At 44.0% G+C, this 242,896-nt stretch overlaps 9 protein-coding genes, 1 long non-coding RNA gene and 1 other non-coding gene across 18 annotated transcripts; 5 read left to right on the forward strand and 6 right to left on the reverse strand.

The window, feature by feature from the left end:
• Positions 1–5,130: 5,130 nt before the first annotated feature.
• On the forward strand, positions 5,131–8,215 carry LOC144382900 (uncharacterized). 2 transcript variants are annotated; one of them, XR_013450497.1, is made up of 3 exons: positions 5,131–5,258; positions 7,479–7,615; positions 7,963–8,215. It is a non-coding gene; the product is annotated as an uncharacterized LOC144382900 (long non-coding RNA). The 2 variants fall into 2 exon arrangements; XR_013450496.1 differs by lacking the exon at positions 5,131–5,258 and adding an exon at positions 5,390–5,492.
• Positions 8,216–13,011: 4,796 nt separating this feature from the next.
• SPINT1 (serine peptidase inhibitor, Kunitz type 1) lies at positions 13,012–25,519 on the reverse strand. 3 transcript variants are annotated; one of them, XM_036084238.2, is made up of 11 exons: positions 25,027–25,516; positions 24,186–24,725; positions 17,262–17,389; positions 16,896–17,034; positions 16,633–16,803; positions 16,430–16,456; positions 15,977–16,102; positions 15,849–15,899; positions 14,543–14,713; positions 14,284–14,331; positions 13,012–13,912 (listed from the first exon to the last, which is right to left on the reverse strand). In XM_036084238.2, the coding sequence occupies exons 2-11, from the start codon at positions 24,682–24,684 to the stop codon at positions 13,683–13,685; spliced, it is 1,590 nt and encodes a 529-aa protein (XP_035940131.1). In that variant the 5' UTR covers positions 24,685–24,725; positions 25,027–25,516; the 3' UTR covers positions 13,012–13,682. The 3 variants fall into 3 exon arrangements, with proteins under 3 accessions (XP_035940131.1, XP_035940130.1, XP_035940135.1); XM_036084237.2 differs by having other exon boundaries at positions 24,940–25,516; XM_036084242.2 differs by lacking the exon at positions 15,977–16,102 and having other exon boundaries at positions 24,940–25,519.
• An 8,867-nt stretch (positions 25,520–34,386) lies between these two features.
• Positions 34,387–46,907, forward strand: PPP1R14D (protein phosphatase 1 regulatory inhibitor subunit 14D). Its single transcript, XM_036084250.2, has 4 exons — positions 34,387–35,413; positions 46,122–46,205; positions 46,378–46,410; positions 46,613–46,907. Exons 1-4 carry the CDS (start codon positions 35,159–35,161, stop codon positions 46,676–46,678), a joined length of 438 nt encoding a protein of 145 aa, XP_035940143.1. The 5' UTR covers positions 34,387–35,158; the 3' UTR covers positions 46,679–46,907.
• Positions 46,908–47,794: 887 nt separating this feature from the next.
• Positions 47,795–54,777, reverse strand: ZFYVE19 (zinc finger FYVE-type containing 19). Its single transcript, XM_036084248.2, has 11 exons — positions 54,523–54,777; positions 53,154–53,275; positions 52,936–52,989; positions 52,431–52,549; positions 52,186–52,331; positions 51,746–51,857; positions 49,471–49,680; positions 48,951–49,030; positions 48,532–48,630; positions 48,290–48,417; positions 47,795–48,205 (listed from the first exon to the last, which is right to left on the reverse strand). Exons 1-11 carry the CDS (start codon positions 54,574–54,576, stop codon positions 48,127–48,129), a joined length of 1,203 nt encoding a protein of 400 aa, XP_035940141.1. The 5' UTR covers positions 54,577–54,777; the 3' UTR covers positions 47,795–48,126.
• A 118-nt stretch (positions 54,778–54,895) lies between these two features.
• Positions 54,896–97,038, forward strand: DNAJC17 (DnaJ heat shock protein family (Hsp40) member C17). Of its 2 annotated transcripts, none has more exons than XR_004914745.2 (11): positions 54,896–55,028; positions 86,598–86,667; positions 87,204–87,262; positions 87,479–87,566; positions 88,953–89,038; positions 89,282–89,378; positions 89,939–89,982; positions 90,461–90,538; positions 90,990–91,108; positions 91,586–91,696; positions 96,823–97,038. XR_004914745.2 is itself a non-coding variant. In XM_036084246.2 (11 exons), the coding sequence occupies exons 1-11, from the start codon at positions 54,951–54,953 to the stop codon at positions 96,943–96,945; spliced, it is 915 nt and encodes a 304-aa protein (XP_035940139.1). In that variant the 5' UTR covers positions 54,896–54,950; the 3' UTR covers positions 96,946–97,038. The 2 variants fall into 2 exon arrangements, 1 of the variants encoding a protein (XP_035940139.1); XM_036084246.2 differs by having other exon boundaries at positions 91,028–91,108.
• On the reverse strand, positions 92,621–96,825 carry C8H15orf62 (chromosome 8 C15orf62 homolog). Its single transcript, XM_036084249.2, has 2 exons — positions 95,994–96,825; positions 92,621–95,850 (listed from the first exon to the last, which is right to left on the reverse strand). The coding sequence occupies exon 2, from the start codon at positions 94,500–94,502 to the stop codon at positions 93,975–93,977; it is 528 nt and encodes a 175-aa protein (XP_035940142.1). The 5' UTR covers positions 94,503–95,850; positions 95,994–96,825; the 3' UTR covers positions 92,621–93,974.
• Positions 97,039–97,210: 172 nt separating the features above from the next.
• GCHFR (GTP cyclohydrolase I feedback regulator) lies at positions 97,211–100,900 on the reverse strand. Its single transcript, XM_036084251.2, has 3 exons — positions 100,721–100,900; positions 98,902–98,996; positions 97,211–97,723 (listed from the first exon to the last, which is right to left on the reverse strand). Exons 1-3 carry the CDS (start codon positions 100,754–100,756, stop codon positions 97,600–97,602), a joined length of 255 nt encoding a protein of 84 aa, XP_035940144.1. The 5' UTR covers positions 100,757–100,900; the 3' UTR covers positions 97,211–97,599.
• A 5,097-nt stretch (positions 100,901–105,997) lies between these two features.
• RMDN3 (regulator of microtubule dynamics 3) lies at positions 105,998–122,508 on the forward strand. 4 transcript variants are annotated; one of them, XM_078079527.1, is made up of 13 exons: positions 105,998–106,098; positions 106,454–106,647; positions 108,450–108,700; positions 109,132–109,275; positions 114,902–115,187; positions 116,003–116,105; positions 119,014–119,074; positions 120,518–120,593; positions 120,752–120,829; positions 121,033–121,131; positions 121,333–121,386; positions 121,500–121,580; positions 121,855–122,508. In XM_078079527.1, exons 2-13 carry the CDS (start codon positions 106,582–106,584, stop codon positions 121,906–121,908), a joined length of 1,353 nt encoding a protein of 450 aa, XP_077935653.1. In that variant the 5' UTR covers positions 105,998–106,098; positions 106,454–106,581; the 3' UTR covers positions 121,909–122,508. The 4 variants fall into 4 exon arrangements, with proteins under 4 accessions (XP_077935653.1, XP_035940136.1, XP_077935652.1 ...); XM_036084243.2 differs by having other exon boundaries at positions 108,508–108,700; XM_078079526.1 differs by having other exon boundaries at positions 106,065–106,086; positions 108,508–108,700.
• Positions 122,509–124,023: 1,515 nt separating this feature from the next.
• RAD51 (RAD51 recombinase) lies at positions 124,024–154,232 on the reverse strand. The gene is made up of 10 exons (XM_036084245.2): positions 153,785–154,232; positions 148,404–148,506; positions 145,923–146,060; positions 138,029–138,146; positions 135,954–136,045; positions 132,211–132,305; positions 125,557–125,670; positions 125,099–125,228; positions 124,789–124,910; positions 124,024–124,341 (listed from the first exon to the last, which is right to left on the reverse strand). Exons 2-10 carry the CDS (start codon positions 148,488–148,490, stop codon positions 124,218–124,220), a joined length of 1,020 nt encoding a protein of 339 aa, XP_035940138.1. The 5' UTR covers positions 148,491–148,506; positions 153,785–154,232; the 3' UTR covers positions 124,024–124,217.
• Positions 154,233–165,840: 11,608 nt separating this feature from the next.
• KNL1 (kinetochore scaffold 1) lies at positions 165,841–230,541 on the reverse strand. Its single transcript, XM_036084253.2, has 26 exons — positions 230,427–230,541; positions 220,181–220,234; positions 218,550–218,589; positions 217,334–217,393; positions 211,830–211,891; positions 198,926–198,978; positions 198,672–198,705; positions 197,332–197,369; positions 194,398–194,450; positions 188,508–193,580; positions 186,350–186,488; positions 185,658–185,725; positions 185,177–185,275; positions 183,223–183,338; positions 181,697–181,787; positions 180,986–181,102; positions 179,075–179,162; positions 174,858–174,935; positions 174,207–174,246; positions 173,207–173,308; positions 172,660–172,760; positions 169,351–169,419; positions 168,203–168,312; positions 167,897–168,015; positions 166,845–166,967; positions 165,841–166,072 (listed from the first exon to the last, which is right to left on the reverse strand). The coding sequence occupies exons 2-26, from the start codon at positions 220,213–220,215 to the stop codon at positions 165,931–165,933; spliced, it is 7,050 nt and encodes a 2,349-aa protein (XP_035940146.2). The 5' UTR covers positions 220,216–220,234; positions 230,427–230,541; the 3' UTR covers positions 165,841–165,930.
• A 354-nt stretch (positions 230,542–230,895) lies between these two features.
• Positions 230,896–230,977, forward strand: TRNAS-GCU (transfer RNA serine (anticodon GCU)). Its single transcript has one exon. It is a non-coding gene; the product is annotated as a tRNA-Ser (tRNA).
• Positions 230,978–242,896: the final 11,919 nt, after the last annotated feature.

Consider the following 242,896-nt stretch of genomic DNA (forward strand, 5'->3'; position numbering starts at 1 on the left):
GAAGCAGCCTGGGAACGGGTTTCCCCAGGTGTCAGCGCCAGAGCTGCTTTCCCATGACCTCACCAGGTGGGTGTTGCCCCGCCCCTCTTTCTAGAGCACCTTGCTCAGCGCTGGGGCTCTGGGGCGATGCTGGGCCCTCTGAACCTTCCTGCTCTGATCCAACTGTCCACAGGGTCTTGCGGGGTGGGGGGGGCACCTGGTGCGGAGCCCAAGCATGAAGGGACCCCGTACAGCCTAAACCTCAACCACTGGCCAAACTCCTGGGTCAAGTTGGTTGGACCTCATGTTTGGTCTTGGCATTCAAAGTCCACATAAGGACCGACCAAAGGTCAAGGTGCCGGTTGTCAATAATTTAAAAAGAAGTTTGGTCCCAGAAATCCTGTGGAGTGAGGATTTGTTGGGTGACGACTTGGAGAGCAACAGGGATCCAGAGAACATTCCCTGGAATTGGAGCTGGAAGGAACTTTAAAGGGCACCTTGGGGGAAAAACACACTTTATTTTACCCATAAGGAAAGTGAGCCCCAGAGAAAAAAGGTAGTATCTCAAGTGAGGTATTATTACCAAGTAGCTGTAAGAGCACTTTGTGAACTCTAGAGTTCTGTATATACGTGGGTAAATGTAATTCTTTTGGAGAGGTATCTCTAAGGCACACCTGGGACAGCTGCTAGGCAACTGCTGGGCCAGGTGAGTGCGAACCCTGTCCAGGCCCAGCTGCCTCTCCAGGAAGTAACAGCTGCCTGGGTATGAGAAAGAGCAGGGCTGAGGGACAGAAATCCTAGCCAAGCGAAACCTGAGCTAATCCCCAAATTTAGTTTTAGCCAAGACTGTCCAGCTCATGTCCCACCAGGGCCTGTCCCCTAGAGCTCCAGCCATTTCGTCTCCCTTTGTCCCCTTGCCCCTGAGGTGGAGGGGCTGGAGCCGCACCATTGCAGCCAGGGCCCGGGGGGTCTCCCACCCCAGCTCCATGGCCTCTTTTACCTCAACCCAGCCCAACACACTACCCACCCGCCCCGGGGGAGCAGAGACCCGGGTTCAAGTTCAGACTCTGACATCAACCATGACCTTAGGCAAATCATTTCCCTTCAGTGTGCCTCGGTTTCCTCATTTGCAAAACAAAAGACTCAGGATTCTGGATTAGAGGTTGTCAAACTGCTTCAGGGGGCCTTAGAGGTCCTATGAGTAGGGGGCGGAAGTCTAAAGGTCATCTCTGAGGCTCCCCACCTCCTGCTTCTTCCCTGATTCTCTGGTGGCCCCAGCACATCCGTGTCCCTATGTCTCCTCTTCTGCTGGGTCACCAAGCCTGGTCAGCACCTCTCTCAGCCTTGCCCTCCCCATCCCTGCCCCTACTGTGCTCCAACCACTTCCCCTGGGACTGCTGCCTTCCGCCTCTGGCATCTCTCCGACTCAGGACTGTTAACAGCTCTCCGGGCCAGTGGTGAACTCCCAGGCCCTCATTTTAGCATTCAAGGCCTTTTCAAATCCCACATCAAACTGGACCAAGCCAGCTGGTTCCAGTGATCCCACTCCCTGATCCCTGATTATTTTTTGACTTCTGACTCCCAAGTCTTTGCTTTTGCCAAATCCTCTAGTTTGCAAAGTGCCCCCCTGCCCCCGCCACCCATGCCCTGTTTCTCTTCTAACCATCTTTCAGTACTCCCCTTTTCCAGAAAGTGTCTCTTACTTGTATTAGCGTCCACACTGCTCTCTTGGTACTTGGAGGGCACTCTGCATTTGGTCACTTACTCAGATTGCATCTCCCCAGCGAAGTAGAAAGTCCTCTTCATGCCCCTGTGCTCCTGCAGGGGCTTGGGCTCAGGCAATATTTGTAGCTGGCCCTTAAGTGCTTAAGATAAAAATCCAACCAGTGAGCCCTGGAGGGGACCCTGAGGGTCAAGTTCAGCTCCAGATATGTGCCACGGAAGCCTGGAGATAGGCCTAAGAGCAATGGCTTGCTGGAACGGCCCTTGGACAGGCAGGGACCAAGCCTATGCAGGACAGGTAGGATTTACTTCTGGTTCCCAACCCACCGACCTGCTCTGCTTCTGTTTCTCTTTATAATATCTATTTTATTTCTTTCCTTCCTTTGCCTTCTTCTCCCCCTCTCCATTCTCTCTCTCTTTTTTTTTTTTTTTTTTTTTGAAGATTTTACTTCTTTATTTGACAGAGACACAGCGAGAGAGGGAACACAAGCAGGGGGAGTGGGAGAGGGAGAAGCAGGCTTCCTGCTGAGCAGGGAGCCTGATGCGGGGCTCGATCCCAGGACCCCAGGATCATGACCTGAGCCGAAGGCAGACACTTAACGACTGAGCCACCCAGGCGCCCCCTTTAGCTGATTTTTTATTTTTATTTTTTATTTATTTATTTATTTATTTGACAGAGAGAGAGATAGCGAGAGCAGGAACACAAGCAGGGGGAGTGGGAGAGGGAGAAGCAGGCTTCCCGCCGAGCAGGGAGCCCGATGTGGGACTCGATCCCAGGACCCTGGGATCATGACCTGAGCCGAAGGCAGACGCTTAACGACTGAGCCACCCAGGCGCCCTTTTTTTTTTTTTTTTTTTTTTTATTTATTTATTTGACAGAGAGAGAGATAGCGAGAGCAGGAACACAAGCAGGGGGAGTGGGAGAGGGAGATAGCTGATTTTTTAAATGTTTTATTTTTCCCATAATAAATACTCATAGAAAAATTAGAAAATCTGAAGAACTAGAAGATTAAAAATTTAGTAATAGTCTTAACTCCCATAGATAATCAATAGTAACATTTTGATGTACTTCCTTCCAGCCTGTTCTATGCATATTTTTGAAAATTTTTTTGTGATCATGCTATATATACAATTTTGTATTTTTTGTTTTTTTATTTAAAATTTGATTTTATTTTATTTTTTTAAAGATTTTATTTATTTATTTGAGAGAGAGACAGCACAAGAGGGAAGAGGATCAGAGGGAGAAGCAGACCCCCTGCTGAGCAGGGAGCCCGATGTGGGACTCGGGACTCCAGGATCATGACCTGAGCTGAAGGCAGGCACTTAACCAACTGAGCCACCCAGGCACCCTCATTTAAAATTTTAAACAGGGGTGCCTGGCTGGCTCAGTTGGTAGAGCATGCAACCCTTGATCTTCGGATTGTGAGCCCCACGTAGGGTATAGTGATCACTTAAAAAAAAAAATGAAATCTCTAAGGGATGCCTGGGTGGCTCAGTCGGTTAATCTGGCTCAGGTCATGATCCCAGGGTCCTGGGATCGAGACCCTCATCCACCTCCACAGTCAGTGGGGAGTTTGCTTTTACCTCTCCTTCTGCCCCTCCCCCTGCTCATGTGCTCTCTCTCTCCCTAAAAGAAATAAATCTTTTTAAAAAAGTAAAATTAAAAAAATAAATAAATTTAAAATACTTTTAAAATATTATTAGTATTTTTTTTTTAAGATTTTATTTATTGGGGCGCCTGGGTGGCTCAGTCGGTTAAGCGGCTGCCTTCGGCTCAGGTCATGATCCCAGGGTACTGGGATCGAGCCCCACATCGGGCTCCCTGCTCGGCGGAGAGCCTGCTTCTCCCTCTCCCTCTGTCTGCCGCTCTGCCTACTTGTGCTCTCTCTCTATCTCTGTTAAATAAATAAAAATCTTAAAAAAAAAAAAAAGATTTTATTTATTTATCTGACAGAGATAGAGACAGTGAGAGAACAAGTAGGGGGAGTGGGGGAGGGAGAAGCAGGCCTCCCGCGGAGCAGGGATCCTGATGTGGGGCTCTATCCCAGGACCCTGGGATCATGACCTGAGCCGAAGGCAGATGCTTAACGACTGAGCCACCCAGGCACCCCTATTAGTAGTATTTTTTATTTTTTTAGTAGTATTTTTAAAAATATTATTTATTTAGAGAGAAAGAGAGAGAGTGGACATGAGTGGCAGAAGGAGAGAGAATCTCAGGCAGACTCCACACTGATCTTGGAGCCAGACACGGGGCTCGATCTCATGACCCCAAGATCATGACCTGAGCTGAAATCAAGAGTCGGTTGCTCAACCGATTGAGCCACCCAGACATCTCTATTACTACTTTTTAAGTAGGCTCCATGCCTAATGTGAGCCTGGAACTCATGACTCCGAGACCAAGAGTTGCATGCTCCACTGACTGAGCCAGCCAGGTGCCCCAATAAATAAAATTTAACAGTGTTTTTCATGTCATTATAAACTCTGACCAGAGGCTGTAACCATATGTATATATTTGCTTACTATTTCACCCTGACCATAATTTCTTCAACTAGATCCCAATTTGGGAGCATTGAGGTGGTTTTCCTTTAACTTTTTTTTTTATTATTATAAATGATAACTACGTCGGCATTTGGTTATTTTTTCCACCATGGGTTGGTGCCCATCTACAGAAAAACAGTTCTTCATCTTTGGTTTGGAGACGGGACCCCATATAATCCCAAGTGGCTCTTTGGAGAGGGCTTGGGTTTCTGTGTATGTATGACTTGTGTTGTGGGTGGGGGGGGGTCCTCTTTCCGGCGGAGCATGACTAGCAGATTGTGGGTGTTCAATAAATACTAAATGATGACAAGGTGTATGTACATCGTGTATTTGTGTTCACGTACATTTCTCTGTGTCCCTGTTTTTGCTCTCGCATATTGAGAGTGGCTATTGTCCTTGTGCAAAACTCGGAATAATTCCATATATGTGCGAGTCTGTGTGTCTCCGTCTGTCAGTGTGGGCGTCTCTATGCACTATGTGTACAGCTCTGTATGTGTATGTCTGTGCACCCACATGACATCTGCCCTCAGCAGTGTATTATACACAAATCTGTGCGTGCGTCTGGCTGTGCACATCCAGGTCGGGCCTGGTTTCTTGGGGGCCATGTGTCTACGTGTTTGTGCGCGCCGAGGCTCAGTTCTGTGTGGATCTGGGAGGGGGTCTCTCTCCGCGTGCTTCCTTGTGCCGGGCCAGGCTGGCATGTGAGTGTGCGCGCACCCGAAGGGGGTGTGCCTCTCTTGCTTTCCGCCTGGGAGCAGAGTGGTGCCCAGGGCGGGGGTGACGCACCCTCCCCGAGCTCCCCCAGTCTCCTGGGAACCAGCTTGGGAGAGTGAGTGAGACCGAAAGCAGACTGCGTCAGGAGCACCAGCCCCTTTTGCAACCAGCCCAGGCCCCAGGGGCTTAGTAACCGCGGCTCTCACAGGTCAGACCTGCCCACCGAGCCTGGCTGCCAGGAACCCGGGCTCCCAGCAGGGCTGCACCGTCAGCGCCCTCCTTGGGCCTGGGCCAGATCCGCCGCGGTAAGCACAACTCAGCCAGCCGAGGGGCCACATGAGTCACCCTGTGGCAACAGCAGGGAGTGACTTCCTGGGCAGCGCTGGCTGTCCCCGGGAATCACGGCTTTCTGCCCCAGATTGCGGCAACGCCGAGGCAGCCTTATCTCCTCCATTATCACCTTCCGTTCATGCAACCGAACTTCTCCTTAGCTCCAATTTTCAGATGAAAAGACCGAAGCACAGAGCCCTCTGACAAAGGTGAAACCCGAGCTGGGCCTTGGACCTGGGTTTCCTGACCCTGGGTCCAGGCCTCTTTCTAGTGAGCCACCTAGGGCTCTAGGTTTCTGCACCCCTAGCCCTAGAAATGATTCTCTTAGAGGGCAGAGCTGGGAGTGGTGGTTTCTGGGACAGATTCGGTTGTCCTGGGCTGGGGAGTGGGGCAGAGGGAGACGGGGCTGGAGGTGGAATGTGGGGAGAGATGTCAGCACCGAGCCAGGCCTGCCCTCCTTGTGGAACATTTTCAAGACTTTCTTCACTGAACAGAGGATTTGCCCCATAACTGGGATGGATGATCACGAAATTCATTGTCAGGTTCAGGATATTTTTGAGATTGAATGGGAGCTCTATCAATCACCTGTCCTTATGTTCACCCTACTTGTAACTCCTTTGGAAGCAGAGCCAGTCATTGTCATCAGCAAGGAGGGCCTCCTTGACCCTCACCTGCACCAATCTGCCTCTCTCCCCAGGTGTCCAGATGTCTCCCTGGTCCCTTGGCAGTGAGGGGCATTAGGAGAGTCCTTGGGCTCGGTCGCGGCATTGAGGTTCCTTGGGGCCCCTTGAAGCTGGCAGAAAATTAGCCAGCACAAACCCCACCCAGGGACACCTGACCCCTGATAGCTTCCTCCCTCAGACCTGTGGCCATATTCTGCTGCCTCTGCCCATTTGCTCCCCCTCTCCAGTACCCTGTAGCAGTTGGGGAACAAGCAGAGCCTGTCCCCAGAGGTCTCCCTCAGGGGACAGTGAGATCACTGTCCAGGTGAGACAGGGGACCCTTGGTTCCTGGGGCACCACCCCACCACTGCCCAACGGGCCATGTGCTCTGCTGACCACTGCATCTCCCATGGGACCTCCTGTTTCAGCCCCATCCCTGACTTGCCGGGCGACTTTGGGCAAATTACTGCCTTCCTCCTTGTCTGAGTTTCTCTCTGTTGTGAAGTGGGGCTAATACTTTCTGCTCCTCCCTGGCTCCCAGGGGACCTGCAAGGATAAGCAAGATAATAGCGGGGAACTGATTTGGAGGAAGCTATTGAGAGCCAAGTAAGAGGTATCAGTGTTGGCCCGTGTTTACATGGGTGTGGACCTTGGGTTCCCAGCATCCTGGGGCTTGGGACTAGCCCTGACAGCTTCTTGGCCTGGCTCCTGGCTCCTTTGTCCCACTTCCAGAGAAAGGACAAAAACCAAAGCCAGGAGTCTGGTCGTCGGGAGAAGATGATGTCAGCGCAAAAAGTTTGGGGCTCAGGAATACTGGCTTAGCTCTGTCCCCAACCACTGGCTGTGTGACCTTGGGCCAATCGCTGCCCCTCTCTGGGCCTCAACAACTTGACTCTGACAGCCTCCCTCAGCTCTGCTCTTAGAGACCCCGAGCCTATAATCAGGCCAACATCATGGTTTGGGGGATAGAAAGGACCTTGTCATCTAGTCCTTTACTTTCCATAGACTATGATGGACCCCTCTTTGAGGGCCACAGACTAGCCCTGGTCAGTCTGATTAACCCAAGTCCTACACTGGGTGCAAAAGGGATCATTTGGGAGAAGGGAAGGGGCTGAGAGAAAATCCGCTAGGAAGACAACCCCAAGTGAGCTAGTGAGTCAGCAGTGTAATCTGTTGTACTCCGTCAGGGTTTGATTCGCCTCTCCCCTCCATGCTTAAAACCTGGCACAGGCCTCTCGTCCTCCCACAGCTGCCTGTGGAAAGGGTGCTGGCTCGTGTCCCCTTCCTCACTACACCTGCCCCCGCCCCCGCCTTCATCAGGTTTCCATCTGGCTCCTCTCCTCAGCTGGCTCCTTCCGGACCGGCAGGAGCTTTCAAACTCCTCACCTTTGAGCCGCTCTCCTCCGGGTCTCCCACCACCCCTCCAACCACCGCTCCTCTGGGTCCTCTCCCTCCAAGCAGAGGCTCTGTCTCAGGGTTCAGAGTGTTTCTCTCTCCCAGCAATCTCCCACCCCTCCGTTTCCCCCTACCCAGCCCACTCCCAAATCCAGGCACTCGGCCTTCTCCACCAAGCCCAGACCCTCCCAGCTAGAGTGTTGCGGCCTCACCAGGATGCACCCACAGCCGGGAACACGCAGAGCTCACCGTGTGGCCCAAAGACTACAAAACGCGTATGTTTTTGCTTTGTTTCTGGCCTTTTTATTTATTTATCTATTTGACAGAGAGAGAGAGAGAGAGTGCGCACAAGTAGGCAGAGGGGTAGACAGAGGGAGGGGGAGAAGCAGGCTCCCCGCCGAGCAGGGAGCCCGATGCAGGGCTCAATCCCAGGACCCTGGGGTCATGACCTGAGCCGAAGGCAGACGCTTAATGACTGAGCCACCCAAGCGCACCATTCCTGGTCTTTTTAAATGTTCCTTGTTCTTTTTTGTCTTCTTCCTACTTTATACTCATGTTATCTCATACTTTATAGATAGACCCTTTTTTTTTTTTTTTTTTTAAGATTTTATTTATTTGACAGAGAGAGAGACAGCGAGAGAGAGAACACAAGCAGGGGCAGTGGAAGAGGAAGAAGCAGGCTTCCTGCTGAGCAGGGAGCCCGATGCGGGGCTCGATCCCAGGACCCCGGGATCATGACCTGAGCCGAAGGCAGACGCTTAACGACTGAGCCACCCAGGCGCCCCACTTTATAGACCCTTTTAAGCTGCCTTTAAATCCTTCCTCAGGAAGGCAAGGCATAAGCAAATAAAAACTAAGTACCAATGATAAAATCAATAAAACCAGTCTCCTTCTGGTACCTGGGGGCCCTCACCTTCTCTTTGGTTCTCTCGAAGCTACCCCTCCCACGTGGCCCCGTTTCTGCTGGCAGCACTGTCACCCACCCAGGCTCCCAGGACAGAAAATCTGAAGGCCCCACTGACTCAGTTTCTCCCTCTGCATACTCCAGCTACCAAGCCTTGCAGCGTCTCCCTTCCCCAGATCTCAGAAGCTCTCTCTTCTTTTCCCTCCCCACTGTCTCCATCCCATCGAAGAGCTGCATGGTCTGATGGTTTGTTTCTTACTGGAATATACCTGAATACTTTTTCAAAAGAATAACATTTTCTTATTACAAAAGCAATAGACATTTCTTATAGAAAATTTAGAAAATGCAGGCTGACAAAAAGAAGAAAACGAAAACCACCAGTAATTTTATCAATGAGAGGGAACATTTGGGTAAATAGCCTTTTTTCGTTTTGTTGTTCTAAACATATAGCCCTCCCCCCTTTTTTAAAACTCCGCCACAAGGAGCCTCTCAATTTCTCTCTCGGTTTATTTTCTTGGTCATCCTGGTTCTGGGATCCACTGATAGAACCCCCAGGCTCCCCCGCAGTTGGGGGTTAGAAAAGGCAGGCACTCTGAAGGACCCTGTGGGAGAGTCTGGGCCACCCCTCCTCCCCCTCTGCCCCCCAACCTGGCCTTCTGGGTTTAGGGCTATCAGATAGTGCTAACTGACAGCAACCCCTCCCAAGGGGACCTGAAAAGTGCCTTCCCAGGCTGTAGTCTAGCGGTTGGGTGGGGGAAGGGAGTGGTCTTGTGCAATAGAACAAACCACTCCTCATTCAGGGCTATTTGTTTAAGTGGGCAGGGATGAGTTCGGGAGAAACAACCCAGTTTTGCCAGTGTTTATTTGAACTGTTGGGACCAATAAATTTTATTTTATTATTTTATTATTTTTTTAATTTTTATTTATTTATTTATTTATTTTTTAAAGATTTTATCTATTTATCTGAGAGAGACACAGCGAGAGAGGGAACACAAGCAGGGTGTGTGGAGAGGGGAGAAGCAGGCTTCCCACAGAACAGGGAGCCCGACGCGGGGCTCAATCCCAGGACCCTGGGATCATGACCCGAGCCAAAGGCAGACGCTCAACGACTGAGCCACCCAGGCGCCCCTTTTTTTTATTTTTTAAAGATTTTATTTATTTATTTGACACAGAGAGAGAGAGAGCACAAGCAGGGAGAGCGGCAGGCAGAGGGACAGGGAGAAGCAGGCTCCTGGCTGAGCAGGCAGCCTGACACGGGGCCTCCATCCCAGGACCCTGGGATCATGACCCGAGCCGAAGGCAGATGCCCAACCAACCGAGACACCCAGGCGCCCTGGGACCAGTAAATTTTAGAGAAAACTCCCCAATAGGGGAAGACAGGTTGGGTTAGAAGGGATAAGATGATGGGGGTCCCCAAGTTGAATGAATGTCTGGAGTGGCAGGCTGGCTGGGGCTATGGATGGGTTAGTGCCTGCCCAGCTCAAGGGGACCCAAACTCAGTGCCTGGATTGCTGTAGGAATGTGGGCCCCCGATTGCCAGTCTCCTAAGTTTTCACAAAAAGCTAGAAAAGTGGATTTTTTTAAAAATGAATTTTCCTGACTCTTTAAATGTTAGTAACTAATTAAAGAAATTAAACCGCTGTTTGTGTCAAAGCATGACTGGCTGCCAGCATGCAACTTTTCGACTAGCCTTTACTGCACATCTCATGTACTTTACACACGTAACCCTAATTTGCTTGGTGTGGCCTTCTCCCTCTCTCCCTCTCCTGTGTTGCGACCTCTAGTGATAGGGCCTGCTTACCTAGCCACTCCTTCAAGCTCAGTTTGAATTGCTCCTTCCCCTGCTCAAATCTGTCTTCCCCACCGTATTCACCAACATTGCCTCTACCCGCCAAGCTCCTGGCTTTCCCTCTCAGGGCTTGAGTCCAACTGAGCAGCTCGTCAGTCCCCAATCAAAACAAGACCCATGATCTTCACTGCCTGGCTTTTACTCACTATGATTTGTTGTGCCTGGAACACCCACACCCACCTGCTCATCTCTTTTTATAACTCCTCCAATGAAGCCATTTCTCAACCTCCCTCTTAATTTCCATGGCTTGATCAGCCTCTGCTTTACTCAACAGCCATTTGTTAGACGCCTTGTATCCACAAGCAGGACCTGGCATGGGGGATACTGAGGTAGATAAGACTCCATCCCTGGGGCGCCTGGTGGCTCAGAGGAGCATGTGACTCTTGATCTCGGGTTCGTGGGTTCGAACCCCGTATTGCATATAGCGATTACTTAAATAAATGAACTTAAGGAAAAAAGAAAAAAAAAAGACCCCATCCCCAGCCCTGCCCGCGGAGCCTCCTCCAGGTGAGGGCAGACATACACTACCATGGGCCATGTGCGTTTAGCAGAGCTGTATGCAGCGTGGGGGAGTGGAGAGGGCACCGAGGGGCTTTGGCTGGAGAAACAGCAAATGCTTTTTGAGCTTCATCAAGAGGTAAGTAGAGGCTTTCCAGGGCAAAGAGGCATTTGAGGTAGAGGTAACAGCCCGTGCAAATGAATGTAGGTGTGAAAATTCTGAGAAAGGCTGTCATTGGGTGGGGATGGAAAAGAGGATGCCTGGGAGTCACAGAAACAAGCGGTTTGGGAACCAGACTGTTTTCTGACAGTATTTGCATTCCTTTTGCCTGCACTCCACAGGGTAAGTTCTAGAAGAGCAGAGGCTGCGTCTCAGCTTTCATGGCTCCACACCTGCTACCTGCCTGGGACTAGTACTTTCGCTCAAACCCTTGCCACGAAACACAGCGCCTGGTAGTCGTGAGAGTGCCCCCTAGCGGCCCCTGTGCGATCCTTCTCTCCGTTGTCCTAGCCGACCCGGCGGAGCCCTCCCTGCATCCCCTATATTTCTGGGGGTGGCACTTTGCCTGGCATCGTCTCACCTCATCTCCACCCCTCCCTAAGAGGAGGCTGTTCCTTTCTGTCCAACAAACACCTATTAAGCATTTATTTTGCGTTGATCACTGTTGTAGGCATTGGGATACACAATTTCATGAATCATTCATCACCTCAGCCTTGGAGGTGCTTCAGAGATCCAAGGGATAATGGGAGTTGTCCCCAGTGCTAGGGGCACTAGAGGAACTGAATCCATTTTGAGCCTTGAGGGATGGATGAATGGCTGGCAGAGCAGGAAGCCAAAATGCGGTGTCCTATGAAATGGGGGCAGCCAGAGTAACGAGGCTTGTCACTGCCATCTATCCACTACCATTTACTAAGGTCATGGAGGTATGTGGGGTGACAGAGACCCAGAGACGACAAAGATACCATCTGTTGTCTCCAGAGTTCACAACCCAGAGGGAAGACAGATAAGGAGACAGGAGAAGGGGGCACTCTGTGCTCAGGGTTCTGTTAGCAAGACACCAGGGCATCTCCCACCTGAGTGTACGTGGGAGAAATTGGGGAAGAACAATCAGGCCGAAAGATGAGAAAGGAGGATGTGGTCCATGCTGAGTGCAACAGTTATAAAAACACAGTAGTGTGAGAGTTAGCCATCGAAAGGAGGCCCATCCTGGGGTGCTAGAAAGGTTCTGCTTCTTGATCTGGGTGCTTGCCTCCTGGAGTGTGTGTGGTTATGGAAATTTATGGAGCTGTACACTTCCAGGAGTCAAATATGTACTTTCACCTTCAATCATTTGTAGCCCCCAAACTCTCACATCTTTTTTTTTTTTTTAAGATTTATTTATTTGAGAGAGAACATGGGCAGGAGGGGCAGAGGGAGAGTAAAAGAGAAACCCAAGTAGACTCCACGCCGAGCTTGGAGCCTGACACGGGGCTCAATCCCACGACCCTGAGATCAGGACTCAAGCTGAAATGAAGAGCCGGATGCCCAAGTCAATGTGCCACCCAGGTGACCCTCTGTTATTTTTCTGTATAGCAATTATTGCAATCTAAAAGTATCTCTTTGTTAAGACTAGGAGCCATGTTAGGATTTGAACCCGGTCCTCCAGTATCAGCTCTAGGACCCTGGGAACTCAGCTTTGCTGAGTCAGCTTCCTGGAAAATGGGGGATAATAGTACCTTCATCACAGGGCTGTGTGCCGAGGTAAGAACCTGAGATACATAAAGCCCTTACGCATGCTTCCTGCATGCTTATCTTGACAATATCAGATTGGCGGTGTAGGGCACATAGCTCCTCAATATATAATTTGTTGAGATGAATGAAAGGATGGCTTTTTTTGACACCAAACAAAAAGTGGCTGAAACAGATGGAGGGGTGTGGGCTGGAGTACCTCAACTAAAGGCCCCTGGGCAGGAGCTCAGAGCCTGGGGAGTAGCAACACTCCTGTGAAAAAGCCAAAGCTTCTGGGGGTGGGCAGGGGAGACAGCGGTGACCTGGGCCCCCACACCAAAAGGAGTGGAGATAAGAACCAGAGTTCAAAGCCATGCTCCCCCCCTGCCCTTGAGTTCTCCACTACATGCTGCAGTCAGGAGCTGCCCCAGCGACCGAGCAGACCTGTTGACAAGGCTCACACCAGGAAGAAATCATGCTACGCGGCAGCATGGCAGCCTCCTGGGCCCCCTTCTTCCGTGGCCCTCTCACCCCTCCCCTCTGGTGGTCAAACTTGGCAATTCTCTCCACCCTCAGGGGCTGGGGCAGTTTCGGGAAGGGTGGGAAAACCTGCTGAACAGGGTGGCCGAAGCCCAAACCGGTTGTACAGGGCAGTCCTATCCCCCCCAGCAGCCCTGTCCCTCTCCTGCCCCAGACAGCAGAGGCAGCAGCCTCACAGAACCAATCATTTTATTACACTGGGGGTGGACTGGGGCCCGGGGAAGGCAGGGGAACAGGGGGGGTGTGATGCCTGAGCGCCCTGGGGCGTGTGGGGACGATCCTGCACACCAGGCCAGGCCAGGCATTCTTGGGGGAAGGGAAGAGGCAGCCTCTTTCCACTCCTCTTACCCATCCCCATGGCATTAAATAAACAAAAAGCAACTCTATACAGCACAAAATATACAGGGACGTCCTTCCCCCCAGCCCTGGACTGTGCAGGGTGGGAGGGCCAGCTCTGAAGGGCACGGCCAGGGGGCCTCCAGCTTCTGACATTGCCCCAGGCCCCTTCCCAACGCCACAGGGTGGGGACAGGCAGCTTTGAACAAGAAACAAAACTTCAACTTCTTCTGAAATCCTAGGCAGACAGGTCCATCTGTGTGTGGGACTCTGGGCTCAAAGGTCTTCCGCTCCTCCCAGACCCTGGAGCTTTGTCAGGAATGAGAGGCCTAAGCTTAGCTAAGACATCTCCCAGAGGGGCCGGAGCCCTGCCTCGGAAGCAGAGTGGGCCTGGGAAACAGCCTGGAGGAGCCTGGTCCCAAAGTCTTCCCCAGCCCAGGCTTCCATCTTGGCAAGGAGGAAGCAGGGTCAGGCAAGAGCCGGAAAGAGCCTGGGCGAACCCCCAGCTCAGAGGGGCCGGGTCGTGTGGTTATAGACCAGGTGCTCCGTGTCCTCTGTGGTGGAGACCGTGGAGCTGGCAGGGGTAGGGGGTTGGAGGTGGTCGCTGTGGTGGTGGCGGCGGTGACGGTGTCTGTGGAAGCCCTTCCTCTGGTTCTTGAAGAAGCAGTAACCCAACAGGGCTATCACCACCACGATGCAGATGACCAGGAGTACTGCAATGGCCACCTCCACGGAGCCTGGGGGAAGAAGGGGCGTAATGGAGGAGAGCTCCCAGGGCCCGCTCAGCTCTGATGCCCACCCCCACTCTGCGCAGAAGGGACCAAGTCAAATGGATGCCAGGTGTGGAATGACCTCCAGCGTATGAGCAGCTGGGCTCCGTCAGGAGCTCAAGGAAAGGCCCGGGACTCTGACGGCAAACACATGACACGCACTTCACTGTGCTTCCCTCCTCTGCCTGTGGCAGGTATCACCACTGGCTGTGGGCACTCTGTCCCTTTAGCCAACCTCAGGATCCTTCTCAACAGTTTTCGGCAGTCACCACCAATCATGTGGAGCTGATCCTTGAGAGGATACCTACTCGTCTGTGAGAGGGCAGACCAGGGCTCACCTATGTTAGGAATGGGGCTTTCCCGGCGCAGACCAAAAACATCCTTCTCTACAAGATGAGGAGAGAAACAAGTCAATACTCAAGGCTCTGAGACTCAACTGCTCCTCAGTGCCCCCAGACCACCCACTGCCCCCCTCCGCCACCCCCATTCCAGGGACTCTGATGATGAACTGGAGCCAGCCCAGGCCTTGGGACAGAGCAGAGTGCTCTAGCTAAGCCCTTCCCCTCCCCGTCTTCTGGGCCCCAGTGCCCAGCTCACTGGAGATGCCACGACAGGACGCAAGACACTGCTGCTCCTCCTCGAAGTTGTTCTTGTTGCCGTAACAACCGCCGTAGGTAAAGCGGGCGCAGCGCTCGCTGAAGGGGTTGTAGTACCAGCGTGGGATGTTCTCCAGGCAGAGCCCTGTGTCTGGCAGGTCCACACAGTGCCCTGGGGGGTAGGGGCAGGCCAAGGGGTGAGTGAGTCCATGGGGGGCCTCCCTGCCACCACCTACCAGGCTCCACATTGGAGGGTGCTGCTTGCCACGTCCTGCCCCGCCTCATGCTGAGACTCAGTGAGGGCCTCAGGGGGCCCCAGGAACAGCCCCAGCTGGCCCTTCCGCACTTCTGCCAGAAGCAAGGAAGACAGATCCTGGACAACGATTTTAGGCACAGAAATACCCTACCTTGACTCACATAACTATTTTTTTTTTTTCCACTTTTCTTTCAGCTTTTCCGATTGTGTCAAGGTCTCGGTTTTCTCTCCAGCACTGGACGGTCTAGCTTTTAACAAAGAAGGCTCAGGGTCTGAGCCCTGGCAGGCAACAATGTCCAGCTAAAATCTATTAACATTGTTTTATTATAGTTATTTCAATAGTTCATCTCGATTTGTAGCATGTAACAGTGGCTTGCCATTTATGCTAGTGATATGACATTTCCTTTAATACATTAAGTTTAAAAAGTACTTGATTTTGGGGCGCCTGGGTGGCTCAGTCAGTTAAGCGTCTGCCTTGGGCTCAGGTCATGATTCCGGGGTCCTGGGATCGAGTCGTGTCAGGCTCCCTGCTCAGTGGGGAGTCTGCTCCCTCTATCCCTCCCCTGTTTGTGATCTCTCACACTCTCTCTCAAATAAATAAATAAAATATTAAAAAAAAAAAGGCACTTGACTTAGGGGCGCCTGGGCGGCTCAGTTGGTTAGGCATCTGCCTTCGGCTCAGGTCATGATCCCAGGGTCCTGGGATCGAGTCCCACATCGGGCTCCCTGCTTGCTCAGTAGGGAGTCTGGTTCTCTCTCTCTTTCACTCTCTCTCTCGGCCCCTCCCCACGGCTCATTCTCTCTCTCTCTCAAATAAATAAATAAAATCTTAAAAAGAAAAAGTACTTGATTTATAGGAAAAATGGTAAGTAAATAAAATCTCAGGGATATGCAGGCATGGTTAAATCTCCGAAGGTGTTCAGAGGAGGACCCATGCTTGGGAGACACCAGGCGCCCACCAGCTTTCTACCTGCACCTGGTGCACCCAGCAGGCCCCTCGGGCGCCCTGCCGGCCTCTGTCCCGACCCAGGGGACCCGGGGAGGAGCTCACCTTTGTCACTGCGGAAGTGGATGTTCTGGAGCTCCTCGAAGCCGCTGCTGTCTGCAAAGATGGAAGGTCAGAGGCGCGGCCCCGGAGGGCCCCCCGCGGCCCAGCGACCCTGCCTGCCCCAGCCTCACATTTCTCACAGGCGGCCTCGTCAGAGGCATCGGGGCAGTCGGCCGTGTCGTCACACTCCAGGAAGCTGTCGATGCAACAGCCGTTGCGGCAGCGGAACTCGGTGGGGTGACAGGTGCCAGAGCACACTGGGTGGGGCGGGACGGCGTTAAGGGTGAGGTCAGGCTTGCACATGGGTCACCGAGTACCAAGAGTCCATCATCTACCCGGCCTCCTCTACCCCAACACGGCATTATGACATGTCCTCTGCTCCCCTCCAGTGCCCCCGCTCCCCACAAACCCCCCTACACACAAACTGGGCAGATCCTGATAAGGTGCTGGGCCACAAGGGGTGGGGCACTTGTGGTCCTTCCACATCCTACGAGGGCAGGCATGGCTGGGCAAAGGCAGCTGGGGCAGAGACAAAGACATGACCCAGCAGGGGTGAGGGGAACAGGGAAAGGAGCAGAGCTCACCTGGACTGTGCCTGTCCAGTGAGGGGCCTGGGAGAGAGAAAGCAGATGAGTGAGAGGAGTTGGGGCCAGGTCCCAGCAGGGACGAGCTGACAGGGGTGCCTGGGAATGGAGGACTCCCCCTGCCCACTGCCCTGACCGGCAGAGGGACCATCCACCCTGGGGGAAAGACACCTGAGTCCCAAAGCTGCCTCGTAAAGGCCCACCTTGCACATCCCGGCAGGCTAGCTTGCACTCCTCTTCCCGAAGATAGTTGTTCTTATTGCCCAAGCAACCTCCGTAAACGAAACTCTTGCAAATCCGTTCTTTGGGGTCGTAGTACCAGCGAGGGAAGGAACCGCGGCAGCGGCCCACCTTGCTGGACGCAAGGCAATATTCTGGGGGGAGGAAAGCTTGTGAGGGGCCCCTATGGGGCCCCATCAACAGAGGGGGTTGGCTCCAGGTACTTCCTCCCCACCCGCTCCCTCACCTTCTGTCTGCTTGGGGGACAGCACAGTAACTGTGACGTTGGTCATGCTCTCTGGCTGGTCGGGGTCAGCCGCTGTCAGCTGGAACAGGTAGGTGCCTTCCTTGAGTCCCCACAGCTTCACCTGGTCCGGATCATTCTTCTACACACAGGAGGAGCCATCAGGCTGGGACCCCCGATGCCCTGCGGCTGCCCGAGCTCCTCCCAGCCACACAGCCACCCCATATGGAGGGCAGAGGGACTTGGTAGTAAATGGATCCCCAGCTTCTATCCACCCCACCCATCTGGAACCTCAGGTTGGCCTGTGGCCCTGGAAAGGGGGCCCTAGAGAGCTGAGGTGGGGGTCAGAGAGCCAGCCCAGTGTCTCACCTCTACTCTGACATCCGCGTCACCTTGCAGTAGGTACCAATCTGCGTTCTCCACATCCTTCAGCACCAGGGGTTCCTGGGGCTGTACCTTCAAGTCTATGCCTGCCCACGCCTTGGGAATCCGGGACCCTGAGGGGTAAGTTAAGGTCAGGTCAACTCTCACTGAATGGACCAGAGCTCTCTTGAAGTGGGGGAGCAACATGGGCCACATGGGAGAGGGAGAAGCAGGCTCCCCACTGAGCAGGGAACCCAACTCGGGACTTGATCCCAGGACCCTGGAATCATGACCTGAGCTGAAGACAGATGCTTGACCGACTGAGCCACCCAGGTGCCCCTGAAGGCATTTTTAATGTAAAACCTGCTTTTGGAAGCAAAATACGGAACAGCATGTGCCATTTGATCCCAATTAAGGAAAAAATATACATGGGAAAGGAGCTTATTCCTATTTTCTATAATAAGCAGGTACCTGTGCTAATTGCTTTAAAAAGTTAAAGTAACAGTATTTTTGAAAAGCCAAACAAGTAAATATGTAATTAACACTATTACCCCTCATTCTGCTGGTCTGGATTGCTGCTGAGAAGCCCAGCCTGGTAGAGGTCTGAAGCACAGAGTCCCTGGGCAGCAACGTGGCAAGCCTTGGTGTCCCAGAGTATATAGTCGCAGGAGGAGGGTGCCTGCCTCCCCTTACAAGGGGTCTCCAGGGAATCACACCCTCCCTCAGCCTGACAATGTCTGTGCCCGAGGCTTCCACCAGTCTCAAGTTAGGGGCTGGGGAGAAACAAGTCCCAAGCACGATTCCTGCCTGTAGTGGGATGAATGGTGGGACCCAAAACATATGCCTTTGTCTAATTCCAGAACTTGTGAATGTGACCTTATCTGGAAAAAGGGTCTTAGCAGAAGTAACTAAGTTAGGCATCTCCATATGAGATCATTCGGGATTAGCTGGGTAGGTCGATGCAATGACACATGTCTTTATAAAAGACAGAAGAGGAGAAAACAAAATGAAGGGAAGCCGGGTCAAGAGGGAGGCAGAGCCCGGAGTGATGCAGCCGCGAGCCAAGGAAGGCCTGGAGCCGCCAGGAGCTGGAAAAGGCCAGGAAGGATCCTCTCCCGCTCTTCAGAGAGACTGCAGCCCTGCCAACACCTGGATTTTGGACTTCTGGCCTCCCGAACTGTAAAACAATAAATTTCTGTTGTTTGAAGTCACCCAGTTCATAGTACTTTGTTTCACCAGCCACAGGAATTGATACACTGCCTCTGAGGGGACTCCAGTCCAGTTGGGCAGATGAGACTGAGCACCAGGAAGCAACATGGGAGAAAAGACCCACCAAGATGAAGCAATGTGTGGTGCGGGTCCAAGACAAGGAAGTGGCCATGCCACAGCAAGTTAGAGGAAGGAGGGAAGGCTTTCTGGAGAAGGGAGAAAGGATTTTTAAAATTCTTTTGTTTTGGCTTTTTTTGGGGTTTGCTTATGGGGAAGAATGTGCTGTGCTATTGGTAACAGCAGAAAAGGTGAGCAAAAGCAAGGAGGTGGGACTTTGCAAGGTGGGTCTGGCGGACATGAAAGAGGCCAGCGGGGTGAGACATGCCTCAAAAGGCCGTCAATGCAGAGCCAGAGCATGCGGACACAGCAAAGTGACATTCAAGTATTTCACAACTGGGCTACAGGAAGGGGCCATGAGTAGTGGTACAGAGTTCTGGAGGCCACAGATGCATCGGACACTGACCTCCTAGATGCATGAGCGAGGTCCAGGAGTCTGAAGGGTTAGGGAGCCCTCTGTCCTGAATTACATTTTTTTTTTTTTTTTTTTTAAGATTTTATGTATTTATTTGTCAGAGAGAGAGAGCACAAGCAGGGGGATCTGCAGGCAGAGGGAGAAGAAGACTCCCGGCTGAGCAGGGAGCCTGATGTGGGACTTGATCCCAGGACTCCGGGATCGTGACCTGAGCCGAAGGCAGATGCCCAACTGACTGAGCCCCCCAGGCGTCCCTATCCTGAATTACTTCTACGGAGCGAGGAGGCCAGTGAGTGGACCAGCGCAGCAGTCCAGGGCACACTCGAAGGGAGTAGTTGGAATTAGAGGGATAGCTAAGGGAATGGAAAGGAGGATGTGAGAATGCTAGACAGACACTTCAGGCTTCCGTGTTTGACAGGCACTGAGAAGTGGGAAGGAAGGGTCAGGGTGCAGACAGAAAGGAAACCCAATCTAGAGGGAATCTGTGGGTTCAATCAGAGAAGTTGAACTTGAGGGAGGGAAGACCATTGAGAGAAGTGACCAGCAGGCAGCGGAAGTGCAAATGGGAGCGCCTGAGAGGCCAGAGTTGGAGAAAGATATGCAGTTGGGTTTATTAACAAAGCTGCCAAGAGTTTAATGTATGCTGGCCACCATACATCATCTATCCGCATCATCTGCAGTAGGAGTTGACAAACTATGGCCTGCAGGCCACATCTGGCCCACCACCTGTTACACTTTTAAATGGTTGAAAAAAATCAAAAGAATAGTATTTTGTGACATGGGGAAAGCACCTAAGATTCAAATTCGTGTCCATGAGTTGGAATATGGCTTCACCTATTCGGTTACATATTGTCAATGGCTGCTTTCGCGTTATAAGAGAGCGGAGTGGCTGGAACAGAGATTGTATGGGCCACAAAGCGTAAAATATTTCCTATTTGAACCTTTACAGAAAATTTGCTGACCCCTGATCTATGTTACCTACCTTCCTAACCATCCTGCCACAACTGCATTCTTGCCCCTTTCCAGATCAGAAAATTGACACCAGAGAGGTTCAATGACTTGCCCAGGGTCACTCAGTTTTTGACCAGCAGAACTGGGATCTGAACCCTGGTCTATCTGACTTCATAGCTCTTTCTAAAACACCGTGCTGCTGGTCACCCATTTACTTAGAAATGTGATTTTGATTGCTTTTTATAATTTCAGGGTTGTTTTTAACTTAGGTAGTACATATATAGGATAAAAAATTCAAAAAGTACAAAAGAGGGGCACCTGGGTGGCTCAGTCAGTTAAGCATCTGTCTTTGGCTCAGGTCATGATCTCAGGGTCCTGGGATCGAGCCCTACATTGGGCTCCCTGCTCAGTGTGGAGTCTGTTTGTCCCTCTGCTCCTCCCCTCCTGCTCATGCTCTCTTTCTCTCTCTCTCAGATAAATAAATAAAATCTTAAAATTAAAAAAAAAAAGTACCAAAGAAAAAAAAAAGTACTTAAGAGTTGGGGCGCCTGGCTGGCTCAGTCGGTAGAGCATGTGACTCTTGATCTCAGGGTTGTGAGTTTGAGCCCCACGTTGGGTGTAGAGATTACTTAAAAAGTAAAATCTTACCCTCAAAAAAGTACAAAAGAGTAGTGAGAATTAAATCTTGTCTTTTCTTAACCTTCTCTCCTTAACCTCTCAGGTTCATCTTGCCCAAGGCATCCATTCTTGCGCGCGTGCGTGTGTGTGTGTGTGTGTGTGTGTGTGTCAAGAGAGACAGTATTGAATTCAGAAGCATGCAAGTTCTCCTTGTTTTTCCCACAATACGTTTTGGAAATCATTCCATAGCAACATGGAAACAATTTCCCCCCCTTTTTTTTTTTGGTTGCACAGTACTCATTATATGAATGCACCATAACTTACAATTTAATTAACCAGTACACCAGTCTCCTCTTGATTTAGATTCTTTTTTTCTTTCTTCTCCTCTTCCTTCCCTACTAAGAACTAAACCATATTGCCTCAGGTTTATTATTTTTATTAAAACAGCATTACCATATCCAGTTATAGGATGTGTTGACGGACATTAGATTGTTTCCAATTCTTTGCTATTATAAACAATGCTACAGTGAGTAACTGGCTGGTAAGTTGGTTTATACACATGTAAGTACAGCCGCAAGATGAATTCCTACAAGTGGAACTGTGTTGAGGGTTATGTGCATTTACAGGGCTTTTAAAAAGTTTTTATTTATTTATTCATTTCAGTAATCCCTACACCAAACGTGGGGCTCGAACTCACCATCCCGAGATCAAGAGTCGCAAGCTGTTCCGACTGAGCCAGCCAGGCGCCCCTGTTTACAGTCTGGATGGGTACTGCCGAACTGCCCTCTACCAAGGCTTTACAGAGAGAGTTATGTCAGGCGTTAAGAGTGAGTTGAAAGGAAGAAGAGAAGGTAAAGAGATAAGAACGCTGGTGGGAGGCTGAGTCACTGAGATTCCTCTTTGATGAGGCAGAGTCACAGAGGGTGGACCCAAGGGGGAAGACCGGGACACACAGTGACAGTGAAGGGATGGGAGGGGAGAGCGTCCACAGAAAAACATGTCAGATGCAGGTGTAGAGGCCTAGAATGAGAAAAGGAGGCCCTGGCTTCCAGGGGTTGCGAGGGAAATAGAACCAGAAGAGCAGGAAAGAAAAGCACCTGTCTGGACCAAACCCGCACCCTGGTGGCTTGGCTGGCAATCAGTAGAGGGTCCAACAGGGCAGGTTCTCGGGTGACCTCTGAGAGACAAAGCCACGGGGGTGCCTCCCTCCTTACATTTTTCAGAAAGTCATCAGCTGAAGACAAGACCCCCTGGCAATCTACCTAGCAGACTGATAGGCTAGCCCCACCAGCCCTGAGGGTGGCAGTGGACAGTGGAGTGATGGAGTGATGCATCAGGCCTTGGGCCAAACCAGCAACATCCACCCAGTCCCAGGCCCCGGGAGCAAGGGGCAGATGCCCCACCCTACCACTCCCTACTTCCTAGCCCCCAAGAGGGCAAAGGGCCAGAGGGGCAATAAAGCCAGCTCCTCCCCCAGCTGCCGGGTCTCCAGGAAACACAGACTCCACCTCCTAAGCCACTCCTCCAATAGAAAGAGTGGGAGGGCAAGTGAGGGGAATGAAGGAAGGAGCAGGGTACTCCGGGAGGCCATAGGAATCTGGACTGGACTGACCACAAACAGGGAAAGGGGAGCAAGCCAACCCACCCTGGGGAGGATCTCTCTACCCCATGCAAGAATCAAAGGTTTAGATGCCCCGACCACCTGCCCACCTTGCCTGTCTTGGTCCATCTAAGCCTCCAGGATGGCTTTATCTAGGCTCAGCTGAGAATGGACTCCTTGATACCAAATAGCTCCCCCCACTCCCCAGAGCACTGCAGCACCCTTAAAATGGCCGGGAGCTCGCACTCAGTTCACGCCCTACCCAGCTCCCTCAATGACCCAGGAAGTCCCCACTCCACCCTGTGTTGTGCCAAACAGGCCAGTCTGGGGTGGGGGTGGGCGGGTTTCCAAATGAGGAAGGCTGGTCCCAAGACCACGGAGCCCCATCCAGCTCATCTCCCTGACCAGAACCCAGAGTTTTAGGTTCTGGCCCTGGAGCGGGACTCCCATGGACCCTCTGTCAGAGCAGGAAGGCACAAGCAGCTCAGGTCGATTCGTGTCATCACCACCTACACTCTGTGCTACTTCCTTGTGGAACAGGCTCAGGCCCTGGACCAGTGGGATTCAGGTGGCCCAGCCTGAGATGGTGCCCACTCTCCACCTCCCCCACCCAGAATTCCCATCCCATTCCCTCTCCCCTCGGAGAGCCAGGACAGCTACTGGAAGGATAGGGAGAAGAGTAGGTCCTTAACCTGAGAGAGACTGGCCCAGGAAAAAGCTGGACAGTCTCTTTTCGACTTTCCGGAACTGAGACCACCCCCAGACTGAGCACCAGCCCAGTCCTGGCCCCTGAGTTCCCCAGTCCCTGGTTCTATTATCTGCTGGGCTATCTTGGGTCAGAGCGCTAGGTTTCTACCAAAAAAGATGGTCTTGTGCGGAAAAACAGCACAGGACTTTGGGAGATCCTGCCTGGGTTGAGTCCCACGTCTCCCATTTATGGGCAATGCTATCCTGGGCAAATTATTTAACATGGGAGTCAGTTTCCTAATCTAAAAAGTGGGCTGACGACTAATAGCACCCTTTTCAGAAGTGGTTGTCAGGAGGCCGAAGTCAGAGGTGAGTGGCCACAGCAATCAGTCAACTATCAAGTGCTAACAGAGGTTATCAGCTGTGACCCATCCCTGCCCTGGAGCCCCACCTGGCCAGAGCAGCAGGCAGAGAAAATGGGGAATGAAGGCCTCTGGAGGGGCCATGATCCCAGCTCACTGCTCGGTCACAGGAGGAGCTCCCACTTTGCCTTTATCCCTGGCAGTAAACAAGGTGAGCAGACCTTGTAGCTTGGCCACCACATCCTCAGCTGGGAGAGCCCTGCCTGGCTCACCGCGTACACACGCACCTGCCCGCACAGCTGACATCCCTCCCCGACCAGGCACACATACCAGTGGGCTGACTCACGCGCAACCCTCCTCACCCCCACCCCAGAGCCTCTGGCTACTGTGCCCACAACACCACCCCTTCCCCTTTTAGGTCAACCCCTGACTGGGCTTGTCCTTTAGCATCTGGGGTCTGGCGCTTTTCCCCAGACCACCAAAAGGCCAACAGGTGGGAACAAGGGGTGCAGACAGACGCGAACCAATCCCAGCCCGGCAGTAAGGGAGCAGACTATCCTACCCCAGGCTCACTTGACAGGGCCTCAAGGTGCCTGGAACAGTGCTTGGCCAGGGGTGCTTAGCTAGCCACCCTGTGGCCTCCAGACAACTCACTCCCTGACTTCGCATATCAGGGTCAGCAATCAGGAATCGCGAGGAGCTGCCTCCTCTCTCCCAAACACATATCCCAAAGCACCAGCCCATTCAACATCCTGAATTCCGGACCCAGAGTCTGGGCTCTAGAATGTTACCCCTCCCCACTCACGCAGCCTGCCCTTTGTTTACTGTTCATACAGCCTAGTTCTAAGGAGGAGTCGGGGCACAAAGAGACAGTCCTCCTTACTGCCTTCTGATGCCTCCCCCAAGACTTCATAACCAGCCCCCTTGCTGAGTCTCCCCAAATCCATCCCACCCGTTCCCCTCGTCCTTACCGCCAAAGCCCTGGGTCCGCAGCTCGCGGTAGGAGTGGTAAACCTCCCGCTTGAGGTAGTTGATGAAGCCCTCCCTGGGCGCGAACTTGCACACGAAGTTCTGCTCGTAGAGGCAGTTCATTAGGAAGCAGGCGGCAATGGCGTCCTCCCCGCCGTCGGGCTTCAACTCCACCAGCGCCAGGTTGCAGTTCTGGGTGGTGCAGCAGGCGCGCACGCAGTCCCAGCCGCGGCGCACGGTGGGGGAGCCCAGGAAGGTGGCCCCGTTGCTGACCGAGGCCTCGGTATCGAGCACGAAGGCAGGCACCCCGGCGGTAAAGCGGTCCAGGCAGGGGCCTCCCGGGGGCAGGCCGGGGGGCGCGGGCGGCGGCCCAGCCTCGGTGCCCAGGAGATCGAGCGCGCACAGGAGCCACACGGCGACTGCTGGGACGCGGGCTTGGGAGAGGCGGCCGCAGGCCATCATCCTCCCCGGGGCCGTCGCCCTTCTCCCCACGGGGGTCATCTTCACTGCGCGGACCTCTGGGCTCCGAGGGTGCTAGCGATCTGAAAGAGGGGAGGGGATGGGGGAGGAGACACACCGGATCAGCCGGACACTTCGAGGGAGGCGGGCCAGCCAGGAGTAAGTCGAGGGGATGGCTGGGGAGCACCCCGCGCGCGGGGAGCGAGGAGGGGTACGCGCGCCCAGCCCTCCCACGCACGCTCCGGCGAGCCGGCCGCCGGACGGACGGCCAGATGGACGGCTAAGGAGCTCCCGTACCCGGACACACGCAGCAGCGCCGAACAAAGGGCCAAACATGCTCCGAGCCCGCTCCGTCCCCGCCTCGCGCTCCGGGGCCCGGGTTACCTGCGCAGGTGAGTGGGGTGGGGCCGGGCCTGCCGAGGTTCCGGTCCCGACTTCCTGCGCGGCTACGGCCGCCGCTTCCGCCCCGGTGCAGGTACGCTGGGGCTCGGCCACCTCCTCCTCAGGTTTCTGGTGAAACTGAGTCAGTGCGGCCGGGGCGGGGCGGACATTAACCCTAATACCGCCGGCTCCGCCCACGCCCGGTGCGCCGCCGCCAGCCCTGCCCTGCAGAGCTCCGCGGAGCGGCCGCGGCCCCCGACCTCTCCCGCGCCGGCTGCTCCCCGCAGGGGCTCCGAGCGGCGCCCCTCCGGGCTGCCCTATGCCGACCCCACGGAGTCCAGCCTCGCGGCGGGGTCCCGCGCCCCAGAAGTGCAGCCTGATCCCCGGAGGCCCGGACACGGCCGGGACGCAGCAGCGAAGTCGTCCCCTCGAGGGTCGGGAGCTCCGGGGCGGCTGCCTCCGGCCTCCCTTTCCGGTCGGGGCCATCATTCCTAGCGTCAGACCTGAGGCGGGGTGAAGGGGCTGGGGGCAGGGGGCGGGGGGAGGAGGAAAGCCCTTTGCAAATGATCTCGCGGGCATCGTCAGCCCTCGGGGAAATCTTTTCCATCTCGTGGCGGGAAGAGATCCCCGGAAGCTGTGGGGCTGCACCTTTGATAACTGGAATCCCGGATGCCTGCTCCAGCGTCACCGCCCTTGCCAGCTCCGGGAAGCCCTCCTTTCTGCCAGAGTGAGCAACTGAGGCGGTTCCCTCTTCCACGCTTCCCTGCGGGACCTACAGTGGTTCCATTGCGTTTGAGGCCCTTCCGTATCTTATACCAAGGCTTACATTCAGGTCTCTGTCGGAGCTGAGTCCCTGTTAGCTTGCTGGTCTGCTACCTCGTCCCCTGGAGCACAGGTTCCCTCTTCTCTCCCACGAAGAGGGTGCTCCTGGTCAGGAGCTAGCCACCTCTTCCAGTAGAATGCCATCCTTGGAAGCTAGAGGTTCCAGCTCACCAAAGTAGTTGAGATATGACCTTCACAGAACGGTGAGCTCCTTGAAGCCGAGAGTGAAGAACTCCCTTTTTTTTTTTTAAAGATTTTATTTTACTTATTTATTCGACAGAGAGAGAGCGAGAGAGGGAACACAAGCACAGGGGAGCTGGAAAGGGAGAAGCAGGCCTCCCACAGAGCAGGGAGCCCCATGAGGGGCTCGATCCCAGGACCCCGGGACCATGACCCGAGCCGAAGGCAGATGCCCAACGACTGAGCCACCCAGGCGCCCCCCCCCTTTTTTTAAGATTTTATTTTATTTATTTTACAGAGAGACAGACAGCGAGAGAGGGAACACAAGCAGGGGCAGAGGGAGAAGCAGGCTTCCCGCCGAGCAGGGAGCGCGATGCGGGGCTTGATCCCAGCACCCTAGGATCATGACCTGAGCCGAAGGCAGACGCCTAATGACTGAGCCACCCAAGCGCCCCAAGAACTCCTCTTAATAGACCCTACAGAGCAAGATTGGTCCTATTAATGCTCTCCCAAAAAAGAGATTGCACACCTTTTCACAGTGACTAAACAAACCCCGCCCAGTGGAACATTCTTCCTAATTTCTCATCTAGAGTAGCTTTACCTACTAGGTCTTGTAGCCAACCCTTTGATCATTTTCCTGGCTGAACTGCAACATCCCCCAGCTGCCTACATTATGGGTGTTGGGGTGGGAATCTGGGGTCTGTCCCCTTCTCTGGGTTTTCTGCTTTTCTTCCACTGCCCCCGGCACAGTGGACATAGGGCAAGGATGTTACGCCAGGAATGAAGCAAATGATTGTGCAGTTACTAGGAAGAAAGGGTTTTGTTGTGAGTTGATTTCTGCCTCCCCCAATACCTTATACACACAAGAATCCTAACACAGGAGACTATTACCTTATGGTAACATTACATAACCATAGATTGATCATTACATCCATCCACACCATTAAAAAAACCTATATTTATCAAGCACTGACAATGCCCAAGCCCTTAGGTTCCTAAGCACTTCCCATTGCCCCATATACTCAAACCAAGAGAGCAGGTAGTATTTTTATCCCCAATATACAGATGAACAGACAGGTTCTGACAGGTAACGTGACAGGTGGCAGAGTGAGGATTGGCATCTAGGCAGGCCAATTCCATTGCTTTAGTGCCTAAACCCTGGGCTTTCCTGCACTTGCAACTCTGACTTCAGCTGGACCTTCCACCCTCACCACAGATTTAACTTGCCTGAAGCAAAAAACTCATTTTCAAGTGGTGAGCAACCACCTTAAGACACTAACCAGCACACTTGACATAGATGATTGCTAATGCTCACAACTCTGAGAATAGTTTCCACTTTGCAGAGAAGTTCCCTAGCTCCGTCCAAGTCACAGAGTAAAGAGTGGGAGGCAAGGCTGGATAGGGGGGAGTATGTGGGCTTTAGACTCAGACTCCTGGGTTTAATTATCATCTGCCACTTACTCTCTGTGTGGCCTTTGGCAAGTTATTTAGCCCCTCTGTGCCTTGGTTTCCTTGCGTACAATGTGGGGCCTCATAGGTTATTATGAGGCTTAAATGAGTTCATACAGATTAAACTTTGATACAAGGAGTGCCCAATAAATGATACCCGTAAAAAGTAACAGAGCCAGAATTTTATTCCAAGTCTCTCTGACATCAAAAACTACACTTTTCCCACTACCTTATGCTGCTTCCTACATTTTGAAAAGAAAAACTACACATGAGAGGAAAAAAGGCTAAGACAGTGCACCCAAGTGGTGAAAGTGATGGCATTTGAATGGTGGGAATATGGGGTAACATTGTCTTCTTTCTAGTTTTTAAGTGGTTTTTCAAGTTCCCTTTAGTGAGCATGGAATGCTTCCATAATGAAGACAGAATTATATCATGACAACCTCCACATTCATCACATTTAGCCCCAAATCATTCCTCTCACCACATTCTCACCTGGTCTCACTGCCCCTGCCACTTTGGAGTTACCTGTGGCTCCTGCCTTTCCTTGGGCCTTCCCTGCAAACAACCAGCCAGCTCCTGGGTCCTGACAGTCTTCCCTGGTAATGGTTCCTGATCAGACTTTCCCTGATTTGTTCAGGGACACAGAGATAGTGTGTGGCAGAGGTCACCTCCAGACTTCAGGCCTCTTGACTGCCAATCTTGGGCCCTTTACATGATTCTGCCCTGCCTTCCTGCAAAGCATTTCCAGATGATACAGTTTTCTAATTGCTTATCGCAGGCCCAAGAGGAGCTGTCTGGGTGAGTTAACTCTTTTGTTAGACCATGTGGCTCACCCTCCCTCTGTGAGCTTGGGCAAGAGTAGGCCTGGGTTCATGCTACAGCCTTCATTCTCATTTGCCATATCACCAGTACCAACTATTGCTCTTAGGATTGGGTGCTTTGGTGAAAATATTTAGTCCTTAACACCACTGCTAGAAAAGGAACACTGAGTGCCTTGTCTCAGATGGTGATCTGGTGGTTTCTATAAGTCGATGTGGTGGGTTGTCTACAAAGATGGCCAAGACCATACCTCACCTTCCTGTGTGTGCACCCTGCTCCTCCCACCAAGAGGTGGCATCTATCTTCCCTTCCCTTTGAATCTGTAACTTGCTACAACCAACAGAATTTGCAGAAGTGGTGCCCTGTGCCTTCTAGGCCCTAACCATATGGCTTGCATTTTTCCCTCTTAGAGCCAGCTGTGATCTAAAGAAGCTTGACTCCCCTGCAGGAGAGAAAGGCCACCTGAAGAGAGCAAGCCCCCTGGAGGATGGGAGACTTGAAGGGGGAGAGAGGAGTGCAGCTCTCTCCCAGCCACCCCAGCTGAGTAGCCATGTGAAGCCATCTTCTATCCTTAGCGCCAGTTGAGCTGGCTGGCAGAGACCAGCTGCACCTGCCAAGCCCCGCCCAAGATGCAGAATGGTGAATGAATTAAATGGCTATGTTTGTTTTACACCTTTACATTTTTGGGTGGTTTGCTATGTGGCAATAATAACTGAAATAGAGGGATAATCTATTTACAGACTAAATTTTAGTTTTAATTATTTAATAATCATAAACAATACATTTTATAAATAAATTTCAGGTTTTTAAAAAAGATTTTATTTATTTATTTGAGAGAGAGAGCGTGCACAAGCAGGGGCAGAGGGAGAGGGAGAAGCAGACTCCCCGCTGAGCAGGGTGCCCATGTGGGGCTCCATCCCAGGACCCTGAGATCATGATCTGAGCTGAAGGCAGCCACTTAACCGACTGAACCACCCAGGCACCCCTCAGTTTGTTTGTTTTTTTTAAGATTTATTTATTTATTTGAGAGAGACAGAGAGAGAGCACACCCGTGAGTGGGGGGAGGGGCCGAGGGAAAGAGAGACTCCTCAAGCCGACTCCCTGCTGAGCACAGAGCCTGATGTTCGGCTGGATCCCAGGACCCTGAGGTCATGACCTGAGCTGAAACCAGGAGTCGGACGCTTAACCGCCTGAGCCATTCAGGCGCCCCTAAATAAATTTCAGTTTTAATGATCTAAGTCAAAGCCCATGAATTTTCTTGATAATGGAGAACCAACAATTTTTCATAAGGAATTTTGGGGAAAATAATGTAATACTTTTCAAGGTGAGGCTGCTGTCATTGGTGTTTCTATTTTCCATTTTTAAATCTTTATTTAAAGGAGACAGGTTCTCTCGGATGATGCCTAAAAGGGGCATTTTTTTTTTTTAAGATTTTATTTATTTATTTGATAGAGAGAGAGACAGCAAGAGAGGGAACACAAGCAGGGGGAGTGGGAGAGGGAGAAGCAGGCTCCCCGCCGAGCAGGGAGCCCGATGCGGGACTTGATCCCAGAACACTGGGATCATGACCTGAGCCGAAGGCAGACGCTTAACGACTGAGCCACCCAGGCACCCCTAAAAGGGGCATTTTTAAAGAATTCTACTAGTGTCAGAAATGCTCACACAATATTCCAGTATGGTAGGTGGCCTCTAAATGGCCAGCAGTGGTCCAGACCCGCTGATATTCATGCCTTTGTGTAATCCCCTCCCCTTGAGTGTGGCTGGTCCTAGAGACTGGCTTCTGGTAAGTAGAATACAGCAAAAGTCATGGGATGTCACTTCCTAGATTAGACTACAAAAAGACTGTGACTTCCACCTTGCTTGCCTACCATCCTCCTCTCAGTGCCCTGGCTCTAGCGCAAGCTAGCTGTCATGTGGTGACTAGTTCTCTAGAGAGGTCCTTGTGGCAAGGAACTGATGTCTCTGACCAACGGCCCTGGCCAGCACCTGACTTGCAGCCTTCTGAGAATCCCTGACCCAGGGGAGCCAGCTAAGCCACCTATTACAACAGTGACAGAGTAAGTACTTATTGTTGTAAGTTGCAAAATTTGGGGATAATTTGTTATGCAGCGATACATAACTAACATATGCATTAACTGAAAAAATTAGGATATCAAACTATAAACAGTTTATTTGGTACAACTTTTCAAGGAGCTAATATGACCATAAATATTAAACTCCCCTAAAATTTTACATATCCTTTGTCCTTGTCATTCCACCTCTAGAAATTTCTCTTAAGGGGAAAAAAAAATCATGGAATTCTAACAAAGGAATAGTTACAGGGATGTTCAAAACAGCACTATTTAGGGACGCCTGGGTGGCTCAGTTGGTTAAGCATCTGCCTTCGGCTCAGGTCATGATCCCAGGGTCCTGGAATCGAGTCCCACATCAGGCCGGCACCCTCTTTGTCTGCCCACGCTGATGTGGCCCTGCGGTCTTGGTGCTTTTTTCTTTCCATGTTATCTTGGGGCATGATTCCCTTATCTTGGGCAAACTGATTGATGAATGGTGACACGCGTAGGCCAGTGAGACGTGTGTGAATACAGAAATGGAAGAATGTTAATAAAGAGCCTTACACATACATGATGGGCATAACTCATTTGTGTGCCATTGAGCTTCATGGGGGCCATTCTGCATGCTCTTGCAAAATCTCCCCAACCTCCAGTTTAGAGATGAGGAAACAGGCTCACAAAGTCTCCATGCGTGAACCTGTCTGTGTCCCTGTGTGGGCGTCTATGAAGTTTGCCTATGTTGTATCCCCAGTCCATCACCAAGTCCTATTAAATAGTACCCCTAAGTAGCTCTCCACTGTCCTCTTCTCACTACTGACAATTCTACCTCCCCCAGTCAAGCCCTATAGCAGTGGTCTCCTAACTGATCTCCTTCAGACTTTCTGTATCCTCCAATTCTCTATTTAACAGGCAGGGTGATCTTTTGAAAATTTAAATCTGAATATATCGGCCTATCCCACCACTGTTCCTTAAGATTTTGCTGTGACTCCCAATGTGCTTAGGATAGAGACAAAATTCCTTAATGTGGATCACAGGGCCCTGTGTAGATACCTCTACCCCTTCTGCCTCATGACTGTGTTTCCCCTCCCTCCTCTCTCTGTTCTAGCCCCATTGACATTTTAGTCCTTGTATTCAACATCTCCCTCCTGCCACAGGGCCTTTGCATTTGCTCTGACTTCTGCCAGATCCACTCCTGCTGGTTCCTGTGCCTAGTTTACTCCTATTCATCCTTCAGAACTCAGTTCAAACTGTTACCACTTGCTAGGTCACATCCTCGGTAGACAATCTTATAGCATGTTTTGCCTTTATTTTTTTTCTGGATCACTAAATACAGTTGCAGCTTTACATTTATTTGATTAGTGATTAACATTTATTTTTTTTTTTAATTTTTTTAGAGAGAGAGAGCATGAGCAGGGAGAGAGGCAGAGGGAGAGGGAGAAGCAGGCTCCCCGCTGAGCCAGGAGCCCGATGCAGGGCTCGATCCCAGGACCCTGGGATCATGACCTGAGCTGAAGGCAGACGCTTAACCATCTGAGCCACCCAGGTGCCCCAACATTTGTTTATTTTTATACTCGACTATAAGTTCCATGAAGACGGGGACAATTTCTTTTGGATCACCAATCCCCAGGACTGAGCATAATGTTTGGCCTAGTAGAGGAGCTTATAAAATCTTTGTTATTAAGTGAATGCGTTAATGAATGAATAAAACCCATTGAGTCTTCTGATCTGGTTTCTTTTCCTGGAAGGGCTCCCAAACTCCTCACAAGACAGGAAACAGAAGATGGAGAGAACGATCATAATGATGTCTGCCCATCCCAGAGTGTAACAGGTCATCAGAGTAACAGCTGAGTCTATGGGCTGCATTTTAGAGGCCTCCTGCTGCTCATTTCTACCCTCTTCCAAAGAGGTCCAGGAAGGAAACCACTGCAGAGAAATCCCTCAGCAAGCCTTTGGCAGACAGAGTCTCACCAGGAAGGCGGAGAGTGAGGAGGCAAAGAAAGAAAGGGAATGGATGGCTCCATGTTTCGGACATCATGTTTACATATATCAACTCATTTAATCCTCCCCCAAAGCCCTATGTTGCAGATGAGAAAATGGCCTCAAAGAGGTTGTGAATGTGACGGTTATAAAACCAATGCAGGGCAAAAAGCTGAGTTTGAACTCAGAACTCTCAGTCTTCCTCCAAAGTCTGGGCTTTTCCAGGCTACTTTCCTGGTGTGCAGCCCTCAACCACCTCCCCCACTCTGTCAACTTAGAGCCCCAAAGTTTTTCATCATTAAAGACTCATCTATTGGAGGCGGCTGAGTGGCTCAGTCAGTTAAGCGTCTGACTCTTGATTTCGGCTCAGGTCATGACCTCACAGTGTGTGCCCTCTCTCTCAAATAAATCAATCAATCTTGAAAAAGACTCATCTGGGGGTGCCTGGGTGGCTCAGTTGTTAAGTGTCTGCCTTCGGCTCAGGTCATGATCTCAGGGTCCTGGGATCAAGCCCCCCATGGGTCTCCCTGCTCAGCGGGAAGACCGCTTCACCCTCTCACACTCCCTCTGCTTGTGTTCCCTCTCTCGCTGTGTCTCTCTCTGTCAAATAAATAAATAAAATCTTAAAAAAAAAAAAAAGACTCATCTGTTGGCTATTATCTAAAGCTCTCTTTCAGGAGTCAGTATATGATGGTTTTAGTCGATACATTGGAACCAGAAACTCAATATTTTATTTTTAAAGATTTTATTTATTTATTTGAGAGAGCGAGAAATAGAGAGCACAAGCAGAGGGGAGAGGGAGAAGCAGGCTCCCCACTGAGCTGGGAGCCCGACGTGGGGCTCATTCCCAGGACCCCAGAACCATGACCTGAGCTGAAGGCAGACACTTAACCGACTGAGCCACCCAGGTGCCCTGAAACTCAACATTTTATTATTTATTTTATTTTATTTTAATTTTTTTAAGATTTTATTTATTTATTTGACAGAGAGAGACACAGCGAGAGAGGGAACACAAGCAGGGGGAGTGGGAGAGGGAGAAGCAGGCTTCCCGCAGAGCAGGGAGCCTGATGCGGGGCTGGATCCCAGGACCCTGGGATCATGACCTGAGCCGAAGGCAGACGCTTAACGACTGAGCCACCCAGGCGCCCCGAAACTCAACATTTTAAAAGCAACTACTGCAAGACCTAAAGAGAAATTTATAAACAAAAATTGGAATGTAGAAAGTAAAAGGGGATGACAAAGTTTCCCATTCTTCATATTGAAGAGACCAGAGATACTGTCTAGAATGGACAAATATATGATATTACACAAAGGGATAAATGGTGCTTACAGGAGAATTAAAAACAGAAGCTGTTGGTGCGGTTGCTTCTGGAGAGTGGAGCTGGGGAGAGAAACTTTCATTTTTCATTTGTTTGTCCTTCTGAGCTGTTCATATTTTTTAAAAAATACAGTGTTCTGTAACTTTTCTAAAAAGTTTAGAAATTTTTGTTACAGGGTGCCTGGGTGGTGTAGTCAGTTGAGCGTTTGACTGTTGATTTCATCTTGAGTGATGATGTCAGGGTCATGGAATCGAGCCCCGAGTCGGGCTCCACGCTCAGCAGGGAGTCTGCTTGGGCTTCTCTCTCCCTTTCCCTCTGCCCCTCCTGCTTTCTCTCTCTCTCTCAAAATAAATAAATAAATCTTTTAAAAAAAGGACATTTCCAGGGGCGCCTGGGTGGCTCAGATGGTTAAGCGTCTGCCTTCGGCTCAGGTCATGATCCCAGGGTTCTGGGATCGAGCCCCGCATCTGGCTCCCTGCTCAGTGGGGAGCCTGCTTCTCCCTCTCCCACTCCCCCTGCTTGTGTTCCCTCTGTGTCTCTCTCTGTCAAATAAATAAATAAAATCTTAAAAAAATAAAAAAAATAAAAATAAAAAAAGGACATTTCTGTTACAAAAGAGTAAACAAAGAAACATGCTTCCTTTAGAATGCAAGTACTGTATGTTTAGAACTATTAGTCTTGTCACCTGGGTAAAAGTTAGGTCTGTGGGTTTCCTCTGTGTCAGGAAGGAGCTGAGTCGGGGGAGGGTCATGTGATGATAAACATGGCTTCCCAAGCAGTTGCCTCTGGGGACCGGGCACGGGAGATGAGCTTGATGAATTTACCTTTGCAAGCACAGGGCCAGGCTGACAGAGGAGCACCTCTTCCCTCACATATGCATAAGGCAGCTCACATTCAGACACACCCAGACCCAAGAGGGTACTGACCCGACGAGGGCCAGAGATAACCATTCCTCTATCCTTGGTGAGACTCTGCCCCCGCCAGTGCCCCGCTCTGAGCAGGAGCTCCTACCTGCTTGGGACTCTGCTCCTGCAGGATCCATCTGATTCCAGTTCCTCAGGGCCCAGGTGGATCTAGTCCCAGGAAGATGGGATGCCGAGGGCTCTCAGGTGAGGGTGACTCCAGTCCTGTTCCACAACTGGCCATAGAGCACCGATCAGAGCCCTGCACCCCTCAGGACCTGAGCGTCCCTTCTTCCTCCCAAGGCATGGCACGATCTTAACCTTTGCTTATCTGAAGTTTATATCACTTTGAGCTTCAGCAGCTGCAAAAACAGGGCTGGGGCACGGCTCGGGAGTGCCACTCACTGGCAGGAAGGAGCCTAGAGATTGGCATTCCCAGTACCAGAGAAAGTCCTGTTGATCTTTGACCCTCCACCCCTCCCGGAGCCTTGGCCCTGCCCCTCTCCCCCTTCCTTTCTTCCCTGCTGGCCTCTCCCTCTGTTTGGCTCCTCACTTCCCTGGCGCCCTTTCTCTGACTGGCAGTTTTCCCCAGGTCCTTGCTCACACCAAGCCTTCCATGCTGTCTTCAAGCCCTACTTCCTGCACGTCTCCCAACCCTGACAGGGAGAACCCAAGTAAGAAGGTCCACTGGACTTCTGGGAGGAGGAGGACGTCATCCACAGACTCAGAGTCAAAGCCCCACTCCGACCCCTCCAAAGTAGCCAGGTCCCGGAGACCCAGCCGGCTGACGGTGAAGTACGACCGGGGGCAGCTGCAGCGCTGGCTGGACATGGAGCAGTGGGTGGATGCGCAGGTTCAGGAGCTCTTCCAGGTGAGTGACACGAGGCAGCGAGGGAGGCCGTGGGGTGCCGGGGAGAGTGCCTGCCCGAGACCTCAGGAGGAGCTGGGGGGCCAGTGTGAGATGCTCCCACGGAGGGAAGGCTTCTCCCAACAGGTGAAGATAGATTTGCAGTCCCGAAATCCACCTCCCTCTGGTCTGGTCTGGTCTGGTCTGGGCTCTGCCTCTAAAGCTCTTCAAAATCTGTGCCAGGTGTTTTAACTTCGTTTCCTAATCTATAGAATGAGCCTATCAATGCCTGTCATATCTCCTTTGTGGGACTTTTTGAAGCTCAAGTGAGATAGAAGAGCTACTTTTATGTATTTGTCTTGCTCTCAGCCTCAACACACCTGCGTGCCAAGAGCTCCATCGTCCAGTACTATAGCTACCAGCCATGTGTGGCGATTGCCCTTCAAATTAATAAAAATTAAATAAGATGCAAAGTTCAGTCCCTCATTCACACTGGCCACATTTCAAGTGCGCCGTAGTCCCATGTGGCTATTGGCTGCCATCTTGTCAGCACAGATGGAGAAACATTTGTATCCTCTCAGAGTGGACAGCACTGAACTAGAACAAGTCCTTGGCCCTGGCTCTGACTGACTCCCCTCAATTCCCCCTGAGAAAAGGACAGGTCTCTGCCCCTTGTCACGAGACGTGGCACTTTCTTCCTCAGATAACTGAAAATCGGGGTCCTAGAGCAGTAACAACCGCTGTTTGAACAAGGAGAGTAACATTCTGAACCCTTACCTCTGTGTTCGGCACAGTGCCTCGCGCTGGACACGCATTACCTACTCGGCCCTCCCCACCGCTCCCTTAGGTAGCTATGTTTTACTGTGGAGGAAATGGAAGCTCAGAGATGTTGAGTGACGAATGAGCCCAAGGTCACACGACTAGGAAACCAGGAGACCAGGCGCTGCAGCTGGGGCTCTGTGCCCGGGCACTTAGGCGAGCAGCTTAGTGGTTCTCCACCCATGAAGTACTTCAGAAAAAAACCTGATGACCTGACTGCACCCCAGTTTGACTAAATCTATTAGGGTGGGGCCCAGTCACTTGTCTTTTTTTATAAGCTCCACAGTTAATTCTAGCATGTGGCTGGCTGAGAACCACTGCACCAAGCCAGAGCCCAGGAGTCCTCGTCTACATACCATGGTCCTTCTTTCTCCTCCTTCTTGACTCTGTGCCTGTCTTTTCTTTTGGGGGCAGCAAGGGGCTTGTCATTCTTCCAGGTAAGGGCTATGCTGCGGTTGGGGTGGAGGAGAATGATGCCTATGCCCAGTCTGTCTTGTGAAGCTCACTGGGTCCTGTGTTAGTGTGGTCCAGGTGTCAACCATGTCCCCTGCAGCATCCTGGGCTCCCTCGTGCAGGGGAGGGAGATGCTCTGGAGCTGGGAGCGGGAGAGGCACATTTTCTTGGCCTGCTTCTGCTCAGCCTCCACTGCCCTTCTATCCTGCCAGCACTCTCCCTCTCTGGATCAGTTTCAGTTTCAGATTGTTGTGCACTTGCATAAAAAGTCTCATATTTCAGACACCTCAGAGCAAATTTGTCCAGGCATCAGAGAAAGACACTAGACAAAGAACCTGGTTGTGGAAGATCAACACAGTGGGGAGGGGGAGGGCTGTACAATAATGAGCTCATAACATTGGAAAACAGGATATGTGGGAGGACCACTCCCAGGCAATGACCGAAATAAAATACCTGGCCTGCGGTTGCCATGGCAATTGTCCAAAGGTGCTAGGTGGCAGTTCCTCTCCCAATCCCTGCTCTTTTCAGCAGGAAGCAGCCAAGTGGCTGGGGAAGCCCCAGGTGGCTGGTCATCTTGGGAGAGATTGAGGCAACAGTGTCTCCAGGCTTACCCTGCCCCAGTTCTACCTTCATAGAGCCTGTCTCCATACAGCAGGCTCTCCCCAACATACCCACCTTGGATAGCCCTACGGGCAATGGTTCTAGGGATGTATCACTGCTTGTTCAGTTTGGTTTAATGGGATCCAACCTTACTTTGATGGAGGGCCCCCCTTCTTCTCACTGGGTATAAAATCTGCTTTGGGGTCTTCAGAGGAACCAAGTCTGGGTTCAACAAAACAAACAGACTTGGGGCCCTAGTGCTCCTATTGTCCAGAGGTGGGGTGTGGATTTGGCTTCTAAGCAAGGATATAAACACTCACGAGTTTCTCCTATTTTAAGGAGACTCTTGCTCAACAATGCGCCCCCCTGCAGTTCCCACCCCTGATTTCATTTCTCCTTTACGACAAGACTTCTTAAAGGATTTGTCCACACTCACATCCTTTACTTACCTTTCCCCTTCCTGTCACTATTCAAACCGCTGAGACCTGGCTTCTTTTTATTTATTTATTTATTTATTTTAAATTTTATTTTATTATGTTATGTTAATCACCATACATTACATCATTAGTTTTTGATGTAGTGTTCCAGATTCATTGTTTGCGTATAACACCCAGTGCTCCATTCAATACGTGCCCTCTTTAATACCCATCACCAGGCTAACCCATCCCCCCACACCCCTCCCCTCTGAAACCCTCAGTTTGTTTCTCAGAGTCCGTAGTCTCTCATGAGACCTGGCTCCTGTTCCCACCATTCTACTGAGAGCTCTCGCCAAGGTCACCAATCAATGTCTTGGGGCCAAATCTAATGTACACATCAACACAGGATGCTGTTGACCACCCCAGAGTTTTGAAAACATTCCTTTCCTATAGCTTCGATGACACTGTCTTTTTCAGCTGGCATTTTGATGCAACCCTTCTGATGTGGTGACATTTTAAGAAACAATCTATTAAACTTCCAACTTTAAAAAAAATAATGTTAATGAATATGTGAAACAAACACTTGTTAGCTCCTCCCTGAGCCTTACTCCACTGCTTGTTCCCATGGCAGAGAGATCAGGAGGAAAGGGACTGCGGATGGAGTGAAGGTGAGAACAGAGTCAGATCAGGCAGCATCTGGCAGGAGACCCCTTCATGAAATACCGAGTCACAATTTTTTTTTTTTTAAGATTTTATTTATTTATTTGACAGAGAGAGACACAGTGAGAGAGGGAACACAAGCAGGGGGAGTGGGAGAGGGAGAAGCAGGCTTCCCGCAGAGCAGGGAGCCTGATGCGGGGCTCGATCCCAGGACCCTGGGATCATGACCTGAGCCGAAGGCAGACGCTTAACCGACTGAGCCACCCAGGCGCCCCCGAGTCACAATTTTACCACACTTGTTCAGCTCAGCAGGAGTTGTTTGACATATCCACTCATTTTCTGAGAATTCAAAAAATACTTGAGGGAAGGAGTATTTGGATTATGATATCAGCCCATATTCTCAACTCCAGACTGTATCCACAATCTGACTCTCAGTAATATACTACCGTATATTCAAAATGAGTGTGGATAAAATCATAAGTGATGTGAAAAGTTTTTTGGGGGGGCCAGACTTGTACTTTTTTAGAGGTAGAATTGTAGTGATTAGAATGCAGCTTTACTACTCAGCCCCACCCTCCACCTTCTGGGATTCCAGCTGCACGTATGGGAGACCACTTGATACCACACCACAGGCCATTAAGGTTCTGTTCTCTTCTTCCTCCCCACGCCCCCCCCCCCCAAGGTTTTTTTCTTTCTGTGTTTCATTTTGGCTAGTTTCTTTTTTTTTTTATCATAGAACTTTGTTTATTTATTTTTATTTTTTGTAAGATTTTATTTATTTATTTGACAGAGAGACACAGCGAGAGCAGGAACACAAGCAGGGGGAATGGGAGAGGGAGAAGCAGGCTTCCCGCCGAGCAGGGAGCCCGATGTGGGACTCGATCCCAGGACCCTGGGATCATGACCCGAGCCGAAGGCAGACGCTTAACGACTGAGCCACCCAGGCGCCCCTCATTTTGGCTAGTTTCTGTCACTACATCTTCAGGTTCAACTGATCTTTTTTTGGCAATGTCCAAATATGCTGTTAACTCCATCCAGTAAATTTTTCATTTAAAATATTGTATCTTGGGGCGCCTGGGTGGCTCAGTCATTAGGCGTCTGCCTTCGGCTCAGGTCGTGATCCCAGGGTCCTGGGATCGAGCCCCGCATCAGGCTCTCTGCTCTGCAGGAAGCCTGCTTCTCCCTTTCCCACTCCCCCTGCTTGTGTTCCCTCTCTCACTGTGTCTCTCTCTGTCAAATAAATAAATAAAATCTTTAAAAAAAATAAAATAAAAATAAAAAATAAAATATTGTATCTTGCAGGGCACCTGGCTGGCTCAGTCAGTAGAGCATGTGACTCTTAATCTCGGGGTTGTGAGTTCGAGCCCCACATTGTGTGTAGAGATTACTTAAAAATAAAATCTTTAAAAAATAATTGTATTTTTCATCTCTGGATGCTTCATTTGTTTTTTTCTCATATGTTTCATTTTTCTCATTACTGTGTTCGTGTTTTCCTCATCTGCTAATTCTACCATCTCTCTCATTTCTGGGTCTGCTTCTATTAACAGATTTTTCTCCTCTTTATAGGTCACATTTCCTGCTTCTGGTATGACGAGTGATTTTTGTTTGGATACTGGACGTTTTATGAGTTTTATATTACTGGGTAACTGGATATTTTTTTTTCTTCCTTTAAAGCATTGGGCCTTGTTTAATAGGCAGTTTATTTACTTGTGGCTCAGTTTGATCCTTCTGAAGCTTGTTTTTAAGTTACATTGGGTCTAGAGTAGCCTTTAATCTAGAGAATAATTTAACCCCCAGGTCTGAGGTCTGTACTGGATTCCTGCATGATCAGTGATGACTGTCCACTCTGGCTGGTTGGAACTTGATTTGCCTCCCAGTCCTGTGTGAGGTCTATTCATCTCTGGGCCTTCGGTGCCTCACACTACCTGGCCTTGTGAGGCTTTACCCTATGAATGTGCATCTTGTGTTCAGCAAAGACTCAAGAGAACCCTTATGCAGATTTCTGGAGGTTTCTTTCTTCAGAACTCCCTCCTCTTCACAACTGTGTCTAGCAACTTCCAGCCACCTCAACACTGAACTCTGATCTCTGTCACATCAATATAGCAAGACCACTGTGCTCTGCTTGGGGCCTCCCTCTCTGCTCTGTGGTCTGGAAATTGCCTCTAGGAAGAAATACAGCGCAATTACAGAGTTTGCCTTTTTAGTTTCTCTTTTCTCTTGGGGAGTCCTGAGCAACCTGTTGTCCAATGACTGAAAACACTGTTCATCTGTTTTTATCTAGTTTTCTAGTTACTTATGTTGGGAGAATAAATACAGCCCCTGTTATTCCATCATTTCCAGAAATATAAATATCTGGTTAACTCTTACTCAGCCTTCAGGTCTCAGATTAGAAGTCACTTCCTCCAGGAAGCCTTCCAGAACCCCAAGCTTGGTAAGGTTTCCCCTTCCATGTGTTCTCAAAGTATCTCATCAGAGTGCTTATCACTCTGTATTATAACTGCCATTTCACTTGTCTGTATCCTTCAGGAGACTGTAAGCTTTTCAAGGGCAGAATTATATGTGTCTGTCTTGCTGTCTTGCCTTAGTACTTATCACAGTACTTGGGACATAGCATGCACTCAGTAAATACGCATTAAATGAATGAAGGCTGAACCAGATGAACTAGAAACTAAGGAAGCAAAAAGGAAAGTTGAGAGCTTAGGGTGAAAGAACTAACTTAGAACCCTAACACTGTTTATTTTAAAAAGGCATGGAAGGACCAAAACTGTTAACAGTGGTTGCCTGTAGGCAGTTGGAGGAATGAGAGGGCAGGGGAGGCTTCTTTTTCTTTATTCTTTCCTTTTTAAAAAACATCAACTTTATTGAGGTATAACTGACAGAATAAAATTTGAAGTGTACATTGGGATGCACTTTGCCATATGTAACCACTACCCCAGTCAAGATATGGAACATTTCCATCATCCAAAAAGTTCCCCCAAATAACTTTTCTTTTTTTAAGATTTTATTTATTTATTTGAGAGAGCATGTGAGAGAGATCACAAGCGGGGGAGGGGCAGAGGAAGAAACAGACTCCCCGCTGAGCTGGAAGCCTGATGTGGGACTCGATCCCAGGACCCTGGGATCATGACCTGAGGAGAAGGCAGAACTGACTAAGCCACCCAGGCGCCCCTCCCCCAGATAACCTTTAAACAAATTATACGTTAGTTACTTGTATCTGTTTCTATTATGTCTCCTCCACTGCCTCTAACATGTGGACTCTTGGAGGACAGGATCTTTGTTTTGTTCACTGAAGTTCCCAAGTTCATGGTACCATGTTAATAGCAGTCACCGAACACATATTTGTTTTGTTTTGTTTTTTTAAAGATTTTATTTATTTGACAGAGAGAGACACAGTGAGAGAGGGAACACAAGCACGGGGAGTGGGAGAGGGAGAAGCAGGCTTCCCGCAGAGCAGGGAGGCCAATGTGGGGCTTGATCCCAGATCCCCGGGATCATGACCTGAGCCGAAGGCAGATGCCTAATGACTGAGCCACCCAGGCGCCCCTGAACACATATTTGTTGAGTAAAAAGATTTTAAAGGCTTAAATAATCAAAAGGAAAAGGTAAAATTATCAAACCTTTAGAAAATGTAAAGGTGAATATCAAATATTCATTCAAATCAGTATGAGAAGAACTTATTAAGCATTAAGAGAAGAAGGAGGGGAGTGGGGGAGGAGGAGGACGAGGAGGAGCAGCAAAATCCAAACAGGAAAAGACCATTAGTTACATTCAGCTATATAAACATATATTTCCCCAACTCCTTCCCCACACATAAATGGTATTTCCAGGGGCACCTGGGTGGCTCAGTCAGTTAAGCGTCAGACTCTTGATTTCGGCTCAGGTCATGATCTCAGGGTTGTCAGATTGAACCCCTCATCAGGCTCTGCACTCAGTGAGGAGTCTGCTTGAGATTCTCTCTCTCCTTCTCCCCCTGCTCCTCCCTCCACTTGTACTCTCTCTGTCTCTCTCAATAAGTAAATAAAGAAATAAATAAAATTTTTAAAAATCTTAAAAAAAAATAAGTGGTATTTCCATCATATGTGGAATGAATGCTAGGGCTAATCTGAATTAAAAAAAAAGACTTCTTAAATCAGTAAGAAAAAACTAGACAACCCATAGAAAAATGAATAAGGCAGCACTTGTTGAAGTATATTCTGGTGACCCTTTCAGAGGGCTCATGGTTATTTTCATAATAATACTGAGATGTCATTTGCCTTTTTCACTATGTTGACATTTGCACTGATAATGCAAAAACAAGGGTGGCCCTTAGCGTGAATCCAGAAAGTGGCAATGGGGGCACCTGGCTAGTTCTGTTGGAGGAGCATGCGGCTCTTGATCTTGGGGTTGTGAGTTTGAGCCCCACGTTGGGTGTAGAGATTACTTAAATAAATAAACTTTTTTTTTTTTTTAGATTTTTAAAAATTTATTTATTTGACAGAGAGAGACACAGTGAAAGAGGGAACACAAGCAGGGGGAGTGGGAGAGGGAGAAGGAGGCCTCCCGCGGAGCAGGGAGCCTGCTGCGGGGCTTGATCCCAGGACCCTGGGATCATGACCCGAGCCGAAGGCAGACGCTCAACCGACTGAGCCACCCAGGCGTCCCTAAGTAAATGAACTTTCAAACAAGAAGAAAAGTGGCACCCACCTGTACTAGTGTTACAGGAATTTTTTCCCTTACTGCCCGAGGTTCTTGGTTATGGCGCTTTGAAGAATGAAGATGAAGACCAAAGAGTGGTGGGTAGCAAGGCAAAGTTTATTGAGCAATAGTACAAAGCTCCCAAACAAGGAGGGGACCCGAGATGGTTGCCATCTTGACGTTCAAATCTAGGGGTTTTTGTAAGCTCTTTTGCAGAACTATCTTGAGCATCCGGAGTGTGGGTCCCCTGTGGATTGGCTGCTAAGGTGTGCCAATCAGGGCTTTGATCATGCTCCCATCTACCTATCGGGTTAGGTCTTTTGGGCTGACATTTGGAGACTAACTGCCTCAACTTGTGATAGTGACAAATGTTTTGTTTTCAGTGTTTTGTTTCAGGATGTTTTGCAAAAGTCACTTCTGCAGAGGCTACTAGACAGGATGCTATTGTGGTCTTGTCTAAGCTGTAAAGCAGGATGCTGGTGCAGTTTTGTCTTAGCTGTCCCAGCTCCCTGTTTTCTTGTTGGGGACCCTGGCCCTGACTACTTAATTGTCCAACTAACTCCTAACACTAGGAGTTATGTTCTTCACCACTGTGCCACTTTCACTTAAGAAAGTCCTTGATGAAGCAGTAAATCTCTAAGTTTATTAAAACTTGGCCATTGAATTCACATCTTTTTTAATAGACTTAAGTTTTAGAGCCGTTTTAGGTTCACAGGGAGACTGAGCAGAAAGTACAGAGTTCCCATGTTCCCACTGCCCCCCACATATGCACAGCCTCCCCCACTAGCAACATCCCCCACTAGTGCAGTACATTGTTACAATCAGTGAACCTACACTGACACATCAAAGTCCATAGATTATGTTAGGTTCACTTCTGGTGGTGTACATTCAAAGGTTTAGACAAATATGTAAGGACATGTATCTACTATGATAGTATTGTACAGAGTATTTTCTCTGTCCTAAAAATCCTCTGTGCTCCACCTATTCATCCCACTTCCCCCCTTAATCCCACTGATCTTTTTACTGTCTCCATAATTTTGCATTTTCCAGAATGTTGTATGGTAGGAATCATACAGTATGTATGACTGGCCAATTTCAGATTGGCTTCTTTCACTTATTCTGTGTTTACGGTTCATTTAGGTCTTTTCATGGCTTGACAGCTCATTTCTTTTAGTGCTGAATAATATTCCATTGTCTGGATGTGCCACAGTTGATTTATCCATTTACCTACTGAAGGACAGATTGGTTGCTTCCAAGTTTGGCAATTATGAGTAAAGCTGCTATAAACATCTTGATGTAGCTTTTTGTGCAGATATGTTTCCAACTCACTTGGGTAGATATTAAGGAGCTTGATCACTAGATCATATAGCAAGAGTGTGTTTAGTTTTGTAAGAAACTACCAAAATGCCTTCCAAAGTGGCTATACTATTTGGCATCCCCACCAGCAATGAATGAAGGTTCTTGTCATTCCATATCCTCACTAGCATTCGGATTTGGATTTTTTGCCAATTTGTAGGTATGTAGTGTATCTCATTGTTGTCTTAATTTGCAATTTCCTAATCACATATGATGTTGAACAATTCTTATGCGATTTGCCATCCACATATCTTCTTTGGTGAGGTATCTGTTCAGATCTATGGCCCATTTTTCAATTGGGTTGTTTCTTTCTTATTGTTGCATTTCAAGAATTATTTGTCTGTTTTGGACAATAGTCCTTTATCAGACACATCCTCTGCAAATATTTTCTCCCAGTCTGTGGATTGTCATCTCATTTTCTTGAGCTTCTTTCATTTTTAATTTTATAAACTCTGTATTGTTTCAATTATTTCACTGACTATAATAACTTTTAAAGATAACTTTATTGAGATATGATTCACATGCCATACAATTCACCCACTTAAAGTGTACACTTCCAATAGTTTTAAGTATCTTCAGGGTTATACAACCACAATTGGATTTCGGGACATTTTATCACCCCAGAAAGAAACGCTGTACCAATTAGCAGTCACACCTCATTCCTTACCACCACCACTCCCAGCCCGAGGCAACCACTAATCTACTTTGTGTCTCTGTGGATTTACCTATTCTGGACATTTCATATAAATTGAATCATATAACATATGGACTTTTGTAACTGGCTTCTTTCACTAATATAATGTTTTTAAGGTTCAGCTATGTTGTAGTATGAATCAATGCTTTGTTCCTTTTATTGCTGAGTAATGTTATATGGCTACATTATTTTATTTATCCATTCATTGGTTCATGGAGATATGTGTTGTTTTCACCTTTTGGCTATTATGAATAATGCTGCTATGAACATTCATGTGCAGATGTTTGTGTGGACATGTCATTTCTCTTGGGAGTAGCCCTAGGAATGGGATTCCTGGGTCAGATGATAACTCTATATTTAACATTTCAAAGACCTGCCAAACTGTCTTCCAAAGCAGCTATACCATTTTATATCCTTACCAACAACGTGCATAACTTTGTTATGGCACTCTTTTTGGGGTGCCTGGGTGGCTCAGTCGTTAAGCGTCTGCCTTCGGCTCAGGTTATGATCCCAGGGTTCTGGGATCGAGCCCTGCATCGGGCTCCCTGCTCAGCGGGAAGCCTGCTTCTCCCTCTCCCACTCCCCCTGCTTGTGTTCCCTCTCTCGCTGTGTCTCTCTCTGTCAAATAAATGAGTAAAATCTTTAAAAAAAAAACAAACAGGCACTTTTGTAAAGATTTTATTTATTTATTTATTTATTTATTTATTTGAGAGAGAGAGAGAGGGAGGGAGAAGCAGACTCCCCGCCAAGCAGAGTGCCCAATGTGGGACTCAATCCCAGGACCCTGAGATCATAACCTGAGCTGAAGGCAGATGCTTAACTGACTGAGCCACCCAGCTGCCCAAACAGGCACTCTTTTTAAAGAACCCTAGCCCTGTTTCAGATAGAAAATAGGTCCTCAGTAAGTGTTGAATATAAGAATGAACGGGTGGTTTGAGGAAGGTGAGGAGACGGACTGAACGTGGGAAGCAGGGTAGGAGATGAGGGAGCCCCTGACAGTGACTTTCACTCCAGCACCAGCTGGCCAGGCCCCTCTGAGCCCTATGTGATTCCCAAACAGGATCAACCAACTCCTTCTGAGCCTGAGATTGACCTGGAGGTTCTTATGGAACTATCCACAGAGGAACAGAAGACTCATTTGGAGGTAGAATGTGGGGCTGGGCTTAGAGCGGGAAGAACCCAGGAACCCAGGTTTTGCCTTCTTGAGGGGCATGGGGAGAACCAATTCAGAGGGGAGGATTCCTGGGAGGGCTGAGTGGAGGCTTGTGGGAAAGTGCTGTGGCTTGGGGACCCATTCTTTGCTCTCTTTCACCCAGGCTATTCTCCGAAACTGCCCCCGTCCCACAGAGGTAAGGGATGCTCTGCAGGTCTGGGGGTAAGAGGGGCCCAGAGGGGAGGCAGCTAATGAAGAAGAGTGTTTGAGAGGAAGGCTTGGCCCTCCATCCTTCTCCCCTTCCCCAGCTCTGGAGACATGGGGTCAGGGAGATTAGGGAGGGCAGTGTGGTGGGTGGGTGTGACCCCATGCTTTGATCTCACCCGTTTCTCTCTCAGCCTTTTATCTCTGAGCTGCTCAGTCAACTCAAGAAACTCCGGAGACTCAGTCGGCCTCAGAAATAAGCCTTGTGAGAATACCTTCAGCAGCCTCAGCACTGCCAGGCCTGCCCTGAACCTCTGAATCCTGGGCTGAGAGGAAATGGCCCCGTGGGACACAGACAAGGAACACGGAGGATGAGGGACATTTGGATACCCCTAGTGTATGTGCAGTCACAGCTGGGCTTTCTGGAAGCCATTCATGGCTGTTGCCCAGTACTTTCCAGCCAAGTGGATAAAACCTTTGGGAGTCCCAGCTGAATGGAGTGTGGAGCATCTTTCCTGAGGGATGGGGAGGGGAGGGTAAAGTGATATACCAGAGGGCCAGCATCCCGAGCCACCAGGCTCTATCCACACCTCCTCCGTCCCATCTATCCAAATTGGCCTTGAGAATTCAAAGATCACAGTTCTGCTTTAGAGCTCATGATCTAGCAAGGCCCAGAGGCCAAACAAGAGGGCACCAGACTAGGACACAGAGCATCCTGCATCACCAACAACAGGAGCCCAAGTGGCAAAGACTAGTTTTGAATCCCAGAGGAGAGGTAACAGGGAAAACCTAGCTGGGTCTGGGGATATCAGGGAAGGCTAAACCTTCCTATTGCCCCTGAATCAGGAGGCATCAGGCTGAGGACTGTCTTGAGCTGGCTCCAGCCAGCAGCAGAAAGAGAAAAAGCAGGAGCTAAGCAGAGAGGTGTAAAGGGTACAGGCCGAGAGGCCAGGAGTCAGCCTAGGAGCACGTTGCTGGAAAGATACTGGGTCTGAATGGCTGGCAGGTTGGGACAGGAGCCCGGGGAGGTGGCATCCTTTGGGAGTAAGGCAGAAAGCAGGGTAGGCATTCACTGTTTGTGCATGCGCTGAGTACGAGGGAGGCTGAGGAATCCAAGATGGTGGGGCCTAGCGGCTACGCTGGGCTGCCCAGAGCAGGATGCACAGTTCAGATCAGTTGAACGAATATCCACTGCCTACTTCATATGAGGCTTCCAGGGTGGATGGGACTGTTTCTGCCTGGAGAAGCCTGCAGGATGGCCCCACCTTTTTCCTCACTCCATAGGACTGGACTTTGAGTAGAAATCCTGTTCTTGCCACCTCTCCAGGGGCCCAGGCTCAGAGCCCACAGGGTTCTAGAGATAAGAGTTGCTGGGCTTAAGACATCAACATTTTTTATTAGATCCACTAAGTGCCAGGGAAGGACCCTGGGCCCTTGAGCAAGTTTCAAGGCTCATCACCCTTAGATTCAGTCTTGTCTCTTCCCCACGACACCTCATTCCCAGTCCAGGCTTGGCTGTTGGTGGGCTCCTGACTTCTGCCTTCGCTCTGGCTCCCCCCAGTTATCATCTCGAATGGAGAGTCCTTCCTTCCTTCCAGGGACACTGAGGCTCAGGAAAGGGCGCATCCATGAGCAGTCTAGGCTGACTCACTCTCCCATTGGGCGCCCTGAGGCTGGGCCCAGAGGTGGGCTTGCCTGCCTGGTTTCCTCAGTGCTCTCGGCCTGAGCGCGGTGGGCAGTAGGGAGACGTCTGGTGCTCTTTAATTTCAAAGGCATCGTGGCCTTCCCTGTGGAGCAGAGAGAGACAGGTCAGGGGTCACGGATGGCCCTTGACTTTTCCCAGTGGAACAGAACATTCCACCCACCCTCACCGGAAGCAGCGGGCACAGTAGAGGTCCCCGTCGCAACCAGTGCAGCGCAAGATGGCGTCCTCATTGCAGATGCAGCACCAGGGGAGCTCCTCTTCCTCAGCCTCGGGCCTGGCAGCCATGGCCTGGGCCTGCCAGGACCGGAGAGGAATGGGGGAGAGAAGTAAGATGTGTGGGAGACTGCTGCAGGAGCAGCTGGCCAAGCAGGGAGGGAGGCTGTGGTGGCGGCCGGTGGCTTTTCTCACCTCAGGCTCTGCCCTGCAGGACTGGGCCCGGGCTCGGAGAGCGGGCTCCACAGGGATGTTAAAGCCACTTGCCTCATCCAGGGCAGCTTCTTCCGTGAGCTGTGGACAGGGCAAAGAGGTGCAGCTCCCTGTTCCAGGCCTAGACCCTGACCCTCTTCCCCACGAGTATTGCTGTGCTCTGTGGCCTTAGCTTCTCAACCCATCTCCCTTATCTATTGCCTGTGGCTGCTGATACCCCATCTCCAGGGGCCAGTAGGCAGGTCTGGGTCACAGGGACAGTGGGGCCCCAGCCAGAACAGGAGCTGCAGAGAGGCCATTCAGTACGAGAGTGGAGGCAGGGTGAATGGGGCCGGGTGGGGGGTGGGGCAGTGAGACAGGGACAGGACAAGGCGGGGTCAGGTGGGTAAGGCAGGGCCCACCTGCTGCAGGACTCTCTGGATGGCTGTCTCCTCGTCCTCATCATCATCACTGTCTGGGAGGTGATAGTCCTGGAGGGTCACTTGAAGAAGGAACGACAGGAGCAGGGGAGGAGGAGTAACATGGACAGAGTTCACCTGAGTAGCTGTAGTTTTGCCCCCAGGAGCTGGTTGGCTTTCCAGTGGCACTTGTTCCAGAGCTAGGCAGCCTCTGTCGCCACTGATCAGATCCTGCCCTTCCCTGCCCCACCCTGCAGGGCTGGGGGACAGAAACAGAAGACTTTGCACCTGAAGAGACTGGGGGTCCTGGGCCCCTGATGCCTGCTACGTATTACTTTTCCATTCCTCTGCCCCAGTACCTTCCTTGTGGCTCTGGGCAGAGCTCGACACCCCTGGGCACAGGAATTCCCAGCACCTGATTCAGCGTGGCCGGGAGTCGCCATTTTGTAGAGGTTGGCCTGGGGGTGTGTGTGGGGGGGCCTGCCCAATGGACATGAGTGAGTTGCTGCTTCCCAGCCCCTACCTTTATCAGGGTCCTGGCCCTGAAGCACAGCCAGGCGCTTGGCGAGGGCCAGGATCCTCTCCTGCCTCGTGTTCTCTTCCCGCAGCTCGATCGCTGCCTCAGCCAGCAGCCTGCTCTTCTCCTCTTCCAGGGACCAGGTGGCCTGCCCCGTGGAATTAGCACTCTGGCCCCCTGGGCCACCTTGGTTGAGGTCATTCTGGACAGAGGCGGCTGGAAGGAGAGAAGCAGTCAGGGAGGCAGAGATATTCCAAGATCTCTCATCAGAAGCCAGTGAGCCCATTTCTCTACTTCCTTTAAAAACCATAGATTATCAGCTTTTTGTTCAGCATTAGCTCCTGTGGTTTATATTACCAATAAAATCTATCTTTCCTCCATTTTTCCAAATGTAAAAATACTAGTAATCTTAAACATGTTTTTTTCCAACTACATCCATCCCCACTCCTGATATTTTTACATGTTGCCCTTAGGGTGGGTATTCCACAGTATGAGCATCACTGCCCAAAAAGATGAGGATATGGGGACACTAAGCCTCAGCCAGTCTCTCTGCCTTACAGGCTGGCATGAATATTTCCAGGCAGCAGCACAGAGAGGACATGAGAGATCAGGTTCTTTATGGCACTAGGCAGGAAGCTTTCTACGACAGTGGGTGTGGCTCTGACATGGTCCCCTTTACCTCAGCGTTTCAGAGCAGGAGATTCAAAATCAGACAGCTTTGGGTTTAAGTCCCAGTGCTGCCACTTAATACCTGTGACCTTGGTCAAGTTCCTTAAGCTCATCAGGCCTCAGTTTCCTTGTTTATAAAATATGGATAATAATAGTATGTACAAGATTATGGAGAATAGTCAATGAGATTATATCTCTAAAGCAGGGCTTCTCAATCTTGGTTCATTGATATTTTGGACAGGACAATTTGTTGTGGGGGCTGTCCCATGCCCTATATGATGCTGAGCAGCATCCCTAGCCTCTGCTTGCCAGATGCCAGTGGCACCCTCTAAGTTGTGACAACCAGAGAGTCCCAGATATTGCTCTATGGGCCCCCCTGGGAAAATCATCCCTGGTTAAGAACCCCTGCTCTGAAGCATTTGAAGAGCACTGTCCAGAATTTTTTATAATAACAGAAATGTTCCGTATCATTGTATTTGTGCTGTCCAAGACTGTAGTTCAATAGCATTTGAAATGTGGCTAGTACCATAAGGAACTGAGTTTTAAATTTCATTTAATTATTATTAGTTTTTTTTTTTTTTTTTTTAAAGTAGGCTCCACGCCCAGTATGGAGCCCAACGCAGGGCTCAAACTCACAACCCTGAGATCAAGGCCTGAGCTGAGATCAAGCCTAACCGACTGAGCCACGCAGGTGCCCCAAATTTCATTGAATTTTATTATTTATTTATTTATTTATGTATGTATTTATTTATTTATTTTCTAAGGATTTTATTTATTTATTTATTTATTTAAAGATTTTATTTACTTATTTGACAGAGAGAGACACAGTGAGAACAGGATCACAAGCAGGGGGAGAGGGAGAGGGAGAAGCAGGCTTCCCGCGGAGCAGGGAGCCCGATGCGGGGCTTAATCCCAGGACCCTGGGATCATGACCTGAGCCGAAGGCAGATGCTTAACGACTGAGCCACCCAGGCACCCCAGATTTTATTTATTTGACACAGAGAGAGAGATAGCGAGAGCAGGAACACGAGCAGGGGGAGTGGGAGAGGGAGAAGCAGGCTCCCCGCTGAGCAGGGAGCCCGATGCGGGGCTCAATCCCAGGATTCTGGGATCATGACCTGAGTGGAAGGCAGACTAACGACTGAGCCACCCAGGTGCCCCTCACTGAATTTTAATTAAATTCAAATAGCCTCTTCCTCATCCTTATCATTAGCATCATTGCAGAGAACATTCGCTGAACACTTACTATAAGCCAGGCAGGGCCTTAAGTGCTTATTAGATTATCTCACTTACTTCTCGTGATTTCCCTGTGAGGTGGGTTTTACCACATACACCTCCATTTTATAGCTGAGGATAGGGAGACTTAGGTCACGCAACTTTCTCAGAGTCACAGAGCTAGTTTAAGTGGTAGAATAAGAAATCACTGTCTGATTCTAAAGCCCGCACACTTATCCACGAGGCTTACACTGACTCCTGTTGGACTAAACTGTAGTTTACAATGTTGATTGGTCTCTGATTTATATTTGTGTCCCAGAGGGTGGGCAGCAGAGCCCGTCCTACTTGGGGAAAGAGTGGGGGGCAGGTCCCTGGGGGACCCAGGTGGAGAAGTTACCTGGGCCTCCTCGTTGCCAGCTCTCATCAATAGCCACCTTCGCTGCCAGCTGTGTCAGCAGATCCTGTGCCTGTTGGGCTTGGGTCCTGGTGTCTGGTGGCTGATGTGCCTGCTGAGAGGAGGGAACTTCAGTGGGGAGCCAGGGGAGGGGGGAAGGCAACACTGTAAGGTGCAGAATAGTCTAGGTTAGGGGTGGATGCTGAAGAGTTTCCAAAGCTCAGGGAAAGGGGACTAATCCAGGGCCCATATAGATCTGGCCATTCTTTCCTGCCCCACCCCATCCTACTGCTTGTTCCTGGTTCCTTGGCCTCGCAGCAGGCCTGAGGAGCAAGAGGTGAGGATGGGAGGTTTTGCCAATTCCTACAAAGTACATAAGTATACATGTATCTGGGCTTCTGCAAGGTCCTTATCCTAGGACCCCTGTCCCCCCAAGTACTCACAGGTTGGGGGGTCTGGGAAGGCGGAACTCTGCCCTGCAGTGCAGCAAGCCGTGCCTCCATCTCCTGGGTGGAAGGGATGGAACCCCGGGGTTCATCCCTCAGTGCAGCTAGCCTGGCTTCTATCTCCGCCTGCGAGGCCACTGACTCTGAAATGGGTATGGAGAAGCCCTGTAAGATCCCGAGGAATCCTAGTCCCAGGAGGCGTGGATGGTATCTTTTAGGTCACCCAGTCTGCCCCCACTCACTGGGCTTGTTCTGCTGGCGGAGCCGCGCTAGGCGCTCAGCAATGACTTGGTCTTGTTGGATCAGTCCCTGGCTCTGGACAGTGCTGGGCTTCTGCTTGGCTTCCAAGGCAGCCACACGCCTGGGAGAGTATGAGATTAGGCTCTTGAAGAATGCAGAAGGGAGGGGTGAAGGCACCCACTTGCCGTTTCCCATTCAAATCACTTCTAGGCATCCAGGGCGGCCTCCAACGGACAATATTCTGTGGTCCTCATTCATGTCACCCTGCAGCCCAATCCAGCTGACCAATCGAAGGGTCTGGCTGAGAGGACAAGGTCTACCAAGAAATGTTTCTGGAGAGAGGGCTGATGAGCTACTGTCTGAGCCCAAGAGGGCAGTCAGGAGGCTGAGAGATGATTTTCTCTGGACCCTGTGCTCATCTGATCTAGAGGCTGGGAAGAGAGTCCTACCCTATGGCTCCTTTGTCTTTTCCCCATCCCTATTTGTCTCTGTCTGTTCAGCACTTACTTCTTGTAGTTCTGAGGTGGTGACCACTTGGAGGCATTGGCAGGAGAAGATCCTCTATAGAGAAGACATCTGGTATCAGAAGTCCCGCCATCTGCCAGTAAGTACCTCCCACCCCAAACACTTCCTGAGCTGATCTCTTGCCACAGAGCACAAAGCTGTGTGGGCTGGCCAGCCGACTGGTACCATGCTTGGCTAAACCCTTGACCATGTCAACTCACCTGGTCAGGACCTCGTGGCACTGCTTGCAGACTTTCTGTTGGGTATTCCCAGTCCGGGGCACCACTGCACTGAAGCTAAGGCAGCCAGAACAGAAGGCCCGGCCACAATTCTTACAGCCATACTACAAGAAACATGAAGTAGGAGGTTCCATCTCTCACCCACCCCTGCACGCTCCGCCCTGGGACTCTCCAAGCACACAGGGAAGACACTGAAGTTGTGACCAGCTGCTGGGAGGAGGATGAGGAGTGGGGCCCCTAAGGCCTGGGGAGAGACAGGGGTGGAGGGTCTTTTATTCAAATCAAGTAAAGCTTTATGCAAAATTCCCATGCTTTCTACCCTGTCTTCAATTCCCCAATGCTGGGGTGTAGAAAACAAACAGGCAAAACTTCATGCTGCAAGTCACTGACTCTTAACAAAGGAGTATCAGAGAGTGCAGAGCCCCTGCCTTCTCTGCCTCAGCAGAGATGGAGGGTGGCTTGGCTTCAGTATGGGATAACAATGGCCTCCATTTATTAAGCACTTACTGTGTGTCAGGCACTAAATTCAGTACTTAACATTCATCATCTGATATAATCCTCAAAATTTATACACACTACTTTACTTAATCCTGATGACCACCATTAATTATTATTACTATCTTAGATGCGGTCAAGAGAGGTTACATGACTTGCCCAAACCAAGGTGTTTCCATGAATAAGACAGCAGAGCTCAAATTTGAACCCTGACCACCCTGATTCCAAAACCCAGGTTTCTAAGTGCTACAGGGATCTGCATCCCTACCGCTATTCATTCATCCAATCTGGTTCCTATCTCCTGGTCACAACCGAGCAGAGGAAACCTATAGTTTACCAGGAGAACTTAGGGGCCTGTGCAGAGGACAAAAGAGGCTTTGCCATGGTGCCCCGGGAGCAGGAGGAAGGGCAGTAATCTAACTCAAGAAATCTGGGAAGGGCAGACTGCATGACGGTGAAGGTTTCAGAACAAAGGGAGTAACCGGCATAGAGTGATGGAGAGTGGTCACAGGATAGTAACTAAGACTGGGCTGCGGAGGAGCAGAGTGGAGGGAACGAAACAGCTGCATCTTATACTTGGTGGAGAGAAAAGCCTACCTTTCTAGAAAGGACAGGAGCGTGCTCTTCAGTTTATAGGGCACTTTCACCTCCAGCACCTCTCTGGGCCCTCATGTCAACCCCGAAAGGGAGGGAGCGTTAGCCCAATTTTACAGAAATGGAAAGTGAGGTTCAGTGACTTCATCAAAACCACACAGCTGGAAAGGGGCCATAAAACCAAGTCTACGGACTTCAAGTCCTGTGCTTTTCCTCCACTCCGGTCCTCCCCGGCCCTCTAGCCCGCGGGGAGAAGACTCGCCTCCTTCTTGAAGAGGGTAAACTTGACAGCGCAGCCGTAGCACCTACTCTCCATTCTGGTGGCCGGCGAGGCGCCGCAGGTTCCACAAAACTGAGAGATCGCGACCGCCAGGTCCCGAGATCCTTGTACTTTCCCTAAGCCCCGCCCTCGCCCCACGCCCCTTCGCGCGGGCTTGCTGCGGCCTCTGGCAGGAAAATCGCGGTCCGCCACGCTAGCCGGATAGTGGTAGCGGCAGACGCGGGGGCTGCTGGGAGGCGTAGTTCATTCACGACTGCTCCCTTCCTTCGGAGGCAGTCAAGCCTGATCCAGAACACATTTCCCAGGGGGCTAAGCGCCATTCAGTCCGTTTGGGGTGACAGTCCCCCGAAATCCCTACGCACGCTTAGACTCTTGGGAGTTGTAGTACGAATCCAGTCAGGGTTGGAACCATGGCGGTGACCAAGGAGCTCTTACAGATGGACCTGTACGCGCTGCTAGGTATCGAGGAGAAAGCAGCGGACAAAGAGGTGAGAACGGTGGTGAGGAGGGCCAAATCCGACCGGCCTGCCGGCCCTTCGTGTCTTGGCGCCTCGCCAGCGCTGGTACCCGCTTTCCAGGTTCCGCCGGGCCCTAGGGAGGGGAGTGGGGGGCGGCCCGACGGCCTCAGAGGTGGTTTCCCAGACGTTTCCTGGGTGGTCTGAGGGCCTCACGAAGAATTGGGGTGCACAGAAGGGAGGCTTCTAGCGCGGGGTACTGTGCTCTTCCTCTGGCCCTTACCTAGGAGAGGCATCTGGATGAGCCTGAGAGGGAACCCGAGTCCCCTCCCTGCGCCTGCGCAGTGTCAGCCTCTGAGTCCGCTTTTGCCTTTTTTAACTGGAGGTTACTTCATAGTCACCCCCTGAAGGCTGACTGAACTCCGCTTAGAGAGTAGGGCGGAAAAAAGACCTGTCTCAAGGCTCCTGCACTCCCTTGTCATCCCTTTCTTGACAATGTGACCTGTGACTCTGCCATCTCTGTTTTCCATCCCAGCCCACTGTTGCCCTCTGAAAACGTGCTAGTGGGCTCAAAGCGGGAGGATCAGAAGAGTAAAGGCAGAGGGCCTGAAGTTCCACGGGAAGGTGTTGATAAACGTGCCAGGGAGTGGAATACTAACTGATCAAGCTGTAATTAGGATTTCTGTTATCTTCTCCTGGATAATGGTGGAGGTTGTAGCAATGTAGGAAAGGGAGGCAGATAATTCATCAGATGAAAACTAATGCCTACGAATGGCCCTGTACTTCATGAGCTGTGTGAGCTTGTGAGAAGAGGAAGCTCTGGGCAGAAAAGCAAGGAGATCAGTAGGGTCCTGAAGGAGGGATGCTGTCAGCCTGCACGTCACTGTCTCCTGCGACTGCAGCTGAAATCAGAAGTTGGCCATGGATGTGTACAGAACACCAAAAGCATCTGCTACACCTGTCTCATAACTCTTAAAATTTAATATTAATAATGCCCAACACCTATATAGTGCTTACTATGTGCTGGGCACTATTGTGAGTGCTCTACTTTTTTTTTTTTTTTTTTTAAAGATTTTATCTATTTGACAGAGAGAGACACAGCGAGAGAGGGAACACAAGCAGGGGGAGTGGGAGAGGGAGAAGCAGGCTTCCCGTGGAGCAGGGAGCCCGATGCGGGGCTCAATCCCAGGACCCTGGGACCATGACCTGAGCCGAAGGCAGACGCTTAACGACTGAGCCACCCAGGCGCCCCAGAGTGCTCTACATTTGTAAATTTAATTTGTACTTCATTAATAGTGAGAAATTACTTTGGACATTTTGCACCAAATCCCGCCACTGTGTTGGAACCCTGAAATTGAGAACTTCTGAGGAAGGCAATTGGGAGCCGTTGATGTGTATATCACTCAGAGGTAGAGGTGGGTGGATGAGCTGCCACTAAGGGAGTTGGGTGAGGCCATTGTCTAGACAAGATACCAAGGTCTAAGCAGGCCAGTATCCAGTTTTCACTCAGATGAGATAAGGAATATGTGAGAAGACTCTTTATAAAGGGTAAAAGGTGCTGTTCCTACCTGTTAGTAGGGGAGGCACAACTATAATATAAGGGAGAACATAGTAAATTCCTTAAGAGGATATTATAAATGGCCAATAAGTACTTGAAAAGATGTTCAGTACCCCTAATCATTAGGTAAATATAAGTCAAAAACCACAATGAGATACCACTTTATACCCATTATGATGGCTATTATTAAAAAAACAAACAACCAACCAACCAAATACAGAAAGTAACAGGTGTTGACAAAGATGTGGAGAAATTGGAACCATTGTGCATTGTTGGTGGTGCATCTGCTGTGGAAAACTGTGGTGAGTCCTCAAAAAATTAAACATAGACTTATATGATTCAGGAATTTTACTTCTGGGTATATACCCAAAAGAATTGAAAGAGACTCAAATAGATATTTGTACGTCCATGTTCATAGTAGCATTATTCACAATAGCTAAAAGGTGGAAGCAACCCAATTGGCCACCATTTCTTCTTCTGTGAGGTTCCTCTTACATGAGGTTCCTTGAGTAGTCAGATTCATGAGATAGAAAATAGAACGGTGGTTGCCAGGGGCTGGACGGAGGAGGTGGAATGAGAAGTTAATGTTTAACTGGTACAGAGTTTCAGTTTTACAAGATGTAAAAAGTTCTGGTGACTAAGGGCAGTGATGGTTACACACTAATGTGAATGTACTTAATGCCACAGAACTGTACACTTAAAAATGGTTAAAATGGTGGGGTGCCTGGGTGACACAGTTGGTTAAGCATATGACTCTTGATTTTGGCTCAGGTCGTGATCTCAGGGTTGTGAGATAGAGCCCCACATCAGGGCTCTGCGCTGGTCATGGAGTCTGCTTAAGATTCTCTCTCCCCCTCTCCCTCCAACTTGCAAACCCCACCCCCCTGCTCTTGAGCCCTCTCTCTCTACAAAAAAAAAAAAAGAAAATTAAAAAATGGTTAAAATGGTAAATTTTGTTATGTATATTTTACTTTTTATTTTTTAAATTAAAAAATGTATGTATGTATATATATGTGAGAGGGAGCATGAGGTGCAGGGGGAGGGGCAGAGAGAAGGAGAGAGAGAGAATCCCAAGCAGGCTCCATGCTTGCCTGACGTGGGGCTCAGTCTCTCGACCCTGAGATCATGACCTGAGCCAAAGTCAAGAGTCAGAGGCTCAACTGACTGAGCCACCCAGGCTCCCCTGTTATATATATTTTATAATGAAAACAACCAACTAACCAAACCAAATCAAAACCAGCACAAAGAAGAATGTTTGACAAAGACCATATGTGGCCTCCTAAAATTTTTGGCCTTTTACAGAAAAAGTTTGCCTACCCCTACTAGAGTTAGGGGCAAGGTCAGCTCCACCTTTCTGTACATGGAACTTCCCCCTCTGCCATCCTCCTAGTGTAACAAACCTAGGAGCCCAGAGTGGGCTAAACACCACCATTGGTGGAAATTTAGAGACTCAGCAATTCCTAGGTAGAGATTTTTGTTCCCATTCCAGCCTTAGAGGAGATAAGCAGGGCATGGTATTATCTTCTTGTAGAAAAACCTTGAATTGAGGACCTGGGTTTGGTGTGGAAGTGCTCCTGGGGAGAGGATCATGCCCTGGGAATTCAGTCCCTTGCTAGAACCTGAAGCAGTGAGCCCCTTATTCTTACCTGCTCATGTGCACGTGCGTATGTGTGTGCATGTGTGCATGGGTGCTCGCCCTTCCCCCTCACTCACTCACTCAGTCTCTGCTGGGGCAGGGCCCCAAGGCCTGCCAATATGAAGAGTATGTCATGAATTAATGCCATTTGCAAACCCTCAAGAAATTCTGAATTAATCTCAGGAATTACCTGGGCGACTGCAGTGGCCTTCTAGCCCTTTTTCTAGTTCTGCTCTTGCCCCCTTGAGCCTCTTCACACAGCAGCCAGAGTGAGCCTTTAAAAATGTGAATCAGGGGCGCCTGGATGGCTCAGTCAGTTAAGAATCTGCCTTCGGCTCAGGTCATGATGTCGGGGTCCTGGGATCCAGCCCCACATGGGGCTCCCTGCTCAGCGGGGAGCCTGCTTCTCCCTCTCCCTCGGTCCCTCCCCCTGCTCTCGTGCTCTCTCTCAAGTAGATAAACAAATAAATCTTAAAAAAAAAAAAATGGGAATCAGATTGTGTCACCTCTGCCCCAACTCCCCAGTGGCTTCTCATCAGTCTTAGAATGAAACCTGGGGATGCCTGGGTGGCTCAGTTAAGAATCTGTTTTCTGTTCAGGTCACAATTCTGGGGTCCTGGGATAGAGCCCCCCATCAGGCTCCCTGCTTAGCGGGGAGCCTGCTTCTCCCTCTCCCTCTGCCATTTGCCGCGCTCATGCTCCTTTTCTGTCTCTCTTTCTTTCAAATAAATAAATAAAATCTTTAAAAAAAAAAAGAAAGAAAGAAACCTGAAGGCCTTCTCCGGCCTCTGGGGCCCATGTTACCTTTCCTTCATGTTCCTTACCATCCTCCCCTTGCTCACTAAGCTCTTGCCATCTCAGTCCTCCTGTGACTTTTTTTTAAATTGTGCTAAAATATGCATAACATAAAATTTACCATCTTAACCCTTTTTTGAGTGCACAATTCCAGTGGCATTAAGTACATACCCATTGTGCAACAATCACCCACTGTCCATCTCCAGAACTTTTCCATCATCCCACACTGAAATTCCATAGCATTAAACATTAACTCTCCATTCCCTTCTCTACTATTCTACTTCTTTTCTCTGTGAACTTGACTATTCTATGTACCTCATGTAAGTGAATGTACAAATATCATATATTTGTTCTTTTGTGTCTGGCTTTTTTCACTTAACAGTTTTCTCAAGTTTCATCCATGCTGTTGCATGTATCAGTATTTCCTTCCTTTTTATGTTGTTGTTTGTAAAATTTAAATATATATATATATTTTAAGATTTTATTTATTTATTTTTAAAGATTTTATTTATTTATTTGTCAGAGAGAGAGCACAAGCAGGGGAGTGGCAGGCAGAAGGAGAGGGAGAAGCAGGCTCCCCACTGAGCAAGGAGCCTGATGTGGGACTACATCCCAGGACCCTGGGATCATGACCTGAGCCGAAAGCAGCTGCTTAACCAACTGAGCCACCCAGACGTCCAAAGATTTTATTTTTTTAAGTAATCTCTACACCCAACGTGGGGCTGGAACTCACAACCCTGAGATCAAGAGGTGCATGCTCTATCGACTGAGCCAGCCAGGCACCCCCCCCGCCCCATTTTTGAGTTTGAATAATATTTCATTGAATGTATATACCACATCACCACATTTGGTTTATCCATTCATCTGTTCACAGACATTTGGATGATTTCTACCTTTTGACTGTTGTGAATAATGCTCCTGTGAACACAAGTGTATAAATATCACTTTGTCAATTCTTTTGGATCTATACCCATAAGTGGAATTGCTAGATCATATGGTAACTCTATGTGTTATGTTTTGGGGGAACTCTGTACTGCCTCCCACAGCAGCTACACCATTGTACATTCCCACCAGCAGTGTACAAGGGCTCCAGTTTCTCCACATCCTCCACAACACTTGTTATTTTCTCTTTTTTGGGGAGTAATAACCTTCCTACTGGGTGTGAAATGGGCCTCTAGTGATTTTTTTTTCAAACTCACCTAACACATTCTTGCTTCAGGGCCTTTATACCTGCAAATCCTTCTGCTTAGAACATCCTTCTCTGGCAGCTGTATAACATCATCTCACGTCTGCACCTTATTCAGATTGCTATTCAAATATAACGCTCTCAAAGAGGCTTTCCCTGACCACCAATTTAAATAATTCGGTACCCCTACACCCTTACTCTGCTATATATATTTCTAAGTAGTACATCTCACTACTAATGCTCACTACCACAATGATCTGTGGTAGCGAGTACCCATCTGCTTGCCATAGGTCTCCCCCATTAGAATGGAAAAAATCCAGGAAGGAAAGGACTTTCTCTCTTTCGTTTATTGCTGTGTCTCTAGCACCTAGAACAGTATCTAGCACTTGATATGTGCTCGATAAATACTAGTTGAGTGGATGAATATGCATTATTATTATTTTTTTCAAGATTTTATTTATTTATTTGACAGAAAGAGACACAGCGAGAGAGGGAACACAAGCAGGGGGAGTGGGAGAGGGAGAAGCAGACCCCCGCTGGCGGGAGCCCGATGTGCGACTCGATCCCGGGACTCCAGGATCATGACCTGAGCCGAAGGCAGACGCTTAATGACTGAGCCACCCAGTCGCCCCGCATTATTATTTTCTTAGTAATACTTTGTGACAAAGTGAAATTACTAGACCAAAAGTAAATATATTTAAAAGCTTTTAAAAAAATTTTTTTGGGGGGGGCACCTGGGTGGCTCACTCTGTTAAGTGTCTGCCTTTGGCTCAGGTCATGATCCCAGGGTCCTGAGATGGAGCTCCACGTTGTTGGGCTCCCTGCTCAGCAGGGAGCCTGCTTCTCCCTCTCCCTCTGCCGCTTCCCCTGCTTGTGCTTACTCTCTCTCTCTCCCTGTCTGTGTCAAATAAATAAATAAATAAATAATCTTTGAAAAAATAAAAATACAACTTTAAAAACCTCTAAAAAATTTTTTTTTAAGTAATCTGTACACCCAACATGGGGCTCAAACTCACAACCCTAAGATCAAGAGTTGCATGCTCTACTGACTGAGCCAGCCAGGCGCCCCTAAAAGCGATTTCAAAGTTGTCTTTCAGAGAGGTAGTACCGACTTTCACTCTCACCAGGTAGGCAGGATTGCCCATCCTCTGCTTGCAGCCCCCGCTCCATTCTTGAATGCAGCATGCTCTGTGCTCCATGCCCTTCCCAGAACATTGGACCTTTATTAAATCAAGCTTCACAGTGTTCTCCCTGTTTGTTTTTGGTTTCCTTTCCTGTTCTCCATGTGTGTTTCAGAGGAGAGTGGAAACATTTCCCACAAACATCTGATTCCACAAACTTTTATTAAGTGCCTAGCATGTGTCAGCCTCAGAGTCTGGTGCTAGGGATACAAATGTGAAGAGAGCGGTCCCCGTAGGGTTGCCCCATCTTGCCAGTTTCCACCTTCTCCATCTCTTGTTCCTATGGCCCATCATTTTGGAATGCAGAGGTTAAAGTCGATAATTCTAGAAGTTGATGCTTTCTCATCAGATGATGATTTCTTTTTTTATTTTTATTTTTATTCTTTATTTTTTTTTAAGATTTTATTTATTTATTTGACAGAGAGAGAGACAGCGAGAGCAGGAACACAAGCAGGGGGAGTGGGAGAGGGAGAAGCAGGCTTCCTGCCGAGCAGGGAGCCCGATGTGGGACTCGATCCCAGGACCCTGGGATCACGACCTGAGCTGAAGGCAGACGCTTAACGACTGAGCCACCCAGGTGCCCCTCTTTTTTTTTTTTTAAATGTTTTATTTATTTATTCATGAGGGTCACAGAGAGAGAGAGAGAGGCAGAGGGAGAAGCAGGCTCCCCGCTGAGCAGGGAGCCCGATGCGGGACTCGATCCCAGGACCCTGGGATCATGACCTGAGCCGAAGGCAGACGCTTAACCATCTGAGCCACCCAGGCGCCCCCAGATGATGATTTCTTAGAGAGTGTAACTTGGTATAGAAAATAACAGTTTTTCTAACTAATCTTAACAAGTAAGGCCAAGAATTGTTGTTTGTTATATCTACCATATGTTGAAAGTGGATGGAAATTATAATACAGAGCATCAAGCAATGTTGGGAATTGCAGCTGTGCTTTAATCATCACCTTTGTATTTATTAGCAGTGATAGGAAAGTGGACTTTGACTCCAAAGTCATTGTAAGTCATTGACTCCATGACTTACCTAGTTGTGACCTTGATCAAATATTTTACTTCTGTGTGCCTTGGCTTCTCTGTGTGCACAATGGGAATGATGGCAGCCCCTCCCTGCCAGCATTGTTGTGAGGCTTGATCCAGGTCAAGCATTTAGCATGGCACCTGGCACAGAGTGAATACTCACTGCATGTTAGCTCTTCCTGTTAACATTGTCCTTCCACCTTCCTTACACTGGAAGATCTAAAGTCAAATACACATCTCCCACAACTCACATCTAAGGGTGCCCTCCACCCCTCAGCCCTTCTCACTCATTCCAGTCCTGACAGACCAGGGTGGACTCAGTGATTCCTGCAGCAGTCTAGGTAGAAAGGAGGTGGGGAATCAGGTAGAACAAAATTGAGGATCAGCAGAGTCCACTGTTCAGTTCAGATCTACAGATGAATGGAATATATCACCAAGAACAAGGTACCATGTGGGCATAGTGGGATTTAGAGCTGAAGCAGACATCAGTCTGCTTTCTGCCAGCTCACACAGTATAGTGAACAATGAATGTTGAGGTAGATTGAAAGAGGTTCCATTAAAATATTTAAGGAAAATGCTGTAGGAAGAAGGTACGAGTCATATAATGGCGGGATCAGGGAAGACTTCCCTGAGGAGGTATTTTTGTGCAAGACCTTGAGTAGAGAAAAGAATATATCGCAGCGGGGATCTTCACAGTTGTTGACTCTCTTCATTTTATAGACAGGAGGATGCAGGTCCAGCAAGGTTATGGAACTTGCTCGAGATCACCCAGAGAGTAAGCGTCAGACCCAGACTGGAGCCCCAGTTTAATATTTTTCCCACTTCTGTGCAGCTGACACATGTCTTTGTTGTCTATTGGGGCCTTACCTTTCATTTGAAGCCCTTTGAAGGGTACATAACTCACTGTATCTTGGCAAGTAGTGCTTGATGAAGCCTGGTGCTTGAAAATGCATTTTGATGAACTCTTTGAAGACTCAAATTTTAAGTCTGTTTACCAGGAAAACTACCAGGGACACTTAATATTGGCATTTTCAGGAAGGAATGTTAAATTATAGCATGTAAGTTACTTTAAGAAAAAGGCTATCTTTCTTGTATGCTAGCTAATACCTTTATTTAAACTCCATATTTCTGTTATACTCTAGAATGGGATACACCAACATTCTTTCTTCCAGAATTAAGAAGAGTAAGTCTTGGGGCACCTGGGTGGCTCAGTCGTTAAGCGTCTGCCTTCAGCTCAGGTCATGATCCCAGGGTCCTAGGATCGAGCCCTGCATCGGGCTCCCTGCTCCGCGGGGAAGCCTGCTTCTCCCTCTCCTACTCCCCCTGCTTGTGTTCCCTCTCTCGCTGTGTCTCTCTCTGTCAAATAAATAAATAAAATCTTAAAAAAAAAAAATGAAACCTTCCTCTTAAAAAAAAAAAAGAAGAAGAGTAAGTCTTTGAAGACAGAGGACAGGAAGGGTTTCAAGGAACAGCATGAGCATGTAGGTATAGAAGTCAAAATGCCTGGCATGACAAGGAATGGGGCATTGCCTAGGGCGTGTGGAAGATGTGGCAGGAGAGCAATCTGAAAAATGTATCTTTGGACCTCTAGGTGCTACAGTGGTTGGACTTGATTCTGTGGGCATCTGGGAGCCATTTCTGGATTTGAGGTGTCCCTGACTCAGTCCACTGTCTCCAACAGGAGGCTTTCCCAAAGCCTCTTACTTCCAGACAAGGCTTTGAGGCCTCGAGGTTGGGCACTGAGCCTGGTTTCTCTTGATGGCAGTCATTTATTCACTAGGGGCCTGACTAGCACTGGGCGGTCCCGGGAGATAGGTCTCTAGTCTTCCCAGCATCTCTCTGATGGTTAACTCACTCCTGGGTTTTGCTGTTTGGCTGGAGCTCTGGATTTTTGAAGTTACTTGGCTGCCTGTTAAGTCAAAAGGAATGATTCATATGTTTGTAAGCTGCAAGTTATTCATTAGCATTCAAGATAATACCTCACATTTATATGACACCAAAGTGCTTTCACATAAATTATCTCATTTGATGTGATCTTCAAGACAGGCCTGTGAGGGGCGCCTGAGTGGCTCAGTCGTTAAGCGTCTGCCTTCGGCTCAGGTCATGATTCCAGGTCCTGGGATCGAGCCCCGCATCGGGCTCCCTGCTCGGTGGGAAGCCTGCTTCTCCCTCTCCCACTCCCCCTGCTTGTGTTCCCTCTCTTGCTGTGTCTCTCTCTGTCAAATAAATAAATAAAATCTTAAAAAAAAAAAAAAGGCCTGTGAGATAGGCAAGGACTGTTAGGTCCAATTTATAGATCAAAAGCCTAAGACTCAAGAGGTTAATTGGTTTGCCCAGCCTAAGGTGGCTAATAAATGCAGAGTGTTTTCCCAAACCCAAATTTTCTACTTCTTTTTCAGAGCTTTTTTTTTATGACCCACACTTCAGGAGCAATTAGGGCAACAAGAGATGGGTCTGTGAGCCCCAGAGAACCTCATGACTCCATCTGAGACACACAGATTTGACTCTGAGTAAAGCTGCCCAGCCCAGATGAACTTGACAGGTATTAAGCTGATCTAGACAGCTTGAGGGAGTACATTAAAATGTGTGTTCAAATTACCACAGTGCAATTTTCATTTCATCTAGGGCAGCATTCAAAATATTCTGCATCCAGGGATGCCTGGCTGGCTCAGTCGGTAGAGCGTGTGACTCTTGATCTTGAGAGGGCAAGCTGGGAGAAAGGCAGAAGAAGAGGAAGAGAATCTCAAGCAGACTCTCTGCTGAGCATGGAGCCTGACTCGGGGCTTGATCCCAGGACTCTGAGATCATGACCTGAGCCAAAACCAAGAGTCGGTTGCTGAGCCACCCAGGCACCCTGATAAATAAATCTTAAAAAACAAAAACAAAATAGTCTCCATCTGAATAGTTGCTTTCCCAATTTTTGCTGTTCCTGAGTACCGTTACCTACTTATTACTATTTTTCTTTAAATTGACTCACTTCTTTCTACTAATATAAATTTGTTTTTATGGGGAAAAAAGAAATGAATGAGATGTTGGAAATACCGAGGCCTAGAGAGGAGGAGTTCCGCACCCTGAGAAATGGCAGAGACGGAGCAGAGAGAACGGCTTTGGGGCTGGGGACCCAAGTCTCCAGGGGTTGAGGGTTACAGCAGGCAGTGGGGAAAAGTGTGGGGCAGCCAGATCCAAGATATCTGACAGATATGAGGGGGTAGGAATCTACAACCTGAGGGAAGCAGGTGGGCAAAGATTTTGGAGTCTGAGCCTGATATAGGGATGCTTAGGGTAAGGATGGGAGGGAGGAGGTGGGGCCGTAGATGGGGTTCCAGGTGGGTAGCTGGTTTGGGGAAGTGGGCTGAGAAGAATGGCAGGGCAGGGGTTGAGGCCCAGGAGGGAGTGCTGGGAGGGCTAAAGGAAGGGGGGACCCAGAGACGAGAGCCTGAGGGTTGTGAGGAGCTGAACAGTGACCACAGGGATGGTCCAAGGACCCAGATGCAAAGGGGGCTTAAGGGCAACATTTGGGGAGAAGCAGGTCAGGCCCTGTGCCCAGTCCCACTTGTTCCAGGCTGTATAGGTCATGTCCCGGCCATGGGCCATGGTTAGCATCCTGAGAAAGATGTTGGTGTGAGGTCTGAGTTCCCCCAGAATCATCTCAGTACCTCCGGCTGGCTCACATTTGGGAGCATTGACCTGAAGGGGCTGGTCTCGGGGGGGGGCTGGCACCCTGCCTGTCATGAGCCTTAGGAGCAGTGCAGTTTTTGTAGTGACCAGGCACTTGGGGATTTCTCGGCAGTGCTGTTGCAGGGTGGGCCACAGGCTATCAGGAATGAAAATGACCAATATGTCAGGCAGAGGGGACTTCTGCTTAAGTGCCCAGAGCTCTGTGGTTTACTGCCTGCCTGCGACACCAGACAGTTGCTTAACCTCTGGTGTTCCAGCTGGTGCAGGGATGAGGAGATGTCTGCCTCTCCGAGGCTTGGGGAGAAATTAAATTGCTGCCTGGGCCGTGATTACTGACTGTTCCCATTCCTGCACCCAGACCTGATAATGGTCTTCTAGCTGATTCACCCTTCTGGTTTGTTCTTGTAGTACCTGTTGTCACACAGAGTGGTCTCCTTATCTGTCTTCTGTATGAGCCTGACCTATGAGTCTGGCTTTTGAGAACGGGGCTTAATTACCTGTACCACTTACTTACCTGGTTCCAAGTTTTATTATAAGAAGGGAACAGCAGCCTTTAAAAAAAAAAAAATGATCTCTTCTTTGTAGGGCACCTTTCTTTTAAGTTAATGGTGGCTATCTTATGTTTATGGGACCCCTTAGCGCCTTGCTTTTTTTTGAGTGAGTCAGGAGTTCGTTCTCCTCAAGAGGTGAAACTGGAGTCAGGTGGATTGTCAGAGGCCCTACTGTGTGCCTGGCACAAAGCCCAGTGGAGATGGTGGGAGACCCGCTTCCCAGCCCACTCCTCTGCTCTGGGCTCAGGTTGCTACAAGTGGCAGAACCAGTTATGGAGCCTCTGGGAAAGGCTGGGTGGCTGGTTATTCATGATTCATTCATCCCCTCTGTGATGTGGGTTCTGGGGCATAACATTTAGTTCCCATTGTGGTTCTGACAGTCTACTCTAGTGATTTTTTCCCTTTTTCAGACTTGGTTTCTCAAGAGTCGGGGTTAGCAGGTGGAAGGGAAAATTGTGAAATAGGGGTAAGGTGTCCCGGGGTCAGGACAGCACTCACTTCTACTCCTCCGTGGCCCTGAAGTAATTGACAGAGTTGAGGCTTTCTCATTGTGTTTTGGTTGAGAACAAATGGATGTTTGCCCCTTTCATTCAGTAGGTATTTATTGTGTGCCTACTGAGTGCCAGGTCCTGTTCAGTGCACTGTTCTGGGCCCTGGGGATAAACAAAACTCCCTGCCCCATAAAGCACATTCCCTTTTTTTGTAAGGGAAACCCCCATACTTTCCTATACCCGTGGGCTCTCATTTGAGGTACAATTACAATTGTAAAATGAAAAAAATGTTTTAAGATTTTATTAATTTATTTGAAAGAGAGAGAGAGCGTGTGCCTGTGCACGAGCAGTGGGGAGGGGCAGAGGGAAAGGGAGAAGCAGATTCCCTGCTGAGCATGGAGCTCAACGCAGGGCTGGATCCCAGGACCCTGAGATCATGACCTGAGCCAATATCAGACATTTAACCAACTGAGCCACCCAGACGCCCCTGAAATAAAATGTTTTTAATTAAAAAAATTTCTTTTTAATTTTAAAAATTGTAAAATTACTTTAAAAGAACCAAAACAGTTGGGGCACCTGTTTGATTCATTAAGTACAGTATGCAACTCTTGATCTTACGGTTGTGAGTTCGAGCCCCACATGGGGTATAGAGATTACTTTTTTTTTTTTTTTTTAAAGATTTTATTTATTTATTTGAGACAGAGAGAATGAGAGAGGGAGAGCACATGAGAGGGGGGAGGGTCAGAGGGAGAAGCAGACTCCCTGCCGAGCAGGGAGCCCGATGCGGGACTCGATCCAGGGACTCCAGGATCATGACCTGAGCCGAAGGCAGTCGCTTAACCAACTGAGCCACCCAGGCGCCCGGGGTATAGAGATTACTTAAAAATAAAAAAATCTTAAAAAAAAAAAATAAATAAAAGAACCACAACAGCTTATCTGTTTTTCCAGACCGTGCCAGAAAAGAAACAGCAGATTAGAGGCACTTGAAGGAAAGTGCTGGTATCTGGTACCGACTAATAGAGACTGACTAGGGAAGAGACAGGAAAACTATAGAAAGAGTAGAGTTTAAGATCATTGCCTCCTAGGGGCGCCTGGGTGGCTCAGTCGTTAAGCGTCTGCTTTCGGCTCGGGTCATGATCCCAGGGTCCTGGGATCAAGCCCCGCATCGGGCTCTCTGCTCCGCGGGAAGCCTGCTTCTCCCTCTCCCACTCTCCCTGCTTGTGTTCCCTCTCTCGCTGTGTCTCTCTGTCAAATAAATAAATAAAATCTTTAAAAAAAAAAAAAAAAAAGATCATTGCCTCCTAGGGAAGCATAGAAAAAGCCTAACTCTTTGCCTTCAGTGGAGCCTGAAGGTGTTGCACTTTCAGTAGTTTATGTTCTGGATGATAATCCTGAGACATGGAAGTCAGACTAAACTCAAGTAGTGTCCTAGGATGGAGAAGGGGTGGGGGGCAATAGCATCTTAGAAAGATGTCAGGAGAAAGACCACACTTCTGCAAATTAGAATTTAAAGTCCTCATGGAGCTTCTTTTCATCTGAGATCTTTGTCTTTCTGGGGCTGGGCCTTGGAGACAGCCTGGTCTTCTGAAAACCCATGGTCTGTGCAGGGGACATTGGGTGGGAAGCCACTCAACTGTCACCTGGCTCCTCCTCTCTGTGAAGTCTCAGGAAATGCAAATGAATGTTTCCAAGTGCTAGGGAGGCCAGGGACTTAGGGGAAACTCACAGGTAAAGAAAGAAAGCTGCAAGTGTTGGGGCGCCTGGGTGGCTCAGTCGTTAAGCGTCTGCCTTCGGCTCAGGTCATGATCCCAGGGTCCTGGGATCGAGCCCCACATCGGGATCCCTGCTCGTCAGGAAGCCTGCTTCTCCCTTCCCCCTGCTTGTGTTCCCTCTCTTGCTGTGTCTCTCTCTGTCAAATATATAAATAAAATCTATTTAAAAATTAAAAATTAAAAAATTAAAAAAAAAAAAGCTGCAAGTGTTAAGTCAATCCAGTAGCCTTTGGCAACCTCTTCTTCTTCTTCTTTTTTTAAAGATTTTATTTATTTATTTTCTTTTTATTTTCTTAGAGAGAGCGAGTATGGGGCGGGGATGGGGTGGTGGGCAGAAGGAGAGGGAGAGAGAAAATCCTAAGCAGGCTCCATGCCCAGCACAGAGCCCAACTCCATCTCACGACTCTGAGATTATCACCTGAGCTGAAATCAAGAGTCAGAAGCTTAACTGACTGAGCCACCCAGGAGCCCCTAAAGATTTTATTTTTAAGTAATCTCTACAGCCAACATGGGGCTCAAACCCACAACCCTGAGATGAATAGTCGCACACTTCACAGGCTGAGCCAGCCAGGTGCCTCAGCCTTTGGCAACTTCCCTTGGTGGCTTCAACCCTGCCTAAGTGACCCAGCACCTGCAGACTCAATTTCATGGAGGAGCTCCATCCCTGATGCCTGGGATTAAACAGTTCTAGCTTTATCCCATATCATTGCAAATAGGGTCTCTCTGTTTCTCTCTTCTGAAAGTCCTTCCCCCTTCCCAACTTTATCATAGTTAAGGAACATATTTTGCATCTTTTTGCCCTGAATCCAGCCTCTTGAGCTGCTAATAAGGCAGGATTATTTCATGATAAACAATATTGACACCGGAAGCGTTTTCAAAGGGCTGCTTCAGGATAGTTGTGTTTATATGATGAGAAATTCTTCAGGCAGCAGTCACTTTGGAACGCTGGGCAAAGCTGGGAATCCAGTTTGTAACACAAAACACCAAACTCCAGGCCAACTGGTTCAAAGTCAAAACTGGCCTTCCAGGCTAAAACCCAGGAATGGGCCCTGCCCAGAGCAGGCTTAACAGCTAAAAATAGTAGTAACTAGTTAATCAGGACAGACACACTTGACCAGCATTCTTAGGCCAGCTGGGTTTTGGTTCACAGCCACTCTTGGAAGATCTTAGGCTACCTACTCTGCCATCTACTCTTTGAATGAGAGTATTTCAGAGCCTCTGGGGGCTAACCAAGGATTATACTTTAGAACCACACCCCCAGCAGACTTGAAACCGGCCCTCTCCATCTTGAGAATTCAAATTGGGCTGACCTGGCCCCACCGTGGACTCACATCCATCCCTGGAATTGCTGTCAGCTTGGCATCCTTCTGGGCTAGTGTCACAGTTTACCTTCCTTCCAGAATTGGATAGACAAGAGGTTTGGGACTTACACTGAGTGCTCAGTTTTTGTCAGGTACTTCACGTGGACTGTTTTTTTTGTTTTTTGTTTTTTGTTTTAATCCTCACAACTATCCTGAGAATAGGGGATACTTCCCTCACACTATAGTTGAAGAAGCTAAGGCTGAGTGAGGTTCAACAATTCGTTCAAAGTCTTGCTAGTAGTATACAGAAGATTGAAAATTTAAAAATACATCTGTTGGATTCCAGAACTTTCTCTCTTTCAGTGAACTATGCTGCCTTCTAGCTTAGAATAGTAGAAAGAAGCAGAATATCCGTTTTTTTAATTGAGATGTAATTGACATATTAACATAATGACTTGATACATGTGTACTTTTTTTTTTTTAAGATTTTATTTATTTGACAGAGAGAGACACAGCGAGAGAGGGAACACAAGCAGGGGGAATGGGAGAGGGAGAAGCAGGCTTCCCGCGGAGCGTGGAGCAGGGAGCCCGATGCGGGGCTCGATCCCAGGACCCTGGGACCATGACCTAAGCCGAAGGCAGACGCTTAATGACTGAGCCACCCAGGCGCCCCGATACATGTGTACATTGTAAGATGTACAACACAATAAGTCCAGTTAACATCCCATTACCACACAGTTACACATTTTTTTTCTTGAGGTAAGAATATTTAAGACCTCTTTAGCAAATTTCAAGTATACAATACAGTATTATTAAATCTATCAGCACAGTAGACATTACATCCCCATGACTTACTTATTTTATAACTGGAAGTTTATACCTTTTGAGCCCCTTTACCCATTTCACCCATCTCCCACCTCTGGCAACCACTGATCTGTTCTCTGTATCTATGAGTTTGGGTTTTTTGTTTGTTTGTTTGTTTTTAGATCCACATTTAAGTGAGATAATACAGTATTTGTCTTTCTGTCTGACTTTTTTTTTTTTAAGATTTTATTTATTTATTTGTCAGAGAGAGAGCACATAAGCAGGAGGAGTGGTAGGCAGAGGGAGAAGTAGCCTCCCTGCTGAGCAAGGAGCCTGATGTGGGACTCAATCCCAGGACTCTGGGATCATGACCTGAGCTGAAGGCAGACGCTTAACCAACTGAGCCACCCAGGCGTCCCTCTGTCTGATTCATTTCACTCAGCACAATGCCCTCAACGTCCATCCATGTTGTCACAATTGGCCAACTTTCCTTTTTTATGGCTGAATAATATTCCTCTGTGTGTGTGTGTGTGTGTGTGTGTGTGTGTGTGTGTGTGTACCACATCTTCTTTTTCCATCCATGAGGTTGTTTCCATTGTCTTGGTTATTGTAAGTGATGCTGCAATAACATGGGGATGCATATGTATTTTCAAGTTAGTGTTTTTATTTCCTTTGGATAAATACCCAGGAGCAGGATTGCTCTATCATGTGGTAGTTCTACTTTCAGTTTTTTGAAGAACCTCCATACCGTTTTCCACAGTGGCTGTACCAATTTACATTCACACCAACAGTGCATGAGGGTTCCCTTTTCTCCACATCCTTGTCAACACTTGTTATTTCTAGTCTTTTTGAGAACAGCCATTCTAACAGGTGTAAGGTCATATCTCATGGTGGTTTTGATTTGCATTTCCCTGATGATAAGTGATGTTGAGCAACTTTTCATGTGTCTCTGGCCATCTGTATGTCTTTTTTGGGAAAATGTTATTCAGATCCTCTGCCCGTTTTTAAAATCAGATTGGGTCTTTTTGCTATTGAGTTGTATGAGTTCTTTTTATATTTTGAATATTATCAGATATATGATTTGCCAATATTTTCTCCCATTCCATAGGTTGCCTTTTCATTTTGTGGATTGTTTCCTTTGCTGTGCAGAAGCTTTTTAGTTTGATGTAGTCCCACTTGTTTATTTTTGCTTCTGTTGCTTTTGCTTTTTGCTTTTGGTGTCAAATCCAAATAATTGTTGCCAACACTGATGTCAAGGAGCTTACCACCTATGTTTTCTTCTAGGAGTTTTATGGTTTCAAGTCTTATATTCAGTCCATTATTACATACTTATATTAATCCATTTTGAGTTGATTTTTGTGTATGGTATAAGGTAGGGATCCAGTTTCATTCTTCTGTATGTAGCTGTCCAGTGTTTCCAACACCATTTATTGAAGAGACTATCTTTTCCCCCATCATATAATCTAGGCTCCTCTGTCATCAATTAATTGACCATATATGCATGGGTTTATTTGTGGGCTCTCTTTTCTTCTGTTCCATTGATTTAGATGTCTGTTTTTATGCTAATACCATACTGTCTTGATTACTATAACTTTGTAAATATAGTTTGAAATCAGGAAGTGTGATGCTTCCACCTTTGTTCTTCTTTCCCAAGATTGCTCTGGCTATTTGGGGTCTTTTGTGATTCTATACAAATTTTAGGATTTTTTGTTTGTTCCTATGAAAAATGCCAATGGAATTTTGGGTAGGGATTGCACTGAATCTGCAGATTGCTTTGGATAGTAAGGACATTTTAACAGTATTAATTCTTTCATAAACACAGAATATCTTTCCATTTATTTGTGTTGTCTTCAATTTCTTTTGTCAGTGTCTTACAGTTTTTAGCATACAGTTCTTTCACCTCCTTGGTTAAATTTATTCCTAGGCATTTTATTCTTTTTGATGCAATTGTGAGTGGGATTGTTTTCTTAATTTCTTTCTTTTTTTTTAAAGATTTTATTTATTTATTTGAGAGAGAGCGCGCGCACAAGCAGGGGGAGAGGGGAGAGGGACAAGCAGACACCCCGCTGAGCAGGGAGCCTGACGTGGGATTCGATCCCAGGACTCTGGGATCATGACCTGAGCCGAAGGCAGATGCTTAACCGACTGAGCCACCCAGGCACTCCCTTAATTTCTCCTTCTAATAGTTCATTATTAGTGTATAGAAATGCAACAAATTTTTACATATTGATTTTGTGTCCTGCAGCTTTACTGAATTCATTTATTCTAGCAGGTTTTTGGTGGAGTCTTTAGGGTTTCTTGTTTGTTTGTTTTTTTTAAAGATTTTTATTTATTCATTTGACAAAGAGAGACACAGCGAGAGAGGGAACACAGCAGGGGGAGGGGGAAAGGGAGAAGCAGGCCTCCCACAGAGCAGGGAGCCTGATGCGGGGCTCGATCCCAGGACCCTGGGATCATGACCTGAGCCGAAGGCAGACACTTAACGACTGAGCCACCCAGGTGCCCCAGGTTTCTTGTTTCTTTTTTTTTTTTTTTTTAAGATTTTATTTATTTGTGAGAGAGAGAATGAGAGACAGAGAGCATGAGAGGGAGGAGGGTCAGAGGGAGAAGCAGACTCCCTGCTGAGCAGGGAGCCCGATGTGGGACTCGATCCCGGGACTCCAGGATCATGACCTGAGCCGAAGGCAGTCGCTTAACCAACTGAGCCACCCAGGCGCCCAGGTTTCTTGTTTCTTAAAGTAGGTACTTATCACTATGAGCTTCCTTCTTAGAACTGCTTTTGCTTCATCCCATCAGTTTTGGTATATTGTATTTCCATTGTCATTTGTCTCAAGATATTTTTAAATTTCTCTTTTGATTTCTGCTTTGACCCATTGGTTGTTTGGTAGCATGTTGTTTAATCGCTACATTTTTGCAAATTTTCCAGTTTTCTTCCTGTAATTAATTTCTAGTTTTATAAGTGTTCAGAAAAGAGACTTGATATGATTTCAATCTTTAAAAAAAATTTTTTTTTAAATATGAGAGAATGTGCAAGTGCAGGGAGGGGCAGATGGAAAGGGAGAGGGGAAGCAGACTCCCTACTGAGTGCGGAGCCCCACATAGGGCTCGATCCCACGACCCTGAGATCGTGACCTGAGTGGAAACCTAGTCAGACTCCCAACCACCGGCCCCTCAACCTTTTAAAATTTATTAAGACTTGTTTTTGGTCTAATATGTGATCTATCCTGGAGAATGTTCTATGTGTGCTTGAGAAGAATGTATATTCTATTGCTTTGGATGGAATGTTCTATATATCTGTTAAATCCATCTGGTCTAATTTGTCATTTAAGGCTGATGCTTCCTTATTGATTTTTCTGTCTGGATGATCTATCAATTGAAGAAAGTGGGGTATTAAAGTCCCCTACTATTATTATATTTGCTTTACATATTTAGGTGCTCCTATGTTGGATATATAATATTTACAAATATTATATCTTCTTGATGGATTGACTCTTTTATCATTATATAATGACTGTTGCCTCTTATTATAGTCTTTGTCTTAAAGTTTATTTTGGGGGCACCTGGGTGGCTCAGTCATTAAGTTTCTGCCTTCGGGCTCAGGTCATGATCCCAGGGTCCTGGGATCGAGCCCTGCATCAGGCTCCCTGCTCCACGGGAAGCCTGCTTCTCCCTCTCCTACTCCCCCGCTGTGTTCCTGCTCTTGCTATCTCTCTGTGTCAAATAAATAAATAAAACCTTTAAAAGAGTAAAAAAAAAAAAATAAAGTTTATTTTGTCTAAGTAGAGCTACCTCAGCTTGGTTTTTGGTTGTGTGGAATATCTTTTTCCATCCCTTTACTTTTAGTCTGTGTGTATCCTTACCTCTGAGGTGAGTCTCTTGTAGGCAGCATGTAGATGGGTCTTGCTTCTTCATCTTTTCAGCCACTGTCTTTTGATTGGCACATTTAGACCTGTTTTTTTTTTTTTTTTAAGATTTCATTTTTGAGGGATGCCTGGGGTGGCTCAGTCGGTTAAGCATCTGCCTTCAGCTCAGGTCATGGTCCCAGGGTCCTGGGATCGAGTCCCATGTTAGGCTCCCTGCTCAGCGGGGAGCCTGCTTCTCCCTCTGCCTCTTCCCTCTGCGCTTGCTCTCTCTCTCAAATAAATAAATAAAATAATAAAATCTTTATTAAAAAGAAAGGATTTTATTTTTGAGCAATCTTGACACCCAACACGGGGCTCGAACTTACCCCAAGATTAAGAGTTACCCACTGAGCCAGCTGGGTGCCCCTAGACCTGTTTGGGTTTTTTAACAGTGTTTTTCTTGATTTGAAAAGTAATACAAGCTCATTATAAAAAGTAAATATCAGCTATAACTCTTCTCTTTCAGCGATATTTTTATATTTTCACCTGGTGAGGATAAGCTCTCCACTCGACCTTTTTGACACCACCCTGCTGGCAGTTTGAGGTGGTTTGTTACAAGTGGTGAGGATAGAAGTCTAGCCTTCCTATACGGCCCTTGATTGGGGGGGGCACTTTTTTTCTATAGTGGAGGAGAACAGTTATTGTCTGTAGTAGTGATTGCATGTTTTGTCTTTGAATGGATTTTCAGTATCATAATTGCTTCTGTTGTCACAGTTTCTTCATTTGTGAAATGTGGATTATAATAATTTCTACCTGATGAGAATGTTTTAAGGGTTAAATAAGTTATTATACGTAAAGCACTGCAGACAGAGCTTGCCCCGCAGTAAGCATTATGTAAGTGCTAGCTATCTTTTTGTTGTTTTGGAATGTAAATGACTTCTGGACTTTATCTATTATAAATTATACCATAAATGAATACCAGTTTTTATAAATATTGAATAAATTTCTAAGTATTTCTATAAACAGACTCTTAGAGGAAGCCTTTTTGGATCAAAGAGTCTGCACTTTTCAGAGCCTCCTGATATGTAGGGCCAGATTGCTTTCCAGAATCATCAGGTCAATTTACATATTCACCGCAAAGCCACCAACATTAAGATGCCATCCTTTGTTTTACTTGTTGTCAATTGCTAGGTGAAAAAGGACTTAATTTTTGTGTGTGAGGCTGAATATTTTTCATGTTATTAACCATTTATATTCAGTGAATTATCTTCCTGATTTTTCTCTATCTTCTTTTGAGTTTTTTTTTTTTTCTGGGTTGGGGTTTTTTTTTTTTTCTGTATGAGTTCTTTAGATAGTAAAGATTATCTTATCTGTCATACTTCATGCAAATACTTCCCTTAGTTTCCATTTCCCTGTCTATTAATTTTGTCTATGATTTTTTACCTAGAGAAATTTAAAATTTTTTCATTGTAAATTTATTCATTCTGTGTATGTGTGCAGGCACGTGTATTTTCACGTGTGTGAGTTCTTCCCTTGCTTTAAGACTTAGGAATTTCTTCCTAATTCCACAGGCAGATTAATAGTCCCATCATTTTTTTTATTTTATCTTCTTTTAGTTTGGTTTTTTATATATTTTTTAAAGATTTTATTTATTTGACAGAGAGAGACACAGCGAGAGAGGGAACACAAGCAGTGGGAGTGGGAGAGGGAGAAGCAGGCTTCCCGCGGAGCAGAGAACCCGATGCGGGGCTCGATCACAGGACCCTAGGATCATGACATGAGCTGAAGGCAGATGCTTAACAACTGAGCCACCCAGGCACCCCTAGTTTTGTTTTTTATATTTAGTGTTTTGATCTATCTGGAGTTATTTTGGTATATGGTTTGAGATGAAGATTTAACTTTTTCTTCACTAGTGTAATAAATTTTAGTAATACTTTTTACCATATGTTGAATTTTTACATTTATTAGTGTTTGTTTCTTGGCCAGGCTTATGTGTGTCATTAATCTTACCTTTGTGCTTTTTATGATACACTTTCATAGCTGACAGAGAATGTCGAGGTTTAAGTTCTTTGGGCTTAGAGATCCCACAAGCCTCTTTAGTCATTCATCCTCGATAAAGATTCACTACCCTTGATCTCAGCAGGCCCATCATGTCTGGCCCTGCTCATCCGCACTGTGGAGCTTTCCCTTCTAATTGTTCTACTCTCTGTTTTATGAATCACACATAACTTATAAATCTTTTTTTTAAAAGATTTTATTTATTTATTTGACAGAGAGTGGGAGAGAGAGTGAGAGAACGCATAAACAGGGGGAGCGGCAGGCAGAGGGAGAAGCAGACTCCCTACTGAGCAGGGAGCCCCATGCGGGGCTCTATCCCAGGACCCTGGGATCATGACCTGAGCCCAAGGCAGACACTTAACTGACTGAGCCACCCAGGTGCCCCGAATCACAAATAACTTATGAATCACATTAACTTTCTTATATTTTCGGTATCATCCCTGAGTAACTTTATCATTATTTACCTTTGTTTTCTCCTCTTCTTGGCCCAGTGTGTGTTTCTTTACCTTTATGTATGTTCTCACTCCCCAGCATTTCTTCATCCCAGGTCTGTGCATTAAAACTTGTTTGTATGAGGAGTGCCTGGCTGGCTTAATCAGTAGAACATGTGACTCTAAGTCGTGCGTTCAAGCCCCATGTTGGGTGTGGAGCCTACTTTAAAAAACAAAAATTAAAAAAAAAAAAAAGCTTTATGAATTTATTATTTTCTTACTCTTCTTCCAGTACTTTTCTTTGGTTGAAGTTTCTTTGTTTGTTTAAGATTTTATTTTTAAGAGGCGCCTGGGTGGCCCAGTCAGTTAAGCGTCTGCCTTCGGCTTGGGTTGTGGTCCTGGGGTCCTGGGATCGAGTCCCTCATTGGGCTCCCTGCTCCACAGGGAGTCTGCTTCTCCCTCTGCCTCTCTCTGTCTCTCATGAATAAATATATAAAATCTTAAAAAAAGATTTTATTTTTAAACAATCTCTACACCCAATGTGGGTATTGAACCCACAACCCAGAGATCAAGAGTTGCATACTTCACTGACTGAGCCAGCCAGGTGCCCCTGGTTGAAGTTTTCTAATACCCAAAATATCCTTTAATAAAAACAGTTTTATTTCCATGCTTTATTGCAACCATGTCCCTCTTTTTTCATGTCCTTTTCTGTTCTCAGTACCTTTCCCTCATTAAAGCAAAATCTTTTTTTAGCTTTTTTTTTTTTTTAAAGATTGTATTTATTTATCTGACAGAGAGAGACACAGTGAGAGAGGGAACACAAGCAGGGGGAGTGGGGGAGAGAGAAGCAGTCTTCTCGCCGAGCAGGGAGCCCGATGTGGGGCTCCATCCCAGGACCCTGGGATCATGACCTGAGCCGAAGGCAGACGCTTAACAACTGAGCCACCCAGGTGCCCCTTTAGCTGTTTTTTTTTTTTTAAGATTTTATTTTTAAGTAATCTCCACACCTAACATGGAGCTCAAACTCACAACCCCAAGATCAAGAGTCTCTTGCTCTACTGACTGAGCCAGCCAGGCTCCCCTAAAGCAAAACTCTTGTATATCTCTTCTAAGTTGGTCTGGGACTCTAAGAGAAGTCAGGCTCTTTTACACCCTCTGTCTTTTTTTTTTTTAATTAACATATAATGTATTACTTATTTCAGGGGTACAGGTCTGTGATTCATCAGTCTTTCTTTTTTTTTTAAGAAACACAGTTTTCTTTTTTTTAAAGATTTTATTTATTTATTTGACAGAGAGAGAGACAGACAGCAAGAGCAGGAACACAAGCAGGGGCAGAGGGAGAGGGAGAAGCAGACTCTCCGCTGAGTAGGGAGCCTGACACAGGACTTGATCCCAGGACCCTGGGATCATGACCTGAGCCGAAGGCAGATGCCCAACGACTGAGCCACCCAGGCGCCCCTGTGATTCATCAGTCTTACACAATTCGCAGCGCTCACCATAGCACATACCCTCCCCAATGTCCATCACCCAGCCACCCCATTGCTCCCACCCCCCTCCACTCCAGCAACCCTCAGTTTATTTCCTGAGATTAAGAGTCTCTTATGGTTTGTCTCTCTCTCTGGTTTCATCTTGTTTCATTTTTCCCTCCCTTCCCCTATGATCCTCTGCCTGTTTCTCAAATTCCTCAATATCAGTGAGATCATATGATACTTGTCTTTCTCTGATTGACTTATTTCGTGTAGCATAATACCCTCTAGTTCCATCCACGTCGTTGCAAATGGCAAGATTTCATTTTTTTGACGGTTGCATAATATTTCATTGTATATATATATACCACATCTTCTTTATCCATTCATCTCTTGATGGACATCTAGGCTCTTTCCATGGTTTGACTATTTACACCCTCTGTCTTGAATGTCCTTTCCAGCTGCTCTGCTGGGAGAGCTACTCACCTTTCAGACCCAGCTCAGATATTTCCCCTCTGGGAAGCCTGCAGGGCTAAAATTAGTTACTCCCTTCTCTGTGTTTCCATTCTTTTTTTTTTTAATTATTTCATTTTATTTATTATATTTTATTTCATCATGGTAAGTGTACTCTTTAATCCCCATCCCCTATTTCCCCCATCCCCCCACTCACCTACCTTCTGGTAACCATCAGTTTGTAGTTAAGAGTGTGTTTCTTGGTTTGTCTCTCTCTCTTCTGCTTTTTTTTTTCTTTGCTTGTTTGTTTTAGTTCCTCAATTCTGCATATGAGTGAGATCATATGGTATTTGTCTTCTCTGACTGACTTATTTTGTTCGTCATTATACACTCTGGCTCTATCTACGTTGTTGCAAATGGAAAAATTTCAGGCTTTTTTATGGCCAAATAATATTCCTACATATATATGTGTCATATCTACTTTATCCATCAGTCAGTGGGCACTTGGGCTGCTTCCATGGTTTGGCTATTGTAAATAATGCTTCAGTAAACATTGGGGTACATGTATCCCTTTGAATTAGTATTTTTGTATTTGGGGGGTAAATAGTGAGATTCCTAGATCTAGGGTAGTTCTATTTTTAATTTTTTGAGGAACCTCCAATGGCTGCACCAATTTGTATTCTCACCAACAGTGCATGAGGGTTCCTTTTTAACCACATCCTTGCCCAACACTTGTTGATTCTTGAGGTTTTGTTTTTGGATTTTTTTTAAAGTGAGCTCTACGTCCAATGTGGGGCTTGAACTCAACGACCCTGAGATCAAGAGTTGCATGCTTGGGCGCCTGGGTGGCTCAGTCAGTTAAGTGTCTACCTTTGGCTCAGGTCATGATCCTGGGGTCCTGGGATGAAGTCCCAGATCGGGCTTCCTGCTCTTTGGGGAGTCTGCTTCTTCCTCTGCCCCACCCCCTGCTCATGCTCTCTTTCTCTCATGCTCTCTCTCTCTCAAATAAATAAATAGAAGCTTAAAAAAAAAAAAAAAAGAGTTGCATGCTCTATGGTTTGAGCCAGCCAGGCACCCGTTTCTTGTGTTTTTGATTTTAGCCATTCTGACCAGTGTGAGGTGATATCTCATTATAGTTTTGATTTGCATTTCCCTGATGATGTTGAGCATCTTTTCATGTGTCTGTTGGCCATCTGTATGTCTTCTTTGGAGAAATGTCTGTTCATGTCTTCTGCCCATTTTTTAATTGAAATATTTATTTTTTGGGTGTTGAGTTCTATAAGTTCTTTAATTTTGGATTCTAACCTTTTTTTTAAAAAAGATTTTATTTATTCATTTGACAGAGAGATAGAGAGAGAGCACAAGTAGGCAGAGAGACAGGCAGAGGGAGAGGGAGAAGCAGGCTCTCCACTGAGCAGGGAACCCGACGCGGGGCTCTATCCCAGGACCTTGGGATCATGACCCGAGCCGAAGGCAGCTGCTTAACCGACTGAGCCACCCAGGTGCCGCGGATACTAACCTTTTATTGGATATGTCATTTGCAAATATCTTCTCCTATTCAGTAGGTTGTCTTTTAGTTTTGTTGTTTCCTTTACTGTGAAGAAGCTTTTTATTTTAATTTTTTTAAAAATATTTTATTTATTTATTTGACAGAGAGAGAGAGAGCGCACAAGTAGGCACAACAGCAGGCAGAGGGAGAGGGAGAAGCAGGTTCCCCGCTGAGCAGGGAGCCTGATGTGGGACTCGATCCCAGGACCCTGGGATTACGACCTGAGGCGAAGGCAGACGTTTAACCAACTGAGCCACCCAGGCGCCCATGAAACTTTTTATTTTGATATAGTCACAATAGTTTATTTTTGCTTTTATTTCCCTTGCCTCAGGAGATATATCTAGAAAAATACTGCTACAGCTGATGTCAGAGAGATTATTACCTGTGCTCTCTTCAAGGATTTTTATGGTTTCAAGTCTCACATACAGGTCTTTAATCCATTTTGAATTTTTGGGTATGGTGAATGGAAGTGCTCCAGTTTCATTCTTTTTTTTTTTTAGATTTTATTTATTTATTTGACAGAGAGAGACACAGCGAGAGAGGGAACACAAGCAGGGGAGGTGGGAGAGGGAGAAGCAGGCTTCCAGTGGAGCAGGGAGCCCGATGCGGGGCTCGATCCCAGGACCCTGGGATCATGACCTGAGCCGAAGGCAGATGCTTAATGACTGAGCCACCCCGGCCCCCCTCCAGTTTCATTCTTTTACATGTGGCCATTTGTTGAAGAGACTTTTTCCCCATTTTATATTTACTCCTCCTTTGTCAAAGATTAATTGACCATGTAATTGTGGATTTATTTCTGTGTTTTCATTCTCATGGAGCACTTTTACGGCATCACATAAAATAATGTAGTTCATTGTTTTCACAGCCATCTTCCTTGCTAAACAGTGTCCTTCCTCTTCAATATCAGGGAAATAACCTGATTTTTTTCTATATCCCCAACTCCAGTTCAGCCTCTTTATTCCTAGATATTCCATCAGTGGACCCAGGAGGTGGGGTAGATTCAGTGCTGTACTGAAGGGCTCTCAGTACAGCCTTTAGATACCCCTCCTTGGAAATGAATACCCTCCTGACATTGACTTTCTGGCCTTACCTCTCTTCTTGCTAATAACCAGCCAGTGCATGAGACTGGTAATTTTTTCTGATAGGATCTTGAAATACAGAATGATCAGCCCCTTATATCTTTAAAGGATGGTTTGGAAATTGAGGTCCAGGCCAGGCCTCGAGGGAGTGGGGGTTCCGATATATCAATTTGATTAGGGCAATTGTATTTAGTTGTAAATTTGGGGAGTATGGAGCTGGAAGGGCAGGGGTAAGATGGGGTCCATGCAGATGGAGGTAACCTAGGTCTAGTTATACTGTTACTTAAAAAAAAAAAGATCTGATGAGACTGTTAATAGACATTTGTCCAAGGAACAGATTCTGGAAAGAGAATTGATAAGGAAGCAAACTGATATATATAGATTAATTTCCCATTATTACATAATTAATTTTTTTCAGTTTGAACAATTTGTTTCCCTATGTAAGTAAAACAAAAACAGTTTTCTTTTTTGTTTGTTTCTGTGTCCCCTTTTTTATGGTTTTGCAGCAGAATGCCCAACATGAAACATAATTGCAAATATTCACCTATGCACAAGAGAATAGTGCTTAAGTACAAATGGAGACATGATTTTTTAAAAATAAATACTTAAACACAACTCAGGTCCCACAAGCACCTGGACTCTAAGGTGTGTGTCGCAAAACAAAACAAAAACAAAAACCAGTTTTCTGATATAGAACATCCAAAATGAATTATAAAACACACAACAATATACTTTAATATTATTCCTTTAGAATAAAGTCCATAAAGCATTCTCTCAAAAAAGAAAAAAAAAAAAAGAGGGGCACCTGGGTGGCTCAGTTGGTTAAGCGTCTGTCTTTGGCTCAGGTCATGGTCCCAGGGGCCTGGGATCGAGTTCCGCATCGGGCTCCCTACTCTACGGGGAGCCTCCCTCTCCCTCTGCCGGCTGCTCCCCCTGCTTGTGCTCTCTCTCTCTCTCCTTTACTCTTTCTTTTAAAGATTTTATTTATTTATTTGAGATAGAGAGTGAGAGAGAGAGCACAAGCTGGAGGACAGAGGGAGAGGGAGAAGCAGGCTTCCCGCTGAGCAGGGAGCCCGATGCGGGGCTCAATCCTAGGACCCTGGGATCCTGACCTGAGCCGAAAGCAGACGCTTAAGAAGGCAGACGCTTAACCGACTGAGCCACCCAGGCGTCCCCCCGCCATGCTCCTTCTATCTTGCTTTTTTACCGGTCCATCTTGCCCCCTTTCTCCCTTTCTTTCAGATTTACAAAAGTGAACATATAATACTTTTAAGTAATCCCATGATACAAAAGAAGCTGTTCCTCAAAAGCCCCAACATCAGTAGGCCACAGCCCTCATCCTGGTCCTGAAGAAGTCCATTCTGAGGGCAGGCAGCTTTCACGTTGAGGTGACAGACACCCTCTTCTCCCTGCCTCTTTTTTTCACCAAAGAGAGAGGAGTGGGAGAGAGGCAGAAACAAAATTCAAAAGAGCCCTATTTGCTGGTATGATCAAGGAGGAAGGTTTAAAAGGCTACCCACCATCCAGTTAATGCTCGAACCTTGAAGAGAGAGTTGGGGAACTGGGGAAAGAACATCAGTATTGTTTTACTTATTGAAGAAAAACAAATAAAGGACCCTAATATATAAAGAATATATAATAAAGGCTTAGTTTTAAATGAAAAAGAAAGGAAGCCAGGGGCACAGGTAGGAGGCAAAAGAAAGAAGGAGAAAAAAATGATTGATAAGGGGCTGAAAGAGTAAAGGTGATGTTTCAGTTGCAAACTGTATATAAAACTATTACCTCTTCTCTTATTATTAATTTTTTAATAGTGAAACCAGAGCTGGATGTTATTTTTTAATGGTGAAAAGCTAGATTGGGTTGGAGAGGCAAGCAGGTGGGCCAGGTGAGCACAGGTAGCTGATTGGGAAGGTGGGAGTGTAGGAAGGCACATCTACACTCTGGCTGCACAAGGCCTGTCCTGGGAGTGGATTCTGTCTCCTGGGCTGAGCCAGGAGCGCCCCAAGAGCCTGATGGGCTGGTCGCCCAGGCTGGTGAAGATGTAGTGCCCGCTGTAGCCCAGCAGGTGGCAGCACACCCTAGAGGTCCTGGGCTAGGTGGCTGCCCACCCTCCTTGGGCCTGGAGGTGGTAGTGGAGTGAGGCACCTGTCCACACGTCCGCCCTTGGTGCTGGCTGCTTGCCTCTGAAAGCCCTTACTTAGCAGCTTTGGGTAGAAGTATTTATTGGTTTCCTCTGAGAAGCCTAGAAAGCCAGTTGGCTTAGCTACTTGAGGAAGTTCTGGGTCCAGAGGCTCCTCCTCACAGCAGGTTTGAGTGGCAGGTAAGGTATGCAGGCAGAAGTGAGGGCAAGGCCTCAGGAACCAGAGGCGATTCTGGGATTTTGTGCTCTGCCTTGTCTTTAAAACAGCTGAGTGCGCAATAGATGATAGAGAATTTTGGTGGCTACGTTTGTTTATTTTTACTAACATAGGAAATAATCTTTTTTCTTTTTAATTCAGAGATACAAGATAAAAACTTAAGATGGACCATAACCTCCCCACCAAGAGACAACAAAAAATGATAATAAAATAAGACCTGTTTAAGGTTTGAAAACTTGAACTACAGAAAAGTATAAAATAAGAAGTAAATGGGGGCACCTGGCTGGCTCGGTGGAGCATGCGACTCTTGATCTCGGGGTTGTGAGTTCAAGCCCTACACTGGGTGTAGAGATACTTTAAAAAAATATCTTTTATGGGGTGCCTGGGTGGCTCAGTCGTTAGGTGTCTGCCTTTGGCTCAGGTCGTGATCCCAGGGTCCTGGGATCGAGCCCTGCATCGGGCTCCCTGCTCAGCGGGAGGCCTGCTTCTCCCTCTCCACTCCCCCTGCTTGTGTCCCCTCTCTTGCTCTCTGTCTCTCTGTCAAATAAATAAATAAAATATTTTTAAAAAAATACCTTTTATTATTATTATTATTTTAAGATTTTATTTATTTATTTGACAGAGAGTGAGAGAGCACAAGCAAGGGGAGTGGCAGAGAGGGAGAAGCAGGCTCCTTGCTGAGCAGGGAGCCCGATGCGAGGCAAAACAAAATTTTTTTAAATAAGAAGTAAATGTTTCCCTCCCCTCCATCTTCAGCCTCTCTCTAAAGGAAACCACTGTTAGGTTTCTTATAAGAAACTTTTTTTCTCATAAGTTTCTAATAAAAAAGAAAACAGGCACCTGGGTGGTGTAGTCGGTTAAGCATCTGACTCTTGGTTTCGGCTCAGGTCTGATCTCAGGGTCGTGAGATCGAACCCTGCATCTGGCTCCATGGTGCGGGGGGGCGGGGGGCTGGGTTCTGCTTGAGTTTCTCTCTCCCTCTGCCCCTTTCCCCTACTCTCTCTCTAAAATAAATAAATAAATCTTAAAAAAAAAAAAAGAAGCCAAAGGCTATGCACATGCCCAAGTATCTCTATTTATAGTTCTTTTATTTATTTTAAATCTTAAAGTGATATTATATATACTGTTCTAAGTCTTATTTTTTTTCATGCACTGTACCTTGAAAAAAAATTTTTTTTGAGGCATAATTGACATATAACATTGTATTAGTTTCAGGGGTATAACATAATGATTTGGTATTTGTATATATTCAAAACCATCACTACAAAAAAATCTAGTTAACATCTGTCGTCATACAGAGTTAAATTTTTTTTTCTTTTGCTTGAGATGATGACTTGAAGATCTTTCTAGTCAGCACATATAGACTTCTGTCTATCATAGTATTTTTTTTTAAAGATTTTATTTATTGATTTGCTAGAGAGAGAGAGAGAGAGAGTACAAGCAGGGGGAGTGGCAGGCAGAGGGAAAAGCAGGTTCCTTGCTGAGCAAGGAGCCCGATGTGGGACTCGATCCCAGGACCCTGGGATCATGACCAGAGCTGAAGGCAGCCACTTAACCGACTGAGCCACCCAGGCATCCCAATCGTAGTATTTTTAATGGGTCTCTCTGTTGATGGAGATTTTGGTTCGTTCTAGTGGGTGCTGATCTAATATAAACTTTCCTGCAGGGGTGCCTGGCTGGCTCAGTCGGTGGAGCATGTGACTGTTGATCTCGAGGTTGTAGGTTTGAGTACCACATTGGGTGTAGAGATTACTTAAAATCTTTTAGGGGTGCCTGGGTGGCTCAGTCGGTTAAGTGTCTGACTCTTCAGTCCAGGTCTTGATCTCAGGGTTATGAGTTCGAGCCCTGCACTCAGCTCCATGCTGGGCGGGAGCCTACTTTAAAAAAAAAAAAAAAAACTTAAAAAAAAATAAACACACAGTGGTGCAGTGGACATCTTTGTATGTTTGCTTTGGGATACTTCTACAAGTCCAAATTCCTAGGAGTGATCAGAGGGCAAATACATTTTAAAACTCGTATGGCTAAATTTTCTTCCGGAAAGGGTGCCCCAGTTTACATGCCCACCAAGAGTGCGTGAGTGCCTGTTTCCAGGTGGCTGTGAAGAAACCTGCCCCTGCCAGGAGCCCTTCTACATCGTCTGTGGTGAGACTGGTGCTCAGCAGGAAGTAGGCCCAGCTTCCCTGCTGCAGGACAGCAGTCAGCTCCCTCCATGGCTTTTGCCTCCTCCCCTGCAAAGCTCCTCAGAGGTTGTGAGGTGACTGTTTCCGCGTGGGAGCCAGCAGCCTCTCTTTTAGCGCGGGGGAGCACTCCCTGGATTCCCTTTATCTCGTTAGTGAGATTTTCCTCTGTCCTGGGGTGAGAGAGTGAATAACCACATCTTCTGGCTCTTCCAGGTGAAGAAGGCATATAGGCAGAAGGCCCTCTCCTGCCACCCAGACAAAAATCCGGATAATCCCAGAGCAGGTGAGACTCTCCAGGTGTGGGAAGGTGAGACCTGCTCACGTGGACGTGGTGTCTTCCCCATCTCCGCTCCCGTGTGCGTGCTGGGGAGTGCTGGCGCGCACAGGCAGCCTGGCTTTGGGTGCGCAGCCCCAAACCTGCACTTTGCATGTGAGGGGCGTCTGGTCAGTTGCCTGTACACCCCCATTCCTTTGCTGGTCCATCATCTGCTGATGTCGGCCTTCCTGCCAGCCCGTGGCTTCTTTGAGGTGCTTTTCTGAGGGAGCACACCGTCATCAAGCCCGACTTCCTTATTCTTTTTTTTTTTTTAAGATTATATTTGTTTATTTGAGAGAGAGTGAGCGAAAGAGAGAGCATGAGCAGGAGAAGGGGCAGAGGGGGAGCAAGAAGCAGACTCCCCACGGTGCAGGGAGCCCGATGCTTGATCCCAGGTCCCTGGGATCATGACCTGAGCTGAAGGCAGATGCTTAACTGACTGAGCCACCCAGGCGCCCCTGACTTCATTTTTGTCCTCTCTCTTTCTTGATCCATATTTTTAGCTGAGCTCTTCCACCAGCTTTCTCAGGCCTTGGAGGTACTGACCGATGCTGCAGCCAGGGTAAGCTCATCCTCCTCTATCTGATTGTCCCTGTGGTTAGACACCACTGTGGCCCCTCGGCCTCAGTCCCCTGTACTCTGCCCTGCGGCACAGTCCTTGCTGCCCCAGCCTGAGTCCTGGTCGCCAGGCTGCTTCCTGACGGCTCTTGGGCTACATGGCTGGGCTCCAGGCTTGTCCTCAAGCTGACTGCTCCTCGGTGTTCCTTTCTCCTGCCAGGCTGCATATGACAAGGTCAGGAAAGCCAAGAAGCAGGCAGCAGAGAGGACCCAGAAACTTGATGAGAGAAGGAAGAAAGTGAAGCTTGGTAGGTGACATCGTGGTGCTGGGTGGCCTTTGGTTTCCCTGGGCCATTTTCATGCAGCCCCTCACCTTTCTTCCTGGAGCTATAATTCTAGCACCTCAGAGCTTTTTGGCTCCAGGTCTGGGCAGAGCCCTGCTATCAGGGATGGGTCTTAAAGGACACAATTAGGAATAACAACAGTGACTAGATTTACTACCAGCTAGCGTTGTGACAGAGGCTTTACAGCCTCCTTTAATTATCACAACTATCCAAGGAGGTAGGTATTACTAAATCCATTCTTTATAGATAAAGAAGCTAAGGCACAAAAAGGATAAGAACTTGCTGGAGTTAACCACGCACTGTGAGCAGAGTCTGTGTTCTTGTTCAGCATGCCGTCCTGGGTCTTTTGATGCGTCCCAGCCTCACTTCTGCACAGAGCTTTCACTCTGTGGAGTCCCCTCAGAAGAATCCAAATAGGGCCAGGCATTCTTTTTTTTTTTTTTAAAGCTTTATTATGGTGTATTTTGAATATCATAACATCTACCCATTTCAAGTGTATAATTCAGTGGTTTTGAGTAAATTTCCCAAATGGTGCAACTATGACTATAAATCAGTTTGAGAACATTTTCATCACTGCAATAAGATGTTCCAGGCAGTCTTTACCCAATTTTTCTCCCCTTCTTCTTGCCTATTTGACATCCACATATTTAATATGTACATATACCATCCCAGTACATCCACCTTGCTGTCAAAAACAAACAAAAAACCCTGGTGATTCTAGGTGAGTAAAGTGCCCAGAGAAGAAAGCTGTGCGTGCCAGGCCCGAGAGGAGGGTTTGTCACAGCAGCTGGCCTGGCCTCAGGCCACAAGCAGCTTTCTCTTGGAAGGTGGGAAGGGCTCCAGGACATGGTGTGAGGTCCTCACACAGACTCTGCCATGCCTGTAGGAGCCACCAGAGTCAGGTCCAAAGTGAGGCTTGGTAAATGTGAGCTGAGAGGGAGGTAAAGGAGACGGTGGGGACTTGATCTCTGTGGTGGGAGAAGCATCACCGCCAAGGCTGAGGCCAGGTTGTGGTGCCAAACCACAGGAGCAGGCCAGCAGCTCCACCCTCGGCGTCCCTGCCACATGACCCTGGGCTGCTGACATAAGCACCCACCCACACCCTGTTCACTGATCGGAGAACCAGCTTGGTCAGCGGGAGCTGATGTAACTCTTCCAGACCCCGGCCACTCAGCTGGAGCCTATGCTTCATCTCTGCTCTGACTGTTCTCAACAAAGGCTAACTTGGGAGCACATGGGCATGGAGGGAGGGGGTGGAGCTACTCTATGGTTTCATCCTGCGTGAGACTTTGGGCAGGCTGTGGCCATGTAGAAACTGCAGACATTGGGTCATTCAACTCTTGTGCCCAGACCTGGAGGCCCGAGAGCGGCAGGCCCAGGCCCATGGCAGTGAGGAGGAGGAGGAGAGCCGGAGCACCAGGACATTGGAGCAGGAGGTGAGCGTCCAGGCGTGCCAGCCTAAATCTATCTGCAGGAAAAGGAGGAGAGTGGGCCTCGGTGGCCTTCGTGGCTGCGGATGGCATGCCCTTTCCCTCTTCTGTGGGATCTGGGTAATCTGTCCAACCCACAGGTTGCTGAGCCCTAGCTTGCAGGTGGAGCCTCCCAGGGACCTTCAAAGGTGAGCCAACCTGGAATTGGATCTGCACAGAATTGTCACTCCCCCCAACCCTGCTCTGCAGATTGAACGCCTTCGGGAAGAGGGTTCCCGGCAGCTGGAGGAACAGCAGAGGCTGATCCAGGAGCAGATACGCCAGGAACGGGAGCAGAGGTTGAGAGGTAAGCGTCTCTCACTTCCACCACCTCCCCTCTGAGGCAGCTCCAAATGCCCAGAGCAGGCACACTGGCTGCTTGGTGGAGTTGCTCTGGAGGCTTCCACCTGCTTGCAACCCTGGGGCCACCTGACTCAGACATACACCACCTGTCCCTTCTTCCCACCACTTCTCTGGGGCCTATTTGTTTTTCACTTTGCCTGAGATCTCTTGGCCCTGTTTGTCTGAGTCCTAAGCAGAGCTGGCTCTATTTTAGAGCAGATCAGTAGAGGAAAGGCTCTGGGATACTTTGTTTCAGTAGAACTATGGCGTTTGCACCTCTGTCTCAACCTTTATTGGCAGAGTGCTAATCGTGGCCTTCAGCAGGCAGCCGGGCAGACCGCCCCTGAGGTGGCAGCTCCTCTGGTTGGGGGTGGGATTGCCTCTACCTTCCCCACCAAGCTCATCAGCAGGGAGGGCAGATACTGCCTTTGGTAAGGAGTGACCTTTTATAGGTCTTTGTGTCTCCTTTAGAGAACCTGCTGGCTCCCTCCTATTCTACCTTGCTAATTTTCCAAAAATTTTTAGGAAAGGCAGAAAATCCTGAAGGCAGAGGAACCCCCAAGCTAAAGGTGAGCTAAAGCTAAACTCCCAAGCTAAACCCCCTGTGGGATCCATGAGCCACTGCACACTACCTCTTGTCAGCAAGAACAGATGCTTCTGGGGGCTCAAGGGGTTCTGGCGGGGATGCTGGGCCTCTGGGAGCCAGCACTACCACCCACATCCTTCCATCCTCCCGTTGCCTGGGGATCGGGCCGGCCTCTCAGAGCTCACCCCGAAAGGCCCCCTTAGCCCTGGCGGTTGCTAGGCAGCACTCCCCAGAAGCCCTGGAAGGGGAGCATCTCATGGGGCCGGAAGTGCGGCTTCCGGTGAGCATGCCACCCTCCCTGTCCATTTTCAAGCGGAACACATATTTTTGGTGGCGCTTCCTAGATGACAAGTGCCTGGAAGACCATGAGTGTCGCTCAGAGTGTAAAGCTCAGGTTCGGCGCTGGGACAGTTCAGGCTGAGGTCAGAGTTGAATGGTGGTGCTCACTGATGTCTTTTCAGCTAAAATGGAAGTGCAAGAAAGAAGATGAGTCAAAAGGCGGCTACTCCAGAGATGTCCTCCTACAGCTTTTCCAGAAGGTCTGCCCTGCTGCCTTCCCTCTTTACCATCTCTGTCTACATCTCAGCCAAAACCCCAAATCTCCATGCCTAAACGTTTTCTGCCTCACAGACTGTAGGGCAGCCTAGAGGCTTTCCCCAGCTACGGCCCTCTGGTCCCTGGGTTGCCATGTACCCTCAGGCCTGTGTCGCCTTCCCTGCCCTGCTCTAGCCCTTGCCATCTGGAGTGTGTGGGGAGAGACAAGGTGGGCACTTGGCACAGAAGCCCCATCCCCCTCCCCACCTTTGGTGGCAGTCTGAGTCCTCAGTCCTTTGCCCTGCTCTCCTTTGCCATCCTTCCGCATCCCAGCAAAAATCTCCTTTCTTTCCCATCTCTGATCCCTCTCTGGGAACTTAGCAACAAAGCATTATCCCCCAGCCAAAAATGCCCCGGCAGGCCTCAGGCCAACCCAAACTTGTCTTGCTCCCGAAGGCTGAGCCATGCTTACTGGGACCCCCTTGTCCTCACAGTATGGAGAGGTGCTCCACCTGGTGCTTTCCAGTAAGAAGGCTGGCACTGCCGTGGTGGAGTTTGCAACCATCAAGGCTGCGGTGAGTGCTGTGGGAGGCTTTGGGGGGCCATGGTGGCCCCACTATTCCAGAGTAGGGAGCCAGTACTGTGGGCCCTCTGAGCTTAGGTATCCACACTCCCAGAGGGCCTCCCCCCGCCGATTCCTGGGAGTAGAGGCACAGCGGGTGAAGGTAAGGGCGGGAGAATGCTCTGGGGATGAAGGAGAGCATAGACCGACTCTGTTTCTTGTTGCCTGGCTCCACACCCTCTCCCTTCCTTTGGAAGCTGACATGCCTCCAGTCATGCTTTGCCTCTCCCCCCACTCCCCAGTTAGAAGGCTCGTAGCCCCCACTCACCCATGAGGAGGGTCAAAGCTTCAGCCTGTCATTGTGTGAAGGTTGCTTGGTTTTGCCTGGAGGATGAGAGTGCTGGTTCTGATTCTTTTTGCGGGTGTAGAGAGAGCCACTTTATGGCTGATTGGAGCCATGGGACCAAGGACTGGGTACTGTGTTTGGCAGGAGCTGGCTGTCCAAAATGAAGTGGGCCTGGTCGATAACCCTCTGAAGATTTCCTGGTTGGAGGGACGGCCCCAGGATGTGGGGGGCCCTAGCCACCCAGGACTGTCACAGGTAAGGAACCACACCTCCCTCAGCTGGGTCTGCTCAGGGTTTGAGGGACCTTTTCCTGTCTGGGCTCTGCTCAGGGCCCTTTCCTCCCAAATCCAGGTCGTCAGGAGCAGAGTGAGATTGGCAGGTTTGCCAACCTGAACAGGACTGGGATTCTGTTCTGACTCTTTCTGTCTCTGAGTGCCAGGACCCCACCCCGCACAGAATTCTTAGACCTTCCTTTCCCTCCATGTCCCCTGGTCTCCGCCTGGGGCTCCCACCATCGCCCAGAGGGGCTTTCCTGGCCCATGGGCTGCTTGGTTGTGGTGTGAAGCACTGGGCACTTTGACTGCCTGGTGCCGCAGGGAAGGAAGGGGCAGGCAGTGTGAGCAGCTGCTTGCTACCCGGCTCTGGTTTGGTTCTCCAGGTGTGTCCGGGGCTGCCCCGGCAGGGGCCTACCGTCAAGAGGCCAAATCCCTCAGCATTAGCACTGGCTCCCCTGCTGGCCCTGGGGCGCCGCCTGTGCGCTGGCTCTTGGTCCTCACGGCTGCGTGAGGCGTTCTGTTCGGCACCTGCACACGCGCGCACCTGGCCCTGGTTACACCACCCCACTTTGGCGGGACAGAGAGCCTTCGGGCCCAGAGCTGTCCCTTCTCTGAAATGGCCTGCGGATCTGTGCGGGAGTCTCAGGCTGCCATGCTCACAGCCCGACCCGTGGGGGAGAGGGTCCCTGGGGGTCCGCAGGGCTTTGCTCTCATTGCCTCAGCCACGCCACCCCTGCTCTCCTGTGCGCTCCTCAGCTGGCTGGGAGGACGGGAAGCTCCCTGGGAGTGTGGCCCAGATCCTGGGCAGAGGAGAAAGATGAACGGGTCGGAGCCCTTCTTTAGAGACCTCGTTCCCTGCTGTTAAGTCCCAGCATTTCACAGCCCCAGATGACACTCCATAGGCCATGTTACAAACAACTTTATTCATTTTCTCCTGCATCTGGTGGGGAGGCTTTCAACTCCGCAAATCCGCGCAGAGGAGGGAGGAGGGAGGCCATAGGCTTGGGTATGCAAGCAGCGTGCGTCGAAGCTTCTCTCCCCCTCTGCCAGGCTTGGAGAGGCCTAGCGTGTCAGAACCACGTGACCAGCCAGTGTGGTTCTGGTTTCAAGTCTTCTGGCCAGGCTACAAGCTGGGAGCACTGGCACAGCCTTTGGCCTTGACCAGTGGGCTCGGCCCTGGGTGGCAGGCCCCCATCATCAGGGGGTCCGGGCAAGGCAGAGCTCCCCAATCCTGGTGGAGAATTCTGGAGACCCGCTGCGCTTCTTCACAGTAACAGCCACGAGTTTTGTGTCCATCCCCTGATCTGGTTCTCCTATGCTCTTGGGGCAGAAAGGGAAATCTGCCACTGTTTCTGCTACATTTCCCAAGGGTTCCCATCACTAATAATTGTGGGAACTCCCCCAAGCACCCCTGTGCCTCTGGCTGGCAGTCCCTAGAGCCTCCTTCCTCGGGCTCAGGGCGTGCTCTGGGCAGCAGCGTTGGCAGCTTGTCTCTCTTGTCCCTTCGGCAAATGATTTGTTTGGCCTTCCCCGAGTTGTACTCTGCACCTCTACCTGCCTCGCTCTTCCTACTCTGCCAGTCCCTCCCTTCCCCTGCAGGGCCTGGTTGTCCCCCTCGCCCACCGTGGCCCTCGTGGCTCCAGGCTGTGGCCTAGACCCATGCTGCCCACTAGGGCTTTCTCCAGTGATGTTCATGTTCAGCCCGCACTGTCCAATGTGGTAGCCATTCGTCACGTGTGGCTGTTGGACATTTGAAACGTGGCTAGTGCAACCAAGGAACTAAATTTTTAATTTTACTTAGTTTCAATGTGAACAGCCACATGTAGCTAGTGGGGGGGACCACTTTTGTCTAGTCCTGTCCTGTGATGTCTATGAACAGTGGCTCCAGAGGGGCTGGTGCAGGGCACCTGTCCGACCCGCACAGTCTGCCTGGCCTCCGCTCCCTGAGACCCCTTGTGCTGCCATCCCCCTCTGCTGGCCTCTGCCCCGTCCCTGTGGCTACAGGCGTGGCCTCCCTTTCCCAGCCTAGCCAACTGCCTTCAGGGCTCCTGCCAGCAAGTGCCCCCTCCACAGCATTTCCAGCTTGCCTCTGTCCTTTTGTCCCTCCGCTCCGGGGTGATGTGGAGGACTGTTCAGGACCCGGAGGGCAGGCAGGATCCTGGATTCCTATCCCTACCTTTTTCTTAATCTGCAGCTGCACCCTCTTTCCAGGCTTCCGGCTCTTCCAGTTACCCCACCTCTGCCCACCCGCACCCCATTCAGAAGCCAGGTTCACTCGGAAATTGCTCCCTCAGCATCTGTAGAACTTCCTCAAGAAGTGAAATCCCCAGGTCCACTTTGAAGGAGAAGAAGGGATCACTGAGGTCTGGAGCAGGTGTCCCCTGGAAGGAGGGAGTGTCCAGAAGGTTGTCCTCAGAGCAGTGGTGGAAGGTGCCCGCCAGGGAGAGCGCCGAGGGCAGGGTGGCCGAGTAGGCAGCGGTGTAGGCAGCGGGGGGCTCCAGGATGTTGGGGCAGCTGGAGCTCTCTCGGTAGAGGCGGGGAGGCTTGGGTGGGGCCAGCAGGGTGGCCCGGGGCTGCTCATCCCCCCACAGGGGCAGGCGCCGGCCATCCGGCCGCCCTCGCAACTCCCGGATGACCTCTCGGTTGCTGTATTCCTCGTGATCCCCGCCAGCCGTGCTTGCCTGGCTGAGCACACTGCCCTGTCGCCGGAGTCGCCTCGGCCGCCCTAGGCTCAGCCGCTTGAAGAAGGAGGCATTGCGGAAGGAGCCTTTCCGCCAGGCCTCCATGGCACCCAGGGGAGCCAACAGACGAGCCTGGTACCTCAGCAGCCCAGTTCAAGAGTAGCTGGGGACCATTAGGTCCCCGCTGGAGCAGTGACTGGCAAGAGCCAGGGGACAGCCCTAGTGGGCTAGAAGCATAGACTTTTGGCCAGCATCTTGGACGGTGGCAAGAGGTCCTGGGAAGAGGGTGCTTTTGTCCGGGAGAGCAGAAAGGTGGGAGTTCCTGGCGACAGGAGTTTCCCAGAGGGACAGGAGCGGCCTGGTTACTTGATCGGGCAGTGGGGAAAACCGCCAAGAGGAAGCAGCAGCACTTACTGGAGTCGGAGTGCTGGCAGCCCCGCCGGGGTGCCGGAGATGGATCTCGGTGCTAGGGCCGCCTGGACTGCTGCCCCGGCGGCGGCCGCTCCGGGTGGGCCCGAGCTCACCCAGCCTCTCTCCGCCGCAGCTCCCGGACTCTTGATTAGTGGCTTGGCTGTTTGTGCCGGTGTGTGGCAGTGGGGATGTGTTGTTTTCAGGTGACTCAGTCAGGTGGGAAGCTGGGTGTCATGCTCTTAGGTAATTGCAGCATCCGCGGGCCGGGATTGGGCCAGCTGGGGCCAACACCCCAGGGCACTGGGGAGCCTCAGATTCCCCTGAGGACTCTCTGGGGGCAGCCCTGCTTTGTGCGTCACCACATTGCTCCCTTTTCCCCCCACAGCCTCTCTGCCTGGGGCCCTAGCCCATGGGCCTGGATCCCCAACCCCCCTCCCGCCCCCCAAGTGTCCGGGAGGGAGGAGCTCAAGGAGGGTGGGAATTAATTGAAAGGCAGGCATGTGGAACAGTTGTTGGGGAAGGAAGAGAGACCTGTCACTAGTGTGGGTGACTCAGTCCTGGGGCCTGTGACAGGCCCTCCTTAGCCAAGCCTGAAGGTATGAGAAGGAAGGGGTACAGGGTGTGTTAACGGGAAGCAGCCCCATGCCTGTAAAGGGCTGGCTCCTCCCACGGCTGGGCTCAGGGCACGCCGGGGTGACTCTGAAGATCGCTCTGCAGAGCAGCCTTACCTTGGGGAGGGAGGACTGCTCTCCCCTGGCCTGAGGCCTGACAGCCAGTCTGGCGGTTCCTCATCTTCCCGGATTTACTCCCATAGCCTCAGGGCAGGAGAGAGCAGTTGAGGGCCCCGGTCCTGCTGCCTCCTATCCTGCCTTGGGCCACCTGGGCCTTCTTTGGGGTCCCTCCTCCGTGGAAAGCGTTGGGCCACATGGGGCTGCCCTGAATTGTCAGCGGTGCCCTGGGCCAAGCTTAGGTAGGTGGGCCTGGCTGGGAGGGCTGCTGTCCTCGGAGCTGCCGCAGCCTGGGACAGACAAGGAGGCTGGCACTGTCAGAGAAGCAGGGGGATCTGGGCTGAGTCACACTTCCTGGTTCTGTACAGCCCTTACTTCAAACCAGTTGGCCAGGGTCTGGCATCTCAACCCCAGTCACTCCCGTCACATTCCCCAGGTCACTGACCACTGAACTTACTCCGTGAGCGTGCACTCGCTGGGTCTGCCACAGAACAGGGCTCAGCGACTGGCTCTGCTCCGCGGCCCCCTTGGCCTGGCTCCCTTCTGTGCCAACTCAGGTGGGCTTCACACTTCACAAAGCTTCAGCTGTACCGACGGGAGAAGTGATTTCGTTCCCACTGCAGACCTTATCAGGGTGTGGGGTGGGTGGATCTGAGCTCCACTGGAGAGCTGCCTCTCCACCCAACACTGGCGCGTTGGGTTGGTTGTTTATTATTCTTTTGATTATGAACATAGAGCACTCTTTAATCCCCTGCACTGCGCTGGCAAGATCATAAAAGGCGGCACTGGGCCCTGCCCTCCTGCAGCCCTGGTGTGTATTTTTAGGAGGCGGGTGGCCTCATGCTTGTTTCTCCTTCTAGTGCGGGGGCTGGCCGAGCCTGCGTCTAGGGCAGGGCTCCCTTCTCTGTCCTGGCAGGAGCCAGACCGCGGGGAGGGGGCGGTGCTCTCCTGCCCCTCTGACAGCGCCTTCGCTGGAAACCTGTGAGAAGCCCGAGCCACGGGTGGCCGAAAGGAGTGACAAATAAAGGGCGAGGAGGAAATGAAGGGAGACAGGGCCTGGCTGGCGCACGCAGTGATTCAGCCCGAGAAGATGGAGCAGGGCTGACTGTTGATGGAAGGCCTGGGGGCTGCTTGTGATGGGTGGGAGGAGAACCCGCGGAGAAGTACTGGGCAGCCTCACTCCTTGACTCAGGATGTAGTTCTGCCTAGGCCCAGTCCTCCAAGTCTGGAGTGGGGGGGCTGCACCCTGCTGCCCTGACCGTCCCCCGGTCCCCTCTGTCCCCCAGGGCTCAGTGCTGTCCGAGAGGGACTATGAGAGCCTCGTCATGATGCGCATGCGCCAGGCGGCTGAGCGGCAACAGCTGATCACCCAGATGCAGCGGGAGGATGAGGTGGGGCAGCCCACGTAGCCTCCTGCCTCCAGCCCACAGCCCACTCACCCGCGGCCCTCTTCTTGAACGTCACCAATAAACTTTTTTTTTCTTTCTTTTTTTTTTTAACAAGAGTCTACCTCTATTGTATCTGTAGGTGTTAGGTGCTGGCCCGCCCAAGCGTGGCCCTGGTGGGCTCTGCCTGAGAGGTTCCACCCAGGCCTGGCTCTTCCTCCCCAGGCGTGAGCAGACCCCCAGGGAGGTGCTCTGCACGGTGAGAGTCAGTGAGCCGGCAGAGCAGAGGGGCAACCACTCATCACAGGCCTTTATTGGCTTGGACTAGCTACACGGGACCCTCCCGCCCAGTCCTGGGGCCATGCTCCTGGGGGGCTCCCAGTTCCTGGCCAGGGACAGCCTGGCTCTTTCGGGCCCCTCAGCCTGCCCACAGGACATGGCCTCCTCCAGGGCTCTCAGCCAGGCCGAGAAGCTGGAGGGGCAGCTGGGAGCACCAGGGCAAGGGCCCTGCCCTCTCCCCCTGGCTGAGGCACATTTCAGAAAAGGCCATTCACTGCCCAGTGGGGCCGGGCTAAGGAAAATGACAATTTGGGAAGAGAGTGAATGGGGACTCAGGATCAGGGCCCACGGCAACTGCTCAAGAAAGGGGTGCTCTGTGTGCTCCTCAGTGGGAGAGGGTCACTCCTTGTGCAGGCACCACACCAGCGTCTGGCCCACCCCTGTCATGCTCAGCACACGGAAGCCCCTGCGTTCCAGTTTGTCCAGGACGATGCGAGGAGGATCGCTGACAAAGTACTCATAACTGTGAAGAGAAGGGGGGGGAGGACAGCCTGAGGGGGCACAGAGCGCCGACTCCTCGCACACAGCTAACGTCTGCTGCTGAGGAGCCTGGTCAGGGATCCTGGTAGTGACTGGTATTGGCTGCGTGCCTTCTAGGTGCCCGGCTAAGTGCACACTCCCTGCCCCCTCCCCTGCTAAGCACTTGGCTTGTATATCTTGTTTCTTCCTCCCGACAACCTAAGGAAGGTACCACGATTGTTCCCATTTTATAAATAAGAAATCTTGGGAGGGGATGGGTAGCTTTCCAAATGTCCTACGGATTGTAGAGCCCATGTTAGTCTGATGACAGCCCCATGTGCGCTGGGCCACTGCACTATTCAGGAGGAATGGCCTGTTCTCTCCAGGGTCCTCCCCCACGGCTCTGCCCCCTCTTGCTGCCCTGCCTGTCCCACAGTCCTGGAGCAACAGGTTGGCCCCTAATAGCTCCTGGCTCTGGGTGCTGCTCCCCTAGCACAGAGAATGCTGTTCCTTCTTTCAGGGTTGATTGATTATGAAGGGTTGTCAGGTAAAGGGCTCAAGCCCCAAGCTGGGCATCTTGAGACAAGTGCCTCATGGTAAAGGAATGGGGTTGACTTCAGCCCTCCAACCCTGACCCAAGGGGCTGGGGCCAGCTTGCCTCCTCTTTCCCCTCTTTGAACTGGGGCTCATTCTTGGAGCACCTCTCACGAGTTCCACACCTGTGGAGCTGGTGTGAACGCCAGGGGACGTGGCCAAGTCCCCAGGCAGCAGCTGAGCTGGAAGGAGGACCCAGGCTGCCTGCTGCCTGTTTGTAGAGTTCAGCTTTCTTACTCAGCCAGCTCGAGAGAAACCTTTCTCTCTGTGCCTTTCTTTGTCTTGGTGGGGTCCAGCTCCGAGATGAGAGGGCAGGGCAAGGAACAGTCCACTTATGGAGTCCTCTGCCAGCTGGACTCCGTCCTGGGGCTCCCTTGTGGAGGGAGGGCCAGTGAGAGCTCTCAGAGCAAGCCTGGGGGCTGCGGTGAAGCTGCAGACGGGACTGACCCCACAGAGGACAGATCCCCATGGTGCAGGCAGGGCCTCTGACGCTAGGCAGTGGCGGCGCCCCTGGGCTGGGCTGCGTAAAGGAAGCGGGCAGGTCTCGGGGCCGGCAGGGAGAAGATCCTTAGGAATGCCACTACTTACAAGTTGTTTCCCAAGGCGCTTCTCTTTGAGGCCCCCAGATACTGCATCAGCTCTGGATCTGAGTGCTCATCGCCCACCATGGTAGGGCCCACCTCCTGCAAGATAAGCCACAGTGGCTGCTTGGCTGGCTGCCAGGGAGAGGTGGAGGGTGTCTCTGTCCTTCCTCCCCTGCCTGCTGGCCCTGAGCCAGTTTCAGTTCAAGGCCGGACAGGGTGCGGAGGAACACTGGGGGCTGAGCACGAGCTGGGAAAGGGTGGAGCCCTCAGTGAGCAGGCCTGGCCTTGTGAGGCGTCCCTGGCCCCTCCAAGCTGAGCTGGACATTGCCTGCCTCCTGGCAACTTCCTGCCAGGTATCACTATCCGTGTTTGTATGTATCAGAATCACCTGGAAAACAGAAATGAAAACAGGTCCACACAAAAACTTGTACAGGAGTGTTCATAGCAGCATTGTGCACAAGACCCAAAAAGGGGAAGCAGCCTAAGTGCGTGTCAACTGACGAATGAATAAACTGTGATGTAGCTAGACGATGGGATCTTATTTGGCAAAACAGGAATGAGTACCGACGCATCCTACAATACGGATGAACCTTAAAAACGTAAAAGTGAAAGAAGCCAGGCACGAAAGTAGATTAGTGGTTATCTAGGGCTGGGGGGCTCAGAGGCAGTGAGGAGTGACTGCTAAGATACAGGGCATGGGTACAGGGTGTCTTTTCAAGGGGATGGAAATGTTCTAAAATTGATTAGGTGATAGCTGTACAACTCCTGAGCATGCTTTAAAAAATACTGAATTGTGCACTTTAAATTGGTGCATTCTGTGACGTGTATGCTATGTATCAGTAAAGCTGTTCTATTTATAAAAAAAAAAAAAAATCCCCTGAAGAGCACTGAATTCCCAAGCCTCAGGCTTAGAGAGTATTTTGGAAGGTCTGGGAAGGGGCCCAGGAGTGCACATTTTAACTGCCCAAGTAACTGGTTCTCAAACCACTGCCCTAGGGCACCGCCAAGACCTCGCCTGTCCCATGGCGACCCCTCCCCCCACCCGCTATCTCCATCTCCAAGGAGCTGTGCACGTGCTGATGGATCACCCAAGCACCTCGGTAGTGGCAAAGGACGGAGGTGCTGGCTGGGGTGCCCAGTCGTACCATTCTGAAGTTAAAAGGGGATTCCTGGGGCGACCAGCACCGTCTTGGACGAGGAAATTTCACCCAGAGAAAGGGGCGTCACTTCTGACTCCGGAATGGTCTCCCCACCTCTAACCACAGGGCCTGTCTCCCCCTTCTTTCCTAAAGCCTTTCTGGAAGTGCCTGAGGGTGCTATTAGTGGCTGTGCATGGGCCAGGCACTTGGCATATGTGTTTTAGCGTCTTAGCACGTCCTTTTCTTTTCCAAACCTCTTTCCCCCAAAATATTTCCACTCCCACCCACCCACCCCGTAACCCCTGCGGAGCTGCTCTGTGTAGGGCAGTGGGTGCTGCACACGTGAGGCCAGGGCTTCCTGGCTTCCTCGGGCGGGCAGGTAGGACAGGAGCCGCAAGCGCCCCGAGCCCACTCGGCCGCGGGGACGCACGCACCCCACCCGCTTCGCGGCACTGGAAGCACCGGCCGGCCAGAACTCCCCGAATCCCGCGATCCCGGCTGAGTGCGCTCCCCAGCCTCTGACCCGCGGCCCGAGGGGGCGTGTCCCGGGCGGCTTCCGGGTCCAGTCACTGGCGGGCGCTGCCCGAGAGGGAGGCGCCAAGGTGCAGTGGCAGCGCCCTCTGCCCGGGCTCGGGCCCGGCCCCAACCAACTCCATCCCAACTCGCGGGGCGGCGGGTACTCACCACGCGGATCTGGGTGCTGATGAGCACGTAGGGCATGGTGCGCGCGTCCCGGCCAGGCTCCCACCCAGGGCTTTGGGCTCGGCGCCGACGCCAGCCCCTTGAGCTCTGGGACTGCGACCCGCCGCCCAGAGTCCAGTTACTCCAGCTCTGGCCTCGGGCGGCGCCAATCCCAGTGCGCCCGGCCGGTGACGGCCGCGGCCGGCCAATCAGGAGCGGGCGCCCGTGACGCGCCCCCGCACTTGATGATTCGGGCCCGCCTCCTGCCCTCGGGGCAGTGCTCTGGGGCCGTGCTCTGGGACATTGGCGCGCTCCCGCTGCCTGGAGTAGGGGGTGGGCCAGAGGGCTCGGCGGGCCGCGGCGGGCCGTGCTGCAAAGCGGGCGTGTTGACCGTGCGCCCTCTTTCTGCAACATCTCGGGCACTAGGTTCCAAAGTCCTGCTGGTCCCCGCCCCCGTCCCTGTGAAGCAGAGCAGGGAGGAATCGGCGACCCTCCCAAAAGGTCCCTCCCAAGCTCCAGCCCACCCCGACCCAGGGACGCCTCTAAAGCTCTTAGCGGATCCCCACTTCCCGTCCCCAGGACACGTTCTCCGGGGACTCCGTCAGCGCACGGGAGACGGGGTGGGACGCTTGTGGCTAAAGCTACAATGCCACCTCGTGTGCACTGCGCATTTTCGCCTCCCTGACTGTAATTTCTAGTGCAGCGGCCGAACCTTGCGTATCTGTGGCCCCATAAGTAAATCTGTAAAGGAACTGAGCGTTTGGTTGTGTGCCAGTCCCGGAGGGATTTAAACCAATGGAATCTGGCCCCCACTTGGGGGAGCTTCGCGCGAAGCTGGAGAGATGGAGTGCACGCGCGGGAAATCGCTAGGCAACACCTGAAGCAGAAAGATTACATCTCCGGCACCAGCCCCCGATGAGAGGGCCGCAAGTGCACCTCGGTGTGTCCACCCCTTCATCTAGATGTTTCAAAATCTGAAAACTCAAAAGATTCTTTACCTGCCTTGTGATTGGTTCTCTAAAAAAGCAAAAAGAAACCGCCTGTAACCTTCCCTGGCCCTTGGACAATCTTCTTTGGGCACTTACAGGCCGTGCTCTGTGCCTCCAGCAGCTTGACAGATGTGGAGAGCGCGCAATAAGGGAAACAGGCAGTTGTAAACCTAAAGGACTCTTACTGGTCTGTTTGACTATTGTGTACTCTCTACCCCTATTCTCCACCTCCAAGACTAACAATTTAGCTAGAGAGAGAAGATATTCATGCCTAATGAAGGATTAACAAAAGATTAATACTCAGGACATATAAAGAACTCCTACTAATCGACAATAAAAAGATAAATCAATAGAAAAAACAGGGCAAATGACTTGAATAGGCATTTTCAAAACAGGGAATGGAAATGGCCAATAAACCGATAACATGATGTTCAATATCATTAGAAATCCCAGAAATGCGGGGCGCCTGGGTGGCTCAGTTGTTAAGTGTATGCCTTCGGCTCAGTCATGATCCCAGGGTCCTGGGATTGAGTCCCACATCGGGTTCTCTGCTCAGCGGGAAGCCTGCTTCTCCCTCTCCCACTCCCCCTGCTTGTGTTCCCTCTCTCGCTGTGTCTCTCTCTGTCAGATAAATAAATAAAATCTTAAAAAAAAAAAAATCCCAGAAATGCAAATCAAACTATATTTTATTTTTTAAAGATTCATTTATTTATTTTACAGAGAGACAGAGAGAGCGAACACCAGGGGGTTGGGAGAAGGGGAGAGACAATCTCAAGCAGACTCTGAGCTGAGCTCTGAGCCCACACGGGGCTTGATCCCACCACCCTGAGATCATGACCTGAGCCGAAACCAAGAATCTGAGGCTTAACCAGGTGCCCCTCAAACTACATTTTAAACCACAATGAGATACTACTTTAATGATTTGCTAAATAAATAAATCTGTAAACATTGAGTATTGGTGAAAAGGTCTAACAACTAGAACACTACTGTTGGGATTGTAAAGTGTTATGATTGATACAATCACCTTGGAAAACAGCTTGGCATCATCTAGCAAAGCTGAAGTTGTGCATGGATATGACCCAGCTACATCTCTCCTCGATAAACCTCAAGAAAACTCACTCATCAGGATGCATGTATAAGAATATTCATAACAGCACTGTTTGTACTTGGCAAAAAAATGGAAACAGTCCTTAACGTCTATCAAAAGTGGAGTTAAGTTTTTGGTTGATTGATACAATGGGAACTGCATAGCAATGAAAAATGCTAAGTGCAAAAGTAAATTGTGGAAAAATAGAGATTGATTCTACTTAAAGCTCAAAACTTGCAAAATAAAATAATACACTGGGGATAAAAAACATGGTTAAATTACACTTCAATAAAAAAATATGTGGTTGATTATAAAGAAGAGTAAGGGAATGATAAATGTAATATTCAGGGCAGTGTTTACCTCTGAGAGAAGTGAGAGGGACCAGGCAGGGACAGCCATGCAGGAGTCTTACAAGGCAATAGTGATGTTCTCTTTCTCACACTAGCACCTGGATGCTAAGGGTTATACATGTCCTCAATCTTTATTGTATTATATGTATTATAAATACCCTTTTGTAGCTATTAAATATTTAATAAGAACAATTTTTTAAGTGTCAAGTACACCAGTGTTTAGACCCAGGGGGTAAGGCCACCATCCCAAGGCGTTTGACTATGTTGCCTCTCTTGGAAGAGCCCGGTGCGTAGCTGAGCCTTGCCTGTTCGGGCCAGAGATGAGAGCAGGAATTTGGGGGCTGCTCTGCTCTCCTCTCTCAGGCTGGGCTGGGGTGAGGAGGAGACAGGAAGGCAGTGCCTATCTCAGGCTGCCAGGGCTTTATTACATTTGCAGAACTGGTCTGCCGATGCCACATAAGATAGAGAGCTCTATCCAGAATCACCCACCCTGCTGCTGATCGCTCTGGCAGCCACATGCCCACAGATAACATCTTTAATATCCAGAGGGAAATGAATTCCCCCGCTTGGTCTGCCCATCTGGCCTCGCCTCTTGCCACAGTCAGTTTATCTGGCAGATCTTCCTCCCCTGCAGAAAGAGGAGAGATTGTTCTTCCACAAGTCAGGTTTTCATCATGAAGGCATTGTCTAAGTGGTCGGGCCTGGATATTGGTTATTCCTTCTTTCCTTCCTTCCTCCACATTCAGCTTCTATGGGTGGCTTCTGCATTGGAGCTCAGGGAATGTGGAGATGAATTGAGCATGAACCCCAACCTGGAAGAGTGAACACTCCAGTTGGGTAGCCAGACTAGAAAGCAAATAATCGTGCAACCCAGTGTAATGGAGGTAACCAAGCCTCAGGAGCAAAGAAAAATAAAAAGATGAAGTCCACCAAGGTGGTAGTCTGGGAAGGTTCTGCAAAGGAAATGACTTTTTATTCTCTCCAAAAGTTATTATTTTTTCTTATTACTAAAGAAACATGCTTATCTCAGAAAAATGAGAAAAAAATTATGGAAAAAGTATATTAAAAACACTCTTTTCTCACCACCAAGACAATTATAGTTCGTGTATCTCAGAAGATACCAATTGAATTGAATCCTTAAAAATGAGTAGAAGGTTTTGGTAAATTTCTATTCCTTAAGCTGTAGGGTAGGAACCTTGTTGCCTTTAAATTGTTCTTTACAATGTACATTACATTAAATGTACTCTCTTATTTGTAAAAGATCTCACATATAAAGGGTAAATAAATACAATATCTAGTCAAAGATTTGAGGAGGATTCGTTTAGATAATTCACCTGTCACCAAACGAAATTTTAACTTGAAAGAAATGCTGGTGGTAACACTGGAATCGTAGTCCTGTAATTTCAGTTTTTAAAATTATAAGAAGTTGCATAAAATCTCAAAATGGAATTTTAAAAATGGATGGGTAGGGGCGCCTGGGTGGCTCACTCATTAAGCGTCTGCCTTCGGCGAGGGTCATGATCCCAGGGCCTGAGGTTGGGCTCCCTGGTGGGCGGGAAGCCTGCTTCTCCCTCTGCCCCTGCTTGTGTTCCCTCTCTTGCTGTCTCTCTGTCAAATAAATAAATAAATAACATCTTAAAAAAAAAAAAATCGATGGGTAATGGTGGTGTTAACCTTAAAACTGCTAGTTATTTTCCGAGCAAAAACATAGGTTTATTCAGGAATAGCACAGGTTTGTGATCCAGGACAAGGAAGCTACAACAAAACCATAGGCAAGTTCTACAAAAAAAGGAGAGGAATGTTATTTGATGGAAAAGAAGGAGGAAGCTGGGAGGAGTTGTTTTGAACACCAATCCATTGGAGTGTAGCAAGAGTTTAGGGTGATGATGGTTTTTCACTGGCTGAATTGCAGGGGCAGCCGATTTATTGCAGGTGATGCAATGTACATCTTTCTCTGTGGGAGCCTGTAATTTATGATTCTCTTCTGTTGAGATTCTTCTGTTAGGGGTCTGTAATTGACAATTCTTCCTGTAATTGACATCAGGTTGCCCCTTCCAGTCTTCCCTTCTAGCAGCCTGTGTCTACATTAGTGGTTTCCCTTTATTAATTTTCACAGTGGGCACAGAAATCCTGAAGAATACAGCTTTAAAAAAAAAATGAAATGGTATCTGAACCAATTTAAGCAACTAGAGATCAACTCAAGTTTCAGCCTCACCCAAGTGCTTAAAAAATGTCATCATTAGAGGAATAAATTTCATTTACATTCTGGAAATGGAAAAACAGTATATAACCCTGTTCTTGATTAAGGTACTACGGATAATGTAAGTTTAAGATTTTTTTAGTGCTGGGGTTTGCATCTGTCACGAGTTTTTAAGTGTCAACCGGCAGAAGCTGGCCCTGGTGACTCCGGGACCTCTTGTAGGTAACCAACTATTTATCTGTTCTAATTTGAACTGCCGAAGGTGCTACTGTCTTGTGCTCAGTAAATGGTTCCAGTAAAAATGCATGAGTAAATCAAGCCGAAATCAAATAAAGTCTGAGTTCTGACAGAGTGTCAAGGAAAGGTGGGGAGGGGGTGGTTTTCCAGAATGACAACGGGTTATTCTAGGCAGTAGACGCAAAGGGAGAAACATTCGAGAACAGCGGGAAGATTGGCGTGGCTGGAAGGAAATGGAACCTCATCTGGCCAGACAGGGGTACTGCTGGAGCATCCGAACCAGAAGTCACCCAGCTCTCCTCCTCCCCACCTCCCTTCTCCCTCCTGGGTCCCCCTTTCCCGCCCGCCGCCGGCGCCGCCCCCTGGAAAAAGCGTGGGCGGAAGCGGAGCCCTGAGCTGTCGTCTCCTCGCGCGTTCCTAACGGCGCGCGGGGCTGCTGGCGCCGCTTGATGACGTCAGGTCATTGACAGCGTGAGGCGGCGGCCGTGGCGGCTGCTTCTTTGGTTGTGAGCGGCCGGGTGAGGGTCTGAGTTGATCTGCTGCGGGGCTAGGGCGCCTTCCGAGGGCGCGGGGGGTGGCTTGGAGTTTGCAGCCGGGGCGGCGGGTTTGTTGTCTGCAGTGTCGTGGGCCTGGGGGCGGGAGGTGGAGGCCCAGAAACCTGACTCTGAGGTCAGGGCTGCGGGTATGTTGGAGGGGAGGCTGCGTCCAAGTTGGGTGAGAGGCACGGTAGTCGGGCACAGGGGTCTGGCGGAAACCTTAGGATCCGGATTGGGGTGAGGGTAGTCGGGAGCTTCGGGGTGGGAGGATCACGCTCACGAATCTCTCTCCCCCTGTCCCCGCCCGCCTGCTGCCGGTGGTTCACGTGCGCTGCAGGTGCAGCATGTCTAGACTGGGGGTCTTGGGCGGCGCCCAAGCCGGGCTGGGACTGTTGCTGGGCACCGCCGCGGGCCTTGGATTCCTGTGTGCCCTTTACAGCCAGCGGTGGAAACGGACCCAGCGCCATGGCCACAGCCAGAGCCTGCCTAACTCCCTGGACTACACGCAGACCCCAGAGCCAGGACGCCAGGGTACGAGCCGGTCCCCTGAGGCCACAGTCGTGGCTGACGGATGGGCCTAGGGTCCGGGCTGCCTTTAGCAGAGCCTGTGGGACAGGACAACGGAAGGGGGTGCCTGAGAGTTTCACTTTTCTGTAAAGCTTACTGAAAAGGAAAGCAGCCTCTCTCTTCTTTTTCCTGTAATCCCAGGAAAGTATATTGTGAAAAGGCTGTTTAGCTTTCACTCTTAGTTCAGGCCACAATAGTGCCACGCATGTTTTAAAGGCACTTGCTTAGTGTTGGGTGAGGGGTTTAATAAGTAAAGAAAGAGTCCAAAATAAGGCATAAGGGAAAACTAATCATAGGGAAATTAATTCTTGAGGCTTATGTATTAAATTATGTATTAGAATTTGATGGGAACTTGGAGACTATCCAAGTTGTTTTTGTTTTTATTTTTAAATCCTTCTTAGGAGAAAATGGAAATTTGAAAAGATTGTGTAACTTTCCCCAGGGTGTCACAGAGCAATTAAGTGGTTGGATTGGGTCTGGTCACCTGGTTCTGTGAACTTGCACAGCATGGATGTGGGAGTGCATGTTCTGCAGAACTTTGACCTTAAGTTATTTGAGCAAAGCATCTAGGGCTGGTTCAAACCACTCTCCTCAGGTGTGTGTAATAGAGAAGCATTGAGATCATGTCACCCCATGTTAATTGGGAATGAGTGTTTCTCTGATTACCAAATGCCAGATGGATTGGGAAAGTTTGTTTTAGAAGAGTCTTCAAAGAGTTACCAATTTAGATTGCAACTGGCTGGTAACCTAGTATTTCAAGTGTGCTTGTCTTTCCTTTTCCTTTTGGTTTATTTGTAATTTCTTAGCAGTAGATGTTTGGAGAAAGTGGCTATGTTCCCAGAGATCTTTCTTTTCTAAGGTTTTATTTAAGAGATTAAGTCGTCAAGTTACTTAATCTCTACACTTAATCTCTACACTTAAATTAGTAATCTCTAACTTAACGTCTCGACCTCATGACCCCTAGATCAAGAATCGCATGCTCTACCAACTGAGCCAGCCAGGTGCCCCCCAGAGATCTTTCTTGCTCTCTTGAGCAAGAAATTCTTGAATGATATTGGGTGTGTACTGTAATCCAGCCTAGACTCTTACTAAAAGATTTCCTTTAACACATTCATGCTTGCCTGGACTGTGGGTCCTGCCTTCCTGGTTTCTTTACTGTTTTTACATTTTCCAGTCTAATGGCCTTGGGTAGCTACCAATTTATTAGCATTTATTGTTGGAATTTTTACCCAGAGCTCAAATGAGGGCTTGGGAATGGTATTTTTCCCATGGGGTGTGGATGGGCTTTTCTCTTAGTAACTGCCCCTTTCTCTTTGCCCTTCTTTGATGATACTAAATGAAGTCCTCGAAAGGATCTCAGAGTTTCCTTTGCTCTTCTTTGTGAAGTGAAAGCTCAGAATTTGGGCTCAATTTTAGTTTTGCTGTGGGGTTAGTATTGACTGCCTGGTATATGGGAACTAGACGGACAGGTAAAGGGTTTTGTTTTCCTTTCACAGGGCAGGTGTCCTGCCTTCTAGGGACTGCGTTCTTGCAAGCATTTTACATTACCTGCCGTGGCGTGCGGTACTGCTAAAGGCCCTGGTGTGACAGGTTCTTGGAACAGAGGGGGCTCTTGTTTAGAGATTGGGAATCTTGATTTTTCTTTTGTCTTTGAATAGTAACTTGAAGACTTGTTACCAGGACTTAGCTATGAACATATACTGTCTGAGCTTCAAGGGTTTTAGTAAATTGAGCTCCAGTGAGAAGCAAGTGTTCTTAAATTGCAGGTCCAAGATCTTTTCCTCACCCTGTCCCCTGAGCATCACTGTGCTGTCCTTCCTTCAGTGAGGCCTTTTCGGGCAGTCCCCGGTGAGGCTGGAGACGCTGCGGTGCTGCCCAGCCTTCGGCGAGAAGGCCCGGAGGAGGTGCTGGAGCGCCTGGACTTGGTGCTGACCAGTCTGGTGGCCCTGCGGCGCGAGGTAGAGGAGCTGCGGAGCAGCCTGCAGGGGCTTGCTGGGCAGATTGTTGGGGAGGTCCGGTGAGTGATGCAGCCTTCGGTCCCGCCTTGCTCCCTGCCCCTCAACTTCTCCCGGCCCCTCTAGCTTTCTCAGCTGAGCTGTGTCCTGGCCTTGCTGCTCTCTCTGAGGAAGCAGCGCGTTTTAGAGCTGCTCACGTAATTGGCTGGGAAGCTGTAGGCTTGGTACCTTGCCTTCCATAAGTTCCTTGCTGCTTTCGGGCCCTCGTGGTCTGTTGTAGCGGCTGCCAGGCTTTGTTCTGACTTAGCTGGTTTGCCCATGCAGGCTGGGTCCGGGGAGCTGCCCTTCGTGTTGTCCTAAGGCTAGAAACCCGGGATTATCTCTGTGTTTGGCCCTTTAATGAGCAGCAGGAGTAAGAGGTTCCCTCATGGGGAGGAGAAAGACAGGCTGGCTGGGGCCTAATGGCACCCTCTCTAAAGGGCCCTGCTTTCAGATCCCACATGGAAGAGAGCCAGAGAGTGGCTCGGCGGCGAAGGTTCCCATTTGCCCGGGAGAGGAGTGACTCTACTGGGTCCAGCTCTGTCTACTTCACAGCCACGTCCGGAGCCACATTCACAGACGCCGAGAGCGAAGGCGGGTGAGTCCTTTCTCCTGGAGGCGGTTGTGGCTTCAGCCAGGTTACATTTTGTAGAAGTACTGTTTATCCGCGGAAAAGTCACACTGAGCGGCTGTCAGTAATCTTGGGAACAAGGTAAGAGGGTATAAATGAATAAAATAAGGAATAGGTTAAACAAGAAGAACCATCCACCTTATGTCACCCAGGCAAATGAGATGTTAACAATGCTTATTGCTTGCATCTGTCATTTTCCTCTGAGTTGGTTTTTCACAAAGTTGCTGTAATTTTTATTTTCATTTTTCCTGTAACAGTTGAATATTTGCCTGTGTTTTCACAAGGACTTTATAAGCGTTGTTTTAGGACTTTATTTCCTTCACTCAGTGGCTGAGCCAGGTTTCCAGAGCCCGCTAAGCTCTAACTGTGCTCCCCTCTCCTGGAAGCTCCGCTCTGCCCGCAGGGGAGGCTCGCTCGCGCTCCCGTGCCATCTTGACAGGTGGGAGCTGACCGAGTCCTTGGTAGCCCAGCGGGTCCGACCATAGGCCTCACTGCGATGCGGGACAGCAGGCACGAGTCTGGTGGACAGCCTCCAAACGTGGTCAGGCTAAGGGCTTTTTGATTTTAAGTCACCAGTGCCATATTGAAACTTTGGTCTCAAGGGTGGAGTCTGAATGAAGGTCTTTGTTGTGGTGCCCGATGCTGTCACTTGCGTGCGGCTAGCTCCTCTGTGAGGTCTTGAGGCTGACCTTTCTTCCTGCCCGAGGAAAAGACTGGCACAGAGAACAGCCCAGCCTTTTGCTGGGACAGGACTGACTCGGCTACAAACATGCCTACAGCCGTTCAGGGTGATCTTTGCAGCAATGTCCTTCTTTAGCTGAAACACCTTATGATGTTAACTGCTGTTTATTTTTCCTCTGGCAGACACCGTTCCAGGCACTTTAGAGCCATTTCCTCACCTAATCCTCCCAGGGATCCTAGGAAGTAGGTGCTGCTCTTCTTCCTTTTCTCAGATGGAGACTTGAGGCTTAGCGAGGTTTGATGCCTTGACAAGTTATACAGCTATTAAGTGCAGGCTCAGTGGGGCTCATCTGCAGGGGTGTGAGGGTCTGTGATCTAAGGCATGGCTTGTTGTGGGGGCATGGAAAGGCCTTTACAGGAAGACCTGTCCCATGCAGCCCTTGGGAGTTCTTCCCGTGGACTAAGAGCTGCCACAACTCACTGCCCAGGGAAGACCTACCCATAGCAGTATGATCTGGTCAGTACATCTTAAAAAACTTTCAGCCTCGTTTTCTTGTTTGGGACAGTATATTCTCCTGCCTCTCCTCATTTGGTTTTCTAAGAAAATGAAGAATAATATTACTCTTTTTCCATATTACTGCCATTGGGCATCTGTCCTGGATTTGATTATTGATTGCTCAGGCACCTCTTGCAACAAGCCAGGTCTTGATAAGATCTTTAGTCCTCCATTTGTGACTTCTGTTGGAGTTACCTGATCCCTATTATCTGTATTGTCAAGGGTTAGTGGACGTGGCCCTTTTCAGTTACCTAATACTTCTGTTTCCAGAAGGCTGTGTTAGAGGAGGGGGCAGAAATGGAATTCGTATTTGATATATCTGGGCTGAAAAGAAAGAGGGACAAAGTAATTGATAGTGGACCCTGAGACTTAAGGAGCATCTCTATGCAACTCACTGAAGGAGGTCACTTGGGTGGGAAACTTAACATTTGTAAGAGGGTAGAACAGAAGGAGAGGTCACAGCTCTGCCCAAGATCAAGATGTAGAACTCGGGGCGCCTGGGTGGCTCAGTCGTTAAGCATCTGCCTTCGGCTCAGGTCATGATCCCAGGGTCCTGGGATCGAGCCCCGCATCGGGCTCCCTGCTCCGCGGGAAGCCTGCCTCTCCCTCTCCCACTTCCCCTGCTTGTGTCCCCTCCCTCGCTGTGTCTCTCTCTGTCAAATAAAATCTTAAAAAAAAAAAAAAAAAAAGATGTAGAACTCGAGGCCTTTAATGATGATTTTAAGAAGTTGTACAAGGGGCGCCTGGGTGGCTCAGTTGGTTGGGCAACCGACTCTTGATTTTGGCTCAGGTCATGATCTCAGGGTGGTGGGATTGAGCCCCGGGTTGGGCTCTGTGTTCAGTGGGGAGTCTGCTTGAGATTCTCTCCCTCTCCCTTTGCCCCTCCTCCTGCTTGCTTGTGCACATGCGCTCGCTCTCTTTCTCCCTCTCCAGTAAATCTTAAAGAGAGAAAGAAGTTGTACAAACTTCTGGGAACAGTGAGAGCCAGGGGATTTAACCAGGGAAGTTTATGGATGCTTCACTGCTTGGGGTGCTCACTGGGGCTCTGAAGGCCATAAGGGGAAAGACAGGCTTATCAGCCAACCCATGATGGGATGAGACGAAGGGTGGCTTTCTTAATTACTAGCAGGCTCAGCCCATGACTGATCCTGTGGCATGTAGAAGCTGATGGTGGTAGATGGTGCAAGACTCCAGTTTAGCTGGCTGCTGTCTGGGGCAGCGGCCATGGTGAATTAATTCTTTTTGTCATGGTCAGTGCCATATAGGTCCAGGGGGAATTTTGGGAGGAGACCACAAACTCTGGAATGGCTTTGAACATGTGGGGCCAGAGGAGGAGTGCTTCTTTGAGGGATGAAAGGCTAAGCATATTTAACAGCCTACTCCACTGAACGCTGGATTCCCTTTTCTTCCAAATAAAATAGCAACTTTGAGCTCCCAGGGAACCGACTGAATATGGCAGAGGCAGAGTCACCATGTGGGTCCACAAGCTTGTTCCCTGAACATTGTACCAAACATAGCTTTACTTCTCTCCCGATCAGAACCCAGCTTGCCCTAAAACACCAACTCCCCCAGCAAGCCTTCCCAGGCATTCCAGCCAAGGATTGCCTGCAACCTCATTGCCTCTCCTTCTTGGGCAAATATCACCTTGTTTAGGTTGGTCTTGTCTTCCCCGCCACTGAGTCTCCCATGCCTGGATGTCTTTGAATGCTTTAGCTCAGCCCCTTTAATGGGGCTTAGAGGAGTCAAAAGAAAGAAACTCAATCATCAGAAGGGGATGTGTGTGTGACTGAGTCCTTGGTCACAGACTTGTGGGCTCTCCTCAAGGGGTAGAGTAGGGTGGCTCTGGCCTCCTTGCTCCGAAGGAGCCATGGGTTCTCTACCGTATGTGGGAACAATGTGTTGCACCCAAGGGCACAGCTCCGAAGAGCCTTTTCAAAGGTCCCTGCCAGTCCCTGTCAGATGTCAAAAGCCACAGGGCATGTTAAACAAAAGGGACCCCCCTCGCTGGATTTCTCCAAGGGCTGGATTGGTGGTCTGACGGGTGTGAGAGCACGGTGTGAATACAGAGACGCAGCCCATGTCGCTGTGCAAGGCCCGGAAGCTCACGGGGCTGCTGTCTGTGCTCAGGCCGCAGGTGTGTGCCCGCCCACTGCGTGCCCGCCAGCAGGGTGCACACGAGCAAGGCAGAGCTCGCTAGAGTGGGGCTGAGGTGCAAAAAAGGCCTCCCCGCCGTTCGGCCTCACTGGAGCCTCTGTGCCTCACCGGCTCCACCAGCTCTTACTCGGCGGGTGGCAGCAAAGTCCCTCCTGACCACCCCTTTTCCTCAGCCATGGGAGCTCCCTGGAGAGAGACTGCTGATGCTGTGCACTGTAGGGGTCAGAGCAGGGGTCCCTCCCTGGGGGACTCAGGATTTGAACTCCTCATTGGAGGGAGCTCGGCAGGCAGTAGGGTCTCCCTTCCTTTCTAGCAATGGGAGATACGAGACTCTAGCTCCTTACCCCAGGTAACCCATTTACCCGTCCTGCCTTTCGGTCTGGCTGGGCTGAGTAGAGGTGCTGGTAGACTCTGGTTTGATGTTCTCATTTGGGCAGGTTCTTGTCCAAGGCTTCAGAACTGGTTGGGAGTCTTTCGAGGCTGCCCCTGCGTGGTCTTGTTCCTCACCACCCAGGTTGGTTGTAAATCCTATGCCACTTTCCCTTGTCCCTCTAATTTCTCACGTTTCTACTGCACACTGCTAGAGGGGAAAGAACTTGGATAACATCTTAAAAAGCAAGGTGAAGCTAAGGTCGATACCCTCCAGGTTCCTGTGGTAGCTGTTCCTGGGGCCCTTTGTTAGATGAGTCTGGAAGCTCCTCTGTGAAGCAGCGGCACAGACTGGGCACTTGGTCTGTTGCATGCTCAGTACCTTCCGGACGGAGCCCGCCTCCTCGTTGGGTCTGGGTTTCTGGCCTACCACTTGCAGCCGGACTTGACGCTGTCTGGTCCTACCTTTATTTGTAGGTGCCTTTCTCATCTCTCCAGGTCTGTTTTGCGCCAGCTGTAGGTATCCTGTCCCTGTCTTTCATTCCAGGAGGAAGGCCTATCCCTAAATGACCCTAAGATCTTCCCTGTGCTTCAGAACCTTCTGGCTCTGACAGAACCTGCTTTTCCTTCACTCAGGTCTGGAGGTTTCTCTGGTGTCTGCTTCTAGCCCCTGGAAGTCTGACATTGTCCTCTGCTCAATTTTTGTCTGCTTCAGTTGGCCGTTAGGGAGAACACCCTCATCAGCTGCTGGTGAAGGCCGAGATCCAAGAGAAATGTGGCCTCCTCTTCAGTGAGCGCATCAAAGTAGGGGGTTCCAAGGAGACACCTCCCTGGCTTGTGGCGGCCCCAGAGATACCTTCCCAGGCCCTTCTGTTTGCATCTTCCTCCTCTCCTGATTCCGGCTGCGAAGTGGCCTTTCCCCACCCTGAGCAAGTTCCTAAGGTTTCCAAGGTTGTGGTTTAGGTTTGGCTGCTGACTTAGGACAGAAGTATACCTTGACTTGAGAAAGAAAACGTAGATATTTGGGCTGCCCGTGGTCTCGGAGGCTGGCACCCACCCATGTGGTTTCTGGTGGTGCTTTTGGCTGATAAGGCAAAAATGATTGACAAACCCTTAGCCTGGTGAGCCATCTAGCTCAGGAGATCAGCTCCACCTACATTATGGTTTTTTGTCTTAAGTATTTCTTTCTTTTTTACCGAAAAGAACATATGTTCACTAAAGCAACCATATGTAATGTTAAAAAGTAGAAAAATTTCCTTTAATTCTTCTACCATGAGATCTACTAGCAACATTTTTTTTTTTTTTTAAAGATTTTATTTATTTATTTGAGAGAGAGAGAGCATGAGAGGGGGGAGGGTCAGAGGGAGAAGCAGACTCCCTGCTGAGCAGGGAGCCCGATGCGGGACTCGATCCTGGGACTCCGGGATCATGACCTGAGCCGAAGGCAGTTGCTCAACCAACTGAGCCACCCAGGCGCCCGTACTAGCAACATTTTGTTACATTCCTTTCTAGGCGGCTTCTTTCTAGCCTTTTTTCTTTTTCTGATTATCTGGCCAACCTGGTAGCTCTGCCGGGGGTTCTCGTATTGGCCCCTGACCGCCACAGTGCCCCCAGCTGGTCACTTTCCCTCCAGGATCATTTTCCCAGCCCGTGGTTCCCGTAGGAAGCTTTCTCTCAAGACTCATTTCTGCCCCTAAGTGGTAGAAGTGGTTTTTACTTGGTGCTGTGGACAGCAGCGCCATGAAGTGTCCCTCTTTGTGGGTGGGAGACAGACCCTAGAGCTCTGAGGCTAAATAATCTCCCTTGACCCTGTCACTTCTGTTTCTCTGCCAGTTACACCACAGCCAATGCCGAGTCTGACTATGAGCGGGACTCTGAGAGGGACAGTGATGACGGGGAAGATGAAGTGAGCTGTGAGACTGTGAAGATGGGGAGAAAGGCTTCTCCGGACCTGGAGGCGGAGGTGGCTTCGGGCCCCGTGGCTGGAGCCCTGGATGCTGGAGGCTCCCCTGGCCTGGAGGACGTGCTGCCCCTCCTGCAGCAGGCGGATGAGCTACACCAGGGCAGCGAGCAGGGCAAGCGGGAGGGCTTCCAGCTGCTGCTCGGCAACAAGCCCGCGGTAAGGCCCCAGCTGCCTGTCTGCCCTCACTAGCCCCCAGCCCCCCTGGGAGTGGAGGAAGGCCACTGTCACTTGTAAGCCTGCAAGATGCCCTAAGAAGGGAAATGAGGGTGAGATGGCTGGTTCTGCATGGATCCCCCAGGGTTGCACATCCTATTCCAAGTAGGCCACGTGCTGCCCCTCGGGGCCTGGCTGACCTGCCTGCCCCAGAGCCGCCTCACCACAGTCCTCTGCCTCCTGTAGAGCTACTGCCAAAGAGCGCTACCTCTTACAGTGGAGAGAAATGTGGAAAGGACTGGAATATTTTTTTTTCCTCTTTTACTTCCCTTGAGGCAGAGCCCAAGCTGCCTGCCCTACTTGAAGTTTCCATCCCAAGTGACAAGTGTGGAGGTCACTCAGCCAGTTTCCTTCTCCTCTGGTTCACTACCAGAATTTATGCTCACCCAGGTATAAATGCCCCCGAGTTAGAATGTTTCCTTCTCTTGGGCATTCTCACATCTTTCATTGTGTCAGCAAGACTTCTCATGGTGCCTCATTTCATCTTAGAGTTGACCTTTCCTCCTCACAGTATCAGGCCAGAATGCCCTCACTCGGAGGCTGGTGCAGCTACTGGCTGGAGATGACATGGCACCAGTTAGCTAACTGCAGGTGGGAGGTCGTGTGGGGGTGGAGCGCTGTGCCTAAGGCTGGCCTCATGTCAGTTTGAAACACACTAGCTTGGAAACTCAAACCTAGGGCTTGGGAAGAAGGCCAGAGCCCCAGGTCTCTGCGGCTGAAGAAGAGGGGCCTCATCCATCCCTCTGTTTGGTCTGCAGTATGGAAGCCGGCAGGACTTTCTCTGGCGCCTGGCCCGGGCCTATAGCGACATGTGTGAGCTCACTGAAGAGGTGAGCGAAAAGAAGTCATATGCCCTAAATGGTAAGTGCTGACAGATTCCTGATGGGAAGGTGACTGATTCTGGGGGTGGAGCTGGCCCATCTGTTTGGGGCTCAGGGGAACCACCCAGATATAGGCTGTCAGGGCAGCTGTGGCTCAGTTACTCACTAGGGACAAACTCTGGTTCCCAGCGACTTCCGCTTCCTTTTTGAGCCAGCAGTCTGCTTCCCTGCACATTGGGATTAATACAGGTGCAAATGTTTTTAGGGGTAGTTGTATCATACTAGCACAATTCTTTGTTCTCACTCCCTAGCTGCAAGAGAGGGCTTTCTTAATCTGAAGAGGTTTTTTTCGCTGCTGCTTAGGAATCTGGTTTGAGTTATGGAGCCTGTGGGGCAGGTGTTCTCTAAGAGTATCAGTAGAGTATGTTTGGTGAGCGCCTGTGAGCAGCAGTTTGGAAGAATACTACTAGCTTAGGAGTCCTTGGGATCTACTTAACTCTGTTGCCAAAGTCTGCATCCTGGCAGGTAGGGTGCATATGAATGATGCCAAGCTCAGGGCTCCTCCCTGTCTGTCATGTCACTGAGAATCCTGGGACTTTGAAAAATGACTGGTTTTGTGGGGAAGATGGGTCCTGCCTAGCCACACCCCACAAGTCGGGCACTGTCAGTGGGCTTCTAGGGTCTTGTGGTTCAGTTAGATACCTAAAGGTAACTATCCAAAGTGGGTATGTCTACTTCCTCACTTAGAAACATCGAATCTTTGCTAATGTAAAATCTGACAATGCCTCAAGGTCATTGTTTCAAGCATTTGTAGAATTGTCAATATAGAAAGAACAGGTCAATTGAGTTGAATGTTTATTGATACAGATCATCAGAAAAATCTCCAAGTTTTAACAGAAGGTGCTTAATTACTGCTTGCTTCTTTCTTTTCAAAAGTTTCTGCGTTCCCTCCTAAATTTCAGGTAAGGATTCTAACTAGTTTTTGGGCTGATTATTTAGACTCTTGGTACCAACAAGAACCTTTCCTTTCCTTTTGATCGTTGATCTTTTTTTTTTTTTTTTTAAAGATTTTATTTTTTTTAGGGAGCACGAGCCGGAGGGTTGGCGGAGGGGAGGAGAGAGGGAGAAGGATAAGCAGACTCCAAGCCAAGCATGGAGTCTCAACACGGGGCTTGATCTTACCACCCTGAGATCATAACCTGAGCCAAAATCAAGAGTCGGAGGCTTAACCCAGGCGCCCCCATTGATCATCTCTTATTAGTACCAGCGGCCAGCATGAAACCTAAAGGTGGAGGTAGGGTGATGGTTAGAGCAGCCAGTCAGTACTCTGGTCTGATCCGCAGAGCTTAGCACCCCTGTACTAGTCTGCTCCTGCTGACTGACACACGGAGCATCCTTGGAGGCCCTGCTTGTAGAATTTGGCTTTTTAGGACCATCCTTCATGGTCCTTTTCGTTTTGTTCTATCTCTAAAAGTTGGACCACCAGGAGGCAGCCATTCTGTGGGATCTCAGGTGGTATCTTTTCACCCCTCTGTCTAGCTTGGCAGGAAAGAACGGTCAGCTCTTATTTTTCTAGTAAGATAGTGCTTTCAAGTGGGCAGAGAAAAATCTGCTAAGAGACAATGTCCCTCATTGATGGAGCCATATATAGTCACTGTTTAGAAAGGAGAGGTTAAGCTGCAAGGGGTGGAGGGAGGGTGGGGGTGGTGTTTCTCATCAGCCAGCTGAAAAATGTATTTGTTGGATATACAACATTATACCATCATTACTAGCATTTAAGCATGAAGAAACCTTTCACTTCAGCCAGCCTGTCACCTCAACCCATTACTTTTGCTCCATCTTCTCCACATTCCCTTTGGAGCCCTCTCCATTTTAATCAAAGGAGAAGTCCCATTTGGCAGTGTGCTCTTTTCTCCAGTATTGTAGGCATGATGTTCCTCAGCTAGAGGGCTCCAGGCTACTCGACAGCCTAGGAGATCCTTGTCAAGAGCTTTCATGTGTTTAAGCCTTGATTTATCAGTCTTGGTGCCTAGAAAACTAAACGTCATTTCTCGTCAGACATTTTGCCATGATGAGGAGTTTTGGCCTAGAGCCATAATTAATGTTTTTAGATCATGGAGCCTTTTGAGAATTTGATCAAAAGGCAAGGTAGGCCCTCTCCTCAATAAAATACACATGTACCTAAAATTCCATACAACTTCAGAGGGATTCATGGACACCCTGAAGCATGCCCACAACCCTCTAGGGTAAGGTCTGTTGGGAACAGTTTGATTGCCACTGGGTTCTTTTATATTTAAAATGCTTTGAGGGGCACCTGGGTGGCTCAGTCAGTTGTGTTGGACTCTTGGTTTCGGCTCACGTCATGATCTCAGGGTTGTGAGGTCGAGCTCCACATGGGGCTCTGCGCTCAGAATGGAGTCCGCTTGAGACTCTCTCTCCCAACCCCCATTGCTCACACACGGTCTTAAAAAAAAAAAAAGCTTTTGGGGCGCCTGGGTGGCTCAGTCGTTAAGCGTCTGCCTTCGGCTCAGGTCATGATCCCAAGGGTCCTGGGATTGAGCCCCGCATCAGGCTCCTCGCTCCGCGGGAAGCCTGCTTCTCCCTCTCCCACTCCCCCTGCTTGTGTTCCCTCTCTTGCTGTGTCTCTGTCAAATAAATAAAATCTTTAAAAAGAAAAAAAAAAGCTTTAAACACATCAGGTGGGTGTTGTAAAAAGAAGGTAGTTGGGCAGCTGATGACAGAGATAGGGAAAGCAACGAGGTGAAGCAGAAATTATCCCTGAGAAGCTATTTGCAGCTTTTCATTCTGCTCAAATTCAAAATTATTGCAAACAAGTCCAGGTTGGGTAGGGATTGGTAAGAGCTAGAGTAGTCATTCTTGCCATAGCCCCTCATGTGGAAGTGTGCATGGGAACCCTTGTCAACTCTGGATCACCTTTGTCCCTACAGGAAAAGAAGAAGCAGAGGCTGCCCTGAAGAAGGGGGATGGGAATGCTGACTGTCACCAGTGGTAATAACACCCTGGGGGATCCTGGGAAGAGCTAGCATGAGTTACAGTGGAAGAGAGCCATTTCTCTGCCAGAGGAAACAGGAGAGGGAGCTCTGGCCTTTATTACCATATGGCTGGGCCTAACCCAAACCAGGGACCCAGGGGAGTTTTTTTTGGAAGGTGCCCTGGAAGTGAGGCAAGGGCGAATTCGAAGATTTTGTTGTTGTTGGAGCTTAGAGAAATACGTAGCTTTTTGAGTCATCCTCACTACACAATTTGTGGGTTCTTGGTTCTTCAGGGAGGCTGGCACAATTTGTAGCTCCTGCACAAGCTCTTCTTTCCCCCTAACTGCAATCCCTGGCTGGTGATAGACTTTGGCTTCTTTGCTTGGCTTGCATGAGTTAAAGCGAATGTGAGGTCACCACCAGGAAGTTTAGTTTATTAGCTTACAAAAACATCAGCCCTGCTTTTGTTGTCTCCTGTGAGGCAAAGTTCTGCCAACTTCCATGGGTCAAGGCCAACTTGTGTCCTAGGGCCTGGTTCCAGCACCTCAGTCTTAGTGAAAATTCCCTTCTTACCTCCCCTTTGCTTTCCATATTTCTGTCCTAAGATTGTCACTGCAAGAGCGCTTCTCAGAGGCCAGGTTATTGCCACTTCCCTGTGGATTTCCTTGGGGCTCCTGGACTCCCAAGGATGGAAACTGGTCTCATACTTTATTCTTGGGGAACAGCTTTTTGGAGGAAATACGGAAATGAGCTTCTGGAAGTATCGGATACAAATGCCACCCCCACCCCCCAGATATTTGTTGAATATATGAAAAAGCAACTTGGGTCTCTAGACACTCATTTAATGTCAACTGTGCTTCCAGAAACAATGCTGGGGGGATGGGGTAGTGAGACCTTTGTTTTTGAAGATAGAAGATGGGAAGCTGGCTGGCTTTGTTCCCTTGGGAGGGAGGATGTGGAGAGGACTGAAATCTGAAGCCTTTCTTCCTCTGCTTCTATTGGTTCCCAAATTAACATTAGAATTTCCTAGAGTATCCCAGTTAACCTGGAGTATAGCTTCCCCAGGACATGCCTGTATGCTTCTAAAGCTAATGAGACTTTTTTAGTGTCTGCTCAGGAGATAAGAACCAATGTACTTAGGTCCCTTACATTTTGATGCTGATTTTTAGAGATCTGCTTTTTAAGTTTTTACGACCCCCAGTGGCTGTACTCATTATAGGGGGAAATTTGTGGAGACTTGGACTGAGACACTGCCTAAATGTTAAGTATGAGAAGTTTACTATGGTGGACCCCACTTTTTTGTACCTAGCATACTTTGGAGAATTGGGACCACAGATCTGGGAAAAGAGGAATTTTGTATGTATGGAAATGCTATTTTCAGCTCTATTTGAGGGAGAAGGGGGCAGTGGATGGGAAGCCCATTCCTTGTCCCTGAGCTTGCTGCGGCTTTCCCCCTTAGGTATGCAGTGCTTTGTGGTCAGCTGGCTGAGCATGAGAGCATCCAGAGGCGCATCCAGAGTGGCTTTAGCTTCAAGGTGAGGAAAGGCTTCTCTTCCTTCCCTTGTGCTGCTCTAGTTCAGATTCGCGGCTCTTTCCTTGTTCCTTGCAAAGGATGTTCCTACAGTTTCTACGACTTCTTGTTCCTCCTTCAGCAACTCTGATGTCAATTTATATTTACTTTTTCCCCCCTCAGGAGCATGTGGACAAAGCCATTGCTCTCCAGCCAGAAAACCCTATGGCTCACTTTCTCCTTGGCAGGTGGTGCTATCAGGTAAGCTGAATTCCAGGGTGCCTGGGTGGCTTAGTTGGTTGAACTCCCGACTCTTGGTTTCAGCTCAGGTCATGATCTCAGGGTCATGAGATTGAGCCCATGTTAGGCTCCAAGCTCAGCAGGGAATCTGCTTGAGATTTTCTCTCTCAAAAAAACAAAACAAACCACCTTTTAATTCACACTTTTTGATCTTTTGGTGGCAGGTCTCTCACCTGAGCTGGTTAGAAAAAAAAACTGCTACAGCTTTGTTTGAAAGCCCTCTCAGTGCCACTGTGCAGGATGCCCTCCAAAGCTTCCTAAAGGTATTTATTAGGTATTGGGAAGGAAGGGAGGGATTTCTGGTAGGCAGCAATTTTATGCCTGCCTGTTCTATGGGAAAATCAGAACCACCTGGAGAGCTTATAGAGTTCCCCAGACCAGGACTGGAAAGCTCTATTTAATAAACTTCAGCCTGACTTGAATTTGGTAATTCCCTTACTGAAATGCCTTCTTCCCTTTTCTAGGCTGAAGAATTACAGCCAGGATTTTCCAAAGCAGGGAGGGTATATATTTCCAAGGTAAACTCACCTGTTTTTTTTCAATGTAGATGAAACTATATATGTTGATAAATAATGGGAGGTCCTGAAAGTTCAGTCTCCTGGTGGTGGTTTTCACTGTTATCTCTTCTCAGTGCTACAGAGAACTAGGAAAAAACTCTGAAGCTAGACAATGGATCAAGTTAGCCCTGGAGCTGCCGGATGTCACCAATGAGGTAATACTTAGAAGAGCTTTTCTAATACTGGGTTCCATTATTGAATCATGTGACCTTTTCAGGAAAGAAAATTTTCCCTTGAGGTTTTATTTCCCTACAACAGAGTCTACACTTTTGCATATAGGCTCCTTTGTATATATCTCACCTAGGGGAGGAGGCAGATTTCATAGGCTACAGGCTATTCTGGGAAAGTAGGTTCAAGACTGTGGTAACAGAGCTCGGCAGGGAAAGTATCAGTGATTTGGGAAATGAGTCCTTGTCTTTGTTTCCCTAGGATTCAGCTTTCCAGAAGGACTTGGAAGAATTGGAAGTAATTTTAAGAGAATAATCACATTTCAATGGCCTTCATGACTTGAGGGAGACTGCCCTGCTTAGATCATCAGGAATCTAAGTGATGGTCCTCACTGGTATCCATAACCATTCCCCAATTTCTTTCCTGTTGCCCACTAGTTAATTTATTCTAATCCCTTATTTTATCTGAAATTGGGGAAGTACTTAAGGCCGGGATTGCTATAGTTAAATGAATTCTTGAAAAATCAAGAGTAATATATATAGCACTGAAGGCTATCTTTAGCCTGCTGGTGAGGTGGATGAACTTCAAAGAGCTATAAGAACAAAACACAGAACTTGTACTCTCTAATCTTTTCTATTAATATTTGACTCCAAACTATATAGTTCTAAGACCATACCCTGTCTATCAGGGTAAAAGGAAAGGTCAGGGCGGCCCATGGATATTGCCTTCTTCTCACCTATCATGTCAGTTCTAACTATTCCTGGGCCGAGGGGCTGGACCACTTCACTTCCAGAGTCCTGGCAGCTTTTGGAAGGACACCAGTGCATAAGGCTTCTGAGACTGTGAAACAGTGATCTGAGGAGTTGCCTGGAATATATTTTGGTACAAACCTGAAATAAACCAAATTTGACTATATTCCTCTATGTTTGCCATCAGCTCCTTTCTTGCTGGACACTTCCGTAATTGTTTCCTACTACTGAAACTACCACAGACAAATAGAAAAATAGCACCAAATAGTTTAAGCTCTTGGGTTAAAGCTACTTTCAGTGGAAATTTTAGTTACATGTAAAACACAGGGTGAGAGCTTATTTTAGCCTAATAAGGCCTATTCCAACTAGGCTTTTTTTTTTTAAAGATTCCATTCATCTACTTGACAGAGAGAGACACAGCGAGAGAGGAACACAAGCAGGGGGAGTGGGAGAGGGAGAAGCAGGCCTCCTGCGGAGCAGGGGGCCCGATCCCAGGACCACGACCCAAGCCGAAGGCAGACGCCCAACGACCGAGCCACCCAGGCGCCCCCCAACTAGGCTATTCTTATGGCGAACAGCACAAAGCCTAATCTCACCTGATAAATCCCACCTACAAGAATAACTGAGATAAGTTTATAGGACTGAAGGATTGAAATGCTTTTATATAAGAACCAAGCTTCCATTCCAGAATCTGTCACTCTGGCTTACTATACCATCCTAGGTTTATTTCGTGGTATAGAAATGAAAGATAAGACCGGAGAGGTACTCCATTCTTTAAACAAAGCTGCATTAAATGGACTGTGTCTTCCTATCTATCTCCCTGCCTTCAGTAGGATCAACACAGGCAACAGCAGAGATTTTCTGTGCCTCTCCTCCCAGGACTAGCTGACAGGCCTTTTGAAATTCAAAGAGCTGGTTAAAAGCCATCCTGAGTAGAAGTCTGAAGAAGAGGAGGAGGATGATCTCAAACCCCTGAAGTACAATAATCTGGACAAGTATTAGGACTCTACAACATAAGACTCACAAAGGTCACTGGAAAGTCATGGGATATTCATCTTGTAATAATCTCTATTAGACTGAAGGATAATAAGCTCAATCATCTGAATATATGACTTCCCTTTAAAATTTTTCAATTTTAAAGCAATAGAAACTGATCAGCCAGTGCCAAAAAGTTATTTTAAAGGCCCTATCTTGAAATATTCAGCTTATACAAGAATAACTCCTGTAAACAGCACAAATAACTACTTTATTAGCAGCTCCACACTAAATCTACTTAAAGAGCCCCTAAATGCTTAAGATTCCAGAATTATTTTGAGTTACTCTTAAAAACCAAGTAGATGGTGAAGGGCTGGTGGTCCAGAAGGCCTGCTCCATAGCCCTTAACTAAAAAATTCTTACATAAGATAATTTAGGCAAACTAACTTAACAATCTGCTTCTGACTGACAGAATTTTACTGGCAGAAAGAAAAGAACCTATGAGGAGACCCACTTTCTTTGCCACACAGGCATTTCAACATTATTCAGACAGTGAGAGAAGAATCCAGTCTCCCCAGCTTCTGTCTGCAAGAGAACTAAAGATTGTACAGTAGACAGCTGTTAGTTCTGAGTCAAGGCACTATGTGAAAGGTATTGCTTCCCCCGAAATAATTCACATAGAAATTAATACACTCCAGACGGAATAAACATTTCAGATCAGTTTGTGACTACTGACCTGTCTCCTGTTTACACCATCAGAAAAGCTGATACAATAGCTGTTTTTCCGGAAGCCTTTTTCTGGCAGTCACAACAGGAAGAGGCCTATGAAGAACCCCAGGGAGCAGGCCTCTCCATTAGGCTGTAGCACTTAAGGTTTATCACAGGAAAAACCCCAATGTTTCAGTCTTTGGCATCTCCCACTCCATCTGCATTGATGGCAAACATAGCTTCAGCTTCAGGAAGACAGGGAGAGTCGTAGATTTTGCAGATTCTGGTTTCCCCTCTTCCTTTCCTCAGATACAGTCTGACCCGAAACAAAACAAAACAACCAGATGAAAGTTATAATTTAAAAATATTTTTCTTATTTATGGTAGATCTAATTTTTTTTTCAGACCTATATACTTCCTAGGACTTTGGGGAATTTTTCTGTATTCCTTAGGGGTATTTCCAACCCGGAGGAATCCACTCCTACCCTGCCCCCCACCTTAGTACATTTTCCACATTGAAACAATTTTTTAAAAATGAGGGAGAGGCATATCCTTCATATTCAGTCTTGCAAATTTGAGGGCTATTAATTCCTTTATAAAATGAAAGCAAATATATGCACTAATTAGAGCATGACAATTATGTTTAGCAAATGTGTCTAATTATACAACGGTAGCTTTAACTGGATTTAAATGGAAATGTATCTTCATGTCTACATCAGTTAATATGACATTTCAAGACGAAGTCGCCTATCCCATCACTTTACCTGGTTGTTGAAGCATGAGCAATGATATTTCCTCCAATAGGTTTTTTAGGATCTGCAGCAAACATGGCTGCTCCATCCACTTGGGCTACCACCTGGTTGGTGATTACCACTGCTACACCAAACTGATGGAGAAAGGATAAATGTCATTTTTTTGTGGCCAAAGGACCTTACTGCTGCCACCCCTTTCCCCACAAAGTAATGAATGATTAATATATCTTCCTATCTGTGAAACCAGGCCCTGATGTTCTGGCCTCCCAGCAAGGCCCCTGAAAATTAGGTAGGCATTCTCTGTCCTGATCCCACAACTTACCTCATCAGCAAGTCGCAGAAGCATCCGCAGAAACCTGGCCAAGTGCATCTGCCTGGCTGAAAGCTCCCCTCGACCCGAATAGTCCGTTCTGTAGAGAGCAGTGGCACTGTCTACAATTAGCAGTGCATACCTACAGTGAACAAGGACTCTATGAAGCCTATTTCGAGCCTGTGTCAAATTCTGCTCCCTTCCTCACTACCTTGAGCTTTCATATTCAGTTACACTTGTACATAAATGTTTTATTAAAATATTTGTACAGCATTCGTGTCTGAGGCACTATATAACATGTAAAGTTTCCAGTAAGTTCAAGTGGATTATGGCAGTGACTTGACCTGAACCACAATGCAACAGTGTCAGACTAAGAACTAAAACTTAAATCTCCCCATTTCTATTTCAAGTTACTATCAATTTGGCCAAATAGCCTATATAAGATTCAGTGTCTTCCACTAAGCACATACCTAGATTCTACCATCATGGCTGATGCTTGATAAAGGAGCTGGGTCTGGTGGTCTGTGTTGAACCCTCGAGCATATGCTACATTATCCAGGACATCACTGCCAGAGAGGCCATATCTAGAAGCGAAATAGAGAACATTTTTAGACTGCAAAGAAAACTCAGGAAGACTAGAAATTAATCTCTAGCAAAGTGATTGCTTGATTAGGTAAGAAGTGTTAAGGCTAAAGAATATTAATTCCCTTTCTATTAGAAGTCCAGGCAAACTAGAAAGAAATGACAGCAGCAACTGCTTTGGAGTAGATCTGCTGAACAGGACTTCAGGATAAATCAGATTTAGTCTTTGAGGACTCCTGAGCCAAAACAAATTTCCAAATATCATGTTCCAAATGTTCTCCTGGAAAAACCAATGCAACATGACAGAATTGGAACTGAAACAAAACGAATCACTGAAAGATCAATTAAATTCATATAAATTGTTGTTATAGAGGAATAAAACCTTTTTTTTTTTAAGAGAGGGAGAGAGGGGGTTTGAGGGGCAGAGGGAGAGAATCTGCAGCAGGCTCCATGCCCAGCACAGAACCCAACTTCGGGCTCCATCTCACGACCCTGAGATTATGACCTGAGCTGAAATCAAGAGTCAGATGCTTAACCACATGAGCCACCCAGGCGCCCCTAGGAATAAAACCTTCTAAACAAGCACTCAAAACTTTAAGAAGTACAAGTAGATTTCATTTCTCCTATTCTTCCTTGCTAATAACTAGTTACAGTTAAAACATTATATGACATGTATCCAGTATAATTAAAACTGATACCTTAATTCATCTTATACCTCAATGATTTTTTTCCTTCGCATTTAAAAAAGGCAAATAAGGGGCGCCTGGGTGGCTCAGTCAGTTAAGTGTTCAACTCTTGATTTTGGCTCAGGTCATACCTCATGGTCGTGTGATGGAGCCCCACATCAGGCTCAGTGCTGGGCGTGAAGTCAGCTTGGGATTCTTTCTCCCTCTGCCCCTCTAGTGCCCCCCCCCCACCCCGTGCTCTCCCACTCTCACTCTCAAAAAAAAAAAAAAAAGGCAAATAAGGTATTTGCTATTTTTTTTCTTTTTATTAACATACAATGTATTGTTTCAGTGGTACAGGTCTGTGATTCATCAGTCTTACACAATTCACAGCGCTCACCATAACACATACCCTCTCCAATGTTTATCACCCAGCCACCCCATCCCTCCCACCCCCGACCACTCCAGCAACCCTCAGTTTGTTTCTTGAGATTGAGTCTCTTATGTTTTGTCTCCCTCTTTGGTTTCGTCTTATTTCATTTTTCCCTCCTTTCCCCTATGATCCTCTGCCTTGTTTCTCAAATTCCACTTATCAGTAAGATCATATGATAATTGTCTTTCTCCGATTGACTTATTTCGCTTAGCATAATACCCTCTAGTTCCGTCCACGTCGTTGCAAATGGCAAGATTTCATTTTTTTTGATGGCTGCATAATATTCCACTGTATATATATACCACATCTTCATTATCCATCTGTTGATGGACATCTAGGCTCTTTCCATAGTTTGGCTATTATGGACATTGCTATTAACATTGGGGTGCAGGTGTCCCTTTGGATCACTACATTTGTATCTTTGGGGTAAATACCCAGTAGTGCAATTGCTGGGTCGTAGGGTACTCTATTTTCAACTTTTTGAGGAACCTCCACACTGTTTTCCAGAGTGGCTGCACCAGCTTGCATTCCCACCAACAGTGTAGGAGGGTTCCCCTTTCTCCACATCCTCACCAACATCTGTCGTTTCCTGACCTGTTAATTTTAGCCATTCTGACTGGTGTGAGGTGATATCTCATTGAGGTTTTGATTGGTATTCCCCTGATGCCGAGCGATGTTGAGCACTTTTCCAAGTGTCTGTTGGCCATTTGGATGTCTTCTTTGCAGAAATGTCTGTTCATGTCTTCTGCCCATTTCTTGACTGAATCATTTGTTCTTTGGGTGTTGAGTTTAAGAAGTTCTTTATAGATTTTGGATACTAGCCCTTTATCTGGTATGTCATTTGCAAATATCTTCTCCCATTCTGTTGGATGTCTTTTGGTTTTGTTGACTGTTTCCTTTGCTGTGCAAAAGCTTTTTATCTTGATGACGTCCCAATAGTTCATTTTTGCCCTTGCTTCCCTTGCCTTTGGTGATGTTTCTAGGAAGAAGTTGCTGCGGCTGAGGTCGAAGAGGTTGCTGCCTGTGTTCTCAAGGATTTTGATGGATTCCTGTCTCACATTTAGGTCTTTCATCCATTTTGAGTCTATTTTTGTGTGTGGTGTAAGGAAATTGTCCAGTTTCATTCTTCTGCATGTGGCTGTCCAATTTTCCCAACACCATTTGTTGAAGAGACTATCTTTTTTCCATTGGACCTTCTTTCCTGCTTTGTCGAAGATTAGTTGACCATAGAGTTGAGGGTCCATTTCTGGGCTCTCTATTCTGTTCCATTGATCTATGTGTCTGTTTTTGTGCCAGTACCATACTGTCTTGATGATGAGAGCATTGTAATAGAGCTTGAAGTCCAGAATTGTGATGCTTCCAGCTTTGCTTTTCTTTTTCAACATTCCTCTGGCTGTTTGGGGTATTTTCTGATTCCATACAAATTTTAGGATTATTTGTTCCATTTCTTTGAAAAAAGTGGATGGTATTTTGATAGGGATTGCACTGAATGTGTAGATTGCTCTAGGTAGCATAGACATTTTCACAATATTTCTTTTTCCAGTCCATGAGCATGGAACGTTTTTCCATTTCTTTGTGTCTTCCTCAATTTCTTTCATGAGTATTCTATAGTTTTCTGAGTACAGATTCTTTGCCTCTTTGGTTAGATTTATTCCTAGGTATCTTATGGTTTTGGGTGCAGTTGTAAATGGGATCGACTCCTTAATTTCTCTTCCTTCTGTCTTGTTGGTATATAAAGGTATTTCCTATTTTTTAAAAATTATTTTTTCCACCTCTGTAATGGCTACCTAAGACATGAATGCTTAACACTTTGAGCATTCACAAGTAAGACAATTTTCATTCTCATTAAATATACCATAATGGGGCATTTCTTTTTTTTTTTTTTTTCCTTAAAGATTTATTTTAGAGAGAGGAGGGGGAAGGGGCAAAGGCAGAGGGAGAGAGAATCTCAAGCAGATTCCATGCTGAGCACAGAGCCCCACATGGGGCTTGATCTCACGACTCTGAGATCATGAACTGAGCCAAAATCAAGAGTCAGATGCTCAACTGATGCGCCACCCAGGCACCCCAATGGGTCCCCATTTCTTCAAAGGTATTTTGATTTTATCCATTTATTGAGGCACAACTAAATGCCTGCATTTTTACAAAGCTTCTCTGCACTTCTCAAATAGATGTGATTTTCCTCTTCTGCACTTCCAGAAAACTTGGTTTAGGCCTCTTTATGGCATTTGTGAGAAGCTACCTTACCATTCTTTTACTAGACTACAAATTCCTTGAGGGAAAAGACTAAGCCTCTCTTACCTAGCACTTTTTTTATACCTAAATTCTGAATAAATGATACCGAATAAAGCTTCTATCCATAACCCAAACAAAAAGACAATCATATCACTTCAATCCAAGTAGTATTTTCATATTAATGTTAACCTAAAATCATTATAGTCCAAAAGTACAACACCGACTCCCTTATGTTATAATTTAAAAGAATCTGTTTAAGCAAAATCAAGGCATTCTTTGAGAACCCTAAGTTTCTATGTTTATGATTCTATCAGTCTTTTACAGAAGCAAGTCTATTCTATGTGGAGACTCTGATCTTTACAAAAGCATACACTACATTAACCTATTTTGAGATTTAGCTTTAGTTAATAGCTTTAATAGCTTTCCTCTGGTTTTTCCTCCCAGAGAGAATAGAAAAAACAAATATATATTTATAATATAAAATAATACAATAATAATAAATATACATGACATACAATTGACCATTTTAAGCTTTTTAAAATGTATACTCCAGTGGAGTAAGTACATTCCATGCCGTGCAACCATCACCACCATCCATGTCCACTTTTTATCATCCCAAACTGAAACTCTGTATCCCTCAAATAATAACCCCCAATTCTCCTCACTCCCTGCCCCTAGGAACCACTGTTCTACTTTCTGTCTTTATGAAATTGACTACTTCAGGTACCTCGTATAAGAGGAATCATTACAATCTTTGTCCTTTTGTAACTGGCTTATTTCACTTAGCATGTTTTTAAGATTCATCCATGTTGTAGCATGTGTGAGAATTTCCTTTTTTTTTTTTTTTAAAGATTTTATTTATTTGACAGAGAGAGACACAGCGAGAGAGGGAACATAAGCAGGGGGAATGGGAGAGGGAGAAGTAGGCTTCCCATGGAGCAGGGAGCCCGATGCGGGGCTCGATCCCAGGACCCTGGGATCATGACCTGAGCTGAAGGCAGACGCTTAACGACTGAGCCACCCAGGCACCCCAAGAATTTCCCTTTTTAAGATTACTATTCCATTTTATGTTTATATGACATTTTGTTTATCCATTCATCCAGTGATGAATAAGCCGGGTGTTTCCACCTTTGACTACTGTGACTAGTGCTATTATGAACACCAGTGTACAAGTATCTGAGTCCCTGTTTCAATTCTTTATATACTCAAAAGTGGAACTGCTGAATTTTACTATAATTCTATGTTTAATTTTTTGAGGATTCACCACACTATTATCCATTTTTGTTAATTTTATGTATAGTGTAAGGGTCTAAATTTATCTTTTTGCATGTTGATATTCACCTTCATTAGCACCATTTATTGAAAAGACAACTATTGAGGAACAATTAAATTGCCTTGGCATCTTTGTCAAAAATCAAGTGACTATAAATGAAAGAGCTCACTTCTGAATTCTTAATTCTGTTCCACTGATCCACATGTCTGTCCCATTCCAGCACCACACTGTCTTAATTATTGTTCCTTTATAGTAAGTTTTAAAATTAAGAAGACCAAGACCTCCAATTTTGTTCTCCTCCGCTACCCCAGAATGTTTTGGCTATTCTGGGTCCTACACATTTCCATATAAATTTTATAATCAGTTTGTTGATTTCTGCCCAAATGCTTCCTGAAATTACAGTAGGGATTGTGCTGAATTTCTAGATCAGTTTGAGGGACAATTATAACTTTAATAATTTTGTGTCTTCCAATCCATGAATATGGACTGTTTCTCTACGTAGATCTTCAATTTCTTTCAGCAATGTTTTGTAGTCTTCTGTTAAATTTATTTCTATTTTGATTTTTGATCATTTTGACAGTGAATGGAATTCAGTGCTGTGAATGACAGAATTGTTTTCTTAATTTTTCAATTGTTCACTGCTTGTATATGGAAACACAATGGATTTTTTGCAGAGTGACAATGTATCCTACAGCCTTGCTCAACTTAGTTCTAGTAGTTTTGTGTATATGCAGATTCCTTAGGATTTTCTACATACAGGATCATTTCATCGGTGAATAAAGACAGTTCTACATCTTCCATTCCAATCTGGATGCCTTTGATTTCATTTTCTCACCTGATTGCATTGACTAGGACCTCCAGTACATTCAGTATATTCCACCTTCAATGGAATGTAAATGGTGAGAGTGGACATCCTTGTATTGTTTGCGATCTTAAGGAGAAAGCACTCAGACTTCCACCATTAGGTACAGTAGCTATATGTTTTTTGAAGTGAGATATAGTCCCCAACCATTATGGTTAAATTGCTTATTTTGCTTTTCAATTACGTCAGTTTTTGTTTCACATATTTTGGAGCCTGTTATTAAGGTATGGATATGTTTGTAATTGTTCTATTTTCCCAATGAACTGACTTTTTAATTATAAAATGTTCCTCTTTATCTCTAGTAATGTATTTTTTTTTTGTCTTAAAGTCTATACTGTCTGATATTAGTATAGCCAATTCTCTTACGGTTTCTGTTTGGATGCAGTGTCTTTTCCCGTTATTTTTTCTTTCGACCTATTTGTGTCTCTCAATCTACAGTGTTTCTCTAGAAAACAGCATATAGTTGGATGTAGTTTTTTATCCAGTCTGACAATAACTCATAGATTTTAAAGAGTGCTTTTTTGGGGCGCCTGGGTAGTTCAGTCATTAAGCCTGAGCCTTTGGCTCAGGTCATGATCCCAGAGTCCTGGGATCGAGCCCCGCGTCGGGCTCCCTGCTCAGCGGGAAGCCTGCTTCTTCTTCTCCCACTCCCCCTGCTTGTGTTCCCTCTCTCGCTGTCTCTGTCAAATAAATACATAAAATCTTTAAAAAAAAAAGAGTACTTTTTTTTCTAAGGAAGGTCATTCTTCTGAACTACACATATAACTTTGGGATTTAGACCAGTAAGAAAAGAAACACTCTTCAGACATACAAACCCTGGCAATCACTACAGTGACAGGTGCAGCCAGATTTCTCTCATCTTAGGGGCGCTTGGGTGGCTCAGTCAGTTAAGCATCTGCCTTCGGCTCAGGTCATGATCCTGGGGTCCTGGGATTGAGCTCGGTGTCTGGCTCCCTGCTCAGTGGGGAGCCTGCTTCTCCCTCTCTCTCTGTCCCCCCAGTTCTTGCTCTCTCTCTCAAATAAATAAAATATTTAAAAAAAAAAAAAGATCTCTCATCTAATTCAGTAACCTACCTCTCAGCCACTGCTAGCAGTCGTTCTGGCCTAAAGGTACCCTCAGTGTCAATGTACATGGCCTTTCCTTCTCCTCCACCTCGGTCAATGGGAAGCTAGACAGAACAAAAAGAACAGTGTGGAAATTAACACTGTACTTCTGATATAACTAATCAACTTCCCCACGCACCCCCAATAAAGCAGAGGGAAAAAAACATTTTAAAGAGTCAATCAGAAGTAGAGAGGAGGAGGCATTCCCTTCTGATAGAAATACAGCTAGTAGTAGATATGAAACTCCTGGTGTTCCACAGCATGCAAAGCCAGACTCTTGCCAGAGTTGGACTGCTTGGAAATACAGTCAAGTAGGTGATAAAATTCTGTGACTGAATACCAACACAAGATCGAACAATTCTCTCAAGAGTACAAACCTTTGAAACATCATTTACTACCTTAGCTTTAATAAGTTAGAGACCCTGATCCAATACCCAATTAATTTTGTCACATCCAGACCACACTTACACTTCACTTTATTAGGCAGAGTTTGCTTCTGCGGGTCCCTAAAGGGGCTTGGCAATGCCCCAGGGGCATTCTTCGTAAGTTTAAAGTATGACCGAGAGAGAAGAAAAAAGGTGTTTATTCCAATAGTATCTACAGATGTTAAAAATAAACAAAAGGAGAAAAAGGAAAATAGAGTTAAAAAAAAAAGAAAGAAAAGGGAGGAATGCCATCAATATTGTCTTATGAGCTACTTAGGGAATTCTTGGTTTTAGGCTACCCATCCTATGCCAGACACCTTTGAGTTCTACAAATTTTATGTGAATGATGCTAAAGGGCAGTTTCCACCCTAGCAATCTACTTTGGAGCAATAATTCACCTTTAAATTCTGAGGAAAATCCTTTAGGACATTTCACAGTAAGGGCCAAGAAGCATCAAATTTTCTTTCTTTTCCTATTTCTGAGAAAATATTTTTAAAAATCATGCAAGTACTATATCCTTGTATTAAAAATTCACACAATATAGAAATGAGTAAAAATCGAAAGCTCTTCTTTATCACTCCCATCTTCCAGAAGTAATCTTCCAGATCATCATCACCTATGCATTTTCACACAACACTCTTCATATGTGGTTCTGCCATTACTATGTAAACTTGAGAATATTAATCCCAGTGTCCTTTCCTTAAAATGTAGATAAAACCCACCTTATGGGATTGTTCTGAAGATTAAGTAACTCACAAAGTGTTAAGACAGTGCCTGACATACAGAAAGGACTTCGAGAACTGATGATATTCTCCACCTCTAAGGCACTGACCTTAGCTCAGTTACAGAGGCTTTGTTAATTCGGAAAAGGAAAAATGATTGTTATCATTTCAAATGTTGGCAGATAAATCTTTTAAATCCTAAGAATCCATGGAAGGAGCAAAGGATATGTATACAACAAAAGAGGGTCTTGACAAAGGAAAGGTTTGGAATCACTGGCCAAGAGGACAGCAAACGCTTAGTTTTTTGAGGAGGAGAAAATCTTGACACTTAAGGGCTAAAAATTAAAGAATTAAGATGAATGAGGATCCCCATTTCTCTCACTTTCTGTTATCTTTAGTGCTAGCAAGAGAGGAAGCTCTTTTCCAGCTACAAAGACCTCTGTGGGCAGAAGGGAGACCATAGTTGACTGGGCATAGGTAGGAAGACTGACAGAAAAATGGACAAGGTCCCAGTGTATTATTGAGCCAAATTTCAAGGGGATGGACCGCATACTCTACACTCCAGCCCATTCTGTCTCCTCCGTCTTGCCCCTCAGTGCCATTGTAGTCATCTTGTATTACTGGACGGGAACACCACCACCAAGTTAGCTATTTTCATAGTACCATAATTTAACTCTTCTTCCTATTTTACATTGATGTAGGTTGTTTTGAACTTTCACCATTTTATAATGCTGTGGTGCAAATTCCTTGTACATTTATCCTTGACTATATGTGAAAAGTTGTGTAAGCCACATTTTCTGTCAAAGGGTATATGCATTTAAAATTGGTATGTATGATAAATTGTCTTCTCTGAATTTTAAAATTAGTCTAGTACTTTAAAGAAACATGGTCTGTTCATTTTTGTGATCTGTGGCTCTCAACTTTATGTAACTTCATTATTAGACAGAGATCTAATGTAATAGAGTTTCACTTCATTAAGGTAAGAAAATCTGAACAAATGAGAGCAGATAATGTTTAGATTTAAGCCGTAATCTAACATCCTCTCTATACCTCTAGTTCTAGCTCTTAGGCTGGTGAAATGTAATCCTTTCTGTAATTAATGAATTAGCATCCTTTTTCTCTCTTTTTAAAAAAGATTTTATTTATTCATTTGAGAGAGAGCAAAAGAGGCAGAGAAAGCACAAGCGGGGGAGAGGCAGAGGGAGAGGGAGAAGCAGACTCCCCGCTGAACTGGGAACCCAACGTGGGGCTCGATCCCAGGACCTGGAGATCATGATCTGAGCCAAAGGCAGATGCTTAACCTTTTGAGACATCCAGGCGCCTCTTCTCTCTTTTTTTGGGGGGGGGGAGGAGGAAGGGTGGAGGGAGAGAGAGACTCTCAAGCAGGCTTCACGCCCAGCTCAGGGCTTGATCTCATGACCCTGAAATCATGACCTGAGCCGAAATCAAGAGTCGGACACTTAAACTACTGAGCCACCCCCTAATCTATTACTTCGATAAAACATGATCTTAGGCATTAATTCACTGTGTCTGTTTCCAAATCCTCCCATGAATGAAACTATAAGTAAAAAAAGTTTTGGAAGAGATACTTAATACAGAGGTAAAGCAGAAAATGGAGGAGTAGAGTCCTTGAGAAGGTGGTCAGAGGTAGTAACCAGATAACACTGATAGCATGCGGTTTTGAAAAGAAAAGGGACACTTTTTCCATTGTAGCCCAAGATAAGAAAAGATGGGTATAATTGTAGGTGGATTTATAAATTTGATGTGAAGAGCAGGTTGGTCATTGGCTGAGTGAGCGTTCAAGAGGAGCATGAAGGTTTGAGAAGAAAGAACAAAGCATGAGAACTGTCTTACTGAATGGGAAAAAAAATGCCTCAACAAATTTAGTAGGTCTGCTAAGCAGTATTGAATGTTAATCTGATGTCTTTCAACTTGAATTTAAAGACAATCAGCTTTATGGTATGATTTTTCTCCAGTATGATCAGCTATTAAGGAACAGGTACTAAAAAGACAGTTCTCATGGGGAGCCTAGGTAGCTGAGTTGGTTAAGCGACTGCCTTTGGCTCAGGTCATGATTTCGGAGTCCTTGGAGCCAGTCTGCCATCGGCCTCCCTGCTCAGCAGGGAGTCTGCTTCTCCCCCTCACCAAGTCATGCTCTCTCTTGCTCACTCTTGCTCTCTCAAAAAAAAAAAAAAAAATCTTAAAAAAGAAAAAAAAAAAAAGACAGTTCTCAAAGAAGCCTCTGAGAAGGGTTCATCTAAGACTGACATCTCTCTAGGTGGTGAATATATATCTGAGGAATGACTTTAATGGTGAATCATAAAATCTAGACTACTGAAGAGGGCAGGTGAAAACAGGGGAGGCATAGTGGATGATAAGAAAACATCTGAAACAATGATGAAATAATCTGAAAACAATGACGTGAAAGTTTCTAGGATGTGGAAGAATTCTGCAGTAGGAGTCTATGAGTCTTAGGGATAAAGTGCCCTTAATGTCCATCCCAAAAGGTGCTTGCAAATAGCAATCAGCTAATTTTTGCTGATGTGGTTAGAGCCCAAAAGCTTACCTGGCATGTTACAGCCAGCGTATGACAGATTTGAGTCTTCCCAGTTCGGAATTCTCCAAACATCTCTGTGATGGATCCTGTTTCAATTCCTCCTAAAAGAGCAGTAAGAAACACCTCTTAGTAAAATACAAATGTTTAGAAACAATAATCCTAGAAATGTCCTTGGAACTCATCAGAAAGATGTATACATAATTTGGAAATTCAATTTTCAACAAGCAACAGCTTTTAAAATACTTTATTTTGAAATAATTCTAGATTTACAGAAAATCACAAAGAAATGTACAGGGAGGATCCATGAATTCTTTTTTTTTTTTAAAGATTTTATTTATTTAGGGGCGCCTGGGTGGCTCAGTTGTTAAGCGCCTGCCTTTGGCTCAGGTCATGATCCCAGAGTCCTGGGATCGAGCCCCACATCAGGCTCCCTGCTCCACGGGAAGCCTGCTTCTCCCTCTCCCGCTCCCCCTGCTTGTGCTCCCTCTCTCGCTGTGTCTCTCTCTGTCAAATAAATAAATAAAATCTTTAAAAAAAAAAAAGGGCGCCTGGGTGGCTCAGTTGGTTAAGTGACTGCCTTTGGCTCGGGTCATGATCCTGGAGTCCCTGGATCGAGTCCCGCATCGGGCTCCCTGCTCGGCGGGGAGTCTGCTTCTCCCTCTGACCCTCCCCGCTCTCATGTGCTCTCATTCTCTCTCTCTCAAATAAATAAAATAAATAAAATCTTTAAAAAAAAAAAAGATTTTATTTATTTAGGGATACCTGGTTGGCTCAGTCGGTTAAGCATCTGCCTTTGGCTCAGGTCATGACCCCGGGGGCCTGGGATTGAGTCCCACATCAGGCTCCTTGCTCAGTGGGGAGCATGCTTCTCCCTCTGCCTGCCTCTCCCTCTGCTTGTGCTCGCTCTCTTCCCCCCATCTCTCTCTGGCAAATAATTAAATAAAATCTTAAAAAAAAAAAGATTTTATTTATTTATTTCACAGAAAGAGAGAGAGAGTGATAGAGTGAGCACATGCAGGGGGAGCGGCAGGCAGAAGGAGAGAGAGAAGCAGGCTCCCCATGGAGCAGGGAGCCCGATGTGGGGCTCGATCCCAGGACCCCAGGATCATGACCTGAGCCAAAGGCAGACGCTTAACCAACTGAGCCACCCAGCACCCTGGTCCCAAGAATTCTTCACTCAGCCTCCCCCAGTGTTAACATCTTACATAACCACAGTATCAGTATCAGAAAACTGTCAGCGATACAGCCCAGAGTTTGTTCAGATTTCTCTAGTTATAAATGCACTCATCTCATTTGTATATATGTGTACAGTTCTATGCAATTTTATCACATCTGTAGCTTCATGTAACTACCACCACAATCAAGATATAGAACTATACCATCACAAGTCAATAAGCAGTAAATGTAAAAATTATAGAGATATCATCTAACATTTACTAAATGTTTCTTGTGTACCTGGCATTGTGCTATGCATATATATGTACCATTTCATTTAATTCCAATAACCTATAAGGTAGGAAGTCTTTTTATCCTCACCATGAAGACAATAAAACTGAAGCACAGAGATATTAAGTAATTTGCACATATTCCTGAATGCATACTATTTTGCACCCTAAATAAAAGAAAACTTAAATGATTAAATATTTGGGGAAACAACAAGAAACAAATCTAACCTTGCAACAATTTAGGACAGCAATGTTCTCAAAAGTTCAAAAACTACAGGTTTCCATAAAGTCCAAAAGTTTAGTGTGCACTACTGTGCACTACCATGCATTGATGCTATAACACAGTATTCAAACATGGAGTGTTTTATCAGATTTTCCACTTTGTGTTAAAGTAAGCAGAGGATGCTTACTCTCTCTCTGAATGCAGTATTAAACAGAAATTCAATTATTTCATTGGCAGATAATTTTAGTATAAGTAAGGTTCCTCCCGGCAGCAGTCTTACTTCTTCAATGTGGATAGTTCTCTTATCTCTTAATCATATCTAACACATAAATTCTACCCAAATACTTTAGTTTTGTTCTGTGACTTGGATGCTTTGCTAACTGCAGTTTACAGAAGATGAAAAGGGATTACTATACCTTGAAGTAATTTGTCAAGTTCTTTTGAGCCAGTAGTAATCTGTATGATCTCTGACCGCCTTTGGTGGAACTCAGTTGCAGTAGTGAAACCCATTGGAACTAATTTAGCTGCCTCAGTCTGGGAAAAATAAGAAATGTCAAATCAACAAAATATGATTATTAGTAAAACAAGAATCAGACATACTGCGGGAAGAGACAAATTCTAACAAAATTTCCAGAGTGCTTTCTCTTTAAAAAGTCATCAAAAGGAACGCCGGGGTGGCTCAGTCGGTTAAACGTCTGCCTTCGGCTCAGGTTATGATCCCAGGGTCCTTGGATCGAGTCCTGCATCGGGCTCCTTGCTCAGCAGGGAACCTGCTTCTTCCTCTGCCTGCCACTACCCCTGCTTGTGCTCACTCTCTCTCTGACAAATAAATAAAATCTTAAAAAAATAATAAATAAAAAGTCATCAATATACTAATAGTTTTAGTTCTAGGATTATTTTATCTCTCTGGCAACTAAAGGATAAGCTAATTTAGAGACTCCATGAAATTAATTTTTTAATTGTTAATTCAAGTAATACATCCACATAGTAAATAAAAAAAAAACCTATTATAGACCCACACATATGTACTTCGCCCGACTTATGACAAATGTGACGATACAGTATGAAGTCTAACAAAATATTTAAATTCTCATTTCCTGTTCCATCAACCAGACTGTATCTCTTAACCTCCTACTTTGTTAAATGAGGACATCTGTCCTTTAATGTCTTTTCCCTCCATGTCTACCTTCCCCATCTCTGTCAGCTGTACCTTTTCTTTTACGCTGTCAAGGTTGAAAACATTTATATCCCATTTTTCAGTTATTGATAAGTTTTCAATAATCAGTCTACCAATTAATTCCAAAATTTAAAAATAAGTGCATTCAGGAGCGCCTGGATAGTGCAGTTGGTTAAGCATCGAACCCTTGGTTTCAGCTCAGGTCATGATCTCAAGGTACTGGGACTGAGCCCTGCTTCAGACTCCGTACTCAGCACGGAGTCTGCCTGAGATTCTTTCTCCCTCTCCTTCTGCACCTCCTGCTCGTGCTTATGTGCTTTTTCTCTAAAATAAATGAAAGATACTAGAAAAAGCACACTAAACAAACTAAGCAGAAGGAAGGAAGGAAGATTAGAGTAGAAACTAATAACACAGAGACTAGAAATCGAGAAAAATCAATGAAACCAGGAGTTGGTTCTTTGAAAATCAGCAAAATTGATAAACCTTTAGCTAGATCAAGAAAAAAAAGACTCAAATCACAAATCAGGAACAAAAGGACATTACTATCAACCTTACAAAAACAGAATTCTATGCCAACAAATTAGATAACTTCAATGAAATAAGCAAATTCCTAGAAAGATACAAACTATTAAAACTCAATAATCCAAAACTCATAAAAATCAAGTCAAGGCACAAATGATTAGTTGAACCTAAATCTATAAGATTTTATTTATTTATTTGTCAGAAAGAGAGAGCGAGCAAGCACAAGCCAGGGGAGCGGCAGGCAGAGGGAGAAGCAGGTTCCCCGCTGAGCAAGGACCCCAATACGGCACTCGATCCCAGGACTATGGGATCATAATCTGCACTGAAGGCAGACGCTTAACCAACTGAATCACCCAGGCGTCCCTGAATCTAAATTCTGTAAAATAAACAGTCTATTAAAAAAAAAAAAAAGTCTGAATACATCCACAGCAAGTAGAGATTAAACTTATCATTTAAAAACTCCACAGGGTGTCTGGGTGGCTCAGTGGTTAAGCATCTGCCTTCGGTTTAGGTCATGATCCCAGGGGCCTGGGATCGAGCCCCACATGGGGCTCCCTGCTCTGCGGGAAGCCTGCTTCTCCCTCTCCCACTCCCCCTACTTGTGTTCACTCTCTCACTGTGTCTCTGTCAAATAAATAAATAAATAAATCTTAAAAAAAAAAAAAGTAAAAACTTTACACAAAGAAAAAAGAAAATCAATGAATAGCTGAGTAGTAGCTTTAAATTATTCTCTAAACTTCTCTAACACTATCTCACTTGAAAACTCATTACATTTATATTACAGCTTTGTAAATTTAATTCATTGCAGCACCAAACACAGTGTGCTAGAAGTACAATTCTTTCACTAAAATTCCAATGTTAACAACTCAGTGTCCCTCATAGGTTTCTGCTGTGAAATTCAAATCATTTCTTTTTTATATGCCACCAGTTTTAAAATCATGGTCCATTTTACCTTGCTTTTATATCTGAGTCATGTCTTTCTCCAGTGTTTTCTGACTTTATCATTTCTCAAATTTACCAACCTCTCAATCTTACCATGTATTCTACTGAAACCCTTCTACCTGAAGTTCCTTCTCTTCTCCAAACTGGGCTGTTTGCTCTCTAGGTTAACTACTGTCCCCCACCCTCCTTCACTGAGTACTTGAGTTGGGGTCTAACCTAGATCCTTTGTTTTCCACCCTCATTTTGTTGAAGTATATCCTCAAGTAACTTCCTAAGAAAGTGGATAAGAGAAAAATATTCTGAATTCTTTTATTTCTGAAAATGTTTTATTCTGCCCAAGTACTTGGTTAATAAAATTGCTGCAACAGAGTTCTAGGTTTAAAATTATTTTCCCTTAGGGGTGCCTAGGTGGCTCAGTCGGTTAAGCACCTGACTGCAGCTCAGGTCACGATCTTGGGGTCCTGGGATTGGGGCCCACGTTTGGCTCCATGCTCGGCGGGGAGTCTTCTTGTCCCTCTGCACCTCCACCCACTTGTACACTCTCTCAAATGAATTAAATCTTAAAAAAAAAAAAAATCATTTTCCCTCAGAACTTTGAAGGCATTATTCTACTAGTTTCTACCAGTCAGATTTCTGGCTAGCTCAGTTGGTGGAGCATGGAACTCTTGATCTTAGGGTTGAGTTCAAGCCCCACAATGGGTGTAGAGATTACTTAAAAAAATAAAATCTTAAAAAAAAAAAAAGGTAGTCTTTCTGATTTTTGTTCCTTTAGAATTGCTTTTTTCCTCTGAATTCTTTCAGAATCTTCTCTTTATGACTGGTAAACTGAAATTTCACACTCATATGTCTAGCTGTGGGTCTTTGACACTCCATGAGTTCTTACTATGCGAGATTTCTGCTTCCCTTTAGCTCTGGCAGATTTTCTGTTATTATATCTGAGAATTTCTTCCCTTCTTTTTTTCTATGATCTCTCTTCCTGTAACTTCTACTAATCTGCAGGAAAAATGAAGATTAATGAAAAATAGAAAATAAAAATACCAAAGCAGGGGGGTGAGTGAGACTATAAACCACTACTGAACCCTAATTAATGTATGCTGAAATATTTAGGGGGAAATGTATTGACATCTTCAACTTTCTTTGAAAAGTATAAAAAAAATCCAAGATGGACTGATTGTTGGATAGAGAGATGAATAGACAGGTGGTAAGTCAAATATATTAAAATGTTAATGGTAGAGTCTAGGTGGTGGGTGCATGAGTTTTCATTGTAAAATTCTTTCAGCATTACAGTAAGTTAATAAGAAAAAAACATAGGAGATGCTTTTCGTGTTTGTCATTTTTAACTCCTAAATTTTCTAGAATATGAGCCCTTACAGGAACAAAATATTATAACCAAGTGAAATGTGAAGTAAAAACCATGCAACTGCCTAATCTGGGAGAACTTTACTTCTATTCTCACACTTAATGTAATGCGTTACTTTCATCTGTGCTAGGTGAAGTCTTAAATCTATAGTTTTCAATAGCCAACAACTACCAGATCTTGGACACAAGACATAGAATGGTGAATAGAAGGAAAGTATTATGGGGCACCTGGGTGGTTCAGTCGGTTAAGCGACTGACTCTTGATTTCAGCTCAGGTCATGATCTCAGGGTTGTGAGATGGAGCCTGGTTGGGGCTCTGCACTCAGCAGGGAGTCAGCTTGGGATTCTCTCTCCCTCTGCCCTTCCTTCCACTGCACACATAAGTGCATGCATGTCCTCTAATAAATAAATCTTAAAAAATGAAAAATATTACAAAAAATGTGCTGAATCTGTCAGTGCTTACAGTACGCCAAGAGAACACAGTTCAACAAAAGCTAATTAAAATTAAACTTTGAAAATGTAGAAAAGATCACATAAAAATCTGTCACCTTCTGAATGAAATCGTTCATAAAATCTCTCTCAACCACTTTGATTTACATACTACAAATGGATTTTCTTTATTTTCCTTTCTCCACTGTAACAGTGGATATTCTTTTTGAAAATCTCAATTTCAGGAGCGCTTGGGTGGCGCAGTCAGTTGAGTGTTCGACTTTTGGTTTTGGCTCAGGTTGTGATCTCAGGGTTGTGAGATCAAGCCCCACATGGGGCTCCGTGCTCAGCATGGAGTTTTCTGCTCCAGATTCTCTTTCCCTCTCCCTTTGCCCTTCCCGTTCATGCGCTCTCTCTCTAAAATAAATACATCTTAAAAAAAAAAAGAAAAAAAAGAAGAAAACCTCAAAGACTTTGGGGGAATAGCTACAGTAACTGAAGAAATCTTTTTTTTTTTTTTTTAAGATTTTTATTGGGGCGCCTGGGTGGCTCAGTCGTTGAGCATCTGCCTTTGGCTCGGGTCGTGATCCCAGAGTCCTGGGATTGAGCCCCGCGTTGGGCTCCCTGCTCTGCGGGAGGCCTGCTTCTCCCTCTCCCTCTGCCCCTGCTTGTGTTCCCTCTCTCGCTGTGTTTCTCTGTCAAATAAATAAATAAAATCTAAAAAAAAAAAAAAAAAAAAAGATTTTTATTTATTTATTTATTTGACACAGAGAAAGAGATAGCGAGAGCAGGAACACAAGCACGGGCAGTGGGAGAGGGAGAAGCAGGCTTCCTGCCGAGCAGGGGGCCCCATGTGGGACTCGACCCCAGGACCCTGGGATCATGACCTGAGCCGAAGGCAGACACTTAATGACTGAGCCACCCAGGCACCCGACTGAAGAAATCTTTAAACTTTAAAAGCAAATAACATCATCAATCTTTATCTACTAGAAATTTACAATATATAATGTCTGAAATCAAAGAGGAAAGAAAAACAGACCTAGCTCTGTATCATTTTGCACATCTCATTTTGCTTTATTAAAGGTTTTTATTTGTGTTTTCATAAAAGCAGGACACTGATTTGAATTCTAAAACTAAGGTCTGACAAGGCATAAGCAAAGATCCTGTCAGGATTTGTTCTGTCACAAATATTAATGCCCAGAAAGAAAACAACCAATAGACTTTAGGGACACCTACTGGCATAGTATCACACATACTCTTTCGATGAGGTATTAGGGGCTCAGAACTGTCATTTCCAATTAAGTCACCACTTCAACAACATATCTGAATAATACAATAAATGACAACTTCAGAGGCGCCTGGGTGGCACAGCTGGTTAAACACACAACTCTTGGTTTAAGCTCAGGTCGTGATCTCAGGATTGTGAGACCTGAGCCCTGCATCAGGGTCCATGTTCAGATAAATAAATAAATCTTAAAAAAAAAAAAAAAAAAAGATAACTTCATACTTCCATGGATAGCAACATCTTTCCTCTAAGGACTTAAATTAAGAATGAAAACTTTGGGGACGCCTAGGTGGCACACTCGGTTAAGCATATGACTCTTGGTTTTGGCTTACTCAGGTCATGATCTCAGAGTCGTGAGATCAAGCTCATGTCGGAGTCTGCTTGGAATTCTCACTCCCTTTCCCTCTGCCCCTCCTGGTCATGCTCTTTCTCTCTTCTCTAAAAATAAATAAATAAATCTTTAAAAAAAAAAAAATTACTTTTCAGCCCTGAGTTACTATTATAAAGTGGTCTAAATAAATGAAGTAAAATCCCTGCCAGTGCTTAAAAATTCAAAGCTCTCAATATAATACCCAATAAAACAGAACTCATCAGGTTGTGTATGTATTAATATATGAAATAGTAAGTACTCACAAATCTCAGATATTGTTCATTTAACTAAGTTACATGGCAGTACATACACTGTAGCTAACCAATAACAGAGGATGCAGTCTTTTTGGAATATTCTTTAGGCTTTGAAGATCTTTTCAGAGAAAAATTTCTGTGAAACTACAATAGTAATGAACATAAAATATGAAAATGCAATTTTATAGATATTTACTTTACGCTATATAAAAGTTCAAGGGTAAAGCTAACCAAATGTGGGGCTCCTGGGTGGCTCAGTCGGTTGAGCGTCTGCCTTCGGCTCAGGTCATGATCCCAGGGTCCTGGGATTGAGCCCCACATCGGGCTCCCTGCTCCGCGGGAAGCCTGCTTCTCCCTCTCCCACTCCCCCTGCTTGTGTTCCCTCTCTCGCTGTGTCTCTGTCAGATAAATAAATAAAATCTTTAAAAAAAAAAAAAAGCTAACCAAATGTGTAACTACAGGGGCACCTGGGTGGCTCAGTCAGTTAAATATCTGCCTACGGCTCAGGTCATGATCACGGCGTCCTGGGATTGAGTCTTGAGTCGGGCTCCCTGCTCAGCGGGAAGTCTGCTTCTCGCTCTCCCTCCATCCCGCCCATTCATGCTCTAATAAATAAAATCTTTAAAAAAAAAACCCCATCTGTATAATAACTATATAAATACCAAAGGATAAGTGCATAAAATAAAATGTAATCATGGAGAATTATGAATGGTAAAGAAAAATTAATAGTAGCTGTAAGAGACTGGAGGAAAATGAGAAAAGATCATAATATGATAGGATGAAAATAACTGGATTCTAGTTTTAGTTCTGCCATTGCCTGCATGACCTTGAGTAAATAATTGAACCATTGTACCTTAAGTTTCTTTATCTGTAAAACAGAGATAATACTGACCCTACCTATTTTTCTCAGTGTTGTTATGAAGGTCAGATGAGAGTATGTATGAAAGGGATGAGATTTCAAAGTTAAAATGCCATATAAGGGATTACAAGGTTACTACTTCATTTCTATTAAGCCAGTAAAATCACTTATATCATTAAGGTTAAAAAAGAAAACAAAACTAAGCACATGATTTGAAATCACATTCTCTTGTCATTATTGAAGAATCTTGCCTATGATTAGTTAGCTAACTAGAAATAAAAACAACTTTTCTATTTGAAAGTAAAACTTGTTTATTATACAAAACGAAGAAACTTTAGAAAATCGAGGCAAAAATAAAAATTACTCACATTCTTTTTTTTTTTTTTTTTTTTTTTAAAGATTTTATTTATTTATTTGACAGAGAGAGAGATAGCGAGAGCAGGAACACAAGCAGGGGGAGTGGGAGAGGGAGAAGCAGGCTTCCTGCCGAGCAGGGAGCCCGACGTGGGACTCGATCCCAGGACCCCGGGATCATGACCTGAGCCGAAGGCAGACGCTTAACGACTGAGCCACTCAGGCGACCCAAAAATTACTCACATTCTTACCATCCAGAAATAACACCACAAATATTTTAGTGTATCTATCCTGTGTATGTGCTATACATATACACACATTTTTAAAAACAAAAATCAACCATGTATATATGTACAAACTTATGTGTTTTATTACCCTGCTTTCTTATATCAGGAACATTTTCCTATGTCAACGAATATTTTTTGAAACTCTTTTTAGTGGCTACATACTAATGAATGTATTTCTAAGGCACGAGATCATAATTTCTAGAAAGATAAGGTACATACCACTCACTGTTGGTGCGAATGCAAACTTGTCAACTTGGCGGTACTTATACCCCATGAAACTAATTTCCTTGAGAGAAAATCCCAATTTATGCCAGGAGGCACATTCAAAGATAATTAACTAGTGCAGTCACCTCCGCAAAGGGGAACACGATGACACAATAAGGGATGAAAGAGCAACACTGCAACTTTTCACTGTATATCCTTTTGTACTATTCCCACTAATGCCTCCCTACATCACATAAACAGTACTTACCAGAATTTTGTCAGCTTTGGCTTCACTAATTCCCTTAATATTTATTAGTTCCTTCTTTGGTGCATAGGCAACAGCCTCCACAGTATGGAATCCAGCTTCTTCCAATTTCTTCACATCATTGGCATTTATGCCACATTGCTGCAAGTGAAGAAAATCATGGATAAATGTAAGCTTCAGTTCTCTCATCTAATGTAGATATTTGCCCTACCCACTTCAGAGCTGTTTTGAAGAACTGTGATATTATATGCAAAAGCTTTGAAAAGTATTCTCTACACATGAGGTATTTAATAACAAATTATCAACCTTTTCATTTTGAAAACCAATACTTTTAAACTAGTAATCCCATGTACGTATTCTCATCATGAGTTGGACAAAACCACTAATTCACAGGCACTGGAATAAACCTGTAACTCTCAACCTTTTATGACTGGGATTCTAAATGAACCTTGAGGGGTGCCTGGGTGGCTCAATCGGTTAAGCGGCTGCGTTTGGCTCAGGTCATGATCCTGGGGTTTTGGGATTGGGCCCCGCGTCCGGCTCCCTGCTCGGCGGAGAGCCTGCTTCTCCCTCTCCATGTGCCTGCCACTCTGCCTACTTGTGCTCTCTTTCTGTCAAATAAATAAATAAATAAATAAATAAATCTGAATGAATGAATGAATGAACGAACGAACGAACGAACGAACCTTTAGGGGCGCCTGGGTGGCTCAGCCGTTAAGCGTCTGCCTTTGGCTCAGGTCATGATCCCAGGGTCCTGGGATCAAGCCCTGCATTGGGCTCCCTGATGAATGGGGAGTCTGCTTTTCTCTCTCCCTCTGCCAATCCCCCTACTTGTGCTCTCTCTCTCTGTCCAAAAAAAAAAAAAAAAAAAAAAAGAACTTTGAAATACTGGGCCCTAAGAAGCCACCTTATTTTTTTTTTTTTTTTTAAAGATTTTATTTATTTGACAGAGAGACACAGCGAGAGAGGGAACACAAGCAGGGGGAGTGGGAGAGGGAGAAGCAGGCCTCCCGTGGAGCAGGGAGCCCGATGCGGGGCCCGATCCCAGGACCCTGGGACCATGACCTAAGCTGAAGGCAGACGCTTAACGACTGAGCCACCCAGGCGCCCCAAGAAGCCACCTTAAACCAGTGTTTCCAATGTTTTCTACATCAAGCACACATTAAAAAAAAAAAAATCTTTTTTTTTTTTTTTTAATCTAAGCTGGAGTAAACAGATAAGGCTGCCCCAGAGCTGAGGGTAGCAAAATGACTGGAAAGCTCTAACAACTGACATTAAAAATGGGGGAAAACCGGGATGCCTGGGAGGCTCAGTCAGTTAATCGTCTGCCTTAGGCTCAGGTCATGATCCCAGCCTCCTGGGATCAAGCCCCATGTCAGGCTCCCTGCCCAGTGGGGAGTCTGCTTCTCCTTCTGCCCCTCCCCCTGCCCATGCTCTCTCTCTCTCAAATAAATACATAAAATCTTAAAAAAGAAAATGGGGTAAAACTACTTTTGGTCAAGGACTCATATACCAATTCTCAAAATAAACCACCCAAAGGTACCTCTTCCTACCTATATTACAAATTCAGCTTTGATTTTATTAGCCATTGAAGCTATGACTGCTGGGACAATATTAGTTAGTGGTGGAATATGTATGTACTTGCGGGTTAGAAAGGGTTTTTGAGAGGGGAGAGAATAGTACCTGCCAATAGAAAAAAACTCTACTATTAATATTTAAGCAATAAGCAAAATGCACGTGTGGGTATAAGGATGCTCATGATACCAGAATTTGTGATGCTGAACTCTGTAATATTTATCACAAACCTGTTTAAATTAACTTCTGGAGTCTTGAAGAGTAGCTGGGGGTGGTAGGAATATGTTTTAAAGAGACAGAAGAATGAAGGCTTTCTCTGCTTTCCCTCCTACTTCTTTCAGCCTATGTCAGCTGCATTCACACTGTGGGGCCTCGGTACAATGGGAAGAAATAGTGCAAGGCCCCAGCTCTAGTGCTTGATGTTCCTGTGCAGAGTCCTGAATTTGAGCTTGGCTCTTATACCTTAATAACCACAAGCCCTTCTCCCTGACCACGACAGCTGTCTTGCTAGTAACTTCAGACAGATATGGGTCAATGGAGAGACAATGCTCCTCTTCCTGCATAGCTGTCCCAGGCCACTCTAATTCTTTGGATTGTAATTTCATACATAGTATAAACATCACAGAGACTCCACCATGGGATCCTAGGGCTTCTTAGTTTTTGACAATCCAACTCTGAGAAAAAAAAATGATAAAGTAGAAGGAAAATTCTTAAACAAGAGATCTGGCCAGATATGTTTAGCAATTATCTCAAGCCTTTCCACAGGATCCTTGATAACACTTCTGAAAACTCTAATATGGGTTTGACCTTAGGTAATAAATCAATGGTTTATGAAAAGGTTGTGATTTCTCCCAATAGGTAGGAGACTCTAATCTAGCAATATAATTCCAAAATTAACTAAGTACATACCTCTAATCGTGAAATAGGTTGTGGGCCAAAGCTCTCTTCTTCCACTGAAGTATCTGCATTTGCTTCAAGCTGCATTTGCATAGCCATTACTCCGCAATCAACACTGAAAAATAGAGATGGCCAGAAAAAGTACAGAGCTGCAAACTTCGTTTTGAAATAAATCTCTGAAGAATTTCTCGTTAGTCTTTTGGTCTAATCACTGACCTACCTTTCCTTCCTACTGCAGGAAAAAGAACGTATCTCACCAGCTTTCCTTTCCACCTACCTAGTTCTACCAGAAATAGTTTAGGAAGAGTCAGGACTAGTCTGCTTCTTAAAGATGCACAGCTTAACTAGACCAACTATGTCCCCAGTTCCCCTGCTTCATATTCCTTGAGAGTAGGGGCCAAGTCTTATTTATTTATATGTACACCCTGATACATTAAATATTAGTTTTTGGTAAGTATTTGGTAAATGAATGCAGACTTTCCAAGACTCTACTTAAAATTAAAAAAAAAAAAAATTGGGGGCGCCTGGGTGGTTCAGTCGGTTAAGCGTCTGCCTTCAGCTCAGGTCATGATCCTGGGATCCTGGGGTCCTGGAATCGAGCCCCAAGTCAGGCTCCCTAAGGGGAGCCTGCTTCTCCCTCTCTCCCCACTTGTGCTTTCATTATCTCTGACTCTCTCTCTCAAATAAATAAAATCTTTAAAATAAATAAATGGGGGCGCCTGGGTGGCTCAGTCATTAAGCGTCTGTCTTCAGCTCAGGTCATGATCCCAGGGCCCTGGGATCGAGCCCCGCATCGGGCTCCCTGCTCTGCGGGAAGCCTGCTTCTCCCTCTCCCACTTCCCCTGCTGTGTTCCCTCTCTCTGTGTGTCTCTCTCTGTCAAATAAACAAAATCTTTAAAAATAAAAATAAATAAATGAATAAAAATAAAAATACTTTTTAAAAAATTGATGAAAGTTTGTTATACTATTTCAACTTCATTGTTCCCTTCCAGCAAGTAGGGTTTGGGGGTGGTGGGAGAGGAGTGAAATGAAGGTACAGAATGACTGCCCATAAGCCTCCACTCCTGATAAGGCAGTAGACTGAGATGAGAAGTACTTCCTACCTTAGCCAAGGATCATAGCTTGTAGTCACATATTCTGCTTCCAATAGCAATGTGTGAAATTTAGGGCGCCTGGATGGCTCAGTCGGTTAGGTGTCTACCTTCGGCACAGGTCATGATTCCAGAGTCCTGGGATCGAGTCCCATATCAGGCTCCCTGCTCAACTCCCTGTTGAGCCCTCCCCTCCCTGCCCTTCCCCTGGCTCATGCATGTTCTCTCTCTCAAATAAATAAAATCTTTAAAAAAAAAAGGGGGGGGATGTATGGAATTTAAACATCACCATTTTAATCAATTTCAGACCTCATTGAATGCACAAATGAATAAATAACATTCAAGTACCCTGCTCAGTCTGAAATCTCCCATACAGCATTAGGCGCATACCTAGTCAGGTTATTATGATAGTTAAGATTGCTCAGGTTGAAAAGAATGGAGAACAAAAAATTTTAATGATCTTCAAAGGTGTTAGTAAGTCTTTTTTTTTTTTCCCCCAAGAGTTAGAGGCTTAACAAACTGGACCACCCAGGCACCCCCAAAATGAACAAGTCTTAATGTTCACAGGAATAAATGAATTTAAATCACACCAAAACAATCTGGACAATTTAACAATCTGGATAAATTTAACGCAAAAGATAACACATATGAAATCTCCATTCTTCAAAACTTGACAAAAGAGGACCATTTGTTCTCCCCCCCCTTTTTAAGTATAGTTGATTCACAATGTCACATTAGTTTTAGGTGTACACCATAGTGATCTGACAACTCTGTATGTTATGCTATGCTCACCACAAGTGTAGCTACCATCTGTCACCATACAACACTATTACAATACCACTGACTATATTCCCTATGCTGTACCTTTTATTCCTGTGACTTATTCATTCCATAACTGGAAGCCTGTACCTCTCACTCACATTCACCCATTCTGCCCACCCCTCCTTCTCCCTCTGGAAGCCATCAGTTTGTTCTCTGTATTTATGGGTCTGTTTCTGCTTTTTGTTTGTTCATTTATTTTTTTTTACACTCCACATATAAATGAAATCATATGGTATTTGTCTTTCTCTGTATGACTTATTTCACTTAGCATAGTACCCTCTAGGTCCCCCCATATTGTTGCAAACAGGAAGATCTCATTCTTTTTAATGGTTGAGTAATATTCCATTACACACACACACACACACACACAATCTCCTTTATCCATTCATGAGTGGATGGACACTTGGGTTGCTTCCATATCATGGCTATTATAAATAATGCTACAATATGGAGCGCCTGGGTGGCTCAGTCATTAAGCGTCTGCCTTCGGCTCAGGTCATGATCCCAGGGTCCTGGGATCAAGCCCTGCATCGGGCTCCCTGCTTCTCCCTCTCCCACTCCCCCTGCTTGTGTTCCCTCTCTCGCTGTTTCTCCCTCTGTCAAATAAATAAAATCTTTTAAAAAAATAAAAAAATAAATAAAATCTTAAGGGGCACCTGGGTGGCTCAGTCAGTTAAGTGGCTGCCTTCGGCTGAGGTCATGATCCCAAGGTCCGGGGATTGAGCCCCGCATCAGGCTCCTTGCTCAGCAGGGAAGCCTGCTTCTCCCTCTCCCACTCCCCCTGCTTGTGTTCCCTCTCTCGCCGTGTCTCTGTCAAATAAATAAATACAATCTTTTTTAAAAAATAATGCTGCAATAAGCATTGGGGAGCGTATATTTTGTCAAGTCAGTGTTTTCATTTTCTTTGGGTAAATACCCTGTAGTGGAATTACTGGATCACATGGTATTTCTATTTTTAATTTTTTGAGGAACCTGCAAACTGTCTTCCATAGCAGCTGCAATAAATGTAAATTAGTGCACCAACAGTTCACGAGGGTTCCTTTATCTCCACATCCTCACCAGCCAGGCTCCCTTATTTCTTATCTTTTTAATTTTAGCCATTCTGACAGATGGGAGGTGATATCTCATTGTGGTTTTGGTCTGCATTTCCCTGATGATTAGTGATGTTGAGCACCTTTTCATGTGTCTGTTTGCCATCTGTCTTCTTTGGAGATGACCATTTGTTCTTGATTAGTTCAGATGCAGATCTCTTAGATGGCAGATTTAGCATAATGTGCCTATGATAATGCTAAATATCGGAATCACCTGAATGCAATTTAAATTTAAACCTCTCCCTTCATAATTTATGAAAAAGATGGAACTGCAGAGTAATGGAGAAAGGATGGTCTTTTCAATAAACAGTGTTGATGGAAGAGCCTTACAGAATAAGCAACCACCCCCGCCCCCCACCACACACACACAGAAGGAACATCCATTTCCAATTCAATTATAGATCTAAACGTAAGACGTAAAACAAAGCTTTTGGAATATAAGCGAGTATCTTCATGACTTAAGGATAAAGATTAATTCTTAAACTGGATACATAAAGCAACAACCAAAAAAGAAAAGACTGAAAAACTGGACTACATTTAAATTTAGAACTCCTATCTATCAAAAGACACTATTTAGAAAATAAAAAAACTATAGTTGGGGGACAAAATATTTACCACATATACAACCAAGGGCTGATAATTAAAATATATAAGAAACTTCAGGGGCGCCTGGGTGGCTCAGTGGGTTAAGCGTCTGCCTTCGGCTCAGGTCATGATCCCAGGGTCCCGGGATTGAGCCCCGACTCGGGCTCCCTGCTCAGTGGGAAGTCTGTTTCTCCCTCTCCCTCTGCCTGCCGCTCTGCCTACTTGTGCTCTCTGTCAAATGAATAAATAAAATTTAAAAAAGTCGGGGCGCCTGGGTGGCTCAGTTGGTTAAGCGACTGCCTTCAGCTCAGGTCATGATCCTGGAGTTCCGGGATCGAGTCCCACATCGGACTCCCTGCTCAGCAGGGGGTCTGCTTCTCCCTCTGACCCTCTTCCCTCTCATGCTGTCTCTCATTCTCTCTCTCAAATAAATAAATAAAATCTTAAAAAAAAAAAAAATTTAAAAAAGTCATAATAAATAAAATATATAAAAAACTTCAAATCAGCAAGAAAGACAACCCAATAGAAAAACAGAGATCTGAACGAGCACTTCAGTATAGAAGATATCCAATGGTCAATAACCATGGACCATTGCTCAACCTAATTATCAAGAATATTAAAACCATGAGGTATTACTATATGCCACCAAAATAGATAAAATTAAAAAGATTGACAATATCAAGTGTTGGCAAACATGTGAAACAACTGAACACTCATATACTGCTGGTTTGAATGTAAATCGGTACTTCAGAAAACTGGCATTAAATGTGGAAGTTGAATATAGACAAATGCTATGACCCAGGAATTTCAACACTGTATTACTTACCAACTGAAAAGCATACCCATGTGCACCAAAATATACATAGGCATGTTCTCAGCAGCCTTTCTCCTTTAAAAAGTCAGAAACTAGAAACAACCCAAATGTCCACCATAGGCAGGAAGAATAAGGAATTCGATGGGGGGTAAAAAAAAACAACTATTACTATATACAAAGATATGTATGAATCTACAGACAGAATGTTGGGCGAAACCAGACACAAAAATATAAATAGTATCACTTAGATAAAATTCAAACACAGGCAAATTCAGTCACTGGTGTTAGAAGTCAATAGTGGTTACCTTTGGGGAGAAAAAGGGACCTACTAGAGGGGGAACAAGGGAAGTTTTGGGGGTGCTGACAACATTCTATTTATTGACTTGAGTAGTGATTACACAGATATATTCTCTGTGAAATAATTCAGAGCTGTATACACTTTTGATTTGTGCCTTCTTCTATATGCCTATTACACTTCACTTTAGAACTTAAAAAGAAAACAAACAAACCAAAACACCTCACTACAGATGATTCCCTAGGTATCACGTTCACGGCCTTCCGCATTAGGTAACGAAAACACCTTTTAGGAAACTGGAGGCGGGTACTTCGTAAGCAAAGCACGGAGTAATGGAGAGAGGACTGACTAGAAATCCGGAAACCCTGGCCCTGACACAAACAGCTGTGGCATTAAATCTTTACACGTCTCTAGATCTCGGCTTTCTCGCCTCCGCTCATAAAATGGGTGTTGGAAATGAAGGCTTCTAAGGTTCCTCCCAGCTCTGGAGCCTGAGGACCGCATCAGTTTTCGCCATAACCAGCTCCGACGGTGGGCTGGGCCCAGGCATGCCCCTGCTCCGCCCGGCCAACTCCGGTTTCTCACTTGGCGCAGAGGGGCCTATAAGCCGGCTGCCGGGCCACGGGCCCGGTCCGGTTAATGCGGGGACGCACCGGGACGCAGAAAGGGGCCAGGTCTACGCCTCACACACTCACCTCGGTCCACAGCCCTTCTCACTCGGGCGGGCTGCGCGCTCCGACTTCTGTCCGCTGGTCTGGTCCGCGGCCGACCCCGGACGACTTCAGACGCCCTCCCTTCCTGCCAACTTCTCTACTCCCTTGCTCCGGCCTTCTGCACACAACGCATGCGAGTTTTAGCTCCGAACTATGCCCCTCACGGCGCGTCAGCTCTCCTCAGACCAGAGTCTCAGGCCGCAGAGCTCTCCCCGACCGGCAACTTTCGGAGATCCCGCCAAATTCTCCGGGAGGGTCACGCCAGCGTCAACGTAACGTCTCCCCGCCCTCCTCGGCTCCGCTGTCTAGCCCGCCCGCCCGCTGCTGGGGAGACGGAGATGGGCCCAAGGATCTTGATCTTGCATGATGTTAAGGAGTTCCCTTTTCCGTTTACCCCTAAGAACTAATTCACAAGTTGGGAGTCTCCTCCTTCTTCTCTTTTACCAGACCAAGGACTACAACTCCCAAGAGGTAGTGGGGTCGGCCGAAGACTCCATCTCCCAGTATGCACCGCCAGCGCCTGCGCCTCAGCCCCTCTGGGGAAAAGCTTGGCTCTAGAGAGCTTTTTTTTTTTTTTAAGATTCTTAATTAATTTGACAGAGAGAGACACAGCGAGACACAGCGAGAGAGGGAACACAAGCAAGGGGAGTGAGAAAGGGAGAAGCAGGCTTCTCGCAGAGCAGGGAGCTCGATGTGGGGCTCCCGGGACGCCGGGATCATGACCTCAGCCAAAGGCAGAGGCTTAACAACTGAGCCACCCAGGCGCCCCCTAGAGAGCTATTCTTGATTTGCTTCTGAAGTATCTTAAGCCTGTGTTTGCTCTGAGCTTCCCACTCTGAAATTCCCGCCTGGCGTTTTCTAGGCCCCTAGAGGTGGTAGAGCTGAGGATGCTTGAGTAGACAGATGGAATTGGAAAACAGAGCTAGTGAAGGGGAGAAAAATGCCTGAAATATTAGTCAAACCTTGGTAATTTACTGGAGATTTGCAAGACTCCAGGGGAAGGAGACATTGATTTTGAGAAGGTAAACCTTATCATGGTTTACTGGAAACTTTGACCCGTGATTCTGGTTTTAAAGGGTGAATGGGGTTTCCTGGGCAAGGAAGAGGAGATGGAAGACATAAGCATATAGAACAGTATGGGCATGGAAATTAACGACGTGGTCAAGCCATAGTATTGTCTGATGAGGGAGGAAAAGTGTCCTGGAGGCGCTGATACTGGAAAGTTAACATTTAGTTCAAGTTATGAAGAAGCTTAAGAACATGTATGGAGCTTTAGTCTTTATTCTTTAGGTAATGGGGAAATCATTGAAAGTTTTTTTTAATTTTTTTAATTTTTTTAATTTTTTTTTATTTTTTGACAGAGACAGCGAGAGAGGGAACACAAGCAGGGGGAGCAGGAGAGGGAGAAGCAGGCTTCCCTGCTGAGCAAGGAGCCCGATGTGGGGCTCGATCCCAGGACCCTGGGATCATGACCTGAGCCGAAGGCAGACGCTAAACGGCTGAGCCACCCAGGTGCCCCTGAAAGTTTTTTTTTTTTTAAAGATTTTATTTATTTATTTGACAGAGAGAGACACAGCGAGAGAGGGAACACAAGCAGGGGGAGCGGGAGAGGGAGAAGCAGGCTTCCCGTCAAGCAGGAAGCCCGATGTGGGGCTTGATCCCAGGACCCTGAGATCATGACCTGAGCCGAAGGCAGACGCTTAACAACTGAACCACCAAGGTGCCCCGAAATCATTGAGAGTTTTTTAAGGAGAGGAGTCCTCTGGTTTGATCTATTTTTTTTCCCCCAGTACTACTTTATTTAGATCTATTTTTTGCCCCACCACTATACATTTGTGGAATGCTTTAAAGTTCATGAAGTTTTTATTTAATCCTCCCATTGTTGTCTTGTGGCAATGAAGGAGAGATTTCAGGAAAGAGATAGTAAGGACAGCAAAAACTGTTAGGAAGCTCTTGCAGTATTTCAGACTAGGGATGAAGGCTTGCTTGAGTTACAGCAATGACAGAACAGATTCAGGAAGCATTCTGGAGGTAGACTCAACCTAACTTAGTAATTACAGATAGTACCTGGGGATAATAGTAACTGCCTTCCATACCAAATATACCCACCTTTACCTCCCCTTCTTCACACCCCTTCCTTAGAGCATCTGCAAACCCACAGCCCCTCTTGGCTGAATGAAATCACATGTGACTTTGACCTTTCATTAAAATGAAATTCCTATTCCCTGCATATTTTCAGACCACAATGCTTTGAAACTAGAACTCAATCACAAGAGGAAAGTCGGAAAGAACTCAAATACATGGAGGCTAAAGAGCATCCTACTAAAGAATGAATGGGTCAACCAGGAAATTAAAGAATAATTAAAAAAATTCATGGAAACAAATGAAAATGAAAACACAACTGTTCAAAATCTTTGGGATACAGCAAAGGCAGCCCTAAGAGGAAAGTATATAGCAATACAAGCCTTTCTCAAGAAACAAGAAAGGTCTCAAATACACAACCTAACCCTACACCTAAAGGAGCTGGAGAAAGAACAGCAAATAAAGCCTAAACCCAGCAGGAGAAGAGAAATAATAAAGATCAGAGCAGAAATCAATGAAATAGAAACCAAAAGAACAGTAGCACAGATCAATGAAACTAGGAGCTGGTTCTTTGAAAGAATTAACAAGATTGATAAACCCCTGGCCAGCCTTATCAAAAAGAAGAGAAATGACCCAAATAAACAAAATCATGAATGAAAGAGGAGCGATCACAACCAACACCAAAGAAATACAAACAATTATAAGAACATATTATGAGCAACTATATGCCAGCAAATTAGATAATCTAATTTCTGGAAGAAATGGAGGCATTCCTAGAGATGTATCAACTACCAAAACTGAACCAGGAAGAAATAGAAAACCTGAACAGACCTAAACCACTAAGGAAATTGAAGCAGTAATCAAAAATCTCCCAACAAACAAAAGCCCAGGGCCAGATGGCTTCCCAAGGGAATTCTACCAAACATTTAAAGAATTAATACCCATTCTTCTGAAACTGTTCCAAAAAATAGAAATGGAAGGAAAACTTCCAAACTTGTTTTATGAGGCCACCATTACCTTGATCCCCAAACCAGAAAAATACCCCATCAAAAAGGAGAATTACAGACCAATATCCTTGATGAAAATGGATGCAAAAATTCTCATCAAAATACTAGCAAATAGGATCCAACAGTACATTAAAAGGACTATTCACCACGACCAAGTGGGATTTATCCCTGGGCTGCAAGGTTGGTTCAACATCCACAAACCAATCAATGTGATACAATACATTAATAAAAGAAATAACAAGAACCATATGATCCTCTCAATAGATGCAGAAAAAGCATTTGACAAAGTACAGCATCCTTTCTTGATCAAAACTCTTCAGAGTATAGGGATAGAGGGTACATGCCTCAATATCATAAAAGCCATCTATGAAAAACCCACAGCAAATATCATTCTCAATGGGGAAAAACTGAGAGCTTTCCCCCTAAGGTCAGGAACACGGCAGGGATGTCCACTATCACCACTGCTATTCAACATAGTATTAGAAGTCCTAGCCAAAGCAATCAGACAACAAAAGGAAATAAAAGGCATCCGAATCAGCAAAGAAGTAGTCAAACTCTCACTCTTTGCAGATGATATGATACTTTATGTGGAAAACCCAAAAGACTCCACCCCAAACTGCTAGAACTCATACAGGAATTCAGTAAAGTGGCAGGATATAAAATCAATGCACAGAAATCAGTGGCATTCCTATACACCAACAACAAGACAGAAGGAAGAGAAATTAAGGAGTCGATCCCATTTACAACTGCACCCAAAACCATAAGATACCTAGGCATAAATCTAACCAAAGAGGCAAAGAATCTGTACTCAGAAAACTATAAAATACTCATGAAAGAAATTGAGGAAGACACAAAGAAATGGAAAAACGTTCCATGCTCATGGATTGGAAGAACAAATATTGTGAAGATGTCAATGCTACCTAGAGCAATCTATACATTCAATGCAATCCCCATCAAAATACCATCCACTTTTTTCAAAGAAATGGAACAAATAATCCTAAAATTTGTATGGAACCAGAAAAGACCCCGAATAGCCAGAGGAATGTTGAAAAAGAAAAGCAAAGCTGGCGGCATCACAATTCTGGATTTCAAGCTCTATTACAAAGCTGTCATCATCAAGACAGTATGGTACTGGCACAAAAACAGACACATAGATCAGTGGAACAGAATAGAGACCCCAGAAATGGACCCTCAACTCTATGGTCAACTAATCTTCGACAAAGCAGGAAAGAAGGTCCAATGGAAAAAAGACAGTCTCTTCAACAAATGGTGTTGGGAAAATTGGACAGCCACATGCAGAAGAATGAAACTGGACCATTTCTTTACACCACACACAAAAATAGACTCAAAATGGGTGAAAGACCTAAATGTGAGACAGGAGTCCATCAAAATCCTAGAGGAGAACACAGGCAGCAACCTCTTCGACCTCAGCCGCAGCAACTTCTTCCTAGAAACATCACCAAAGGCAAGGGAAGCAAGGGCAAAAATGAACTATTGAGACTTCATCAAGATAAAAAGCTTCTGCACAGCAAAAGAAAGTCAACAAAACCAAAAGACATCCAACAGAATGGGAGAAGATATTTGCAAATGACATACCAGATAAAGGGCTAGTATCCAAAATCTATAAAGAACTTCTTAAACTCAACACCCAAAGAACAAATGATCCAATCAAGAAATGGGCAGAAGACGTTTTTCGAAAGAAGACATCCAAATGGCCAACAGACACTTGGAAAAGTGCTCAACATCGCTCGGCATCAGGGGAATACAAATCAAAACCTCAATGAGATATCACCTCACACCAGTCAGAATGGCTAAAATTAACAAGTCAGGAAAGGATGGATGTTGGAGAGGATGTGGAGAAAGGGGAACCCTCCTACACTGTTGGTGGGAATGCAAGCTGGTACAGCCACTCTGGAAAACAGTCTGGAGTTTCCTCAAAAAGTTGAAAATAGAGCTACCATACGACCCAGCAATTGCACTACTGGGTATTTACCGCAAAGATACAAATGTAGGGATCCAAAGGGGTACGTGCACCCCGATGTTTATAGCAGCAACGTCCACAATAGCCAAACTATGGAAAGAGTCAAGATGTCCATTGACAGATGAATGGATAAAGAAGATGTGGTATATATATACAATGGAATATTATGCAGCCATCAAAAGGAATGAGATCTTGCCATTTGCAACGACTTGGATGGAACTGGAGGGTGTTATGCTGAGTTAAATAAGTCAATCAGAGAAACACATGTATCATATGACCTCACTGATATGAGGAATTCTTAATCTCAGGAAACAAACTGAGGGTTGCTGGAGTGGTGGTGGGGGGGTGGGAGGGATGGGGTGGCTGGGTGATAGACATTGGGGAAGGTATGTGCTATGGTGAGTGCTGTGAATTGTGCAAGACTGTTGAATCACAGATCTGTACCTCTGAAACAAATAATACATTATATGTTAAAAAAAAAAAAAGAAGAAGAAGATAGCAGGAGGGCAAGAATGAAGGGGGGAAATCGGAGGGGGAGACGAACCATGAGAGACTATGGACTCTGAAAAACAAACTGAGGGTTCTAGAGGGGAGGGGGGTGGGAGGATGGGTTAGCTTGGTGATGGGTATTAAAGAGGGCACGTTCTGCATGGAGCACTGGGTGTTATACGCAAACAATGAATCATGGAACACTACATCAAAAACTAATGATGTAATGTATGGTGATTAACATAACATAATAATTTTTAAAAAATGAAATTCCTATGGCTGTGTGGTTGTCAAACCAGAGAAACCCTATCTGTAGAAAGATTAAGAAATTGAGAGACCAAGAAAGTGGGAGAGAATGAGACAGAAAGGAAAGAAACAATTTTGAAATCTGTTTTCCAAATCTTTCCAATTTCTCAGGAGCCCAGCAGCACTTACTGTTCTTGAGATCTATGAGATACTCCTACATTCCAATAAATCTTCCTTCCATTTCTTCTGCTTAAACCAGTTTGAGTAGTTTTCTGTTCCTTTCTTCCAAGACAACCCACTAAACACTTGGAAATAAGACAAACTAGAGTTCTTGCTAGCAATCCATACATTTTTAAGTGTGTAATTGAAAAGTTTTGGATATATATATCCTAAATTACAGTCCAGTGACCTATCTGAAATCTCAAAGAGGTAACCTCTAGTAAAACCAAAACTTAATCATGAGAAACCTAATCTTTTGTCTCAAGGATAATAATCTCCTGGTATAGTCAGCCTGAAGCATAGTAAGGGAAATCCAGAAAGGGAAACCCACTGTCATGTCCAAGTGATCCAGTTGAGTAGTACAAGGATGATCCAGTATTGGGAAATCTGTTATAATTGACTATATTAATAGGTCAAGGAGAAAACCCATAGGGTTAATTTCATCATTTTGAAAAAGCATTCAATAAAATTCAACATAAATTCCTCATTAAGGGGGAAAAAGGTAAAAAGGAATTAGATGTTTCCTTAGCATGATCAAGAAAAAAACATATTCCAAACAAGCTGCCATTGTCTGCTTACTGGTGAAATGTTAGAAATACTTTCATTAAAACCAAGAACTGAGGCTCCTGGCTGGCTCAGTAGGAGCACATGACTCTTAATCTCGGGTTCGTGAGTTTGAACCGCATATTTGGTGTAGAGATTACTTAAATAAAAAAGAAAAAAACAAAAACAAAATTGTCTATTGCCACAATTATTTACTATTGTTCAGGAAGTGTCACTGGGTGTAATAATTAAAGATAAATAATAAAAGACGTAAATTTTGGGAAAGATTTACAGATATGACTGCATACCTAGATAGTTTAAGGGACAATAAGAAAGTACATTAGTGTAACCAATTATGAAATATAAAAAGATCAGCACTTTAAGTCTTAATAACTAATTAGACAATGTAATAGAAAAAGATCCTATTCACAGTAGTAACAAAAACCATAAGTGTCTAGGAATAAACTTTTAGAAATGTTCAGGACCTCTATGGAAAAATCCCCAAAACCATCTTCCCAGAGGAAAAGGCTCAAAATTATAAAGTTGAAACTTCTTCAACATCAATGAATTCCCAATAGAAATCCCAATGTGATTCATGGCAATCACCATTGGTTGCCTACCCAAAAGCCATTACCCTTCTTTATGGCTAAGAGAACCTAGTATGTAGGAATGATGCTCACTAGTAAGATTTTGGATGACTGGGGGCGCCTGGGTGGCTCAGATGGTTAAGCGTCTGCCTTCGGCTCGGGTCATGATCCCAGGGTCCTGGGATTGAGCCCCACATCAGGCTCCTGACTCAGCAGAGAGTCTGCTTCTTCCTCTCCCTCTGCCTCTCCCACTGCTCACGCTCTCTCTCTCTCTCTGTATCTCTGTGTCTCAAATGAATAAATAAAATCTTAAAAAAAAAAAAAAGATTTTGGATGACTTTGCCTTCACCTGTATTCTTTTGTATATTATTTGAATTTTTGGTTTGAATTTATCTTGTCTTTATTATAATTTAAAAATTGTAACAATATAAAATGCCTTGGAATAAGTCTAACAAGAAGTGCACATCCTATATAAAGCATATTTTAAGATATTAAACGAAGGACACAAAACAGAAAAGCATACTATTGGAAGACTATCTTAAAGATATCGGTTGTCCATGAGTTGTTCTTTAAATTTAATATAACATGATCTCATTAAAATTACATTAAGAGTTTTTGGAGAACAAAACAATCTAGTTCTTACCTTTATATGATAAAATAAGAAAGCAAGAAGAGCTAGGAAAACTCTGAAATAAAAGGGCCTGAACTGACCAGATATTAAAACATATTATGAAACTATATTACAGGGCCGCCTGAGTGGCTCAGTTGGTTAAGAATCCAACTCTTGATCTTGGTCAGGTCATGATCTCAGAGTTGTGAGATGGAGCCCTGTGTCGGGCTCCGTGCTGAGTGTGGAGCCTGCTTAAGATTCTCTCTCCCTCTCCCTCTGCCCCTCCCTGGCTCTCTCCCTCTCAACAAAACAAAACAAAACAAACTATAATAATTACAAAGGACTTGTAAGATAAGATAGGTCAATGGAATAGAATAGTTATATCAGTGTCTTAGTTTCCTATTGCTGCTGTAACAAATTACCACAAATGTAGTGGCTTAAAACAACAAAAATGTATCATCTTACAATTCTGGAGCTCAGAATTCCTAATGGATTTCACTGTCACTGGACTAAAAGCAAGATGTTGGCAGAATTGTGTCTCTTCTGGAAGTCTCAGGAGAAAAATCTGTTTCCTTGCCTTTTCCAGTCTCTAGAGGCATCTACATTCTTTGGCTCAAGGTCCCTTCTTCCCTCTTCAAAGTCAACGATTACTCTGATCTCTGTTTCCATTATCACATCTCCTTCTCTGATTCTGACGTCCTGCCTTCCTCTTATAAAAACCCTTGTGATTACACTGGGCCTACCCAGCTAATCCAAGATAGCCTCCCCATGTCAAGATCCTTCAAAAGCTCTGAAGAAGGGGTGCCTGGGTGGCTCAGTCATTAAGCGTCTGCCTTCAGCTCGGGTCATGATCCCAGGGTCCCGGGATTGAGCCCCGAGTCAGGCTCCCTGTTCTGCGGGAGTCTGCCTCTCTCTCCCACTCCCCCTGCTTGTCTTCTCTCTCTGGCTGTCTCTCTCTCTGTCAAATAAATATAAAAATCTTAAAAAAAAAAAAAAAAAGCTCTGAAGAGTCCCTACTGTGATGACATTCACAGGTTTCAGGATGTGGACATTTTGGTGTTGGGGGGGTGGCTACTATTCTGCCTACTGCACTCAGATATGAATACGTAGAGAAATCTAGTATATGATAAAAAAGTCATTCCAAATCAGTGGGGGAAAATAGCCTGTTTGTTAAATGGTGCAGGGATAGCCACATAGCCATCTAGAAAAAAAAATTATTTTGGATCCTTAAACTTTATGTTAGGATAAATTTCCAATTGGTTCAAAGATATAAATGTAAAGTATTAGCCACAGAAGTTCTAAGAGAAACCATAGATCTTACAGTGGGGAGAATCTAAATATAACACAAACTCAAAAGCCATAAAACAAAATATTGAGGGGCGCCTGGGTGGCTCAGTCGTTAAGCGTCTGCCTTCAGCTCAGGTCATGATCTCAGGGTCCTGGGATCGAGTCCCACATTGGGCTCCCCACTCTGCAGGAAGCCTGCTTCTCCCTCTCCCACTCCCCCTGCTTGTGTTCCTGATCTCGCTATCTCTCTCTCTCTGTCAAATAAATAAATAAATCTTTAAAAAAAAAAAAAAGAAAAAAAGAAAATATTGATACATTAGACTACATATCTTTAAAATTCTAAATGGCAAAACCTATAATAACTAAAGTCAAATAAAACCACAAATTAGGGGGAAATTTGGCAAACAACTATCACAAAGAGTTTCTTTTTTTAAAAAAATTTAAATTTAAATTCAATTAATTAACATATAATGTATTATTGGTTTCAGAGGTGGAGGTCAGTGTTTCATCAGTCTTATATAATACCCAGTGCTCATTACATCATGTGCCCTCCTTCATGTCCATCACCCAGTTACCCCCTCCCCCTCAACAACCCTCAGTTTGTTTCCTATGATTAAGAGTCTCATGGTTTGTTTCCCTCTCTGATTTCATTTTATTTTTTCCTCTCTTCCCCTATGATCCTGTTTTGTTTCTTAAATTCCACATTAGTGAGAACATATAATTGTCTTTCTCTGATTGACTTATTTTGCTTAGCATAATACCCCCTAGTTCCATCCATGTCCGTTGCAAATGGCAAGATTTCTTTTTTTTGATGGCTGAGTAGTATTCCTTTGTATATATATATACCACTTCTTTTTTTTATATTTTATTTTCTTAAAGATTTTGTTTATTTATTTGACACAGAGAGAGCACAAGGAGGGGGAGCAGCAGGCAGAGGGAGAGGGAGAAGCAGGCTCCCCAGTGAGCAAGGAGCCCGACTCGGGGCTCGATCCCAGGACCCTGGGATCATGACGTGGGCCAAAGGCAGACGCTTAACGAACTGAACCACCCAGGCATCCCAATTGTGCACTTTAAAAGGTGAATTATATGATGTCAATTACATTTCAGTGACGCTGTTTTTAAAAAAAGGAAGTTAAAAAAAATAAACACAACACAGAATACTGGTCCCTACCCCTAGTGTTTCTGATTCAGCAGGTTTGGGGTGAAGCTGACACCACTAGTCTAGGGACTATACTTTGAGAACCACTCCATTAGCTCATAGAAATGATAGTTTCCTGAGGAACTTCAAATAGTTTTCTTTTACTGTCTTTCAGAGACATAGACATAGGGATAACTATGGTTTGTATATAGTTCTTATACTCAGGTCCTGACATATTTCAATCTTATCTCAGTTTTCAAATAAGTGGGTGTTTCTGGAAGGAGCTTCCTTTGGTATATCTTCAAAGGTCTATTGAACACATGGTAAAACAAACCAACCAACCAACCCAAAAAACCCTCTTCACTTCATAAAGAGACACTGCTTAAAAAGATTTCATATAATAAACTTATTTTAATAGTGCAAAAACCAACCTGCTTCTAATCAGTGAAGGAACAACTTCCAAAAAATTTTATAAAAATAGCCAATCCTTTGAACAAATACAAATGCAAATAATTAAATATTACAATTATGTAGCCAAACCCAGGAAGCAGAGATCATAATTACAAGCCAAATCATTCTTGGAGTTGGTCCATTCCAGGTTACCAAAATGCATAAAACAAAACCTCTACTTTTCAGGTTTACAGAAAAGAAATAACTCCAGTAAGAAAACTAATTTAAGTTTCATGGAAAACAGACCATATTGGTGACTTTAAAAGTTTTTCAAGGAGTTCACAGAAATAAAGAACGTTTACGTCTTGATTTTTATGGAAAATGAATTTTATGTTGACTTTCGAAGCTTAAAAGACCATGTCATCTTTTTCACCAATAGCTCAGAAGTAAAAGCCAATTCAAGAGCGAAGATAATATTCATGGAACCCATAGGACTTTAACCAGATCCTAAAGTATAAAGCAAAATTTTAAGATGAATTAGTTTAAAATGCAATATACTTTAGTTTAGAATTAAATATAAAAGAAACAAAAATTACCATGATTAGGATTTGACTAAAGTTTGGGTAAAAGTTTTCTCATATTTATCTATCTCACAGATAATACCGATCATTCAGCATCAGTGGATATGCTTATTTTTTTGTATGAGAAGGGTGTAGCTTCAAAAACCAATACTCACATTAAATCCATTACTACTGCCAGAACTTGACAAAATTGGTGGTTTTGAATGTGATACATTGTTTGAAGTACCATTATTTAATAGAAAGAGACCAAGAATCTTGCTGCAAAGCATCCTTCAGAAAGATGGAAACTGCCCAGACAGAAGAGTATCTCTCTATACAGCTCTATGTATTTCTATATATATCTCCCTACTACATCACAAACACACAAGAAAATTAATATATTTACATATACGTACTGGGCCAAAATGAATTAACTTTCTCTATAAAATTATACTTAAGAAAACATTAATAGACATTATATAATAAAAGAAGGCAAGGCCCTCAAGAAAAGATGGCAACCATTTGAATAGCTGAGTGCTACTGTTTTTTTCTTAACATTTCTGCAATGGAGAAAAAGAAGGATGAAAAGTTTGTAGAAAGATAGATCTCTATTCCAGAAATACCTGCTAGGCAGAAGCCAGGCAACTTGAAAATCATAGTTCTATATATGAGGAAATGGCTAATGTTTTTGTCAGAGGTGACAGCTCCTCTTATACTTAATGTTACTTCTCAGGGCTTGTCCTATAGCAGAGAGCACAACTTTAATTAGAAGAAATTTCTCCCTAAGTGTTCTACTATTTAAACCTTTTGTAAAAAGAGGAGCAGGTTGATAATATGGTATTTGAGGCTGTCCATTGTTCCTGACAGCAGAAATTTAAAAACTAACCATACAAATTAACTATAACATCATCAGAAGGAATTTTATTAGGTTTCATTCTATGACCTAAAGACAAAGATTAAATAGCAATGGATACTCTGACATAATATCATTATGAAGTGCACTGTGCTTGGTTGTTACAGCTATAGAAATGGCAGTCCTGAAGCAGATCTTGGTAAATTTGCTTGACTACATTCTTTAGGTAGTTGTCCTCCAGTGGTACTTTAGATAGAATTGCAGTGATTTCATCGTGGCTGGAAAGAACAAAAGGTTCATTAATTTTTCTGACACTTACCTCCATTTCATTGGAATTCATGTTTTTGGGGATGGTCTCTGAGTCTCTTAGGAAGCACAAGTAGGCATTTCTAGAAATAGCCTGCCCAATTGGAATTGAGATTCCAAAACGAGGCCAAAGAGCAATTCTCTATGAACTGTGAGGTATCTTGACTTAGCTAAAAATCTGAATTGTTGGTGTTTGCGGATGGATTTGAGGTGGGTGCATTCTAAACTCTGCCACCTTACAAACTGTCAGCAGTGTGTCTAAAAAGTCACAAAATATATGGTAGGAATGAAATATTGTTATATCTGATTACAAAGACTAATTGAGAAAAGCATTATGACTACACAGCTTTTTAAGTGATTATTAAGTGATTAAGCGCTTATTCTGTTTTTAAGGCCATAAAAGTTGTTTATATATGATCTGGGCTAAGCTTATACCCATTTTTTTCCTTCTTGGTTCCTGCTCTAGGTAAGAGTATTCAAAAAGTACAGCAAGTATAAAATAGACCAATGGTCTCCAGCATCCCCTGGAGCTAAAAATGAAGGTCACTGACTTTAAAAGAACAAATTTTTCAAAATGAAGTCAGAGAGAAATGACATTTGGCACTCACTATGGGGGATTATCCATTATTGGTATATCCAATAATGGTATATGCATTACTTCTGACCACTTTGAGAGATCTTTTAAATGATATAACATAGGTAAAAAAGTAGTTAGGAGCCCTATCCTGGTGGCTCTTTACTTACCCAATGTTTCCAAGGTGATTTTGAATGGAGAAAGGTAATGGGACAGTTGGAAAATGGACTGAGAGAGGCAAAGTTATCTCAAATTTTGCAAATGCTGTAGAGCTGGAGAATAAAAGCCTCAATCTATAAAAGACAAGATCTTCAATTAAAAATACAAAACAAAAACAGAATGAAACAAATACTTTTTCCTTTTATACTCATATGGAAACTTAGGTAGTACATTATTTACTTGTCCTTATCAAATGGACAATGGGTAAAAAATCTGGAACAAAGTATTATTATTAGTAGTATCATTTTCATTGTTAGTCATAAACTCATTAAAATAAATCATTTTGGGGCGCCTGGGTGGCTCAGTTGGTTAAGCGACTGCCTTCGGCTCAGGTCATGATCCTGGAGTCCCAGGATCGAGTCCCGCATCGGGCTCCCTGCTCGGCGGGGAGTCTGCTTCTCCCTCTGACCCTCCTCCCTCTCATGCTCTCTGTCTCTCATTCTCTCTCTCTCAAATAAATAAATAAAATCTTTAAAAAAAAAAAAATAAATAAATAAATCATTTTAATAAATTTTTGATTATTTACTGTTATGGGTTGAACTATGTCCCCTCCTGCCATCCATATGTTGAAGCCCTCGTCTCCAGCAACTCAGAATGTGACCTTATTTTGGAAATAAGGTAACTGCAGGTTTAATTAATTAAGATGAGGTCCTGCTGGAGTGGGATGGTCCCCTAACCCAAAATGATTGGTGTCCTTATAAAAAGGGTACATGTGGACACAAACATGCACACAGGAAGCACATCATGTGAAGATGAAAGCAGATACTAGGATTATATATTTATAAGCCAAGGTATGCCAATGACTGCCAGCAAATCACTAGAAGTTAGGAGATAGGCATGGAACAGATTCTCCTTCACAGCCCCTTGGAAAGAACCAACCCTGCTAACATCTCGATCTCAGACTTCTAGCCTCCAGAACTGTGAAACAATAAATTGCTGTTGTTTTAAGCCACTGAGTTTGTGGTACTTTGTTATGGCAGCCCTGGGGAAATAATGTACTTACTCAGTATTAGTCACATCTATGTTCATTAGGTTATAATTTGGTCCCCATCTCTTTAAAAACTCAATTTCCTCTCCAAGGAGTCTACAATGGCTCACTACCATTGAGATTTCTTGAAGCATCTAGGAAAAATTGAGGGAAAAAAAATTATGAAAACATTTCCGTTTTTAGTGGCTTTTTAATAAAGAATCCCTTGAAGTTAAACAATTTAATATATTTATAGTTTCAGGATTAAATATATGACATTTCAGTTCTGCTTTTTGGGACATATAACATAATTTTCCTACAAAATACTTCAATCAGATTTACCTTGGGTACTTGATGCTGTGTTGTACATTTCTTCTTCCAGGATTCCTGTTCCTCAATGTACTGAAAAATAAGCTTATGAACTAAAAGGGAGGAAGGAGGAGCTTTATCCTCTGAGGAAGGGAAAAAAAAAATCAAAACAGGGTATTACTTATTTTCAAATATATACATAAGCTAGAAATACGTTCAAACTACTAAGTGTCTAAGTATCCTCTCCATTTTATTTTCAAGCACATAAATCAACATATATATAGTGAACATAGACATTCTTTTTTTTTTTAAAGATTTTATTTCTTTGAGAGAGAATGAGTCGGGGGCAGAGGCAGAGGGAGAGGGAGAAGCAGATTCCCGGCTGATCAGGGAGCCCAACGCAGAGCTCGATCCCAGGACCCTGAGATCATGACCTGAGCCAAAGGCAGATGCTTAACTGACTGAGCCACCCAGATGCCCCAAACATAGACATCTTATAAAAACTCAAGACTTTATCATATACGGAACAGAACTTGGTTAAAAGCATGGGTTTAAATATAACCTAAACAAGTTTAAATACTGCCTTTCCTTACAACCTGAGGGATCCTAAGCACACTTACTTCTTTTGAGCTACAGTTCCCTAATTTGTAAAACAAGGAATACTTACCTCAAAGTGTTGATATAAATAATACAAATGCCTGATATAGTATAAGTACTCAGAATGGTAATTTTTAAATTACGGAAATAGCTATTATTAATCATTGCTTACAATCTAGTAATAATTAAAAATATAATTTTTTTTTTTAAAGATTTCATTTATTTGACAGAGAGAGCGAGAGAGCACAAGCAGGGGGAACAGTAGAGGGAAAGGGAGAAGCAGGCTCCCTGCCAAGCAGGGAGCCCGATGCGGGGCTCGATCCCAGGACCCTGAGATCATGACCTGAGCCGAAGGCAGATGCTCAACCATCTGAGCCACCCAGGTGCCCCAAATATAATTTCTTTTAAACCCTACCCAATATTTAGAACATTACCCAAGCAATTATATGTCTAATACACATTTCTAAGGACAAATTATTATTATTATTGTTTATAGTTAACTTCATATATGAAAGATTTCTCAAGGAGCAAATTACACTTGTAAATATTCAACAAATTTTTAATGGATAAGTGTTTGGACTTACCATCTAACAGAGATTGAAAATTCAGGTCAACAATCTTCCTATAAGCCTTGTCCAGGAAAAGGAGACCAACTAGAAGAACCAGAATAAGAGTAGTACTTTTTTAAAAACATATATTTTATTTATTTATTTGAGAGAGAGAGTGCGCCTGTGCAAGCAGGCAGTGGGGGGGGGGGGGGCGCGGAGGGAGAGGGACAAGTAGATGCCATCTGAGCCCACACAGGGCTCAATTTCATGACCTGAGCTGAAATCGAGTGGGATGCTTAACTGACTGAGCCACTTCCGGCACCCCATTATTTCTTTTTATTATCTGATTTTAAACTACATACAACTCAGTACTTTTTCTGGGTAGCAGGGTTTTTTTTATATAAGCAGTGAAAGATGTATCTTTTTTTTTTTAAGATTTTATTTATTTTAGAATGAGAGAGCATGCGTGCATGAGTGGGAGGAGGGGCAGAGGGAGAGGGAGAAGCAGGATCCCTGCTGAGCAGGGAGCCCGATGTGGGGCTCGATCCCAGGACCCCAAGACCTCAACCTGAGCCAAAGGCAGATGCCTAACCGATTGAGCCACCCAAGTGCCCCTAAAGGTGTATCCTTGAATCATATTATTCTTTGTGTATGGCAAATGCTCCCCCTGAAACTGCTGAACTACATTTATTGGCAAGTCTCTGAAGGAAATTTAAGGTGTAGTACATTTATTGTAAATTTATCAAGGCCTCCTCCTTGACTCCTAACTTTTGTGCAAAGATACTATTTTCAGACACCATACAAAAAAATGACTATCATCTCTTCATACCTACTATCTTTTTACAAATACAGTGAAAATGATTTATGCTTTTAGCATTACAGTAATAAGTAGCCAGGAGAGCTGCTTCCTCTTCCAAATTCTAGAGTTATCTCCTGTCTCTCAAATTCGATTCTTTTTACTTTGTTGAATATTCTCTATGTGTTAGTGAGACAGACAGACACAATCAATTTATATTCTCAAAAAGCTTATAACTCAGGGGATGCACAGATAATTACACTAATAAACACCAAAAACTACAATCAATGATAAGCACTATTAAGAAAAACTGCAGGAAGCAATGAGAACATATATAATAGGAGGGCAAATAGTAGAGGAAGTGGATAAAAGGAGAGTCAGGGAAAACTTTCCTGCAAAAGTGATAACTGAGTTAAGCTCTTAAGGATTATTAACAGAAGTTCATTTAGTGAAAAGGGAGTACTATGGTCTGAACATTTGCGTCCCCCATCAAATTTATATACTGAAATCCTAATGTCCCCTGTGATGGTATTAGGAGATGGATCTTTGGAAAGCATTTATTAGATCAGGAAGGTGGAGCCCTCATGAATGAGATTAACGCTCCTATAATAGAGAACCTAAACAGTTAGCTTGGTCTTTCAGCATGTAAGGATACAATGAGAAGTCTGCAACCTGGAAGAGGGCTCTCACCTGACCATGCTGGCACCCTGATCTTGGACTTCCAGCTTCCAGAAATATAAGAAAAAATTTCAGTTGTTCAATAACTACCCAGTTGATGGCATTTTTGTTATAAAAGTCCAAATGGACAAAGGGAAAGGGCTTCCAGGCATAAAAAACATCATTATGAAGGTCCTGAGGTAGGATGGAACATGATTGAGCATGAAAAGACCAGGACCTTTTAAGGAAATGAAAGAGGAGCACCTGGCTAGCTCAGTTGGGAAAGCATGCAACTCTTAATCTCAGGATCCTGAGTTCAGGCCCCGTGTTGGGTGTAGAGCCTACTTAAGACAAAAAAAAAAAAAAAGGAAATGAAAGAAATCCATGTGCCAAAGTACAGAGAATAGTTTAAGATGTGGCAGGAAAAGGAGGAAAAATTCAATTCATGCGAGACATTATAGGCCATAACAAATATTTTGATCATTAGTCTAAGAATATTAGGTGCATGATTCGATTTCCAACAATCATCATAGCTACAGGAAGGAAGATGAATTGGAGAGGAAAAGGAGAGGATTCAGAAAGGCCAGCTGGAATGTTATTGTAGCCATTTGGTTAGAGATGACTATTGACAGGAAACAAAGAAATGTGGATCAGTATTAAGAAATTAAAATCCCTAAGTCTTATTGATGATTAGGTATGCCTGATAAGGGATGAAGAGGTACAGAGTGATTCCTAAGTTCTATTTTTTGTTTATTTATTTATTTTTAAGTACACTCCACGTTCAATGTTGGGCTTGAACTCATGACCCTGAGATCAAGAGTTGCTTGTTCTACTGACTGAGTCAGCCAGACACCTCTAATTCCTAAGTTTTAATTTTGGACCTGGACTGAAGTTGATGGTATTATTACTATTTTTTAAAGATTTTATACACTTATTTATTTGGGAGAGAGAGAGCATGAGCAGGGGAAGGAGCAGAAGGAGAGGGACAAACAGACTCTTTGTTGAGCACAGAGCCCGATCCCAGGACTCTGAGATCATGACATGAGCCGAAACCAAGAGTCAGACGCTCAACCGACTGAGCCACTCAAGCGCCTCGATGGTATCCTTTGAAAAAAGGGACTTTTAAGGAGAATCCTCTGTGGAGGCTGGGAGACTGTGAAGTTTGTTTGGCCATGTTGAAACTGTTTCAGAGAAAAGACCTAAAGACACTGACAGGAGACTCTCAACAAAACAGCTAGAACTCTGTCCAGCCACCATATAGTGATTCTACCTACTTTGATAAGCCTACCAATACACACAGAACTTCCAATTTTTTCAGGTTAACTTAAGTACAAAAAAAAGTTAAGAGTCATCAGCCATTAGAGTAAATCCTCTATCACAAAGCACAGATGGAGAAAAGGAACTCAGAATAAATAGATGCAAATAGCATGTTGATCCATTATTTGGATACATAAAATTTCTATCATCTATTGTAATTCAACAAAGGTCAAATTTCACTAGTTGAATTTTTATTTTTTTATTTTTGAAGATTTTATTTATTTGACAGAGGGACACAGCAAGAGAGGGAACACAAGCAGGGGGAGTGGGAGAGGGAGAAGCAGGCTTCCCGCAGAGCAGGGAGCCCGATGCGGGGCTTGATCCCAGGACCCTGGGATCATGACCCGAGCTGAAGGCAGACGCTTAACGACTGAGCCACCCAGGTGCCCCATTGAATTTTTATATAATTTGCATAATTCTATTATCACAAATTAAAGTGATCAACTCTTCTAAGATTTTCAGCAGTGCTTTCATTATGTCAATAGTTATTATTGTATTAAAATAAAGAATGGACTCTCTAGTGAGTTTAGCCATACATTTTCCTGCAGAGGAATTATCTTACTTTTGCTACTCACCTACTGTCTCTCCAAAGGTGATGGTAAGTTCTATTGTGTCATAAAGAAAGGTGAATACAGCTTGATCATCACTCCACTCAATGACTTCCCACTCAGACAAGCTGGAGAGAACGAAAGAGAGACAAAGAATTTTTTTCTGAGGTAAAAGAAGAGAGTTAACTTCTGATACCATGCAAACAGTATGAGCAACAGCTGCTGAAGTTTTTCTACTGGCTTGGGGGACAATCAATATTTTGATTCAAATACTGTGAATGTACAAACATGCTTTTAAAAAAAAAGAATTGACTCAATTTTGAATTGTGTATCAGAGAAAGCCAAGTTTAGGCAATATAAGGTGTTAAATATTTTAAAATTATAATTTCATAGCTTTCCTACCTCATATACCTTCAGCTTGATGCTGGGTACACTGACTCTTTTTGAGAATGTATTGTACTATAGCTTAAAACAGCGATACACATTACAAACACATGTCAACTGCTGTAAGAGGTTTAGACGACCACAAAGGCACAGGATAAAACACAAACTAATGACACCTACTTTTCCTTACCTCAACTGATCCAGTAGCTCTTCAGTTTTATCTGTTTGTTTTTGTACAAAGTCTATTTGAGCAAGGGTCTGTTCTTTTTGTACTTCCAGTTCTAAAAGATTTCTGCAAATCAAAGTAGGTATTCATAGCAAGATAAGGCTGCTGTCAGAGAATTTGGACTCCATTAAAATAAAGGTTTACGACAAGAAGTCACATGCTAGATATCTCCCCACTGAAGTGAATGGCATCCATTTTTTTTTTTTTAGGTTTCTTTCTTTCCTTCTTTCCTTTCAATAAGCATTAATCTAGAAATGTGGGTCTAATTAGGAAAGGCTTAAATAAATGGTTCTCAAAATTAGGATCCATGAAAGTATCCTTGAAGGTTTGCATATTCTTTAAGATTATTATTAAAATTTATTTTTTGTTTTGATGATAAAATATAAACATAATGTAGATCATAAGAATGCCCATCTTAAAACTGAGACATGCCATAATTTTGATGCCTACGTTTGGTTTTGTTTAGTTTATTAGAGCTAAATAGAACTTATGCCTTGTTAGTCATTTTGCTAGCATCAATTTAATTTTAGCCAAACATTATCACCTGTCAAATTAATGTTGTCAGTTGGAATTTTATTGGTTTGTCATTATTTATATTTGATTCATTTTAGTCTTATAGTTAAATAAGACCCATGACAATAAGAAAAATATACCTCATTTTATACTTACTTAAGTATAATATGAAAGTACAATACAAAAACAGCTTAATGCTAGGTTTATTTTCTTCAAACGGATACTGATATTATTCAAGCTCGAGAAATAGTACCTTGGATTAACGCCCTGTAAACAGTAAGTGCTTAGAAAATGTTGTCAACTAAGATGGGTCAAGTTCAAGGTGGAGCAGAAGCCCTGAGTCAGTCTTAAGTCAATACTCATGTGGCTAATCTCCTCAGTTTTTGGAGGTAGGAAGTCATTTAGGCCTGTAAAGTTAGCCTATTTTCTAACACTCCAAATGAAGGCTGACCTTTGGAGCTTTTCTTCTTCAGTTTTCAGCTGTTCCAGTTCTTTGGAAAGAAAAACAAAACAAATTTATCAGAACAGACACATTAAAATCTTGCCACAAAAATCATTTGTTCTACTGAAAATTCTGTATCACTTAATCTCACCTAAATAAACAAAGAATAGATTTTCCCCCCATTTATCTCCTTAATTAATTCAGTTATCTTTCTTTTCTTTTTTATTTTATTTTTTTTAATTTTTTTTAAAGATTTTTATTTATTTATTTAACAGAGAGAGAGAGCACAAGTAGGCAGAGCGGCAGACAGAGGGAGAGGGAGAAGCAGGCTCTCTGCCGAGCAGGGAGCCCGATGCGGGGCTCGATCCCAGGACCCTGGGATCATGACCTGAGCCGAAGGCAGCCGCTTAACCGACTGAGCCACCCAGGCGCCCCTTTCTTTTCTTTTTTAAATATTTTGTTTATTTATTTATTTATTTGAGAGAGCAAGAGAGAGAAAGAGAGACAGAGAGAGAAGGAGCAGAGGGAGACGGACAAGCAGACTTCACACTGAGCAGAGCCTGATGCAGGGCTCGATCTTATGACACAGATCAAGACTTGAGCTGAAATCAAGAGTCAGATGCTCAAACAACTAAGCCACCCAGGCACCCCTTCAGTTACCTTTCTCTGCAGCTCTCATTTCAGAATCCCATTCTTCCATAGGACTGTCTTTCTCTTCATCCTCCAAATTCTTAGTTTCTAAGGAGGCAATGTGCATTAGGATAACTCAGTAAAAAATAACCAGAGATAAGAAAAAAAGATGGTCCCCAAATGAAGTGTTAACAATATTTCACAAACACTCGTTATTCCCCATTTTCCTCACCAATAAAGCACTGAGCTATAATTATAATTTCATACAAAGACTTGCTTCTAGTGGCAGACAAGTGCACTTTGAGCCATATGGCAATGATCTCCAACAGCAACTTCTCAGGGGCCACTTGAGGTAGAAATTGTTTATATATAATTTGCATACATCAAAGTTATTGGGAGGCAATCCCATGGACAAGACGCAGGAACAGATACACATATACAAATGCATGCATGCACATTTTAAAATTTTAATTTGTTTTTGAAATCTTAAAACCTCATCCTTAAAATCCCTTTCCTTCCCACATCCAAAACAAGTTTAGATTTTTACCTCAAAAACATAATTTTTTAAAAAGATTTTATTTATTTATTTGACAGAGAGAGAGAAAGAGCACAAGCAGGGGAGCAGCAGAGGGAGAGGGAGAGGGAGAAGCAGACTCCTTGCTAAGCAGGGAGCCTGATGTGGGGCTCGATCCCAGGACCCTGGGATCATGACCAGAGCTGAAGGCAGCTGCTTAACTGACTGAACCACCCAGGAGCTCCTGTTCTTTTTAATTCTTCTTCTCCTTTTTTTTTTTTAAGATTTTATTTATTTATTTGTCAGAGAGAGCAAGAGAGAGCACAAGCACTGGGGAGCGGCAGGTAAAGGGAGAAACAGGCTCCCCGCTGAGCAAGGAGCCCGATGTGGGACTTGATCCCAGGACCCTGGGATCATGACCTGAGCTGAAGGCAGATGCTTAACTGACTGAGCCACCCAGGCATCCCTGTTCTTTTTAATTCTTAAAAATATTTTGTATTTTCTCTTTAATTCTTTATATAAAATTATTTTATAAGTCAAAACTCTTTAAGAGGCCCTCCTTGGCCAGGCCTCTAAAGCTGACATCTCCAGCTTTATCTCAGATCATGTTCTCTCTTATGCTCTCTCTAGTCTAGCCACATTGGCCTTATTTCAGACCCTTGTACTTGGCATATTCTTTCCCATAAGAGCTTCTGCATGTGTATTCATATTAAATAGTCTACTCTCCCCTCCTCACTTTAACTCTTCCTCATTCTTCAGATCTTAGCTTAAATGCCACCTCCTCAGAGGGAAGCCCCTCCCGACGTGACTAGGTTAGATTTCTATTTCAGGACTACAGCACCATGTAACCTCTTTTGGAACCACTTATCAGGTAACCACTTACCGTAAAACTATTTAATTCTTTTTTCTAAAGATTTACTTGAGAGAGAGAGAGAGAGAAAGCATTAGTGAGGGGGAGGGACAGAGGTACGGGGAGAAGCAGACCTCCTGCTAAGCAGGGAGCCCGAGGCGGGGCTCCATCCCAGGACCCTGGGATCATGACTTGAGCTGAAGGCAGATACTTAACCAACTGAGGCACCCAGGCGCCCCCTATGTGTTTAATTTTTTTTTTTTTTTTCACAGAGAGAGAGAGAGCACAAGCAGGGGGAGCAGTAGAGGGAGAGAGAGAAGCAGGCTCCCCGCTGAGCAAGGAGCCCGATGCGGGACTCAATCCTAGGACGCTGGGATCATGACCTGAGCCGAAGGCAGCCGCTCAACTGGCTGAGCCACCCAGGTGCCCCCCTATGTGTTTAATTCTTAGGTTCTTTTCTAGATGAGACGCTCCACAAGGCCATGAAAGTTTTTGGTTTTTTTTTTTTTGAAGGTTCATTTTTTTATTAGAGAGCATGTGCACGTGAGTGAGCATGCACATAAGCAGGAGAGTTGGGGAGAGGGAGAGAGAAACCTAAGCAGACTACACACTGAGCTGGAGCCCAACATGGGTGGGGCTTGATCTCACAACCCTGAGATCACAACCTGACCCTAAACCAAGAGTCGGACGCTTAACCAACTGCATCACTCAGGCGCCCCTAAGTTTTTGTTTTTTATCACCATAGTATTCTTCGCACTAAGCATTGTACATGGCACATTGTAGGTACTCAGCATATTTGCACAAGGAATAATGAAGGAATGAGAAAGAAATAGAGAGCTATTTGTTAGTGGGTCCTAGAGAGGGAAGTGTGGTTTTGGTATTCTTAAAGATAAGAGAGAGGTGAATATATCCTTCAGAGAGGAGGCGGGGAGGTTGAATATATAAGAGATAAGGAAAAATCAGTGATATGAAATTCCTGAGACGATAAGAGGGGATGGAACTCAAAGTTTAGGTGGAAAGATTGGTCTTACGGAAAAGAAGGATGGATGAAAGAATGGATATAGATATATAAAAGTTTGATTTGTTTGGCAATAGGAAGTTTAGAAATTGTGGCCTAATAGCTTCTATTTTTTTGTGTGTGAAGTAGAGAAAAAGGTAATGGACAAAGGGGTAGGGCAGTCTAAGATTATGGAATTCATATACTCATTATCAATACAATGCAGTAAACATGTCCTAGGTACTTACTCAATACAAAGCATAGTGCTAAGAACTCTGAGGGATATGGAGAAAAATAAAAGCTGATCCTTGCTTCCATGGAGCTTACAATTTAGTTAGGGAGATAAACTATGCAAAAGTAACTATAATTACAAGTAGATGTATAGCTACTATAAGAAAGACTAACAAAATAGCTATAGGAGCTCAAGGGAGATGATGACTACCTCCTTTGGTAGAAAACAGGAGAATGCACTAGCAAAGACAAAGTGGCACTACTGCATAGAGATAACAAGATTTGGTTGGAATTTGGGATGCATAATAAAAAAATAAAAGTAAATCACATAAGAAAGGAAGATCTAAAAAGGACTGGAGAAAAAAATGATTGTAGAGAATGTTAAATGTCAAGCTCCGGTGTTTGGACTTTATTTTGTTATAAATGGAAAGACAAGTTTTTCAAAGAAGTAACATAATGAAAACTGTTCTTCATAATTATTTAATCTGGCAGCAATGTGCAGGTTGGACTGGAAGGAGACAGAATGAAGTTAAGAGTGTAGCTAGATTAGTTAGAAAACTTGAAATAGCACGTCAGAATTAATGATAGCCTTAATGGAAATGGGAAAGAATACAAGAGATGCTGAAGAAGTAGATATGACAGGACTTGATAAGAGAAACTCAAAGACAAAGAAAGTTTTAGCTTTTTACAGTTTATAACAATAGTGATGTCTTTAATAGAGATAAGAAACATCACAGGGAGAGCAAGTTTTCAGGCTTTATTTTGGAAATGGGAGAAGAAAATAAATTTCGTTTTATTCACACAGAGTTTACGGTGCTTAAAGACATTTTTGCATAGAGGTTCAGCAGGAAGCTAGAAATGTTAAGTTTGGAACTCAAGAGACAGGCTAAAGATGCTTTTACTCAGAATAATTATAAGCTACTCAAGGTCAAAATTTGTGTTTATATCTTTTTTTCTGATGCTAAGCACAGTATCAGGTATGCAGAGGTGTTCAACAAATGATGAATTTAACTGAATTTGGGAATCATTGATACAAACACAAATGTTAAAGCAGATGAAAGGGAGAGAATATAGAAATGAGTAGATGATAAAATCTAAATGCCTACAGATGAGGTTAGAGAGAGACCAACAGAAGGACTAAAGGGAGTACTCAGGAAAAAAGCAAACAGTTGGGGGTAGTGCAGTATCACAGAGGTTCAGGGAGGTGAAAGGTTCAGAAAGAAAAGAATCAGCAGTGTCAAATGCTGAGAGGTCAAGATGGTTAAGAACCAAGAACTTCCAAATTTGATGATTATGTGGAATTTTGTGATCTTTGAGAAAGCAATTTCAGGACAATAATAGTAACAATGCGGGATCATGAGAGGTCAAACTGAAAGGAGAGATAATTTTCAAAGAAGACAATAAGTTCATCTATTTAAAAAAATAAGACTATGGTTTAGATTATGAAGAGCTTTCTAAAGAGATTTATTATCTTGAGCATCTCTTGTTGATTGTGTTACGGATGACCACAGGAAAGGAGTTTTATTTTGCTCTAATTTAATGTCTCAAGTTGCTAATACAAGGTTTCGACATAAGTGACACCAGCAATCTGTACTGTAGGGAAGTATTTAGATAAAATTAAATTTTCTTTTGGAAAAGTATTCAAAATACATTACCTATTTCAACCTCAGTGAGACAGTTCTCAATCTTCTTAAGTATGTTGTCCATCTCATCTATCCTTATCTGAAGTTTCTCCCTCTCATTCTAAACAAACAATATTATATTGTCAAGTTACACCTCTAAACAAAATATTTTAACATTATAAGTGGTTAAACTTGCTGACATACTGCTATATCACGAACAGGCAAATCTTAAAATGAAGGTCAAAGCTTCAAGCCTGGACTTGAAATGTTTTTAAAAAGCATACATAACAGATTAATATAAACTTATTTTTTGTACTTTCCTTTATTCCAGTATTTCCATGTAATATAAGATGCTAACACATGTTACTTAAAAAAAAATTTTTTTTTTAAAGATTTTAAGTAATCTCTACACCCAATATGGGCCTCAAACCTACAACTCCAAGAGCAAAAGTCTCATATCCACTGACTGAGCCAGCCAGGTGCTCCCCGCAAAAAGGAATTTTTTTTATTTTTAAAAATTTTTAGAGGGGGGAGGGGAATGACAGAGAGGGAGAGAGAGTATCTTTTTTTTTTTTAATTATTAACATATAATGTATTATTTGTTTCAGAGGTACAGGTTTGAGATTCATCAGTTTTACACAATACACCGTGCTCACCATAGCACATCCCCTCCCCAGTGTCCATCACCCAGCCACTCCATCCCACCCACCCCGCCTCCACTCCAGCAACCCTCAGTTTGTTTCCTGAGAGTAAGAGTCTCTCATGGTTTGTCTCCCTCTCTGGTTTCTTCTTGTTTCATTTTTCCTCTCTTCCCCTATGATCCTCTGCCTTATTTCTCAAATTCCACATATGAATGAGATCATATGATAATTGTCTCTCTCTGACTGACTGAGAGAGAATCTTAATCCACACCCAGTGTGGAGCGCAACTCGGGGCTTAATCTCACAACCCTGAGATCACGACCTGAGCGAAAGAACCAACTGAGCCACCTAGATGCCCCCCAAAAATAATAATTTTTTAAAAAAAAATGTATTTATTTGAGAGAGAGGGAGGCAGAAGGAGAGGGAGAAGCAGAATCCCCGCTGAGCAGGGAGCCTGCCTGGAGCTCAATTTCAGGACCTCGGGATCATGACCTGAGCTGAAGGCAGACGCTTATCCAACTGAGCCACCCAGGCGCCCCCCAAAAAAAGAGTTCCTAAAAAAATGTTCTATGGTCAAATAAATATGGGAAACACTGAACAGAATTATAGCATGTTTTGTTCCTTTTATTTTTTAAAGATTTTATTTATTTATTTGACAGAGAGAGACACAGCGAGAGAGGGAACACAAGCAGGGGAGGTGGGAGAGGGAGAAGCAGGCTTCCAGTGGAGCAGGGAGCCCGATGCGGGGCTCGATCCCAGGACCCTGGGATCATGACCTGAGCCGAAGGCAGACGCTTAACGACTGAGCCACCCAGGCGCCCCTGTTTTGTTCCTTTTAGACTTAAAAAAATATTTCTAACTTTAGACTTTAATATGCTAGCTATTATATTTCTCCAAAGGGGGAATATGGCATGTAACATTTCTCAGAATTATTTGCCAAGGGAAAGAAAGTTTTTTTATGCAAAGTACAATCATTTTGGGAAATGCTACTTTAAACATGGACATCTGGCTCAGTCGGTAGAGCACGCGACTCTTGATCTCGGGGTTGTGGGTTTGAGCCCCATGTTGTGTGTAGAGATTACTTAAAAACATAAATAGATCACAAACTTGAGATGAGGACATAGGCCCATATTAGTAAATATATTCTAGAATTACTCAAGATGCCAGATTTCCCACTTTTGATAAATTGAACCCTACCTCTTTATGAACCATGTTCCTTAGGAAACATTCTTCATATTCTATAACCACTATAAAGTAATTTTAACAGATCTTTCTTTCTATGCTGTTAACTGTTTCAAATTACCTGAGCTGACTGTACCAGTTTGCTGTAGAGAGCCACTTTTCCTTGGTGAGTGAAGACTTTAGTCATCTTTGTAAAACGTGATTTTATTTTGTTTAGGTAAATTCCAAAGACCTTCAGCTGCAAGGAAAAATCAAAGGTTAGGGCGTACTAAAACAAATGAGTTAGGAAAGGCAAACGGTCTGGAAAGGCTGGTTCAGCTGCTATGGGCTGTTTTGCCCATCCTAGACTGATTCCTAAGGCAGGGCATGTCTCATTTGCAAATTTAATCACATTTAGTAGTTTAAGAACAGAACCAAAGATTTTAATTTTAATTCTTGCCTTTAATTCATTTATTCATATTACAAATCAGAAAATGATAGGCCCTAAGTTAATAAAACTCTTAATATATTAGAGCACATATAAAATGAGTTGCTATTTAAGTAACCAATTAAAGTAAATCTTTTCCTCATCTAAATCTAAGTGAAACAAGTAGGAGGAAATTCTAAATGAACTTCAAATATATTTCATATATTTAATTGGTCATTTGGGGTTTGAAAAGATTATATATTTTAATGATTATTCACGTATAATTAAATAAAAACCTTGCTAACATATTTTACCTGAGAAGTTAAAGAACTCATCACTAATTATCAAGTAACAGTTACTTATTTCACAATAAACATGTTCAAAATGTCTATACTGATTCCCATTCAGAAAATGAGATAAAAATACCTCCTCATCAGAGCAGTGTCTCATTTTTTCCCACAGGTTCCTATTTACATCAGTCAACAGTTTATCCTGGTTCAATGCAGAAAGCTTTAATCTAAAATATAGAAAAGCTAATTAATTAGCACAGGGTTCAGAAGTCAGCTTGAATGAATCAACTGAGATTTACAGGCAAACTTAATTCCTCCTAGTTCTTTTCTACATTAAAAAAAAGGGGAATTCACACAAGAACAGTGGTCAGCCTGATTATTTCAATGCTTGTAGAACAGTTCAAAAATGTTATGAATCAGAAAAACTTCCCTCACAATCTCAATGAACTTGTTCCAATATAAAAATATGTTGCTTTTAAAGAATCCTTAAGGCCTATCAGTGCATAACTGTTGTGAAGTTGTAGCTATTATTTTAAGTAAAAGTTCCCAATTCAGTTCCCAGTCTTAACTCACCTTTATACAATAGCATTTATAAAAGTAGTAAAATTATATATTAGTCTCTTGTTAATAAGAAATAAATTTCTACCAGAGTTAGAATATATTATATACAGGAACATAAGTGTAAAATCAAAAAGGAGAGCACATCTAAACAGACTGTGCATTGTATGTGAGATCCTATTTATTCAAAATAAAACATTCTAAGACAAATCTTGAGACACTCAACTCTTTTAGACAATATGAAGAAAAAAACCTTTTGTGTCTTGTTCAGTGATGAGCCCCAATACCTAGTACAGTGCCTGGTACATAGTAGGTATTCAATATACAGTTGTGGAATGAAAAACCAGAATCAGGCAAATCTGTAGTGTTATAATTTAACAGCATCTTAAGTTTTTAGTTTAAAAACTACATAGTTATTTAAAAATTATTTTATTTCTTTTCTGTTAGATTGGTTCAAATTTAGTCGAATAGTTCTAGGTAAGTATGATATATTTTGTGCAAATCTAATTTACTGAGGGAATTTAGATATACCTAATCTATAAATTACTATGCAGCATCCACATATACCAAAGCACTGAGCAATAATCTGTGTAATACCATGTACTTTCTTACATGCAAATCAAGGGCAAATGTGATAAAATTATAAACCCCAAAACAATCTTGATTTCAGGCACTATATATAAATTTCTAAAGGGTATTATCTTCTTTTGAAGATGTTCTTTTGCAATCAGTTTATGATATCATAACCTAATAACTGTTTACTGAGTGTATGACATACTTTTTGCTATGAATGGCATGAAAACATTTTATATACACTATTTCTACTGCTCATATCTACCTGCTGAGTAGGTATTATTATCCCTAATTTATGGATGTTGAAATGAAGGTTAAATGTCTTACACAAAGTCACACAGCTAGTGCTGTACCCAGGACTGAGCTTCAATCTGTCTGCCTACAAACTTGATTCTTTTCCACATACCATATCACACTGCCAATTAATGCCATGAACTTTTTCCTATGCCAATGTTATTCTAATTAGAACTTTACCACACAGATTATCCACCCATCCAACAAAACACACACAAAAAATAAAAACTTTCATACTCTTCAATTTTTTGGCGAAGAGCCTCACAGTCTTCTCTATAAATCTGTATCTTGGGTCGGTAAACATACTGACTTAACATCAAGTCTTCTGGAGTAGGTGCTGTGTTTATAGTAAACTGGAAAAAAAAGAAAATCAGTCCCTCAAAACTGGTAGCTTGAAGACAAAACCATGTTTAAGAACTGTTTGAAGTTTCAGAGTGCTTATTTTAAAGTTCTACAAAGAAAAATTTGATTATTCTATGAAATTGATATACCCAGTAAGCTACAAGTTGGAATCCGAATACAAGTCTTTGACATAAAAGTCCATTTCCTACAGATGTTTAGTGGATGTTCCACTCACATGCGATTGAATAGTGGTTTGAAAATGGCTATGTGCTGTTTTAAGAAAATCAATACCTAAAAATTCAAACTTATCAGGAACCCTTTCATTAGAAGAAAGAAAAAAGATACCAGTTTCCTAGATTAATCTTTTCTACTCCCATTCTCTAGCACTGATCCTTACTTCTATCCCAGTTTGAATTCAAATTTTTCTGGCACATGTAAAATAAGGTAGTAAAAATTTGGTTAAAAAAATTCTTTTAATCTCTGGACATGTCTTCTTTCTTAACCATCTATATTTTAGCCTTCTCTGTTTTCTTACTTAGGCTCTTAAGGGTTTTCTTATTTTATTGTCTTTTCAAAGTACCAGATTTTGGATTTGCTATTCTTTCTACTAATTTTTGTTTCCTGTCTCATTAGCTTTACCATTTACTTACATTAATTCTGCCTTCTTGCCTTTTTAATGGATTTTATTTTATTATTCATTTTCCAATTTCTTTTTTTTTTAAAGATTTTATTTATTTATTTGACAGAGAGACAGCAAGAGAGGGAACACAAGCAGGGGGAGTGGGAGAGGGAGAAGCAGGCCTCCCGTTGAGCAGGGAACCTGGCGCGGGGCTCGATCCCAGGACTCTCGGATCATGACCTGAGCTGAAGGCAGACGCTTAACTGACTGAGCCACCCAGGTGCCTCTCATTTTCCAATTTCTTAAAGTGAGCATTAAAAATTCTTTTATTTTTAGATTCTCTTCTATAATAACAATGTTATCTAAGGCTTTTAATTTCCTGCAAAGTATAATTTTTGCTGTATGTCCCATATGTTTGGTATTAAATATTTTCCTTTGCTTTCTTAACAGTCTTGATTTCCTCTCTGAGCTCAGAGTTATCTACAAGTGTATTTTTCAATTTCCAAGAAGCTAAGAATGTTATAGTCCTTTTATTAGTTCTAATTTTATTGGATTAAGATCAAATGATGTTGTCCATAAAATCTCCATTTTTTTCAATTTGTTAATATTTGTGGCCTAGGGCATAACTAATTTTTGTAAATGTTCGACAGACTTAAGAGAAAAACATATTCCTATTAAGTGACACAAATTTTTCTTCTTTTAAAATGAGTTTGTTGATTGTACAATTCAAATATTGTATAATCTAACACAATTTTGATTTTGAAAAATGTTTATTAAAAACTTCTGCTATATTTGGATTTTTATATAGTGGGAAAAAGCATATGCTCAGGAAAAAGTATCAAAGACAAAATACATGGCAAGGAATGAGAAAAAAAATAGAATTTCATCTTATCAAAGTCTATGATATTACAAAAAAAAATCAATTTTTTTTGTTTTTAAGTAGGCTCCATGCTGGAGCCCCAATGCAGAGCTTGAACTCATAACCCTGAGATCAAGACCTGAGCTGAGATCGAGTCAGACATTAGCTGAATGAACCACCCAGGTGCCCCCCAAAAAAACAATTTTTATGCTAACCACAATGTACCTACTATAGAAAAACTTTCTGCAAGCAAATATTCTTCCTTAGATTCTTTTTCTATTTTTGAATAAACAATGGTTTTGATGCACTTTAATAAACAAGTATAATACATTTTAACTGAGATAACTATTTTGCCAAGAAACTGCACTTACTTTGGCTGGGAGATTGCTCTGTCGGGGTTTCTGTATCAAAATGTGGACCTGAAGAAGTATAAAGAACTCCTTTATTGTAATTTTCCCATCTTTGAGTTTCTGAGGAAGGAAAAAAAGTTTGCACAATATTCAAGGTGAGCTCATTTTGACTATAACCACCCATTTTGTTTCTAAATAGCTTATAGTATTTTGCATATATTTGTGGAAATATCCAAATATTTGTAAGCTATACACGAACAGATTTTATCTAATATTATTTCTTAAGGTTATTCAGTGACAACAGAATTGAGAACAAACAACAAAACACAGGTCTTTTAATTGTGATTTCTACCCCATATGATCAATCACCATGCTGGGTCCTTAACAAAAAAACCTAATTTTATATATAGTTGAATATTTCATAATTTTTAAAAAAAATTTAAAAAGTGAAAACAAAACAGGGAATATAGTTGCATTAGAAATGAGAAATAGTTTAACATACCTCCTTCAAGCTCTCTTCACAAATAGTGTCTCCGAGAAACTGTGATTCCATTTGACTATTGTGCTGTGCTAGATGTAAAGCAAATTCAGGTGATAAACAAGTCAAAATTAAATTGTAAGCTTAATTTTAATTATCATTCAGGTTTATGTGTTGTTCATGCTCTTAAAGCTATCCACTAGGATCTTTTTGGGAAAAGAGTCATTTACAGGGCAAAGCATATTACCGTTTTAAGACCCCATCCAATTATTTCTCTACTAATTATAAGCTTCTTTTTTTAAGATTTTATTTATTTGACATAGAGTGAGAGAGAGAGAGAGAGAGAGAACACAAGCAGGGGAAGTGGCAGGCAGAGGGAGAAGCAGGCTCCCGGGCAAGTGGGGAACCCGATGTGGGACTCGATCCCAGGACCCTGGGATCATGACCTGGGCCAAAGGCAGACACTTAACTGACTGAGCTACCCATGTCCCCCTAATTATAAGCTTATTTAAGGAAATTACCCTTTATGGTCTATCACTTCTCAATTTATTAAAATAACTAAGCATTAAAAATAAACTAAAATTATTTTACTTATCAACTATGTATAACTCCCAAAAAGCTTAAATAAATTTCAAATATCTCCTGAATTGAAATACATTTATTATTAGTGAAGTAAGCAGATGACATCTATTATTTAGTCTTTATGAAGATCTTACTGCTGAAGTCCAGAGAGGTCCCATCGGCCTTGATCGAATCAAGAGAACTGCTGCAACTAGATGGTGTTCTGCTCAGGCTTTTTATCAAAACACTGTTAGTATTTTTATCTATATCCCCGTCAGCATGGTGATCAAAAATCTGAAATTATCAATTAAGGAACATCATCAGCCTCGTTATGACTCTGTATACTTACAATAACTGTTTGTTGAACACTAACAAATACTACTTCATAACATAAAATTTATCTACAATTATATGAAATATCTTAGTAACAAACTGGAATAAGTAACAAGCAACTTATTAGGCCTTTAGAGTTCAAAGTAATTTTATTTTAATTTTTTAAAAAGTTTATTTTTCTTAGTAATCTCTACACCCAACATGGGGCTCAAACTCACAACCCTGAGATCAAGAGTCGCATGCTCCTCTGACTGAGCCAAACAGGTGCCCCTAAAGTTCAAAGGAATTTTATTTAAGAATATATAGAAATCAGTTTGCGTATTATACTGTATAAGCAAATTGTTTCTCAGATGTGTCTAAGTTAAAGCCAGATCCTATGAGCTGCCAAACACTGACCTATTCAATTATTCAACTACTAGCCACCAGGGTCAGGGCTACCACACTGAAATAAAACAGCATAGAATATTGGCTATTCATAGTGACTCTGGCTAGAGCAACAAAGAAACTCATTTCCAGGTTTTAGTACTTTTTTCCGCAGATGACTAAGACTCCTTTGGCTGATGTCAAATAAGTGATATGGTCTTGCTTTTACCATTTTAACCATTTGACTTTAAGCCTTAATTGCCATTTTCATCTACCTACTTAGTTATGTTTTTGAGGTCAATATATCCTTTGTCTAAATGTTAGAATGTAATCTCCATGAGAACAGATTTTTTTCTGTAAATTCCTGCTGATGTATTCCCAGCACCTAAACAGTACTCAGGACACAGGAGACATTCAATATCTACTGAACAAAATACTAATTTTCATATAATCCGTTCAGTTATAAATTTCCTATCACTGATACTACATTCTCAAAGCTTCACAGATGAACCATTTCCTCAGGACCTCATACTATAGAACTACTGAAATATTTCTCTAAGCTTACTCACATATTAGAGTTCAAATTTTGTTTTCTATGAACCTCTGATACTTTTTAAAATTATTTTATTTTTTTTTTTTAAGATTTTATTTATTTATTTGACAGAGAGAGAGACATAGCGAGAGAGGGAACACAAGCAGGGGGAGTGGGAGAGAGAGAAGCAGGCTCCCTGCAGAGCAGGGAGCCCGATGTGGGGCTCGATCCCAGGACCCTGGGATCATGACCCAAGCCGAAGGCAGACGCTTAACGACTGAGCCACCCAGGTGCCCCTGATACTTTTTTTTAAAAGATTTTATTTATTTATTTTTGGGAGAGAGAACACAAGCAGTAGGGAGAGGTAGAGGGAGAGGGAGAAGCAGGGCTCGATCCTGGGATCATGACCTGAGCTGAAGGCAGCCTCTTAACTGACTGAGCCACCCAGGCGCCCCCCTCTGATACTTTCTAATCTTTATTTCTCTACCTATAAAACTCAGTTTGAGTGACAGATTTTATTCTCTCCAAGTTATCCAAATGAGTGTTCCCTCAACTTTTAAAATCTATAACCTCTTTCATAAACTCAAATTCTCACTTCTTCACTTTGAGATACTGGGCTTGACCTAGGCATTCTCTCATCCACTAAAGAGGCATTCTACATATCCTCATTAGCCAAGAAAATTCAGGCAAGCTTTTCTTATGCAGTTTGCATAACAAAAAGGCTTTTTTGTTATGCAGATATTTAGACTGAATTTAAGACTAAATATTCAGATATTTAGACTAAATTTAACGTTTCAAACTACATATACCCTGCCTAGAGATTCTCCTAATGCAAAACCACAATGACAAATTACACAATTACATTAATTTTTGTACTACTTCCCATTTCACTTTTTGTGATGATTTGTCACTTCAAGTTGTTTTTAAGTCTAGCTGTTAGTCAAATAATTCCTTAACATTCTAAATAGGAATATTTCTCCAGCCCTATAACTGGAAATAATCAATTCCTGCTCATCCAAGACTAAAATTAAAACTCAATACTCATAACTTAAAAAACACATTCCTTAGTTCAAGACAGAGCTTACCTCCCGATCTTGTGCAGTATCACTAAACCTAATCTCACTTTTCCTGATTTTCTTCTCATTCTGAATATCCTCTTCATCTTGTACCCAGGTTCTTTTTTGGCTACTGTAGGTTTCTCTTATTTTATTTTCAGATGGTGAAATCTCTTTTTGATATGTCTTAATCAAAGCCTTTTCCTCAGATTCTATGGTAATAGAATCTGAGGAATTAATCTCACCAGGATATACAGGAAGGTTTTCCTCATTTATATATTGAGATGGACTTAAGGTCAGTTTAGCTGCAACAAATTCAATGCTTGACTCCTTACTGAAGACTGGTTGAGCTTCTAAATGATTTAAATCAGTTGTATCTGCTTGAATCTGCTTCAGGTCATTAATACCAGTGACACTACAATTTCTCTTGTTTGGCAATCTGGGCAAAAATATTCCCAAAGAACATCTCCTCACTTTATCTTTTACAACTGTCACGAGTGGTACAGAATTAGTTTCAGCTCCATTATGAGAAATTTTACTTTTTTCATCTCTATCATCTTCAACATTGCTGGGCACTGTGTTAATATTATGTATTTCTGTAGCTTGCACTATACTCATATGATTGTGTGCCTTATTTACTAATGCAAGTAATTGTTCTGGAGAAGGTGGTATATGAGGAGTTTGGAAATCTAAAACTTCTTCAGGTTTTCCATTCAAATTATTCAGATTTGATCTGACACTACTAAAACTTGCAGTATTAGATGCAATTGCAGGATCTGATGTTTCTCTAGAATTAGCATGAGTTTGAATAACTTGCTTAGTCAAGTCTGAATTACTGTGGAAATCTGTATTACATTTAGCTGTCTGAATATTTTTTCTTGGCTCCTTTGTACAGCCTATAGTAAACTGTTTGTCATTATTGAGCATTTTGGACTCATTTTCACATGTGGGTACAGAGGAATTTCCTATAACAATATTTAAATTCTTATTTCCAGCATTCGATGATATAGTTTCATCTTTATTCACAATTATCTGTCCTTGTTGAGGTAATGGAGGTAGCTGGCTTGAGAGATGAGGCTGAGAAGTAACACAAACATCATCAACAAAGGTCATCTTTAAATTATGTTCTGCCTTAACAACAAAGCCCTCCATTTGATCCTCTGGGAGCTTAGAAGATACTTGCTTTGAATTAGGTTTAGTTATCTCCCCCAGATCTTGACTATATAATAAAGTTTGATTAGCTATTAAATTTTGGGGCTCCTTAATCAGATCTTGATCTTTGAGCACTGTTGTAACACAGTCTGACTGTCCTTTGGTATTGGTTTGAGTCACTTTTTCCTTTTCTAACAAAGAACAAGAAGCAGAGAGAGGCAGTCCCTCAGATTTCAAGTAATATTCATTGGCTAAATTGTTTACATAAATAAGATCATTTTGCACTGGACAGTTATTGGCTTTCTCATCTTTATCACCTAAGGACATGACATTCCCCTCCAAATTATCAAAACAGGAAATAGCATTTGGTAAACAGGAATAATTATCACTGGATCCACACACAGCAATTGCATGACTATTTGTAAAATCCATGTTTCTTCTATCTGTACTGTTTAACTGACAGCTTACAATTTTTGCTTTTTCCAGTGTATAGGCCTGGTCTACAACTTTCCCCATGACCTCTTCATCTACAGTGCTATTGAATTTGATAACTTCTAACTCACTTTGACCCCTAGACAATGTATTAGTAGGAACAGAGGGTATCACATGATGCTTTTGCTTAGTGTAAAGAACAATTTTGTTTTCTACAGCCGGTGCTTGTTTTTCAATGACTTCTTGAACAGAGCTACTTTCATTATGAAAAGAAATACCCAAAATTTTTCCATTAGCTATTTCAGATTTAGGGCATTCTTTAAGAATTTTCTCTGTGTCTTGACAATCAATGAAAACAGTATGGGACTTGGTGACTTCCAGATCATCATGATTATCTACAAACATTAGAGTTTTGTCTATTGGCCTGGTAGTTTTTTTATCTGGTGAGACAGTTTTACATTCTAAGGCAGTTGTGTGACTTCTAGTCATCTCCATGTCATCTTGCCCATATATATACAAAACAGTTTTAGAAGTTCCTGCCAAAGGCACCAAATGGGAATCCTCTCTATCTTCCAGGGCAGTTTTGTTGTTTATTTCCACTGTATAGCTCTGGGTGATATCCATATCATTTTTATAATTTTTGGAAAATGCAGCAGTCTTGTCATTTTTGAGTCTAAGGCTTTTCCTTCTCTGACTTTTGCCTGATATAGTTTCATTCAGAAATTCTGGTTTTTGTACATCATCGTTTTTCCAAAAGGTTGATTTAGATACTTCCATGTTATCACCAGCTATAAATCCTACAGCTTTCTCTATAGGACCATTGTTAGACCATCCCCTCAGTAGTGTTAGCTCGTTGACTTTTGCTGAATGGTCACTCTCACCATTCTCTGGAAAGGAAACATTCTCCTCAGCAGAAGCAGGTGTCAGTTTTGGCTTTTCTAGGCTTTTCCTTTTGTATAGTTCAAAGTCAAGTCTGTCTGTAAGCACAGTGCTCTCCTTTGCTTGGTAGTCAATGAAAACAGTATGGGACTCTGTCATTTCCAGTTCACCGTAATTATCTACAAACATTACAGTTTTGTCCATTGGCCTAGTGGTTATTTTATCTGGTGAGACAGTTTTACAGTCTAAGGCAGTTGTGTGACTTTTAGTGGCCTCCATGTCATCTTGCCCACATGTATACAAAACAGTCTTAGAAGTTCCAGCCAAATGGGAATCTTGTTCATGTAATAAAGCTTTATGATTTATTTCCACTGTATAACTCTTAGTGATATCCATATCATTCTCATTATCTTCTGAAAATACAATAGTCTTATCAATTTTTTGTCTGCCAACACTTTTCCTTCCACAAATTTTGACATCTTGCTTTTCATTCAGAAATCCACGTTTTTGTATGCTTTTGTCTTCTAACACATCTATGTTATCATTAGAAATAAATGCTCCAGTTTTTTCTGTAGGAATTGTATTACATTTTTCAACTTTTACAGTTATCTGTCTGTCTACTGTTGTTAGCTGGCTGTTAGAATTTTCTAAATTAGTTTTACCCAATTCTTGTACTTCAGAAGGACCAAATCCAATGACAACAGTGTGACTCTTGGTTAGATCCATATTTTGTTCCTCCTCTGAACAAATAATTGTTTTGTTATGGGAACAGCCAGGTGTGGGATTGCCTACACTTTTCCTCAGTGGCTCAGGCAGTTTAGAATTCTGGCCTGATACAGGTTTCTCTGTGTAACTGTTAACAGCAGTATTATGATTTTTCATGGTAGACTGTCCTTCTAATGAAAATAGTGACTCTGTGGTAGGAAACAAAGATGGCTCACATGAAACTGTATTTCCCAGTGCTATTTGTTTCTTAAGATTTCCACCAGAGTATACTATACTATGGCTCAGTGCTATGTCTTGATTAATATCAGCTGACTGAGGAGAATCTTTATCAAGATAGGGTGCAGTCTTTAAAACTTGATCTTTTTCTTTGCCCCACATGTCAGTTGGAATGTTTTTAGATATTATGTTTGGCTGCTGGGATGGTTCAATATGACTTTTGGTCATTTCTTCCCATTCATCTGAAGGGCTTTTGCTGTGAGAGTGAAATTTACTGGTATTCTCAAATATTAGATTGTAAGATGCAAGAGGAGCTTGACTTTGTAAGTTAGTTGTGTGACTTTTAGTCAAATCCATATCTTCACCTGTGAAGATTTCAGTCTTTTTGTCAGTCAATGAAATAGATAAAGAATTTGCCAGGCTCTGCTGTAATCTTCCCTTAGATACATGAGGAACTAAGCTACAATTTATATTCATTTCCCCATCCTCTGACATGGTTATGAGATTTTGGAGCATCATTTCTTTTTCAGATATTGGTGTGTCTGCTCTCTGTATATTTGTCTGATCTTGTTTAAAAATCTGATTATCTATTGCAACTGTATGACTCCTGGTAATGTCCATGCTATCCTCTCCTGAATAAATAGTTTTCTCTGTGAGAAGAGAGATGGCATCTAGTTTGGGATACATTTTAGAATAATTACTATCATTCTTCAGCAAATTCTTCTCTTCTCTCATAACTGAGAGACACTTGGTCAGTTCCATGGCATCATTACTACTAGAATAGAAAAATGTCTTATAATTTTGAGTTGCTGGGCTGGAACATATAGATTCTGGGATTATGGCCAATGTTCTGGCATCTTGGTTAGAAGTCTGTGTGCCTGTGTGAGTTTCTGTCCCGGTAATATGACTTTTGGTAATATGTATTTCACCATTAGGGTTTAAAGAAGGGTCTTGAAAAGCAGCATTTGGTTTATTCTTAAAGATTGTCTTCCTTCCTGGAGCTTTAGTTCCATAATCTGTCATAACCTCCATCATGACATTCTGAGTTTGATTTTCTGTATTAGATAAATTATCTGATGAGGGTAAATTCTGTATAGTGTGATTAGTTGTCAAGTCCATAAAATCATTGCCATAAATTGTAATATCATCACCTTTAAATTCCCTTAAGCTGACCTCACTGGATGTGGGAACCAAAGTCTGAATATTGGCTGTATGACACTGGGTGAAATTCATCCCATCATCTTGTTCTCTAAAGATTCTAGTCATATTATTACTATTTTCATTTACCCTAAGAGATACATGCATTTGATGTACAGAAGAGGCCCTATTTGATTCTTTGGGATGAATAGATATCTCGAAATTTTCTTTATCAGGTCCTGTTAGAGAGGCATTAGATTTTCCCATTTTCAATCTTTTTATGAAGTCGTTAAAATTTATTTTCTTTTCTGAAGAAGTGCTTTGATCCGTGGAAAAATTTAATTCTTTTTTCATTCTTGAATCCTTAGTATGGAGCTTTAAGTTAGCCAGAAATGATGTGGTATCTATCTTAGTGGACTTTTCACTTTTAGGACAATCTAAAAGGCCTTTGGTAATCATTATGGTGTGACTTGTTGTTAGGTCCATCTGGTTTTCATCTGAAAAGATGACTGTTTGGTCATTTGCATGTTTCCTTTCATGGTTGTGTTCTGTAATTGAAATCTATAATGAAAGCAAAATATAGGAGATCAGATCAAATGCAAACTTTTAAGAAAGGTATTTTATAATATGTACTATATATAGAGTGCTATATAAATAATCCTCAATGATGGCTTCATGATACACTGGTTTGTTTGAATCAGTGGTGCGGTATGTAGCATGTAATTTGTTATTACATTTTTTTTCAAAGTCTGTAAATGCTTTTAGTGTTTTTCGACAAATAAAAGTTCAAGGTTAATTATACACCAACTAGAATGACTAAAAAATGAAAAAGACTGACAATATCAAATGTAACTATAATGAAAATTCTAATTACTATATTAGATAGGTCATTCTCATTCTAAGTAAAAAACACTTAGAATGGGCTAAGAGCATGATGGCTAATTTATAGTACACTCTACTCTTGGAAGTTGGGTTCTCTTTGAATCTTAATGCAATGGTTTTATTTGTAAGGAAACAGTCTAACTCCTTGCTACTCAAAGTATGTTTTGTGAACTAGTACACTAGTATCATCAGGAGATTGTTAGAAGTGTAGAATCTCAGGGCCTGCCCCAGATATACTGAAAAAGAATCTATATTTTAACAAAATCCTGCATATGCCCATTATAGTCTGAGAAGTCCTGATATAATTATATATTTCCCTATTATTTAAACTGGCCATGATTGAACTGTCCTTAGGTTAACTGCAAAGGTAGGAAGTTTTCCAGTCTACGCTGGTCTACTTTAGTAAGTAATCCCTAAATCATGCCATTACCATTAATTTTTTTGTGTGTTAACTATAAGGGAGAATAAAATAAAAGGCATGTGCATGAACTCATACCTCTCTCTGTTGCATCTGGGTCTGAATGGGAGCACAAAGCAGTGTGTTCATCCCTATTGAGAAAGATGAAAAAACTACAGTCAATAGCAAAAATACGTATCACCAAGAGCCTGATTTTTCTTTCCTTAGGTTCTTGATCATTTATGAGAATTTATTGAAGTTTTATCAGTTACTAAGCCCTTCATAAGGACTGAGGTATTAAATTTCATTAAGACTTCTAATTGTCCCTTGGTGCTCAGTGGGTTAAGTCTTCAACTCTTGATTTCGGCTCGGGTCCTGATTTCAGGGTCTTGAGATTGAGCCCCACGTTGGGCTCCGCACACTGTGGGGAGTCTGCTTCTCTACCTCTCCCTCTGCCCTTCACCCTGTGTGCTCTCTCTCTCTTAAATAAATATTTTATGTTTAAAAAAAGATTTCATTTGAGAGAAAGCATGAGTGAAGGGAAGGGCAGAGGGAGAGGAAGAAGCAGTCCCTGTTGAGCATGGAGCCTGATGTGGGGCTCGATCCCAGGACCCTGAGACCATGACCTGAGCCGAAGTGAGACCTTAACCAACTGAGCCACCCAGGCACCCCTAAATAAATCTTAAAAAAAAAAACAACAACAACTTATAATTGTCCCATTTTAGGGACAGAGAGATCTGTGATTATTGTATACTCTACGTGACTGAAATATTTTTAGAATGTGGTGATTTTATTTATTTATTTATTTATTTTAAAGATTTTATTTATTTATTTGACAGAGAGAGAGACAGCGAGAGAGGGAACACAAACAGGGGGAGTGGGAGAGGGAGAAGCAGGCTTCCCGCCGAGCAGGGAGCCCGATGCGGGGCTCGATCCCAGGACCCTGGGATCATGACCTGAGCAGAAGGCAGAAGCTTAACGACTGAGCCACCCAGGCACCCCTAGAATGTGGTGATTTTAAAGGTGGAAAGTTTGGACTACTTTTTTTACCCTTTACTTCTTTATTTTTATTCCCTGTATAGTAGAGGTTACATGGTAAAGAGTACCAATTCATGAGACTGAAATGTTAGAGTAAGATTTTGAAGCATCTTTTATTCTATGTTAAGGAATCTAGATGTTACCATGATGAGATGTGCATTTTATAAAAATAACTCCAGAGAAGGAGAAAAAAGTAGATTTAAGAGAAGATGAACCAGTGAGGAGCTGCTGTAATAGTACAGATACAAACAGGATGAGAATTTCTGTTTGGGTAAGAGAAAATGAGAATGGAAATAAAGGATTAGACTCAGGACACTTTAGAATTGAAATATAAAGATTAGATGGACTTTGGAAATAAGGAAGGGATTGAAGATGCTGTAATAAAACAGGAAATACATTTTTATAATATTTAAGTTTAAAGGCAAATCTCTAGAACATTTTTAAAAAGCTTTTATTTAAATTCTGGTTAACATACAGTGTAATATTAGTTTCATATGTACAATACAGTGATTCAACACTTCCATACAACACCCAGTGCTCATCACAAAAATCTTTGAAACATTTTAAAGAGTTTATGGCAACCTTGATTGAATATGAAGTAATTATAGGCTTTTTGTTAAAAATCTTACTTATATATCAAGCTTTCATTCACTTATCCAACAAATATTTACTCAGAACTTATTATGTGCCCCAAAACTCAACTACCTACTAAGGCACAAAGAACACAAAACTTCTGGACTCAGAGTTCCCAGTTTAATTAAGGAGCCAGAAGGAAATACCTAAAATACAATATGATAAATTCTACAAAAGACTCAGAAATAAAAGGGGTATTAAACCATTACAGGACAGAGTGACTCCTTGGTTTTGTCAGAAAAGGCTCCATTTAAGCCAGTACAACTTGATGTGTGGTGCCAGTCTGTGAACTGCTTGTTACCAATTCATGATGAAATAAGGAGCTTGCAGCCAATGTAAATCATGTGATATTTCTTTCATCAAGAAAGCTTTGCTAAGAAAAAAATGTCAGCTAACTAAACAGTAGTTTACTGCCATAGTTGGTTTACATTCTAGTGCAAGTTCCGTTTATGTCATGGATTATTAACAGTTTGAGGGCTAGCTACTTTGTTTGTTTTTTTATTAAGATTTTATTTTTAAGTAATCTCTACACCCAATGTGGAGCTCAAACTCACAACCCTGAGATCAAGGGTTGCATGTTCCACCAACTGAGCCAGCCAGGCACCCTGGACTGGCTACATTGAATAGCACTGAAGTTAACCTAAGTGAAAAACTAAGTTAGGTGAAAAATGAGAAGACTAATAGGCAACTTGGAGTAGGAAGGGCACTTCAGAGAGAAGAAACAAATGGATACCCAGAAAAAAAGTCAACATGGGGATCTATTAATACTTCTTCATGGGCTAGAGCATATCTATAAAGGGCAAGAGATAAGGTAGGAGAAGTCAAGCCAAATTTTAAAGAGCCTTCAAAGTCTATGCCAAAGAATGTGGGTTTTATCCTGTAAGCAAAAAAGTGTCATTGAAAAATTTTAAGTTGGGAGGTAATATCAGATTTAGAAATATGTAGAATGGATTATAGGGATAAGAAACTAAATACAATAGCCCCTGAAAGAATAATGAATAATGAAGATTTGAACTCAAACAGTGGCAGAAGGAACAGAGAGGAGGTAAAAGATTTGCAAGATATTTAAGAGAAAGAATAGAGAGTGAAGACAAATGGATATAGAGAATGAGGAAAAAGTTCAAAAATGACTCAATTTCTGACTTGAATGAATGAGTGAGTGGGAATCCAAAATAGAGAAAACAAGTGGAACAGCAGGTCTGGCAGAAATCATAGCATATTTGTGAAATTTCATATTGAGGATTTTGTATAAAGAACAGAGCTCTTTACATTTTTTTCCAAAGTTCTTTTACACATTACTCTGTCCGAAATTTGGCTGAAGAGAAAGTTATGTGGTAAGAAAAGTATTCTGGTCATACTCACCAGTAATCTCATAGTAGTTATCTTCTGGATTCTTATTCCTAAAAATTAAAAAGTATTTTAAAAATCTATATCCCAAACAATGATCAAGAATCATAACATTTGAAAGAGTAGGGAAGGTGAAAGGTTTTCAAAGGGTGACTGTCAGAAAAATACAATGACATCTTTAAAAAGACTCATCTAACTCTGGCAGAAAAAAATTACAAGGCAGTCAAAGGAACCTTTTCAGATTGGTCTTAAGGCTTTGTTAATTTCAAGGATACTATAAAAATATGCTTAATATATGCTGTTGTTTTTTTTTAAAGAACAACCTACAAAGCAACTCATTATCTAGAGATTTAGCCTTAAAAAAAAGCAAATAAAAGAAAACAACCCAAATGTCCATCAACAGGGAGCTGACTAAATGCTGATGCAAACATACAACAAATTATGAAAGACTGAGGTATATCTATATGTAACAACATGGAAAGTGTTATCAGACATATTATTAAGTGTTCTCATTTTTGTCTTGTTAAAAACAAAAACTAAAGATAAACATGCACTTGGATATACATTTAAGTTTCTGCAAAGACATCTAAAATTATCAGGGTGCCTGAGTGGCTCAGTCAGTTAAGCATCTGACTCTTGATCTCAGCTCAGGTCTTGATCTCAGGGTTGTTGAGTTCAAGCCCCATGCTGGGCTCCACACTCAGCGGTGGTTAACTGTGAGGAGCCTAAGCTTAGAGAATCTTCTGAATCAGTATATAAAAAGAATCTTTTTTTCCAGCTCAAGAGTAGTCAATTACATGGAAAATTTAGAATTTATTTAACCAGTCCCTGATAGATCCTTAGGATCTTTTACCTCCTTTGCTATTACAATAAATGCTGCAGCAAATAACCTTATATGTTCGTTTTAAACATTTACAAGTATCTTGAAATAAATTCCCAGACATGAAATTACTGAGTCAAAGGGCATGTGTATTTAAAATTTTGAATGATACTGCCAACTGCCTTCTTCAGTTTATATCCACTAGCAAAGAGCGACTTTTTACCTATATTCTTTTTTTTTTAAGTTCTATTTATTTGCGGGAGGGAGGGGCAGAGGGAGAAGGACAAGCAGACTCCCTGCTGAGAACTGGATATGAGGCTCGATCCCAGGACCCTGAGATCATGACCCAAGCTGAAGTCCTGGGTCCCTGCTCCCTGCTCAGTGGGGAGCCTGCTTCCCCCTCTCCCTCTGCCGCTCCCTCTGATTGTGCTCTCTCTCTCTCTCAAATGAATAAAATATTTAAAAAATAAACACTGCATTTGATAGGAATAAACAGCTTTTAAAATATAATTTGAATCACATTTTCTTTACTTACTGTATAAACAGAACATTTTCTCCCGCTTCTGTTTCTAAAAATAAAATAAAAATTAAATTTGTTCAAGGATACACTGATAAAGCATTAGAAAAATTGCATATGAACATTAACAATTAAAAAAAATAAATTACTAACTACCCACCTTACTTTCTGACCCCATGGCTCAAGCTATACTTTTTAAGCAATAAGATAGACAGTTTTATCAATCACCTGGTTAGATAGCCACAGCAAAATTTAATAGAAAACAGATTTACCTGCAATTTCTGACTTTCTTACTATTTTCATATGAGACTCTGTCTGGAATACTCTAGAAAAGAAAATGAAGATTACTGAAAATCTGCAATTTAAAAAAAAAGATTTTATTTATTTATTCTGGATGGGGGCATGAGCAGTGGCGGGCTGGTGCGGGGGTGGGGGGGAATGGGGAGACAGGGAGGAGGGGTTGGGGTTGGGGACGGACAAGCGGATTCCCTGCTGAGCGCGGAGCCCAACCTGGTGGCTTGTGGCTCTGAGCTGGGCTGTCTCAGGCCGTGAGATCATAACCTGAGCCGAAACCAAGAGTCTGATGCTTAACACACTGAGCCACCCAGGCACCCATGAAAATCTGCAATTTTTTTTTTTTAAGATTTTATGCATTTATTTGACAGAGAGAAAGAAAGACAGCGAGAGAGGGAACACAAGCAGGGGAAGTGGGAGAGGGAGAAGCAGGCTTCCCGCTGAGCAGAGAGCCCGATGCGGGGCTTGATCCCAGCAGTCTGGGATCATGACCTGAGCTGAAGGCAGACGCTTAACAACTGAGCCACTCAGGTGTCCTGAAAATCTGCATTTTCAATTAGAACCCTATGGTGTTAATTTATAGTCTGTTTTGAGATAAAGATAACTGATTTCAGCTTCCTCTTTGCTACATCATGTACTATTAATATTTCAAATGCCAAAATGCATTTAACATTAAAATGTTGTTTTTAATGAACTCTGACAAAAATCATTATTTTATCCCTCTCAATAACCTAAAATATTCACTCTATTCAACGAAACATTTATTAAGCACCACTATATACTTGATGCTATATACTAGAGTCTGATATATGATCCTTGACCTCAAGGAGTTTTCACTGTAAGTAGAGCTGGAACAATGATTATAAACTTTTGTTATTAACAGTTCAGATAAGGGGACATGGACTCCAGAGGAAGGGATCTCTTTTGATTGGGATGATTAAGCTTCTGGAGAAGCAGCATTTGATATCTGCCTTAAAGAATCTGGCTAGTTCATTTTTGTTCTAATATTAAGTATCATTCATTATTGAGAACCTAGTCTTAATAAGAAAGAAAATTTAGTTTCAATTACAGGGGCACCTGCATGGCTCAGTCAGTTAAACATCTACTTTTGGCTCGGGTCATGATCCCAGGGCCCTGGGATTGAGCCCCACATCAGGCTCCCTGCTCAGTGGGGAGCCTGCTTCTCCCTCTCCCTCTGCTCCTCTTGGCCCGGCTCCTGCTCTCTCTCTTTCAAATAAATAAATAAAATCTTAAAAAGAAAATTTAGTTTCAATTACAAAAAAGCAGTGAACATTTGCATACATACTGTGTGACAAGCATTCTGTTCTTTATATACATTTTTAATGATTATAACAATTATCATGTTATTTTACAGATGTAGATATTGAAGGTCATAAAGTTTAAGTAAGTCCCAGGGTCATATACCCAGTAAGTGGCAAAACCAAAATGCAAACCCAAATCTGTCTGACTTCAAAACCTGAGCTTATAACTACAAAGCTATACTTGAAAACTTTTCTTCAAATCATTTACAATAGAATAGAAGCCTTTTTATTCAATATGAGCTGGATCAGTAGTTGGTCCATTAATCAAAAAAAAAAAAAAAAACCACTTAAAATAAGGAATCTTAACTGATACCTACATAACTTAAATATTAAAAAAAATTAAAACACATAAGTAGATTTTAATTTGCAAATCTCTGAATGTCAATCTGAGGACTTTACTTTTGAGTGGATCTACTGGTACAATTTTAGTGTATTTATAAAGTGGAATAAAAAAAACTTTTTTTTTTTTTAAATTTATTTATTTATTTGAGAGAGAGAATGAGATAGAGAGAGCATGAGAGGGGGGAGGGTCAGAGGGAGAAGCAGACTCCCTGCTGAGCAGGGAGTCCGATGTGGGACTCGATCCCAGGACTCCAGGATCATGACCTGAGCCGAAGGCAGTCGCTTAACCAACTGAGCCACCCAGGCGCCCCAAAAAACTTTTTTTTTTTTTAAAGATTTTATTTATTTGACACAGAGAGAGAGGGCACAAGCAGGGTGAGCAGCAGGCAGAGGGAGAAGCAGGCTCCCCGCTGAGCAAGGAGCCCGATGCAGGACTCGATCCCAGGACCCCAGGATCATGACCTGAGCTGAAGGCAGACGCTTAACCGACTGAGCCACCCAAGCGTCCAGACAAAGAAACTTTCAAGTAATATGAACACAGACTCCTAGATTTTTTTTTTTTTTTTAAGATTTTTATTTATTTATTTGAGAGAGAGAGAATGAGAGAGAGCACATGAGAGGGGGGAGGGTCAGAGGGAGAAGCAGACTCCCTGCAGAGCAGGGAGCCCGACACGGGACTCGATCCAGGGACTCCAGGATCATGACCTGCAGACTCCTAGATTTTCATGAAAGATTTCCCCATGGTTGTCTCAGCCATACCAAATTTTTATTTTATTTTAAGATTTTATTTATTTATTTGACAGAGGGAGACACAGCAAGAGAGGGAATACAAGCAGGGGGAGTGGGAGAAGGAGAAGCAGGCTTCCCGTGGAGCAGGGAGCCCTATGTGGAGCTCGATCCCAGGACCCCGAGATCATGACCTGAACCGAAGGCAGATGCTTAACAACTAAGCCACCCAGGTGCCCAGAAGTTTTTTGTTTTTTTTTTTAAGATTTTATTCATCTATTTGACAGAGAGAGAGAGAGAGAGAGAGCACACCAGGGGGAGCAGCAGACAGAGGGAGAGGGAGAAGCAGGCTCCCCGCTGAGCAGGGAGCCCAATGCGGGGCTCGATCCCAAGACCCCGGAATCATGGCCCCAGCCGAAGGCAGCTGCCGAACCGACTGAGCCACCCAGGCATCCCTTGAAAGAATTTTTTAAAATAAATTCACCTTGGGCGCCTGGGTGGCTCAGTTGGTTCGGCGACTGCCTTCGGCTCAGGTCATGATCCTGGAGTCCCGGGATCGAGTCCCGCATCGGGCTCCCTGCTCAGCAGGGAGTCTGCTTCTCCCTCTGACCCTCCCCCCTCTCATGTGCTCTCTCTCTCTGTCAAATAAATAAATAAAATCTTTAAAAAAAATAAAAATAAAAAATAAAATAAAATAAATTCACCTTTATCAAAGTTTTCCGTGCTGTTCATTACAATTTTCATAGAAATAAGTATCTTTATCTTTGAACTCATTTTCATCAGTTTATGCAATATTAAATTAAATTATGCAATTACAACAACTTCAACTAGATAAACAAGACAAGTACTTCTTGGTAAGCCTACCAATTGACTCTCCGGATCTAAAGTTTATGGACAGGAAAGAACATTCTTTGTGCTATAGATATCAGTATACTTTACAAGGGGAATGGAAAATATAGGTTAATTCTAACAATTCAGTGAGCTGGGAATTATTAAAGAGTGCTTTTACTATGCATGTTTCTACATCTAGAATCCTGTAATTCTTTTTCAATTAATCTATTTAACAAAGATAATTTTTTTGAAACATCACTCATACATTGTTCAATATTACTTAAATTGACACTATTTGTGATAACATACACTATCTTATTTTGGCCATGCAATACTATGAGATATGAGATATGTAAGAACTATTATTTCCATCCTAAAAAAAGGAGGAAGCTGATGCTCTGTTAAATGACTTAAACTAGGGACTATTTAGTAATAAGCCAGAACTGTTCAGTTTTTTTGGTTTTGAACCTGAAATTCCTTTTAATATCCAAGAGCCATTTTAGGAAAGTAAGCATAATGAGTAGATTATATCCCAGGAAAGGAAAGGGTGGACTAGGTTTAATAGTATTTGGGAAAGTCTATCAGAAGTAGTGGAAAAAGCAGTAGACTAGGAGTCAGGAGACCTATATTAAACAACTGTGGTTCTGTCACTACTTACATTATCTCGGGAAAGTCATGTCACGTCCCTGGCTTTAATCTTCTTGGTAAAACATAAAGAGTTTGGATTATACTTACTTACTTATTTAGTAGGCTCCATTCTCAGCAAGGAACCCAACATGGGGCTTGAACTCACAACATAAGACTGAGATCAAGACCTGAGCCAAGAGCAAGAGTCGGACACAACTGACTGAGCCACACAGGTGCCCATACTTATTTTTTTAATTTATCATTATTATTATTTTTAAATATTTTATTTATTTATTTGAGAGAGAACACGAGTCGGGGGGAGGACACAGAGGAACAAGAAGACTCCCCACTGAGCATGGAGCTCACAGCAGGCTCACACAGGGCTGGATCCCAGGACCCCAAGATCATGACCTGAGCCGAAGTCACACACTTAACTGACTGAGCCATGCAGGTGCCCTAGAAAGTACAATTCTGAATGAAGACATAACAATTATGACTATGTACCGATGAACATACAGAATCAATACTCATAAAGAAAAACTATTGGAAATATAAAGAGAGAGAGTGAGATACAGTATCAACAGGACACTAATTTACCTCTCATAATTCATGCAGATTAAACTGAATAAAATTTAAGATTATAGAAGTTCCAAATAACATAAGGTATAAGGTAGATATAATTGATATATATCAAACTCTACACCCTAAAATACAAAATATCTTCTTTTTAAATACCTATGGATCATTTACAAAAATTCATTTTTTATTAAAAAAATTTTAATAAAAACAAAATAATACAGATTAACATTCTCTGACTGCAATAAAACTAAAAATTAATGACAACAAAATACCCTTACCACTTGGCTATTTTAAAATTCTCTATTAAACAACTTTTTTTTTTTTTTTAAGATTTTATTTATTTATTTGACAGACACAGACAGCAAGAGAGGGAACACAAGCAGGGGGAGTGGGAGAGGGAGAAGCAGACTTCCCGCTGAGCAGGGAGCCCGATGTGGGGCTCGATCCCAGGACCCTGGGATCATGACCTGAGCCGAAGGCAGACGCTTAATGACTGAGCCACCCAGGCGCCCCTATTAAACAACTCTTGAATCAGTGAAGAAATACAAATATACTGCTGAACATCAAGAAAATAATCATGAAAACAATATATATAAGAATTAAATTAATAAATTGGGGCACCTTGGTAGCTCAGTCAGTTAAGCACCTGACTCTTCGTTTTGGTTCAGGTCATGATCTCAGGGTTGTGAGACTGAGTCTCACATTGGTCTCTCCACTCCACGTGGCATCTGCTTCCCCTCTCCCTCTGCCTCTCCTCCCACTCGTACACACTCTCTCTCTAAAATAAATCAATAAATCTTTAAAAAACTAAGGGCACCTGGGTGGTTCAGGGGCTAAGCAGCTGCCTTCGGCTCAGGTCATGATCTCAGGGTCCTGAGATAGAGCCCTGCACTGGGCTCCCTGCTCAGTGGGGAGTCTGCTTCTCTCTCTCTCGCTCTGCTGCTCCCCCTGCTTGTGCACTCTAGCTCATGCTCATTCTCAAATAAATAAAATCTTTAAAATTTAAAGTAAAAAAGTAAATTAATATATTAATTTAGGGAAAAGTAACATCTTTGCGATGTTGAATCTTTTTTTTTTTTAAAGATTTTATTTATTTATTTGAGAGAGAGAGCAGAGCAAGCGAGAGAGAGAGAGCACGAGCAGGGGTGAGGGGCAGAGGGAGAGGAGGAAGCAGGCTTCCTGCTGAACAGGGAGCCCCTAGCGATGTTGTATCTTTTTATTCAGAAAATTGTTATAACTCCATTTGCGCAATTTTTTAGTATCCTTCAGTAATGGTTTATCCTTTATATGCTTTTATTATTAAATACATAGAAACAAAATATAACACAATGGGGGGAAAAGGTATTTATCTTCTATCTGGTTATTATTTATATATAGGAAATATACCAATTTTCATATATTATTTTTGTATCCTGCTGCTTATTGTCTGTACAGGTATTTCAACTGATATTTTTTTTATTTTTATTTTTATTTTATTTTATTTTTTTTATAGATTTTATTTATTTATTTGAGAGAGAGAGAATGAGAGAGACAGCACATGAGAGGGGGGAGGGTCAGAGGGAGAAGCAGACTCCCTGCCGAGCAGGGAGCCCGATGTGGGACTTGATCCAGGGACTCCAGGATCATGACCTGAGCCGAAGGCAGTCGCCCAACCAACTGAGCCACCCAGGCGCCCCTCAACTGATTTTTTTTTTAAAGATTTATTTATTTATTTGACAGAGAGAGATACAGTGAGAGAGGGAACACAAGCAGGGGGAGTGGGAGAGGGAGAAGCAGACTCCCTGCTGAGCAGGGAGTCTGATGCGGGGCTCGATCCCAGAACCCTGGGATCATGACCTGAGCTGAAGGCAGACACTTAACGACTGAGCCAGTCAGGCACACCTCACTTGATATTCTTATATTTTCCAAATATACAAGCATCTAATTTGCATAACGTAATAGATTTACCCCCATCTTTCCAATCTTTAGAACTCCACTTACTCTATTTTTTGTTGTTGTTGTTGTTGGTTACTTTTTTTTTTTAATTTTATTATGTTATGTTAGTCACCATATGATACATCATTGGTTTTTGATGTGGTGATCCACGATCCATTGTTTTCAAATAACACCCAGTGCTCCATGCAGTACGTGCCCTCCTTAATACCCATCACCGGGCTAACCAATCCCCCCTCCCCTCTAAAACCCTGTTTGTTTCTCAGAGTCCATAGTCTCCCATGGTTCATCTCTCCCTCCAATTCCTGCCCCCCCATTTTTCCCTTCCTTCTCCTAATGTCCTCCATGCTATTCCTTATGTTCTACAAATAAGTGAAACCGTATGATAATTGACTTTCTCTGCTTGACTTATTTCACTTAGCATAATCTCCTCCAGTCCCATCCATGTTGATGTAAAAGTTGGGTATTCATCCTTTCTGATGGCTGAGTAATATTCCATTGTATATATGGACCACATCTTCTTTATCCATTCATCTGTTGAAGGGCATCTCGGCTCTTTCCACAGTTTGGCTATTGCGGACATTGCTGCTATGAACATTGGGGTGCATATGGCCCTGCTTTTCACTACATCTGTGTCTTTGGGGTAAATACCCAGGAGTGCAATTGCTGGGTCATAGGGTAGCTCTATTTCTAAATTTTTGAGGAACCTCCACACTGTTTTCCAAAGTGGCTGTACCAACTTGCATTCCCACCAACAGTGTAAGAGGGTTCCCCTTTCTCCACAACCTCTCCAACATTTGTTGTTTCTTTCCCTGTCCATTTTTGCCATTCTAACTGGTGTAAGGTGGTATCTCAATGTGGTTTTGATTTGGATTTCCCTGATGGCTAATGATGATGAGCACTTTTTCATGTGTCTGTTAGCCATTTGTATGTCTTCTTCAGAGAAGTGTCTTTTCATATCTTCTGCCCACTTTTTGACTTGATTATTTGTTTTTTGGGTGTTGAGTTTGAGAAGTTCTTTATAGATCTTGGATACCAGCCCTTTATCTGTAGTGTCATTTACAAATATCTTCTCCCATTCTATGGGTTGCCTCTTTGTTTTGCTGACTATTTCCTTTGCTGTGCAGAAGCTTTTTATCTTGATGAAGTCCCAAAAGTTCATTTTTGCTTTTGTTTCACTAGCTTTTGGAGATGAATCTTGAAAGAAGTTGCTCTGGCCGATGTCAAAGAGATTACTGCCTATGTTCTCCTCTAGGATTTGGATGGATTCCTGTCTCACATTGAGGTCTTTCATCCATTTTGAGTTTATCTTTGTGAATGGTGTTAGAGAATGGTCGAGTTTCATTCTTCTGCATGTGGCTGTCCAATTTTCCCAGCACCATTTATTGAAGAGACTGTCTTTTTTCCATTGCATGTTTTTTCCTGCTTTGTCAAAGATTGTTTGACCATAGAGTTGAGGGTCCATATCTGGGCTCTCTACTCTGTTCCATTGGTCTATATGTCTGTTTTTGTGCCAGTACCATGCTGTCTTGGTGATCACAGCTTTGTAATATAGCTTGAAATCGGGCAATGTGATGCCCCCAGCTTTGTTTTTCTTTTTCAACATTTCCTTGGCGATTCGGGGTCTTTTCTGATTCCATACAAATTTTAGGATTGTTTGTTCCAGCACTTTGAAAAATGTCATTGGAATTTTGATCGGGATGGCACTGAAGGTATAGATTGCTCTGGGTAGCATAGACATTTTAACAATGTTTATTCTTCCGATCCATAAGCATGGAATATTTTTCCATCTTTTGTGTCTTCTTCAATTTCTTTCATGAGTGTTTTGTAGTTCCTAGAGTATAGATCCTTTACGTCTTGGTTAGGTTTATTCCGAGGTATCTTACGGTTTTTGGTGCTATTGTAAATGGAATCATTTCTCTAATTTCTCTTTCTACAGTTGCGTTGTTAGTGTATAAGAAAGCAACTGATTTCTGTGCATTGATTTTGTATCCTGCCACATTACTGAATTGCTGGATGAGTTCTAGTAATTTGGGGGTGGAGTCTTTTGGGTTTTCCACATAAAGTATCATGTCATCTGCGAAAAGAGAGAGTTTGACTTCTTCTTTGCCAATTTGAATACCTTTTATTTCTTTTTGTTGTCTGATTGCTGTTGCTAGGACTTCTATTACTATGTTGAAAAACAGTGGCAAGGGTGGGCATCCTTGACGTGTTCCTAATCTTAAGGGAAAGGCTCTCAGCTTTTCCCCATTGAGGATGATATTCGCTGTGGGTTTTTCATAGATGGATTTGATGAACTTGAGGAATGTTCCCTCTATCCCTATACTCTGAAGAGTTTTAATCAGGAAAGGATATTGTATTTTGTCAAATGCTTTTTCTGCATCAATTGAGAGGACCATATGGTTCTTCTCCCTCCTCTTATTAATGTGTTCTATCACATTGATTGATTTGCGAATGTTGAACCACCCTTGCATCCCGGGGATAAATCCCACTTGGTCGTGGTGGATGATCCTTTTAATGTATTGTTGGATCCTATTAGCTAGGATTTTGTTGAGGATTTTGGAATCCATATTCATCAGGGATATCGGTCTGAAATTCTCCTTTTTGATGGGGTCTTTGCCTGGTTTGAGGATTAAGGTAATGCCGGCCTCATAGAATGAGTTTGGAAGTTTTCCTTCTGTTTCTATTTTTTGAAACAGTTTCAGTAGAATAGGTATTATTTCTTCTTTGAATGTTTGGTAGAATTCCCCAGGGAATCCATCAGGCCCTGGACTCTTGTTTTTTGGGAGGTTTTTGATCACTGCTTCAATCTCATTACTGGTTATTGGCCTATTCAGGTTGTCAATTTCTTCCTATTTCAGTCTTGGCAGCTTATAGGTTTCCAGGAAGGCCTCCATTTCATCCAGATTGCTCAGTTTATTGGCATATAGTTGTTGATAATAATTTCTAATAATTGTTTATATTTCTTTGGTGTTAGTCGTGATCTCTCCCCTTTCATTCATAATTTTATTAATTTAGGTCCTTTCTTTTTTCTTTTGGATAAGTCTGGCCAGTGGTTTATCGATCTTATTAATTCTTTCAAAGAACCAACTTCTAGTTTCGTTGATCTGATCTACTGTGTTTTTGGTTTCTAATCCATTGATTTCTGCTCTAATTTTAATTATCTCTCTTCTAATGCGTGGCTTAGGCATTGTTTGTTGCTTTTTCTCTAGTTCTTTAAGGCGTAGAGTTAATTGATGAATTCAGGATTTTTCTATTTTTTTCAGTGAGGCTTGGATGGCTATGTATTTCCCCCTTAGGACCGCCTTTGCAGTAGACCATAGGTTTTGGACCGATGTGTTTTCGTTCTCATTGATTTCGATGAATTGTTTAAGTTCTTCTTTGATTTCCTGGTTGACCCAAACATTCTTGAGCAGAGTGGTCTTTAGCTTCCAAGTGTTTGAATTTCTGCCAAATTTTTTCTTGTGATTCAGTTCCAGTTTTAGAGCATTGTGGTCTGAGAATATGCAGGGAATAATCTCAATCTTTTGGTATCGGTTGAGACCTGATTTGTGACCCAGTATGTGGTCTATTCTGGAGAAAGTTCCATGTGCGCTCGAGAAGAATAAGTATTCTGTTGGTTTAGGGTGGAATGTTCTGTAAATATCTATGTGGTACATCTGGTCCAATATATCATTCAAAGCTCTTGTTTCCCTGTTGATTTTCTGCTTAGATGATCTGTCCATTGCTGAGAGTGGAGTATTGCGGTCTCCTACAATTAACGTATTGTTATCAATATGACTCTTTATTTTGGTTAACAGTTGGCTTATGTAGATGGCTGCTCCCATGTTGGGGGCATAGATATTTACAATTGTTAGATCTTCTTGTTAGATAGACCCTTTAAGAATGATATAGTGTTGGGCACCTGGGTGGCTCAGTCGTTAAGCGTCTGCCTTCGGCTCAGGTCATGATCCCAGGACCCTGGGATCGAGTCCCACATTGGGCTCCCTGCTCAGCAGAGAGCCTGCTTCTCCCTCTCCCACTCCCGCTGCTTGTGTTCCTGCTCTCGCAATCTCTGTCTCTGTCAAATAAATAAATAAAATCTTTAAAAAAAAAAAAAAAAGAAGTTTAAAAAAAAAAAAGAATGATATAGTGTCCTTCTGTGTCTCTAGTTACAGACTTTAGTTTAAAATCTAATTTGTCTGATATAAGAATTGCTACCCCAGCTTTCTTTTGAGGTCCACTGGCATGGAAGATGGATCTCCATCCCTTCACTTTCCATCTGGATGTGTCTTTAGGTTCAAAATAAGTCTCTTGTAGACAGCATACGGATGGGTCCTGTCTTTTTATCCAATCTGCAACCCTGTGCCGTTTTATGGGAGTATTTAGGTCATTCACGTTGAGAGTGATTATTGAAAGATATCAATTAATTGTCACCATGTTGCCTGTGAAGACGTTGTTTTTATAGAATGCCCCTGTAAATTTCTGTTGTAGATCACTCTTGGGGTCTTTCTCCTTTTATAGAACCCCCCTTAATATTTCTTGAAGGGCCGGCTTAGTGGTCACATATTCTTTCAGTTTCTGCCGGTTGTAGAAGCTCTGCATCTCTCCATCCATTCTAAATGAAAGCCTTGCCGGATAAAGTATTCTTGGCTGCATGTTCTTCTCATTTAGTACCCTGAATATGTCTTGCCAGGCCTTTCTGGCTTGCCAGGTCTCTGTGGATAGGTCTGACGTTATTCTGATGTTCCTCCCTCTGTACGTAAGGAATCTCTTCCCCCTAACTGCCCTTAAGATGGTTTCCTTGGTTCTGAGATTTGCAAGTTTTACTATTACATGCCGGGGTGTTGGCCTATTTTCCTTGATCTTGGGAGGGGTCCTCTCTGCCTCTAGGATGCGAATGTTTGTTTCATTCCCCAGATTAGGGAAGTTCTCAGCTATGATTTGCTCAAATACATCTTCTAGTCCTCTCTCTCCCAGGATTCCAATTATTCTGACATTGGAACGCTTCATGGTGTCACTTATTTCTCTGATTCTATTTTCATGGATTCTGAGTTGTTTTTCCCTGGCCTCCTCTTTTCCCTTTTTATCTATTATATTGTCTTCCACGTCGCTTATTCGCTCTTCTGCCTCAGTTACCCTAGCTGTTAGATTATCTAGATTGGATTGGATCTCATTGATAGCATTTTTAAATTCTGCCAATTCACCTTTCATTTCTGCCCTTAGAGACTCTATGTTGCCATTAATTGATTTCTCCATTCTAGCCATTGTCTTCACAACTGCTAGCCTGAATTCCATCTCCGACATCTTGGTTATATCTGCATCCATTTGTAAATCTGCAGCATGTAAGTCATAATCTCTGAGTCTTTTCTATTTTGGGGGGCTCCTCCCCCTAGTCATTCTGTTGATGGGTGTTTGAGGGAATGTATAGAGTCCAAATTATTGACCAGAACCCAAGCAAGATGCACCTGTTTTCTTGGGACCTTAGGGTTGCTGGCCTCTTGTTTTCCCAGCCTGTCTTCTGCGGGAGGTGCCTGCCGCGCTGTTACTCAGGCAACCCTGTTTGGGCGGAGTTGCCCTGCCCCTCTGTGGTGGGGGATGGGCTCAGCGGGAATCAGTCTTTGGGGTTTTGTTCTCTGGCGGCTTTCCCTGGTGGCTTTCTGCATCTCTTCCGTGAGTCAGAGCAGACGAGACCATTTCCAACCCTCTGCCTCAGAGCAGAGAGATCGCAGTCTGTTCTTCTGTGAGCTCTCCAGGCCACACCGTCTCCGTTTCTCTCCGTGCTGCTATAAACTGCAGCGTCCTGGGTTGTGCGCCCCTCCGCAACGCTCCTAGTCCTGCCTCCAGGTCGGGGCCGTCTCTGCCCTTTGTGCTTCTAAAACCGCCAGCTGCTCCCAGTTCAGGCGCATACGCGCGACCCCACCGCTCTGGGTTTCTGCCCCGGGGGCTGCCCTAAAGTCCTTTCCCCGCCACTACCTGTCTGTGAGTCTGTGCCCGGTCCCCAGCACGCGAGGCTGTCACTTACCGGTGGTGTAGGATCCCCACGGCCAGGCACCCTCTCGCTGCCGTTTATCCTCTGATATCTGCCCGCAGAATCACGGCTCCCCGCTTCGTACCTCAAAACCAACCGCCTGCAATATTCTGCTTGTAGAGATCCAGATCTTCTTACATCTCAGGCTGGTTTCGTGGGCGCTCAGAGTGGTCTGGTAGATATCCAGCTCAATTCCTGGGACCAGTTGAAATAGGGTCCCCTACTCCTCCGCCATCTTTCCCCCCAGTCCCACTTCCTCTACTTTTATTAGCACCTTCAATACAATGTTAAATTAACCATGCTAAGACATAGCTGTTTTTTTTTCTGACTTTAGAGGTGATGCTTTCAATGTTTCTCAAGCATAAAGCTGAATAACAACTTTTTAATAATAATTCTCTAATGCTTATGTAATTAAAACCCAGATTATCCAAGTCAGTTATTACCAACATACCTGGTTTGATACACAAAAAATCATTACCTGTAACATTTTAATCATTCCTCCTTCCAACTTACTTTATAGTATCTGCAAAGCTGACTCGACGAGAGCTTTTCTTATTTCTCAAGGCATTAGATTCCTAAGGGCAGAGAATATATGGTATGATTCTTTTTTCTTTTTTAAGTTAGTTAACATAGAGTGTATTATTAGTTTCAGAGTAGAGTTTAGTTATTATCAGTTGCATATAACACCCAGTGCTCATTATCTCAAGTGCTCCTTAATGCCCTTCACCCAATTACCCCATTCCCTCCCACTTCCCCTCAGTTTGTTCTCTATAGTTAAGAGACTCTTATGCTTTGCCTCTCTTACTGTTTTTACCTTATTTTATTTTTCTTTCCCTTTCCCTATGTTCATGTTTTCTTAAATTCCACATGAGTGAAATCATATGTTATTTGTCTTTCTCTGACTGACTTATTCTGCTTAGCATAGTACCCTCTAGTTCCACCCACATCATTGCAAATGGCAAGATTTCATTCTTTTTGATGGCTAATATTCCAGTGTGTTTGTGCGTGCATGTGTACCACATCTTCTTTATCCATTCAACTGTTGATGGACATTTGTGTTTTTTCCATATTTTCACAATTGTGAACATTGCTGCTATAAACATTGGGGTGCATGTGCTCCTTTGAAACACTATTTTTGTATCCTTTGCATAAATAGCTAGTAGTGCAATTGCTGGGTCATAGAGAGTAGTTCTATTTTTAACTTTCTGAGGAATCTCCATACTGTTTTCCAAAGTAGCTGTACTAGTTTGCATTCCCACCAACAGTGTAAAGGGCTCCCCTTTCTCCGCATCCTCCCCAATATCTGTTGTTTCCTGAGTTGTTAATTTTAGCCATTCTGACTGGTGTGAGGTGGTATCTCATTGTGGTTTTGATTTTTATTTCCCTGAGGATGAGTGATGTTGAGCAATTTTCATGTGTCTGGAGAAATGTCTGTTCATGTCTTTTGCCCATTTCTTGATGGGATTTTTTCTTTTTGGGTGTTGAGTTTGCTAAGTTCTTTATAGATTTTGGATACTAGCCCTTTATCTGATATGTCATTTGCAAATACCTTCTCTCATTCCATAGGTTGCTTTTTAGTTTTGTTGATTGTTTTCTTTTATGGTATGATTCTTACTGAAACTACTGTGAATTAGGTCTCCAAAGTACTACAGACAGAGACCAAGTCTTATTCTGAGTTAATGTGATATTATTAATTTTGGTAATTATTTATTTCTCTGAAATATCTCAATGCACTTAACAAACATGATTTTCTTTCTTTTTTTTTTAAGATATTATTTATTTATTTGACAGGGAGAGACACAGGGAGAGAGGGAACACAAGCAGGGGGAGTGGGAGAGGGAGAAGCAGGCTCCCTGCTGAGCAGGGAGCCTGACATGGGGCTCAATCCCAGGACCCCAAGATCATGACCTGAGCTGAAGGCAGACACTTAACGACTGAACCACCCAGGTGCCCATGAATATGATTTTCCATGTGAATGGTAATAAGCACACCAACACAAACATGTATTTAACGAAGTTGATTACTGTCCCTTACTTTTTCTCTCTCCTTTTAAATGAATGATTGTTTTGTTATTAAGAAAAATTAAGGGGCACCTGGGTAGCTCAGTAGATTAAGCGTCTGCCTTTAGCTCAGGTCATGATCCCAGGATCCTGGGATCAAGCCCCGTTTCAGGCTCCCTGCTCAGCTGGGAGTCTGCTTTTCCCTCTCCCTCTGTCCCTCTCCCTGCTTTCTCTCTCTCTCTCCCCTGCTCAAATAAATAAATAAATAACATTTAAAAAAAAAAAAGAAGAAGAAAGACTGGGGACAAAGCAAGTGATATGTGGCCTGTTACGGTAAACTTATTATACTATTTTTAGAATTTAAGAAAAAAATTTAACTGTGGTAAAATACACATAACAAAATTTAGCATCTTAACCACTTTTTAAAATTTAATTTATGGGGTGCCTGGATGGCTCAGTCAGTTAAGCGTCCAACTCTTGGTTTCAGCTCAGGTCATGATCTCAGGGTCATGAGAGTGAGCCCTGCATTGGGCTCTGCAGAGCTCAGCATGGAGTCTTCTTGAGATTCTCTCTCTCCTTCTTCCTCTGCCACTTCCCTCCTCTCTCAAATAAATCTTTAAAAATTTTTTAATTTTTATTTTAAAAGTGGTCAGAACTCTTAACTTTAGATCTACTCCCTCAACAAATTTTTAAGTGTATAATTCAATATTTTTAACTATAGGCACAATGTTGTGTAGCAGATTTCTAGAACTTACCTTGTATAACTGAAACTTCATACCTGTTGTTAGCAACCCCCATTTTGCCCTTCTCTATGGCCCTGGCAACCAATGTTCTGCTCTCTGCTTCTATGATTTTGACCATTTTAGATACCTTATATAAGTGGAATCATGAAGTATTTGTCCTTCTGTGATTAGCTAATTTCATTTACCATAATACATCTTAACCATTTTTAAGTGTACAGTTCAGTAGTGTTAAGTAGGTATACATTGTTGTGAAACCAATTTCCGAACTCTTTTCATCCTGCAAAACTGCAACTCCATATCCATTAAACAAGTCCTCTTTCCCCATCCAATCTCCTAGCACCACCATTTTACTTTTGGTCTCTATGAATTTGATTAGGTAATTCATAAGTGGAATCATAAAGTATTTGCCTTTTTTTTTTTTCAGAGTTTTATTTATTTTTTTTAGAGAGAGAGAGAGAGAGACAGAGCAGGAGGAAGGGCAGAGGGAGAGGGAGAGGGAGAGAGAGAATCTCAAGCAGACTCCACGCTGAGTGTGGAACCTGATGTGGGGCTCAATCTCACAACCCTGAGAGCATGACCTGAGCTGAAACCAAGAGTCAGATGCTTAACCGACTGAGCCACCCAGGGGCTCCGTATTTGTCTTTTTGTGATTGGTTTATTTCACCTAGCATAATGTCCTTAAGGTTCATCTTTGTTGTAGTGTGTATCAGAACTTCCTTTTTAAGGCCAAATAATATTCCATTGATACCACATTTTGTTTATCCATTCATCTATCAATGGACACTGGTTTGCTTCTACCTTTTGCCTACTGTGAATAATGTTGCTATGACAGGGGTGTATGTCTCTTCCAGACCCTGCTTTCAATTCTTTTGGGTACACACCCAGAAGTGGAATTGCTGGATCATATGGCAATTTTATTTTAATGTTTTGAGGAACCACCATACTGTTTTCCATAGTGGCTACAGCATTTTACATTTCTACCAACAGTGTACCAGGTTTCCAATTATTCCGCATCTTAGCCAGCACTTGTTATTTTTTGTTGTGTTTTTTTTTTTACAGTAGCCATTGTAATGGATATGAGGTAATATCCCACTGTGGCTTTGATTTGCATTTTTCTAATGATTAGTGATGCTGAGCATCTTTTCATTATAAAATGCTATTTTTATTTTCCCTCATCTTCTTTAACAAGAGCAAACCTTTTTACTCACATAAATACCAAATACAAAAAGCAAATGACAGAGAAATAAACAAATCTACAGAGACTTTTACTATGTTAATTCTTAATACCTGAGCATGTCTTACTATAAGAAAGAATCGGGAATGTTCATCCTCTCTGTTAACACCCTAGCAGACACTACAAGTGGCCTCGAGCTTAATATGGACAATAATACTACCACAGTTCATACTGAAACTAACAGAGACTAATATACTTCTTACTAAAAAAAAAAAAAGGGACACCTGGGTGGCTCAGTCGTTAAGCGTCTGCCTTCGGCTCAGGTCATGATCCCAGGGTCCTGGGATCGAGTCCCACATCGGGCTTCTTGCTCAGTGAGGAGCCTGCTTCTCCCTCTCCCTCTGCTGCTCCCCCTGCTTGTGCTCTCTCTCTCTCTGACTTAAAAAATAGTAATAAAAACAAATAAAAATAAATTAAAAAATAAAAAAAGAAAGAAAAACTGAAATTTTTGTGCTATATTGGAAAGAGCACTGAGCTAGAAATTAGGAGATTACAGCTCAGATGTGAAGTCTGCCACTAACTAGCTGTGTGGGCTTAGATAAAAATTTGACCCCCTTGGACCTCATTTTTTTTTCTTCTATAAAACTAAGAAATTGGATTTAAGATTACTGGTGAGGTCCTGTTGGTTTTAAAGCTTTGAGTCTATGAATCTGTCCTTCACTCATTCAGCATTCATTACATTTTTATTTTCTTTTTTTTTTAAGATTTCATTTATTTATTTGATAGAGAGAGACACAGCAAGAGAGGGAACACAAGCAGGGGGAGTGGGAGAGGGAGAAGCAGGCTCCCCGCTGATCAAGGAGCCCGATATGGGGCTCGATCCCAGGACCCTGGGATCATGACCTGGTCTGAAGGCAGACGCTTAACGGACTGAGCCACCCAGGCGCCTCTCATTACAGTTTTAAAACACACACACACACACACACACACACACACACACACACACACACACACTAGGTCCTGTGCTGATGGAAAAATAGTGGTAAAGGAAATAAATGATTCCCTACTCTATTGTGTTAATGGTGACACAGACATTAAAACAAAAAAATCTATACAAATATAAAATTCAAAGTGTGATGAGTGTTATATAGGAAAACTATGTTTAAAAAGAAACAAACTAATCTAGCCTAAGAATCAGGAAGATTTCTTTGAGGAAGTATATTTGAGACCTGAAGGATTAGTTAAAAATTAGTCAGATGAAGAGTTGGGTAGAGAGAAAGCATTCTAGGTAGAATGTGTGCAGAGGCCTTGAAACAGGAAAAAGCTTGATGCATTTGAGAAATAGAAAGATTAGGGAAGCCAGAGTAGAGTGTGCATTCAGAATTATATGGTCTCCAAAACTATATGCATTTCATCAATCAACAAAATGTACTGAAATTCAACTATATCAGGCACAATAAGTTGAAAAAACACATGATAAAGTTCCCACCCTCAGGGAGTTCTCAATTTAGAATGGACATTAGCAAACAATTATAATGGAAGGTATTGAGGGATGATTTTCTGAGAGAAGCAATATCAAAGTTGTGTCTTAAAGGACAAATAGGAATTACCAAATAATGAGGGCTATAGACTTACAATAAAGCAAGTATGATAAAATATTAATTGAAGAATCTAAGCGATGATTATATGAGCATTCACTATAAAATTCCTGCTACTTTTCAGAATGTTCCAAAAAAAAATTTTTAATAGAATGTTGGGAGGACAAAGAAGAATGAAAGACTAATCATCTAAATAGAGGAGACATTTCATGTAAATTCTTGCAGGCTTGACAGTTTGTGTCATGTTTGCAGAATAGTAAGCAATGGTGAGATACATGTGTGAGAGTGGCAAGAAAGGCTGGAAAAGTAAACTGGACTCAAAAATTAAGAGTGCCAGTGTACTCAAGAGTTCGGATTTTAATCTGATAGCCCCTGGATGCTTACTTGTACACATTCAACCAGAAATCATTTATGATGTTCTCTCTTCATATAGCTAATAAAGTTCCTATTAAAATTATCACTGAAAATAGTCATCTATAAAGCATTTGCATTAGAGACTTACCTGAACTGTTTCATTCCCACTTCTGAGGTCCTGAAGAGGACTCCTTGGAGGCTTCAAAATCTAGAAGAATTAGAATTATTCAAGAAAATCTGGGATTAATATTAATAATCAGTTCAAATTCCATCATAGGAGAAAGGTAGAGATGTTAAAATTTCTGTGAAAACCTGTAAAACTCCTCAAATTCGTACTCTTCAGTGCTGTATCTTGTGGCTGGTTTAAATATCTGGCATCTATTCCCTTCTCCCTGCCCACCTTCCTCAATTATTTTGCCTTCTCTCATCCCCTGTGGTCTGGGTGAAGCTCCACCCCAACCCTAGGGCACAACATGTAGCCCTGGTCTAGAACAATTTGCAAATAATATTCTCTCATCAACAGTGAGTGGTTCAGAAAGGAGGACTTGACCCATAACAAGATAGTCGAACCAATATGATTCAATCCTAAGTCCTTTGTTTTTGTTTTATCTTGAGGAAATAGACACCTTTTCATTTAGGAGTTAAACTGGACGTTGGGAGAGCTAGAGGTACTATAGTAATCATGGGGAGAGGGCCCGTCCGAAAATGGAGATTACCCAGAGGAAGCAGTCAGAGTAGAAAAGTGAGAGAAAATCCTAATATTGGTGATATTATTGGAACCCCTGGTCAGTTATGTTGTGCCAAAAGTCATCCCTATCTTTGGATTTTTCAATTTCAAAATCCAATAAATTTTGTGCTTAAATCAGTTTGAGTTGGATTTTTTGTGTATTACTACACTATTTAAAGATATTCTTAAACTTTATTAAAGTATAATTTACATGGCATACAATTCATAAAATTACCATGAAATTCATAAAATACAAATTTTAGTATATTTACAGAATTGTGTAACCAGGTAAATATTTGAGTATCCAGAGAGCAATAGGAGCCAGCGGGAGTGGGATGGTGATGTTATAGTCAAAATTACTGTGACATATAGTCATCATTCAATAAAAGGTAACAATTATTATTACTAATTTTTAAGATTTTTATTTATTTATTTAACAGAGATAGAGAAAGAGCACAAGTAGGCAGAGTGGCAGGCAGAGGGAGAGGGAGAAGCAGGCTCTCTGCTGAGCAGGGAGCCCAACGTGAGACTCGATCCCAGAACCCTGGGATCATGACCTGAGCCAAAGGCAGCCGCTTAACCGACTGAGCCACCCAGGCGCCCCAAAGGTAACAATTATTAACTTAATGTTTCTTACTGAGGAATGTCGTCTTCTAACAGGTCTGTCCATATTGTCACTGAAAAAGGAAAAAAAATTTATAGACACATTGGTAAAAGACTGAATTTCCAAAAGCCATCATCACAGCATCTTCTACATGCTTTTAAACTGGCCATCACTTTCACTTAACACATGGCATCACTTTTACTTAGCAAAATTTATAAGACATTAAAGTCACTATTTAGAAGGTCAGTGTTTTAAAATACATATTGTATACTCTAAGAATATCTCCTGCAAAACAATCAGCACAACATAATGTACCATGTTTACAGAGGTACAATTTTAAGATAAATGGGTCATAAATCAAGAGACTCTAGCTCTGGTTTTACTACTGTGTGATTTTTTTTGTTTTTACTACTGTGTGATTTTTAAATCAGGTTTTGAAAATTCAAATGCCTATGGAGGCCAAACAGATCATCTAGTAGATGCAAGGAAAATAGGTGGTGTTGAGATGATAATGGAGAGTTCCTGCTTGATCTAATGGTCACAGTCATTACTCTGATCAGGTTAGCTGTTACCACAAGAATATGAGCCCAGTGTTGCTACACTCAATTTTTCTTTTTCTTTCTTCTTCTTCTTTTTTTTTTTAAGATTTTATTTATTTTAGAGAGAAATAGAGAGAGAGCTTGCATAAGCAGCGGAAGGAGCAGAGGGAGAGAGAGAATCTCAAGCAGACTCTGCACTGAGCACGGAGCCCCACGCCGGGCTTGATCTCATGACCCAGAGATCATGCCCTGAGCCGAAATCAAGAGTTGGACGCTCAACAGACTGAGCCACCCAGGTGCTCCTTCACTTGATTTTTCATGAGAAAAGTTTAGCAACTAATTCAAAATTTAAAAACATTGTTTAGGGGGGGAAAATTCTGTAGACTATGAACAGGCCACCATCAGTTTGTGATGCCAATTTTAGACCAATCTTTCCATTTCCTTGGGCCTCAATTTTCCCATCCTTATTTATGTTTTTAATATTTTTTGTTTTATGTGACAGAGAGAGAGAGAGAGAGCACAAGCAGGGGGAGCAGCAGGTAGAGGGAGAGGGAGAAACAGGTTCCCCACTGAGCAGGGAGCCTGACGTGGGGCTCGATCCCAGGACCCTGGGATCATGACCTGAGCCAAAGGCAGACGCTCAACCGACTGAGCCACCCAGGAGCTCCCAATTTTCCCATCCTTTTTTTTTTTTTAAGATTTTATTTATTTACTTCAGAGAGTGACAGAGTGAGAAAGAGAGAGGATGAGAAGGGGGAGGGTCTGAGGGAAAAGCAGGCTCCCTACTGAGCAGGGAGCCTGATGTGGGACTCGATCCTGGGACTCCAGGATCATGACCTGAGCCAAAGGCAGTCACTTAACCAACTGAGCTACTCAGGCACCCCAATTTTCCCATCCTTAAATTGAAGGGATGGGAGGTGGTCTCTAAAGTGCCTCTTAGTTTTGACTCTAGATATATACACACAAAGATATGGCAAAGAGATCTATGACTTTGTAATATTTACTTCTTTTCCCTGGAACAGAATGGAAAAAGATTTCAGAAGTTATCAATAGGTCTTACCCATAAGAAAAGTATCTTTCTCTGATAAAGAGTTTAACATTTTTAGCTATACTACATGAACTTACTTTTCTTCATTAGCCTCTGAAGACATCCCATCCATTTTTGAAGAAAACCTTTTTCTGTAACAAACACACAACATTAGAAAAGGTGAGAAAGAAAGAAAAGAAGTTAAAAACTATGAAGAGATTAATAGCAAAGTTGTAACTTCAGGATTACTTTCTGGGAGAAGACTGAAAAAAAGGGAAGAAAAAGCTACACTATGGGGCTATAAAACATGACAAATTTTGAGTTTAAAGTACTCCATTATAATTGATACTTCTGGAAAATTCTCATATTCAAGATAAAAATCAGTGACTAACTGATTGGGATGATAAGGGCATTAATGGTTCAAAAAAAATTTGGCCTACTTTATAAGAATTTATGGATTATATAATAATTTAACCCCACAGTGAAATCAATTAGGTATCAAAATATACTGGATGTGCATAATATACATATTTATGTTATGAAAATTCAACTATAAGTACTCAGCAAAAAAACTTTAAGACATAAAAATAACATTTGAAAGAGTGTAGCTGAATGTGAGAGTCCAAGATGGCAGAGGAGTAGGAGACCTTAATTTCCTCTCGTCCCAGGAATCCAGCTAGAAAGCTATCAAATCATTCTGAACACCTGCAAACTCAAACAGAGATTGAAGAAAATAATAGCTGCAACTCTACAAATAGAAAAGTGACCACTTTCTGCAAGGTAGGCGGTGCGGAGAAGTGAATCCAAGGCAATATATGGGAGGGCAGACCACAGGGCAGGGAGCCTCCCTCAACGGGCTACTGGCAAGTGATATAGCAGTGGAGCACAAAATTGGAACTTCTAGAAATCTGCTCCGGTGAGGGATGTCACTTAGGCTGCTAAGCGGGGATGGAATCCTAGCTGGGGCAGTGTGGTCTCAGGATCCTCAGGGTCACAGGAAGACCAGGGGTGCCTGAGTGTGGCAGAGCTCCCAGGCATCGGAGCGGGGAAGCTGGCTACAATCAGTGAGCCGAGGAGTGGGCTCTCAGCTAGGGGTTGCCATAAGCCAGGATCCATGGCACAGTCGGGCCCCTGCTCGCAGAAGAACTGGGAAGATCCCCCTTCCTCCCTTGGGAGGAGTGGCGCAAGAGCGCACCACAGGAGTCTGATGGGTTTGGAGTCTCAAAACGGGGTCGTGTGCCTGAGATAGAGACACTCGGTCACAGGCCAGGCGAGTACTGAGTGCGGCCAGAGACCAGGGAGAGAGGAGTGATTGTTTTTCTCTGAGGCTTCACTGAGAAGTGGGGCCCAGAGTCTTCCGCTCTGGGGCTGGAGACTGAAAAGCTGCTATTTTCATTTTCATCTTCTAAAGCTGCGTGGAGAGCCTTCAGGGAACAAAAGCCAGAGAGAGCAAAGAGGAGCAGATTACTTAGCCTGGCCCCTGGCAAGGGTGGTACAATTCTGCCTGGGGCAAAGACACTTGAGAATCAACTCAATAAGCCCCTCTCCCAAAATATCAGCAAGAACATCCAGCCAAGACCAAGTTTACCGATCAATGAGAACTGCAAAACTCCAGCACATAGAAATCATGGCTTTTTCCCCATGATTCTTGTCTTTCAACTTTAATTTTTAAAATTTTCTTTCTTTTTAAAACAATTTTTATTTATTTTTTCAACCAATTTTTTTATCAACTCCTTTTTAAAATCTTTAATTTTCATTTTTACAGTCACATTCTATCCTTTCATTATATTTCATCTTATTTTATATGTGTGTATCTTATTTTGTGTCTGTGTGTGTATATATATATTGTGTATATATATATATTGTGTATAATAAATATATATATATATATAATATATATGAAAGTTTTTCTTTCTTTAAAATTTTGGGATCCAATTTCTTCTAACAGACCAAAATACACCCAAAATCTAGTGTATGGCTCTGTTCTATTTGCCCACCTGATCATATTCTCTCTTTTTCTTCTTCCTTTTTTTGCTTTTGTTTTGTTAAAGTCTTTTTAAATTTCCATTTTACAGTTACATTATATCCTTTCAATGTATTTAATTTTATTTTTGTATATATAAGTTTTTCTTTCTTTACAATTTTTAGATGTAGTTTCCTCTAACAATCCTACCAAAATACACTCAGGAGATAGTGTATTGCTTTGTTCTGTTCACCTGTCTGTTTATATCCCTTCCTTTTTGTTGTTGTTTTTCTTCTTTCTCTTTTGTTTTTTCTTGTCTTTTAATTTCCATTTTTACAGCTATATTCTATCCTTTCATTGTATTTATTTTTGTACATATATAAGTTTTTCTTTATTTACAATTTTGGGATCTAATTTTCTAAAAAACAGACCAAAATATACACAGAATCCAATGTATTGCTCTATTCTCTTCACTTATTCAATTATATTCTCTCTTCCCCTCTTTTCTTTTTCTTTTTTTCCGGTTTTGGGTCTCTTCTGATTTGTTTAGTGTATATTTCTCTGGGCTTGTTGTTGCCATATGATTATTTTGTTCTCTCGTTCATCTATTCTTCTCTGGACAGAATGACAAGATGGAAAAACACCTCAAAAAAGAGAACAAGAGGCAGTACTGACTGCCAGGGACCTAATCAGTATGGACATTAGTAAGATGTTGGAACTAGAGTTCAGAATAACGATTATAAAGATACTAGCTGGGTTTGAAAAAACATAGAAGACACTAGAGAATCCCTTCTGGAGAAATAAAAGAACTAAAATCTAACCAAGTCAAAATAAAAAAAGCTATTACTGAGAAGCAATAAAAAATGGAGGCTCTAGGATAAATGAGGCAGAAGAAAGAATTAGTGATATAGAAGACCACACAATGGAGAATAAAGAAGCTGAGAAAAAGAGAGATAAACAACTACTGGAACACGAGGGGAGAATTTGAGAGATAAGTGATACCATAAAGCGAAACAATATTAGAATAATTGGGATCCCAGAAGACGAAGAAAGAGAAAGAGGGAAGAAGGTATGTTGGAGCAAATCATAGCTGAGAACTTCCCTAATCTGGGGAAGGAAAGAGGCATTCAAGTCCAGGAGGCACAGAGAACCCCCCTCAAGATCAATAAAAATAGGTCAATACCTGGACATATAATAGTGAAGCAATGGACAGATCATCTAAGCAGATTGATAAGGAAATAAGGGCTTTGAACGACACATTGGACCAGATGAACTTCACAGATATATTCAGAACATTCCATCCCAAAGCAACAAAATACACATTCTTCTCGAGTGCACATGGAACATTCTCCAGAATAGATCACATCCTGGGTCACAAATCAGATCTCAACCAGTACCAAAAGACTGGGATCATCACATACATGGAGGCTAAAGAGCATCCTACTAAAGAATGAATGGGTCAACCAGGAAATTAAAGAAAAATTTTAAAAATTCATGGAAACAAATGAAAATGAAAACACAACTGTTCAAAATCTTTGGGATGCAGCAAAGGCAGTCCTAAGAGGGAAGTATACAGCACAACAAGCCTTTCTCAAGAAACAAGAAAGGTCTCAAATACACAACCTAACCCTACACCTAAACGAGCTGGAGAAAGAACAGCAAATAAAGCCTAAACCCAGCAGGAGAAGAGAAATAATAAAGACTAGAGCAGAAATCAATGAAACAGAAACCAAAAGAACAGTAGAACAGCTCAATGAAACTAGGAGCTGGTTCATTGAAAGAATTAATAAGACTGATAAACCCATGGCCAGACCTACCAAAAAGAAAAGAGAAAGCACCCAAATAAATCATGAATGAAAGAGGAGAGATCACAACTAACACCAAAGAACTACAATTATAAGAACATATTATGAGCAACCATAGGCCAACAAATTAAACAATCTGGAAGAAATGGATGCATTCCTAGAGACGTATAAACTACCAAAACTGAACCAGGAAGAAATAGAAAACCTGAACAGGCCCATAACCAGCAAGGAAATTGAAGCAGTAATCAAAAATCTCCCAACAAACAAGAGCCAGGGCCAGATGGCTTCCCAGGGGAATTCTACCAAACATTTAAAAAAGAATTAATACCTATTCTTCTGATACTGCTTCAAAAAATAGAAATGAAAGGAAAACTTCCAAACTCTATGAGGCCAGCATTACCTTCATCCCAAAACCAGACAAAGACCCCACCAAAAGGGAGAATTACAGACCAATAGCCTGATGAGCACGGATGCCAAAATTCTCACCAAGATACTAGCCAATAGGATCCAACAGTACATTAAAAGGATTATTCACCACAACCAAATGGGATTTATTCCTGGGCTGCAAGTTTGGTTCAACATCCACAAATTAATCAATGTGATATACACATTAATAAAAGAAAGGACAAAAACTACAGGATATTCTCAATAGATGCAGAAAAAGCATTTGACAAAGTACAGCATCCTTTCTTGATTAAAACTCTCCACAGTGTAAGAATAGAAGGAACATATCTCAATAGCATAAAAGCCATATAAAAAAACACACAGCAAGTATCATTCTCAATGGGGAAAAACTGAGAGCTTTTTTCCTAAGGTCAGGAACATGACACGCCTGTCCACTCTCACTACTGTTGTCCTAGCCTCAGCAATCAGACAACATAAAGAAATAAAAGGTATCCGAATTGGCAAAGAAGAAGTCAAACTCTCACTCTTTGTAGATGACATGATACTCTATGTGGAAAGCCCAAAAGACTCCACCCCAAAATTGCTAGAACTCATACAGGAATTCAGCAACGTGGCAGGATATAAAATCAATGCACAGAAATCAGTTGCATTTCCATGCACTAAGAATGACACAGAGAAAGAGAAATTAAGGAATTGATCCCATTTACAATTGCGCCAAAAAGGGGCGCCTGGGTGCCCAGTCGTTAAGCGTCTGCCTTTGGCTCAGGTCATGATCCCAGTGTCCTGGGATCAAGCTCCGAGTCGGGCTCCCTGCTCCGCAGGAAGCCTACGTCTCCCTCTCCCACTCCCCCTGCTTGTGTTCCCTCTCTCGCTGTGTCTCTCTCTGTCAAATAAATAAATAAAAAATCTTAAAAAAAAAAAACAAAAAAACAATTGCACCAAAAACCATGAGATACCTAGGAATAAACCTAACCAAAGAGGCAAAGGATCTGTACTCTGAAAGCTATAGAACACTCATGAAAGAAATTGAGGAACACAAAGAAACTGAAAAATGTTCCATGCTCATGGATTGGAAGAACAAATATTGTTAAAATGTCTATGCTACCCAGAGCAATCTATACATTCAATGCAATCCCTGTCAAAATACCATCAACATTTTTCACAGAGCTGGAACAAAGAATCCTAAAATTTGTATGGAATCATAAAATAGCCAAAGGAATGTTGAAAAAGAAAAGCAAAGCTGGAGGCATCACAATTCCAGCCTTCAAGCTCTATTACAAAGCTGTCATCATCAAGACAGTATGGTACTGGCACAAAAACAGACACATAGATCAATGGAACAGAATAGAGACCCCAGAAATGGACCCTCAACTCTATGGTCAACTAATCTTCAACAGAGCAGGAAAGAATGTCCAATGGAGAAAAGACAGTCTCTTCAACAAATGGTGTTGGGAAAATTGGACAGCCACATGCAGAAGAATGAAACTGGATCATTTCCTTACACCAAACACAAAAATAGACTCAAAATGGATGAAAGACCTAAATGTGAGACAGGAATCCATCAAAATCCTAGAGGAGAACACAGGTAGCAAACTCTTTGACCTCGGCCGCAGCAACTTCTTGCTAGACACGTCTCCAAAGGCAAGGGAAGCAAGGGCAAAAATGAACTATTGGGACTTCATCAAGATAAAAAGTCTTTGCACAGGAAAGGAAACAGTCGACAAAACCAAAAGACAACCAACAGAATGGGAGAAGATATTTGCAAATGTCTTATCAGATAAAGGGCTAGTATCCAAAATCTATTAAGAACTTATCAAACTCAATACCCAAAAAAGAAAAAATACCATCAAGAAATGGGTAGAAGATATGAACAGACATTTCTCCAAGAAGACATACAAATGGCCAACAGACACATGAAAAAATGCTCAACATCATTCATCATCAGGGAAATACAAATCAAAACCACGATGAGATACCACCTCACACCAGTCAGAATGGCTAAAATGAACAAGTCAGGAAACAACAAATGTTGGCAAGCATGTGGAGAAAGGGGAACCCTCTTACACTGCTGGTGGGAATGCAAGCTGGTACAGCCACTCTGGAAAACAGTATGGAGGTTCCTCAAAAAGTTAAAAATAGAGCTACTCTACAACCCAGCAATTGCACTACTAGTTATCTACCCCAAAGATACAAATGTAGTGATCTGAAGGGACACCTGCACCCCAAAGTTTATAGCAGCAATGTCCACGATAGCCAAACTATGGAAAGAGCCCAGATGTCCACCAACAGATGAATGGATAAAGAAGATGTGGTGTACACACACACACACACACACACACACACACACTGGAATATTACTCAGCCATCAAAAAAAATCTTGCCATTTGGAATGACGTGGATGGAACTAGAGGGTATTATGCTAAGTGAAATAAGTCAATCAGACAATTATATGATTTCACTCATGTGGAATTTAAGAAACAAAACAGAGGAGCATAGGGGAACGGAGGGAAAAATAAAACAAGACGAAATCAGAGAGGGAGACAAACCATAAGAGACTCTTAACCATAGGATACAAACTGAGGGTTGCTGGAGGGGAGGAGGATGGGGTGATAGGGTAACTGGGTGACAGGCATTAAGTAGGGCACGTGAGATAATGAGCCCTGGGTGTTATATACAACTGATGAATCACTGAATTCTACCTCTGAAACTAATAATACACTATATGTTAATTAATTGAATTTAAATAAAATAAAATTTAAAAAATTAAATTAAAAAAATTTTTAAAAACCAACAGCGAACATCACCTTAATGGTGAAACTTTGAAGATTTCCCTCTGAGATCAAACAGGTATGACACCTATTTCCAATTCTGTTCATCCCCAAATCTTAGTAGTTCTATTTCCAATATTTACCCCAAATGAATTCACTGCTATCTTCAGTGCCTCCATCACCGTTTCAAGCTTATTATCTCTCATGTAAATTATTGCAATATTTACCTTAATGGTCTCCCTACTTTCACTCTTATCCTCCATAGTCTCTTCTCTACATAGACAGTTATCTTCTTAAACATAAGTTACATTTAAGAGACTCCATACTTAAAACCCTTTAATGGCTTCCAATGGCTTCCCGTGGTAATGAGAATAAACTCTTCACCAGGACTTATAAAGCTCTCCAAGATCTGGTTCTCCACTTGCCTTTCAGACTTCACACTTCATCTCATGCCACTGTCTTCCTCACTATTCTAGCCACACTGGCACTTTTATTCCTGTACACACAAAGCTCTTTCCCAAGCCACTGAATTTATATTTGCTATTCTCTCTTGGCAAAAAAAGCTAAGAAAAGCACTCTTTGTAGCATTGCGTATGTCTCTTTTGTAGCATTACCACAACTGCAATTTAAAAGCCTGTTATGTAAATCAGTTATTCCTAGTATTTCCCCAAACTACCTGTGCCCCAAGAGTAAATTCTATGTGAATAAGGCTGGTGTCTCTTATGCTCACTGTTACATTCTGAGAAACTAGCACATGCTTTGTAAATAATAGGAGCTCAATATATATTTGCTGAATGAGTAATTAAGAAACAATCTTTTAAGTTACCTTTACAATCACTTGCCTAGTTTTTCTCCTTCTGGGAATATTTTCAAATTCAGTGACGTATTCAAAATTCACAGATAAAAATATTAAATACTATCAAATCAGGATCACCTAAACATCTTCACTGTTTGAAATAGTCATTGAACATCATTCCTGTCTAATCTGCAGACCAGGTGGCATTTAAGTAAGTGATGAGATTCAAAGCTTATTGAAATCCTCCTTTTTAAAAAAAAATTCTATTTATTATACAACTATAAGTTCCACCATCAACAGAAATAGGGTACCCCAGATCATCATGTTAAACTTCATTTGTAAAATGCTGTTACGGTTGAACTCTTGGTCACTGCCACATTAACTAATTATTGGTTCTAAATCTGTACACCTGGCACTCAGGGGTGCTACAGCATACTCACAGAAGTGTCCTGGGTTATTTTAAATTTTTGAGAGAAACAGCAATTTTTGACATCTGTCAGGCACTGTGTGAACTACTAGCTCAAAATAGTACCCATTTGTATTACATTCATTTTGATAATATATTATTGCAAAGCTGGATTTTTGGCAGTTGTTATGAAGCAAGTACTTTTTATCAGTGTGGTACTGGAAATGAGGGTGGCAGTGTCCTATATGATTCCAAGATTTGAGAAGTTGTGTAGTGTTCAACAGGCACACACAGCCATTTAGTAAATAACTGTGATTATTTAAGCATAAAATAAAAATATTATCTTTTCTTTCAATTTATGCATATTATTTTTTTTCAAATGGCTACTAAGCGGTTAGGACATAAATTTATTTCAACTTAACAACTTTTTAAGTTGTTTGGACCTAATGACTTAATAAATGGAACTGTTAGTTATTTCTTTTGATCTAAGGGCACCAATGAGCCAAGAAAGCTTGGGAATTACTAGTCTAACTAATCCAGAAGTCTTCAAACTACAGGGCCCAAATGGGCCCTTAAGAGTGTTTTTTGTTTTGTTCTACATTTTGAATGGGTTGTAGAAAACAAAACAAAAAAGAAAAAACATAACAAAACAAAAAAACAGAGAACATACCAGAGACCATGCTGGTGACCACGTGAAATGCAAAACCTCAAACATTTACTTTCTGACTCTGGCTACTCCTGCATTTCACTACCAATTTCTAGGGTTAATGTATTCCACTGTGTCCACTGATAACGGGGCTCTAGACCTGTGCTATCTGATACAGTAGCTATTTAAATTTAATTTAAATGAAATAAAACTTAAAATTCAGTTCTTTAGTCACAATAGCCACATTTCATGTGTTCAGTTGTCATTTGTAACTAGTGGTGAACGATGCTGGACAGTGCAAATATAAAACATTACCATTATCACCGAAAGTTTTATTGGACAGCACTATCAATACGTAGATTATCTTCTACTATGCTCTCTTATTCAGCATCAAGCATGTCACTGATTCTACCACTCCAAACATTTTTGTATCTATTTGTCATCTTGTAAACATTTCCAGCCATTCACATAGTCAAGGAGAATCATACTGCTTTGAACCCAACCTTTAATTAGCAAAATCTTACATTGACTCATCTCTGTAAGGCATCCTTCCCTTCAAGTTCCACCTCAAATGCCCCTTTCTCCACAAAGCCTCCTCTAGTCTCCAGGGCCAAAAGCATCAAACAAACTCTCCTTTTTCTGTGCTCCCATACCACCTTACAAAGTCCTATAATCCTTTACATTGTCTTGTATTATAGTTATTTGTGAATGTTAATTATTTTCTCTTTTGGACTGAAAATCCCTCCAGATTAGGGACTCTGAATCATTCGCTCCCGGCCCTAGCACAAGACAAGGGACCCACTAAATATCTGAGGAATTCGACTGATCCAATTCAATTGAAGTGAAAACTTCAATCTTAATATCTAGCTAGAGTAAGCTCTGCTCTGGTTTTCTCCGTCATCTCTCTACAAACTTATCTCTAAAATTCCAATCGGCAATATTTGAGAATTTTTTCCCTTAAACTCAGTACTGAGATAAGCAGCAAGAAAAAGGGGCTTTAATAAGCTCCGAGCTACTAATGGACACAGGGAGATATTTTCAAAACTCGTTTGTGGCTTACTAATACTGGCTTTATCTGTTAATGTTATTGCAACTGCAGGAAACCGAATGTCTGTTTAGTGCTGCCAGTAAATAAACTGCGACGAGCCGAGCGCTTAAAACCACTCAACGCTGTCACTTCACTTATAGCTACAAAAAGACCGAGTCGGAAATACAAACCGCCGGGAGTCCCCTAGGGAAGGGGTGCGAGGCACAGTCCCGGAGCCCTGACAGAAGATGGCGGGGCGCCGCGGACCGACAATCCGAGCAGGCCCGAGGGGCTCAGGTGTGGAGGGAGAAGTGCTAGGGAAGAGGAAGGCGCACAAAGTGTAGGCTCAGGTGGGCAAAGAGCCCCGCAAACCGGCAGAAACTTCTACTCTGGGCCCAGCGCTTTCGGAGACCGCCTGGCGGAGGGAGCGTCCCCACGACCCACCACCGAGCCTTCAGAGCGCCCAGAAAAAACCTAATGCCCACCGCCCCGGAAGCCTAGAACGAAAGGGTCATTCTCTTTACCCACCGCAGTCCAGCTGCTTGACAAATGGTCCTCAGATTTGTTTGGGGTCCGCGCGCTCCTCAAAGAGCGAGCCCGCCGCCGCCCACCGACTAACCTCACAACGCCCAGACTACTTCAGTGAAGTATTCAAATCTAACCGCCTAGCTGTTACACATGCGCAAAGCCGCTCTACGCGTCGGCTCCGCCCCTTATACTCCGGAGCAACCCCCTTCCTGACTCCTTTAATCAAACTTCCTTCCCAGTCTGTATATCAATTTTATTTCCTTAAAGTCTATCTTATTTTCCACCGAATTTTCCTTTGTCCCGCTCCATTGCAGATCCTTCACATCGTGGGAGCAGCCATCTTCTTTTGATTACTTGCTGTAAAAATGATCAGACCTTTGTTTCCGTACAAAATGGCGGCTTCCATAACATTGCGTCACATCCCCCTAGTATTACTCCCTATAGCTACCAGGAAGGACTGAGCTTCGGGGACGAGGTGGCCGAGTGGTTAAGGCGATGGACTGCTAATCCATTGTGCTCTGCACGCGTGGGTTCGAATCCCATCCTCGTCGATTGTAGCTTTTTGCCTCAGATGAATGTAAATTTATTTGCGAGTGAAAACAGTTGATTATTCCAGTTACGGTTTACTACTCGATTTACTCTGGGAGCATCAATGTCTGCTTTGAGGTATTTGGAAGACAGCTTTTGGAGCATTCTAACGTCCCAGATAAACAAGAGGGAAAGAAACATCCCAGAAGACGTGTGTGCTTCATTTATTATCTTTTTATATGAAGTAAACAACAGTGCAAAGAATTCCATGTTAAATTAACCTAGCTTCTGAGTGAGGGACTTCAGTTACCATAAACCCCTTACCGCGGAGTTTTTAATACCTCTCCTTACTATGACATACCAGGTTATCACTGCAAAAGCTACTATAAGACACAGTGTTCAAGATTCTCTTCCAGACCCCAGCAGGCTGCATGTGCTCAAGAAAAGTATACATTGGGAAACATTAAAAAGATGTTGACAACATGCAGAAACTTAGTATCTAGAAGCCAGAGACTGAAGACCTGAAACATGGCTACCTTACCACGGAAGAAAGTGTTAAACCTGTTCTTAGATTTAAACAGAGAGGGAGACACAGAGGACAGAAATAGAATAGAGGGGTTCCCCTCTTCAAAGGTCATCAGGCACATTCATTCAACTCATATTAACCTTTATTTATCCAGTATTTATTATCTACAGGCACCACGATGAATTATATCACTTTAACTCGTCATAACCCTATGATCATGATAGACATTTTTATTACTCCTTTTTACAGATGAGGACACTGGAAGATAAACTTGTCCTAGGTTATACAGCTTCTATAACTATGTAAGAAAGGGCAGTGTAATCCAAGTCTGTCGAACTCTGCTGGGTCTTAACCTCCATTCAATACCGTGCTGGAGATTAGTATTTAGTGCTCATTAATCCCTTGCAGAAATGATTTACCTGTTCTCTCTCCCATGAGGCTGTGCACACTGCATACCTGGCACCTGGCTGGTGCTTCAGCAAGGTTTGCAGCACTGAGAGTAGGCAGTTGGCCCACTGCTGGGGTTCCTCCCCAGGTAAATCCAAATCCCTTGGGGATATTGATGCCTGTGTTGAGAGCTTTGGGTCGCCCCAGCACCTGTCTTCAGCCTTGCTCTCCAATCCATTTGCCACCTGCTCTTAAGAAGGGTTTCTATCCCGGTTGCACACATTCATAAGGAGTCCATTAGAGTCCACATTCATAAGAATTCAATTGGTTATTTGGTTGGAGGAAAAAGTGCATCTTTATTTTCACTAATCTATCATTGAAAGTACTGCCTTCAATAAAGGTAAGCAATGAACTATAGTAATATTAACCTTAACTGTAATTTTGTTACCAAGAGAAATCACATATTTTTATATCCCATTACCTGCTCATCACTATTTCAAATAAATTATTAGACCTGCCATTAAGTTATGCATTCCTAAAGAAGTACATACAGTATTATATTATTATATCACAGATATTAAAAATATTTCGATAACTGTATTCCAACATAATTGTTGCCTTTGTATTCCAACAAACTTAATTTTATGCATTTAAAAACAACATCCTGAGAAGGGACCTAGTGACTTCACCAGACTGCCAAAGGGGTCTATGTCACAAAAAAAGTTAAGAACCTCTGAGACTTTTCTAAAGTGCCCTGAACACACTGATCTTAACTTGTTCTGAACTCAGATTTACTCTCTACGCCCAAGACCTATGCTATTCCTACTCCTCTCCCTGGAACATGTTTCTGCTCCCCTGTACCTCCTTCCCATTCACCTCTGCCTGCCTGGTTCCTGCTCCTCCTTTAGATCTTAGTTTAGATATCATCCCCATCAACAAGTCTCCCTTTGCCCTGCAACCTGCAGCCCCGTCTTAGATTCCCTGTAACTAGTCCCTGTGCTTTCTCTTGCTTCTGGAACTTTGCACTCCTCCTGGTTACTCCTGGGTTTCCCCCAGCATTTGCCAGACAGTATTTAAATGCCCTATCAGGGGGCACCTGGGTGGCTCAGTCGTTAAGCGTCTGCCTTCGGCTCAGGTCATGATCCCAAGGTCTCAGATCGAGCCCCGCATCGAGCCCCGCATCGAGCCCCGCATCGAGCCCCGCATCGGGCTCCCTGCTCCGCGGGAAGCCTGCTTCTCCCTCTCCCACTCCCCCTGCTTGTGCTCACTCTCTCGCTGTGTCTCTCTCTGTCAAATAAATGAATAAAATCTTTAAAAAATAAATAAATAAAATCTTAAAAAAAAATTAAATAAATGGCCTATTGGGACTGCTACCTCTCTAAAGACGGGCAAGACTGCATCACTTCTGAGTTATGCCTGCTTCTTGCAGTGACGACTTCCTATGGAAAACTGATAAGATCTATCAATGTATCAGATCTTATAAGATCTATCAAAGTGAGTGGATTACTTTCCCAAAGGAACATCTTCAGCTGTAGAAATTCTGAAAATACAAAGCACTGGAAGTGGCTAGAGGGAAAAAAAAAAAAAAACAGACTTGTGAATGGAAACTCATTTTTCTGTTCTTCAGCTCTTTACCTATTTTCATGCTTAGTTCATTCATGATTTCTTTCATATGAAATTTCAGTAATAATTGCTATGACAGTTCCAGTGTTTTGCACTTCTGTAATCTCTTCACCTGTAAGAACTGTGCTTACTTGTAACTTTTTCTAAGAGAATCAAAAGAATCAACAACATGCCAGATTATTTAAAAACTCAGGGTGGGCTGGTGGGGACCTTGGATTAGTAATGGAAAAATACATTTGTAATAAGGCAGTAAGAGTTAGAGGCGCCATCTACTGGCGCAGCTGCAACTGCAAGACTTGGACAAGGTACTTCTAGAGGAATGGCTGCTACCTTTGGAAAGATCTCTATTACTCCCTGAAATTTGTCAACAAACCACAGGTCAGGGAAACCATTCTCCATCAACACCAGGGTTCTTCTTCACAAGGCCTATCCTGAACTTTTGCAGGGCTCCTCACCCTCTGGAAGACCACGAGAGAAAAAAATCATTGCGCAGTCAAAGGTGTTACCAAGGTATTCCAACTTACTTCTTCAGGGCCCAGGAGTGGGCCTTCATTCTCCAAGTCCAGCTTCAGGAAGACCCACTGTCCTCGGAGAATGAGGTGCTCTGGGAAGAACGATTCAGTGTTTAACTGGTGATGGTCAGCAGCCCTTCTAGGACATAGCTTTGAAGGAAGAATTGAAATCCAAAGAATTTGGTTTTGGTTTTGGGTTTTTTGTTTTGTTTTGGTGGGCCCCCAGTTTGTTTTTTAATTCTTGCATGAAAAACCAGACCTTGGGCTGCAAAGCTTGCAAAGATTGGTTTTGAGGGCGCCTGGGTGGTTCAGTTAGTTAAGCGACTGCCTTCGGTTCAGGTATGATCAAGTCCCGCATCGGGCTCCCTGCTCAGCGGGGAGTCTGCTTCTCCATCTGACCCTACCCCCTCTCATGCTCTCTCTCTCTAAAATAAATAAATAAAATCTTAAGAACAAAACAAAACAAAAATCTCTTTAAAAAAAAAAAGATTGGTTTTGAGAGGCAGGCAATGACGGAAGTGAGTTCAGTCTGTTCCTACCATTAGGAAGTATGGTCTCACTGGAGAACCATTTCTGGGAAGACAGTCATGACAAGGCCTGAAGAAGTTCAAGAGTGAATCCAGTTATTCTTTGTGCCTGCAACACCAACTGGAAATTATTTTTCTTTGCTCAGATCATTCCCTGAGCTGCATGCTATCACACGAAAGCATCCCCTTTGTGGTAACAGCTTCTGGGGATGCCTACTGAGTTGAAAACTAAATGTTTTCATATTGAAGATCAATAGAGCAAAAACTGAAATCCAGTTTAGAGTAACGTTGCTTAGGAAAGACAACATGAATAAATGCTAATAGATTAAGGGAACTGGGGAGTAACACTTGCTATATCCCCTTGTTTTGTGTCTTCTGCTGAGGTAGCTCTGGATAGTTAGCAAACAACAACCAGTTACATCTTTCCTTCTCATCACATTGAGGAGGAGCAATGCCCCAGATTTCTAAACTCCAAAATTTGCATTTGAAATCTTCCAGAAAGTAGTAAAACTGGACCAAACCCAACTCCAAAAGGGTGAAGTTAATGGATGAAGGCAAGACCTGAGGATGTGACCAATGATTCCATGGAATTAGAAACAGAAGCAATAATTTTTTTTGATTGTGATACTATAGGGCAGTAAGTGTTTTATATTTCTCTTTGAGTCATTAACGCTGAGCACTTTTTCCTCCTTCAGCTTCCTCAAGGATTTTTACTTTCTTGAAATTCTTACCTAAATGTTTTGATTTATGTTTACCGATTCCTTTAGTAAATACTTAGAAGTGTTACTGATGGACAGATGAAGGCTGCATTTGTTCTGAATTATGACAGCATGCAAATGACTAAAATGGACTATTAAGAGAGACCAAGTCATCTCAATTATCAACTTCCTGTTGCTATATAGCTATGGATTTAGAATTCTGATTTTTAAATTCTTGAATGACACAAAACTTGACATGTGAAAAAAAAATTTTTTTCTAGCTTTTAAAAAGTTGAGGGGTGGGGTGCCTAGGTGCTTTGGTTGAGCATCCAACTCTTGGTTTTGGCTCAGGTCATGATGAGGGTCATGAGATCAAGCCCCGCATCAGCTCTGCACTCAGCAGGAAGTCGGCTTGAGATTCTTGCTGTCTCCATCTGCCCCCCCCCACACACACACACCGCTCTCTCTCTCTCAAATAAATAAATGAATCTTAAAAAAAAAATTTGAGGGGAGCCTGGCTGGCTCAGTCAGTGGAACATGTGACTCTTGATCTTGAGGTTGTGGGTTTGAACCCCAGGTTGTGTGTATAGATAACTTAAAAATAAGATCTTAAAAAAAAAAGAAAAGCTGAAATAGGTCCTGGACAATGGTTTCTGTGTACTCACTGAAAGGATCACTGCCAATAAACTCGCCTTTCGATGACTGCCTGCAGTCATTTTTGGTATAACATAGCAAATAACAGAGGCAGCCCTTATTTTAGCATCATGGGCTAAATTACAGAATTGTCTCGTAGTTCTGGAGACTAGAAGTCTGAGATCAAGGTGTCAACACGGTTTGTCCTTCTGAGGCCTGTGAGGGTGAATCTGTTCCACAACATTTTCCTAGCTTCTGGTAGTTTGCTGACAATTCTTGGCATTCCTTGGCTTGTAAAATTCTTAATTCTTACAATTTTGCCTCAATTTTGATTCTGGGAAATTCAGCATTTAGGATAGGATATAAAGCTATTTTTTTTACAATTCTTAACCTACCTTAACTTCAACATTTAGAATGTTGTAAAGTTTACAGGAAAAATAACCTGAAAAAAATGTATCATTTATTATTTACTTGAATACTGAAGTATTTTCAAAAATCTGTCAAGGGGCGCCTGGGTGGCTTAGTCAGTTAAGCATCCAACTTGGTTTGGCTCAGGTCATGATCTCAGGGTCCTGGGATCAAGCCCCACATTGAGCCCTATGTCGGGCTCCATGCTCAGCGTGGAGTCCGCTTGAGATTCTCTCTTTCTCCCTCTCCTCTGCCCCTCCCACTCATGCAGTTTCTCTTTCTCAAATAAATAAAATCTTAAAAAAAAAATCTGTGTCTAGATGCCATGATATTAAGTTTTAGGAAATGGCAAGGCACAGAGCTCTCTATATCTGAAAGCATGCCAGATCTAGAACACCAAAGCCATAAACTGCATTTAGATCCCTGTTCTTTTATGATAAAGAGCAGTGTTTGGATCTGCTAAGGCATATTAAAGTGGCCACTTTCACAAATTATTATATATTGCTTATCATTATACTCCCCCAAATACCAGATATATGGTGCTCTCTATCCCTGGTGAAAGTGATCTGTGGCCCAAGCACTTGCGAGTGGTACCACCAGCTACACGGAGGTCAAAGAGACCTTAGGAGTTGTCATGGGGTGACTAAAAGAGGAGAGTCACTATTTCAGAGATAACCAAAGGTTAAACAGAGAGAAGTCTTTCAACATTTTTTACTTAAATTTTTTATCTTGAAAAATATTATACAATGATACAATATATATGTAATATATCCTGTGTACAATTTTTTTTTAAAGATTTATTTATTTGACAGAGAGATACAGCGAGAGAGGGAACACAAGCAGGGGGGTGGGAGAGGGAGAAGCAGGCTTCCCGCGGAGCAGGGAACCCGATGAGGGGCTCGATCCCAGGACCCTGAGATCATGACCTGAGCTGAAGGCAGACGCTTAACGACTGAGCCACCCAGGTGCCCCTATCCTGTGTACAATTTAAAGGAACAATAATAAAACCTATGCCATGTAAACATGACCCAGCTTAAGAAACACCTTTGAAGCTTCCCATGTGCCCCTCCCTGCTGCCATCCTCCCACCAGAGAGAACTACTCAACTTGGTGTTAATCATCCTCCTGCTTTTCTTTTTTTTATTTTAAAGTTTTTTATTTATTTAAGTAATCTCTACACTCCATGTAGGGCTTGAACTCATGACCCCAAGATCAAGAGTTGCATGTTCCTCCAACTAAACCAGCCAGATGCCTCCATTCTCTTGCTTTTCTTAACCAAATATACATGTATATATATCTCTAAAAATGTTCAGTCTTACCTCCTTTTTAAATTTTATATAAATGGATTCATATTATATTTATTCATCTGTGATTTCTTTCATTCAACATTACTTTATCCATATAATTCATTCATTTTCACTGCTGCTTAGTATACAATTGTCTGAATACACAGTTGGATATCCATTCTCTTATGGATGGATATTTTGGTTGTCTCTTGTTTTTTGCTATTGCAAGAATGCTACTGTGAATGTTCCCATACATGTCTCCTGGGGTATGTGTACAGGTGACTCTCTAGTTGTACTTCTAGCTACCATTAATTGGATAGAGCCAAATCACTAATTACATGTCCAACTTTACTAGGCAATTCTTACAGTTTGGTGTGGTTAATGGCTGATAAAAATGTTGCAGTTTTGAAAACTTGGACAAGCTTCAAATGAAAGTTACAGGAAGAGAGTACACAGAGGAATTGGAGGGGAAGCAAACAATACTCATAATCAAAGACAATATTGTTTACCTTGCACAAAGCAAGTGTTCTAAGCAGAATGAGTGCGTTAGTGATGATACCTCTGACTGCAGTAAACTTATCCATCTAAAACCTGGTCATATTCCTTAGCTGCTCTGCTTCCATCTTTGGTTTTCAATCATCCTGTGTCCTCAGTCCTGAGTACCTGTGATCCAAAGACCAAAGTTCTGAGTCCTGAGTACCAGTGATCCAAATATCAAGAGTTGCACGTTCCTCCAACTGAACCGGCCGGTTCCGCAGTCCTGAGTACCAGTGATTCAAAGACCAAAGAGACTATGAAATGAGCCCATTTTCTCTTTGGGAGAAAAGACTGAGCCAAGCAAATCTAGGTCATCCACTGAGAGATGCAGACATTCCAGGAAACCCATGGTTCCAATCCACAGTTGGAACTAAAGCCAACCTTGAAAATGCAGCTGCCTGACCAGCTGTTTCAGTCACGACATTCACCTGCTTCTGCCTCTCACACTACTTACTGGAAGGAATGTAATTGGTATAATCTTTTTGGAGGGCAGTGTGGTATTACCTATCAATAAATATTTAAAGCTATCAACCTCATAATTACACTAAAAATTTATTCTACAGAAACACTGATATGAGTGCAAACAGATCTAAGAGTGTTCACTACAGCTTGTAATCACGAAAAACTGCAAACACCTAAAATTCCACCAATAGGGGATGGATTAAATTATAGTGTCGTCACACAATGTGACACAATGAAGCTGTTAAAAAAAAAAATGTCCTACAAGAACACCTGGGTGGCTCAGTCAGTTAAGTGTCAGCCTTTGGCTCAGGTCATGATCTCTGAGTCCTGGGATCAAGTCCCGCATTGGGCTCTTTGCTCAGTGGGGAGCCTGCTTCTCCCTCTGCCTGCCGCTCCCCCTGCTTATGCTCTCTCTCTGACAAGTAAGTAAAATCTTAAAAAAGTCGTACAGAAAAGCACGTAGCAGAACAATTTGTACGGCATGATCCCATTTTTATTTAAAAAAATACATAAACATTTGTGCATCTATGAATAGAAAACAGGAAGAAAACCACTTAATTATCAATATGGTTACCTCCAGAGTAGGAGTAAGGATAGGAGGGCTATAATAAGAATTAAATTTCTAAAAAGGATATCATTTTACAAGGGAAAAAACTATAGAAAAGATCAACTGGATTCAACCTGAGCTTCCTTAGGGCATTACCTTTTTTAGAAGTTCTATATAAATAGTCTAGCACCTAGCCCACCATTTGACTGACACAGAGACCAATTATTTGACTAGTATGTGCGAGATGGAAGAACACATGCATGTGCGTGGACACACACACACAACCTCTGTTTTTTAAGTGTCTGCAGATTAGTGGAATCATTGTAGTCAGGAACTCTTGTTTACAATAAAGGCTCGTTGCAGCAATGCTGTTCAAGAGAACCTTGCACAATGAATGGAAACGTTCTCTATCTGTGCTGCCCAATATGGTAGCCACTAGACCAAATGGCTTTGAATACTGGATATGTGGCTAGTGCAATGGAATAACTGCATATTACATTTTATTTAATTAATTTAAATTTAAATAGCACATGTGGCTAGTATTAGACAATGAAGATTTGAAGGATCTGTTGAAATATATGAAAAATATACACATATACAAAATTTTGCATACCATTTCAAGATATCCAGGGACCCTCTCAAACCCATCCATGTGTCCTTACATCAGAAACCTTTGAGGCTGATTAAAAGAATGAGAATAAGATAAATGGGACTAGAAAGAGAAGGAATACAGAACTAAAGAGCCCAGATGGAAAATGCTACCATTCAGAATCCCGGAAGGCAAGAGACAAGGTATGGAGATAGCCTCTGCCTCCTTCGTCCTCCCACCACAGAGAACATTTATTCATTGTATTTTAACTGTTTACTTGTCTTCCCCACAGTGGGCTGTACACTGCAGATTATATACTCCCTAAGAGCAGGGACCACATCTAACTTATTCACCATTATATACAAAGAGCCCAGTATAAACCCAGCACACAGTTGGTACTCAAATGTCTGCTGGATGAATTTTACCAGGCATCTGATTCTTGCCTGTCCTGGGAAACAAGAGCTCCTGAGTTAAGGAGGGTCTCCATGATAAGAGGAATTGGCTGGCTCATGAGAGAGATAGGGTTTTCACAAAGTTGAGCAGATACTCAGATCCATGAAAATCTTGTCTCCCCAGGTTGTTCCTATCCCTTGTAGTTCGGAGTCCTTTGTTGATATACAAGCCATGCAAAGACTTCAGTAGTCAGTGATAGGGAGCCATACACAGAGGGCCAAATGTCCTCAAAGGCTTTCTCCTTGGATGTCTCCTGCTCTGTTTCTCTACCTCTGGAATTTGCCTGCCTTCTCTCACATTGCCCCTCTACCTGTAATTCTTCTCTTACGTCTCTACTGGGCCAATTCTAACTCATTCTGAAATGCTTCTTCCTCTGGGAAACCTGTGCTGGTACTTCCAGACAGAATTATGCCGTATCTCCACTGTTTCCCTTTGTGTTTTGCATATTTCATCATGTGTGCTCTACCATGGCAGGACCTAGTTATTTATTTTTGTATACCAGCATTAAATACTGTTTGGCATATAATAGGGGGCCAACAACCAGTATGGACCACTAAAAGAACATAAACTCAATTGTTTTTCCCTATCCACACCACCACTGCTTAGCGTGTGCTGATCAAAGTCTACAGATTAGGTGTTAATGAGCCTGTTTCATTCACCCTGAAGAAGCCTGAAAACAAAAAGTCAGGGTTCTCTTTATGGGTAAGGAAATATGTGACAGATATGTAACAAAAGGAACAGAAAGGAGAAAGTTTCCACCTGAACAGAAGTCAAAAGGCTGACCAGGCAGAAACGCAGGGCAAGAAAAAAGCAGTGAGAACATCCTCAATATGGAATTTATGAAAAGCCCACAGCTATCATCATACAATTGTGAAAGACTGAAAACTTTACCCCTAAGCCATTAACAAGACAAAGATGCCCACTTTCACTCTGCTACTTCTATTCAACAGTGTAGTGGAATCACAATGAGATATCCAGAGCAACTGGACAGAAAAAGAAATAAAAGGCATCCAATTGGAAAAGGAAGAAGTAAAATTATCTCTAGTCTCAGATGACATGAAAAAAATACACACACCCACATACATTTTAAGAATCCACACACAAAAAATTATTAAGCTAAAAAATTCAAAGTTGCAGGATTAAAAAATCAACGCAAAAATCAGTTGTAATTCTACATACTATCAATGAACAATCCAAACATAAAATTAAGAAAACAATTTATTTTATCATTTTTGGGGCATTTTAAATAGCATCAAATAAGATATGTGGGAATAAATTTAACCAAGGAGATATAAGACTTGTATGCTAGAAATGACAAAACACTGCTGGAAGAAATTAAAGATCTAAAAAAAAATGGAAAGACATCCTATTTTCATGGATTGGAAGACTTAATAATGTTAACATGGTAATACTACCTAAAAATAATTTATAGATTCAACGCGATCCCTATCAAATTCCTATCAGCCTCAGAGGCAACAAAAGCAAAAATAGACAAAGGTACTACATCAAACTTAGAAACTTTTGTGGATCAAAGGGCATAATCAATAGAACAAAAGGCAACCTATGGAGTGGGAGAAAATATTTGCAAATCATTTATCTGATAAGGGGTTAGCATCCAGAATATGTAAAGAACTACAATTCAACAACAAAAAAATCAAACAACCTGATTGAAAAATGCATAAAGGACTTGAATAGACATTTTTCTAAATGACATACAAAAGGCCAACAAGCAAAAGAAAACATGTTCAATGTCACTAATCATCAGGGAAATGTAAACCAAAACTACAATGAAATAACACCTCATACCCATAAAAAGAAAACCCAAAAAACAAAAAACAGCAAGTGTTAGCAAGGATGTGGAGAAATTAGACCACCTCTGTTTTTAGTAAGATTGTAAAATGGTGCAAATGATATGGAATACAGTATGGTGGTTCTTCAAAAAATTAAAAATAGAGGGGTGCCTGAGTGGCTCAGTAGGTTAAGTGTCCAACTCTTGGTTTCAGCTCAGGTCATGGTCTCAGGGTCATGGGATTGAGCCCTATGTGGTGGGTCTCTGTGCTCAGCAGGGAGTCTGCTTCTCTCTCTCTCTCCCTCTGCCCCTCCCCCTGCTCATGCACTCTCTTGCTTTCTCTCTCTCAAATAAGTAAATAAATGTTTAAAAAAATTAAAAATAGTGGGGTGCCTGGATGGCTCAGTCAGTTGGGCACCTGCCTTTGGCTCAGGTCATGATCCCAGGGTCCTGGGTTGGAGCCTGGCATCAGGCTCCCTGCTCAGTGGAGAGCCTGCTTCTCCATCTCCCTCTGCCCCTCCCCTCCTCATGCGTGTGCTCTCTCTCTCTCAAATGAATGAATGAATGAATGAATGAATAAATAAATAAATCTTTAAAAAAATAGAAATACCATATGACCTAGCAATCCTATTTCTGTATATATACCCAAAAGAATTGAATGTAGAGTCTTAAAAAGGTACTTGCACACCTATGTTCATAGTAGCACTATTCATGATAGCCAAGAGGTGGAAGCAGCCCCCGTGTCCATCAGCAGATGAATGGATAAACAAAATGTGATATGTTATTCAACCTTTAAAAGGAAGAGATCCCATCACAAGCTACAACATGGATGAACCTTGAGGACATTAAGCTAAGTGAAATGAGCCAATCACAAAAAGACAAATACTATATGATTCCACTTATAGAAGGTGTCGTGATACTGTGATTTATAATAATACGTATTTGGTCTTTATTCCTGTTCCTGGT

Source organism: Halichoerus grypus, chromosome 8 (genome assembly GCF_964656455.1).
Source record: "Halichoerus grypus chromosome 8, mHalGry1.hap1.1, whole genome shotgun sequence".
In the NCBI taxonomy this organism is placed as follows: domain Eukaryota; kingdom Metazoa; phylum Chordata; class Mammalia; order Carnivora; family Phocidae; genus Halichoerus; species Halichoerus grypus.

What these genes read in the sequence shown, in the direction of transcription:
- KNL1 (XM_036084253.2), bottom strand. Translation starts at nt 220,215, where the DNA reads ATGGATGGGATGTCTTCAGAGGCTAATGAAGAAAA. An exon ending in TCAGAGGCTAATGAAGAAAA is followed by an intron (nt 218,590 to 220,180) that starts GTAAGTTCATGT and finishes TTCCTTTTTCAG; the next exon opens with TGACAATATGGACAGACCTG. An exon ending in CACCTTTGGAGAGACAGTAG is followed by an intron (nt 169,420 to 172,659) that starts GTGAGTAGCAAA and finishes TGGTTCTTCTAG; the next exon opens with TTGGTCTCCTTTTCCTGGAC.
- SPINT1 (XM_036084238.2), bottom strand. Translation starts at nt 24,684, where the DNA reads ATGACCCCCGTGGGGAGAAGGGCGACGGCCCCGGGGAGGATGATGGCC. An exon ending in AGCCTGCCGGGATGTGCAAG is followed by an intron (nt 16,457 to 16,632) that starts GTGGGCCTTTAC and finishes TCTCTCTCCCAG; the next exon opens with GCCCCTCACTGGACAGGCAC. An exon ending in CCACTTCCGCAGTGACAAAG is followed by an intron (nt 14,714 to 15,848) that starts GTGAGCTCCTCC and finishes CCTACCCCCCAG; the next exon opens with GGCACTGTGTGGACCTGCCA.
- PPP1R14D (XM_036084250.2), top strand. Translation starts at nt 35,159, where the DNA reads ATGCTGTCTTCAAGCCCTACTTCCTGCACGTCTCCCAACCCTGACAGG. An exon ending in AGGTTCAGGAGCTCTTCCAG is followed by an intron (nt 35,414 to 46,121) that starts GTGAGTGACACG and finishes ATTCCCAAACAG; the next exon opens with GATCAACCAACTCCTTCTGA. An exon ending in AACAGAAGACTCATTTGGAG is followed by an intron (nt 46,206 to 46,377) that starts GTAGAATGTGGG and finishes TCTTTCACCCAG; the next exon opens with GCTATTCTCCGAAACTGCCC.
- RMDN3 (XM_036084243.2), top strand. Translation starts at nt 106,461, where the DNA reads ATGTCTAGACTGGGGGTCTTGGGCGGCGCCCAAGCCGGGCTGGGACTG. An exon ending in AATGCTGACTGTCACCAGTG is followed by an intron (nt 119,075 to 120,517) that starts GTAATAACACCC and finishes TTTCCCCCTTAG; the next exon opens with GTATGCAGTGCTTTGTGGTC. An exon ending in GGAGGGTATATATTTCCAAG is followed by an intron (nt 121,387 to 121,499) that starts GTAAACTCACCT and finishes ATCTCTTCTCAG; the next exon opens with TGCTACAGAGAACTAGGAAA.
- GCHFR (XM_036084251.2), bottom strand. Translation starts at nt 100,756, where the DNA reads ATGCCCTACGTGCTCATCAGCACCCAGATCCGCGTG. An exon ending in TCAGCACCCAGATCCGCGTG is followed by an intron (nt 98,997 to 100,720) that starts GTGAGTACCCGC and finishes CTTATCTTGCAG; the next exon opens with GAGGTGGGCCCTACCATGGT. An exon ending in AGCGCCTTGGGAAACAACTT is followed by an intron (nt 97,724 to 98,901) that starts GTAAGTAGTGGC and finishes TTCTCTTCACAG; the next exon opens with TTATGAGTACTTTGTCAGCG.
- DNAJC17 (XM_036084246.2), top strand. Translation starts at nt 54,951, where the DNA reads ATGGCGGTGACCAAGGAGCTCTTACAGATGGACCTGTACGCGCTGCTA. An exon ending in AAGGAAGAAAGTGAAGCTTG is followed by an intron (nt 87,567 to 88,952) that starts GTAGGTGACATC and finishes TCTTGTGCCCAG; the next exon opens with ACCTGGAGGCCCGAGAGCGG. An exon ending in TCCTACAGCTTTTCCAGAAG is followed by an intron (nt 90,539 to 91,027) that starts GTCTGCCCTGCT and finishes TTGTCCTCACAG; the next exon opens with TATGGAGAGGTGCTCCACCT.
- ZFYVE19 (XM_036084248.2), bottom strand. Translation starts at nt 54,576, where the DNA reads ATGGAGAGTAGGTGCTACGGCTGCGCTGTCAAGTTTACCCTCTTCAAG. An exon ending in CCGCCAGCAGAACAAGCCCA is followed by an intron (nt 52,332 to 52,430) that starts GTGAGTGGGGGC and finishes TACCCATTTCAG; the next exon opens with AGTCAGTGGCCTCGCAGGCG. An exon ending in CTTCCCAGACCCCCCAACCT is followed by an intron (nt 51,858 to 52,185) that starts GTGAGTACTTGG and finishes CCCTCCTCTCAG; the next exon opens with CAGGCACATCAGCCACCAGA.
- RAD51 (XM_036084245.2), bottom strand. Translation starts at nt 148,490, where the DNA reads ATGGCTATGCAAATGCAGCTTGAAGCAAATGCAGATACTTCAGTGGAA. An exon ending in AACCTATTTCACGATTAGAG is followed by an intron (nt 146,061 to 148,403) that starts GTATGTACTTAG and finishes CTTCACTTGCAG; the next exon opens with CAATGTGGCATAAATGCCAA. An exon ending in GCTCATGCTTCAACAACCAG is followed by an intron (nt 124,342 to 124,788) that starts GTAAAGTGATGG and finishes GTTTCGGGTCAG; the next exon opens with ACTGTATCTGAGGAAAGGAA.
- C8H15orf62 (XM_036084249.2), bottom strand. Translation starts at nt 94,502, where the DNA reads ATGGAGGCCTGGCGGAAAGGCTCCTTCCGCAATGCCTCCTTCTTCAAG.